We start from the raw sequence: 288,358 nt of genomic DNA on the forward strand, positions 1-288,358 counted from the left end.
GATGAAAACTTGCAAATTGGAATGCTGTCCTGATCTTTACACTGTTAATCCACCCAGCAAAACACCACTGCAGACCAAGTACCCCCCCTCATGACGGCACTCCTTGATGGTTGTGGCCTCTCCAGCAACACAATACACTATGCCTCACTATAAATACTGTTGAGGAATGACACGAGGAATGTGACAAAGAGCTCAAGGCCTCAACCTGAGCTCCGAATTCCCCAGATCCCAATCTGATTGAACATTTGTGGGACATGCAGGTACCCCAGGGGTACCCCCAATCCACACTGGGGCCTCCTTGGATCAGACCTCTGGGGGTTACCTGTGGTTTCTGGCACCAGAGCGTTGGCAGTCCTGTGGGTTTTGAGGTTGGGTACCAGCATGTCCTACGGATGCCAGGTTGAGGCCTTGAGCTTTTTGTCAGGTTCCTCAGACCCTTCCTGAGCAGTTTTTATAATGTGGCACGCTGTCACCAGGGAGTGCCATTATAATGACTGGGGGCACTTGGTCTGCCATGCTGCGAAGGTTTCACAGCAGAACATTGCATTATGACAAAATGATCAATGTAATTCACTTCACCAGTCAGTGGTTTTAATGTTTTAGCGGATTGGTGGGGGAAAAAAAGATCATAGGTGACAAAAAACAAAAGGGCATCTCTTGAAAAGTCAAACAACTTTCCTTTATTTGTAACATACAAATAAAACACTGACAAGGCAGAACGACTTAGTTTTCCCTTTCATTGTCGTTAATGGACAGGACTGTAACACTCACTCTCAAACATGGAGTTTTACTTTTAACATGTTTAAAAAGCGTTTTTTAACGTGTAAAAGGCCAAGAAATGAAAATGAAGATGGATCCACAACAGCTTATATTTATATATATATATATATGTACACAGAGAAAAGACCAGAAGGATCTGTGATTGTGTGAGGGTATAGAACCATTTTCTAAAATAAAAGTACTCACTGACTTAAAATAAACTGGTTAGGTTCAGGCTCATTTTCAAAGATATTTTCACAAAAGCATTTTTACCTTCAGCGAGCCTTAAAGACAGCCCACCTACCTGGATTTAATGTAACAACCGAGCACTGATCTAGGGTCAGTTCGAACTCTGTGTCATATTCACTTGAATGCAATTTCACATTCCCAAGGCTTAGGAGCTTTTCATTTACTGTAGCCCATCATAAAAGCTATAATCACCTCCTGTTAAGGGTTACCGCGTTCTTCAGATCTGTTTCTTTAAATACTATGGCATGACACACACATAAAAAACTGACTCTAGGTCAGAGCAGCAACTGATCAAATCCAGTGAACAGCTATCTGACAACATGGCTGTTAAATATAACAGATGAGGTTTGATTACGTTTGATTAACCTGAGAGAGAGACTGTCAGTCGGTTGATATACTACCACTATGTACAACATCCTTTTTTTAAATTGTAACCTATGCAGTACAAAAAATGACTTACTGTACTTATCAGAAGGTAGTCTAGAACTAAAACAAGCAATATGTTGTTTAATTGTTTTTGTTGTTCATGATCAAACAAGCCAAGACACCAATATGTCATCTCCAAGTGCTGAATATGTTTTTTTTTTTTGCCTCTACCCAGTCTGGAAACAACCAGAAACTTCCACCCCAGGATCTGGACTTGATCAATCAAAAAGTTTGTTTTTTTTTTGGTGATACATAACATTTGAGAATATTTCAGTATCTAGGTGTAAGAAAGTGTCTGTCAACTTCACATTCCAGTCTCCCCTGCTTCACATACTTTGACCAGGCATTAATCTGTATGAAATCTCAAGTTGAGCCTTGTTTAAAAAAAACCATTTCAAAACGTACCAATTGAAGCCCTTCGCAGCCACACTACATCGAGGAATCTTAAAATCCACAGCAGCGTAAAGTAACGTCTCCTAACACCTCCAGTCCGAACGCAAAATCTGTACAAACTGACTACGGTCCTGGAATTAAAGGGTTTTATGGTGGTTTCTAGATAAGACTTCTAACTCGGCTGACCAGCACTCGAAACTGTCCAAGGTTTTGTAAACAGATATGGAATCAACAAGATCAAAGCCTTTCTAGATTGTCCGGTAACGTGGTATCTGAAATCCTAAGTGGAAATCCTACAAGAATCTTGGCAAAGGGATTATTCTGGATCAGTTAAGTGAATCTTACAGTACTGACTTTGTGCCAAGATGCTTTAAGGAATACCAAACAGCAGCATTAACTTTAAATTTCACCCAACTCCCCCTATAACATACTTCTAACATGCACTGATGCTCACGGGAGATTTGTTTGAAATATTAAAGTGATGCTACCAGACCCACATGAGGCTTTTAGATACGTGTTCAGAGGCAGCATCACTGCCGATGACTCATGATTTAGACTACAAGTTTTGTTTAACATCTCTAAATTCTGTCATACAAATTAATGACAGTGGGCTGGGAAAAACAGGTGATGACTGACTAGAAGAAAAACGACCATGAAAAACACTTTCGGTTCTCTGCAGTTACTTTCATCATCCATCCATCCACCCATCCATCCATCCATCCATCCATCCCACGTTCCCTCCTCCGTTCATCAGCTTCTGACGGCCATGTCATGAAACAGTGGCTTCTACCAATCCTCATCCACACTGAATCAATATGATTTGCTCATGTTAACAAAATACATAAGAGAAGGGATGGAGGATGGTTTTAGTAATTTTTTTAAATACAGCTAACAGTAGCATCAACATCAACTTGTTTATCTTCAGTACCTCTTGGAGACAAAGTGAACAAAGAGGCAGGCGGGTGTGATGCGATTGTACAAGGGTGACTAAAGATGAGAGCGACACGAACCCATCTGCAGTCATCACTTGGCGCCTTTAGGACACGGAGGGAGGCAGAACGGAAAGGAGAAAGGAAAGGAGTTTGACTGAAGTGAAGCACATGATGTGTAGGTGAATCTGTGAGCACGGAAACAAAATGAGAGCAAATGATTTCGTGGTGTCTTTAAAGTTTTAGGTCATGACATGTATCTCTGATACGGAAATATAACTGGGGGTTTAAGCAAGTTGAACATCCAAACGAGTAAGAGGGTCACTGTGGGATTATTTTCCGGTTGGGTGCGGCTTGACAGATTGACATGACAAACAGATGATGAGTAATGAAATATGTTTTACTCACAGCATAATAAAGATAAGGGCAATCTTAGACATCATGTCAGATAAGTTATAAAAAAAAATAAAAGCAGGGGGAGACGCCTATAGATTTAGGCACCACCTGAATAGAAAATATGGGCGGTGCTAACAGTGTTCTGTAATCTTGTAATGGTAGTATAATGGTCCGACACAGTTCAAGCCATACGTGCATATAACTTGTAATCTAACAGGTGGTGTTACAGTACAGCAGGGCTCCTCGGACTTTTTTCTGGGACCCAAATGTGAGTAAATTCCACCTAATCCTGGGACCCTGTTTCAATAATCTCAGTGTGGGGTCCCAAAGCAATCAGGGGCTGTATAACAGAAACTGACCAACTCTTCTTATCTACTTAGTATGCGTACTAATTGGCGTGAGGGCATGATTTATTTAGAAAAATGTACTGAAATCTGGACTTGAGGTAGAAAGTTTCTATAATACAGCCTTAGGCCAGGTCCCAAGCCATAGTTTAAGAAGCGCTGCAGAATGATTGAATACAGAATAACACGTTAGGAGATGAGAGCAAAGTGGGATGAGGTTCATGTCAGCAATGCCATTTCTTGACTGGGAACTACTAATTGTCATCGTTAACTGGGATAAGTGAATGAGAAAAGACGGCTTGGACATTGAACCAAGAAGTAGGAAAGAAAGAAGGAGCTATGTGTGAAAGCTCACACTGCATACTGCTTTTCTAGCAGGAAAACACCAAACAATAAACAACCCCGAAAAAAAAAAAAAAAAAGAAACCATAAATCTCAATCCATAATGCGACACAGACATCTGTAGCCAGGTGTTCCACCATCGGTTCATTTTTAACGGCGCTCTACAGCCTGTCAAACTCAAAACGCCTGCAGCAGTAGCAGGCAGCTCAAGCTTTCACACACAGCCATGAAAGTTGCTGGCTTTTAACCAATCGTAAAAGGGTGGAGCTGAAGCCGATCAGTGGCAGCAGCCCCCGCAGTGCCCGCCCCCGTGGGTGTGTCCTGCTGAGGCCTCGCCGTGTTTGGTCCGCCGGCTGAGGATCTCGTAAGAGCAGTCGTCGCCGCAGCAACCGGACATGCTTGGCGAAGTCTCATCAATCTCAAATCTAAAAGCGTGGAGAGAAAGAGAGGGGTCACGTAACGAGGATGAAGACGTTACTAAGACTAACTTAGGTGTAACAAAAACAAATAACATTACAGGTCTTTCCTTTAACGTTAAACATGCCATTTCTCCATTTTATAAAGAATAAGCGTTTAGCAGAGCCAGTATACTCACTGTAAAGCTTCTCTGAAGAACTGGTAAGCCCCGTGGTTGTGTTTGAAAACTGTCAACATCACTTTCTTCATCTGCGTACTAGACAGAAAGAGCAAGAGAGCAAAGAAAAGTTAGTTTCACATTAGTGAAAGATGTGAGGAACGAATCTCCTTAAAAGGTGCCCTGTGGAGTTACAGAACTTAAAGATACACCATGCAGGGTTTTCCTAAAAAACAATGTGTCATATTTTGTGTTCATATTTTTCTTTTAATTTTTTGTACTCAGGGCGTTTATGGGCGTGTACCCCTACAGTGCTCAGGTGAGGTCTGGGCTTTATAAAAAGCTAGCCACTCAACCAGATGCCAGACCATAAGCAGCAGGCATCCAAGAGACACAGTGGCGAAAAACATAACTATAGAGGCAAATATAGAGGCAAAACACCAAACGATGGTCTTTTTGCAAGACAATTTTTTTCTATTTCTTTTCAATAATTTTAGTTTTTAGATTTGGCCCATGACACCAGTTCTCAATTAAAAGTGTGTTATTTGCCCGACCACCGCATTTGAGCGCTCTGCAAAGCGGCATCACATCTCCCTCATCTGCCGTCATGGACAGCCAGGTAACAATAATGTTTGCACTAAGCCTTGGCATTCTTTGTCTCTGTTGTGAAATTAAACCACTATTTAAACATCTTAATACAGGCAGTCTAATGTAGGCAATAACCAACCATTAGGTTTAACAAGTAAGCTAGTCTGGTGTAACACCACACTGTCTCCCTCCAGCTCTCTGGCAGATTTTGGGGTTCACCAACTGCCCGGGGTGAGTGGAGACAGACATAGAAGTACTTTCCTACGTCCACAAGTTTTTTTTGGACCAAAACTCAATATGAAATAATAGAACAGAATACGATTATTAATCCAGATCCATTTGGTTTTTGGCTGCAAAGCCTCTTGAGTTTTACACATCATGGCAACTGTAGATTTTACCTGTTAGCGATGAGCTGTAGTATCTGGATGAGGAACTTTCCGAGCCCTTTCCTCCGCACTCTGCTCTCTAACTGCACCTCATAGCTGGAGGGTCAAGACAACATGTCAGACCAGAGTGAGCATATTGTTAAAAAAAATTGTAACAAATGAAAAACATTTTGTTTCCAGTCATTAAAATAAAACCTACAGTTGGAACTTAAATCCACAAACTTGTGGAAGGATATCATACCAATATAAAACCTCCTCCCCACACTCAACGTCGAATCGGAAGTGAGAGAAGGCCACAGGGGCAGAGTCGCCGTCGCGGGCCAGTAGGTACCACGCCCTCTCGTCGTTCATCTCCTCCCGCTTTTCCCTCTCCTTCCAGCCCCACTCGCTCTGCTCGTACCTATGGCACAGCAACAAAAAAGAAAACAGGGCATCTCAAACGTGACCTACTGTGCTAATTTCCCCCCTTGCATTTCTCCCCATCATCAGGCCGCCCTGGCAGCGCCACTCAGAAAGGACATGTTTTCTAAATGGAACAAATTTGGATTCAACTGACTGGCTGCCATTTGCTAAATTGAAAATGACTCAAATTCTGGCAAAGTCAGAGAAGATAAATTGAAGTCATTCTCTGCCTCTGTCTCAAATCTGTCTGCGTTTCCACAGGCTCCCCAGTGAGTAGGATTTAATTCATACTCGTATGTTTGATGTCACTCTCCAATTCTCCTGCACACAAAGAATTTCTGGCTCGTCTGCACTTCTTCTTCTTTTATCTATTTTCAGCTGAAAACCAACTGCTCATATCAAGCCTGTTCATCCCTGTTAGAGATGGGTCACTCTGCTCCTTAACTCTGTACTTGAACTACAAGAGGAGACTTCTTACAGTGTCTGCATGTTGGCTCTGGTGAGTTCAAAGGCCCACTCCACAGACAGCGGGTTGAGGGATGTCACTCTCTTACACTCTATCTGCAGGTTCAGCCTGGATGGAAGGACAAGTAAACAGGGTCAATGTCATCAAGAGTGTGTGCATGTGTGTGTGTCTACACTGTAGTAAAGTGAGAGAAAGACTAAAAGAAGAACAGACAGAAATACTAGCAGCAGACCAACTCTCCCCTCCATGCATCAACTCAAACAAGCATGTATTTCATGAAATACTGAATAAGTCCTTTGTAGGCGTACAAAATATCACATACCCATTTCTGTCGTACTTTTTGAAGGCTGGGAAGGCAGCTAGGGGGTCATCGAGCTGTGAGGAGAAGAGACAAAATTAGCTTCTTATTACATTGCCTCCCATTGAAACGCTGCCATTTTAGTTCAGAGTTCACTTTCGCTTTGACATTTATTGTACACACATTTCAAAAATATACTGGGACTGTGCCTTTAAATAGCTGAAATTATCAGTCGATTGTGCAATTATTCAATCGATATAAGATAAAAACTTTTAATAATCAAATACACAGGGGTCATTTTTGAGCAAAAATGCCAAATGTTAGGCATTTCTAGTGTCTTAGATGTAATAATTCACTGTTTCTCTTTGTTGGATGGCGGCAAAATACACATCATTGGGTTTTGAACCGTTGTTGTGCAAAATAAGATGTCTGAACATGTCACCATGGGTTCTGGGAAATTTAATTGACTGTTTTCTTACGTTCTATGGACAAAAATCGATTCAATAATAGGCAGATTAATTGCTAATGAAAATTCTCGTTACTCCACTACACTTCTGTATTTTCAAATCAAACTTCTTTATTTGTGAACGCATTGAACCCCTCAAAAGTAGACACTAAAAGAGACTGCGATATCTAATCCAAGCATCCCTTGGGTTCCACTACAGGCTCTGGAGCCTAAATAGGCCAAAAGGGGCCCATACAGGCAGGAAAATGACAGAGCTATTAGTGTAATAGCCCCATTAGTCACCCATAATAAGCCCCCACAATGTAAGCTTTTCCTCGGCCCTGAGAGTAATATCAAATTAGGAATACCCCTCTTCTTACATAGATTACAAGACATTGGGCCCCTGGGTAACGACATGTGAACGATGCAGCTGTATTAAGGGAAAGACAAAAAAAAAAATATACAAAACAAATAACATCAGTTCTGACTCTGTATAAGCAAATATTTTTAAGGATAAGAATTTTAAAAACCCTCATTTTGAATGATGAGCCACTAGATTTTTCCAGTGACAAATGATTTTAAAGGTCATTACAGATAGTAGCTCTTGTAAAGGGGCCCTGTCAGCCCTTGGTCGGGGCCCAGTAGGTCTGTTCAGTAATCTGTCCATACCGCTCCTCCATTTTAAGGCCTAGAGGAACCTACCAGAATCTGAATCTACCAGAAAATATTTGTTTTTCTAAGCAGTGAATACACCATTTGTTCACTTGAAACAATAGTCTAAGTCAAGATGCATCGCTGTTGGCAAGAACACAAACAAAAATAAAAGTTACTTTGGGAGAATTTCTCGCATTCCTTCTCTGTTGGCACACCAACAGTGGAGAGGGGCGGGAGTGAGAACAGCATGCAACACACAGTGCCCCATTTTAGGACAAAGTGACACAGAAAAGTAATAAGCACAGGCAGGCCTGTTCAGAGCTTGTAGAAGAAGTACTGTAGCTACATCTCGAGGCAAGGGTGTGACCTTTGTTCTCTACCGGGCTTCAATAAGGTTTTACTAATGATGTAGCCCACCTCCAAGCTACAGGAGCTGTCTTCTGTGTGTTCTGCTACATGGCTGGGATTCAATAAAGCCAATTAATTATGCATAAAGAAACATATGGCACTGCATTCGGCTTTTCCTGTTGTGTGAATATCAATTATGGGTGTATTCGGAGTAATAAGGAGGGCATCCCTGTCTTTTGATGTCATTACATGGAATCATGCGCATGTGATAAAAAATTTAAAAAAAATCACAGCTCACAATGGAGGTTTTAAGTGGCATGCTCGATGCAGCCTGAATCCACTGGAAAGCTTGAAACATCATGTAAAAGGGCCAAGTGGTGGATGCTTTTATGTGAGGCACTTAGATGCAAAAGTGCATTTATTTTTAACATCAACACAATGCCATTATCAACTATCAGAATGACACAACTGAAAATTTTGAACTTGTTTTGCAGTCAGCAAGCAGCTAACACCTTAACGTTCATTTCCTGAACAAGATTATCCCAGTTCCTTAAATAGTTTCAACTCCATCTCCCCAAAACCATCTCCATGTGGCCTACCAATAAAGCATTAACCTTGCCGGTTGATGTGCAACCAAAATTACCTTGTTGGCTGTGTCCACCTTGGCACAGACGGCATCCATAGCTGCCCTCTCTTCCAGACGCCGGGCTTTCTTCTCCTTTGCTCTGTTGGACTTCCTCTGGACACAGAAAATAAGGATAATGTTGTTGAGATGGGAGTAGACATGCAGGAGAGAAAAGTATGGATAGAGGAACAGATGAAACATATAGGGAAGAGAGGTTTGAAAGAAAACGACACATGGTGACAAGGGGTAAAAAGAGGGAAAATATTAAGATGTGTCAGAACCATTTCTTCCTCACTCCTCCTCATTCAACTAATTTCTAATCAGTATTATCAATAATTATATTCAATCTTTTTAATAAAATGTAATTAAGTCTGTTCTTTATACTTTAAGGACCTTTTCAGACTGTAATCATCTATTCTCCTAATTCACTGAGAATATTTTGCATTTTTTCTTCTCTATGCCATATAATCAATTTTACATTGAAACAACTGTGCCTTTGGCCAACATACAAAAATGTCACATGCATTTATGAACTTTCTGCTTGTATTATTTAGTTCATTCAGTGATTGTGGTTAAAGAAGAAGGAATCTTGCACTTTAGTTACTACCATGTATGCAATGTACAGTCCCTGTTAGGGCTGTAACTTAAGCCTAAATTTAAGGGGGAAATAAAAGAATCAAGGGCAATTAGTTGCACCAGAATTTAGCTTTTCACACAAGCCTGTGTTTCTGTGTGTGCAGACCTCATTTGCAGCAACATTTGAACCAACATATTAACATGAGAAAACAGACTTAATGACACGAGAACAGAACAAACATCAAATCTAAGAACGAGTACAACCAGAAATATCAAAGTAAATAAGGTCAGTCATGCAGCACAAACTGTAGTACTTATACTTTATATTTAAAACATCATATTCATCGACATGATGATTGTGTCTATAGAAACAGCAACAGTGGGATAACAATAGCAAGTTAAAAAAAAGAGCATTCATTTTGATATCAGTAGCTTTTATGACAATGCTGGTTTTAACAGTAGAGTGTTTACATCGCTGATGTTGCATATTGCTCTCGGTGTGGGACTGTAGTACTGGGGAAATTCTCTGATACTGATACTCTAATTTAGCCCGCTCTTGGCTTGATATCTGATGCGCGAATCAGCAATGGTGCAGCCATAATTCACACAAACTACTCTCGACTGCATCCATGCCTGGCAACTGAAAACACACGCTTTAAAAGCCGCAATAAATATGTCTCTCTGAGGTGCACTTCCATAAATAGAGATTATTAGCTGTCTTTGTTAAGGACACCTGCAATTTATAGACAAAATTAACACTGAGTCACACACAGCAGAAGTGGCGTGACACTTACACTTCTAAATTAGACATATTTAGGTTTTGGTCCGTGATTCATCCAAGAGCTATCTGAAGACATTATCTTTGGTGTTGGAAAGAGTGATGGATTATTCAATTAATCAAAAATGCACTACCCATGCTGGGAGGGTTACGTGTATATCAGGATTTCAGTGACATGTTTACAGAAATGGTGCATTGATGCCTCTTGAACAGAACATTTTAATGCATTAACAAGTGGGAATTAGCCAAATACCCCCATTTAGATCCTGACTTGAGCAGAAGAGGCAACAATAATGGGAAGGAATGCACTGAATTGCCAACTTTAGTTCACAGCATTAAGTCTGTACCAAGCACAGAGAGGCTGCAGACTGAGCTGGGACTGTGAAAACACGTGGATTGGTTTATCTGGAGAGAAAGTGGAGGATAAACTCAAGTCTGCTTACAGAGACTAGCTCAGGTTATGGGAACTAACTCAGCTTTACAGCATGAGTGCAGGCCTGGCTGTTGCTGGGGAGAACATTATTGACATCCAATAAGTCTCAATTTATTATAACCAGGTGGGCTAAGACACCACACTCCGGCTTGTTGGGAAAATATACTCTCTCACACACAAGCAGCAGTAATGGCTAGCAAAGCACTCGTCATTAATATGGCATTCCTAAGGGGCTAATACAGCTAGCACGCTAACAATGGCACAACACACACACCAGGAGAAGTTAACTGTGCATAGCGGCAAGGACAATGCAGTAATAATGCTGGAAATGCCACATAAAGCAAAGTGTAAGCTAACGCTAACGTTACAATGCTATCTAAGCTATCTGGAGGTAGCTACACGGCTAACGCAGCCAAATGAGCCCCGGTGCCAACCAACACCTTTGGCTACATACATCCACCATGGTCTCTCTTCCTTTCCCTTCCTCCCTCCTTCCTTCTTTCTTTCTCTCCTCTCACCATCACGCATTTACAAGCCCCCAAACATTCACCTTTCATTGTATCACCTCGCACCGAGACATGAAGCAAAACACACACAACTCACCCCCATTTTGCCGCTGTGTCTTATCGATCCCCCTGGAGAAACACACCTCTATTGTCCCCGTGCTGTACTGTTGCTGAGTTATTAGTACCGTCACTACAGACAGAGAGAAGGGGGCCAGATTAATATGGCAATGATAGATAGTGTGCTAACGAAGCTAGCTGGCTACAGCATCGACCGATGGCTGTGAGAGAAGCAGCGGTGAGGCGCAAATTTGATTAAAACGTCAATGAAAATTTCGCTGTTTTTGTTCTCTTTAAGTCGGATTGGCGCCAAGAGTGCGAGGCTGAATTTATTACAGGTCCCTTCCTTGCCCTTTTCTTTCCTCTCCTCTCCGTCGCGTCCAACTATGCTACGTTCACGTGCTCCCCACGAGCTCCGACTTCTGAGAACTAGTGAGCCTCACTCGTGCTAGCCTCAACTTCTAGAATTTAAGGTACTGCAAAACTTAGGGGAAATTCGTATTTTTCAGACCTTGTTTATATTTCTTTATTTATTTGGTTAGTTAGTTAGTTAGTTTTGTTAAAGGTCCCATTTTGGGAAGTGTCAGATTTCCACCTTTTTAAAAAAAAATAAATAAATAAAGCCAGTATAGGAACTATATAAATACTGTTTAAGTATCAAATCACTCAGTCCACAGACAGGTGCACACAGTATTCAAAAACTGTGCCTTTAAACAAGCCGTCAGGGTTTCTGTGACTTTGTGATGTCACAACTATAAAGACAGTTTGAAACATAAGCATTCTGAATGGCCAGCTAGTGCCCCAAGCTGTGAAACCAATTTTCATAGTGGCCAAACAATGATACTGAAATTACCTGGGTCCATCAAGAGATGCCATTGGGCCCAAAAAACTTTTCCCATAGACTTACATAGGGAAAGGGACGTCTATAAATCAGCGGATATGATTTTTTTAAGTCACGACCCCGTGAAATGACTCATTCCATTATCAAGATTTAATATATTCAGTCCGATAATGTCTAGAAAATCTAAAAGAGCTACAAGATTAAATTATTTAATCCACATTCAAGTTAACGGAGAGCTAAGTCAGCTCAAGTAAGTCTTTAGTACACCTACTCTTTGGGCCCAATGACACGTAAGCAGTGTTGATCATCCAGGTAATTTCATACCATGAAAATCTAGATTTTTTAACTTCATGCGCCACTGAGGTAGCTTCATATGAATGAACTGGGGCCTGCTGCCAATGCTTTATCCAGGTCTCTTAATACAGCCATGTAATGGGTCCTTTTTTATTTCTTGTCGGAATGTTTTGCAGCGTATGTGAATGACATCAGCTGACAGGAACTAAACATGGACCCAAACTTTCGCCTAGCAATGTAATTCCATTGAAACGGTCTATGGAGATAGAAAAATGGAACATTTTAGACAGGGTGATTACAGGTATATTCAGGTGGACAAAATGAGACAAATATTGTGTTTTCTTTAACAATAAAACATGTACACATGTTCCGGTAGAAACCCAAAATACAAGTATGAATCTGAGTATGAGCAAAATATGGGACCTTTAAGACTTGCTTTATCTAAAAAATTAATGAAAAACTGCTTAATTTACAGTGTATAAATTTTTCCATTTGTGCATGAAAAAAATTAATTCAAAAGAAAGGAAAAGAAAACACACGTGAGTACAAATAAACGCTAATGAACGTCAACATTCAGATACAACTGCTAATGATAATGACATATATGACCTATTATTGGTAGTAAACCATATAGGCAAGGCAAGTCTGGCAACAAGGCAGTTCAAAGTGCTTTACATAAAACATCAAGACAGAGTCCAAAAAAGAAAACACATTATAATTATAAATACAAGAATGAAAGATACAGTGCAGTGTAAGAAATTAATAAATGTTTGATTTAAAAAAAGGCAGCAGCAAATAGAAAAGTCTTCAGCCTTGATTTAAAAGAGCTTAGAGTGGTGCATAAACATTAAATGCCGCTTCTGTGTTTTCCTTTGACTACAATAAAATAAAATATTCAATTAACACAACAAAGTGAATAAAGCACTTTTTGTATTTTTTAAAATATATCTTTATGTACTTTGAAAAAAACAAAGAAAAGTCAAAGTTGTGTTTCCTAAATGTTACTTAGAGTAGCGGTGGAAGGTGTTCAGATAATTTAAGTGACATTAGCAAACCACAATGTGCAAGTAAACTTCATGTCCTGAATTCAAAATGTAAAATAATTTGTAATAATTTGTTATCAGCAAAATGTATGTAAAGTATCAAAGGGGAAAGTTCCTCATTATGCAGCATAATGACCCCCATTATGCACTATGTTGTTAGTGGTGCATTAATGTGTAAGAGGCCTTTTTTAGTGTTGTAACTGGATGAGTTGGAGACAGCTGAAACTTTTCTGCTCTGTTATGTGTTATGTTATGCTACGTCCTGTATGTTGGTGAGTCAAAGACAATTTTCCACCCTGGTGGACAATAAAGATTTATTCTATTCTATTCGATTCCTCACAGCTTTGTGAAATGTATCCCATAACAATGCATTATATGTTATTCAGTCAGTTTAGATTTTGTTAAGAAAACCTGCAAAATAATGTAAAATTTTAAAGCAGCTGAAAATGGAAGTACTCAAACACAAGTACAGTACTTCATTTAATGTAATTATATTCCACTGGCTCAGAGTATTAATGAAAGTGGATGAATCCTGGCTTTTGTTACAGTTTAATCAGGCTATTTTATAAACCACTTGACACATTTCTTATGATTACACAGTTCTCAAGTTAAAGTTAAAGCATTCCAAGTTATAAACCTGTAGCACTAAAGTTTACCATAAATTGTAGACATGGCCGTAAAAACAAACTACATAAAGTCCATGTTCAGCTGAGAGGAATTCTCTTGGTTTGCATGATTATCAAAACCATCCTGTACTACAATGAGAACTAGTATCAGACTCAGCACAGTCACAAGATAGCCTGTACCACAGACAATCCAACTGTCAAGTACACTACTATCCGCACATTTGTGAATTGTCCATAGAAAAGCTTCCTGGCAGCGGTGGGATTCGAACCCACGCCCCCGAAGAGACTGGAGCCTTAATCCAGCGCCTTAGACCGCTCGGCCACGCTACCATGTGCAACTGCTCTCAGTACGCCAGTTATCGTTTGCCCATTATTCCGACAGCATTTGAAAGCAGCACTTCTTTCGCGCGAATACGGTTTCCTTGTTTAGAAAGTGACGGCAGACCGTCAGAGGGCTGAACAGGGTCAAGACTAGACAAACTTCATGTTGTTGAAGCATAACCATTGGCACATCACCTTAGACAACTGAAATGCAGGGAGTTTAAGATAACATATTTTATATATATATATATATATATATGTATATATATATATATATATATATATGTATATATATCACACAATTTAGCCTACAATACTTTGATGACAAGTCCAATGAGATGTTGGAACCCATTACACTCTGCTATTAGCAAGATATTGATTATTTTTCACTTTAATTTTATTTAATATAACTTATTTCAGATATCATACTCTTTGTAAATCTCATATAGCCTACCAGTCACCTATTAAGCTACAGTACCTACACAAGAATATGTTAAAACTGGGGTTATGTGATGTATTTAGATGATATATAATTTTGTTTAATAATTTTACTGTTTTATTTCATTTTTCTAATTTATGCAGTTATCTCTGTTAATCTTGCATTTACAGTATAATGGCCATGTACTGTGTTGTGTTGCTTAGATGACTATATGTTCATATATGTCTGCAATTACTAATTTTTGTTGTTCTCTTTAACACCATATATATCTCTTTAACACCATATATATATATATATATATATATATATGTATATATATATATATGATGTCACACAAAATTATTTTTACAAATAAATAATGTTGTTGTTCATAATGTTGTCCACTAGGTGGGAACATGGAGCATGAAATCACTCCACTAATATTGCAGCTCTTAATTTCTTCCTCCAACCCTAGAGTTAAGCCTGGGACAAGAAAAGAGACAATTGGGGATAGAAAATAAAGGCTGTTATTTAAACTTTAGCTGCCTTGGCTTACATTTCAGACACTCTTTTAAGCTACACTTGACACCAGCTCTTACAAACAAACTGTAATTGGCTGGTGAAGCATAAAACACACTGCGGTATCTCCCCTCACCCTGCAGCAGCAAAGATAGAGTTGCATATTCTGTCATAAGGTTGGAAAGCAACCACAAAAATGTGGTTGGAGGAATACTATATCAAAGTCACTCTATGGGGCCCTATAGGACCACAGAGTGATTCCCAAGGAGACAAAGGATACCATTAAGGTCACTGAAAGCCTAACTCAAAACTACAGAAACACATACTGTACTGTTGTGAGACTTCTGTGGTTAAATTACAACACAATCATGGCATTTTAAATGTACACATATACTAAAGTTTGAAATGTTCTTAGTTGATATATCTCATTGTCACTTTATCTGCCCTTATTACCTTTTATATTCGCCTGCGTACTTATCTTTTTATATTTCTTACTTATCTTTTTATATTTTCTTCCTTTTTGTTATATATCTATTGTATATATTTGTATTGTTTACAACGTTTACATGGGCTATACCGGGACCTGAGAATTGAAATTTCGTTCCACTGCATGTAAATGTGATGTGAATGACAATCAAAGATCCTTGAATCACCCTTCACCCTTTATCTGCTCTAAAGCAGCAAGTGCAGTGAAAATTTTCTAAGATGAGGTCTTCATATTTCTTGTTTTGTCTGACCAACAGTTCAAAATTTATTATCAGTTATTATCATACATTACACGTAAATGCATCAAATCTGAGAACTGAATCAGTTATCAAAATAGACAGTAGATTTTCATTTGCTCTCTAATGACTGGTGTTGAGAGTTTACAGTAACCCTCCTAAATTCCAAGCAACATGGATGGATAACTGAACGGGCCTACCAAGCACAGGCCAAGGGGGCCAAAGTGTCAGCCATCCCCTAGATCTTCACCTGAGAAATATCACCTAGGCTACATCAACACGTGCTGACTAGGTGGAGACTCAAAATGATCACAAAGAGACACAGACAGTCCACAAAGGGATGCAAAGAAACTGCAAAAAGACAAAAATACCAACAAAAAAAGGCAAAACAATCAAGAAGAGACACATAATAACCACAGTGACACAAAATTTCTACAACAGTGAGCAAAACAACCACAAAGAGACACATAACTACAAAGAAACATAAAAGAACCAAAAGAAGATATAAAATGACTACAACTGGACACAAAATGACCAAAAAAAACAACATATAATTACTTCAGAGAGACACAAAATAACCACAGTGAGACACAAAATGACTTCAAAAATTGGCAAAACATCCACAAGGGGACACATTACAAGTGCAAAAACAGATAAAAGCACCAAAAGGAGACAAGATGACTACAAATTGGCACAAAATGCCCTAAAAATACACATAATGAACTCAAAGGGCCATAGAATAACCACAAATCCACAAAAATACGTCAAAGAGATTAAAAAAAGATCATAATAAAACACAAAACCACCACAAACAGTGGACCCTGCTCCTATGTAGAGGTGGTGGGGCCTTTTTCATATCTGTGCCCATGGGCCCATTATCTCAAAATCTGCTAATGCAAAGCAAGTCTGTTTGCATTAATGTTGTTGGAGTTTTCTCACAGTTTGTGGTTCTAACAAGTAGTTTAATTTCTCTGGGCTCTGAGTGACTTCCCACATAAATTACATCTCTATGTAGCATAACTGGGGGAGAAAAAAAACAACCTTGGTAATGTTGTGTCACTTTTTATCAAATGGAGTGTGTGGGGGGCTTACCACTCTGATCATTATCTATGAACAAAAGGGAAATGGAAAAAATGTTGATTTTGTAGCTACAAATATTATTTTTATACATATAGTAATGGGTTTATGGGAGCCCAAAACAAAAGGGTTAAATATTCCTCTGTATATCACTGACTCTGACTGTGAGAACTTGGTTTGGTGGGATATGAGAAGGCCATGCTCACAAGCCTACCCACTTTTTCATAATGCAAATAAAGGCCTTGCATAGGGGGTTCTCTCTCTGTCTCCTCCACATACGCACACGCACACAGCAGCCTTCCCCAGCACGCAGATGGCCCAGTCTCTAAACCCCGCCTACAGTCTTTTGTCTTCAGGGAATCTGTCTCTCGGCTGTCGGCAGAAAAACGATTTATTTCCTGTGTCAGTAGGGGGCGCGACGAGGCTCTGAGAGTTGATCCAGAGGCCTGATGCTCATTGGAAGAAGTCTGTTTTCTGCATACAGATGAGACATGCTGACAAACATCAACATGGCAACTCATTTAGCAGTGGAGGTATGACACTTTAACTATCAGCACCTAGGTAGTTTCTGTACATTCTCTCTGGTGTGTATTTGCTTGCAGGACTGGATAATGAAATTCAAGCTGCCCCCCTCCTCCCTCCACCCACACATATACTGGTAACACACACACGTACATGCACACACACACTCAGCCATACATGCTCAGATCCCTCTCTTCTGCTCAGCAATGCTGTGTGTGGTGTTCTCCTGCAGACCATAGATAGATAGATAACACAGATAGACTGGAGAGGATGAGGATGAGGAGGAAGGAGATGAGAAAGGAGGGAGGGAGACAAATGAGAGGAGAGGGGAGGAGGATGAGAGAGGGAATCAACAGATGCAGTGTGGAGAGGACCAGAGGAAGAATGGTGGATGAGGATGAGGCCTCTCTCAACGCAGCCAGCGAGCCCTGCAGCACAGAATTACAACACATAGACTGGACACCCACCCAACATGGCTATTCTACTGAGATGAAATTATACAAGGAGTATGTCTACACATGGTTTAAACATGTCTGGCATCTGTCTCCTGCAGTGGTGCCTCAATATCTGTGTTTAATCTGAAGTGATTTATGGCTGGTTGTATTTGAACTATGTTGAAGGCCCTACAGCTTTTATATCTAGTGGTAAAACAAGATGAGTCAAGTCTGCTTCAACTTAGCTAAAAATGTGATATTCAAATGTAAATATGATATCATAGGCTTTCCCATTCTAATAACTATATTATTCTGTGTATTAATAATAATGTATTAATAATACTGTTTAGCACAAAATATCGGCTGCTGCCATTCAAAAGTATTAATATGACCAATGTTTTTGCTCTATAGGATCTAAAGGTGAAGGCTGAAAGATGATTCCTTACGATTTTAGTTACCTGCTGAACTTCCACCCTTCGTCTTTACGATAGACCTTAAGAACAATGGATATAGTCACCATGACATCACCCACTGGTTAGCAGACTACCATTCAGGAGCCTGTGGTGACGCCTATATTAGACAGCCTGTCACTCAAAGAATATGTTACTTTAAGCCTTAATAAATTGTAAATGGGTGAGTTACATAAAGATTAAAGGCTGTTTTCATGCGCTGTTTGTGTGTACACCTAAGAAAAGTAATTCAACACAATTTGTGTATAATTCATGTTATCGGGAAGGCTGCAATGCATGTGACGAATTGCTGTCAAAGGGCAGATTGGGGTGGTGGGTTGGTCAAACAAACAGAACTTTCCCCTGGGAGACTGGTGTTTGTGTCCCATGTGAAACCAAATGACCTTTGAGTTAATTAAGAGCACCTTGTCACTGTAGTTTATTTTTCTAAACTGAAGCAACTTTGCGTTAAATATATAACATGACGACGCCATTCTTGGGGTGCTAATTTGTTAGATATCTTATAAACTGATGTACAGTTGTCAAGTTGTAACGTTACAACCAAACAGTCAAACGCAACCCTGGAGTTTTAAAACTCAACCGGAGTCAGTGATGACTGATGAGTTTTAGAATAAGGTTGCAGTGCTAACGTTAGATAGTAGCGTTAACGTTACTAGTAAGTGGAAATGCACAAGGAAGATAACGTTAATGTTTCAGAGGCTATGCTACAGTAGGCTAACGTTAGCCATTAGCAACTGGATGCTGTGTTGTCATATAACGTTATATGTTATAACTAAACATAACGTTACCTGTCCTGCACAGTCAAACGCAACCCTGGAGTTTTGAAACTTATCTGGGGTCAGTGATGACTGATGAGTTTTATAATATAACGTAAGTTACGTGAGCGGTTAAGTCAGTCGGAGGCCTCCATGTGGGGAAGACAGACAAGACGCTAGGCTGTTGTGACTGGTTGGAGTTTTCTTAGAACCATATGAGAATGGTACAATTATGAGTTTTTATCTCTGGTGGAATTCACTTACATTTTAGTGTGCCATCAGCTTATTAATAGCATTTTAACCTAAACAACGAAATGTGTAACATTTCCAAAAAGGTAAGTGTCGCTTTAACACAGACATCTATGGGGACTGACTCATTCTCAGAGCCAGCCTCAAGTGGCCATTCAAGGAACTGCAGCTTTTATCACTTCCATGTTGGCTTCTTTTTTCAGCTATGGAGGTTGCTGCTGGGTCTTTACCAACATATTTTACATCTGTGACATCCTGAAAACTAAAGGCTGGATAGTTATGCAGTTTTCAGTAGATATTCATGATCCCAAAAGGATGATCACTTTCCATTTTTTTTACACTGCAAACTATCCATAAGCGCCACCCTCAGGTCTAAATATCAACTTTGCACACAAGATATTTTATATCTAACAGGCAGATTGTCATGGAATTTGCTAAGTGTCCTGCAATTTCTTACTTTTCCAGTGTGAATACACTTCAGACTCTAAATAATGTATAATATTGAGTTTAGGCACTACACACCATTGCACAGCACTGAGGACAACCAGCATCTCCAAACCTCAGCATAAACCACAACTGAATGGGTTTAAAAGGGCATCAGGGAAAAATCATAATGATTATTCTCTTAGAGATAATTTTAGGCCTTGACATTAGAGGAGTTTCTAATCATTTGTACACCCCACATTTCAGTGATAAATTATCTTTTACGTCCTTGTATAATTTTAGTTTGAGTCAACATACTGTGATCTATCTACGTCATAAAAGCTTGTGTCAGACTATAATGAGTCATCGTTTGTGTCATACAGTGCTACATTAGTGATGATGAAATGACGGAAATTGTATGATAATGAGTTGGCAGTGGCAAAGGGCATCATTCACTTGTGCCTACATCAAGGTGTTGCAGCACAGAACATTTAGACATACACAATGGCCTTATTATGACAGGAAGTACTTAAGGAATACAGCAGGGACAGTTCATTCTATCACATCTGATTCTAGATCATGCATCTCCTGAGATAACAGGGAAAGTCAGAGAATTCGGAGGGGGGGAGGGATGGGAGTCCGGGTGAGGTGTAAGGGAAGGATGGGAGAGTTGTGTGGACATGTGGAGAGAAACAGGGAAGGGAGGGAGGGAGACAGACAAAAAGTGAGAAGAGCAGACAGATAGACAGGCAAGAAGGAGGGATGAGACAGGTGGAGAGAGAAGGGAGGAGGTGGGTGGGGGGTGAGGAAAGAAGTGGAAACAAGAGTGAGCTAAAGGGAGAGTGGGAGGGACAGTCAGTTCTGAGAGATCGAAGAGAAACCAAGCGAGAAGAGGAGGGAAAGGAGAAAGAGAGAGAGAGTGAGACGGAGTGACGAACGGAGAGGAGGACAGAGGAGGAGGAGAGGGAAGGACAGAGAGAAGAGGAGGAGGAGGAGGAGGAGGATGAAAGGAGAGCTGAGAGGTGATGGGAGGGAGGGAGGGGAGAGATGTAGCAGTTGTTCATTAGTGAGGATGTGTTAGGGACTGGAGGACTGAGCAAGAGGAGAGACAGTGGAATGGTGAGTTTCATGGACACTGACTAATGAGAGGAGAGGAGGGAAGGAGGCGAGGGGAGAGGAGAGGAGGGGAGGAGGTGGCAGGGGTGAAAATGAGACTGGAGAATGAGGAAGAGGAAGGGAGAGGAAGACGAGGGGGGGCCTGGAGGTGAGCAGAGCGAAACTGCTTTACTGTATCACCGTAGGGGGAGGATGGGGGGAGGGGAAGAATTTGCACGTACGCACACACACTGTTGAGATCGAAAGCGACATGAGAGGAAGACGGCAAGAGAGGGAGACAGGAAGGAGGAAGAGGAGGAGGAGGAGGAGGAGGAGGAAGGAGATGAGGAGGAGGAGGGAGGCAGGAAAGAGTCGTGGAGTAATCACTGGAGAGAGAAAGTAGGGGGAGCAGAGGAGGGAGGGGGAGAGATATTAAGGAGGGGAGGAAAGTGGAGGAGGCAAAGGACATGGGTGGTGAGAAAGGAGGGAGGCAGGGGGAGAAAAGAAAGGAGGAAGAAGGAGGAGAAACAAAAAAAAATCAGGCAGGGGGCACAGACAGTGAGAAGAGAGAGGAAAGAGGGGGAGGAGGAGAATTAGGGCAAATATTCAGGAGGTGGAAGGGAGAGGGAGAAAGTATTGGAGAAGGAGAAGAAAGAGGAGCAAATGGAGGGAGATTAAATATAGGGAGAAGAAGCAGACATAAAGAGGAGGTGCAGAAGGGAGCAGGAAGCAGGAGAGAAAAAGGGGGGCTGACAAACGAGAAATTGTGGAGGAGATGGAGATGAGGTGGGAAAATGAGAGATGATGAAGAGGAGGTGGGGGGAAAGAAGAGGAGGTGGTGATGCCAAAGAGGGAGTAGAGAGAGAGAAAGCTGGAGGAGTATGTAACAGGCTGTTACATGTCAGCAAGAGGCACTTGTGAAGGTAGCAGTAGGTTGTGTGTGTGTGTTACTGTGGGGGTTATTGTGTTTATTGGCAGCATCAGGTGTGAGAAATCCTGCTGCAGCTATCACTGAAACAATCCCTATTCTACTCACACACACTCACACAAACTCATCCACCTGTGCACCCAGACTGATGCATACACACAAACACACACACACACACACACACACACAGAGGGAGGCACATGGCAGAACTCTTTGAATTGTTCAACATTTTAAATAAAATTAAATAAATAAAGCACATTGAGGCTATGTATCTGAGTCATTGCCAATTCATGCACAAAGTCACGCTCGCACTCTCACGCACACACACTCACGCACACACACACACACTAGGTTCAATTGTACCCCTCTCCTGCCCTTTTCTCCACCATGCATACATCAGTACAAGTCTGGACAGCCTGCCTCAGCACAGAGATGCACAGTTGACGAATCCCTCCGCCGACACACTGGCAAGTAGTCCCTAATTTATGGGATTTTGTTAGATGTCAGATTAAGAGTCTCAAACAGCAACTGTTTTTACAACACGTATTTTCCCCTTTAATTTAACGAGATTAACTGTGGATGATAATCATATTGTGAATCAGCAAAAATGCAGTTTGAAAGCTGATGTTTTTGCCAAAGCCTTTCAGTACGATGTGGTGGTAATTAAATCAGCCCCACGTGCCAAATTACACGTTTAGCAACAAAATTAAAAATTAAGAGTAAGCTATACTTAATAGTTTTACAGGACTACTTTTTGTCAATCCAAACGGCTGTGTTGGTTGGGAGAGGCGAACGCATCGGGGCGGATGTCCACCTCACTTTTCCCCGGGTGTTGTCCGCCTCCCCCGGCACACACTCACACTCACGGCTGCTTCCATCTATCCATGCAGTTCACTTCATTGTACTGCCTGTGCTCATCAATTAGGCAAGAATTAAGCCGTTTTAGATGCAATAATTGTCTCTCGGCGCTTCGAAGAGGACTATAAACCGAGGACAGAGGCGCAGAGAAGTTTTGAGTGCGAGAAAGCGGAGAGAAGCGACACACAGGTACAGTGTGACTGTTATCTCGACTTCTAACTAGTAACGTTACTAATGTAACGCGGGGGTACTAGCCGCAAGCTAACTGGCTAACGTTAGCATCTCAACGGACAACTAGGTTTGACTTCTGAATGCACTTTGGAGAGGAGGGAAATGTCGCCTGATATTTATCGCTCAGCTTCCAGAAATTACTCAAACTGCTGCCGTTTGCAGCTAAACGTCCTGAAAGAAACCGCCAACTTGAGTTATTATAATCCAGAGAGCGAGTTTTTACTCCGTGCCAGCAGCAGACAGTAGCGTCAGTAGTAGTAACAGCAACGTAAGCGTGGGTAAAACAAAAGGACTTCAAAGTCTGACACACAACACAGATGACTGCTTAGGAAAGATATGGAAATATTGATTTAGCTAGCAATAGTGGCTCGGATAAAGCACCATCTCATGTTTTATTTTAATAATCAAGCATTTTATAGGAAAAAACATGTTTGATAAATTATAGAATTATACTTAAAAATAAGTCGCTATAATAATAGTATGGCTTTCCATTTGCTAAAATACACTACCACTACAAGGTCAATCTAAACTCTTGACATCCATGAGCACATTATTAGTCACGTTAGACATGCTATTGTCAGTATGAGTCAAAAATGATGCATCAGTGAGAACTGAACCAGACTACACATTTATCATATAGACCAATTAGATCTATATTTTTTGAAGACTTTATCCTAAACTTGATCAACAGTGTTAAGCAGTGTGCAGTGTGGATTGGCTTTGTGTACCATAATACATAATCATGTCAGGTTGCCAAATATTGAAAGTTATGAGGAGCAAAAAGTTCCCAGTGGTGGTGAGAGGTTGTGAAAATGAATTACTAAGCACAAGCGGGTGGTTGAGCAATCCCTATTACTACAAATAGACCTTGCCTAGTCGGGTTAGCAGTTATGTATTATAGTTTTAGCTCTGATTGCTCATGCCAGTTGTCTGCCGGAGATCGAGGCTATATCGTGGCAGTGTCCGAGGCTACCACAACCCCCTGAAACTCTCTGAAAGTGAACCGAGGCGGGCTTACAGACTACATCTTCGTCTCAGCGATTTCCCAAACTTAAATCCATTGATATAAATAAACAAGAGATGTGTCTAGGTTTGGATGATGTGAGTTGCAGTGAAGTTGCAGGGGACAGCTGTTGTAGTCTTGGGGGGCCACCGGGAGCTGCTGTATAGACAAAGACCCCCAGAGAGCCTCAGACACTTGTATTGTCTACCAGAGTTTGGTAGATCGGGTTGTAAAGAGTGCCCCTCACCCTCTCCAGCAGCATAACTGCTCATGTTTAATGTGGAAGATGAGAGATTAGACAAGTTAATGTCGCCCGTCTGTCATATAACTCCGCGCCCGTGCTTTGTTCTGGTCGTAGTTCAAGTTAGGATACAGGAGCTGAACTTGCTGATGTGATCGGTGGAAAAAGAAGCAGCTGTAAGCGTTTAAGATTCTGTGTACACACTTGGTGTTTGTACTGCGATCTGTGAGTGGTACTGGGTATTTGTTTGTGGTCGTGTGCCGTTTGTAATCGCACTGTGTTTATGCACGAGGAGGGAGTTTTGCTGGGTTACTTTCTGCTGTGCGGAGCGGTGTCCTGAGCTGACCGTCTAGTCTTTTGTGCTGCTGTGAGACTCGCTGGCCCGGAGATAGATAGAGAGAGATACAGAGGGAAAACGAGGCTTGGCCACGTAATGATATAGCCCTGTCTGTGGATGACACTTAAAATGAGAGTCCCCCTCATGCAGGAGGGCTCTCGTGCTACCCATGGCACGTTTTTAACACGTTGTTTGTCAGATGCTGCCACTTGTCAGTTGTGCTGTTGTAGTGGGTTTCCTCAACATGTAGGAGGGGGCACATGTATATTGGGTTGTGTATGGTGTGCTAGAGGTTGTGACTTGATTTTTATGATGTATAAGTTTCATATTGCAGGCTAAAAATAGGGCATCACATTTTTGTCATCTCCATAGTGAAATTGAATATGCACTGCCAGGATATGAGGTCAGGCCAGGGCAAAGCAACTCCAGTTTTTACTACTTTTAACATACACAAATGTTAAGGGATGCAACTAATGATTAATTGATTACTCTGATTGTTTCCGCAACTAATCAAATGGTCAACAAAATGTCAGGAAAAATGTGAAAATGGCCATCATCATGTACATACAGCCCAAGTTGGTGGCTCACATAGTTACAGCTGCCTGCGGTTTTTAATGTCACACTAAACCCTGACATCCTGTTACCTAACATGAAAAAGACTCCAGTGAGTATGACGCAGTGAAATATACTGAAGTATACAGATTTTAAATGGGTAAAAGAGGGCAGTGTTACATGAGCACTAGTGTTTCTTAAACATTTGCTGGGAGCACTAAGTAGTCCTCTGTTGTGTTGTGGGTGGTGCCCACATGACCTAAGATGGTGTTATTAATTAACAGGAGTAATAAAGAAATACTTGAGTTAATCAATTTGTGTGTGGGTGTGTTGAGTGCTGAGGTGCACTTAAGGTCACTACTTGGTGGAAGAAGATCAGAAGTTAATCTAGCAATTAGTCAAAGATGTGTTTTAGCCCACCTTATATCCCACCGAACTGATCGCAGTGTAAGGTTATTATTATAAAAACGATGCCAAGTTATGGCTACTGAGTGATAATTAGAGATAGGTGAGAGTTGTTGAGTATGAATAAGTTGTCATACAGTAAACCGGTGTTTGGAAAATAAACTCAGCTCAAGGGAATATAATGGGATTGCTTCCAAGGGAGCAGCATAAGGTGCCGTTCTACTTTACAAGAGTGAATTAGGTTTTATAGGGTTTCAAGTGAAAATAAACAGCAGCCAACTTGCTAATGAAAAAAGACTTAAGTGACAGTTTTATGGGAGATTGAATCATACTTGAGACAGAAACGGTATTTTGTTGATGAATGGTGACGTGTAAGTGGTGGAATTTTATATTTAGGGTCTGCGTGTTTGTTGCAGCCATGCCCTCAGTGATGGAGCGCTCGGGGGCCGGTGTCCTGTCCAGGAGCAGAGCCAAGACTGTAACCAACGGCAACAGCCAGCCGCACTCTGAAGAGGAGAGCAGCGATGAAGAGCATGCCCATGGTAGACACACACATTACTCTGAAGTGTAATCTACTGTCTTCATCTGAATTAAATTCTCTGGCTAAGTTAGGTGGTGATGTAGCTACTTAGTGTCTGGGTTTGCATGTGTAAAGAGTACCTACAGTAGACATGCATTTCCATTGTACAGATACATCATGCCAGCTGTTCCAGTTGCATTCATTACATTGCTGCAGTGTTTCTTGAGTCCCTGCACACTGCTCTCCTCTGTCCTCCCCTCCATCTCTTCACCACCCCCTTCCCACACTCTTCCATCCTTGTTATCCTCTGCCCACATACACATTTTCTTCCTCCATTCTCTCTTTCACCCACTGACTTGCTGATGATCTTTTATTTTTTAACCATTATCTCAATAGGCACTTAGACCAAAGATGTCATATTAGATCAAACAGTTTAACAGGAATGGTTAGGATGCATTCAAAAGGCACTTTACTACCCAGATTCCCCTGTTGACAAAGGTCTGAAGCTTTGTATCCAAAGCCGCCATCCCTGACATTAACGCAACCCCCACTTATGTCCTTGCCTCCACCTCCTTCACCACTCTAAAGTCTTCTAGTCAGTTTTTATCCATCTTTTAGTTTCCCCTCCTTTCCTGCCTCCTTTTATGCCCCTTCTTTCCATCCTTCCATCCAATCCTCTGACCTTTTTACTCGTCCCCTTCCTGTATCCACCCTTTTCTTACCATCTTCTGTAGTTTCTATCATCCCAGTCTCCTCCCTTCCTGTCCTCTCTCCCGGAGGAAACAATAATCTGTCTCTTCCTCCTCCAGGTCTGCATCCCTGCCTCTCTCATAGTCTCTCTTCACTTGTCGCCTTCTACCCTCTTTACCACAGCGCTAATTACTTAATGTCGGCCATCCGCTGTCGTACTTCCTTCTCTCTTCCCCCTGTCTATGTCCATCTATATATCTGTCACTTGGTAGCCTAAGTCATGAACATGCTGAAAATGTTACCACTATAAAAATACATGCATGAATGTATTTATCATGATTTATGCTATTTCTCTTAAAATTCAATTGTGTTGGAAAATGAAACACAATTTCTAAGCTGTGATTAAAAACTATGGTTGGTACCCTGGTTGAAAAAAACTGTTCAGAAAACCTAAATGTTTACAACAATTAAGTAAATGGAACAAGTGAGGACTGAAACAGTCAGCAGTCTTTTAAAACCATCGGAACCACAGTGATTTCAGTTGTTGATTAAAAGCAGCCTCCCTGTGTGTTTCTCATAGGCTTACAACTTGAGGATTGTTTTTCACTTTTGCAAACTAATTACATATCCGTAGGGTTTCCCACAGTGTTTTATAGTGGAGGTGCTTCACCTCGGCTGAACTAAAAAGTGCCTCCACTATAGAGCATTTTTTTGAAAATGTAAAGCTTATTAAGCATCAGAGAGCATGAGCAGTGGCACTACTTTACACAGCAAAGGCAATGTATTTAATTGTAGATGTGATTGTTTAAACCATCATCTTGTATAAATACATTAATAGTGAGATGAGACGTGTAAGCTTGGCAGGCGATTCATTGACTGATCACATCATATGTTCGGTCAGCAGTCATTAATCAAAGCAGCACGTCACTGACAAACAAGAACTTGAGTCAAACAGCCCAATCAGTCACAGTCAGGTTCTTGGCTGTCCTTGGTTTCACAAAAAACATCAAGACTTGTTAGAGGCTTTTAGCCACTGTATGCAGTTGTCTGCCTGAGTTGTTATGATGTGTCTTCGGCATACTCAGAGATAGATGTTTTTTCTCAAAGATAAGGGCACTGAATTGGCTCAGATTCAGTAGGCTGCAGCTATTATTTCAACATGTCAGTTTTTTAATCAATAACTTGGTAAATTTAAGTATTGGATGGACTCAGTATTGGCAAATACACAATATAACTGGAGTCAGATTGGGATCAGGGTTAAAAAAAATGGATTAGGACATTCCTACTGGATAATGATAAAGCTGATACAATACAATACAATCCTGGATATACCTCCAGTTCTAAAAGAATATATGCTCTGATCTTTAACAGGTTTTGCTAGTGTTATGCAAAGCCTTGATAGGACAAATCAATAGTGAACCCTGTTAGAGGGTAGACCATTGGAAGATAATTATAATTCTCAGTTATTTACTTTGTGAACAGAACAATTGAAATTTCACAGAAATAGCATAAATCATGATAAATACGTTATGCATAATGTTTTAATTGTGGTAATGTTTTACACGACTCTCCGCCTGTGCCTCCTGCTACCTGTCTTCTTCCAATCCAGTCTGTCCAGTTCTGCAACTTCTTGGGAAATATATGGGAATACTTGTCTACTCTACAGCTCTACTCATCCTTCTAGGAAATAGAAAACTCATGTTCGTCTTCTCTCTCTCCGTCTCTTCGTCTCTCTCTACAGACAGTATGATCAGAGTTGGAGGAGACTACCAGGCTCAGATCCCAGAGTTCAAACCAGGTAAGCTGAAAGGAAAAAAAGCCTGAGAGAAAGGGAGATGACAGAGATGAGTTAAAAAGGAAGATGAATAGAGAGTGAGGGGGGAAATCAGGACTGAGAAGGAGACGTAGAGGTGAGGAGGAATGTGGAGGACATTAAAATGGAGGAAAGAGGGAAATGCAGATGATGAGAGAAATGAAGGTCAGATGAGCAGTTACTGTCTCCCCCTCTTGCCAGGAAATGAAGGGAAACATGCATGTGTCGGGAATGGGAAAAGCAAAAAAAAAAAAAAGTGACGTTTAACAAAAGAATGATTCTTCTCCATACAGCTTGGACTGGTTTATACAGATGCCCTTAAATTAATCATACATGGTAAGGTAAAGTTGGAGTTTCAAGTGTTAAATAATTATTATTATTATTAGCAATGACACTGTGCAGCAAAAGGTTTCTTTTGAGGTGGGTGTCAAGTCTTTCAATAATGAATAAAAGGGTCACTCTGCAATGTTCAAACCTTTTATTCTATCTATCATATAGGCTTAAGTAAATGCAAATTGGCATCAAATGTTTTTTCTGATGTTCTAAAGCAGTCTGTGCTGATGTTGAATCAGAATAACGCTTGTTTTAGCCTGTTTTTTTAAGTACAGTTTCAGGAGGAATTAACGGATGTAAAGATTCTGAAATTAGGCTATTTGAAACACCCTGACACCGTGTATAAGCAGTAGATGTAACGTGGCTGAACCAGGGTAAAACAATCACCTTAGATGAAGTCGTCCCACAACCATCAGTTTGCACCAGATGAGGGGAGAGGCAGCAAACCAGTCTCTCATCTAACATCTGGATTTTGGCAGTGCGCAGGTGTTGAATTCCCAGAACGGCTGACATGCCTATCCTTTTTCTCTCTAACAAAGAGGAAGCCAAAGATGGAGCCTAGACAGGAGAAGACGTGCAAAGGAGAGGGAGGAAGATGGTAAAAGTTAATATTAAGTCTGTAAAGTAGACAAGTCAGTCAAGAACACGAGAGAGAAAAATTGGGAAATGAAAGAACTTAGGTGATGGGGGAGAGAGTAAAAGAGGGATTCAGTATACGTATAATCTCATATAATGCATGGATGCTTAATGTGCCTGTTTCCATTACCAGACAGTCCAACCCGCTACAATGAGAAGGACCAGAGGAGCATGTTGGTCTGGTGTCCCAACAGTCAGCTCTCTGATGCAATGTGTAAGCTCTACACACACATGTACACACCTACCTACCTACCTACCTACCTACCTACCTACCTCACTTTACATTCACTGGTGCAAGCTCAACATTGTGACCTTCAGTTTAATGGCTATATGCTGACTAGAGCATAGCAATTAAAACTTTGATTCTCTGTGTTTCTACTTTGCACTTGTTTTCTTTCACTCTCCTGCCCTCTTTGTCTTCATCTTTTTCCCGCATTTCATTATATGTCCTTGTATTCATCTTTTTCTCTCTCCTTTTTTTAATGTTGCCTCCTTTTTGAACCCACTTTTCTCTCTCTCATCGCAGTGGATGAGTACATCCTGATGGCTAAAGAGAAACACGGATACAACATGGAGCAGGTATGGCAGACTGTAAATATACGTATAGCAAAGGATAACTTCTTTTTCACTCATCAGAATGTGTGACATAAAATATCTTTATCTTTTTACTCCTTGTTTCTTCTGACTTATCACTGTCCCTGCTTGCCTGACACTGTCTTCTTCCCCTCTGTTGTTTCAGGCTCTGGGCATGTTGTTATGGCACAAGCACGACGTAGAGCGCTCGCTTGCCGACCTGGCAAACTTCACCCCCTTCCCAGATGAGTGGACAGTGGAGGATAAAGTGCTGTTTGAGCAGGCCTTCAGCTTCCACGGAAAGAGCTTCCACCGCATCCAGCAGATGGTGAGAGACTTGGGGGGGGGGGGGGAATACACACACACTCACCAAATATTTTTTAACAGAATAATTTTCAAAAACATTTTCAGTATTTATTACTCAATTTATTGATTCCTATGTTTGTGTGTAGCTTCCAGACAAGCTGATCTCCAGCCTGGTGAAGTACTACTACAGCTGGAAGAAGACCAGGACCAGGACCTCTGTCATGGACCGACAGGCCAGGAGGCTGGTCAGCAAGAGAGAGAAAGATGACAGGTATGAGATACCATGAAACTTTAATGATCCCCCGAAGGGAGTGAGACGGGTGGAGGGACAGACAGAATGAATATTGAAGGAAGCACTGAGCAAGGAGGAAACCTTAAGTTGTCAGAAAGTACTTCTCTGAGAAGTGACATTTACAAAGCTCCGTTGTTAAATGACACTCGATAAGCATGTCATCCTGGGAAACAAGATTCTCATCATGAATATAAATGAGACACTCTGATATTATTTTGTGTCATTTTCAGTTGACATTTTTGAGCGCTTTAGAAATATTTTTTATGAAATCACACATAGTTTTAATTTTTACAAATGGCAGGGGATAAAACTTAATCATGGGTGTGTTTAGTTACTGTTTTTTCTTTCCTGTAGTAACGATGAGATTGAGGAAGGAGACCCTGGCAGTGACAGCGACTTTGAGATTGACACCAAGAAAGAGGTGAGTAATATAAAACTTCATAGTGGCTGTTTGACTGACAGAGAGTGTGTGTGTGCATTCTTATACAAACACATTTTTGGTGTTTTATTAGTCATGACTTGCCTGAGGAGATCAGCCCAGCCAAATCGATGCTACTCTATTCTTCAATTTCAGCTTCATTTATTATACATAAATGTAATGCTGCATTCTTGAATCGCAGCTTTTGTACAAAAGCTCTCATTCTAATAGAAGTTTCTAATATTTGTGTGACTTTTTTTGCCAACGCAGGCAGTGAAACAGAACCCAAACAATGCCAACCCTGACAAGGCAACCCCCAGTCGCTCTGGGCCGGTGAAGAAGGAAAATATCGGGGCTCAGTACCGCCACCACCCGCTCAGAGCCCGCCGCAGGCCACCCAAAGGCATGCACTTGGAGCAGGCAGACATCATGTCAGTGTCAGCCTCCCACGATGCCGGGGTGGTAACTATACGACAGCTGGACACACAGTTGGTGTCACTCAAGAGACAGGTATGTATGAGTAAGTAAAGGTCTAAATGCACTTGAAATATACTGAAGATCTGAAATCTACTTGGAGAGGTAGTTCTATAGAACAACAGGATATGATCTATGTATCTGCCAGAAATGGTGAAATTTTAACACCTCCTCCAGAGCTTTATGGTCCAACAGTATATTAATAAATTGTCGCCTTTTTATGTGACAAACATAATGAATTCAGTCTCAGCGAGGGGTTGCTTTGTTTATTATTGTTAGTATGAATATTTCACAAGCAGGTCCCAACAATAAAAAATATAGAATTGCTCCAAGAAAACCTGACAGTACACAATTACCGTTCACAATTTTAAACTGCAGCTGCATGTTTAAAGCAACAGAAGCTTCTTTGTGTATGCAGTTTGGTGCAACAGATTTTTGTTTGATTGCATCAGTGCAGCTAACCCGAACATAAACTAACTCCGCTGTCCATTCTGTCTTCCTCTACGCATTTTCTTTCAGGTTCAGTCTATCAAACAGAACAACAGTAGTTTGAAACAGGGCTTAAATGAAGGCGTTGAATCTTTCAAACCTGCTGAGGTAAGTCCTTTTTTTTTGTACAGCTCTCTTTTTTTCCTCTCCTTTACATCCTTCATCTGTCTTAGAGGTCTGATTCTCTGGGCGCAGCCTGACCTGCTGGGTTCAGGCCGGGCTGTGATTTCTAATTAATTTATAAAATTGACAGTTCTCATGCGTAAATGACAGTTTTAATGGACTGAATCAAGAGAGAAAGAGACTAAGAGAGGGAAGGCAACAGAACAACTGAGCAATGGTGAAGAACCAGGGGAAAGAGAGAGAGAATGAATGCAGAGAAAGGGACGGTTGGCAGTGTTTGCCCCTGGTTCCCCGGCAGTGGGAGATGCGCTTAACATACAGGGAAGAGCTGTGATCATCATTGGCATGCCGCATCGCCATGGACCACCATGTGAACTAGATGCACCGAGGGGTGCAGTCTGCCGCACCTGTTGTGCATGAGACAACAGACTATTGAAATAAGAAAGAGAAGAAGGAGAAATGGTGTGAGGACACACGTCAACCCTTAGCTTGTAATAGGAGTTTTAATATAAGAAAATAGAATAATTAAGATTTTTAAGAAATTCATTTTTTTAAATCGATTCAGATCTAAAACTGCTGCCATGGGTTGGGCTCAGGTCAGACTAGGACAGAAACTGTGCGGGTTCATGTTGAGTCAGGCCTGGCTTTTTTGGGCCTGATCAGAGCTTTAATCTATCCCCTCTTTGATTTTTATTTCCTCACTCAATTGACTTTTTCTTCATCTCTGATCTCTCTTCAGTTCGTCTCTCTCCTCTCTGATTTATTCACCCTGCTCTTCCCCAACTCCCTCCAGATAGTATTTCGCCCCTTGTGGGACTGAGATTAGTCTTAATCTGCCCTTTCCTTTTTTGCCATCATTTTCACCCCTCTATCCTCTCTTCTTTCTTACTGCCTACCTCCCTCATTCTCTAATCTGTCCCCCTTCTCTCACTGTTTCTCTCAGCCTGCCCCTAAGATGAACTCTCGTTGGACCACAGAGGAGCAGCTCCTGGCTGTGCAGGGTGAGTTAAGGTTGCAGCATCTTCTTCCTCCCCTCTTACACAGTCACCTCAGGTTGCCAGTGCTCCTCTCCCTACCTCACCTTCACAGGCAGAAGTCAAACACATTCATATTCATATTTTCGCACACAAAAACTGCCTGCGTCACCACTGTAGAAGCACAGCACTGACACATGCAGTGAGGGAGATATCTCCTCTGAAATATGACCAAATAGGTCTTTGTGGACAAGTGTGTTATTTTAAATCTGCTTAACCTGAAGTGGCCAGAAAAAGATCATTTGCATGTTTACGTTACCCTCTGCTTAGGTTGAGCTGTATTGCTGTAATGGAATGGGGTGTTTCTGTAATGGAATGGGGTGCTTCTGAAATCATTTGTTATTCACGGTGTAGTATAATAGCTATTTTTTGTGTTATTTAAATTGTTATATCCTCTGTAGTAGGCTCAAATTATGCATTAATAGAACATAGATTAGTGTACAAAGACAGTCACATACTCAAGGGCAAACTAGCAGTCTTTTATTTAATCACCTGACACTATTCAGGCCTCAAAAATAAGGATTGCCTGAGCTAGTAAAATTCCACGTTAGGCTAGTAAATCTAAAAACCCACTTGCTCGATTGGGCAAGTAGTAAAAAAAAAAAAAGAAACGCACAGTTTTTTTCTGGAGCTGATGATGGAAATAGCTAAGGAGTGAGCCATCCCATTTTTTTCTTATCTTTGTTGAGAAATGCATATGCGCAGTACCAGCAGGGAACTTGCAAGAAAATTACAGCAGACAAAGACAACCATTTATGACCTGAAGTGCAAGTGAGCATTTTTAATTATCCTGGAAACAGGAGTGGAGTTGGGTAGTGTTAAAGAAAGCTTAGATAAAGCAGGGTCATTTTTCATGACAGTGAACTTTAATCTTGGTTGTTCTTTGCTAACTGCTAAGAGATAGAATAACTTGTACAGTGGTCAGTAAAAAGTGAAAAAGTGGGGAAAAAACACATTTACAGCCATGATGTGTTTACATGTACATCTTCTTGTTGTACTGCCATTTATAAATTAATGCAACTAAAATAAAAAGGAGCTACTGGGTTACTGATCCCAGCTGTGATTGAAGTAAATTAAAGTTAAGTTAAGCTGCCACTTCCAAATCATTGTCCACATCAATTTTTCAATTAAAGAGACACAGTTGACTCATACAGGGGCGTTCAATGAGTGTCATTAATCAGAGGAGGATTCATGGCTGATGAGGTTATTTATTTGTTGTTAGGACCAAAGAGCCCTGCATGCCATGGCACCCAACTGCCTATGTTGGTGTTAAGTTCTGAGCGACTGATGTGGAATTAGAAGCATTTTGTTGCGATAGTCGTAACTAAACAGCTTTGGTGAGTGTGCCTTTGAGCTCAGTGTTTAACCCCCATCAGCTGCAGCTGTGTAAGAGGAGAAAGCAGCAGATATGAATGTGTGTATATGATACGAGAGTAAAGCGGGACAGGCCTGGAAAAGAGCAGGTGCACTTAGCCAGCCGACCTCAGATGAAGGTTAACAGAAAATGCACGCATCAACAAGCCCGCTCTTACTACGTTCACTCTTCCTGTCTCTCCTCTCATACACACTGCTGTGTCTCTGTGACAGAGATAAAGAAAGCAGGCTGCTTTTGTAGCCTTTTGATGGCAGCAAATTGGTTATGAGTGATGTATAGACATTGACTTGGCGTTTTTCTTCTGTCTCCTTCCCAGCTATCCGTCGTTATGGAAAAGATTTCTCAGCCATCGCTGAGGTGATCGGGACCAAGACACCCGCTCAGGTGAGCCTCCTTTTTCTCAAATCTTGTGAGGATCACCTCTCTGTTATTCTGACCTCAGTCTAACCCTCCATCCATCCAGCAGTTTACTCTGTGTGAGCTGCCTATCAGCTTTTTATCTCCCCTCCAATTTCTTCCTCATCCCTCTGTCTAGATAGGCATTTTTCTTTATAGCATAATCATAATCTCCATTATCCTTCCTTTCATTTGTCTACTGACCTCCAGTCTCCGCCTCTGTGTCCTTGAAGGCAGCACGTCTTTCTGCCGCCCTTCATTTCTTCTCTAACTCTCCATCTCTGCCCATCTGTTCAGGTGAGCTCGTTCTTCGTGAGCTACCGGCGCAGGTTCAACCTGGACGAAGTGCTGAGGGAGTGGGCGGCCGAGCAGGTGGCCACCAGCCGAGACCAGAGAGACCCCAGGAGGACCAGCGAGGAGATGGCAGCTGCTACAGATGGAGCCGCCGAGGAGGATGAGGTGAGCCGTGACAGAAGATATGAAGAACACCTTAAGTTATTTTTACTTTTCTAATCTTGCGAAGCAAGGCTCAGAACTGAATAGTTTAATCAAGGAAGTCGTCTCAACAAGTCAGTCCAAATGAAAGCATAAACTATATGGTGATAATGACCCTCTCATCTAACTTTTTAAAATGCTATTTTAAAAATTCCATGGAATATCAGTGAATCAGTCATGAATCATTGTCCATCATAAAGTGGTGAAATGTGTCTTTGGCCCACCAACCATCTGGTTGAAGTTCTGTTAATAGTCATTCGTATTTACCTTGTAAACCTTCATTGCATATTCTACATTTAAAGGATAAAATCCATTAAGAGTAAAAATTAAAGCTTGGTATACTGGAAAAGTTGTGCAACTTGTAGGAGGAGAAATGAATGCTTGAACTTCACAACATGGTTTTAGTAGCAGATTTGATCTTAGTGTACTTACAGGAGAAAAGCGTGCATCAGTGTAATTAACAGGGACGCCATCTTAAAGGGTAAACAGTATTGTTATCATCACAAAAACACTTAATTTAGCCATTTTGGGGGTGTTTCTGCTTAAAGAAAAAGGATCTTCCTCAGATCTCAAAGTGCTTGCTGGTGCTCTTGATGACTGAAGTGGATTTTATTGGTGAAATTCAACCATCATGGCTCCTAAGTATACTGAACAGAAGGAGCAGGTGGTTGTAATATTAAGTTCCCTCCTGTGTTGTGAGCTGAATGTGTGTCCTCGTCATAATAACGCTAACATGACATCTGTCTCTGTTCACTTTTTCCTTTAAAGCCTGTGGAAACACAGCTTGAAATAGTAAAAATGCATATATTATATCAAAGTCGAGTGTCTCATTAATCATCCACAAAAGTCTGAGTGAAAATAACCATTAATAACTATTAGAAAACCTGGTTTAAAAAGAGCTCATTTTGCTGTTCAGACCACTTGCCAGGACAGAGTGGGCGTGGCAGATAACGCTCTGATTGACAGCTCCCTCGGTTTGATTGACATCTTCCTGGCTCAGCAATGGCTGCCACAAATTTAATCCAGCCGTACATGTTTGAGCCCTCTGATGATTCAGAGGATGAAGCAGAAGCTGAAAATGATTCCTTTCAGGTGGTCACTGAATGGTAAGTTTCAAAATGTTTTGTGATTCATATTAATGTTACTTCGTAGAATAGTTAGCATAACTTTTACATGCAATGTTACGTAGCGTCGCGGCGTATTCATTTGGGCTCCACTGACTGCGTACGAAAGCGACACGTAGAGAAGCCAGCGGGGTTGTTTACCGTTTGCTGAGCCGAGAGGCTGCATGTAGGCTGCATGAAATGTTAAAGCATTTTCCACCTAAATTATTACATATATTTGAGTTATCTACAAGTTTACTGTACTGTTTGTCATCTACTCGCTTTCAAATGTCCGCCACGGACACAGTGTCACGGACAAACAATAGAAGAGCCGCTTAAATAGAGTTATCGCACCGCTCTCGTTGCCGGTGGAGCCGCTGTAATTGATTAACAGGGGGGCGAGCTGCTACGGGACTCGCGCTGCAGAAGTGCCCGGTTGAGCCCGGCCGTTAGCTGATATGAATGACAACGGGAGGCTAGCGTTTTGCCTTTCTTCATTGAGATACGTTTTCATTGAAAACATAAATCTGCTCCGTTTTTCTGATAATAGCCTTTTTCATTCAAACACATCCAGTCTTAATAGATTAAATATGTCTTTACTCTGACACACACACCGACCGTCAAAGCGGGAGAGACCGGTGCCGGCCGGCCGTCTCTCTGGCGTTTTATTGAAGTATTTGCCCACCTCGAATAATGTTCCCCTCCGGCTAAAATTGTGTTGTTTCCCGCAGCATCACCTCCGCGATTGGGGATATGTTTATGCATAGCAAAGCTAACTGCTTGGGGTTGGGGTTAGGGGTGAGGAAGGGTGCACATTACATCCCCTCCCCGCGAGTCGACACGGGCACCGGGCCCGGGGGGCAAGCCCGGCCACTCACAAGCCGCCTCTTCCTGCAGCTCCACGAGCTGCAAAGACTCGGATTGTCCGGGCTCTGGAGCCGGTCAACCTGATTCGAGTGCTGCTGGGAGCCCGCCGGAGGCAGAGCCTCCGCTGGGTCGCAGCCGAGCGGTTCAGCCAGTTTACGATCTGTATTTTCTAAACATAAGACTAGAAAGAGGAGTTGGCTCAGACTCAAAGAGGCAGATTTAGCTGTAGCAGAAAGGTTTTGTTGCGCTGCCACTGGGGGGCGGGATTAGACAACTGACTGACGATTTATGATTGGTTTGGAATTTATTGCGTAATACATCTCAGAGATAACCATGGCCAAATCAAACCCAATTTCAAGAATTTAAAAGACAGTTATTTCGAATTTGAATGGAAACAGATTTCTAATTGTTTTACATGTTTAATATTATGTACATAAGACCCTAAATTACATAGTTATGTATGGCTATTTGGATTTGGGTTTCCAGAGGCTTTAACTCCTCCTCTCTCCACCTCCTCTCTTCTCTTTGTTTCCTCACAACTGTCTTTCTTCTTATCTTATCTCACCTCATCATCTGTTGTTGTTTTGACTGTTTGCCCTCCACCTTCTCACCTCCCTCTGTGCCTCCTCCCTCCCCTCAGGTCAAAATGGAAGACTCTCCCTCGGACGTCGCCGGTGGCTCCTCTCCCCCCTCCTCCACCCAGACCCCCTCCTCTCTGTCCCAGCCTCCTCCGCTGCTGCGCCCTGCACCTCCCTCAGCTCCCCCTAGCCTCCTCCGTCAGCCTCCTCCTCTGCAGACGCGCCCGCTCCAGAACCGAGCGCCCCACAACCACCCTCCGCCTCCGCTCATCCGGCCCGCGGTGACCACCTCATCCTCCTCCACCGGGAGCTCCAGCCTCAGGGCTTCACCTCCCAGCTCCTCTTCTGCTGCAGGGCAGATGCCTCCGTCGCTGGTTGGGCTCAAAGTGGAGCAGCCCAACTTGCACTGATACACACACACACACACAAATATATAACAGTAGGAATAGAAACACACACAGAAACACACACACACAGAAATTAGCATGCAGACAAACATACAAACACAAGGCTTTCTCCTCAGAGAAAATTCCTTCACCCTGTAACTCTGTCACTCCTAGTCTTTGTTCCTGGGACCATCACACACCACATGACCACATGATCCACTGCACACGCTAAGGTCCCAAAGGTGACATCACAGCTCTTAAAATGCAGAAAGAGTGAAAGGACCCCGGCCCCCCGCAGGTCCACTTAGTGAGGCAGTGGCCTGAAGCCCCTTTACTGTACTAACAAACACCTACCTCCAGACCATTGTTCACTAGCACACACACACACACACACACACACACACACACACACACACAACAAACAAGCTAGGAACTCAAAACAAACACTACCTGCACACACACACCTCTCTGAACAACACATAAAGAGACACTGGATTGTCAAGCTGTTGAAGAAAGCCGTGACCACAGAGAGTGAAACCCACCTGCTCGTTTCCATGGCAACTGCTGAACATCTGGATTGTGGAGGAGTGTGGTTGAACACACACACACACACACACACATACTATACATATATATATATATATATCTACACTGTAGGTTCCACTGAGCAGGTATCAAGTCATCCAAACAACCTTCAGGAAAATCAAATAATGAAAAGGCGAGGGCGACAGAGAAGAGTTTCCCACACGTGAGCCAAACCTGCTCCTCCTGAGAGGTCATGTAGATTAGAAAGTCATTCAGATGGAAGGAAACAATGTGAAGAAGCAGGCCTTTTCCTACACAGCTTTAGTTTAAAATCCTCAGAGGAGCGAAGAAGGTACTTTTGCAAAGAAACCAGGCTTTGTACTCGAAGCTGTGCTATGAGTTTACCATTATGGCTTTGAATAGTTGAAGCTGTTGGTTCAAAAATGGAAAAAAAGAAGAGCAAGAGATCACGTGTCTCCCTCTTATCTCATAGCCATGTATGACTAGTATTAACTGGAGTGATGTTTTCCCTTTTTTGACTAGACTTTTACTGCCCTAGGTAGGCAGTTAGTTATTGTAAGTAGATTAGATAGTGTATACTTTATTATGATGATGATGATTATTGATGAGCACTGAGGAGAAAGAGAGCCTTCAAACACATGTGACTTTGACTTTGTCTCACATTTCAAGAAGCCACAGCTTGTTTCTCATTGGCTCAGTGTTGAAGTCCCACTGCTTACTGTCTCGTTACTTTGGAGGAAAGTTTTTAGTCGTCAACCGCTAACACCGGGCGCTGTGAAGAGCAGCTGAACAAAACATCAGCCTCTGTGGAAAATCTGCGTAGGGGGCAGATTTTTAAAGCAGGTTTACAGAGTGAAGGGGACACCTTACCTTTCCTGACCTCCTACAGATACACTGAAAAATAGAATATTCTGCCAAAGTCTGCTATTGCTTGAAAAGCTCATTGTGAAGTGGTTTGCCTCCTGCAGGTTAGACAAAGGAAAAGTAGAAAAACAAAAGTTGTTTTTGAGAAATAATTCAGCATGTTGGGCGTATTTGCTTCCTTGCTTAGAGTTAGGCGAGAAGATTGATACCACTCGTGTCTGTGTGGCTCATGTGAAGCCACCACTAGCAGCTGGCTAACTTAGCTTAGCACAAAGACTGGTAACAGGATAAAAGCATGACTGGCTCTTTCTGAAGATGACAAAATCCTTCTACTAGCTAAAACGCACTAATTATTATATCTTAATTTCCGTTTTTTGTTTATTTTGGACATTTTCCTGGCAGGAACCATTTACTTCCTGGAGCCTCTGTTGGTTGCTGAGCAGCTGGTTGCGACCAAGAAGTAGTCCGGCACTTAACCTCCTGTAAAACCCTGATTTGTCATTTTAACACTTTGGTTTATAAATGGATTTAACAAGATACAGCATGTGGAGTAGTGACGGTTAGATGTGCTTGTAGGTGGACTTTGTTACCTTTGGACAGAGCCAGGCTAGCTGTTTCTCTGTGTTTCCTGTCTTTATGCTAAGCTAAGTTAGCCAGCTGTTAGCGGTAGCTTCATATTGAGAGTGGTAGTTATCTCTCTGCAAGAAAGTGAATATTTACCAAAATGTTGTACTATTCATTTAACACTTCTGTAGGAGAGCCAAACTAGCACAGGTCGGGGAAGAGGATTCAAGGTCAGTGTTTTGTTACCCAGCATGTCAGAGTAATTTCAACAGTGAGTTAACAAAAGTGAAGACAACCCTGAGTTTAGTAAAGGCAGCATTCTCTGAGTTAGGTTAAAGTCCTGTCCAGGCACAGAAGGAGGTCAGAGAGGTCAAAGTCAATCTGAAAAGTTGATTCATTCAGCCAGTGTACTTTCAGGATATGCTGCTTTTCACTCAGCCACCATACAGCTTTCTGCCTCTAGTTAAATGACTGCTTATGTTCAGGGCTCGGGGTGATATCGGCACCCTCATGAACAAATGACTGAATGATGTTCCGCTGTGCGTATTTGTGATTTCTTTTGAACGTCGTCTGCCATACAGAATCTTTCCTCTCTTCATAGTCTAGTTGCCTGTGTATCACTGCCGTTTCAAGCAGATCTGGGATCTCGAGTCGTGTAAACCTTTCTCTAATCTGTTCAGTGCTTCTCCACTAATTCAGGCCTTCAGTTCAACGCGGCACTGAGCAGGAATCAAAGCGGCCCATCACTACGTTTGGCTTTAAAGTGGCTTGCCTTTTGACTTTGCTTGGACTTGTTTTTCTTACAGTTGTTCCTCCCAAAACTGCTTGTGTGTACTGTATGTGAGAAGTTGTTTACATTGTGGAAACTGAACTGTTTGTGTTTGAGAATTTTTTTTTTAGAATAAAGAAATGACCAAATAGCACAGCGTTAAAGCGATTTATCCACACATACACACACGGTATTTATGTCATCTGTGATTTTAGGGTCTGGATCTTAATACATTGGGATTTTTACTCAGCAGAATGAAGAAAAAACACCTCATGTGCACATCATTCTGTTTTCAAATGCCAAGTCTTGTCAAAACACCATCTGTTGACTCCCAACAGGTTCGGCCACCTGCAGCTCCCACATTCCTGAGCAGGGCTGGGGACACAAGCTGTGTCGGGTTTTACCTGTATACATGGCTGCTGAGGATGAAATCATTATAACAGCAAGTCATCATTAAAATGCCTTCTCATTATGCCAGTCTTCATCAGTTTAAAGTGGAAACAGACAAGTTTCAAAAGAAACTGAAACATTGTGCAACGAACACAGGAAGAAGAGTACTTTTATTTTTCCTGGCAGATATGGAAAGCTATCCCCAGTTACCTAAGATCAGGTATGTCCAAAATCCAGCCTCTCGGCTTGACTTTCAAAATATACTAAATGAGGCCCACCACACAATATTGGTTTATCGTGCAAGATCACTACATTTTTTCCCTTCGCCTCACAATGGCAGGACTATTATACAGTTTGCAGACATGCATCAAGAAGGAACCAGGCGTAACTAATGTGTTTTCATAAACAGATGGTAAACAAACAAACGAAACAATTACCTAACAGCAGACGTCTCCTGCAAGGTGGCAGACATGACCACAGCAAAGAAGTGTAAAATTGACAGCGAGGTGTTTCAGGAAGGGTGGAAAGTTGAATACATTTTCATTGAAAGCTGAAACGGCCTCAGAGTATCAGTGAAAAGTGAAACTGACAAAACAACCAAAGTAACAGTGGAAACTGGTAGTTGCCAGGCTTTTAGGAAAATGGAAAGCGATCTGTTTTATGTGACGGTGGCACCAACAATAACACCACTTGCAAGATATGCCATGCATCTGTCAGCAGCTGTATAAACACGGCAGCAGGAAACTAACTACCACAGTGTTGTACCACTCTGAAACGATTTCTACTCAAACTGTCTACCAACAGATACATGTAATCCCACATAAAGAACCCTGTCAGACATGTCTGCAGTGTTTTTACATAACAAAGTGGGCAACTGCCCAGGGCCTCAAAACATCACAGTTTTGGTAATGACATGAATTGCAAATTTGTTAATTTGCATGACAAAAGTAAAAACATGGTGGCTAATTTTGTGGCTCGCTCTTCTAGAGGGACACCAGAATCTACCTTTATTATTTTAGTTTGTATTGTACTTGAATTATGAAGTTCTGTGTCCACTGGGAGCTCGGAGGTGATGGGAGTGGTGTAGTGGAGGGTGTACGCACCTCTATTTATGGCTGTTTACAGCATACCCACCTATCAGGTAAAAAGCCACTGGAATACATAGGAGAGAACACCCACTTCCTCCTTGGTGACCTCCCAGTCTAGGGGTCAGGGTACATACAAAATGCAAAAGCACCCCTAGGTGGGGGTGCGTTTCAGTCCTCACACCTTCAGTTTCTGATCTGAGGCACTCGTCAAAGAGGTGAACAGACCTTTCACACAGCAGACATTTTGACCTGCTGTAGTAGGAAAACACAGGTGTGTTCAATAACATTGATAATGGCTGCATTCCACTTAGGGTAGGCCCTGGTGTTGTGCAAACTGACTCACTGGGACACTTGACTGAACTGAGCCACCGTTAATGTTATCAAGTTCACCTGTGCTTTTCCTACTATGACAACTCAAAATGTCCATTGTGAAGACGGCCTACCCGGCCATGGTTGTTAAGTGTCATTACTGCTGACAGTCACACAGCCTGTATGCTGTACAATTATCCCACACAGAAACTGCTGTCAGAGAGTCTGAAAAAATATATATATAGAAAAACATACATACCTACCTGGATACATATAATTGGTGCAACAGTCCTTTGATCATCAGGAAGACTTCTTGCACACCTGAAAGTGACCCAATTGTAATTTGCACACACTTACACACCTGCACAGGAAACAGTCAGTTAACACCCCCTTCTGCCGATGTGGAGCACCATTTGTATCTCACACACACACCAAGGATTTCAAATAGCAGCATGTTTTCATCTTCATTTTCTGAATCTGAAACCCAACTGTCATTTATACAGCCCCTGGGCTCTGATAAAAATATTGTGTTGAATATTAACTGCACATGGCAGCAAATAATTTGTTTCAGCTATTCTGCTTTTTTTTTAAGGATGTTAAGATGATACTTAAAGGGACAGTTCACTTGCAAATCAATAATATATATTTTTCCTCTTACCTGTAGCGTGGTTTATCAGTGTGGATTGTTTCGGTGTGAGTTGCAGAGTGTTGGAGGTATAAGCCATAGAGATGTCTGCCTTCTCTCCAGTATAATGAAACTAGATGGCACTCAGCTTGTGGTGTTCAGAGCACCAAAAAATACATTAGATAAACACAACAGCAATGTCTCTTTCCAGACATCATGAGTATACATCATGATGTTACTGAAGACCTTGTTGTGAGCAGTTTCATGTAGGAACTATTTTCTTTCTACTAAACTACAACCACGAACCATATCACAGTGCAGAGGGAAGCGTGCATCTACTGCTAGCTCACCTAGCACCACTGAGTTAGTTAACGTTACAGCTCAGCTGAGGACACCTTTACGCCTCGTTTCCATATAGCTGTGTGTTCGTATGTGATTCTACCAGAACTCCATTAATTCCTATGGGAACCTCAGTCATCCTCCTTGTATTTTTTTTTTCAGACTGGAATATACCTTGAGCACCTTAAAGATAAATAAATAAATGAATAAATTGCCACAGACCTCAGACAAACCATATGCACTGTGCCACAGGAAGTTAACAAGAAAACAAATTAGCTAACAGATTAATGAATATTAAACAGCTCTCTTTATACATCTTTTTTAACGTGAAAAGCTTGACTAGCTGATAGAGTCAATGCAGAGTGGATCATATGTCTTAAAATATTTCTCAGAACTGGCTACACAGCTGACAGAACAACCTCTTCGCTTTTTTTTGTCACTATCCATAATTGGTCCTGTTTTTATCTCTTTGCTCTGCTCCATACAAATCCCACAAGATTGGACGGCGAAAAACTCACAATTAACTATTCTGCCCTTTCGCTTTTTTAAAGATTATTTTTATGGCTTTTTGCCTTTATTAGATAGGACAGAATGAGTGCGAAGAAGGAGAGAGTGGGGACGACGTGCATCAAAGGGCGACAGATTGGTACTGAGCCTTACAGCTGCTGCTGTAGCATCATGACCTTTGTACATGGGGCACCTGCTCCACCAGGTGATCTACTGGGCACCCTACTATTCTGCCATTTCTGCAGTGGTGCTTCTATCCATCCATGATAAGTTGCATTTTCATGCCTTGAACACTGGGGGCATACACAGAAATTCAGAGACAAAACTGTGTGGAAATGAGGTGTTGATGTTTACATCTCACGCTGTCACGAGTGGATGTGTGCTTCCGTCTGCACAGTGATACAGTTGGCAAGTGTAATTCGGAAGAAAGAAATAGTTCCTACATGAAACTGTTGACAAGGTCTGTGGATAATCTTAAGTAACCTGGTCATTTTGGTGCTTTGAACACCACAAGCTGAGTGCCATCTAGTTCCATCATATTAGAAGGCAGACATCTCTACGGCCGATATCTCCAACACTCAGCAACTCACACCAAAACAATCTAGACTGATAAACAGCACCACACAGTAGGAGTAAAAATATGTTTTTCTTAGTTTTGGGATGAACTGTCCCTTTAAGATGTTTTTTTATTTGTATTTCCACAATTAATGCTACACTGGAGTGACATTTAAAACAAAATATTTACCTGTATCTCTCTAAACAAACTGAGCCTGTGAGGAAACCCTGATTTGTTCGGACTCGTTGGCAGAATGGAGGTGTTGTAAACAAGAAAATTGCAGCTGACTGCCCTTGACCCTGCAGAAGCAAAGCACTGATTCTCTGCTAAGCTTCAGGCCTGCACTCAATCACAAATCTGATGCCAGTATGGATAGCATGTGCTAAAGTGTTTTTAAAAAATGGAAATTTTAATATCAGTAACTCCCTGAAACATCTGAGGACGATCATGTGATATGAATCAGAGCTTCAGCTACTAAATGGACCTCATTGTGAGACTACAGAGCTGCTGATAGCATCTTGTAAGATCATATGATCATCTCTCTTAACACATTTACCTTGTTGTTTTGCATAATGGATTTCAGAGGCAGACTATTATTATATCATTGTTTTTATTACTATCATTGTAATTTTTCATCATTTCATCTTTGCACAAAAAAAAACAAACAAATAATACATTTTTCAGGAGTTGATCACCCCTACCAACCCCCAAACCCACCACTACAGTTACAGTTTGCTCAAAACACATTTAAAATCAATGTAAATTACAGCAATGTAAAACAAAAAATAATGTAAAATAAAATCAACCCTGAAAGAGATAATATAACAGCAACAGCCAGAATAATAATTAGAATCCAATACCCAGCACCTTAATACAATGATCAACTTTTTAAAGAAAAATCTGACGTATTAAAAACTGAAAGTAAAATAATAAAAACGACAGTGTGTCATTGTGAGAGAAAGAAAAGAAAAGTGTTAAGTTAGGAACAACCAGCTGACGGGACCTGGCATTGTCCCCATTGCGCCCTTTCTCTAACCCCCGTGTGTGTGGTTTTTCTTTCTTCGGCTTTGACAAACTGGAGCATCAACGTAAAAGTGAGAGAAAGGAAGTGACGTCTTCTGGTTCGTGGTACTGAACGTGAACGTGTGCTCTGATATGAGAACGATTTGGCGAAGAGGTCTCTTCTCTCTGCTTCAAGCCATTCTGGACCAATAAGGCCTTTAAAAGAACAGACAGATGGAAAAAAAAAGAAAGAAAAAATGGCCAAAAATGAACGAGCAGTAGTCGTCACCACCACCATCAACATCATTAAATACACTGATAACTGCTGTCTGCACTTGGGGGTGGGGTTTAATGCGATACGCAATGAGCTTTGTGTTTAATGAGTGTGTGTTAAAGGTGCACTACACCAAAAAGGCAGCAATGATATGATCCGACGTGACCCTTCACACCCCGTCCACCCCCCCCGTCCCCCCTCGACCCGAAAAATCCAAATCTGTACAAACCCAAAATTTCCAACGACACAAAAATATATTATCAAATCAAAAGTAGAAGAAGAAAATAATTCACCATTCGTTGTCGTCGTTGTCGATTCTTCTTTTTTTTTTTGTTTGTTTTGCTATTTTTTTTCCAGTGATCTTTTTTTAATACACTCACACACACACACATACTGTTTGTTACATACTCCAAAGACACCGTTTTCGTGTGTTTGCTCTTTGGGAACACGTGTAGCAGAGAAAAGATGTGTGGGTGGGTGGGTGGGTGGGGTGGGGGGGACAGGGGACAAGAAATGCGTTGGTTCAGGGTTGACATTCTGGATATGAAGGCATGATGCCAACCAAAGTGATACCAACATTTAAAAAAAAAAAAGTACAAATAAAATCATTCGAGCATTTATGTGCTGACAACAAAAACAAAACCCCAAATTTAATTCTACAAAGAAAGGCAACATAAAATCCATCGACAACCCCGTCTGTGAACTGTCCTTCCCTCCCCAGTTTCCCATATGCCTCTCTTTTCCAGTGCACAACTCTTTTTTAAAAGCCATAAAAGAAGAAACTAAATGGGAAAAAAAAAAAAAAAAAAAAAAAGGACTTGAAGCCAGGTTTAAGCCCGTACATCGATGACATCAAGTCGAACTGGACTCCTCGGACTTGACGGAAATCAAAATCAGGAAGAAAAAGGGAGTGAAGAGGCAAAACAATGGATATGTTTGTGCTGAGTTCAGTTCGAAATTAGAGGGAGAGAGGGTGGTGAAGTGAGTGTGTGTGTTTGTGTGTGTGTGTTTGTGAGGGGAAGAGGGAGGTGGTGGAAGGATGGATCAAGTGGATTTTCAAAAGTTCATTTTGGGGTGGGAGGGGAAGTTTGGGTGGGCAGGTGGAGAGGGTCCTTTAACCAACAACAGCAAAGTTCTTCCAACAAAAGTCCATCTAAAGGTGTGTGAGTCCAAGTGTGTGTGTGTGTGTGTGTGTGTGTGTGTCTGAGTGAGTGTGTGTGTATGTGAGACAGTGGGCTTCAGCAACCAAAGTCCTGGCTCAGTTGGAGTCCATTCACTTTTTGGAGGAGAATCAGAACACATCCAATCAAAACTCCTTTGAGTTTTCCAGCAAAACAAGGCTCTGCACTTCCTGTCAATCGTCATCACTTGTTAGAGATTCAGAGAGAAAGCAGAAAGTTTTTTTTCAGCGATTGCTCCATTCTTTTTGTCCTCCATCCAACTCCCATTTTTTTTTACCCACTTTCCCTCCCACCCAAACAGACCTGGCAGCAGAGCCGTGCAGAAAAACTGAATAAATAGCAGGAAGAAGTGACAGGAGTGGTCAAAGTGATCAAAGTGTGACTACTAAAAAACAGAGAGAGCAGATCGGACATGCAGAAGAGTGGAACGTCTAAGTAGAACGTGACAAAAGAAAGAAAAAAAAAAAACCCAGCAGGGAAGAGAGAAGAAGACCTCGGTCTATAAGTACTTCACAACTCAGAGGAAATCGACTCAGTTTCTAATGGCAGGGCCTCGTGAACTTAAGGAACAAAACTTCTAGAAAAGAAACGTTTTCTAGTCTCAGAGAACCGATAGCCCTACGTCAGACCTTTTGTCCAGATAACAATCGTGTTATTTTTAAAGTGATCCCGCCCTTTAGCTTACCTCCTGACCTCCACGGTGCCCCCAACCCGCTCACAGCATCATCCTCACTATCACCCCCTTCACCCTCCCACCTCCACCTCCATCCTTTAATCTCATCTCTCCTCGCTGCTCCTCCGCACTCACAGTTTGAGCTCGTTGGCAATCTTTGAGGCAATGTTCTTGAAGGCGATAGACGTGCCTGAGATCCGTTTGAAGCGCACGCCGTTGAGGGAGAGCCGCGGCAGCTTGCACACCTCCATCTCCCACTGGACGAAGTCGTCGCGCGCCGGGTTGCCCGACACACACAGCAGCATGTAGCGCTCGCGTAGCTCGTACTCGCAGCTGTTGGAGTCAAGCACCTTGCGGATCTCCCGCATCATCTCCATGGGCTCCATGGACGACGTGGTCTTCATGGACCAGGTGAAGCGAAGGGAGCGCGGCTTGGCAGAGTCCTTCTGGCTGCCGATGGCCGGAGGGGTGCCGGTGCCACCTGAAGGGGGGAGGAGAGGAAGAGTGGTGAGAGGCTGAGAGATGAAAGTAATGCAGAGACAAGAGAGACAACTTATAGATGGCTGCATGATAAATAACGGAACAGATGCGAGGGGCCGAGAGTTACGAGAGGACATGACAGAAGACAGAGAAAGAAAATTAAGTGAGTAGGACAAAGATGGGAGAGGACAAGGAAGAAAAGGGAGCAAGAACTGAAAAACAACAGGTGTGGAGAGAGACAAGCAGAATGAAACAAGAGTGGAGAAACGACTGTAGAATGTAAAATGAAACTGACAGAATGATTCTCTGCCATAAAACCCACTGACTGAATAAAAACGACAAAGAATAACTGAATCTGGGAAGGAAACTTTAAATACCCTTGAATGAAAATGAGAGTTTTCAAGACATCTGATATCAACTGATAGCCTGACATTGCCAGACCAAATCGCAAAATTGATTTGGCCGGAAACCTCTCAGTAAATAATTATTTTCCAAGCAGTGTTATCAACGGCTGAAACCACTCAAAGCAACGAAATGTGACGTGGTGCTGAGCGACAGACAAAAGTAAACAGACTTCACTACTGCCATCAGAATTTAAAAATAGGACTCAGAGAAAGTTCCACATTAGTCACTTTCACTGCGTCTGACGTTCTGCTGCTCCATCTGTGCACCAAACCATAACCAAATGGTATGTGTATTCCAATGGTGCACCTAATGACAGGTCCAGCTCCAAAAATAGAAAATCAAGCCATAGCGGTAGATGTTTTGATTGTGGTTGCCTGCCATGAATAAATAAGTGTGTGGGAAACCCTGCAAATACTACATGGGCACACAGATCTGTCTGGTTTCCAGGGTAGTCAAATGCTGCAGTGACAGAAAACTAATGTAACTTGTGGAAAGGTGGAAGGTTCTCTCAGCTACAGCAGCAACTGATGAGCATTATCTTTGCATCTCTTATTCCTTTAATTACAAGAGAACTCCTGTCATCTAGTATTGCACTTACTTAAAGTTAAGGGATTCTTGAGAGACTAAAAAAGATAGTGAAGTCAAAACCTGTGAAGCACAGGCCAAGATATTCTGATTTCCTGGATTAACAGAATCCTTTAATGGTATTAATAGTTCAGAATCCCCACCTGGTAAAGGCCAATGTCTTTCACACTCCACAACAGACACTCAGCTAGCCTGGACTCTTTGTGAGACACTAGAGGTCCCAAAATTTAAATGAGGATAAAACACAGGTCCTTATCACCAGTGCTGAGAGTGTTTAAAGGGCCCTGCAGCAGCTTCTTGAACTTTTTACCTCTAAAATCAAGCTACATACTATGAATTGAGGTGCCATGTTTGATTCTTGTCTGGATTTTTCTGTTCATCAAGAAATATTTCTGTGGTCAAACTTCAGACAAAAGTACTACCACCTACCATTCTCTTTATCCTGCTGTTGACAAAATCAGAAAATAGAAAAAAACAACATACCAGTGTTACCAGATCCTGGTGAGGAGTTGTTCTCATCATTGTTGGAAGAAGAGGAGAGAACACCGCCAGACGTCTTCTCTGACTTGTCCACTGTGCTGCTCAGCATAGACCTGGGTGAGGGATGGGAGGGTGGAAGAGAAGGAGAGAGGTGGAGGAAGACAAGAGAACAAAGACAGGGTAGATAAAAAGAAGAGAGAAGAGGGTATAAGGAGAAAGGGCGAGGGAAAAGGGAGGGTGAGGAAGAAATAAGCAAAGAGAGAAAAAGAAGAAGTGTGAGAATTGAGAGAATATTTTAAAAAAGTAGAGACAAAAAAGTGAGGAGGAGGAGGAGGAGGAGGGAGAAATGGAGGAATGATTGAGAGGAAGAGGGAGATGATGAGGTCGTGGTAATGAATGGAGACAAAAAGCAAAAAAAAATTTTTTTTAAGTACCCCTGTGTGTGTTTGTGTGTGCACATCTTTGCTTACTAAAATGTGAGTGTGAATTTATATCTGTGTGTGATGTAGTAAATTTTTAATCTGCCTGCACACAAACACACATTTGGGTACTTCATTTCTGATTCCCCCTCACACACACATGCAGGTTCACCTCCACACCGGCACTCTCACTCTCAGGGATGCTCCCATTCACTGCTAATGTCCCGTCCCCTGATTGGTCAAGCCGTTATCACCATCACCAACCAATTACATTCCAGCTCGCCCCCCTCCCCTCCCTCTCCCAGCCATTCACAACAAGCTCAGAGATCATCTAGTGATTGGCTCCAGTCTACTGATTGGCAGGCGGTTTTGGTAGAGTCTGGGGGGTTTATGGGGTTTTTCCGGGCTGCTCTGTATCTCACCTGCTCCCCTCATCCCGACCCTCTCCCTCATACGGACTCCTCGAGAAAAATCAACACAAGTTTAGTCTTTTTGAGGGCTAAGGGCAACAACTGGACTCTTGCACAGACAGTAAATCAGCTGGCTGATCACAGTCGCGCTGCTCGCCATGCCTGCCTGAGTGTTTCAACCCAACCACATCGAGCATCAACGCCAAATACCTCATTCCCACTCCAACTGTTTGAATGTAAGGCCAGAGCCACCTGATGACTTAACGGCCTACAATGCCAGTCCACTCTGAGTAACCACTATGGCACAGCTCCTTCATGGCAACACGCCACGAATGTTCAGTGGGTTGTAATGATGAGTGCAGAAAAGGACAAGTTGCACCAGTCATTCATAAATCCATGTGTTAGGGCGTTCCTACATTCCTAGTTACTACTTCCTTCAATGGTTTAAACATAACTGCCAATTGTTTTAAGATGCAGGCTCATTTGCATGTCTCACAGTTAATCGTATTCATGCTGTTTACAGTTCAGTTTCGAGGGGAACATCTGATCATGCTGACGCTATTTGATCAGGTGGTCTAAACTCATCAGCATAATGTTTTACAATTAAAGGTATATTGTGTTACTTTTGGGAAACTCTCAAAATATAACCTCCCTTACCATTCGGTTAGCTACACAACAGTTACACAAAGTATTCTGGAACAACTAATCTCGACGTAAGAACTAATGTGGTGCAACTTAATTTAGTAATTAATAAAACTGCACTTCAGAAACACTTGGGTTATGATAACACTATGTTGGAATTAACAGAAAGCTGATGCAACCAGGATGAGAAAAGGGTGATGGATGAAAAAGAACACCCGGAATTGGGATAGAACTGGAACAGAGTGGCCTGAATAGAAATGGAACTCAATGGAAAGTCTGGATAAAATCTAGATAGCTCATAATATCCAGATGTCTGTCCAACAAGCTGGAACAGAATGAAATGGCATCCAATGGATTGGAATGTTGGGTACAAAAGGTAATTTGGAATGATTTAAAACAGAATGGAATGGAATGGCTTGGAATGGAACAAAATGGAACAATTTGAAACAGACTGGATTGGTTGAGAACAGAATGGAGTGGCTTGGAATGGGTTCCAACAAAATGGACTGTTTGGGAACAAAATGGAAAATGGAACAGACTGAATGGGTTGAGAACAGAATGGAGTGGCTCAGAATGGGTTCCAACAAAATGGACTGTTTGGGAACAAAAAGAGAAATGGAACAATTTGGACCAGGATGGAATGGTTTGAAACAGAACGGTTGGCATGGTGAGGGCGAGTCGTGCGGCTAAAGGAGGTTAGGAGCATTAATGATCCCAGCACTGTATTACAACCTTTATTAGTAACATTGGACCTACAACGAGGCTGTTTAAAAAATCCTATGTAACACATATGTAACATACACACACAAATAGTCTCTCTCATACCAGCAGACAAGACTGAAAAAACACAAAAGAAAAAACAGAGAAAAGCAGACAACAACAAAGAAACAGACAGAAAACAGCAAAACACATGCAGACAATGGAAGGAAAGTGACACATACATGACAAATTCAAAAGTTTATGGTTTTAAATTCATTCTGTTGTGGGAAAAGACATCATTCCTGTTTTGCCCCATTAAAAAACATCATGTAAAATACCTTCTGCAACAGAAATATGGTTAAAATGTAGCACATGGGAAATGACACGTGGGAGAAGTGGAAAAAATAATAATACAAGGATTTCTTAAATAACAGAGGTAAACTGGTGAACAATATAAAGTTGAGTAATTCGTGCCATTTTGCATGCTCTGTATGAATTGACTTAATATGAAGGGATGCAAAATGGCTCCAAGAGGAGGGGCACAATGACCTCAAGGGGAAACAAAGGACTGATGATTACTTGAACTTAAATATATCTCACCATAGTTATTTAGAACTTTTATTGTCCATTATATAGAGTGTACTGTAAATACATGCTGCTAGAATCTAATCATATGCTCATGAACATAATAACCCATTTCCCCCATATTTATACATATATTTTTACGGTAGATTAATTATTTCTCCCTCTCATATTTCAATGTAATGATTTATGAGTTCCCTTAAATAGGCCAAAGGCATAACTGCTTATATAGAAACACTGAGAAGTAGTTCATCATTACACTGTGATATAAAAGTTTTATAACTTCTAACCACCAGGTGGAGCAATGGTCCAGATCCTGATTAAAGGAGAATTGCTCTACCTGCTGGTAGAAAGCAGACAACACACTCAAAAGCAAGTGTGTGTGGGACAAATGTGGTTGTGAAATGTGTCATCATATCTTTTAGCATATGTGTATGGTGCAAATATCTATGTGAGCATGAGATAAGATGTGTGTTTATGTAAATGTTTGGGTGTGTCAGTGCAAATGTTCGTGTATGTGCATCAATTGTTATCTGTGTATGTGTGTGTACACAGCATAAAGGTCTTTTCCAGCCAGAGTAGGTCAAAGCCATCCAGTTCTGTTGCTGCTGCTGTTAGAGAGCCAGTGCCAGAGTGAGAACAGAGCGATGAAAAGAAAAGAAGAGTGCAGCCTCCAGAAAAAAAGAGTGCAGCCTGAGAAATCACTGCAGCCCCGTCCCTCCCGGGTCCTCTCCTCCTCTCCACCTCCGTCCACGGCTACAAACTACAGCCAGGGACTTCTTACTAATGACTTCCCCTGTGGGATCATCGCAAGCTTACACCAAAAATCTAAAAACACAGCTAGGCCTGTCACAATAATTACGTTATCGACTTACTCTACGATACATGGACATGACCTCGATCATTTTGCTGACCTTAATATTGCCTGTTGGGCTTACATGCGTATTTGTTTGCATAATAATGTCACCAACACAATGCCATAATAAACAGCAGGGTTTTCATGCCCATTTAAAGTCTTGGATGCAATGTTTTTTTCTCTCCAACCCTGCCTACTTGAGCGAGTCCTAAGAAAAGTAAAACACTTCAAAGACGAGAGTGTAGCTCATTGGTAGTCTGAAGTTGCACTTTCTAAAGCACAATTCTGATCATCATTAGCTTGCCAACCCCTGGCAACAAGCTGAAAAGTCTGTTGTCTGTAGCTTTACTCCCTAAAAACATCATCCTCCACTCTGTAAATCCATCAGCAAAACGCCGGATCACAGGCCGTCCATCCCAGGGAGCTGACTGCACACCGGCTGGATTATGGAGGCAACTGCGGAGTTTCGGGAGCTCTGCTAAACTCGTCTATTACTTGACTTGGTTTTGTTTTGTTGGTCAAATTTTGTATTAAGTCTCAAACTGAGTAATTTTAGGCTAATTCTATAAAGGTACTTTAGTTTTACATATACTTTCTTATATATATTAACAGTTGTTAATTACTTAATTCTTAAGAATTAAAAGTTCATTACTCTTTGAAAGGATGCACCTGCATAATTATGCTATTACATTATTATATCAGTGGCATGAAATGGTTTCAAAGGAACAACAGTACTGTTTATCGCAATTACTTCTGAGGCAATATGTTGTATAACAAAAGTAGTTATTGTGACAGGCCCACACAGAACTCAAGCCTCTAACTTGATTCTAATGACCTAACCAATGAAAGCAGAGAGGTGAGATGGGTGGTAGTTTGGTGGGTGACGTTAGCTTTGATAATGGTTAGCAATATTAAACATCCTGTGTAAAGTGAGACAATGAGGCTAAAAAAAAAAAACACCTGCGGCTTATATTTCTCTCCAGCACGCATATGGACATGAGGACATTAGTATATGGGATGACATTTCATACCATTACCTCACATATTTCTTAGATTTAGAGAGGAAGATCTCCATTAAGCTCAACAGAAGGACATTACCTGAATCTGAAGCTAAGAAAGGGTTAAGATTAGAAAGGGAGTAGTTTGATCTATTGCACCATTAGGACTCGACCTAAATCTGGGACGCTACGTGGGATACGAGCTCACACACACTCTACCTGGTAAAAAGAAAAAAAAGGAGGGGGTGAGGATGAGGTGGGCGGGAGGGACGATGGAGTGATGAAGAGTAAGAGGGGTGAGGGTGTTATTGTGCCGCATGATGATGGAGTGAGTTAAGTGAGTGGGTGGCTGGGTGAGGGGGAAGTTAGTAAAAAATAAATAAATAATAAAAATGGGCCAAAACACGGCACTCAAAACCAGAAGGCTCAAAGAAGGGGGGCCAACCACAAAAAAAGGAGGAGAAAAGATAAGGCTCAAGGCACAAAAGGGAGATTTCAACAAAAAAAGCTGCACGAAACACCAAAAGGGAGAAAATATATATATATATGTAAAAATATATATGAAGAAGAGAATATACGTATGTATATCAAGGGGTTATATTTAACGTTGGGGGTGTTGCCTACCTTCTTGGAAACCTGAACGACAGATTTCTACAAAAACAAAAGAGGGATAAAGAAAGAAAGAAAGAGAAACAAATGTATATATAAAAACGTATAGATTTATGACTTTCCTGTAAAAGACAAGCTGCCCTCTGTGTAGCAAACTTTAAAAGCAAACTCTCCAACATGAACCAGGCTCATTTGGGATTCAAGCAGCAAGCACAACCAACATTGAATAACCAAAAATAAACCACGAAAAAAAAAAAAAAAAAAATCAGTGTTACTGTGTGTTTAAATGTGGGGATTTTTGGAATGGGCGTGTGAACAGACATTATTAAAACACACACCAGAACACCTTAGATTTTATGAGCTCTGTGGGAAAATTCCATTAAGAGTTTGAACACAGTCATCCCCCCCTCCCCTCCCAATATGAAATGAAGCGCTCCTCCACATATAGAGCAGTCCCAGGTGATCCTGAAAAGAAGTGTTTATGAGGTGAGAAGTTCAAATGTGATATAAAATAAAAAAAGGGAGAGAAAACCACCTCCTATAAGCACACAAAGACACAAATGAAAATGCACAGGTTAAGCAACAACTTAATCTTTAACACACACTGAGAAACTTAATTCAGCGAACACACACATGCAGGCACACTGATGTGTTTGAAGGACGGAGAAACATCGCTCTCCAGACCAAGCGGGAAAATGCAGTGGTGAAGTTATATGATATGTTAATAAAACACAGCTCTAGTGTGTGTGTGTGTGTGTGTGTGTGTGTGTGTGTGTGTGGATGAACTGTACAAATGCAACACAATCTCTCTGTCTCCGCCACCTCTACTTCCTACCAGCACGCCAAGTTGTGTGTGCATGTGTGGCGTGCATGTGTGTCAAGGTGTCCCCACTAGCGGTATTTATAGTTGAGGGAAAAGTGATATCTCTGATGTAACCATGGATACTGTCGCCACGGAGCTACAGTATCTCTGAGTGGGAGGCCTAGAGAGTGGCTGTGCCTGTACCTCTGCCTCTTACACACACACACACACACACACACACACACACACACACACACACACACACACACACACACACACACACACACACACACACCAACACCCACGAATGCAGGCATGACACTTCGATCATTCTCCATTTCTCTCAAACTAAAATTCACCAAAAATACATCTCATCCTCTCGTTCTCCTACTTCCCGTCCTCGCACACATTTAACACTTGTATTCATGATGAACCTCCGGGGCTGCTTGGTGACACGGGAGCGATGACGAAAATGTCATCCTCAATCCTCACCTGCTCTCTCAGCTTGTCAGTATTTCACGACTCACTTGGCCCTTCCTCTTTCAGTCGCGTTCATCCCTGCCACCTTTAAACCCTCACTTCCTGTCACTTCCTCTCCTCCACATGTTCCATTCTGACGGCGGCCTGATTATGATATGACAGTCAGCCTCGCTGCTTTTTCGTCTCATCTGCGCTCTTCTACCTTTTCTTATTTTGACTTAGACATCACCAGCCCTCACACATAATTTAGATCAAACACTGACATTTTTGCCTATTTAAAAAAAATGTCTGCCAATGGGCTTGGCAAGTAGAAATATCAGTCTAGTTGCAATCTGGAAATCCATCGGTAAAAAAATAAAAAAGACTACTACTGGTAAATGCTACATTAGTCAGGTTCCTCCTTCCCTTCCACTTCTATAACCACACTGTGCCGTCTTCACCTCTCTGTATTTACACAGCAGATTGGATCAAAGCTACAAAGCTGACACCACTTCCAGGGAAATTTTAAAAAATCAAAATAAATCAACTCAAGCTTTGATTACAACTAGGTACCCATGAGAGCAGTTTTAGTGCTGCAACCTGCAGTAGAGGACTGAGATGAAAACTGGGCCAGACGTGGAACCAAAACCAAAATTACGCCTCAGTCACCACTGCTCCAAACAAAATTATAGAGGAGACACAGCTGTTCCCTTCCTCTCCCTTTCTACTCCCAGCAGAGTTACAGATCAGCACAAGTTTAGTGATAGGGATGAGATGAGACCAGCCCCTTTAAAGAAATACTCTGAAAACCAGTGATGACATGGACGTAGGGTACGTCGTTCCCCAGAGGAAACGAGCACACGAGATGGCTTGTAATGTAAACCTAGTCATTTTCTCTTTAAAGCTGAAACCTCAATACTCCGAAAAAGCTTCAAACTATACTTGTAGCTGGATAATAAGTAGAACAGCTGCTACCACGACTGCTCTGCATTTACTATGAACTTTCTTCTTCTGCCTTATATCCTCTCCTGTCCTATCTGTCTTGCTAGTTCCTTTCTCCTCTCTCTGACACTGCAACCACAGAGTTTCATCGTCATGATTCACCCTTCCCATTTTCCCATGCTCCTGCCTCTCTTTTCTGCCACTCACCTGCGTACAAACTTGGATGTGAACTTGCTGAAAATCCCTGTGGCGCCGTGTGTCCTCCGGGCCTGGCTGTTGCCATGTGACAGTGACGGGGACGCGGGCCCGCCGGGGTAGGCGGAGCCCTGCTGGTCCCGGGCACCCCTCTGCTGGCCCGCGTGGAATGTGCTGCGTATGCCCACCCCTCGGGAGAAGTTGGTACGGTCTGACACGGCGGCGCTGCTGATGTTGTGGGCAGACGGGGAGGCACCGGGCGCCCGCTGAGGTGGGGCACTATAGATGTGGTGTGGGAAGAGAGAGGACGGAAATGGAGGGAGGGATGGTAAAGAAAAAGGTGATACAGAGGAGGGGAGGGTGTAGAAGAGCAGAGAGGTGGATGTGGAGAGGATGAGAGAAGTGCGAAAAGATTGGAGAGGGATTGAGAAGAGGTTGGAAGGTGTGATGAGAGAAGAGGCAGAGAAGAGGAGGTGCAAATGAAGAACTCAGGGTGATGGAGATAGGACAGGAGAGAAGGGAGAATAAAGTAGGAAATTGAGACAGTTTGAAAGGCGGGGAGGATTGAAAAGAAAAGATAAATGAACAAAGTGAGGTGATGAAGTAGGAGGAAAGAAGTAGGTTAAAACATTAGGGGATGGGATTGAAGAGGAGGGGTGTGGGAGAGGAACAAACAGTTAGATAAACACTAATAGAAGAAATTCACTTCTTTCTGATTTGCTGCTTACCTCAACATAAGGTCACACAAGTATCTATGTCTGTTCAACCTCTGCTCGCCCTCATGTTTCATATAATCCCTTAAATCAGCCAAGTCAATATTTAGGACCACATCAGGTCACTGACACTGACACACACACACACACACACACACACACACACACAGATGCACACAGTTAATCCTCTATGCCTCGGCCGTAGGGCAAAGCATCACAAACCTCCAGCTCTGTCTCTCTCACACACACGGACAAAAACATTTGCACCAACTATTCACTGAGCTAAAAGCTTTCATTTGCTTTGTAAGCATGTGTGTGCACACATCTTCCATGCTGGTGTGTGGCATCAGTACACCTGCAGCAGATGGCAAAGACAACAAACAGAAAAGGCAAAAGCACACAAACTGAAAGACAAGACAAATACAGAGTGTCATAAATACAGGAAGTGGAATAAATAGAGATCTCATATCAAATGGACCATCCACTGTAAAGAGGCTGCAATGGGACTGCAATAACACGTAACACAAATGTTGCAGGTGCAGGGTATGGTTACACTAATTGGATCATTAACAGTATCATCCTGTAACACAAATTTATGTGAAAATAGGAGAAGCTGTAAACACTAGGCAGAGGCATTCAGGTAAATGCTCCGTCCACCATTAAAACATGTGACTAAAAAAGTTCAGTTTCAGTTTACATCTCTCCCACGTCCATAGCTGACACATCACCAACCTATCTGCTCAGGTTGCTGTGGTAACAATGTAAGCATCAGTAACTATGTAGCTATGCCAGTTCCAACATGTGCATGAGAAACGGAGGTCCATCATTTTGCCCGCCAAACAATTACCCTGTCAAGTCGCAGTGCATAACTTCTCAGCTGCAAAGAGCCAACAGACCATTGGTTCAGCATCTGTCCACGGACAGAACTCCAGTTCTTCACGTTGCCCTCTGCTAGTAGCAACATGGATTCTGCTCAAAAAATCCGAACTGAGACCCATTTGTAGAAATCAGATTGGAATCCCGTTTCATTTTAAACCACCGCCAAATGTAGTTTGGATCTGAAAAATCACATTTCGTGCTTTATTTTTGCTGTCCAGACTTTCTAAAATCAATATGTGTATGCCCAAAAAAGAGATTTGGGCTGGCAGTCTGAACAAGGCTTAGAAATTTTAGCTACAACTGATCTGTAAAGAGACATGCTATCACTGTCGATCTGTAGTATGACATCGCAGCATCTGGTCTGTATCTGCTGCCTCGTGAAACAACATTACATATCAAAAAAAGGGAGACAATCCAAAATCATAATAAAGATGGGCACCTTAATACCTGCATTATCAGTTTCAAAGGACTACATGTGTTGCTTTCTCTATGGGATGGGGTGGGAGTTGAATGGTTTATCTACTGGAGCAGGCAGAGATGGTCAAAAATCATCTGAGTGATGGATTGAAAAAGCAGTCCCATGCAGACCTCTAACACTCAACACATCCTTTAATCGGATGTGGATGTGTTCAAGTTGTGCACTGGGGACAAACACACAGCTCTTCTATGAATACAGAGGCGAGGAAAGAAAGGCTGGATCTGACAGGTTAGTGGGAACCAGTGTGATATGCTGAAGTTATGAAGATGACTGTTAATTGGGAAGGACTACATATCTCATAGAGGTAAACAGCTGTAATATTTTCCACTTTGTTTCAATATCTGAAAGCATTCCAGTTTCACTTAAGGAAAAGAGTACTGACAGACTGTAAGTATCTAAAGAAGGTGTGATATTAGGTGGTGTGGCATGAGGTGGATGGGGTCTGATGTGTCTTCATGGTGCAGCTGGATGTTTTCTTTTGCAAGGCATACTTGATTTGCGTATAGTTGACTGCACCTCTACATTATACAAATGTGGAGCTGCCTATGTGCAGCATCGCTTGCCTCACTGCAGCTCATCATCATGAATACTCATTCAGTATTTGAAACATTTTTCAGAGGGGCAAATGGGGACAGCTGGATAAAACAGGAATGGGTGGGACTTCGGGGCACAGATTGTGTTCTGAGAAAAAAAGGGGCCTAATTCCTCACTTAGGGTACAGGCTATGTGTTGGAGCAATACCTTCTCTCCAGCGTTCCCAACCAGGTTCTGAACAGCCCAAGCTCACTGCTGAACGACGCATGCAACAGAACAAGACTTCAACATAGAGCAGACAAAACCACTTACAGCCAGAGGGCCACCTTGACATTTGCTCAGCTGGTATTTTAGCCTGACATTTGAGGGGGGGTGGGGGGTGTTCACTAGAATAGGGTGGGGGTCTCTGAGGCTGAACTGATATGTCACTAGCAGAGACAGACAGTATTTAAAGGCTAAGTTTGGTATTTTTCAACCCTGTTGTCTCATGTTTTTGTGTATAGGTGAAAACTGGGAGCAACAATTTTTTAAATTGGTCCAGTATTGAGCGAGAGCGCCACAGCCAGCAGTCGCAAAACAGGCAGTGTAACCACTTGAGGCATGTTCGCATTGTCAATTTGCGTCCACTTCAAGTTCCTGTTTTTGCCACTGACGGGCTCAGATTGTTATTTAAGGTGTCTCACAACTTTCAGAAAGGATCCCTGCAGAGACTGGCGTTTTTGTTAAAGTGTAAGATCCTTTTTGTTAACTTTCTCATCGTAAAACACACTTCATTTGAAGGTGACAGAAACAACCCAACTTCCAAAAATCCATCTTGGTTTGTCTGAGCCTAACAGTGGCAAAATCAAGCACTTCTAGTGGAAGTAAATCTACGGTGTGAACATGCCCCAAAGGATTACCTTTTACATAGTTTCGTGGCTGCCGGCTGCAGCAGTCTTGTTTAAAATGGGACCAGTTTCAAAAGCTGTGTTTGCTGTTAGTCACTTAGACAGAAAAACATGAGAAAACAAGGTCCAGGTTGAAAAAGATCAAATTAACCTTGTAAGGTAGCTGAGGAACATATTCAAAGACCTCCCGTGTATTTTGTGACACATGGCTGGCAGGGGAAGAGACGAGGACTAAAAATCTAAAATATCAAAGTAGCCCTTGAAACAGACACTATCAAGCAGGCGAGCTAAACAACAAAGCAACACAACAAAGCACCAACACACAAGCCAAGCACAGACCGCAAATACACACAGACGACAGACCAGACACAGTCCGGTCATTACTCCCATTTCTTTCATTCAACGAGACACGCCACAGTTAACGCTCAATAGATGAAGACGGGGTTTTCCCAGGCAACTTCATAACTGAGGTGGGTTTACATAGCAGATGGAGGCTGTATAAGAAAGCACTTAACAACCTTTTAGAACAAAAAAAAAAGAGAGGCTGTGAGAACCTTTAAAGGGACTCCACTTCTTTACACAGGCCTGAAATTCATTTGTATAAGCCAGGGAAAATCCTTTTGTCTACAAACACATCAGAAAAACAAATGTATACTACAATGTTAGTTAAACGTCTATACATGCAACAGTTTACACAGACACATTTTCACAGAAACATGCATCAACACAACTTTAACAGCTTCATTTTGTCTGGTTCTCCCCAGAGCACCTTTTAAAAATATCTTTGTGTCCTGCTTCAATACAACTTTGTTGGCAAATGTTTTTTGGATTATCTTTATGATAAGTGTAACTACTGTTGACATCTAGGCTATATAGACAGAGAACATCTTTGCATGCAGTCATTTGTTCTTATTTGCATGACGTAGTGGCCGCCCCTTTTTTTTTAAATCAGCATAATGGTGACATCATCTAGCCTCTGACACAGACTTTCACTGATGCAGCTTACAGCTAAGTAACTTACCTGCAAATGTCAACATTAGTCATTTTAGATGTGGAGTAATATTTTTGTCCTAAATTACACTCCCAGTGCGACAATGTCAGTCCCTTGGCTTGTAAACTACAGTTAACAAACCAAGGGTGTTCACAATGTGCCTCTGATGCAGAGTGGAGTTTCTAAATGTATCTCCTAAGACTTTTTCTTTCTTTTCTTTCCTTTAAAAGTAAGTAAGCTGCAATAACTTTCGCTAACTTTTGGGTCATTCCTTAAAGGAGCTGTATGCAACATTCAAAGCACATATAATCCAGAGTCTGGGGTGAGATTGTGTGCACATAGTTCTGCAACTAGCAGCTAACGGTGCTAATTCCATAAACAGCACAAAAAACAGCAGCAGTGCTGATGGAGTTAACACTGGTTGGGCCTTACGCTTCTGCGACAACGCTGTCCCAATGTTAGCGCTAATCACCATATGTGCGCGTTGCAGAGTGGTGGCAAGTAGCTAGCCAGTGGGATACACACACAGGAACTCACATGCATGTGGGTCCAGACAAGCTACCACAACAATGAACAGAGAAGCTCAGATTATAACACACACACACACACACACACACACACACACACACACACACACACACAGAGGGCGTGTCTTCATTCTCTGCTCAGGATGCCTTTACTCCACTATATCTTTATATAGCAAATAGTGATTTGCTGCTATATTAATGTTCTGAATGTTGCATACAGCTCCTTTAAACAAAAAAAGAAAATGGAGAAGAAAAAAAAAAAGAATCTAAAAGTCACATACATACAGCACCACTCACTGTACATACAGCCAATAACCGAGCTTATATAATGGGCTGGCCTGCTGCACAGTTTATTAGCTACTGAGACCGCTGCATGTGGATACCAGATTCCTGCTTGTCCATAAATGTCTCTTTTCTGAATTTGCTTGTTTTGTTTTTTCAGCCAGGAAAACAAACAAGTGATAAAACATGTCTGGTTTGTCAGAGTTACAGTACAGTGAAAAACCTGTTCATCTTGTTCTCAAGCTCCGACTGCTCAGCCATGGCCCACTGGGTAGTGTGAGGTTTGAGAGTGACTGACTGGCCAAAGACAAGCTATGTCAACACCGAGTTTAGCTTGTACAGCTTTCTGAGCTGCACAATCTACTTCCTGGCTGTTGCTAAGTAACTGGTGAGTCCATGTTAGCTACTCTTAGAAATGCTGGACATCTCACTATGGAGATGCTGTAGTGGTAAATATATATATATATATATATATATATATATATATATATATATATATATATATATATGTATCTCAGATTCAGATTCAGCTTTAATCACCAAGTGAGTACTCAGACATGGAATCTGACTCTGGTATTTTGTGCTCTTAATGTACATACACAGAAATAGATGCACAGACATATAGGCAGATACTCAGAAATTGATACCGCAGCTGTAACTCAAACTATTTCTTCAGATAAGGTTGTGTCATGTTGTCTCTTTGCTGCTACACTAATGCTAACCTTACTTCCGGGTGATTTGCCACGAGGGAAAAAAATATTACCATCAAGGAAGTTATTTAAAAAAGGAAAGGAATGTGAGTGTATAATTTGCACATCAGATTTCTCAACTTCTTGATCAAATTAACTTCTTTGCAAATGTAAATCTTTCAGAATTTTTCTTAATATTTATATCAAGTACTGTAGGAGGTCATTTTAGTTGACTAAAAGACCATTTCAAACCAAAAACATAAAAATATTTGAGACTAAATGATATACCGAAACTGAAAACTACCGAAAACTAGGGAAATGTGTCGTTTGCTAATGTGAACGTGTATGTGAGGTGGCTGCTGGCAAGCAGAGCAGTTTGTGTCAAATAAAACAGCTTCTCTATGGGGAGGAAAATCCACCTCTAAGATCGATTTCATGATTTCTGAGGGAAAAAATATTGGCAACCAGGTCAATGCTGTGTGCCAGGATTTGTCACTGTGTAACAAGGAATAAAAGGTAATCAAATATATATATATATTTTTAAAAAAATGTTGGTAGTGTCCCATTAATCTGGCAGTGGGGTAAGGTTTCAGAGCCAACAAATCATTTATCCTTTCTTCATCTCTCCTTTTTCCCTTCTGCCCATCGAGTTCTTGCGGGAAGGATGATGATGATCAGTGCTGAGTAAAGTGGTGTGTGTTGAAAGGGGCTGAGGGAGCTGAAAGCATGTCTGTGTGTGTGAGTGTGACAGAGAGAGTGAGTGAGAGACTTGCCTGGGCCGTGGTGCGTGCAGGTCAGAGGGGCATGGATGATTGGAGGAGGACAGGGACTTGTGGTGGCGGGGACGTGAGGAGGAGGAGGAGAGGACGGCAGCGGCCGAGGCAGTGGAGGCGCGGGAGCCCGGAGTGTTTAGGCTGGGAGGAGGGGGAGGAACAAGAGGAGTACCCCGCCCAATGCACACACACACACACACACACACACACACACACACACATGCAGACACACCCATAAATGTGATCGACACGGGACAAACGCACCAGACAGTCAAACAATCAAACGTACATACAAGCATGACGCATACAGGCATTCACACACAGCGGGCGGGGTTTGTGTGTGGGTGGGCAGGGAGGTGAGGTGGAGCATGGTTAGAAGCAGCACTTATCAAACACAGTAAGGGGGGAGGGGGGAGGGAGGAACAGAGGAAGTAGAGACATAAAGAGACAGAAAACAGAGCAAAACGACATGAACAAAGAAGAAAAGTTGGTCTTTTTCGCTGCTAACATTGTTTCATCGTGGTTTTACAAAAAGAAATTACAAGCCACGATCAAAGGTTGACTGTATTCCTGTACCTTTGTTTTCATGTAAAATCTACACGACACGAAAGGCAGAGCACAAAAGACCAACTTTAACACACAAATTTCTATTGGCAAGGAAGACTGAAAACACACTCAGTCAAATTATGTGGACAAAGTCAGGTACAAAAAAACACAAAGCAACAAAATTGAGAAATCACCACATGAAGACTTAAGACAACCCTGCACTTCACTGGTCCGCACACTTGCCTCCCAAGCAGGTCTACGTATTGGAAAAATACTTAGTCAACACGATTTGAGGTGCTTGGATTGTCAGAAAAATTAAGTCCAACCATATTTTTCTTGCACATCTTCTTTTAGTCCGTAAATAACTTTGTTTTGCTATTAATCATTAAATACTTTATGCCTTTTTAAAGGTGATTTTTTTTTTGTCTATTTTTTCATACTTTGTGAAGCACACTAAATTGTGACTTGTGCTATACAATAGGGCTGCATGATAAGAGGAAAATATGCAATATATGAAAATAATAATGATATTACTTGCGATGACCAGAAAAGAGCTCCTACAGCTGAGGGAAAGTTAGACTTCGGACTTCTTAAATGCTGCAAATTTAAGATAAATTTTAAAATAACCAAAAGTAAAGAGAAACAAAAACATTTTTGAAACTACTTTAATTACTTTGGTTGGGGCCATTTATGCCAACATTTTTATTATAACATAAAATGTGATTTTGTTTTGCCTTTTGTTTTTAAATACCTGGTGTTTGGGGGCGAGTTCTTAGTGATATTGTTGTGGGATTCCACTGCCTTGATTCTCATCGTGTTAAGTTTGAAATACTTTTTTCATAAAATACGAGCCTTTTATACAGTGCCTTGTAACAAAAAAATCCTACTTCCCATGTCCAAGTATTTTTTTATAGATTTTTTAAAGAGTGATTAAACACATTTTATTACCAATCAAGGCCTTATTTTTAGATTAAGAGATTTTTAAGACTTTTTTTAAAGACTTTTTAAGGATCCACTGGAACTCTGACAGATATTAAAGTGTTCTCAGTGCTGCCTCTCTGCTGCTGCCAGTATATCGCTAAAATATGACATACTGCATGTCGAATTAAAAAAGAAAATAATTTCCAACATTTTTTATTGAAAAGAACACTGAACTCAACACAAAGGCACCGATAAAAAAATATTTTTTTTAAAGTGTAGTTTTCTACTTATTCTTTCCTTCAACTAACTCAGAAAATCTTGCAATGCAATCTTCAAGTCTTTCGCGATGTGTTTGATGTGCAAGTTGACATTACAATGACAATTTAAAAAGAACGATAAACAGTGCAGCCCTATTATACAAATAAAGTATCATCATATATAGTATATATATATATATATATGTATATATATATATATATATATATATATATATATATATATATATATATATATGCCATGATAGGAAATAAAAAAGCTTTGACATTTCGGACAAAATGAGCAAATTGCTGATGTCTGCGAAAATCTGATGTTTTTTAGACTTTTTATAGACTAAATATTTATCAATTATTATAGACGTTTAGCAGCAGATTAATCCATAATAAAAAATTATTGAGTTGCAACCCTACAAGACAAACACTGAAAATTGTGAAATGTCAATTGTGCTTTCTCAGGTATTAATGGGCAGATAAGGTGCTGAGTTTCAGATGTTTGGCAGGAAATAAAGCTGCGTTCACTGTCCTGCTATGAGATAATCACTGACCTATGAGCTCGCAGTTTTATGGATTTCACCTGTCACATGACTTCTGCCTGTCAAGGCGCTCTGCAATCCTTCCTTTCCTTTTCTGTTTTGTTTAAACAATCTGAGCTCTATCTGTAACAAAGAGTAGTTTATTGAATTACTTAGGCAAAACAACGCCGGCTATTTCCTGAACCCTCTCTTAATCAGCGAGGTTGCCACGGCTACAAAGCTCCACACATTACTGACAGCTCAAACTTGACTTTATCCACACAGAGAAACAAACACAGTGAGAGACAGGGGAGAGTGGTACCAGAGGGAGAGAGATAGATGAAGAGAGAACAGAGGAATGAGCAACGAGAGACAGTGAGAGAGAGAGAGAGAGGGACATTTATAGAGGTCAACCAAACAGCTGCTAATTACACAGAAAACAAACACATAGCTGAGAGAAACACACACTCTTTCTGACAGGGATTAAAGCGGCTAGTGATGGAAAAATAACTGCATTCACTGGACAACCCAGTGTGTGGCAAGAGTTTGAGCATGTGTGACATGTATGTTTAAGCTTGTGCGTATGTGTCAATGAGTTTGTACGTGTACAGCCTCAGCGTGTGTGTGTGTGTGTGTGTGTGTGCAGATATTTCTGTGTATGTGTAAGCCTATTAGGAGGCAAGTACAGGGACCATATAGTGCCACTAAGAGTTAATATTCCATCACAAGTCTTCCTAATCTCCTTAGAGAGAGAGGGGACAAAAAGAAAGAGAAGAAAGATTAATATAAAGACAAAGTGGAAAAAAAGGAAAGAAGGGAGGTGCCAAGAAAATGTGAGTGACTTAAGATCCAGAGGGACAAGAGCTCAGACGTAGATAAAAGAACACCAAAAGCAGAAAATTAGGAAAAGACAGAAAGGGATAAGGGGAAATTGGGGAAAGGAGGGTGGTGTAACAAGTACAAAAGCCCAAACTTCAAAGCATTAATGATGATCAAATAAAGTAACTTTAAAATCAAAGCAGATGACAAAGACTAAGTTAGCAGAGCCTACCATGGCTAACAGACCCACAGTGCTAAAAAAAAACAAAAAAAACCCAATGCTGTCTCAAATGACCACATCGTCACTATGTAGTGCTTAGACTGAAAGACAATGAATAAAGAACAAAATGACATCAATGTGTCAAAACTTTTGCCTGAACATGGATTCAATTAATCGTTTTCGTCACACTGTAGTTGGGGCACCATGTTGGGAACGAGGGGGTCATTTGAGACTGATTCATGAACAGGTAATAAAGCAGTAATGACAATGAACACTGCATCGTAACAGGGATTATGGTTTGCCTTAGTGTTTAATGCTCATGGAAAAAAAAGCACACAAAGCGTATGGCTGGTTAAGCATGAGTGATGTGTCCGTGGTTGTATGTGTGGACGCGCATGTGGTGCATTCAAATCCCGGGCGACAAACGCGACGGCTTCCATCGACGGCTAAAATTACTGCATGATGGTGTGTTTTATGACCTTAAAAATGAAGATTAGAAAGTCCACAATCAAGGAACTCCAAAATGAGTTTTGTGTCCATATTGGATTTTTTTTAAAAGTGGTTGAAGAAGAAGCTGAAGGGAATGTCACGCAATATTCTAATCCAATGAAAGACGAGTGCGAAAGAAGGGAGCTTGATTTATAGCTAAACCCAATTTTCACAACCCTTTTTTGTATATGCAATGACTGGAAGATGGTTGAAAGGAAACAAGATGGTGTTCTTTGTATGTAAGATGGGCCAAAAAAGTATGACACCAAAATATATAAAAATTAATGAGTGAGTAAGATTATTGCCTTTTTGGCGTTATGTTAAGTTTTGCACCCGTGGATTTGACTTTGGGCAAAAACCTGGATTAAATTACAAATTTGGCAAAGTTAAATGAAAAAGAACATTTTATTAAAGGACAAGAACAGAGAGAAGAAAGAGTTTAAAGGGCAAATAAGGTCTCTGTGTGTCAGCATGTCAACCTGCCTACCAGTATGTGAATGTAAAAAGCGGGTGTGTGAGTCCATCTAACCCTGCTTCTGCTGTAACTGGCAGGCCTCCATCAGCCCATCATGGGTAATCTGTAATCTACTGGAGGTTTGGCCTAAATTCCCTAGGGAGCCTGATTTCCATGTCCAGGAGGGCTCACCCCACCCCGGGGGGAAAGCTTGTGGGCCTCCCTGAGCCAGCTGGCAGAGCTCTGGAGAGTACCAGCCAAGGTCTGGGATTCAGTCACTGAGACAGCTGCACTGCTTCATTCACAAACCATGGTGAGTGTGTTTATATTATGTGTTTGTTAGTGAGGATGCAGCGCTGCCTCACTGCAACTTGAGTTGACGAGAGAGGAAGAGTGTGCGTGACAAAGACTGTAACTGTACTTGCCTTGATCTTTTTGAAAACACCTCTCTTTTAAAATTGTGTGTGCGTATATAAATAAGTGTGTGTACCTGTCCTTGCCGTTCTGGATGCCCTGGCCCAGCGTGGCTCTCTCCGTCAGAGGAGAGTTCCGACTGCGGCCAGTACCGGTGGACAGGATACTATTCTGAAGGGAGAGAGGGAAAAAATAGGAAGAATGTTAGAAATATAAAGAAGAGTTGAGGACTGATTTTAAGACAGTGAGAGATCCCTTCAGTGGTTAGTAGATGGAGAAATGACATTTAAGGTGACCAATTATTCATAGAACAGCCTCAAGCAAGCTTCCCAATCAGCACAGGGTTAGCTTAATTAAATCTTCACCAAATTAGGCCTTAAGAGATTTCCCTGTATCAAATTTATCTTCTGCAGCGTGTCAAAGTTACAATTACAAAACCATTTTGTTTTCAAGTCAGTATCCTTCAACTGTCATTTAAAGACCCTTCACTCCCACACAGGTGTTTTTCATTATCCTGTCACATCAGCCATCTGCTCAGGTTCAGGATGGGTGGAGCTATACTGGGAATTACATAACGTCACATGTCCATAGACTAATAAAAATGATAAAAATTGTTCCCACTCCAACAGGGTATGACTAAATTAGGAGGAGAGTGACAGACTTGTCGTGTCATCCAAGGGGTGAACTTTAAATTTCACATCCTGCACTCTGCAGAAAATCTATGAAACCATTTCAATGAGGAGACATGAGACACCCTCAAATACTTTCTACAGTAACGTTTCTAAAACTTTTTTTAAAGTTGAAATTTTATACTCACAAAGCATTTGATGGATTGTGTCATATGTACACTGTTAACAGGCACCTGTTGAGTAAGTTACAGTACCGCTTTGGTGGTTCTTAACTGGTGAAAACTGAGTGGATGACAGAGCTGGGTGATACTGAGAAAATACAAAAAGGCATTTTCACAGCGCACACTTTGACATGTCACAGTAGGAAAAGCACAGGTGTAAATAATAAAATGAATGACGGCTGAATTCCATTTAGCTGCTTCAGTGTCAGGGTCCTTGGTAATGTGGATGTGGGCTCACTGTCACACTGATATGGCTTACTAGGACACTTAAATAGAGAAATAATTTGGTACTTACAAAACCTGTGCTTTTCTTAGCATGACAGGTCAAAACATCTGCTGTGTGAAAGACTTAAAATTCTGCCTAAACGCCAAGATAAAAATAATGTCCAGATATGGCATCACCTAAGTTACCGTTGTGAGAAAACGAAAAGGCTGATGATGACTAAAACCTAACCAGAGAGTATAAAAATAATCTAGCATAACCTTGAACATGACTCACACTTCCATTTTCATACACCTTCATAGTTATATGGCTATTTGTCTTAATTAGTAACTAGCATTTGCTTTGATCTTTGACCAAAGAAGAAGATAATATCTGGCTGACGTTGGCTTACACTAAAGAGCAACAATGACTGTCCAAGTAAAAGTTAGTTTTTGAATTTTTCCTTTCAATTTCTTGCATTTACTCATATTTGATAACACTATATATTAACAACTGCTGTGTGCATTTTGTCTATGGATCTGCTTGTAGGCCTGTCTGGATAACTACTTTTGCTGAATAATATATTGTCCCAAAAATAATATCTTTATGCTATATTATTTTCATTTTGAAATCATTCTATGCCAGTGATAAAATTATATAATAGCATAAAAGTGCAAGTACACCCTTTCAAAAAGCTACAATTTAATTCTTGGGAATATTCACATATGGAATTGGAGTATGGAAAAACATCTAACATTTAATAGTGTGTATCTGCCAATACCAGGTCCCGATACCTCGATTTTCCTAGATAATACAGCAGTATAATGCACACTTAAAGTACATTTAAGTTATATAAATTAAATCAATCAAACGCAGGCTATAACCTATGCTTAACAACTGAATAGCTCTGCATTGCATGACGAAAAAAAATCCCTGCATCCAGCTGTTTCTTAATGTTAATTTATTTATTTATTTTTACAAAATAAAAAGTATAAAATAACAAACTCTCTCTTTAATCTTTTTGCCCTAACCGCTGTCGCAAGGGAATTTCTCTCTCCCCTAAGGAGAGCATTCGCCAGTGTTTGCTGCTTTGGTACAGCCTTGCACGCGTTACATGAATGAACTGTATTCTGCTGAGTTTTTGTAACATTTGTCTGCACTTTGCACACATTATTATATTATTCTTATTGGCCTTCTGCTTGCAGGGCCTGTTACGCTGTGCGGTCTTGTCATGTTACTTTTTTTTAAACCTTCAGACTTGCTTAAGTAGGCAGGGATGGAGAGGGGAAAAGGAGGAATAGCTGTGCTGAAGTCTTATAATGGTCGGGAGAACCCTGCTGTTTATTCTGGCATCACACTGGCTAAAATATTGGTTGGACATTCTTATGTAAACAAATATGAATAGTAACAGGCCTATCACTGTGTTTATATTTAGTAATACTGGTGATGTGGAAACCATAATACACTAATGTGCTCATTTTAATGTGCTTTTAATAGAAATTGTGAATATTTCAAATGTCGTGTAAGCAGGCAGTGTGAGAGCGCGTTCTCACGGTGGAGGGCGTGGCGCTCTTCTTGCGGTCAGAGGAGACCAGGGGACTAGCTGGCACCTTGGTAGTGGAGCTGCCTGATGAACCTTTCCTCCCAGAATCCTCCCCTGCAGTCCGGTTGTCTGACTGACCCCCCCTCTTAGAGTAGGAGGAGCCTAGAAAGAGAAAAAGAAGGCATGGATGAGGAAAGCCATCACTTGCTGTGCCCTAACCTGAGTAATTGCCCCTGTCCATCCCATCTGCACCATCATCTGCTCTGCCACTCATTCGTCATTTTCCTGTCATCACTCAGTTCTCTCACCTTCTTTTGTGTCTTTGTCATTCAATCTGCTCGCCCAACCCTCCACACTTAAATCGATCTTGTCTACCCTCAACTCCACCCTCTCTCCCTCCACCCAGCCATCTCTCTTACTTCAACCTTTACTCCAACATACACTATCGCCACTCCATTTAAATTCAGTTCTTCCTTTTTAAACCACTCTATCTCCTCCCCTTTCGTCACACTGTGGCTACAGGTGTCGACAAAAAATGTGATGCTCACCTTCAAAAACTATTTTTGGGGACTTAAGAGGAGCTTTTTACCCTATCACAGCCTTTGAAGGCCTTGAATTATTTTCTCCACCTGCTTCAGTGTAGCAGGACCAGAGACCAATCCAGCATACACTAGGATTTAAACCATATGATTCAATTTAAAATACAAAATATAACTTTGTACAATGTGCTGGTGCTACGCTCCTGACAAATGACCATCCCAATCTGACCCATCCATCTCTCCTAACCTCTCTAACACACACAAGCTTCACCCCCTCCTCTCAAACACACCAATCTCACCCTGGTCGGTGGCTCTGCGGTTCTGAGGCTTCTGGTTGGACGACACACTGCGCTGTACCTTAGAGAGGTGAGATGGACATACAGGTCAGTGTGGTATTCTTGATGTCACACAATGTTAACACACACACACACACACACTTTGGGATGTAAGTAGAAGCTGCATTTACAGCTGCTTTTAATCTAGCCATTCTCACACGACACCCACAACAATTCAAGCATCCGGCGAACACACTGGTTGTTGTGGTTCACATGTACCTGTATGTAGGTCAACCATCTAAAACCTACAAATGAGCTTCATCAGGGAAGATTCCCAAAGTGTCTTTGGTAAAAAACAGGAGGTCAAGCCAGTGCTCTTGTGTCACTGGCTGCAGTTGGGAGACCTCATTATGTGTTAGCAGAAGACATTATGTGTTCTCATTGTACCTTGTGGGGCGGGGAGGGGGCGTTTATGTTGCTTACATCACTTCCTGGCCGGGGCTTGATGCCACCTTCATCCAGCTGGGGGAGAAAACAAAACACAGACCTGAATACGTGCATATCTGGAGGAGACACAGACAGACTGCAATGTGGCTACAGCAAACACAAAAGACTAAAACAGCCTTTTTAAAAAATGCCACTGTTGTGAGAACACAACGTGCTCTGTATGCTCTGATGGCTTGGGTGCAAAAATAAAAGTGAAGCCCTACATTTTCTTGTATTTAATGATGAAATGACAAGAGCTGGTTAGTTTGACAGTTCACTGTATAACTGTAGCTTAGAGAGCTCTGACAAACCAATAATAACTGGCATGATATCGTGTAGAACAAAGACGTGTAGGTGTGAGAAAGAAACAGCGTACCTCAGAGTTCCTATAGTCCAGTAGCAGGTATGCAGCCATCACATCATTGTACTTCTGGTTCACCAGCGAGTCCTGAATCTCATCCTGAGAGAATCCCATCTGCAGCATGATGTCTACACACACAAAACCAGTGTATAATTAGAATGGTGGACTTCCTGCAGGTTCATAATTCCCCTTAAGATAAATTATCTTTGTGTGTGAGTGGAGGAAAATAACATCTGCATGAAGCATGCTTGTGCGTGGGTGAAGTGATAGAATACATTTATCATTTTTGAGTGCATTTCTATTCCTACCTGTCCTCCTGGGGTCCTTATAATCTGGTTGGGGTTCGACGTAGGGTTTGAGTTCTTCATCCTCGTGGCCCACATTCATCCACCGGTCCCTCATTATCTGCTGCTGGGTGAAAGCCAAACAGATGGTTACAGGGAGACATGAGATGTCAGAGACAATGGAGGGGCAAAAGGCAGAGGAGGGAGGAAAGGTTAAGAAATGAGAGGAGAGGAGAAAGCAGAGAGGGTAGAGACATTAGTACAAGAGTCTCCTCAAGACAAATAGCAGCACAACGGAAAGGATGCAGGAGTCAGCTGAACACTATGAACTTATTCTATATTATTCATCTGTTTACTTCACTAATCTTGACAATTATTCTTAATTAATTATTCAGTTGTTGTTTTTTTAAAGCCATAGCCAGGTGTATTTTATCTTCAATATGCAAATGTCTATTCCTGAGGATGCAAATGAGGGGTGTGACCTTTAATAAACAGGCTCTAAAATGAAGGCTCCGCTACACTGATCATAACAGTGTGAGACGGGTAACGTTCAGGAAAATTTAATCATATCAATCTTCTCTGGTTGTTTAGAAATTTAGACTTTATGGTAGGTGTAAATGAAGAAGTCAGACTGAATTCTAAATCTAAAGCAAGAGTCTTCTCATTTTATTTTAATAGGGCTGCCATTTTGCATTTAGCTGGTAAAGCAGAGACTGCGGCGAGCCAAAATGAATCACTCTCAAACTAACAAGTATTTACTATGCCTTATAAAAAGAACTTGACACTTCAGCAACAAACTCACATATAGCTGGTGAAGCAAGTCCAGGTGTTCAGTATAGTACTGTATGCGCTATACACACCATTACATTAACAAATAAGCAATTGCTGGTCAAGCTATTAGAAGACAATTCTGGTTTAAGTTGTTTTCAGTCTCCAAGATTTTAAATCTGGTTCAGTTAGAAAATTAAATTAAAAGCAAATTAGCCCACAGCTACAATAGATATAAGATGCTTCAACGCCTTGTGTTGAACCAAGGTGATTTATGTGTTCTTATCTTGTGTTTTTTTATGTGTGTGTCAGTGCTGTGCAGTGTACCTCGAGGCTGCCTCTTTTGGAGGGGTTCAGAATGAGGAACTTTTTGAGCAAGTTCTCGCAGTCGGTGGACATGTAGAAAGGAATCCTGTATTTACCACGCAGCACGCGCTCTCTCAGTTCCTGGGGATGGACAAGTGCATCAAGTGCATGACAAATCAGCAGCAGAAAAAAAAAACAAAACATACACACAATTGTTTTCTCCCACATCCTTAGATTCTGTCAAAGGGAAGTGTGAAAGTGTGGAATGCACCTCAGACTACCTGAAAATAAAAACAGTTTAATGATAAAGGACTTAGCTCTGTATCTCATCAGTGTATATGGTTTAAACTGATGTGGCTTAAATGAGCCGAGCAGCAACATTAGCTGTGGTTACACCCCCAAATGATTAATAGTTTTTCGAAACAAGTACTGCATTCATCTGAGCACAAGCTGGTTAGCATTTCAAAAAGCTTTGATTCTAACACAGGGATAATGTAGTTGGTGTGTGACATTACCAAAACATTTTAATCAAACACTTCCTGTTCTTTTGATGATGTTATTAGATGTTCTTAGAAAAGGTTATTGGAATAATTGAACATAATGCTGATGTTTACAAAAGTCATCAGACACAAATAATTAATATTACATTTATCTACGTCAGTGGCCTTTATCCAGTGTTTTTAATACAGTGCCACTAAACTTTTTAACAAATTCAACATCCTACTGGAGGCATCTTAATAATCATAATTCAGTGAGACACTGAAGGATAAATGTATGTAGTAACAGGCTTTAACACAGCTGTAATGCATATGCAAGCTTTTAAGGAGCTCACAGTATATAGCAAGGCACTGAATTTGAATTAAAAATCCATCAAGTTGCAATACTAAGTGCTAGGGCTTATAGAAAGGCAGATTAATCAAATGAAGTGCTGAAACATGCAAATAAAACTATCTTAGCTGTACAGTTTGCACTTGTTTTGTCTCTGCATCAATATGACACATTTAAAAGAACGAACATCTTTTATTAGAGCGTCAGAAAACAGCGAGACTCCTATGTGTTAAATAAATAGTAGGTAATGTAGGTGTTAAACAAAACTCCGCACGGCAGGAGGTAGTGCTAAGGCATAGTCGATGAGGCTGGATGGCAGTTTGCAGGCATGTTAATATCAATATCATCACATTCAATGTCATATCGCCCACCCAAAATGTGTCTGCACTTCCAGAGTGACTCATGTGGGTACCGACTGAATGCAGAGTGTGATAGGTGGTATGAATAATTGTGAATAACCATAGTTCACAGAAAGCATTAAATCCTCTCTGTTTGAAAACAAAGCACCAGGTTTCAGTGCCGATTTGGTGCATCACACCACCAAACCTCATTTGAAGAAAAAGTACTTGAGCTGGCATTTAACCACTTTTACACATTCACTCTCTCTCCCGAGTTTAGTTTCTGCATTCTGTAGGGAGGAAGGAACAGAAACCAGCATGACAAATACTACAACCACCCACAGAATACAGACATCCTCTTATGTAATGCACATGAACGCGCACACACACACAAACACGCTCTCTCCTCTTCCTGACCTTGAGGTTTTGTCCATCAAAGGGCAGCGAGCCGCTGACCAGTGTGTAGAGGATCACCCCCAGGCTCCACACATCCACCTCCGGCCCGTCGTATTTCTTTCCCTGGAACAGCTCTGGGGCGGCGTAGGGCGGGGAGCCGCAGAACGTGTCCAGCTTGTTCCCGAGAGTGAACTCATTACTGAAGCCAAAGTCTGCTATCTTGATGTTCATGTCTGCGTCCAGCAGCAGGTTCTCCGCCTGCAGACAGAGTGTGGGAGAGAGATGTTAAGGGAAGCAAGAAGATGGAGACGAGGAAAGATTACTAATATGCCGGGATTTTTTTTCAGATGACATGCCATGTGATGATACACACATACTTAAGCTATGTTTTGTGTAATATGGAAATGCGGTATTTCAATTCTTCCACATATAAAATCTCCTTTTCCACTTTCCTTCCTCCACAGGAAGGTCAGAGCTACAGTACATTAAGTTTAAAGCTAGCTTGTACAAAAAAGTTTGATAAATAGGCCAGCCCGTCATCCAGTGTCAGTGTAACAAAGATTTTCTCTGACATGCAAATGAATTTGAAGATAATTTATTCCACAGACAGTTATCTGAAACACCTTTCTCTGGGAAAAAACTCTGCTGGGTGAGAGAGGGGTTTTTCAGAGTAATGGCCTCGGGCCTACAAGTAGCACACAATGGGCAAAGTGAGCTGCCACAGTTTATTCCTGTGTGTGTGTGATTGTGTGTGTGTGTGTGTGTGTGTGTGTGTGTGTGTGTGTGTGTGTGTGTGTGTATCCCTGAGCCTAAAGTGAGCCAGTGAGCAAGGAGGTTGGGGTTGCCTAGCAACAGGTGCGCTCTCCTTTTCACTTGCTCTGAATACTCTGCCGCTTCTGTGTGTTTGAGTGTGTATGTGTGTGTGTGTTTGTGCACATTAAATACAACACTGACATCATCTCTAGGCACTGATCTAGGAAATAAATGAACACTGATTTCATCATCTATAGCTAATCAAAATTAACACTTCAACTTGGCCAAACGACAAACTTAAACTTCACCAGTATAGTCGCAAGAACAGCAGAAACCATATGTAGAACATGATTTGGATTTTTCATCTTGGGAGCCAAACAGAGCGATTTCATTCTCGCTGTGAAATGCAGGCTCATCAAAATTTGCTCTTGCAGTGTCGGACCTACTAGAATTAAGCCTGTGCCAGATTTCACAATACAACCCACAGATCAAGAGTGATTAGGATAATGTGCTGGATGGTGCGCATTACAATAATGAGAACTGTCTGTCCTCCAAAAATCTTATTTCCCATGTTGCCTTTTTTGGAAATGCCAGCCACCAGTGCCAGCTGAAAGTGTAGAAAGTGTTTCATGACCTTCATCACAGCATTGAAAATGTTTATTAAAAAGCCCAAAATAACCGTGATTGGGAAAAACAACTTTGAGACGAGAGGTTCCTGTATGGTCACTATAACAGTAATCATGATAATGTCTTGTCTACCAGTCTGCCTGCTGGCACAATAAGAGGATTTACAACTCAGCATTATACTGTGAACCAAAATGACCTGGAAGAATTAGACCTGTGTGTGTTGTGTTTCATTTTTGGCACCAACAGCATCACAAACAGGAAATAAATGGAGAGACAGAAGGAGGGGATGATCCAACACGATAGCCGAATTGCATAGAAATACAAGTGTGTGTGTACAGATGTATGGGCCTGTGTGTTTAAGCCATAGCACTCCAAGAGGGACATTATATCATCTTTGTGATTAACCTCTGGGTGGCGTGTTCATGGGGGCAGGATTTCATCTCAAAAAGTCAAATCCTATAAAGATTAATGTGGACAGAGAGCCAGAGAAAGAATGCTTGCTTGTGATCTGACACTCAATGTAATTAATGTGTGTGTGTTCTCACCTTGAGGTCTCTGTGTACTATACACTTCTGATGGCAATACTGCACAGCTGACACAATCTGGAGAGTGAGAAAGTGAGTGAGAGAAAAAAGAGGGAGAGAAAGAGATGGAGTAAGAGAAAGGATGACAGAAAGGATGGATGGGTTGAAAGGAAGTAAAAGACACTGAGAGCTCTTCATTAGGATTTCATTAGGAAGCAATCATGAGGAAGTACTAGGGATGAAAAATTTAAGCCATTCCCTTAACTGCTTACAATTTAATGATCAATAATCCATCATTAAAAACCATTAAAATACAAAATGCGTGGTTTTTTTTTACCTGTTAAGCTTCATGTTAACAAACAACATAGGCCATTTTTTGTAGCACAGCCCCTAATACATTTCTTAATAAATTAAAGGAATACTTCGGCCCCATATTATCATTTGTATATCAGCTTCTCACTGCGTGTTACGTTGAATAAGTAAAGGAAACTTATTTAGGTCTGTGTTTAACAACAGCAAAACTATATAAAAACATCAATTAAAAAACTCTCACACAACACATGTAGTATAATCCAAGTCTCATTCATCCCGTTGAATGCTCAGTACTTCCCAAACAGACAGCCTTGTCCAACATGGAGCTGAATGGAAAATGAAATTTATTTATGCTTTCTTCAAAGCCAGACTCCATTGAGAAAAACAGTAATTTTACGTCACTCAACACGGAAGCTGCTAGTCTACCACTACCTCTATAAGTTAGTTTGTGTTTTTGTGTGACTTTGGTCAATCCAAACAAACCCTTTAAAACACCAAAGTCACACAATAACATAAAGAGACTAAGTGATTGAGGCAGATGTAGACCAGCAGCTCCCATGTTCAGTGAGGTTAAATTACTGTTTTTGTTTTAACCCTTTGGGGTCAAGAGTATAATTAGTCGTTTCTGGCTACTTCTGATTTTACCTTTAAATTTCACCTTAAAAACTGTTTACCTTGCCTTTATTTGGTGTAATTTTTTTTCAGCTATTTTTTCATTTCGACATACTGTATGGACCTAAAATCACACAAAAAACACGACCAATAGGCAAAGGAGATGTCATGTTTTTTTTTTGTTTGTTTTTTTTTTTTTTTTTTTGCTTGCAAGCACTTTCTGGTTGCGAGCACTTTCCTTAGAATAGCCCGTTTTTATCATTTGTTCCTGCACCAAATGCGCACCAATCGTTAAGACAATATTCAGGAAAAAGCATGGCATAACTTATTTATCATAAGTCTGGTTTTACTTGGCCTATAAACACAATTTAAAACTGGTATTTAGTTAGAAGTTCGCACTTTCGACACAAGTTGAAACAGATACTCAGCGAGGCTGCGTCTTGTTGCTACATCATTGGTCATTTGATTTGGACGCACTGGCACGGGTTAAAGAGAGCATTAATGAGTTTCATGTTCAGTTAAGTTCCCTGTCAGAACTGACTATGTGTTTAGGAAATACTGAGCATATGACCGGATAAATGAGACATAGCTTATACTGCACAAGTTGTGAGTTTGCAAACAGTTGTTTTGATATAGTTTTTGGATTCTGCCTTCACTGGACGCATGCGAGAAAATCAACGTTTTTTTAACCAACTCAATGTAATTAATATAAATATATGATATAAAAATGGTCATTTGGGGGGTAAAATATTTCATTAGGTGAATATTACTACATTTTTGAATGTAAAATGTAATCAATAAAAGCCTGTCCCTCAGAATGGCTGCTTCTGCTTCTTACACGTTTTAATCTCAATCTAACATGCCTTAAAACAGCAGCAGCACACAAAACCATAATAACTATAAAACTACACACATAAATGGGCATTTTCTCCAACACAAACAAACCTGTCTGAATTTGGCACGGGCTTCTTTCTCCTTCATCCTGCCATGGGCCACCAAGTAATCAAAGACCTCTCCTGGGAGACGAGAGAAAGAGGAGGAGAGCAGATTTAGTGTTGGAACCTGATACTTGTCTCCTTAGAGCCAGGGTTTTCAGTCAATGAGACACTGGACTAAGTATTGTCCTTTAAAAAGTATGGGCACTTAAAATATTTTAAAAAATAAGCTATTTTCAAATTTACAGTGACAGTAATTTTCAATGCTAAGGGGATAGAGATGGTCAATAACCATGGATAACTTAACAAATGAAATAAAAACAGAATATTTCTGATAACAACCCTTTGGACAAAGTACTAACAAAAACTAAGAGCCAGTACATTAAGAGTGGAACTAGCATTTTTTTGGGACCCATCTGATTCCAACATACAGAGTGCCAAACCTCAGGGGGAATGATTTCACAGTGACACGCACTTACCTCCACTAGCATACTCCATTACGAGGTACAAGGTCTTCTCTGTCTCTATCACCTCAAAGAGCTTGACTGGAGGTGGAGAGAAAGGCAAAAACAAAAAGTAAAGTGAAGGGAGATGGGGCAAAAAATAAAAATAAAAAAAGGCCAGGAGAGCAAGAGTGAAAGCAAAAATGAAGAGATAAGAGAGAAAGAGAGAAGCAGAGGGATTATTATGATTTGGGTTGACTACATGACCTTGAAGCACCACAATAAAACCTGGTGCTCCACAAGTGACGAGTGGAAACTCACGTTTCAGTATGACTCACCTATGTTGGGGTGATTCAACATCTTCATGATCCTCACCTCCCGGAAGAGCTGTGAGAAACAAGCCACACAAGGTGCAGTGTCAAATACACTATCAGATTTAGATAGGTACTGCTTGTCAGTGTGAGTGTGTTTTGTTGCGAGTTCACTTTCATTCACTTCCTGTTTATGAGCACGCGGGTCAAAATACACACACTGGAGAACAAAAACAAACTTTTTAAGCAATACCAATTAAAATCCAAGTTCTGGCCATATCTAGGATTTCAGAGTCAAACAAACAATGCCCTCAGCTGCTTATAAACTCTGGCGTATAAGTCAAAGCACTGCCTACAAACTACTAATTCCAAAAAGTCTAGCTCAGTGCCATCCAGTCTCTTTCTGTGGTTAAGGCGTGAACAGACGCTTCTCACTCATTACAAATTTATTTCCTCTGACTCAGCAGATAAGGTCAAACTAAGCTTACATACAAATTATCCGGAAGACATTCTGTAGACAGACAGTTAGAAGCCGGCCTAGGGCTGGGGAAAAATTGATTCTTAGATGCATCCTGACTCTCTTGAAAGATTGTCTCCATGCAGATAAGACACTAATCAAACATTTAAAACCCAATCCATGACATAATAATTGCCTGTAACAAAGTCACAAAGTGAAACAAATAAATCAAGATCCATCTGTCATCATTTTATAATTGCGTCACAGCCATCTGATGTGAATCGAATCGTAAGGTGTGCACACCTCAGTGTGTAATATTTACTGTGTTACCAGTATTGGCTCCATTTAATGACATCTGCAGTCCTTAAAAGTAATGTAACCTACTTTTTCAAGCAAAATTTCAACATCACTGCGTCCACTGCCATTTTATTGGAATCGAATTGAATCGATTCATTTGTGGGGGTTTTTAAATAATAAATACCTTTATAGATATTGAACAAACCTGACACATTGGGTTAAAATAATTACCCTAATCATGTATAGTTCAAGTGTTGCATTTGTGAATATTGTGGTGTTATTTTTTAACATAACAAGGAGAAAAAAGTTAGATTAATTATTATTCGCTTCAGCTGTAGCATAAATTTCTGTCACTTCCAAGACCCCAACAATGTCTGACACGAAGAAAAAAACAAAAAACAAAAAAAAAAACTTCAAGGTGTGAGAGGGGATGATATCAGGAGTTCCCTGCCAAATCTGGTCCTATTGCACATGGATTTGTATTTGCATGAGTCTTTACATTCAATTTAAGGGTGTCTGAGTGCATTTGTCTTTGAATTTATGTGTTGGCCCTGTTAGTGTCTTTGTCGTGTCTTAACATTTTCTTGTCATGTGCTCTGTGTTGGCCCACAAGTGTGTATTCTGTGCCTCATGTCTGCGTGTCTGTGTGTGTGTGTGTGTTGAGTGTGCAAGCGTACATGGTTAGAGTGTGCGTGTAAGTGGACAGACCCCACCCTGCCACGATCAAAAGAAGTAATTGCAGCTTGTTTCCTGTAATTAAAACTCTCTCTGAAAACTAGACCACTTCAGAAAGACAGACAGAGACAGAGAGAGAGCGAGGGGAAGGGAAAGAGAGAGAGAGACGGACAGCGAGAGCAAAAAAGAGAAAGACACGTGGGGCAGGACGAGTAACTTGAAAATGACTTCTGAGAAAAGGGATAAGAAGGACTGAGGTTTGGATTTTGTGCCTGTGCGTGCACGTGTGTGACAGAGAAAGAGACCCACCTTCTGCAAACTGGAGGAGTTGAGCTGTGTCTTATCAATGATCTTTACAGCCACCTGGAAGCAAAACAATATTTATTATTACACTTTTATTCATTGATTACAGTTGCTGCAATGGGTTTGACGCATCTTGCCCGCACAAAACATGCACATTCATAGCCTGTGACCGCAGCACAAACACATGTATGCGTCTTTTTGCATCACACACACAGAGAACGATAGAATCTCACAGAATTAAGTGATAAAGACAAATCACAGCGGGCGACAGTTGCATAATAGGGCAGAATACAGAAAGAGACAGACATAAAGCTGAGACATGCTTCATATCCATGTCATAATAAGGTCTATAGTTCATAATCCAACAGATATCACCAACACGGGACATTGAGAGAGATAAAACAAAGAAAAAGAAAGAGAGAAAAATAAGGAGGAGGAAAAATAAAAATAAAGACACAGATGGGAGAGATTCAAAGTGAGAGATGTAGAGAAAAGGGGATGAAACGGAACGAGAGAAAAGAGGACATAAAGAGAGAGAGGCGAAAAAAACCAAGAATGATGTCTTAACAAGGACACAGAAAAGGGAGGTCCACTTCTTTCTCCCATATCTGTCTTTCACTGTCAACTGACTCCTTTCTTCCACTCCTCTTTCTGGTTGTGCTTGTCTGTCTGACTCTTTCATGCCCTCTGACTCTCCCTTGTTTTCTTTGTGTGTGTGTGTGTGTGTGTGTGTGTGTGTGTGTGTGTGTGTGTGCCAGCGAGTCACATGGAGTGTTATCAGGGTGTCAGGCACAGAGCTGTCACACATTGACAGAGCCCGCCTACCCCTCTCTCTCCCTCTTTTTTTCTCTCTCTCTCACACACACAGACCAAGAGTGTACTTGACTGGGCCTCAGACAGACCCCGGCATGGGCTCATTGCAGACACAGCTTTTCCCTTAAAGGGATAGACCACTGCGTTACATCACATCTGGAATTCACAGTAAGCCAGAGACATTTAGGCTTCTCTATTCAAGCTGACAATAGCGATGTAATCTCCTGCAGCAGATGTACTGTCTCCAAAGCCATGCGAGCCCAGGATCAGACCAGACCTACTGTGTGTCACAGCATGAGCCTTCTCCTATCCTCAGCAACCAGGAAGCGAGATTAGTCTAAACATTTATAGTCTTTTTCTATTGTTTACCATCACGGCTAATTAAAAACACCTGATTCTTTTTTCCACTCTACAGGTTTTTGGTGATAGAACAGATACTGGAAAAAGATTTGGAGTCCATTTGTCACTCAACACCAGTGAACAATATGGTCAGGGTTCCTCACCTCCAAACAACAGGGCACTCACTTTGTTTTAAGATGAACTTAGATTTACTTACTTTTATAGACAAAGGCTTAAGGTTTCTATATTCAGGGTGTCTACAGGTATGATAAAGTTAAATTTAATGCTTTTTAAGACCTTTTTAAGATAATTTTTAACAAAGTTTGACACAGATTTTTGAACAGATCTTTGGATAAATCAAGTCTTTTTCTGATTCAAGCAAAGCAGGTGAGTCTAAGGGTGCATTCACACCAGGATAGTCCAGGGGATTCAGTTCGATTGGGCAGGGAATGCCGAAAATTTTCACACCTTCATTTGGATCGGTTCACTTTCACACTGCACTTTTTAAAACGGACCAAACCGCCTGGACAACCTCACGCAGTTAAAACAGCTGCTACTGGCCGAAATGACCACTGACCAGGAAGGAAAAAAAGCATGACGAGGGAGAAAACCTGGCTCATCGATTGGCCAGGACCGAAAACAGAAATCCATCCCCTTCAGCCGGCTTGGTAACCACAAAAACATTGTAGCAACACCAAATTGCAGTCTTGGGGTAAGCGCCTGCACCTCCTCACTACTCCACGTCCGCCCATGCGACATTTTCTTTCTTTCATTTTTCTTTCTTTTTTTTTTACCTCTGCTTCTCCCAGTTCGTGCTACTGGCTTTGTTTTTCCCTACCCAAAATGCACTGTGCTCTACGTCACTTCCCCTCTTTGGTTCACTTTCTCTCTTTGGTTCACTGGATAGTCCATTTGCATTTCCCACTGTAAGCAAATGGCACCAGAGTTCACTTGCAAGTGAAGCGAGACCCCCAGTTTTCAAGCGGACCAGGGTTCGCTCATTTGGTCCGCACCAGAGTTCAAATGAGCATTCACACCACTCCAAACGAACCGAACTATCCGTCGAAGTGGACCAGGGTTCGTTGAAAGCAGATCAAATAGCACCAGTGTGAATGCGTCCTAAATGTTTATAGTATTTTTAGGTCCTGTGTAGAGGTAGGTTTTACATAGGAATACCGTTCTTGGAGTTAGTTCTGTTAATCTACAATTTGCCAGCTGGGAAAATTTAAGTATTAAGTAAAAGGACAGTTTTAGCTTGAGTGGTAGATTTATATTGATTATTTATAACATCAGAAATGCGGACTTTCAAGCAGAAGAGCTCGACTCATGTTGGCAAAAAAAAGTTAAAAGATGGATAAATGAAACGAAATTAAATATTTGTGGCTATTAAGACCTCAGAAATTCAAATGTAAGAATATTTAATTACTTTTAAGGCCTAATATTTATAAAACTAAGTTAAAGCCAGTTAAAGAGTCAATAGTAAAGTATTTCTTCATGATGTCACTAAAGTGGCTAAAAATAAAAGTCTGAAGTTCAGAAAGTCATGGTGACTGCGTTAAGAGGAAGTAAAGGATAGATCAAAGCTTTCAGTAAGATCTAGCATGTGTGTGTGTGTGTGTGTGTGTGTCTGTGTGTGTGTGTGTACATGCCTACCTCCTTTCCGGTGAGGACATGTCGTGCCAGTTTGACCTTGGCGAAGTTGCCTTTGCCGATGGTTTTTAGCAACCGATAGTTACCAATGTGCGGCTGGTCATCTGATGCGGTCGTGGCGACGGAGTTCCGACATCGCGGCATGCTGGAACGACCGGATGATTTGGTCTCCTAGAAGAGAGAAGGCCATATGTAAGCATGAGAGGACACGATAACTTGAAGGCAGAAAGTAGTAAAAAGTGACATAAAGAATGTGCCAGAGCAAAAACAAAGGAGAAGTTGTACATTCCAAAGTGCCATCAGCTGTCCTAAACACTTTGCTATAACCTCATCTGTCCTTATAAGCTTTGAATATCCTGTGATTAAATGTCCCACATATACAGAGCCTTTAATTTCATGTCCATTTTGTGTTCAGTCAGTGACTGGCCCATTTCTGCATTTCAGGAGTTGGGAGTCATTTATCTCGTAGAATAGTGGAGTTTTATTCATCCGCATAAACGATTCAACTAACAACAAACACATTCATAAAATGCTTCAAAAGAAAATGAGGTTGGGTAACTCTATACACACCTCGTCAACATGGCTGCCACTTAGAGCGACAACAATGCTTTTAAAGTCACAGACACAAACTCATTAAAATTCTAGTTTGAACAACACATGCTGTGGAAGTGAAGCTTCAAAGCATTCAGGTCAGTCCTAACTATAGTAAGATGATATGACTTCATTACAAACAGCACTCTGTGCCATATTTATGTAGATTTAAAATGCACTTATACACAATATTAAACAAGCACAGCAGAAAAACTTGACACTGCCACAGTTCTCAATTAAAAACTATTAAATCTAAATTCATAAAAACAAGTTATTACACTGGCCCTTAAGTTTTTATTATGTATCAAATTCAGTCAGCATAGAAGTGTTCTGTACAGCTAAAGCTAGCATGGTTTTCCAAGATCTGCATTATTAAGATCGAAACTTGGAATGGACGGCCAATATAGATTGAGCTTTCCCAGGCTTCTGGAAGGACTTAAACAGCTAAATATGAGAGTTGTTTGAACATTGACGAAGAAAAGATTAAGGTAAAACAAATTCTTTATCACTGTACCATAATATCATTTATGCACATGTCAGTTAGAGTCACTGCCAAACACTAAAGCTATCCAAACGGTCTGATAACACTGGTTCTCTTCTGTGGTTTCAAATTAAAGGAGCTGCTGGGACACTGAGCGCAGTCTTGATTTTCATATTGTCATTGTTTTACTATGGTTAATGTTTCACACTGCAGCCAGAGCCCACTCAGAATATTCATCATTTGGCCTTCCGACACATCATGATAAAAACTATTATACTCTATTACACTGTAATCTGTGTGACTTTAATTTGAACCCAGTAGCGTATAAAGTTATTTTAATAGTCTCTTTATATGGCAGTATGGAGTAAAATTGCTTCAGTTCATCTTACAGCAGACAGGAGGTCTTTCGAGTCATACACACACCCACAAAAAAGAAAACAAAACCTTGCTGTGCTGGCAAGTTTTGCATGGTTGGCAACTGCGATTGGGTTTCAACTCCAGGAAAGGGTCACAGCAATTGTGTGTGTGTCTATGTGTGTGTGTGTGTGTGTGTGTGTGTGATCTGAGTGGACAGGTGACAGGGATCAGGGTCAGAGGAGAGGACGACTGGCTCCAGGGTGACGAGACGCAAACACACACGGGGCTGTGACACTAACACCAGCGCACGGACACAAGAACACACACTGGTGCGGGTACACAGACACGCACGCAGCGGCATAAATCACACACACCTCTCAGAGATTTGACACCAATGAGAGAGAGGGTCCAGTGAAATTCACACTGTAAGTGTGGAGTGAGGAGGTTTGCACAAACCATCTCTTTCTCTTGTTCTAGACGAGTCGTTTTATTCACCTAATTATCTCTCTCTGGCTTCGACAAATTAGAGGCTCGCTCTATGTCCCAAATTACCCAAAGACCACATTTTTATCAACATCGTCCTCGCTCTGTTACCATATCTTGGGCCATGGGAAACAAAGATAACTATGATTACTTCATTGTGCTTGTGTGTTTCTTGCTCCAGATGGTATGATCTAATGTCTGCATCCCAACCACCCCCCCCTCACATCCTCATGCTGACAGTGCAGACCTGCACTAAGTGTAATAGGCCAGATTAAGCTTTAACACAAGAAGGGGAACTGGGATTAAAAACAAATGACAGTTACATTAAACCCGGAGGACAGGGGAAGGTCCTTATGTGGCCCTGCATGAGGGGAAAGAAAATGATTTTTATTTTTGGATCATGTGGGCGAGGGGGAAAGAGAGACAGACAATATGTCATGTGTGGACACTATACAAGACAATAGACCCAATCTCACTACACAAAGCTGATTTCTAGATCAGCTGGGCTGTCCTCATAGAGGTCTGTGTGATCTAATTCCCTCCGTCACTCGCTCAGCTTTGAATTGATCTCACTAGAGTACTGCTGTCCAAAATAGCCCCTGGAGGTCAAATTTCACCCTCAACAAAACATTTGTGTTTCCTAAGGGCTTCTAGAAAGTGATAAGGCATCCCATTTTGTTTGTTTTGATGCAACTGAAAAGGGAGAATATATATACATATATATATATATATATATATATATATATATATATATATATACATACATATACATATATATATATATACATATATATATATATATATATATATATATGTATATGTATATATATATATATATATATATATATATATATATATATATATATATATATATATATGTATATATATATATATATATATATATATACACATACATACATACATACATACAGGCATCAAAACTATGAATGAACACATGTGGAGTTATGTACTTAACAAAAAAAGGTGAAATAACTGAAAACATGTTTTATATTCTAGTTTCTTCAAAATAGCCACCCTTTGCTCTGATTACTGCTTTGCACACTCTTGGCATTCTCTCCATGAGCTTCAAGAGGTAGTCACCTGAAATGGTTTCCACTTCACAGATGTGCCTTATCAGGGTTAATTAGTGGAATTTCTTGCTTTATCAATGGGGTTGGGACCATCAGTTGTGTTGTGCAGAAGTCAGGTTAATACACAGCCGACAGCCCTATTGGACAACTCTTAAAATTCATATTATGGCAAGAACCAATCAGCTAACTAAAGAAAAACGAGTGGCCATCATTACTTTAAGAAATGAAGGTCAGTCAGTCCGGAAAATTGCAAAAACTTTAAATGTGTCCCCAAGTGGAGTCGCAAAAACCATCAAGCGCTACAACGAAACTGGCACACATGAGGACCGACCCAGGAAAGGAAGACCAAGAGTCACCTCTGCTTCTGAGGATAAGTTCATCCGAGTCACCAGCCTCAGAAATCGCAAGTTAACAGCAACTCAGATCAGAGACCAGATGAATGCCACACAGAGTTCTAGCAACAGACCCATCTCTAGAACAACTGTTAAGAGGAGACTGCGCCAATCAGGCCTTCATGGTCAAATAGCTGCTAGGAAACCACTGCTAAGGAGAGGCAACAAGCAGAAGAGATTTGTTTGGGCCAAGAAACACAAGGAATGGACATTAGACCAGTGGAAATCTGTGCTTTGGTCTGATGAGTCCAAATTTGAGATCTTTGGTTCCAACTGCCGTGTCTTTGTGAGACGCAGAAAAGGTGAACGGATGGATTCCACATGCCTGGTTCCCACTGTGAAGCATGGAGGAGGAGGTGTGATGGTGTGGGGGTGTTTTGCTGCTGACACTGTTGGGGATTTATTCAAAATTGAAGGCACACTGAACCAGCATGGCTACCACAGCATCCTGCAGCGACATGCCATCCCATCCGGTTTGCATTTAGTTGGACGATCATTTATTTTTCAACAGGACAATGACCCCAAACACACCTCCAGGCTGTGTAAGGGCTATTTGACCAAGAAGGAGAGTGATGGAGTGCTGCGGCAGATGACCTGGCCTCCACAGTCACCGGACCTGAACCCAATCGAGATGGTTTGGGGTGAGCTGGACCGCAGAGTGAAGGCAAAGGGGCCAACAAGTGCTAAACACCTCTGGGAACTCCTTCAAGACTGTTGGAAAACCATTTCAGGTGACTACCTCTTGAAGCTCATGGAGAGAATGCCAAGAGTGTGCAAAGCAGTAATCAGAGCAAAGGGTGGCTATTTTGAAGAAACTAGAATATAAAACATGTTTTCAGTTATTTCACCTTTTTTTGTTAAGTACATAACTCCACATGTGTTCATTCATAGTTTTGATGCCTTCAGTGAGAATCTACAATGTAAATAGTCATGAAAATAAAGAAAACGCATTGAATGAGAAGGTGTGTCCAAACTTTTGGCCTGTACTGTATATGTATATATAGATATATATATATATAAGTTTATACATGAAAGGAGCCAAAACATAAAAGTTAAAATGTACTTTTTTTTTATCAAAGTATATACACTAAACAAACATATACATACACACAGTTATCTTTGATTAAGCTAAGCAATTTACTGCTGTGGACGGGGTTGAAGCAAAACATACTCTAGCCACTTAAAAAAATTATATTATAATTATAAAATATAATTATAATATTAGTGTATGTGTACTCTATATTTGAATATTTCTATTCTACTACTCTCTACTATTCTACTACTACTTCTATAAAAAGTTTCAACTCATCAGAAAAGGCTGTCTGACGGCAAGGCAACCCCGTGAAAATGTTCTAAATACAGCGTACACTTAACTGATTTTTTTCTGGTGGGCCTTTTTTTTTAAAAGAAGTGGCTAAAAATGAACTAATGGATGCAGGGTTTGCTAAGTGGCATTTGACTGTATGTACATGACAGAAGGATTTTCTACCAGAAGTTATTGTAAATAAACACTGTGAGTCGGTCTATTGACAGAGTATAAAACTAATGCTAGAAAACTGCTGTAATAAATGAGATGAGTGTATATGTTAAATTCCACCATGTCCTTTTCCCTCAGTGCATTTATATGCACTTTAGTACCGTGTTTACTGTTGTTTTTTTTTTCTTTTTGCCGTTACCCGATTTCTTAAACCTAAGTTTTTGTAATCACAATTTTCCCAGCTAGATTTCTTGATGAGAAAGTTGATTTATTAGCTATGTCCACGCTTGTAATTGACTTTTTTCATGCACCTGTGTGCATGACAAAGACTTAAAACAAGGAAGGTCTGAAAGGAAAGGACAGAGCTTATACATTAAAGTAAAGGTCATTACTTTTTCATAACTTTTCAATTTAAAGTTTGACCAAAATTGAGGCTGACACAAAGTAGTCTGTGAAAGTCTTCATCACTAGACAAATGATTTGCAAAATTAAAACATGTTTGTGTTGAAAAGTTACTACAATGCATGTAAACACGTTGTCTGATTTCCTGCATAACCTGATTTCTCAGAGTCAACTGGTTTCTAGTGCGCTGACTGACAGGTAAAGCTGTCAATGGCAATGCTGACAATGACAACACTGTGAATTGGTTAAGTGCTGATACTGGCAGATTGTGAGACACAACTTGAGATGTATACATAGCTTTTAAGCTATAATGACCAATGTTTGAAGACATAACAGCCATCCAAAGCCCATCACTCTGAGAACAAAACCGTCCATCCATACAGGTGTAATAAATGATCTAATCTAGGTTCCTCAAAAATGTGTGAACAAATAAGAGGAAATGTTCAAGTAACTGCAAACTTGGACTTTCCACAACAATATATCATTTTAAAACACTAAATAAGAGCAGATCACAACCAAAAAGGCCATTAAAAAAGGGATAAAATCTTAAAAAAAGACATTATACATCACATAGTAATATACCCAGAAGAGAGGTAATTTTATGAATGTCTGCAGTGCAAACTGCAAATGTATGAGATAATGAGGTTAATATAGGACAACTGAACTTTTAATTATGCCCTAAAAGTTTTAATTTCAATATTTTCTCCGCTTCTGGGTCCAAAATTAACTTTTTGGTCTGTCTGTCAATGCTGGTAAACTGAAAAAAACTTACTGGCCAAATTTTTTTTCCACAGTCCATAAAACTGCATGAGATACCATGCCATTAAAAACAAGGTTGGAAATACCGGAGAGCTACATGGAGCTTGGCTCCTCTGAAAGAAACATGAGCTCCCCAGAAAACCTCATTTGAGAAATTTAGGGAGGAGATGTAAAATATCATAATTTCTGGTGTCACTCTTTGTTTCTCTGTATTAATTCATAATTCCCTGTCAATGTCTTTCAGAAATGGTGTTTCAGTCAAAAAATGGATGCATATGTTATAAGAGTAGCGTAGCTCCTTTATGGAATAGCTCTGCGCATGGTGTGGGCGTAGCGAGTGAGAGAGACAGTGGATCAGAGTAGACAGGTGTTCAGGTGTTGGCTGAAACACAGCAGAGAGGAAATTAGCGATGAAGTTGTTAAATGGTAGTAGATGTACTGTGTGTTGCAGTGATGCGAGTTTGTAGGTCTGGATCAGCAAACTGCTAATGGTGGCTGACCTCATTTATTTCATTCGCCAGCGTAGATTTTTACCTGCATTAGGCAAGTGGCGGCAGCTAATTTTGGACCCGGCTCCCCTGCTTTTTCTAAAACTGAGGAAAATACTTGTCAGACATTTCTTGTTTCAAAGAGGGCTGAAATAAAAGTAACCAGCCAACCAAGACATGTGCGACCTTGGTGTAACTGTACCACAACTGATACAAAAGTCAGTCTACAGAGACAAACTTTTAGTCTTTGGCTAACTAGTGTGTAAAAGGATCATCCACACAGAAGTCAGTAGGCTTAACTTTAAATTTCTATTGACATTACATTGGGACCGCTGTATTTAGTGCAGCAACTTGAAATCCAAGCATGTTTCTTCTGAGTTCTTTCCCTCTTCCACAGTCTTCAACTCTTTAGTCTTCCTTCTCTCCTATCCTCTTTCACGTCCGACTATTTTTGTCTTCTGATTCTTCCTTCATTTTTGGGCAGCTGCAGGCTAGGCAAAACCCCCCTCCCCCAACACACACATACATCCACATACACACATGCACATATCCACCTCTCCTCTCTCCCCTCAGTTATAATTATAGATGTGTTGGAGGACAATAAGTGACATCATTGTTTTGTTCTCACATTACTCTCTGATGCTGTGTGCAACTCATGAATACTAACTTGAAGCTGCTAACATACACAGTTTAGCAAAGAATTTACTAACTTAAGATTCCAGTGTACTCCAAAGGAAATCTGACATATTCACCAAGGCTGTCAAACTACAGTTGAATACTCAGTTAAATGTACACTCCTGAAACTAAGGGGTTTGTTAATGACATTCACGCCAGACAATGTAAACTCTTATGGAAGGAGTAGAGGAATTGCACACACACAGGCCAAAGAGACATACATGTAACCAATCACATGACATTGTTGGCCACTCCAGGTGACACTGAAATTGGGGCAGTATGCAAAGCTATGCAAAAAAAAGTTTACAACTGTGGCTGGCCTGCATGCGTACTCTATAGATGTATCAAACTTGTAGGTGGAAGCAGATAAGCCGCTGTTACTGTATTAGTCCCTGACTTACAAACCTGAATATAATGCTGCACACATAAATCAACTGCCGGAAATTAAAGCAAATGTAGCCTACATATCTCTGTAAACACACTTTCATTTGAAGGTGGGAACAGACAACTTTCCTCCCTGGCGTTGTCAAGTGGTATTATTGTTGGCGCAGCTGTCGCAAAGACAACAGGACTGCTTTCTGTTTCGTCAAACCAACCACCAACAACACAGGAAACACAACAGTTTGTTTTCCACAGTTACTTTGTTTATTCCACCATCCTCCATTTCCGCTACTGAGGATAGTAACTGCATAGAAGTGAGACTTTAGTGACTCTGACTAGCTCATCATCAATGTGCTAGGAAAGGTAGTATTAGCATGTTCACTACCTGGAGCTCGCATCAACGGAGCCTGGGTTTGTTGAAGGTGGCAGTGTTGTTTGGTCTGAGAAAGCCATGTGTAAGTAAGGTAAAGGAGGTTGTTGGGTCGGTGCGGGGAGCAGTGAAAGCTGGCATTAGGGGAGTGTCTCTGGGATGCCAGAGATCACCGTCTAGCCTCCTGGAGGTGTCGTGGGACCAACTAGACAAAACACCGGTGAAAGGAGGTTCCCACCTAATGACCCCAAAGACATGTTAGTTATCACTGCTCACTGGTCTGTAAAGTTGAGCCTTGCCGTAATAGCTTATCATAGGGCTTAGGAGGTTATTCACTGAGCGCTGATCCTTTCTCTAGAGCACAAACTTCTTGTGTTTATTAGAAATCAGTCACCAGCAGTCCAGAACTACGGAAACTGGGACAGTTTGACAGCATTAAAGATACGTTAGCAAGATGCCTTTGGGTCGAATCGCGCATTGTTAATGGCTAATGTTACTGTCACTTGTATGCCAACAAATTGGCTAACTGTCACGTTATTTTAGATGCAAAAAAGGTCCAACTTATGTTCTTGTCCCCATTACCCCTCGCCCTTATCAAAGCCTTAATTAACTGCAGATAATTCTCACTGAACTGATACTCAGAACAGCCCTATCTATAGCCCTCACACTGTGCTATCAACATTGATTTCATACTGTAAATTAAAAAAACAAAACACTTACTTATTTCCACTTCAAATTATCGGAATGGTTTTATGCATCACTTTAAAAAAGTTTTGGCCCTACCACTATTATTTTTCTACCTTTAAACGTAAACTGACTACACAAACACATCAAGAAACAATTAGTGAACTGTTCACACATATTTTCAACCTGGACGATGACTATATCTAGTTTCTGCCACAGATTTATTTTCCCTCTAAATACAAGATTTGTTTCCACAACAACCATCATTCAAAGTTATCACTGTTTCTAAATGTGGCACTTGAAGCAGACATGCACTCATTGTAAGTCACTTTGGATAAAAGCATCAGATAAATACATGTTGATGTAATGTAAAAAAGTGCAATAAAGCCGAGCACAATTTGCTTTGAACCTGAGTTCATCAGCTACTGTGTGTCAAGCCTGTCCGATGGGGGTCAGACTTTATCGTTCATTGCCTACCGTGTTTAGAGACCATTAGTATAGTGTTTATATCCGGCCCTGAAATTCAGCCCCCCCTCCCAACACACAAACACACAAAGCGAAAACTCACTGACAAGATGTTTGCAGCTGAGAGCCATTTACTGCCATACTGCAAACACAAGCATGTGCACATGACCAAAACACACACACACACACACACACACACACAAAAAGCAGTAATGTTAATCCAGGCCAGTGCTGGTTGTGTTTTGACTCAAGCCTCATTATCACTGACCTTTACTAATCTGAGTTCTGGGAGGAAGCCACTCAGATACAACCAGATGGAATTTTACACAGTACGGTTCAGAAAGTGACCCTGTGCAGCAAACTACTATCAAGAGACAGCTCAACCCAAACCAAGATAGGCAAACATAGGCAAAAACGCCAATGACAGTAGGCAGGCAAAGTGGGGTAATAAAACGAGAGGAGCTTATGAAGACATGCTTTGGAAAATGAGAATGACAAAGCAGGCTATGCTGAGACAACTAAACAGCAATTTAAAAACTAAAAAAACAAAATGCTTTATTTGCTTACTGTGACACCAGATCACGTTGACCAATTATCAACTATAATCTGATCAGCCATCCAGACTAATATTCTCCCTGTTTTTCACCCTACTGTGTAGACTCTTACATGACCTTATCCTGCAGTAACAATAAAAATCACATTTGCTGACCATCATTCAGTTTGTTGGACCTTGTTAGAGGAGCTGATTGGTGCTTGTTTTTCGTGGGAAACACAGGACGAGGAAAAAAAAAATTGTAAAATATGTCTAACCATTTTGTATGTGTTTTTAATTGATAAAATATGGGGTATAATTACACAGACCCTTTAATACTCTAATTACACACAATTAAAATATGGCTACTTTGCTGCCAACTCTGGCAAACAACAAACTGATGTCTCATTGGCAGCTATTATTATAAGCTGTTTATGCAGATCGCTTTTTTAAATACCACATCACAACCTGCTGTTAATTAAATACAATCACATTGTTCCCTCTCATTTCAAATAATGAACTACTCTGTCCCTTCCTGTCCGAGGACAACTTCAGTTTGTTACAGACTCAGACAAAGGGCTTGACAGAACACTGAGGACAGCAGGCATATACCTATCCACTGCACCGCATCTTTGTATTTCAGATTGAAGAGTGAAGTAATAGCTGAAGACAGACAGTTATAACCTTTGGGGAAAACCATATCACACTTAATTAAATTTAAAAGTAACAAGCTGCAAACTAATTTATGAGGTTACACTGGAGGTCTTAACACTTGCACACCACCAGAAAATGTTTCTCCTCATATTTTATAACACTGTTAGGTGCAATGTCTTCCCCAACATGTGAGGGCCTTGCCTAAAATCAGACCAAATTGTAAACTGGTTAAACTCCATTTTCATCTTCAGTCTGACACTGTGTCAACTCTAACTGATTTCCATGGGGGAACGGGATTCGAAATTCCCTACCCAATCACGAGAGACCAATATATCCGCTTGAATCGAACGTCATTTTAAGTCCACTTGGGCTGCCAATTTTAAGCACTTTCCTCAATGGATCATTGGTAACATTTACCATCAATCAATTAATTGTGATTAAAAAAAAATAATAATTAAAATTTGCTTACACCAAACAATACCAACTGTGTTTTTTTGGTCGATCAAAGCTACAAGCAACATATTACATATTCTCTTCCAGCACTGCATAGCCTATAAAGATTTAGAGACCTACAAATATGAAACCCGTTTAATATATAACTTAATGCAAGATGGCCACCTTGTCATAAAATAGTTATATTGCACCCTTTGTTTGCTTTGCTTTCAAAATGCACCATTCTACTTACAGCTAGCATGTAATAGGAGACCACGCAGTTAAAATTCAGAATCAGATCTTTATTTGCCTGATTAAATTTCATGTTTCGATCAAATATTAAAGACCAATTAATTTATTGTCCATTGATCGTTGTCATTCCTCGTTCACACTAATGCGTAGCCATATGAAAACTTGTTTTTTTTAGTTGTTTTCCCAGGGATTTAAGATTGGAGCGGAGCAAAATAAAAATAGAAAAATATATATTATGTCGGTCAATATTGAGAAAACATGTCAATTTAGGACATCCTTGATAGCAGCACCTATTTTGTCTGTAGCGCTGCCATTGTTATTATTACTCCTCTAGGTTCTGGCCCACCGCTTGACAACAGCTTTACAACGATGTAAGCTCCACCCACTGATTCGCCAATCTTTACTCCCCTCTGCGACTGTCTTTGGTCCTTTTTATTACAGCCGATAAATACACTGTTCCATACCACTACACAAGACAAATCACTCAACCTGAGTGAGCAGATTCCAAGTTCTGGGACAAGGCAAGTGAGGGCAATCAGTGGGCCAAGCTGGGGACAACTGATACGGAAATTAATTGTGCCACATACAGATAGTGGCTGATATCAAAATATATAATATTTTTTAAAGCTGTTATTTCTCTTCAGAAGGCTGGGTTATTTCAAGCCCCAAAAAGCTGATTACCTCTCCAATAATTAAGATCCCTCACAGATGAACACCTTAGGTTTTCAAGAGATTTTTTTAAACACAGTACTGTTATTGAATTTAATCTCTCCACACACTCTGTGGTTGGTTTTGGCTCCCCATTTACACTGCCACACAGTCCTAATTCTTAGGACAGCCAGACCCAGAGTTCATTAAAAGAGGTGTTGTAATGTCAGCTACATGAAAGCTTAATTTGACTTGCCATCAGCTGGGGGATGTGTCTTCTCTAACCGACCACCTGCTGTAATTTGCTGGAAAGATGAGTGCAGTTAATGAGAGCATGGTTCTCTTTAACTACACTTGTCTGAATTAATTTTATTTATTAATTAATTTCGTCGAACTGGGCTTTAACTTGACTGAAAGGGTGGTAATATTGGTAAAAAACAACACTTCTTAAGCTTTACTTTTCTGCCCAGCAGCACTGCTGTTCCACATATTACTTGTTGTCGCTCTGTGAATCGATTTAAGATTTTATGATGGAATTTTCATTATCTATATTCATGTGTTGGGCATGGTAAAAATGCAGCAGTATAACACAGATGGCCCTATGTAGGAGAAAGACTGACGAGACGTTAAATGTTTCTGCAAAACACTTGAATCTGTTTTATTCATTTTTTAATATTCAATCCTCAACTCAATTTAATGCAACCCAACATTTTAAACAGATTTTTCTCCTCCATTTCTACTTTCACCCAGCCACTATATGTGGAACAAACAAGCACAAAACAAACAGGGTCTTTATTGGATACATAACACAACCACATACAAAAGCTGCTGCATTATACTGAAATTTGTGGGTGGGAGGACAGTACACACGCGCACACACACTCACTCACTCACACACACCTCCCGACTCTAGGTCGTGATGGCTGTGTTGCCATGGAGATTTGTCGCTTGCTGAATCCTGCCCTCTATCTTGATGTTGGTTTGTATCGCTTTCATCCTTCCTTCATTTTCTCTTGCTCCCTCCTCCCCACCATTCTCTTTCCCTACTCTGCTATTCATATGTTTATGTTTCTATTTATACTCCTCTTTAATGCCAAGATGGGTTTCCAGAAAGAAAAAAAAACGTGACATAGAGTTTGTTGTAAATGGAGCATGTAGTGTGCAGTATTCTGATATTACAGTACAGTGGTATGCCTGACAATGGTCAAATAAATCCCACGTAAAATGGCAGCAACTTTAAATTGTTCTCTTTTTAATCACCACATTTTGCTTGCTATATAGCAACTTACATATAAACACCAATTACGTCTGCAACTACAGCTACTAACTGGAACTACTGCTAATTACAAGGAACCCCCAACAGGGAATAACATTGGGAGGACTTGTGAAACAACTGCTCTAATGAGAGGGAAATTAAAAGGACACAAGTTAAAAAGCTGCCAAATGCCAGAGAGAAATGTTACTGCACCTGTTTGACAGTTCATCTGATTCAACTCATAATGAAAAGCCAGTTAACAGGACCAGGGTGTATAGAGATTTGCATAAATATATTTTAGGCAAAGGCTGAAGATAAAATGAACAAATGCAGCACTTTTTAACACTACGGTCACACACACACACACACACACACACACACACACACACACACACACACACAGTATATAAAGGAAACATTTGCTGCCTCAGGTCAGCAGTGAACCAATTTCCACACAGCTCTGGGAAGACAAAATGAAAATGTTTTTAAATAAGACTAAAAATCTTAAGGCACAGAGTCCATAATATATTGTTTTATCTGTCAAACCTTTTCTCACACTGTTTTAGCGCTTTTACCTTTGGGTATGTTCAGCCTTACTTGGCCTATTTCCACCACATCCAAACAGTACAGCCTTTGTTTTTTAATTTTAACCTTTGCAGGCTTCTTTTATCTTACCTAAACTAGTAACAGTCCAAGTTCCTTTTTTTAAATTGCATAACATTATTTTGTGCGCACTCAAGATGATGATTTTCATAAGGCAGAGGCTGTCATTGGACCCATTTATAGCTTTGAAGCACAGCAAAAAAAAAACAGTCTGTGACTCACACTAGTAAATGTCTTTTAGTGACAAAGCAGAACATTATTTCATCATGCCTGTCTTTCAATAATAAATGGTAAGTCATGTAACCTACTGATTGATAGAGGGTGCTGTGGAAGGTTTTCAAAGTATTTTTTTACACATTTAAAGTCTTCCACCATTAAAAATGTATTTTTCTTGTGTTTCTGTCCCCTAAAATAAACATCCTTGACTATACTGACTTATATCTGCGCTCAATTTGTCACTAGAGAGGTGTTTTCATATTCCTCCACTGAAAGGGGTGATGTCTGACATTCTGACAATCTGACATTTAAATGTATGCTGTGCAAGCTAGATGACGTAAGTCACTATGGCCCTGTTTAGACGACAACGGTTTCTCTGAAAACGGAAAAGTCTGTCCTTTGCGTTTTAAAAAACTTCTGCGTTTATATGACAACGTTATTGAAACAATCCCCGTTCATACAGAGCCGCAAAATCTACTGGAAACGCTGTAGTATGCACGCCAGGCCAATGGGTGGCAGTGTAAATTTGCAAAGCAACACCACGGCATGATGCTATGCGCCTGCACTGAAGCGCCTTCCTCTATAACGCGGTGATTACAAACCAAAACAAAGAAGACACAATGGCGAAAGCATGCACAGATAACTTTGTCTGTATGGACAACGAGGTGGAGTTGCTACAGTAACAGATCTACACTTCACTTCAAATCAACAGGGTGAGCAGCACAAACAGAGCTCGGCAATGTTGTTGTGACGGTCACCTTTCTCGCGCATGCCTAGTGACTGGAACCGTAATGGACATGTGCTAAAAGTCTCTGTTGTCAGAGGAATTGCATATTGCAAGTTCACATGACACAAGACGTTGCCGTTTCCAAAAAATTGCACTCTGGTGTGTTTCACAAACATTAACACTTGGTCAGCCACTGCCAGTAAGTCTACAAGCTAACAAATGACATAAATAAAAGATGCTTATTACACTCACCATTCTGATACTCTGCTAGTCACCGATTTTGGTGCACAAATATGGCTCAAATATGTATGGCTGAATCTCTGTGAGGTTTCCTCTAATGCTAATGCTAGCCATCTTGATGCCCACTGTTCTTTCACCGGTCAACCTAGCATAAGCAATGCTGGGGAAAGCTTAAAGTGAAATTGGTGCAAGCAATTTCTCAAATCAGTGAAAAAGAGTAGACCCCTTTTCGTTGTTTCTTGAACAACTATGTGGGAAAATCCTGTTAACTACAAATTTAGTAAAATGTGTTTGGAGAGGGACTCTAATGCTGCTAAATCAAATCTAATCTATAAGTAGTGCCAGTTGAATCAAGAGCCAGTCCACCCCTAATTATTAAACTACAGCTTGTTTGTATCCACTAACTACAGATTCAAGGACTCAAGTCTATTGGCTCAAGCCACAATTAAGTTCAAGACTAGAAAATCATTTGATATCAGTGAACTGCAAAAATGTTTCCAATCATAATTTAGTCAGATTTTTTGCATGCATACTCCTTTGTTGCCTCTTATAAAACTCTGCAGGGCTGTATCTAGTATAGTATCCAACACACACACCACACACACAAGGCTGAATACATTTGTAAGAGGCCCCTTACTTTAGCAAGGTGGTGTCACGCTGATTCTCAGTTTGCTGTGAATGTAGCGTCGTGTGTGTGTTCTGTTGAACTGGATTACCCTAACCTCCTAGGTATTTGTATATATATGTGTGTGTGTGTGTGTGTGTGTGTGTGTGTCTCAAATCAATTCAGAGCTCCTGTTTGCTCTGTTGCCGTCACAGTTGGGACACGCTGCGCGGCACTTCCTTGCGTGCCCTCGTTCTGCTGCTATGCAACTGTGTGTGAGTGAGGGTGAGTGGCAGTGCATGTGAGCCACCAGAGTAAACAGGTCTGTGTAGCTTTCACAGGGTAGCTGACTTGAAAAGCTGATGAACGCATGTATAGATAGATGGGGTACAGGGTTTCCTGCAGTGTTTAATAGCATGTTTGAGCCACCTCGCCTGAAACAAAGACCACTGCCACTAACCTTTTTGAAATAAAACAACCCCAAAGAAAAACAGATGTGCGATTTCACACACTCATTGTCATGTACTGGCTGTGTGAGTATGGCTATTGTTTAGGCAGTCATCTACTAGCTAAGTGGCTTACCCCCTCGGCTAAACAATTTCATGTGGGAACCCTGGCACATTGGTTTGGAGACTAAATGAGTGCTATGATGCATTTATTAGACTAACTCACAAGAGGAGTGTCACTATTTTAAGCAAAGACTCATTAGGTTTGATGTTTTATATGATTACAAAGCCCAATTTGTTTGTGAGGACAGACTTAATTATGCAACTGTTCAAGTAACAAGGCTGTAATATCTTTTGGGTGCACGCTCCATTATCAAAGATAGGGAATTATTTGCCTGTTCACAGTGGCTTGCTTATTACGGCAGGGTTTCCCTTATCCTGTATTATCCGTTTTTAAATAGGAAGATCTGTTTAAGACCAACATGCTTATATCTTTCCAGTCGTAATGTTCGGTGACAATAATTGCCTCTGAGAATATGTAGGCCAAACACCATGTCATCACAGCAAGCCAGCATTACTCTCTTTCTACACCTTATCTATAAAATATGTACTATTACATCATGTAAACTAATAACTAGGGATGCACTGATTTTGAAATTCTGGGCCGATACCAATACCGATGTTTTTATGTTGTTGTTAATTATTCCCTCTTTTGTGCCAGGGAAACAAAGAAATCTACACTATAGAAAATAACGACACTGTTTTTAAGTAATTAAGGCCTTCATTACACTTACCTTCGAACAAGCATGAATTCAGTCATACAAATTCATGGACCAACCTTTAGTATAACCTTTCACATAAAAATCTCTTAAAAAAAAATAACTGCTTCAAAGGACCTTTTATTATACATATAATAGGAGCTTGAACGTATCATGATGTAAGTCAATGTAACCTCGGTGAGCTGTTAGTTGAAGCCACCAGCTGCTAACAGCTAGCGTTAATTAGCTCTCCTCCTGCCGATATTAACAAAGATTCATTGTTCATACTGTAGAATCATTGGGCAAACAATAGGGTGTGCCCTCTGAAGCTGCGTCCTAATGGTCATCGTATTCTTCTCATATCTGCTCATTAATGTAAGTTTGAACCCTCAAGCCCTGCCACCGCTATTGATAAATGTCATCTTATTTGCTGATAGGGCCATGGCAGTCAACATAGCGATATCGGCCCGATACAGATGTTCAGTCGATTAATCAGTGTGTCGCTACAGATAACGGATCTATTAGCTGCGCACTCAAGATCATATTGGACACTTAACCACTAAGAAAATGGGTGAGCAGTCTTCCTACATTTGCACTTTTTACAACAAAAACACATGTTCTATATTGTTATATGACGTAAAATATAGCCAACAGCAAGTAGGTTATTACTAGCAATGGTCAGCCAACCAGCCAGCCAGCCAGCTGCCACCTTAGTGAGGTTTTCGTAGTGAAATGAGGAGGTACCATATTGATCAGTGGTTCTCAACCAGGGGTATGAGGACCTCCAGGATTCTGTCAGGGAGTTCAAGGAGGTCCCAAGAAAAAAAGGGTGAATAGTTAATTTTCTCTATGTAGCTCACAACAGATGTGAGCCCAATATGACTAAGAGTCAAGAGAGTGACTACACTGATCATAGGTTTCACGTCCTTCAGTTGTCTTCTCAGCTGTAGCTGACAACTATAGAATTGTCATACTTAACAACCAAAATCTTTTCATATGGATGTCCCTGAAGTGAAATCTTATCAAATGGGGGTCCGTGACCGAATGTGTATCAATTTAAGGGTCCTAGACACAAAAAGGTCGAGAACCAAATGTACCGATAATGCTTCATTTCAACTTACCTCCTCAACTGCTGAACTTTCAAAGCAAGCAACAGGAATAAAAAGAAGCAGGGTGTCCGACAAAAGTTACACGCTGTGTCGCTCACTGCCAGTTAGGAAACTGCTGACTGAAAAATACAAACTAACTGGTTGTGATGCTCACTTGCATCACATTAAGTTAGAACAAAGTAAGCTGAAGGAAAGTGTTTTTGTTCGTGTGCTGCTCCAACAAACGTAGTATATATTTAGTTATTTCTAAAACAGTGTTATTATCTAAGAGAGTCTATTCAGTAAACACAGATAATATTACCACAATTCTCCCAATTGTCTGGGATTCTGAAATCGTCCACGACATGTGGACTGGCACCAATTTAAAAAAACAAAACAAAAAAAAACCCCTGTATTATGGGTTTCCACTGTGTGATTTGAACCCCAACTAACCCAATGTTACCATTCTGAATGGATTTCTGAATCAGGGTGACTCAGCAGAGATCAGAAAGTTTTCTCCAATGGACGCAGCTAATCCTACAGGATAAGAGTGGCTAAAGGACTCAGATTAAAGCCACCGAATCAAGTTGTTCAACAGTTTGGGCTACTAAAAGCATTTAAAACTAGTTTTGTGAGTCAAGTTGTAGTGCAAGTAGCACCACATCAAACACCTCTGGCACAGACCATCCTAGCCTTGGGAAATATGTTTTGGATAATAAGCACCATTATTGCTATTTGGGCGCAGCACTAAGTGCACAAACAATGGAGGCTTGAATGTTTGCCACCAACTTAAAAGCATTTCTTGAAACACTACGTTGGTTTTAGACAGTGACCAAAATAAGTGCTAATACACCATTCTTTTCTTTATTCCCCCATATATTTTCTTCTCTACATGATAATAAAAAGGCTGCTATCTAAAAAAAGAACTGCAACTAGGGCTGTACTTAATCTAATCTGTGACATCAAAACAGACGCACTTGATCACAGGAAGTAATCCAAGTATTCATAGCATACTGACATCAGATGACTAAACAGAAAGAGGAAATTACATCAAAGTAGTGAGTGAGAAATCCACAGGCCTTCACCTGAATGACGTCAAACCCTTCAAATCGCAGGTCTACAGTTAGCTGCCACACCTACCACTCGGCTCAACTGGAAAGGCCTGTTTTACCCTGCTCCCTCAGACAATCAAACACACACACACACACACACACACACACACACACACACACACACACACAAAGCACTGAACTTCACTGCACTGTTGGTTAAACACCTAAGTAGCATCTACTTGTCCTATATTTAAGTGTCTGCCGGAACTCCAGGTATAAATGGCAAACAGAACTCATTAAAACAAAGCGTAATTCCGATCCAATTAACAACTAACTGCGTCTGTGTGTGCAGGGAAAAATGAGAGACTGCCAGTGTGTTCTGTCTGTGCCGGCAAGAACAAATGTGAATGTGATGGAGTGTGTGATCTACTATGTGTGTGTGTGTGAGTGTGTTTGCGGCAGGTTCTCTGTTGCTAGGGCCCTGACTAGCTTTGTCTTTCTGTTCATCTGCCTAGTGACTGGTCTGGTAAGGAGAGAGGCATAATTTATGGTTTCCTGGGCGTAACACCAACGTGCGTGTGTGTGTGTGTGAGTGAGAGAGAGAGTGTGTGTGCTATAGATTGCTTACAAGATGACTCATTCAAGGAGAGCATGAATAAGGACAGGCAAAAAGGTGAACACTGGAATATCAAAACATCTTCACCAGCATACCTGTGTCAATACTCTCACATATTCACTGTTTCTTTCTCATCTATATTGAATTTCCACCTCAACAGCTTGCTGGGAGATTCTCTACCAGGTTTTCACACTCCCGAGGTGTCAGGTGGAATACATCAAACTGTGCTCGGCGACACTCATATTTCCAATTCTGTGTTTGCTTTGTCTTTTGTTGCCGTGGTGCTTAACTGCATTTTGAACCTGCAACCATCACTGTTTCAGTCATGGTGCAGGTTAGAAAGGTCAAACTCGAAACAGACTGGAAACTAAGGCTGAGGAATGACAAATTTTTTCAATGTGACTTTGACTTAATGAATGGTTACCACCCCTGAAATCTTTCCAAGCCAAAAACTAAATTCTGAATTTCAAATATTGGGAAAATGCAGAACAAAATCTGCAAAAATATTCACAGTCTGGTCGCAGTACTCTTCTATCAAGCAGGGGGAAGTTACAACTCAACAGCCACTGTCACACACTTCACAATTCTTCACAACTTCTTCTCTCTGCATGGTGCCATTTCATTTCTCTTTTTCCCACCTAACACTGTGGCTCTTGTTTCCAATTCTGTATTAACCAGAGCCATTATGTCCCATGTTGAGTTTTAACTTAACAAAACATATACTGTGGACTTACTGTCCATTAGTGCTATGGAGCTGTGCTTTTACAAGTGGGATCCCCTTTTGTCTGCAAAGTGTCATGTGCACATATGCATTGCACGGTGGCATGGGGCTGCCACGAAGCACATTTTACAGCAGTGTTGTCACTACTCTGGAATATCTAGCTACAATACAATACCTAGAAATATATCCATATTCAATCCCGCTATCTTTTGAATTAAAGATATATATAACAAGGCTATAACATGACCACAGCAACATTCCTTTTCTTGGTTAGCATCAGAGAACAGCAGACTGGCTGTAGTAAACCTAAAAAATAAGATGGAGCAAGTAGGGCTGGGCGATATGGCCTAAAAAAAAAATCTCAGATTTTTTCACAAAAAATCCGATTCACGATTTAAATTGATTTTTTCCCCTCCTACTTACAAAAAAAAATATTTGCGGCCTGTTAGCACATACCTGGGGTCCAAAACTTTCAGCATGTGAATAAACCCCAGCTTTTCCAAGGTAGCCCATATATGGGCACCATATCTCTAGCAATATACATTGCGACTGCATCTGTGATCGCTTTTCACCGGAATCCTTTCTTATCATACGGCAGTGTTTCCCCTACCATCATATTGGATCACAACAGAAGTCATTTAAGGTCACCTTTCCTATAGAACAGGTCTATATCTTGTCCTTTTATTAAACAAACTAAACAACCTTATGTTACAGGCTGAGCCTGATGTGTGTGGCTTGTGTGTGTGTGTGTGTGTGGAGCTGTGTATGTGTGTAGTTGATGTAGGAGGTGTGAGACGTTAGTGCGCCGGGTGTGGTGTGTGACGTCAGACGGATGTGCCCCAGGAAGAAAGTGAGGCATGTGCTATGTTGTTTACATCGAGCAGCCCCAGTGAAGAAGCCTATGCCGTTCTACATGTTGTTTTTGAGTTATTTCCCTCTATGTAAAAGTCAGACACTGATGAGAGAGGCTGTGCATCATCCCTGCAGTGTTGAAAATAAAGTGCTGTTGTTTCAGTGGCAATTGCTCTAAGACTGCAAGGGAAGCTCAACTTCCCCTAAAATGTCATATCAAGCGTGCGGGGGGGGGGGGGGGGGGGGGGTGAGCCCACTCTGAACTACGGGAGCCCAGTGTGGAGCAGCGGTAGCGGATTGTAAATAGAAACTCGATTTTCATTAAAACAAATCGGCCTAAACTACAAATTCAAATTAATCAATAAAATCAATTTATCGCCCAGCCCTAGGTGCAAGAAAGGGCAGCTGGTGCTGGTGTATCGATACTGCGGAAAATGAGAACTGAAACAATTTTAAATATTCAGGATCGATGTGTAACAATAAATTTAGATTTTTTTCGAACACTTTACAAGAAGAAGAAGATACTTTATTAATCCCAGAGGAGAAATTCAAATGCATATACACACAGGCCCGAAATACACACATATGCACAAACAGGGCCTATACAAGCTGCTGATGCCCCAGAGACAGTTTGTGTAATACTAATCTGTTTAGAAGACTGCAAGCAAAAAACATGGACGTAAACAATAACCGATTTTAGATTCAGCTTTGCAAATATTTTATATGGAAGGGAAACCCCACACACAGCATGTCTGAGAGAACTGCAGGATACACAAAATGTGTTCTGGTGAGAATCACCTAATGTACTTTTTGTCTCTTTGAAAGATAATTAAACAGTGCACCTTTAAGTTCCTGGGTTTTACGTAAGTGTTTAAATGAGAATGTCAAGGTTACTGCGTTGAACTTTTGCCAGCTGTGTGTATGAAACGACTATCAGATGACTGTCCTTATTTCCATCTGGTACAGAGCCATACTGTACAATAAAACGCAATAGTCCTTGTGTCCCACAGGAATCCCACAGATCCCATCCCCACTTTGCCTGCTTGATAAAGTAGCGTACAAGTGAGACAGTATTCAGTGACTGTAAGTTTATACTCATAGGCAGAGTTACATGACAGCAGTCATCAATTAAGTTAGAAAAAAGACTGTACACTCAGCCATCTTAGAGGTAGTTTCAATAAATGGGCCTAAGCTGTTTTTCTCACTGTTTATGTTTTTGTGGGAACCTTTATTGATAGACTCAGGTTTGGTATACACCAGGTAGGTGAGCTGGCAGGCCTTTGATGCCGTCACATGGGCCATCTTGTAATTTGTACTTTATTTCCTTGTTCCCTGTTTTACTTCCTTTGGGGATGGAAGGTCTTGTTCAAATAAATCTAGGATATACCCAATGTAAACATTACAATCAAGTAAATGTGGTTCAGTTGGTTTATAGTTTTCTCTACAAGACTTCTACAATGAGGAAATATCGCTTGGACAAATTAATGGTTCAAATCCATCACTGTTCCATGTGGGGAGGATCCAGCTTGCTCGGCTAGTGTGCAACTACCCAAACAATGAAATGGAGGATGAAGTAACAATTGAAGAGGCAGACCAGTATTTCTGGCTGCATTAGTCTGTCTTTTCAGAAGACGTGGCTCAATGAATAGAGAGGGAACATTGTAAAACAGGAAATCAGACAATCAACTGATCATGTCTGGGGAAGTGGACAAAGAGCGCAAACTTACAGCGAACATGTTACCAACACAAGTTATGCAGAGCCCCATTTTGGACCAATTTACTGCAATTTAAAGATAGTTTATGAGAAAATATGCATTCTGCTTTGTAATTTTAATAAACATGCTCTATCACCCTATTGTGTACAGCTTCAAGCTATTCAGGGTTAAACTGGTGTCACACTGATAATAAGTGTCATATTCCAATAAGTTCCTCAAACTAACAGCCAGTACCAAACCTTGTGTGGCAACATGTCAGATCAAAGCCACTCAACATATCTGCCATTTCACACTTCACTACATTTGACAGCTCTCTTACGATAGGTGCCGAGCAACTGTGTATCGTGACAGGATGGTAGTCTGTCCCGGTCAGTAACTTTTGCAAAACAACCTCCCCCAGACTTTCATAACCATTAACAGCCTTAGTTTGCCAGTCATGTGTAAAGAACTTTCCATACATGTCAAGTAAATCACCATTAAGCCAATTTGATGGCTTTCCAGTTAAGCAGTCTCTGTTTGCAGACACACGGTGAGAATATTCAGACAACATTTGTTTTTACCAAGCGTCACACTGACTAATCAGATCAAAATATACATCACTGACAGGAACACTGACAGTCATGTCAACACTCAACCCGTCTTCATGTCCGGTGCCATTTTGTCCTGTATCTTGAGACCCGACACCAAAGGCTTTCTATACATGGCCTTTAAAACTGACTGTGTTTGTGTGGGAGTATCCATCCGTGACCTTTTGCCTACAAACCCAGTTAAGGACTTGCCATGACCCCAAACTTTTTCTTACACCCCTAAATCCTCACTCAGTGCTGTAGGTTAAGGGTGTCTTCACAGCTGGCAATAGCACTACAGCAAAACAACACAAGAGGCTGTATTGGTGTAGACGCGTTGCTAAAGGGTACACAAACAAGGCACACCAAGAAGTCAAATTTGAGGGTTATTAATCACCAAGATACTGCATCTTGGTTTTATGCTATTTCAAGTGTACAACTGTGAAAAGTTATCGCAGCAGCAGTGTATCTCCCTCCCACGAATTGAGTGAGGAAGTTTGCCAATATTAAAGGTTAATACTTGCATGTTTGTACAAGTGTGTGTTATATCGATACGTTCAAAACACATCAAACTTCAACTATGACATCAACCTTAGACATCCCACTGGATATGGAGAAGCCCTGTGTGTGTTTGAGGCTGCAACGGTCGAAGACTTATATAACCCAACTGTATTGTTTGTTTCTGACCTCTGTTCCAGGTAAGGGTGTAGCCATCTGAGAATATGTATGTGAGTATTTATTTGCCTATGCCTATCTACCTACCTACACAGCAGTCTAGCTTTCGATCTACTTTCCTGTACTCTGTAATGCAAGCAGTGATCTATTGTGTGAAACAGGCATGCGCATACACCGGCACATGCCGTGAGATCATGGTATCAACAGACAACTTCTGTCAGCAATTTACTTGTACAAGAAGTGAAGACAGACAAAACCTTTGACCCTTTGAATCTCCAACACCAAAAGGCTTCCCTATTGGCTAGTAAGAGCAGATCTGCTGACGATTGGCTGTGCAGCTGCAGTTTACACACCTGGGTTGGGCTTTAAATGTTTCAGGTAGAAAACTGACAAAGGCTGCAGCTCTTGGGATAAACTAAAAAAGTACCATTTAAAAAACACCCCCCTTATTTATTATTTATTATTATTAGTTATATTTCATTAAGAGCCACTGTCAGGTTTATTAAGACATTTTTTATGTGTGTACATCTGCTCTGCTTGTGTTGCCACACACATTACAGATACTGACCAACTGCTAAAACAATCCATCACGCCAAATCCTAACCGCAGCTACATTGATATACCTATAGAGACTCAGGCAACACAAATATAGAAATGGGTTCAGCTTCACACACGTAGTGACATCATCCACTGGCTACTCTGTCAACATGCAGACACACAAATGTTTCCATACAATGCTCACAAGAGATTTTTTTTTTTTAATCACATGATGCTTGTCAACAGCTGCCCAAGTAATGCAAGTCATGGTCTGTATCGGAAACTATAATGGTTTTCATGTGAGCTTGTGCAGCTTTTTCATAATGACAGTGAAACTGCAGATAAAACTGTCAACAAGATTAAGACAGATGCTGTCTTGAAGCAAAGGCTTTGTTCTGGCCTTCTAATAATGATTTACAGAGCACAGAAGGGGTTTCTTTGTCTTTTTAACCTTTCAGCACACTACAAAAGTCTCTACTCAATTGAATGGAAACATGCTTACTTTTTGAATCTCCAATTCTCTCAATCCTTTGCAGTTTTTGTAGGTGTATTAATTGAATGGTATGTAAAGTGTATTTAGAAGGCATCTGGATAAGGGTCAGCAGATTTAAGTCAACGGGGGACATAATGTTTGTGAGTGCCTTTAACCATCTTCTGTACCTCTATAGCAGAAATAACAATTCCAACTTCATATATAAATTTAAATCTATATCTGTTCCAGGAGTGCTCTGGAGCCCTTCACGCACAGCTTATTAACTAATCAATGATTGATTTGTATTGTTTCTAACAAATTGCATTAGCACCAAAAACTTTGAAAGCCTGTTGTCTTCCAATAAACAGCCACCAATGACTCTTGTGCACAACAACAATCAGCAAGTACTTGCAGCTTTGTGATATATTCAAGGTTCCCATGTCAAGATTGTCCTGCTCAAACACAATACAACTTTTTTCTCCCAAGAGATCATCATTGGAGGGGATTTTAAGGCCGTGCTTGCACTTCAGAGGTCAAATCAATATTGTATTTTTAAACAAACCCACATAAGGTATCAAGACTGCAACAAAAGACAACCTTCTTCTCTCTTAGGAAAAGAGAATTTCTCAGACACCATTTAATGATTTTGTGACTTTACAATGGATTATCGATGTTTCCAACAGCTAAAGGTGCATAAATAACACGTGTCACACATGTACTATGGTTAAAATAATCATGCATATGGCTGATTCGTGGATGCTCGGCTCCTGTGCTGTCAATGGCATTCATGTGAAACTGTCTGACAGGGTTGTCTGTATTGCAACAGGTCAAAGTACTGAGAAGTCAAGCAGGAGGACATGCCCTAACACACAGACTAAACAGAGACCTAAATTTATTCTCCTATTCTGCAAAGAGTGGGAAATCCAGTGTGAGTGCGTAGGCAAGCTGGTGAATCACTGCTGTGTGGCAAAGACAACAGAGACAGAGGAAAAAGCTAAGAGACAACCAGAGACTGTGGAGGGCCAAACAGGGCCTCTATCCAAAGCATTAAGTATTTCATACTAAATGAGATTTATGTGTATATAGAAATAACATTATTTGGAGTAGATATCTTAGGTTCTTACCTGCCCGGTCGAATTTTCAATAACTTGCACCAGTGGGGGCCTTGTTGACATTTTTGAAAGACTTGAAGTTGCCAAAAAAGGGGGGAGAGGAACAGTGAAACAAAAACGATTATTCAGTGTCTATTGTGCATTTAAAATCGGTCTAGCTGATGGTGGAGGAAAATTTCCAACGGATGTCCAGTGCTAGCCAGCTAGCAGCACGACAGATAGCCCGTGAATCAACAAGTTGAATCCCACATCAGCGGCTAGCCGAGTTAGCCAGCTAGCTAGAAACTAGCTAGCAGCAACCGCACGTCCCATGTTTGTCAACAAGCACAAAACGGGAAAAAGCAAAATGTCCTCTTAGCTTCGGTCTTGATGTGAAGACATTCACTTCCTAATTAACATTTATCAATGTCGATGGTGACCGGCGAGCTAGCTACCAACCTGATGCTCTGACGTTTTGGCCAGCTAGCGACTTGGGCTAGCTTGAAGAAAAGTTGGGGCAATGGTTGTGTTGAACAAGACAAGGTTCAATTAGGTGGCTAGCATGCTAACCTGTACGGCTGCTAACAAACGTCTGAGGAAGCCCCGACTGTCGCCGAAATCTATAAAAAAAATTTATCCAGCGTCGTTTTCATAACGAAGTGTCGACGCTTGGTTTTCTCCTTTTGTGGCAGAGATGTTTCCTTTCAGATTTGAAACCAGGTCCGGGGTCTGCAAACTTTCAGGCCAAAGTTATTCCCGGCGAGGTCTCGACCTTCCCAACTCACACAAAACAATTCAAAATGTTCCCAGCGAGATATCCAGGGTAGGGTATCCAAAAAATAAAAGCAGCACCATGTAAAATGGTCACATGGCAGATGAGAAACACGAATTAATCTGTTGCGCTAGCTAACTGGCTGACCAATATTAGCCCATGTAGCTAGCTAACGTTAATTCAGTGTTTCTTTGGAGGCAAAGCTAGCTAGTTAGCTTATCCTCCTGCGGCCGCAGTGGCGGTGACTGCCACAGAGCAACCCACAAAACTCAAAATCCACGGAAATCACCGGCGCTCTTCCTTGTGTTGCGTGATTGGAATAAGGTCGTTCAACAGTGCTGCACTGCAGTGTGGCGATATACCAGTTCGTCCTGTCGGTACACCGACTCCTATTATTCCCGACACCAGCCGACTGAAGAGGGAATCATCAAGTTGTAAAATCCATTATCGGTAAACTGGGGTTTTCTCGTTAGGAGGTGCGTGTCACGGGCGACAGGGGGAGAGAGGCGAGGAGCTGCGCCCGATTGCAGTCTATGCGCACGATCCTGCCCTGATACCGGAACAAGCTCGCGGCAACATGGCTGCTTGCACCACGACTGAAAGAGGAGGCTTGGAGTGGGAGGGGGTTCGTTCAGCGTTCGGCTCTACTCGGTTTTTTCCGAGCCTTTACTGGTGACCGCGATTCCTTCAGGCTGGTAAATGGCAGGTGCAGGGAACTGTCTATGTAGCTTAACGAAGATAGGCCCCCAGGGGCCCCAAAAGCCCCACATTCACTTGTGTGTCAGTTGCTTTTCGGTAATATGATCACTTGCAAATTTGCACCACTTAAGTAGGCTACCATATGGTCAAGATCCTACATTATTTTATAATCTTTGACCCTAACTTGTAGAGGGGCCCCGGAGCCCTCACACAAGTTGATAATGCATTCATGTTTATTATAAAAAACAGTCAACATTGGGAGAAACAAATCTGCTGAGAGATCCACCCCTCAATTTGAAAACTAATTTCCTACTCTAAGACATGATTTATCACAAGCAAGTACAGCTATACAGTATAATCTATGAATATGCAACAAATGAAAGCTACTATTGTCAATTACACATGCAGCACAACATAAATGATTGACACTTAACACAGACTTTACGTGGGCTAGCTGACGTAATAAGGAAACTTTACTGAATATGTGGGGCATTAACATTCCAGATTTTAACTCTATATATTATAGAAAATGCATTTCATTATATAATAATGATGTAAAAATAAATTCAATTACAAAAAAAAGGTCAAATGTAGGGAAAAGAAACATAATGAAAACCTCCAGGGCTGCTGAACAGATGAAACGAACCTACAATGTTTAAATAATCCAATAAGTTTTGCCAATTTATTTATGTTTTAAATTTCAGCAGTAGTCAGTATGTAGTAAAAACTGTTACTGTAATAAATGTGACAAATGATGTCTGATGACTTTTTTTTATTACACAAAGCATCATTGTTTCTAGTGGTGTGAAAGACGCCAATAATTTCAGGGGCACACAGAAAATCCCATATTCTTTCATGGAAACTACAATCCCCAACAACACCAGCAGCTCAAATCTGTTAAGATTAGTTTAAATTACAAACACTGGTATGCACACATATCCTCTTTTACCCCCTCTGTATCTCTCTGTACGCTCCAGTTCTGCAGCTGCCAGATATTTTTACAACAGAGTCACATCCCTATATTTCCTTTCACCTGTCACACACGTATTTTTCCCTCAGGGGATTCCAGTCCTTTACACATCAGTTGGAGCAACCTAGGTCATGTCAGTGCAAAATAACCAAGAGGTAGCTGACCTTGTCTGTTTTTTAAAGTCATTCATGAGGCCACAGTTTTATATCACAGTACAACGTTTATGGTCCAAACCCAGAGCAGCACACCAATGAGCTTGTGGTGATATAATGCCTTGCTCACAGGCAGGATGACCCTTGTTGACACTGGAGATCCTCTGGTTGAACAGTAGTTTAATCGTTACTCCATAAAATTCCTCCTTCTTTTGTAAACCAGACAGAATTTTAATGTAAAATATAATTTCCTTCTCCACTATACCCATCCGCTTTATCTGAATTTATCTGAAGGCCAGTGCCCAATTATTAAACTATACTCTGATGTGGCTGAATTATGGGTCTAGAAATCAAGTGCCATTTGTAAATATGTACCCATACATGTGACTGTGAGATACCGACAGCCGGCATAGACCTTCTCAAGTTACTTAGCAACAGCCATGGACTGATGAAGCTAACATGGCTGCCTTTGGAAGTGGTTATGCCTGAACTCTGTCAATCAGGAGGTCTGCGGAGACCAGTCACAATACCAAATATTCACCATTCGCACAATGCAAGGATGTTATGGGGAAAATAAAAAAGAAATCAGGAAATGAAGGGGTATGAGAGGCTTGTTAGTAATGACCGGGAGAGCATCCAACTGGCAGGATTTCCCGATGAATCAAGGGAAAAATCACATCCCTGATGATGGAGGGAGTGTACACAGGGGTGCGTCCACTGCTACAGGAGACAAACACCTCGGTTTTCAGGGCAAAAAAAGTGTATTCTTATAATTAATAGCCTACTTACTGTACCAGAGGGAATCACGGGGCCTTTCTTGTAACTTATCAATCAGTATACACTCACACCAATCCAACTAACTTGGCAGCATGTCCTTTTTTTTTTCTTTTTCACGTTATTGGAGCATTTCCAATTTGACAGCAGATCACAGGACAGCGGATGTCCCCCATATAGTACAGTATTTTGTGTCAAGCACTTTGTGAAAAATGTTAATTATAATTCACAAAATTATATACCATATGAACTCAATGACTCTACTTTTCTTTTCTTTTTTCTTTTTTTGTACAGATTTTTATGAGTTGTTTGACTTTGTTGCTGGGGGAAATGTGCTGAAGTGCCGCCATCTGCAGGATATCTCAGTATATTACAGTGAGCAGTCTATCTATCTATCTATCTATCTATCTATCTATCTATCTATCTATCTAAATTCCTGCTGTGTCCCATAAAGATTTGACTGAAAATGCATTTTTTTGGCTGCCATACTTTTGCTTCAAAAAATAAATGACACTCTGAGCAGGAGGTTGAAGTGTAGATGATTTGAGGGTATTTTTAAGTCTCATTGGATGCACATTAAAAAACATATCAGCCTTTTTATCTCCAGTCTCCTATTTCAGGCTGCCAACTGTATCTGGCCAGATTGAGGCTGTAATGACAGTTATTTTTAATACGTAGCCAATAATTTTCTCTGTAGAGGCTGGCATCCTACACGCATCACCAGACTGTTGATACATCACTGTCAGGCTGTCTCTCCAGCCTTTTTTTTCTTTGCATTTCCGTTCATCTCGACATGAATCTAGTTCACTCTGTGGTAACATGCAGATCTTCATTACAGTGACATCAGACTGAAACTGCATTCAAATCAATTCTCTGTCACGTTGTCACACGTGTGATCTAAATGCATTGGAGCATAAACTACCCAGTTGTTACCAGTGATTTCACTCTCACTGAGGTATTTATTGAACAGAGTTTGGAAGTAATTACAGCAATTCTCAAAAGAAACATATGCATTTATTTGCATCAGAAATGAGCACAAATATATATATTCTTTTCTGATCTTTTTTTGACTAGTGACATATTGTAAAGGCATATTACTCCCAAACTCATCAGACCAAATTTTTGTGTATAAAGATACTTAATTACTGAGGAGTCCACAAAGAGGTTTTTATTGCAGAAAAGGCTCCATCTTATTATTTTTACAGCGTTGCCTTTTTTTTTTTTGGTCCATTTAATCCTCAATAAAAATAAATTAAAATCTAATTCTGACCATGGCAGTCAATTTATAGAGTTGGACCTACTGTAATTGCATGTATTTGTAGATGTACAGTATATCAGAGGTGCAACATTATATGTAATTTCATATCAAGCTAATAAATTATATCAGGAATGTCTACTTTTGGCACACAAATTAAAGCACTTTATCACATTTATCCTCACCCACACAGGTAGTTTTAATTTAATTTTTCAGTCTAATCAGACTTCTGCTCCAGTTGAAGGTGGTTAGAGCTGTGTTGAATTTACATCCTGTCATCAAAATGCATGAACCAATAAGAATGATAACAGTGTAATAAACTTATCAGGGGGTCAGATATGTCAATCAAGGACAGGACTTATCAGGTAAATAAAGTGAGAACACCTGTGTAGGTGGACCATAAATCATACATCGCCATAAAGTAGTCATAATGTCTGATTTGCAATAATCGTTTCTACTGACAATCTTAAGTAGATTTATTGTCACAATAACCGCCAGCAACAGGTTGGCTGTACAGGAAAGCCATCACCCTGAGTCAGCTATTACACTCGTACACCACCTGCTGTGGTTAAAAGTGGTTGAAATTAGCAGAGGAGTCAAAATGAAGTATTAATACAGGTTAAAATGTCGTCTGCAACAGTATAAATACAAGCTTGACCAAACAAGACATTAACCATTCCACAATCACTTTGTCAGGTGTGAAAATGTTTTGTATGTCTTCTTTTATATGATTTATAGTGTTAAATGACCTCCGGTGTAACGTCCACTTAAATGAGAACAGTTGGAAGATGACGATAAGGGGTGCTTGAACTTATTTGACAGGGCTGACAGGGTTAGTCAGACAAAATGATAGGAACCACTGCTTTTGGGCAAGACTACACAATATTGCCTACATCATCAATATGAAGGACACTTGATATCGCTGGTCCAGATCATTCATGGAGATATCATTTAAGGAACACTGGAATAATCTAATCTTTAATCATCAGCCCAGTGGTGAGAATAAAATGTACATTTATGCAAACCATGGATATAATACATTTGTACGTTTCATATCAACATTACTGAAATGGTGTACTTCAGATTACATGTGTGTGAGCTGAGTTTCTCATCAGAAGGAGGAGGGGATGAATGGTGTGACACCTAGGTGAGATGCAGACCACTGTACAACATATTCACTACATATGAAACACAAATGTAACATATCTATGGTTTGCAGTAACATACAATGCCACCATTATCCTGGCTATTGGGTTGTGCCTACAGTATGCTCTGATGTACAATTGCATTGTAACCTAGTGAGATAAAATGTACTGGACATGATTACAGAAGAGGAAACAATAAAGAGAAGTGGAAGAGAGGAGAGGACACAAAGAAATGTCACATTAGTGAGCGTACAAAGTATCTTTCTTTTGGCTAATTCATGGCCTAACTGACTAAAGAGGTGAAAATCCTTCCTTAAATTCAAGTAAATTTATTTGGTGCTGACAGACAGCATGGGAAAAATTAGTGGAAAAGAAGCAAGCCCAAATTTTGGCTGAATCTGTACAGACTGCTACAATCACAGATCACACAACATGATGTATTTAATAAGTAATAAGAGAACTAATAAGTAAGTAATGACAAGTTGTTTTGTAGCCCATTAAGAGCATTGCATATTTTATCATTTGCAGTGAAAGAATCAAGTGGAAAAAGGGCCTGTACTCAACAACTCATGAAGGGAAATGAGGAAACTGATTTTGTTTTCGATTGGAACCTTTTTTGGAAACCAGGCCTTCCTTTGTATCACCAGAGGAAATGCCACAGAGTAGGTGAAACCAGCTTTGCGGTCTCCAACAGTCTGTTTTCTCATAAGATGCCCAAAAAAAGCTGCAGAATCATTCGCCACAACAAAGCAGCAAGTATATATCTGTCGTCTGTGGGTTCTTGTGTCAAGCTTCAGTTTGCCTTGTAGGCTAAATTCTGTTTTTCACAGACGTCACATATAAATGTGACCTTGCTTGGTCTCTGTGAGGTAAAAGAGGTCACAGTCACTTCATGGCTGCAGGGCTCGCTCTGCATGATGATGATCATTCTTATCCTCACACAACAGACTGCAGTGAAGACTGATAGATTGATGGAGTGATGGTTTCCTCGTAAGTCAATAAATGATTATAAAGTCAACAAACTAAACATTTAAGCACAATCTGTCTCAGAACTTTTGTATTTTATCACTGCCATTAGCACCAGATGGCATATGTCTTTCTAGGAAGACTCAAAACACTATATTTCTGTTGTTTTCTGAGAGTGGTAAAATTCAATCATACTGAATCTCCCACTCCCTCAAGTACAGTTTCCCTATTATAAAATGTATAACTTCTTTACCTCCACACTATGTGTTTATTGTCTTAATACCATACATACATCTCCCATACTTTTAGCACCTTTGTTTTTTCATGCTACACTGTGTAGTGTAGACACTATTAATGTATTCTACTTTTTTAAAACACATTTTTCGTTCATTAGATCTTAAAGGGTAAGTTTGGTATTTTTCAACCTGACCCCTGTTTCATTTTTTTTAATGTCTAAGAGACCATGAAAAAACATTTTTGAGATTGGTCCAGTATTTAGCAGTGAAACTGGCTGCAATGTAACCATTTGGGGCATGTGTGCACCATCAATTTACATCTACTAAAAGTGCTTGTTTTTGCCACTGACAGGCTCAGATTGTTGCTTTAAGTGTCTGACAACAGTATGATAATGATACCTACAAAGATAGTTTTTTTTAAAAGAGTAAGATCCTCTTTATTTACCCAGAAACAGCACCAAAAAACGCCATTGTCAAACACACCAGACTCCAGTTAAATAAATAGTAATTTTCCCATCGTACAACACACTTCTTTCAAAGTCAACAGAAACAAAATAAACTCACAAACACTGTCTTGGTATGTCTTTCCACTGTTCCCACAATCATCAAGTCTGGTTTGGATGAAATAAATCCTTAACTCACCCAGCTAGGTGTGAAAACATGCTGCCTCTACAGGCGCTAAAATTCTTGTTTTTTAAAATGGAGTCTGATGGGTTTGGCAATGGTGAAGTTGGGGCTGTTTCGAGTTAAATGGAAAGGATCTTACTCTTTAAAAAAGGTCTGTCTCTGTAAGGATCTTTTTCATAATGTTGTCAGACACTTAGAATAATAATCTGAGTCTGTCAGTGGCAAAAACAAGGAAGTTGATACCCTGAAGAATTAAACTGCAGCCCGTTTTGTGGCTGCAGCCCTCTTGCTCAGTAAAGGACCAGTTTCAAAGGTTGTTGTTCCCATTTGTCACTTAGACACCAAAATAGGCTACAGACTGAAAAATACTTATTTTACCCTTTAGGTGTTTAACTGTAGAATGTTTTAACCCCTCATGTTTTTTGGGGGACCAAGTTTCCATTATGATTTCTGCTCTGGGGGACGACCAAACATGGAAACACTTAATGTACCGCTAGTTTGTGCATTAAATGACTCGGCATTAACTGACTTGTGTGAGAGGTTGGCTGTATAATCCAATGAAAATATTAAAAGGTAAAAAACAGTCACATCATGACACCATTATCAGCTATTCAGCAGAAAAGAAGATAATCCCTCTCAAGCTGCTCTAATCTTTTATTAAAATGTCTCCATTTAGCTCTGGCTCTTTGAAGATAGCATCAGTGTTGCTCTGCTAGTCTGACATTAGCCCGTGTTAGTGTTGAGTTACCGGGCCAGCAGAGATGTTACTCATCGGCCTTTCCGTTTAAAGTGTCGAACCTCATTTAAATTGCATCAGTTTGACACGACTTGGTATAAAGTATACTTCACCATCTTATGTCAGACTAAAAAGGTGGGTTAATTATTCTGCAAATGGAAAAAGGTTGTCGAAGTTGGGTTTAACTCAGGTCTCTGTGCATGTGGCCTACTTTCTTTATAGATGCAACTGAGCAGAAAAACAAATGAAAGAAGATTATGCTTAAAATACAACATGAAAATCAAATGTTTATTATGTAAAGATAGAAGCCAAGTGCAAATGAACAGCACGGAAACATGAATTGAAGTATCAGGGCTACTGAAAGCCCATAATACTCATGATTCAAAAATAAAAATATACATTTTATCCGAGGAAGAAGTTGAAAACCTTGAAACTATGTACATAAAAAATTGACTGCTGTCCTTGATTACTAAATAATCTGAAATGTTTGATGTTTTTAATCAAGATCATTGTAACCACAAGAGGAGAATGAGGAATCTCTTTTCTCTCGAGTTTGCCAAAAATCTTCCTGTTACGCACTCCTTGGAAACGACAGTTAAACTTTGAAGATCTGAAGAAATGCCCAAATTATAGACCTTAAAAACCTTTAAAAACCACAAAATAAAGAAGAGAGAGCTCATGCGAAAAAACAGAAACAAAGACAAACTATAGGAATATAAATAATAAAGGATCTGTGGGGGTGTTAAAATAGCTTCACATCCAGTCAGGGAGTGAGGATTCACCTCTGACTCACTCTCTCTAAATAGCGCCGAGCAGTTCCTCCACAGCGACAGTCGTCAGGTCGGAGTAGAAGTTGCCCTCGTTGTCTCCGCCTCCGAACACCAGCAGGGTTCTGCTGACAGAGCCGGCGTCCATATCCACGTCTTCATCCTCCCCTGAGAAACGTTGGTGGAGACTGGCTGTCTCCATGGTGATGATGGAGTGCCCTGCCCTGGGGACGGAGAGCTGAGGGAGCGTCACCTCTGTCCAGCTGTTGGTGTCTAAACCAATGAAACGAAAACAAAAGGGATTATGGCCATATTCACTGTGTAATTTCTGTAAATTAACACATTCTTTTGATATTTTTCTACTATCAGATTGAGAAATTGAGAGTAATAAGTGCTGAAACAATTAGCTGATCAACTGAATATGTATTTTAATGAACAGAAAAAATAGCAAACAACTGCTGCTTCCAGTTACAGTTACTCAAACGTAAGGATCTGCTGTTTTACCATTTTTCTCACCGCTGTTAATTAAAGTATTTTGGGGTTTTGAAGTGTTGCTCTGACAAAAAAAGAAACCTGAAGACATCACTTTAGACTCCGGGAAATGCGTTTTGTTGTCTCAGTACCTGTACTCTCAGGCAATGACAATAAAATCTAATCTAATCTGATATAATCTAAAATGTCTGTCACAGTTTCTCAATGTCATGATATTTCAAAGACTGCAGGATTAACTGAGAAATAACGGACAGATTAATGGATAATGAAACGTATCTGTCCCTATTACTTACAGAGCTCGCTGCGAGAAAACCTTTGATTCCACAGTTCAAAAGACAGGCGACTACTTGTACGTACTTTGATCTGTTAAAGGGGAACACCACCCAAATGAAGAATTCCATATATATTACTTCCAGTACCTTGTAAAGTTCAATCAGTATTTCAACTCTCTTCAAGCCAGAAACCAGAGAATTTAGTCTCAAACTTGTGATGTCATAGGTATAAATTCTGGAGCTGCTCCGTGGACAATGATTGGGAGACTGATTTTGTGGACACAAATGAGCTTTATTCTATTGTAGTGCTCTCAGTTGTGAGACAGACAATGTTCCCATGTACTCAGAACTTTCCCATGGGCGCTCTCAAGGCCTGTTTATACCTGGTATTAACATGCATCTTGGGTGATCTGATCACAAGTGGGCTAGTCTCGCTCACCAGACCTTTCTCAAGAAAAGAAAGGTCTGGCTGCACCGACTCTCACTTTAAGATTGGAGAAAAAACGCCCCGGCTTTTTTTATTTCTTTCAACCAATCACAATCGTTCTTGGCAGTGCCACAGTAACGGTGCGCTTGAAAACTGCTACACAACCGGAGGTGGTAGGGCGGGACTTCAGCGGGTGGCTCGTTCCGCCCAATGAGAGGCTGATCTATGCAGCGAACTTCCGCCCACTCAGACTACAAGTGGACAGACAATAACAACAACCATTGAGACGCACTGTGATCTGATCTCTCAAACCACCTGCTGAGGTTGGGGGGACGCATTTGACTACAAACTTTTGCAGTGTTAACACTAATGCGTCCTGATGCGTCTACATGCTGGACATTCTGGTTGTTTTGGTGACAAGATGCGATGATTATAACTTGCCCATTTTACGACAAGTTGGTCCAAGTGTTGCATGACCGTCCATTGTTTTGTCTTACTGAAGGAGACATGTTGGATTCTACTGACAGATATATCTACAACTGCACTGACAAAACTGATAACATGAATAGCAAGTAGTCAGTTCAAGACGCATGATAGACACAGGTGGGAACGGTGACGTGTCTCAGCTGTCCACTTGTGTTTGGATCACCAAAATACATGTTGATACCAGGTGCAAACAGGCTCTAAGGGTCATCTATAGCATTTTTTCTGACACTTGTCTACAGAGCAGCTCCAGTTTTCGAGCTCCGAGTTTTAGCACTCTTGGTTTTGAATATTTGGACTGTCTTAGACCAGAGGAATAACATGTATGGATTCTGAAAATGAGAGGAGTTCCACTTTAATGTTAACCAGTATTTCTCCCGGAAATCTTTCCTTTTGGTTGTATTTTATGTACGTGTGTATGTGCATGTAATCATGAGCTGCCTCTCACCTATGTCAAAGATGAAGGTGTCACTGAGAGCATTGTTTCCGTTGTAACCTCCGTGGATCAGGAACTTTGTGTCTGAGAGCACGGCACTGCCATGCCAGCTGGAACACACGCATCATATAAAAATTACATAATGAATCTGACCAGACATTCAATAGTTTTGTTTACTGACAGTTTTTAAATCAGCGCCTCTGATACATTTTGTTTGATACAGAGGTTTAATATCAACTTTTAGCTGGGAGCGTTTGTGTGTTTTGTTGAGTACCTTCGAGGAGAGGGCGCTTTCCCAGATGTTTTCACAGCAGAAAACTCCATCAGACCTAACAATAACAAAAGCATTTTAATTTTAATATGCATGTGGTTTATTTTCAACTCTATCCAGATACATGTGCCTTGTGTGTATCCATAAAAGTTCCCATAAAAACCTGCTGATGTGTGGCTTACCGAGGTCCAACATGTACATGTCATTGTAGCAGACGGGAGTGTCCCATCCACCAAACACATAGATCTTCCTCTCCTGCATCACACACGCAGAGTGGCTGAAAGGGAAATGAAGAGGGAGGATAAGACATGGAGAAAATGTGTGTGTGAAAAAAAGGACTGCCAGCCAGACATGCTGAGATGACATTTGGATCAAACCATCTTACCCTGAGCGGGGGGAGGGCTTGTCGCCAGTTACAATGGGCTGGTACCAGATGGAGAGGTGGGGATCGAAGATATACAGTGAGTCACTGCAGCCGTCGGGCTCCGGGTTTGGACAGGGAAACACTCCTCCCAGCACAAACAGCTCCCCCCGAAACATGCTGCAGCTGTGGTAGGCCAGAGGAGGAACCTTACCTTGTGCCTGGAGGAGACCAGAGATGAGGAGAAGGAGGAGGACATGAAGAAAACAACAAGCTGCAAAAAATTGTGGCGATAAAGCTGGGGTATGCAGTTTTCTGGAAAGAGGAGTAAAAAAATAAATAAACCAGAAATACACCGTTCTCCTGCAGCTCTCCGTCTCTGTCCTAAGGCCCTACCAGACGACCACGGGCATATGCAGGCGCTTCAAACAGTCACCCAATGTTTAGTCTAGTCTAGTTTGCTCTCGGACCACAACATTATCCTATATTATGTTACTGCCTACCCAAGCTTTAAAACAAGCAAAACACACACACCTCCACCATGGTCCACTTCCAGCTCTGCGTGTCGAGGATGTGAACGTCGTTGAACCACTTTTTGTTCTTTGAGCCTCCAAACACAAAGATCCGCCTCGAGTCTGGGTCGTAGATGGCTGTGTGGCCGATCCTGGCCTCGGGTGTTGGACCCTCTGCCAGAGTCTCGGCTGCAACCCAGGACATGTCCTCTGTTGGACAGAGACAAAAACACTCACTCTGATATACCAGGAACTGATTTACACACACTTCTCACTGAGGCCAGATTCTGAAATGTTTGTTGTTGTTTACGACTGACGCACCTGTGCAGAGCTTCCACATGGGGTCTTTGCAGAACTGCATCCTGGCTCCCTGTCCTCCAATCAGAATAGCTGTCTGAGCGTTGATGGGACACACAGTCTGACCCCAGCGGCCTGACGGGCTGGCCAATGGAGCTGCAGGAAAACCAGAGTTTTGTTATTTGGAGAGCCCCACGTTTAAGTATACAGGAAACAATATTTTATGAACTCAGGAGGGCGAAGATGTGCATCAACGCACCAGCTATGGGACTGAAAGATGAATAAATAGGACAAAAGGTAAAGATAAAAATGACTAAAATAGTATGTAATGTGTAGGCACACACTCACCAGTCTGTGTGGGAGTCTTGGCCTGCCTACTCTTTATCCTGGCTGCACTCTGAGGAGGCGTTCTTCCCACAGTCCCCTGCGCCTCTCCTGCTCCTGTTGCTACAGAGAGGAGAGAGTGAAGATGATTTGAAAGAGGAAAGAGTACACAAAGAAATGCTCGACATCAGGACATTACCATATTATAATTGTCCTTACACAACATGCGACCCCTCTCACCTGTTCCCTTCATATTTGTTGCATCTGCTCCACTACTGAATAGCTTCTGCCCCGCTTTAGTTTGACCTCTGGCCTTTCGCACAGGCGTGGTCTTCTCCACTGTGCCATTTGGACACATGTTCTCTTCCTCCCCTCTCATCTTCATCCTGCTCTCCTCGCTGTCTCCCTCTGACACTCGCTCTCTCTTCCTCTTACCGTTGAGCTCCCGGGCTGCAAGGGGAGCCACGGTGTCCTGAGACAGTCAACAGTCAGCGTCAATTATCATTAAGACAACATTTATTTTTTGAAATATGATTCCAAGAGTTAATGGGAGAGAAAGGTAAGCTGTCACAAAGCTTGACATGACTGACATTAGCCTCAACAGACCAGAATGCAATGCTGCGACACAACCATGTTGCCTAAAAAAACAAGTTATCGACCATTCTGGGTTGCTGAGAGGCATTGTGGGAAATGTAGGAAACTTAGATAAGTAAATACTCATAAACAAAATTTACATTGAAGGGTGTTAAATATAAATATAGTACATTTTAAATATACTTCATGCAGATTTTGAAATGGGATTTTAATAACTAGATGGCTAATTTACAAAACAAGCATTAGCATATATAAAGTATATTATCACACAGATTACCTTTGGTGTGTATTCCTTCACAGACAGGAGCTCTGGCTCTGACCAATCTGCTTTTGCCTGAGGAAAAAGAATAACTAAAATGAATCCTTGTGTAGGAACTGACTTATAAATGTGATATTATTAAATATTTGTAATATATTACAAATTTGCCTACCACGTTAAGGTCTGGGCGATATGGAGAAAATCAAATATCACAAAATCAATCTTGCGACAAAGTTGAAAGGTTGACTACTGATACCCCCACAAAGTATTTACAAAATTATATTTTTGATAAATAACCACTGGTACCGGGGATATAATGACTTAAGTGAGTAAGGGCAAATAATAGAACAGCCAGAACAGTCAGGTAAGTTCAGGAAATAACATCACTTTACTGTAATACAACCTTTAAAACCAGGAAAACACAACACTTAGAACATCACAATATTCAAAATCTAAGATGATATTTAGTCTCATATTACCATATTGATATAATGTCCAACCTTAACCATGATACATAAGCTGATTTTACCCCCTGACTGTTTTAATTAAAGGAATACAGTGTTATATTTCCACTCTTTTTGTGTCATGGCTTGGTTATGAACTGGAACAACACAATAACCACTTCTTAGCCATTTGTTGTGCTAATCCCAGCATGCCATTTAGTCCAGAATCTTAGGGTTTGTTTTATATTTACCAGGTTTCCTCCCTCCAGAGTGACATTGAGTGTGACGCTGTTTGTCCAGGTCTCCTCTTCCCACTGCTCCCATGACAGGCACCTGCAGGACATAAGCATTCAGTGAAAGCTTCAGATGTGATGACAGTGGGAGACAGCAGATGCTCAATGCGCCCAGACATAACACAACACAGTCAACTTTTACTATATGAGTAAGCAGTCAAAGTGTGATAATAGTGACATGGTCAGAATCAGCTTACTTGTTATATGGAGTCAGTTTTCCGATAGTGATAGGGAACCGGTCAGCATCGTTGAGCTCCGCGTTGACGCAGATCCTCTCCCCCCACGGCCCACTGCTGAACAGCACCACCTGGCGGACACTCGGGGGAACTGCGACAGACACCCTGCACGAACCTTCAGCACTGGAAAAACAAATAAATAAAGGAATATTGGTCTCTCTTACAAGAAAAAACAAGTATACATATGGGAAATCTTAAGTAGCATGCGTTTAACAATAGCAAACAAGCCATTCGACGAACCCCCTCTAGGGCTCATTTGAAGAGGCGCCATTGAGGAGCAATTGATAATGGCTTATAACATGAGCTGGTGACAACTACGTAACGTTATTTAATAACTCTCGCCCTGCAGTTTAGATACATTAAAGCTCTCAAACAAAATGTGTCAAGGTGAGCTAATAGCTAACCTTAACGTTACTGGTAAAAAGCCTTCATAGTTTATCGTAACGTTAGTTACCTCAGCAGCCTTTGAGGCGGACCGTGCACTCCGAAAACCGCATATACTCCAAAGTCTTCCATCTTTGCGTCGTCGTCCAAACAAAGCCGTTTCTTGTTCAAACTCTTTCTGCTATTCTACTTTATTTTGACGCTATTTTAAATACCAAAAAAACGATATTTCAATCTCCCACTGTTCAACATCTCCCGCCACAGCTCTGTGTACAAGATCTAAACTCCGCGCGAGTTCTTGGTGAAAGATTGGGAGCGCGTGTTTTGGTGTTGAGAGTATCTGCGCGGGTGGAGTCTGCACTATTGAGTATACTGGAGCAGACCTGGAGCTCCGCCCCTGCAGTAGATGCTGATACAGAATCGAGCACACTTCAGGCTGCAAGTCACAAGCCGCAAGCCAATCAGAGGCCTGCATTCAGCAGCGCTGCGAGACGTCACAAGAGCTGCGTTCAAGAGCACTTGTCACCACTGGTATGAAATGTTGAAGTAAATACGTTTGATGTAATGCTATATTTTAGTCAATATCCGATTGGAATTAACATGTTGTGTACCGTACAATGATTTCAACAATGTAGCAAAGTGTTATCTAATATGATGAATATAACAAAAATATTCGCATGATAAAATTTTAATGCATTAATGTAAAGCTTTCGTCTTTTTATTTTTATTTTGTTTTATTATTTTTTGTTGTTCGATATGTATCTGTACCTCTTTAAATGAATTTGAGCACAATAAGGAAAGTGAGAATATACATATTTCCGCTTCTATTCGTAGGCTATTCTGCACTGTACTGTGTCTGCACTGCTATTTCTTTCTCCTTTATTATGTTTTATTCAATTTTAGCTACTTTTAACTATATTCTATTGTCTTAAAATTACATTTCTATGCGTAGACCCGTTGTCCTTGTTGGTGGACACTTTTTTATGCCATCTAATGGTAGCGAACTAATCCATGTAAAAACAAGATGGCAGCCATCTCTGCCAAGTCAGTCTGCAGTCGATCCCACCACAAAAGTGGACAAGGTCCAAAGATCACATTTAATGGTTGAAATTTGTTTATTTATGATTTATTATGTTTGTAGTTTGATATGGCAACAAATTTGACCAATTTTAGCAACAGTTATAAGCTAAGACACTGTTAATCAGGAGGCACTAGTTTGAGGACACTGGGACTTTATTATCGTCTCATTTGAGACACTGGGGCTTAATTATCACTGACAGTGTTTAGTTTTTATATTTATCAGGTCCTACTAGCTAGGAGAAATTAAAAATGCATACCAAACAAAAGTTCAGGTCTCAGGAGGAAATAATAGGCCACGCTGTAGGTGGTTTGTAGTCTGGTTCATGTCATTTTCATGCAAATCTACAGTGTTCGTGAGGGCAGCAGCTTTTTTAAATGACCCCTCAACACTGAGCAAACAGTTGGAGCACACCCTGCCTTCAAAGCGCCACTCTCATGGAAAGGTTTGTTACACCTACTTTACAGTATGTTCATCATTTGTAGATAAATCACACTGTCATGCAAGAAAAACTTACGCAGGTTTGCTACTTTGCTGTACTTTAATGACAAGAATTAAAAGATCATGTTTTAAATATGCAGTTTAAAGGCTTAATGTTGACCATTTCCTTCTTCCTCTGCAGTATGAACGGATCCTCTGTAAACTCTTCTTCCTCAGCCGCAGCATATTTCTGGTCTGAGTGTGATCCTTATGATGATGGTGCTGGCAAATTAGGAGGACCTTCAGCCGGCCTTCTCATCCTCTTCATCACCTTCTGCTTTGAATCCCTCATCGGCGTTCCGTCAAACATTTGGCTCATCTGTCACATCCTCAGAAAAAAGTAAATGTTTTCTTATGTTTTGGTGTAATGTTGTGACATAGCATGTACAGCCATAAAGCATCTTTAATCAAATGATCTGATTAAAGAAAAATAGGGGCCTAGACCTATTTTTATGATTTTAATGTGGCATTCACTCTTTATTATTTATATTTATTTACTAAATTTAAAGGTCAAAGGTTGCTGGCGTCCTTCCTGCAGACTTCTTCCCCCTCCACCTGGCCCTCACCCACCTGGCCTTCTACCTGATCTTGCCTACATTCTTTGCAAATCACTATCTGTGGCAGAGTAACGATGTGCTGGTCGTGGTGACTTTGCTGATTTCGTTGGTGTTGGTTATGAAGCCGCTGCTCCTCTGTCTGGTGTGTGTGGAGATGTACATGGCTGTGGTGCGACCCCTCCATTATCTACGGTAAAGCCACACACAAGATGGAACAATACATCTTTTCTTTTTTAATTTGATGTTGCTTTGGGGTTGAGAATGGTTGACAACATCAGTGTGTAATTATTTGTAAAACCTTGGTGTAATAACCATAAACACATGAAACTATATTAATGATGAATGGCAGTGTCTGTCTCGACTCTCTCCTCTTCCCTTCCTTCCAGGTTCAAGGTGCATAAGTACAAATGGGGATATTTGGCTGTCTCGTGGTGCATTCAAATCATCATGTCTTTAGTTTCCCTTGTTCACCGCTCTGCTGTCACAGTGTGTGTTGTGTTCCTCCCTGTTCTGGCCGTAGACACCTTCTGCAGCCTGTCTGTTCTCAAAACATTAAAAAAAACTCCACCGGGGGACAGAATGGTGATGGAGAAGAAGAAGGAAGGGGGACAGAGACAGAAGAGGATGGAGGAAAAGGTGAAGGAAGCTGGGGGAAGCAAGGCGAAGGAAAAGGGAGAGATGAATTCCATGAAGAAGAAAGCCTTTATCGCCATTGTCGTCATCCAAGTTGTCCTCACGCTCAACTACCTCCCCGTCATCATCAACTTGCCTATGGATGGACGAGTTCCAGCTCGGACCCTGAAGTGTCAGTATCTAGCCATGGGTTTAGCTGCTTCAGCTGGCTGTAGCTACCTGCAGCCTCTGCTCTACCTGCACAGAGGGGGCCGGCTGCCATGTATGACATCACAAAAGGCCTAGTTTAACTATCATTACAGGGTCAGGTATGTTTTGTAATTATTACTTCCCATCTTTGCTGTATAGAGGGATACCAGCCATACACTTGTAAACTTTAAAAGCACATTTAAAGACAAAAACTTCTGATGTCATTGTTGAAATTTATTTGTTTGGTTACTGAAAGGATTTTTAAACTCTGAATAAATCGTATCTAGTTTCAACTTACTTTGACTGCAGTGTAATCTATATGGTATAAGGAAAAGGCAAAACACAAACACAGTGTTATACCTTTTTAACAGCTCAAGATATCGCAGGATTTTTTTTTTAAAGGGACAGTTCACCCACAAATCAAAAATACATATTTTCCACCATTACCTGTAGTGCTATTTATCAATCCAGATTGTTTTAGTGTGAGTTATAAAGTGTTGGTGATACCGGCCGTAGAGATGTCTGCCTTCTTTCTAATATAGTGGAACTAGATGGCACTCGGCTTGTGGTGCTCAAAGTGCAAATGAATAGATACATAAATAAACATTTGAAAAACTCAACAGCAATGTCTCTTTCCAGAAAAAAACAACATGGTCTCACATCCAACTTGTCAAATACCAACGCAGCTCATTTGTCTTTGTCCCATTAAGCTGCAGATGGTTCTGCTCACACCATGTGACAAAGTCACCCACCACAGCTCTGTACTCAGCTTCATCACCATTACTGATACATCCAACCATCACAGAGTCATCAGATAACTTCTGCAGATGACAGGACTCTGTGCTGTAGTTGAAGTCTGTGGTGTTGAGGGTAAACAGGGCAGGGAGAAAGGACTTGAATCAAAGTAACAATCTCAACTCCTACAAATGCTCAGTGCAGCTGGATCATTGTAATTGTATGAGATGCACATCTTCAGAGCGTACTGCTGTGTTCAGTATGCAAAGTCACAGACTGCACCCTCAATATGACGCTAATGGATGGTGACAATATTGCATGAACTCTTTGCATCTCTGAGCGTGTTTGTGTGCTGATGACAACTTTCCATACAGCGATGTAGATGCTCTTTAGAGAGTTTGCCTAATATTATACAACCTGCTATGAACGAAAACACTGACCTGTGAGGAATTTGTTTAAGAAAAACAAACAAATACCTCAACGTCATTATAGTGACCATCTTTGGTACACTTCCACAAGCTTTCTGAAGATATTTACATGTAGTAAAATTATGAGCAATATCAACTGAGGTGGATATGATGCAGGAGGAGACATATTTTGCTCATGTGAGCCAGAGAGCAAAGCTTTCGATTTACCGCTCCATCTACGTCCCAACCCTCACCTATGGTCGTGAGCTAAGGTTCAAGGCCAACTAAGGCCCTATGTCTCAGGTTCAGCCTGAGATTCAGACATTCAGAGGGAGCTCGGAATAGAGCTGCTGCTCCTTTGAGTTGAAAGAAGCCGGCTGAGGTGGTTGGAGCATCTGATCAGGATGCCTCCTGGGTGCCTCCCATTAGAGGTTTTTGGGGCACGTCCAACTGGTAAGAGGTCCCAGACTAGAGCACATCCAGCCTGGGAACGCCTTGGGATCCCCTTGGTGGAGTGTTGCTGGGGAGAGGGATGTCTGGAGCCCTTTGCTCAGCTTGCTGCCCCCGTGACCCAGTGCCAAATACGTGAATGAAAATGCATGAATGGATGGATTATGAAATAAAATGTGACATCATCATAAAAAAAAAGACTTTACTCCTGTTACTATGAAAATAACAACATTGAAATAACATATTTCATGACAATTAGCTGAGTTTGAATCATTTCTGACTTTGTGTCACAATATATTGGTTCTTCTATATTTTACACAATTTAGTATTTGTCTATTTCATAATGTTTATCTTTACGTTTCAGATTTTTAACACGTTAGAGCGCCATTTTAGTGATTAAAATTAACAGCATTTACACAAAAGAAGCGTGTTTATCAAAAAAGTTCACGTTTCAACTCAGAAAAGGTGTAAAACAAAACATTCAAATCGTTGACAAAACGTTGCATCGTGTTCTTGAACGTACCCCAAGCGGCTCTTGATTTCGAAAAGCATTCTGGGAAGGGATACCGGTGGAAAGCTTCTCGAAGGAACTGCAAAGATGATGGTGAGTGAGTTAGCATTTATTCCCAAACACAAATGTCTAATCCGTGTCCATCCTTCAGTTTATCGGCACACATTTGCATCTGAACTACTCTCAGTTTATATGACAGCCTTCTGGCGTTGTGTGGAAGCAATTATTGTGTGAAAATAATTTTAAAAACGGGTTAATGTCAGCCAGACCGTTAGCCTCGTAGGATACTAAGTATCAATGGGCGTATGCGATGCTAACGGAGATGCTAGCTGACATGTTAGCGTTAGCTGTTATTCATATAAGAGGAACTACGCTTCATTGGCGACAGTTTGAGCTTAAAATGTAGGGTTGTTTGATTCATGAATTTGTCTGTTGGTAGTTTTAATAGCGTGGTATTGCAGCCATTTCAGTCAGGTTTTTATCTGGTTAGCTGCTGTATGTTTAGCTTCTTTGTATTAATGCAGAGGAAACATGTCTGACTTTACATTAAATGAGTTGCTTGCATTAATATATTCCTCGAGTCATGGGAGACTTTGTGTTTGTGTTGAGATTTGGTTAGTGAGCTACGACTGATGGAAGCGGGCTGATGCAGAATAACAAAGACCAGACAAAGTCAATCACAATCATGTGCTAAATGTGCTAGCTAATGATGGGGAAACCGGTTTATAAGGTATATGATGAACATAATAAGGTGTTGCTACATGTAACCTGCCATAATGAACAGCATTATGAGCAGACTGTAAACAGACAGCCGGCTTTTGACAGTGTCACACAGCATGTGTGGAGTAACAAAAGCATCACACCCTACAGCTACAGTACCAGCCACAGCCTGTATGAGTCTGACCATATTAGCTTATAACCTTAAATGGTCAAATGATATAACCATAACTTACAGACTGTGCTTGAACTAAAGCTGAGTGATATGGCTGAGTTCAATATTATAATATATAAGTATTTTCAGATGTTGCTGTATTACGATTTTATATATATTATCATACTGAAAGTTTAAGCAAAATCGCAATGTTTATTACAGTTAAATATGCCCAAAGTTTTTATTTATTTTGATAGCTTTTAATTACAGTTTGCTTTGTGTGATACATTTGTACACCAGGATTTTGCAGGATGAAACATCATGCACATGACATTATGATCATGATTAGGGCTGCATGACATGCAAAAATGCAGTTGTTGCGATTGCAATGTATGTTTTTTTTTGTGGGAATGGTCATTTCTGCATTTCAGTGTCATTGAAAATGATGTATAAATGGTGATGATGGGATTTTTGCTGGGGTCTGTACCAATCAATCATTATCCTTTATGTCTGGAATATGCTTTGTAGGCTGGGCATCTCTGTTGCACCGTAATACTTTTTTTGTATTGATATGTTTTTGCACATTTTACTTTATTTAAAAAAAAAGCAGCTCCTATGATTTGGATATATCACTTGGCCATATTGTGATTTTGATAATGTTTTGATTATTTGTGCAGTCATAATCATGATGATTTCACTGAAACATGATCTATTGCTCAGCTATAGTTTTATGAAGGGAAGTCATGATATTAATAGCCGGTGTTTTTTTTGCTGTTTGTACTGCTGCTGAACTTGGTCACAGCTTCATATTGTTGCCACTGATATTCTGTGTTGTGTGATGTTGATGAAGAAGCAAACTGTGGCTGCATAACTGTGCAAGCCAGTTAATTAGATGACTAGGACACACTGTTTCAGTATACCTGGCTTACGTTATTGATCGGTTTGGATTTAGCCGACTCGATTTTCTCAGGCCCTTCTTCTTTTTTGTCTGTTTACCACCCACTTCATTCTGTGCCCTTTCTTTCTCCAGCCCACACCGGTTATCCTGCTGAAGGAGGGGACAGACACGTCTCAGGGCATTCCCCAGCTCGTCAGCAACATCAATGCCTGCCAGGTCAGAAAAACCGCTTTCTTCTTTCATGTGTGTTTACAAGTTATGCTTTAAATGCGTCTAGCTATACATATTGGTTTGTCTTTTCCAGGTGATTGCAGAGGCTGTCAGGACCACCCTCGGGCCCAGGGGGATGGACAAACTGATGGTGGATAGCAGAGGTGAGGATAAAGTTGGATGAAGGTGAAAGGGATGGATTACAGGAAGAATTCACCCTCACGAAATATTTGTGATTGCTTGTGTTTTCCAGGTAAGGCCACAATTTCCAATGATGGAGCCACCATCCTGAAATTGCTGGATGTGGTTCACCCTGCTGCCAAGACCCTGGTAGACATCGCTCGCTCCCAGGATGCTGAGGTGAGAAGTGTGTGTTTTTAAGGTTTAAGGCCTATTGAAATGTCAACACAGAGAAAGATCTCCATTGTCAGAACATCATACATTAGGCTTTGATAATCTTACTCATTCCTTTGTACCACCCTCAGGTCGGGGACGGCACCACCTCCGTCACTCTCCTGGCTGCTGAGTTCCTGAAGCAGCTGAAGCCGTACGTGGAGGAGGGTCTCCACCCTCAGACCATCATCAGAGCGTTCCGCACCGCCACCAACCTCGCTGTCAGCAAGATCAAGGAGATTGCTGTCTCTGTGAAGAAAGACGACAGGCAGTAAGTGCTCACTTTAATTTTTTTACATGGCAGCTACATAGCATTTGAGGTTTAATCACTGCTATGAGCAACATTATTATATTGAATCCTATTGAGCTTTTAAAAAAAGTGGATGTAAATTGTTGTACTTGTTCCCCCCTCTCTATCCTCTCAGAGAGCAGAGGCAGCTGCTGGAGAAGTGCGCAGCCACAGCCCTGAACTCCAAGCTAATCGCCGGTCAGAAGGATTTCTTTTCCAAAATGGTGGTGGACGCTGTCATGTCTCTGGACGAGCTGCTGTCTCTGAAGATGATTGGCATCAAGAAGGTCCAGGGAGGAGCCCTTGAGGTTTGTATCTTTGCTAAAATTGCCACTGAAATTGCTTAAAACAAGAAATGACAGCAACTGTATGAGGTTCTTTTCATTTTTAAAACTCCAAATCCATCTGTGTCATATGTTCTGTATTTCATTTTTGCAGGATTCTCAGTTGATCTCTGGGGTTGCATTCAAGAAGACTTTCTCTTATGCTGGGTTTGAGATGCAGCCCAAACGCTATGAGAATCCAAAGATTGCTCTGCTTAATGTGGAGCTGGAGTTGAAGGCTGAGAAGGATAACGCTGAGGTCCGCGTGAAATCTGTGGAGGTATGGAGACCACAACACAGCATCAGGATGTGAAATAAGCGCCTGGAACTGTTGTTAAATTAGTCTCGCTTCTGGCTCCCTGTAATTTTTTTTAACCGTCTTTCCCCTTTTCTGCAGGACTACCAGGCCATTGTGGATGCAGAGTGGAACATCCTGTACGACAAACTGGAGAAGATCCATCAGTCAGGAGCCAAGGTGGTTCTGTCCAAGTTGCCCATTGGTGATGTGGCCACCCAGTACTTCGCTGACAGAGACCTGTTCTGTGCTGGCAGGGTGCAGGAGGAGGATCTGAAGAGGACCATGATGGTAGGACACACAGATAATGATTACCCCATGTCTTTAAACTATAAATCTGTGTTCCTAAAGGATGATGTTTGATGACTAGAATCTTGCTTAAATTGGATTTTCAGTAAATCTAATAATCTATACAGGCATGTACAATGCAGTCGTTTTAAAAATGTCTTCATTGTTTGAATCCATGTGTGTGTTGCAAACCCGTATTTTTAATGTTAAAATGAGCTTAAACAAGTCTAATTGTGTGTAATGTGACCTCCAGGCCTGCGGCGGCTCCATCCAGACCTCAGTAAGTGCCATGACAGACAGCGTCTTGGGACAGTGTGAACTCTTTGAGGAAGTCCAAGTTGGAGGAGACAGGTAAGTGGGACAAGTTAGTCTTTTGTCCATCCTCTTTAGAGAATTGACACCATGAGTCATAATTCTTTATGACAACTCACACCCATCCCATCTGTGTCTCTAGGTATAACTTCTTCAAGGGCTGTCCGAAGGCAAAGACGTGCACCATCATCCTGAGGGGCGGAGCAGAACAGTTTACAGAGGAGACGGAGCGATCGCTGCACGATGCCATCATGATCGTACGCAGAGCCATCAAGGTCAGTTTATGCACGGAGTGTACACCGATCACCCAAAATATTAAAACCAGTGGTGGGTGAAGTCAATAACACTGATCATCTTGTTGCAATACAATCGTCTCCTGGGCAGCCTTGGGTCCTGGCAATTACGTGAATGCCACCTGACTAGCTCCTTCCATCCAAGCGCAGCTGTAGACCAAATACCCTCCCTTTACCATTTGGAAATTCTTCCTATTTGTCAGCCCATCTGTGCACACAATAAGCTGACTGTACTTAACACATTTCCAGAATGACTCAGTTGTAGCGGGTGGAGGAGCCATTGAGATGGAGCTGTCCAAGTACCTGCGGGATTACTCCAGGACCATCCCCGGAAAACAGCAGCTGCTGATCGGCGCATACGCCAAGGCCTTGGAGATCATCCCCAGACAGCTGTGTGACAACGCCGGCTTTGACGCAACCAACATCCTGAACAAACTGCGTGCCAAACATGCACAGGTAGGAAATGAAACACGCTTACCTTATCCTACACAAGGCTTTGAATGAAGTACAAGCATATGGGCGCTTTTATGGCCTTAAGTTCTAGAAGTTGAACAGGAAATAACTCTGTCTTTGTGTGCTTCATCTGCCATCTCCCTGCAGGGCGGTATGTGGTATGGTGTAGATATCAACAACGAGGACATTGCAGACAACTTCAACGCCTGCGTCTGGGAACCATCCATTGTGAGGATCAACGCTCTGACAGCCGCGTCAGAGGCAGCCTGCCTCATCCTGTCAGTGGATGAAACGATCAAGAACCCACGCAGCAATATGGACGGACCTCCTGGCGCTGGCAGGGGCAGAGGCCGCGGGAGGCCCCACGCTCACTAAGAGAAGCGAGAACAAAACCTCATTTTAAACTGGCATTGAAATCCAAATGACTGTGTCTTAAGTACTGGTCAGGATACATTTCCAGCTATATGCAGAGATGCAAAGATGATGTTGAATGTAGCTTGGCATGTTTGAGCTGCATTTGGATTTGAATTCTAGATAAAAATTAGGTGTTGCCGCGTCAGTCATAGACACATTGCAAATGGCAAGTGTAATGAAACAAATAAAAGGGGGAAGGCTATTTCAATACAGTATCTTTCGACTTTCATAAAGATGGCTGGCATTTCTTGTGTTTTCTTTGTCACCTGTAGTTTTTTTCTTACTGAGGTTTAGTCTGTTTAACATTTCAAGCACTGTATCTTTCCATGTGTGGCCATTTTACTAAGAAATTTTGTTGCAGTAGCCCCCTCTTGGTTTTGAATCAGACACACTCCTGTCCCCTCTAGTTCACTCTTCCTCCCTCTGACCTGAAGCAGCTGTTCCATCATTTCTAATCTGGTTTTGTGTTCTGTGACAAACTGATGTGTAACATGGGAAGTAAAGCACTGATAGGATGTTGAGCAGTTCTGAACCATGCATTGGTTAGGCTGTGTGAAACTATTTATTGGACCATTCTTATCAATAAATTCACAGCTCAAATCGTACTGTTCATGATTCATATGTGTGTTACTTTAAGTGGTTTCCTGGTGGTGTTGAAGTTGCAGTTGTACTGTATTTAAGTAGCGTTTTTTAAATGAGAAAAGAGCATGGCATTGCTGTAGAAACAATGATATAATAGTTTTTATTTTAATGTAAAATGTAAGGCCATGGATCATAAAATTAGGATAATGTAAGGATGATGCTTTGTAGCATTTTGCAGCTTGCACAGTAAGAAAGTAAGGTTGGGTTAAAGTGTTGTACATGGTACAGTGGTTGTTAGACGTAGACATGAATACAGTTTATTACAGCATACACAACATAAAAAGATTGGCAGTAATGTAACACAGTATGTTAAGGTGGCAAAGTTAAAACCCCTGCAGGAGCTCATTCACTTATAAAATTACCAGACAGACAGACAAAATACAGCTTTTATAGCTTTTAACTGCAACTAGCTTGTCTCCCTCAGGTGATGGAGATAACTCAGTTGCCATGGTGATAGCTCAGATGTATGGACCTGTTGTAACGTCTAGTGAAGACTGCAGTGTTGTCATGATACAGGAATTTCTTAGTGATACAATACCTAAAAAAAATACCGATATTTGATACCATCATCTTTTCCCACATTTAACCTGTGGGAAAAATTGTCCTGAGGTGTTAAACACCACACATACCAAACACTACACCTGAACGAGAGTGGTGACGTACTTCATGAGAAACATGCAAACTCTGCAATGATGTCACAGTCTTTCCTAGTGAAGGATCTTCAGGTGTGTTTGATGCATCCATGATTTTCTGCTTGTAGTTCTGCCCTTTGACCACTAGGGCACGCACAATCACAGTCATTAGAGAAACATAGCTGCAGTCCAGGTAGTTGTATCAATATCTCAAAAATGGAGAGTGAGATAGGATTTAAATGAGGTATCGGACCAGAACTTGTGAGATATCTTTGTGAAATTCATCATATGAGGGAACAGAATTCATATTGAGCAATTTAGATGAATAATAACTAGGTAGTGTGATGCAAAAGTTGAAACCTTGGACAGGTTGCATTAATAGAAGGTATCTGTTGCAGCAGGGATCTGTACCCAGCTTGCATTAGCTTGTAAAGAGTCCATACAAGTTTTCCATTGAACATGTTCTGGGAAGGAAATGCCTGTGAGAGCATTACATGGTGTAACATGACATATGCCACTCAATCTAGAGGCCGGACCTTTTTCTTTTTTTGTCCAAAGAGGGCGCCCTACCCTTCAGTTGAGGAAACACTTTTTTGATGGGGTATGTACTCCAGAAGGCTGGAGAAAAATGTTCCTCTTGTGATCTTTTTATACTCTAATGAATAATGTAGAGCCTAAATGTCTGAATGACAGGATGTGAGTTTCTTCTTAGAATGCAAAGTCTAAAGAAAAAAAAAAAAAAAATGTGGCCCACTCCCAAAGTACCGCTTTCTCTACATCTATCATCCCTAGAATCAGTTTTTTTGTGTGATTTCCGATCCTCGTCCCCACTTCCTGCTCCTCCTCAGTTAGACAGGAAGTCTATGGAAGCCCGGACAGAGCGGTTAGACATGACGTCAACGGCTGTGACTTTGATCTCCGTGTCCCCAAACTGCATGGTCGTTCTGATCTCTCTTCGCTCTGGGACTACTCCTCCCACTGCCCCTCCCACTGCTCCTGGTACTGGTAACGGTTCTGGTAGGTCCAAAGTTATCGTCCCACACTTCCTGACTCCAGGGTCGGAGATGTATGTGACGTCATCCGTTGCACTGCAGTAGATGTTGATGATGATCTTCCGCTGGCCCAGACGAGCAGGTGTGTAGCTCCGCCTTACTACCTCACCCAGAGCCACTGACTGGTCCACGCAGACAAAGCGGTCGAGGATGTCGGTGCACCACTCGCGACCATCCTTGATGAGGAGTTTGTCACGAGGGTGGCGTCCTTCCACAAACCGGTTCAGGACGCCAACACCGTAGATCAGGGGGCATCGACGCACTCTGACCTGTGAGAGAGAGGTTATTAGAATGTTTCAAAGAGCTGCTCCAGTACGGAACGGATGTTCCTAAGCACTCACCACAGTGGGATCCAGCCCGAAGAGCACAGCACCTTTCAGTATGGTCAGTCCAACATCATGGGGGATGATGATGCGACACGTCCGCCCGAGTGCTCTCTGGACTGCTTTCTGCAGCATGGGCGACTCTGCAAAGCCACCAACCAGGAAGAGGAAACGCACCCCGCTGACCTCTGGCTTTGCCATCAGCTCCTCTGTCAGCGAAGAAAAAGAGGGATGATTGGATAATTTTATCTCATGGAGTGTATAAGCAAAGTATGTTTGTCTGTGTGCTATTGCTGGATGTTTCATACATCCACCCTCTGTCTTTTGGTTATCCAACAAATGCCAGCTAAGCCAGACTCTACAAAACCAGTCCCCACTGGCATGTGGCTGATTAAAAACAGACACTCTCCACATTTCTGATTTAGTGTGGTCTTAACAAGGCTTAAAAAACAAATAGTGAGGTCACCATCACCTAGAAAAAGGTTACAGTTTGTTTTGCTTGGTATGAGCTATACTTGAAAAGCACCAAGTTGTATTTTTTTGCCCTTTTGTACCATTTAGATTCACACCACCCATAAGTAGCTCTCTTAATGGAAAGTTCTGGCATCATGCTGTGAGGTCAGAGGTTTGGGCAATGTGAGAGAGTCAAAACCATAGACTGTATAAAAATAATGGATGTAGCCAACGTGATGTCACCCGTTGGTTTGTGGAGTCCCAATTTGAAGCCTCGAGGTTGGCATTTTGGCCGTTGCCATTTTGGAAGTTTGAAACCAGAAGTGACCTGAGTTGACTGTGGATCTGACTGAGAGCCTGAGGTGACGCCTTGCAGACAGCCTGTCACTTAAAGCGGCCATGCCTGCAATGATGCGTAACGTTAAGCCTCAATAAAAATCTTAACGGATGAGTTAAGAGATAGAGATAGAGATAGAGATAGAGATAAGCTGGGCATTTTATGGTGTGTTCCTTTTGTACTGGGAAGTTTCTGACTTCCCATTTGATGTTTCAGCTGGATCGCCCCCTGATGTCAGATATCCAACTCAGAAAGTTGGAGGAACCTCACCAACCCTGAACTCAAAATCCAAGATGGCTACTCTGAGCATCAACAGTAGTGAAAACTGTAGTGCTATTCTGTTCATTAGCACTTCAGCCTCATTTGTGTCTCGTTAAAACAGTCGTACACAACGTCCTGTCCAACTTCTATCTGTGAACATGTTGCTGTGTTTGTAAGCACTACATAATGTGTTGATATCAACTGATTTTGCTAACAGTGGCTAACCTCACTAGAACTGCTAATGCTAACAACGTCTTGGTTTTTACACCTTGTTGTATTGGAATATGGTCAAATCGGAAGTGACCTCATTCCAAGTTCTTGGTTGCCTTTTGGAGCCAGCCTCAAAGTGGTTGTTTGAGGCATTGCAGTTTTTGGCACTTGCGCTTCATTTTTCAGCCCCAGAGGTTGCTGCTCGGTCAATGAAAATCCATTCTCTGCTCCACTAATCTGTACACATCTTTGTATGTTTCTCACCAATGTGTTTGACAATATTGCTGATGGTGGGCTGGAAGAGCTCGTTCATGGCTTCCTGTGTCAGCCGCAGCATCCCCTGGGACGACCACTTCACTATGTTCATACTGGCACACACACAAACACAGAGGAGAGTTTTCATCTTTAATGTTACAGATAAATCAATACATTGTTTAATTGAACGGCTCACACACTCATACAGTATACACACACACCTCTCCCAGTACCCACTCACTTGCTCCTCCTCAGGGCGGCCTCCACACTCTGCCCCCTGTGTCTCTTATAGTAGTCGATGAAAGAGAAGGGCAGGGAGATGTTGAGGGCGTTGGCCCTGCCCGGCGCCGCCGTCCGCTTCCTTGCCTCAAATGCGATGGTGAGGTCCACCCAGGCCGCCGGCCGCTTGGCTTTGAAGCTCTGGATGAAGTCCTCACCGAAGATCTGGCACAGCATGGCTTCGAAGGCCAGGTCTACTCCGACCGCACCGTACGGACCGCCTGGAAGAAAAACTACAGCTTTGGAAACTGTAGGATTTTTTTGTGTGTGTGTGTGTGTGTGTTTCAGCAGATTGAGAAAGTTTGTACCTGAAGCTTTGTAGAGCTCTTTAAGTGTTCCCTGTGGCTGCTCAATCTGATGGACAGTCAGGTCAACTGTTCCGCCTCCACAGTCTGCAACAATGTACCTGTCACCTACACAAAGAGCGCACACAGTTTTAATACCTGCAGTGTTCTGGGAACGTTAAGCATTTTCATGAAATCTGTTATTTTTGAAGACTTTCTTATCAGTTTGACTTTAGAGCCAGGAAATATTTCACATGGGACTTGAAGAACATGATGTTTCTCATAAATTTGTAGGAGGAAATTGCGGATGATAATGTGTCTTCATTTGTGTGGAATGTCTAAATGTCATGTTTCTAATGTGTGTGTGTGTGTGTGTGTGTGTGTGTGTTTCCCCTGAAACTCTTCAACCAGCGGACTCTCAAACATAAACAACCCTCAGGCATCTGGGATTGCTGCGCTCCCACTGCGAGCGTGTGTGTTTATGATACATCCAGCGATAAGAGCTGGTTTCGGCTTCGTTACCCTGAGTTTAGCAGACCACACCCTGAACACGAATTAGTGAGTGAGAGAGAGAAAAAGTGCGAGCAACAAAAATCAACAAGAAATGAAGAATGTGAGGGAAGGATGAGAGAAGAAAATGCAAGAGGAGGAGGACAAATCAGAGTTTCTACTCCTCTGGTTTATTTACAGTGCAGATGCACAGGGTCCCATGGGCTGGGTCCTTCCTGTGTGTGAGTGTGTGTGTGGACAGGAAAGGGAGCAGAAAGGGTCAGCAGGGGCGCGTGGCTCTTCAGATTGTTGTCATGGCTCAACAGAGAGAAAAGGCTGTGTGTAAAAGCCACAGAACTGGGTGAGTTTAACTCTCCAGGCACAGGATTTTATTATCTTAGGCAAAACTGGACACTGTGGGTTGTACACTCAGGGGCTGTCAGTACAGCTGTGTTTGGTAGTTTAAAGTGACAGACCAGTTGTTTCTTGGCACTTTATAGAAAGTATTAGGATTATATTTTTATAATATTAAACACTTTGCAAAATTATCACTCATTCATCATTCTTAAATTCTGACTTTATTCTTAAAATATTTAGACTTTTTTTCTCAAAATACTAGGACTTAATTTTCAAATTCTCAGTCCCCAAACAGTGCAGATATAGTAGGTAAAATGTGAAAGCTATTATCGCGCTGAAATTGAAAAGAACACAGTGAATGCAGTACCGAAAACTGAGGGTTAGTAGAAATGAGAAGGTGTGTGTGCTTCTCTTTGTGAGCCAACTGGGGTTAAAAGTCAATATCATCAATATCTCCAACATGTGGGGTCTGTTTTTCTCTCTTACACACACACATACACACACACACACACACACACACACACACACGAACATGAACACAGAGTCTCACCAGTCTGCAGCTCTGACCACAGCTCTCCGGTTCCACTCTCTACCAGGAAGGTCCTGCTGTGTCTGGATCGCCTCAGCTGCTCCCTCGCTGCAACAAACATAAAACATAATTCAGTTTTTATACCTCTGATATTTGGATTTCATCTCAGTTGCACACGCACATGAGTGAAAGTATTCATGTCATAGAATAAGTTCAAAAAGTCATAGTGAAGCAAAAAATAATGGTTAAACATTGTAAAAAAGCAAAATAAAAAAAAAAAAACAAAGTTCTCCTGTTTAGGGGCACAGCAAAGACCTCTGCGTCCCAGGGGCACAAATAGGAGCGGTAGTCCCCCTGAAATATTGCTCTGGGCCCCCCTTTTCAAAATACAACAATTGGACAAGAATTTTTATGGACTCTCTCCAGCTGTAGGCCCAGAGAGTCATCACCCCCTTCAACCACAGTACACTGCTTTTCCAGCATTTGTACATTTTTTAGTATGTCTGTATAAACGTGCTGCAGGGTCAGACACTTTAGCTTGTGTTTAACTAATGCTCATTGCCTGATGAGGATGAATGTTAATTTACTTTAATTTGGTTTAGAAGTTTTGTTACCCTGGAGGTCATGACATTTATGCATTGAATAGTTAAGTCTTTCTATTGAAGGGAAAAAAAGAAAAACACACCAAAATGAGAGTCACAGTGTTTTTGCATGACAGAAACAATTTGTTGGAAACACTCTCAGATTTCAGCTTTCCTCTTCACTCTCAACATGCAAACCGCTTGACTGACAGGTTAAAAGTATGGATGGAGGCCAACAAAAACAGAACACACTCAAACACAGCTGACAGAAATACAAAACACCTGACATCCCGTTTGACAGAGCAGATACACTCGTACTCCCCCATAAATGCAAGTGAACCCATAAAGTGAAACATAATGGCTTTAAGATGAGAAATAACTGCAGATCAAAGAAGCGAAAGGAGGATGGTGGAGGTAAAAAATTTTGTCTCTCGTGTTTAAAAACCCAAACTCTTTGAAAGGGTTGTGGTCTTGATGTTTAAGTGTATGAGTGTGTTGTAACAGGTTTGACAGCCTGGAGTGAAGTGTTTGTATAATTTAGGTAAAAGTGGTTTTTACTAGGTTCCCTCAAACCCCATGAGTACTACACACCATAATAATTAGAATAAGAGCAAGGTAAAGGAGATTTGTGGCAGGATAAGGAAAGAAAGAAAGAAAGAAAGAAAGAAAGAAAAAGAAAGAAAGAAAGAAAAACAATGACTACATTGTCTTGAAAGCAAATACTCTTACAGTTGTTTTAAGACTGGATGACGCAGGAGGTAATGTATGTGCGTCTGTGTGTGTGTGTGTGTGTGTGCATGTGTGTGTGTGTGTGTGTGTGTGTGTATCTTTGTATGGGGGTGATGGATGAAATGCAAGTCTGGAAACCATTTACATGAAACAGCAGAAAAGAAAATGTATGTGTGTATTTGTGTGTGTATTTGTGTGTGTATTTGTGTGTGTGTGTGTGTGTGTGCGCGCGTGCACTAATGACTCCCCTGTGCTATCTTTGGAGACGAAATGAGGTGGAATAAAAGCTAAAGATAGTAAAAACCATGACTGTGATGCCAAGCGTGTGTGTTTGTGTGTGTGTGGAAGTACTGTTATGTCTGTTTATGCAGCTTTCTGTGTGTCTGCAGAGTCCTTGCAGAGTGTACAACCTGGCAAAAGAAAGTTAGAGGGGGAGGAAATGCTAGAACGACAGAGGGAAAAGAAAGAAAAATGAATGTGAACGAAGGAGAGGGAGAATGACAGGCCGGGAGGGGGTGAGATCATAGTCTCGCTGCACCTTGTTCCAATTACAATATCCTGTGTTTAGTGTGTGTCGTTGTGCGTGTGAATGTTCTTTGTGTGCGTGTGTGTGTCACTGACTGCATATGTATAAGTGGGCCTGTGCAGGGGATTTTGGACGGCATGTTCGTTCCCTGAATTATACATCAGTCTCCTTTTTCCCCGGCCTGAAATCGCTCTTTGTTCCTTTGCTGTGTTTTAGTAGTATTTTCCTGTAGCTGTTGCAAACACAAATGTTTTCAATGCAGCTTTAATGTAGAGTTGTGACAATATGACAGCCATGTTCTCACACAGTCAACAGCTACGCTTTCTTTTAAAAGTAGTCACCCTTGTCCTTGTATTTTGATTGGGATGGTATAGGGTTGCAAAGTGAAAAGAGTTGATTGTTGTGGAAGAATTTCTCCTCACTGTAAATTTGGATTGTAAAGTTTTCTTTGAAAGCTGCACTATTCAATACATTTATATCAACAGTGGGTCAAATGACTATGTGTAATGTAAAACTCCTCTCCAGGCATTTGAATAAATTCATCTCTGTTCATCAAAACTACATATTTACATATTTATATCCCTAAATGCTTTAAAATGGCTAAGATGCAACTCTTCACCTTGGCCTGATTTTGTACGCGCACATTGCACAGATCTATGAATATGCATATTAGCTTCATCCTCACACACTTCCCTGCAGCTTTAGTGAACCTGCTTTGACTCTGCTCGTCAAACACACAAACCTCTGCTTGTTAACAGCAGATAAAGTGATTCTTAAACTTGACTATGTTATCAAACAGCTAATAATATGTTGCTAATGTTAGATAAACCTTGTTCCCAATCATGAGCTCTGATAAGTTTAGGCGAAAGGGAAATGTAACTTGCAAAATACCAGTACCAGTACCAGTACCTACTTCTCCTCTGATACCCCTTGTTTTGCTGTATGCTTGTTATGCTAATGATATGGAAAGCCTAACTGTACTAGTTCAGAGGACCGGTTCCTTTGATTTGTGATGTAACAAGCCCTGGAAGTCAGAATCCGTGTTTTTGAGGTATTGGTACACTGTCGTTCTGAGGTGGAAATGCTCAGCCATGGCATTGACTGCTTATTGCTCATGATGTGTTTTGTAGAGTATAAAATGTATATGTTAACAAGGTTAAAAACTTGATTTGGGGAGGTCTTTAAAAAACTCTCTTGACACCCAAACCCACAGAGAATTATCACCCAGCTCTGCAGCTCTATGGAGAGTTTTAACATCTTTCATTATTGTTTTGGTGTCTGGCCTGGAACCTAACTGTTTTGGTTCACTCTCACTGTTCTCATCAGCATAAATTTCATGCTCAATAGGCTACTATTTTCTGTAGGCAAATAAGCTCTGACAACCTGCCCAGCACCAAATGACAGACAGGTAACATACAGATTAGAGCATTTAGCATCTAATGAGCCAGACATTTCCCTTAAGAGCGAGGGCGAAAACAGAGCTAAAAAGTGAGTAAATATTAAAATTACATTATTTGGATGGCCAGAGACTCAGCCTCAAATGAATGGCGTCTTCTGAATATGCAAAAGGGGAACTGTCTGCTTACAAGTTTGCCAAATCAACTTCAACGAAATAAACAAAACCAGTCAGATGCTCAAATCAAGGCATCAGCAAATAAGCAAAATGATTCTCACCTTAAGTTGCACATGCAACAAACTTTCAAGCCCATTTCACTGTTGGAGTCATAGTTATGTTCTTACGTTTTTATGTACATAGGTTTGTACCTTTGACTTTTCTGGTGAAAGAACCAGATTTTGGAACACAGCTCCTCTGTTGACTGATTGATTCAACCAGTACAGTTACATGCCCAAACTATGCTCCCTCTGCCAGCCACCTATTATTGTTTTTGCAGAAAATAAACCCTGGATGCCCGAAATAACTTCTCCCACTTCGCAATAGTGAACTGAAAAGCCAGATTTACACAAACATAAAAGATACAGAAAACATCACCATCTAGAAAAATGTTTTCATATCAAAAGTAGTTTGTCCACTCTACATGACACATATGGCGTCTCCAGTGTCATTTGTAAGTGTGCCCCCCCCCCCACATCCACAAACACACAGACACACATAAACAACTGCAAAGTCATATGAGGGAAAACCGCAAGTAGTATCTGAAGTCAGATCTCCTTCGCTCACACACACAAACCCACTTTGTCCTTTGCATAGACCACAATCCCCGAGTGAAACCCAACAACAACATTTCCAGGAACACAGTGTGGTTTCATGCTTATGCTAATGACAAAGTCTACACGAAGACACACACACACACACATCGACCCAAACTCTCTCTTCACTACCTTGTCTGAAGCTTGAGTCGAAGGGCCGCGACCCCTCCAGATCAAAGCCATTTGTGATTGGTTGCAAGCTCAGGTCAAGCACCTGGTGGAGGCGGAGCTTACGGCAGTAAATTGACGCTGCTTCAGGTTCTAGAGCGATGAGGAGCTGCTCAGGACAGTCTGGAGACACCAGACCAGCCTGGAAGAGAAAAGACCGACAGAGAGGGAGAGAAAAATTTACGAGCAGAATTTTATTATCCCGCAAAGCTCTTGATTGTATTGAGATATCTGGGGTCTGAGCAAGAGAAAGAAAAGAGAGAGACATACTTGTACTGAAAAAAGCAGTTCTCAAAAATCCACAATGCTTTTAGACATGCATGTAGACACTGCTTTGGTCTGTTTATACATACACTGAGTGCCATTAGGAGCGGAGAGCTGGTATATAAGCATTAGCCTTGATGTATTGGGTGTAAAGTTGAGTGGCTGGAATGATGTGTGTGTATGCAGGGCGGGGGTCTGGACACCACTTCCTGTGTTTGTACGCCCGTCTCCCTCATTGTTCACTTGTGATGACATCATCACCAGCAGGAAGCACACACACCCCGACGGCCTCAAGCCGGGAGCCAGCGCAGGGTGTGTGTGCGTATATGTCAGTGTTGCATTTGAAAGTGTGTATGCATTAGGCTATTTATTTATGTACCGTGGTGAGTGAAGGGCAGATGAGAGATACTGGTGAACAAATTTACGTGTGTGTGTGTGTGTAAAAATGAGAACATTGAACAGAGAGAGAACAGGAATTAGGAAAGCGCTGACATTCAAGTAAAAGGTTGACAGTTTTTCCCATGGACCACTGCATATGTACTGCCCAAGCACACACATGTGAGTCCACTCTCAGTGATATGTATTGTGATAGGACCCCCTGCATTCCTGTCCATGTACGCACACTTCCTACAAGTCATTGTGACACGTATGGTGTGTGTGTGTATTGGTGGGAAGATACACAGGCAAAAGTGCAGTGTGATGATCTCTATGTGTGTACGTGTGTGTGTGGATCTTCCATGGGAACATTAATCGGGCAGGCTTTATCTCATGCTTCATATACTGCCTTTCTTTCCATCTCCCTGTTGTTCTTCCTCTTTCTCTGTCACACACACACACACACACACACACACACACACACACACACACAGTCTACCATCATTCCCTACGTGTGTGTGCACATGTGTATGTATCTAGAAGACTTGAGTTGTATACATAATGTAAGTGGATGTATGTATGTATTGATGTATTAAACATGTATTAAACATAAACCCTCCTAGACTTAGGTAATGTCTTCTTTTAATTGCAGAATAGTTTGTGTTCCTACCAGGTATGCAGCCTCTCTCATAAACTGTTTGGCAGGTTGTCTCCACACAGCAGGGACAGTGATTACCCATCTGATCTCCTCTCCCTCCAGCACTGATGATGACTGATCCTTCACCTCCTAAAACAGAATCAGAGAAACACTTTCTTTGGTAAAACACTCAAAATCATACTCACTTTATGAACTACAGTGCAGCAATTTTGGTTTGCAAAGTGAAGGTTTATACATATAAACCATATTAATAAAAATCACACACGTATATGTGAACACTGTATAGAGATGTCCACCAAGAGGCACTATACTGCAATCATAAACTGTGGCTTTAAAGTGCACCTTTAGAGCATGTTCCCTGAAGAAGTGCAGAGCGTGAGCAAACACCTCAATGGCCCTGACCCTCCGACCATTGACCGCCTCCAGCTCCGTCTCCATGGTGAGGTCCTGTAGCAAACACAGCTTTAACAGCTAAAACACTATGGCAAAAGCAAGTTGTCTTGCTGATGCTTAAAGCCTTAAAGGGGATACTTTATTTTACACTGTACTTTCTTAAAGTTGGGAGACTTGTGAGAGAGTTTCTAAAGACAATGGTCAAAACGGAAGCAGCAGAAGCCAAGATATCCTGATTTTTGATCCTTTGTATTGTTCTAGTTCCAAAAACACTGGATCCTACACTACCCACAATGCAACCTGATCCAGATGTATAAAACTGACCCTTTAAGTTTGTATGTATTATGTAAAATTGGCTTTTTGTCCCCACTTCCTGTCTACTCCACCTTTCCCATCCTGATCCCTCTTACACTTGTGCTGTGGATCTTCATCTTGAACTTATCAAAGTAGAGCCAGTGCCGGGCCTCCTCTGGGTCCAGGTCGTGGTAGAAGTCCCGGGCCGCAAACCCAAAACTGTGGAACCGCAAATCAGGAGTCAGCAGCAGACACGTTGGGCTCTTCTGATTGGCCACCCCTGGATCCCCGCCCTCCCAGCGTCTTCATAGATTGGAGGAAAATGGTAGAGTCAGGTCAAGGGTAGAAAATAATAGAATAGAACTGAAGACAATAGTTGCAGACTCTTACTTCATCATGTGTATGGCTTCTGAGTCCTGTGTGAAGCTGAATGCGTAGCCACTCGAGGTCGTCCCAAAGTCTATTGCCACGACAACCGAAAACGGACAGGACATCCTGGGTCTGACCTCCACCCTCTGAGAGAGAGGAAGATTAGTGTGAGTTGAAGCTGATACTGATGGGAGAACAACTCCCCATAATCACTCCTATTGGATAGATTGTCATGAAAATTGGTGTAGAAACTCATGTCTCCCTCAGTCTGAATTGTAGCCCACATAGTGGTGATGATTGATTATTTTTAACCTGTTTTCATGCACTGTACAAAGCAATACACCAGACTTCATGTGTAACCCACATAATCAAGAAGGCTCCAATCATGCGACATATGTGCTGAAGGGAATACAAAGGGGAGTAGTATTAAAAGTGAAATTTCGCAGAGGTAGGTTGGGATCGTGGTTGTGTCAAACAAAGGACTTCCTCCCAGGAGACTAGTGTTCATGTCCCGTGTGAAACCAAGTGAACTTTGAGTCATTTTAAGGTAGGTCGTCACCATGTTTCTTTTCCTAAACCTACACTCTGTAACTTGACTTGCCTAAACCTAACCTATCTAATTTTACGGTAAGTATGTAGTGTGACAACACCCAACCATGTTTTTTTTCCTAAACCTAACCTACATATCTTTACGTTAAGTACATAATTTTACCGTAAGTACAAAACGTGACGACTCCCAAACATGTTTCTTTTCCTTTTTTTTTTTTTTTAGATTATTTTTGTGGGCTTTTTTTTGCCTTTAATGACAGGACAGAGAGTGAAATGGGGAGACAGAGAGAGAGTGGGGACCGACTTGCAGCAAAGAACTGCAAGCTGGACCCTAACCCGTGGCTGCTGCAGCGAGGCAACGCCTCCGCACTTGGGGCACCGACACCCCAATTCTTTTCCTAAACCTAACCTACACAAATTAACTTTCCTAAACTTGACCCAAGTACCTTTACTTGACTAACTTACCTGTGTAACTTCACATAAGTACGTAATGTGACGCCGTAATAGGTGAGGTGCTTATTTGTTAGATAGCATAGGAACCATTGTGCATTTTCACAAGATATCATATTTATAATACCATTGTATGAGGTACGTTGAACTTCTAGCACCGTCATCAGGTCAAAAATTTAATTTGTCCTACAGTATATTCTGCTTTATGACTGATATTCCCTTTACCCTCAGCTGTTTATTGCTGAATTGACAATATAAGCATGTTAACTTGCTGAGCTAAGAACATGAAAAGCATACCTGCTAAACATCAGCATGTCACTTTAAGCATGCTAACTTTTAGCACAAATCACCGCCGTGCTTAAGTACGGCCTCACAGAGCTGCAAACATGGCTCTGACTCTCAGGGGAAGCATGGGTGGGACTTAAAATAAGTGATTCTTACATTTCTGTGATAACTAGTTTCTATGAGTGGAAACAGCGTAGAATTAGCAGGCTTGGAAATCTCTCCTCTACTCCTTTAGTGCCAAAGTGTGGATATTTCTTCAACAGACTGTAGTCATCACTGCGTACTTGCTTTAAGTCTACACTTCACTTTAATCTCAGAGTTAAGTGTTATTATAAACCACTAATAACAGTGAGAAGTGGATGTGGGTTTACAGGTCGTGTTTAGCAGCTTTATATAAAGAAAATAAGTAAGTGGAAAGGGTGTGTAGGAGTGTCTGTGGTGAATCTGTGTGTGTGTGTGTGTGTGTGTGTGTGTGTGTGTGCGCATAGTTACCGGGGAGGGGGAGGGAGTGAGGGGTGTGATGCTGCAGTCATTCCTAGCTGTGGCAGGCGATGAAGGGGCTGATAAATTATCACCTGGGAATTAGTGGAGAAGAAGGGAAAGAGAAATGTAACTACACGCAGTGGTGGCTACCTATTAAAATCTCATTATAGACAAGTTTCAACATTGGAAAAGCGCCACACGTACTCCACCGGAAAATGGACGGACAAGCCAAAAAGATCTGTGTTTGAAGTGATATGCAGCCATGTGAAAACTCTCTTATCACAAGGAAAGAGACATTATTGGACTGTCATCAACTGCTGATGCCAGCATACATGCACATATGCAGACAACACCTTATTTTTCATGCACTTGACCCGAAGCTCTCTGGATGTGAGAGTGGACATTTCTAATGAACTAGAATGAGTGGAATGTCACTGGAATGTGATGTGAGTAATATTCCCGAGTGGGAGAGGGACATGGAAAGGTCAGTGTGTTCGCGCTCCAGGAGATAAAGAGGGAGAGAGAAGTGAGTCATTTTGACCAGGTTGCCATGGTAATGAAGTCTGTGTATAAACTGTACAGTACTGTATGTGCGTCTCACCGGGTATCTGCAAGCTGTCGGGGTCTGGCTGCACCATGTCAGCCATCTTTACAGGAGCCAGGGCCTACGGAGAAACACACAAACATAATGCATATAAATTTATTCATGAGGAACTTTCTGCTTCATGGCTTCCAGATACAATAGTGTAAAAATAAATAGAGTGCACTTGCTAGTGAACTGGGAGAAATTTTGGACACGCTAAAAATATTTTACAGCCAAGGAGGAAGTGAAGAAGACACACCCCAACTATTGCAGCACACTTGAACTTCTAGCTCCTAGCTGCTACTGTAACTGCCTATACTATATATATATATATATATATATATATATATATATATATATATATATATACTATATACTATAACCTCTAGGAGGCTTTCAGGTGTACATTTATGAATCAGAATGTCTGCCAATTAAATACCAAATATATGTAAATACTATATGACCATGATGTGAGAATGGACAAGTAAGAGAATCTGTTTTAATTAAGTTGATGAGTATTGTGCACAAGAAAAGTGGATGTGACAAAAAAATCTATTATGGAGGACGAGAGAATAGCAAAATGTATTTGCCTGAAACATGAGAGAAAAACATGGCATGTATCTACTGTTTCAACTGTATGAGTGTGTGTATGCAGTATTGTGCAGTTGTGTGTGTGTGTGTGTGTGTGTCTGTGTGTGTGTGTGTATTGTATTGCAGCGCTGCTGGGAATCATTGGATCGGTCTGTGATCTGAGCCAAGAGCAAACTAAACAGATGAGCGCAATCAAACAAAGCTGTGTTTGTTTAAATCTCTTTCTGTGAGCGTGTGTGTGTTTGTGATTGAGAAATTGAGAGAGAGAGAAAGAGACCGTAAGTTAGTTTGACATCCCTTCTTTGTGTACATGCATGCAACATCTGCGTGCATTTATTCAAGCATGTGCCTGAAACATTTGAACGTGCATGTGTGCATCACTGGCCAGCGTCTGTCCTCGCTATTTGATGATAAAAACAGAGAGACAATGAAACTCATCACTGCTGCACATGCTTTTTTTCTTCTTCCTCCTTTTTCATCCCATCATCTCTTTGTAATCAATGTGCAGTGGACGATTTAAACTACCCGTGCCCCACAAGTCTTTTCTTCTCTCTCTGTTTCTCAGGCGCACGACCTAAGTCTAGCAAGGGATAAGCAGAACAAGCAACTCTGACTCCCTTGAGACGTTACATTACGGACAGTTTGTGCAACACACTTCACTTTAATGCACCATTACCAATAGAGCTCTCTCACTTTGTAGTATGGCAGATATACCAGCAAGACAGGCTTTATTAGTGCTCATTATCATCTTTGTCTCTGACAGTTTGTAACAGAACTATCAATGCAATTGCAAGTTTATTATTTAGAAACTAAGAGACAACTTAAAAGTCTGCAGACAATACAATTTTTGATGGATGCTTTTGTCTAGAACTGCTCATAAAAATGCATTTGAACTCCACAGGAACAAGAGCTACACGTCATAAACAATTATTACGTGTAATTTTTTTCCCTGAGTGTTAACTCACCTCTTTGTATGCTGCTGCAACACTATGTCCTTGTCCTTTTTTGCCTCTCCAAAAATATTCCCAAACTCTGCAATCCAAAGTTTGGAGCCCGTCTCCTGGGAGGAAGATGTAGAGAAGAACAGGAGGAAACTGTGACTGGATACAGGAGGATGCTCTCTAGAAATCCCTTGTTCAAAATGTAAGACTTCCCAGCTGACTCGCAGGCAGGTTTCCCAAAATTGGAATCACAACAATATTTCTCCTTTTCTTCTCGAAGAAAATCCACACCTCTCCTAATGAAGTTCTGAGTTGGATTTGTAGTTCTGTCTCTCTGCAGCCGAGCTTGCCGTCTCTCTGCTCTACGCAGGAATGTCAGAGAAAAGTAGTGACACACACACTCACACACAAACATACACACACGAGTTGCAGGAGTGGGAGGGCTGTGACAACACATATGGGGGGAATGCTGGGGGATTTACCTCACTGGGAAAATGTAGTATGTGTGTATTGGAGAGTGAGGGTGGAGTATTCCTGAGCAGGCGGTGAATCCCAGTTAAGTCATCTTGCCCTCTCTGTCCCCTCCCACTCCTCCATATCTGTCCTTCCTCTGTTTAATTATCGCTTCCTGTCTTCCTCGTTGCTCCTCTTTTCATCTCCTCCCCTATTAAATTCTCTTCACATGCCTTTGCTTTGTTTGAATTGTTTTTCTTTCTTTGTCTCCCTCCACGTCTTTGTCTTTATCCCTTTACTTTCCATGGTACTATAGCTGCTCCCTTAACCCTTTCATAACCTTTATGCACACTTTCTAACTTTGCAGACAAAAGCAGGAATTAGCCAGGTGTATTCAGTCAACCTAACACAAATGATGAACTTTATTCCACTGCTCTATTTTTTTTAAAATGCAAATTCTTTGCTTTTTTTTTGCCAATATTTCAGTTTAATAGTTAAACTGTAGATAAATGCATTTGCTGCACTCTTACCCAAAATGTGTTTTCTTTTGCTGTGTGTGTGTGTGTGTGTGTGTGTGTCATTTTGTATGTGTGGATCTTGAGGTCCACATCGATGCTGCAGGGATCTGATTTCTCCCCACTAGAGCCGTGATTGAAAGCATACATTAACCCCCAGTGCCTGCAAACACACACACACTGAGACTAGCTTGCCCCACTCCCAACGGGCAGAGGAAGTCAGACCTCTTGAGTGAGTCGAAAGAAAAGGCCTCTGGTATATACACACACACATCTCCATACACTCAGTCTCCTTGTTCTGTCAGATTTCCAAATTGAATTAGGGTGTGTGTGTGTGTGTGTGTGTGTGTGTGTGTGTGTCTGGAAGCCATTACCTGGCATGTCTCCCCTTGCTGCCCAAAAACCAAGAGGCCCCATATGGATCCTGCCATCACCTCTCTCTTTCTCCGTCTTTCGTTCGCTTTACTGCCTCTTTTATTGTTCTACATCTGTCCCTTCTCCGCTTTATGGGCCATTCTCCTGTCTTTTCTCTTGCATCTTTCTTTGTTTAATCCATTTTATTTGAACCTTTGCCTCCATTAATTTGCTCTAGTTAATTTTCTAATGACTAAAATCAGCAGTCAGGTGGAAGAATATCAATAGCTTTGTTACCAGATATGGGCTTTTCATAATGTTAGGCATTTGTTTTGACATTATCTGCATTCGTCCTGCTTAACCCAGCAGGGGGCACAGTCAAGCTCCTCCATCACCCAAGAGACCCCAAGTTCTGAAACAGATCCTGAGTCGTGGTCCTACCCTTCTCCTTAGAGGTCCAGACGCAGGAAGCCAAACACAGGAAGTGATGGAGTCAGGTGACAGGAAGGAACCCCTGTGCGGCATTCCTCCCATGAATTCCACATTATCTCTGGGACCCTGAAAGGCCTAGAGCGACGGAAACACACCCATAACATACACATGCAAGCGTGCACGCAAACACAGACACACACTGTAAGATAATGTTCTTCCTCCATCTCCTCTAAATAGAGCCCAATCTTAGTCGCAGCCCGAATGAGAACCTGTTACTTCCTCTCCAGATAGTGTTCATGCAAAAGAGTCAAAACAATTTTGGGAATTTCTTTTTTGAAAAGGCAGTTAAGTTGATTATATCCTATTGATGAAACATATTACATTTATGTAAGTAAGTGCTAAAGCAATAGTATAACATTTTGGTAAATATTTGCCTTTTTGCTGAGAGTTAGATGCTAACATTGGTATCACTAGCTACAGGCTACAGCCAGCGGCTAGCTTACTTAGGTTAACACAAAGAGTTGAACTAATGTGAAATAGCTAGCCTGGCTTTGTTTTGAGTCCTAAAGAAGTCACAGTGTGCTCTTAAATACATGTAATGCCAATACTGTATTTACAAAAATCATGAATGCTTTTTAAAATCTGCATTTATTTGATAAAAAGTTACTTAGCTGTTAAGCTAACGTTAGTAAGCATTAGCTCGCTAACTTTGTTAATAGCCATTCACTGCGCTAACGCTACTTAAAATGTTGAGCATAGTTGAAAGTTGCTGCGTCTTGGTCTTTAACCCACACATTATACATACTACAATTTAGTCTTTGTTAACCACCACATATTTTTTGTATGAGAAAAGAAATATCTTTGGTATCATTTTCCCAACGTTCCCAGTAACGTTAACATGTTTGTTCTTCATGGTTGTCTCCCATAACTTCACTGGACGCTATCAGATTGGTTCAAACTAAGTGGATTTGGGGAATAAGGCTTATGTCCACTTGCTGGGAATGAACAGTATTAACATTAGCAAAGTCAAATAAAGGGAAATTAATTGATTTGTGGCAAACTTTTAAATAAAATGCTTGGTCAACTTTGGGCTTGGTGGAAGGTAAGAATTTTCAAGTCCGAATGGTCAAGTCCAAGTGAAGTCACAAGGCACTGGCCTTAGAGTATGAGTCAGGTTGCAAGTCTTTTTCTTTTTAAAGATTTTTTTTTATGGCTTTTGCCTTTATTGGACAGGACAAATTGAGCTAAAGTCATCAAATTTGTGACTCGAGTCCACACTGCCACATTTAAATTTTTGTGCTAACCACCTGTTGGCGGTAGCCTCATATTTAGTCTGAGTGGGCAGAAGTTTGCTGCATAGGAAAATCAGTCTTCTCCTCTAACTCTTGGCATAAAAGCAAATAAATATATTCCCAAAATGCTGAACTATTTGAGCTTTTGGGGTGCTGGTATGATCATCTTTTTAAATCCAGGGTAGATTTTTTCCACATTTTCCAGTTTAAGGTAAGTTAACTGGCTCTAGCTTTATATCTATTGTGAAGACAGAGTACTATCAATATTCTCAAATAACTACCCGTAAGATTTTCCGAGGTCAAGAATGAACTGTCAAGCTAAAGTTTTGAGAGAAATGAGAAATGTTCACAATTACCTGCAATTAGGACAAATGTTATTCTGCCCTTTTCTTCCATTGAAGTGCCTGATGGTCATGAATTTGCAGATCCACTCACCCTGCGCCAGTATTGTGAATTATAAAGTGGTAATAATTATGCAACCTCTCATAAAACAAATCGTCTTGCACAAGAGCTGCATGACTTTTTGCACCATTTTTTCAAAGCAAACATGTTAAGCACACGAGGGGCCCCGAGTCTGAACATGCCAGTGTAAAACTCACAGGGGAACCATTAGAGGGGGAGTAGAAATATCTGCATGTACTTTGTGACTCCTTGTTTTCTTTAAGCTTTCTGGAACAAATGTGTAGCAGGAATATATTTCCACGTTCACCTTATTAAATTCGAACATACCGTCGGCCTGTTACTTATTGGAACGTTAATAGCACTTTGGTGGTGAGTGTTAACAGGACCTCGACTATAAGTGCTTGAACGTGCAGGAATATTGAGTTTGTGCAGCAAATAATAAAGGCAATATTGTATCTTGGAGTGCGTGCTAACGTGCAACTTCCTGCTTGTGTGCACGCGAGGGTGTGTCGTATGTTCCAGTGTGTGTATGTGTGCATGTGTCCGTGTAAGTGGCATTGGATAAACTCACCAGTGAAGCCTGGGGTGGGGACCCAGGGCCACAGGAAAGGCTGGGGTAGGAGATACACACACATATTACACACACACATTAAACATGACTGGCCTCTGACATCAAGTCTGGGCTATTGTGTAATAAAAAAAGAGGGGGAGCAATGGGGAGAGAGAAAGGTACAGGAAGGGAATTTATGAGTTATGATTCAATAGCAAATAGAGAGGGTGAAATTTATAGCAGAGGAGAGAGGGAAGAGGGAGGCGGCGTCATGTAACACCAGTGGAGAGAAGGAAGGAGGGGGAAAAGAGTGGAGTACCTCCTTTTGTCTGTAACTAAATAGTGAGTGTGAGAACAGTTGGTATGAGTGCATGCATGTTATTACTGTGTTCTCCCATGACAATATATGTGGGTGTGTGCACTGTATTAAATCTGCAATATGCATCTCACATCAAGTTATTTTTCACCCAAAGACTCTCTAACTGCCTTTGTCATGTGTGATCAGAAACCACAGTAAAGAGACATATTTGACTAGTTTTGGTCTCCATTTGGATACAGTTTGTACATGCGGGTGTGTGTGCTGTGTGTATTCACAAGGACACAACCCATTCCTGACTGCAGCCCTTTATAAGTTTTCTGAGGAGAGGTATCACATGTCATTGTGGATATATCAGCACACAGACACACACACAGGTTTGAGCTGACACTCTGAGAAACATCTGGTGCTCCTGATTTAAAGTCCTCAACACCTTCTCAACACATATGCACAACCATGCATCTTGCATGCAGCTGAGACAACACAGAAACAACAGAGCAAGCTGGACATCTGTTAGAGTGCTGATTTAGGATGACTTGGAGCTAAACTAAATGTTAACTAGATAAATGTCAAGCAGTGGCGTTATGCAAAGTGTCTCAAATAATGCAGTATAGTCACTTGTTTTCAATTAGTATAGAGAACCTAACTCTTAGGATGTAGTATTTACCTGCCCTGTCACTAATAGAAAAAATGTGCATAAAGTAGATTCTATTCTGTGATCTCTGTAAGCTAAGGGCTAATAGCAGCTACAGGAAAACAGTTTCAGACATGGAACTGTAGGCACTTTAATGTTTTATGGCAAAACATTATATCCCTTATTTAATTAGTCTCCACTTCAACAGGCAGTAGCAGCTACAGGGGTGGGAATTGGATCAGGGTGTAGTATTTATGTCCAAGGTTTCTGCTGCACAACTTCGATCTACATCGACAGCACAATAATGATCTTTCTTCCAGGGGACACATCATACTGCCCAATAACCACACTGTGTGTTACAGTCGCCCTCCTCTGTGATTTTAGGGTAATGCACCCTCTAATTTACTGCTGACCTGGAACATCTCCTCTCTTTTAGCTTTTGAGATGACAGCTGGGTTGAAACAGGTGAAAGTTGTAATCATGGGTTGATAATTGCGCAAATGAGCCATGGACTCTTTAAATAGGTATGGCTGTTCAACCTTATTAGAAAAAGTAGTGTTTAAGTGCCAGGAAGCTAATGAGGAACATGGCCTCAGTTATCTATGTGTGCTACTAATAGGTTAATGACCATTTTAAGAACAAATGTACAATTTACTACTATTTTCTATCTAACTATCATTGTCAGCATGGGCTTAAAATCTGCATTTTGAATGCACTGTTATGTTAGATAGAGTCTGAAACAGTATACATCTCTCTGCATACACCAACATACATGTCACTGTCATCATGTTATTTATGCCAAACAGTGTTTCTGATTCAGAACAGCATTTTCATTATTAAAAACATTGTCAGCTCTTTAACACTGTCAACACACAGAAAAAAAAATCTGCCAGTTTAGCTGTTTGGGTTAGTGCAACTTTCTGATAGAAAGGGCTTTCATGGGACTTTCCTCCATGTCCTAGGAAGTCCACATGTAGGGAGGGGTGGTGGATGGGTTAAATGCAGGATTTTCACTTAGGACACTGCAGTTTGAGCTCCACATGAAACTTTATTTCTCTAAACCTAACCACATTATTTTGGTGCCTAAAGTAAAGTAAAAGTAAAAGTGAAGCCTAATAATGGCCATTGAATGTGCTGATGACTGCCTACTGAACCTACCAGTAGGTGTAGCAGGCCCTTACTGACCCATATCTATGAGGCTCATATCTATGAACTACAGATAATAGCCTTTTAATTGGCAGATAACATCCTAAAAAGGTCTATAATCATGTTGTCTTGCTTTCTGTGGGTTGTCTTTATCTTTAGCTTAAAGCTGTAACCAATGGGAGGGCACATTTTTAAAAGGTTTTTGGAAATGATTACACCCAATTTCTTCAGATTTACACAGTGTTAACATTAAGGCTTTGCTGTATCATCAGAGGGATATTAAACCTTTAAAAAATATAATCTAAATGGTAAATTTGGACTGTTTTCTGCACAAAATCTGCGCCTGCTCTACCACTAAGCCACTGACACTCCTAATAACATAACCATTCTTAATAAGGAGTCAACGAGCACACCTAACCCTCACAGCATCACTGCAAAACATCATATTCAGGTGCTGTTTGTTAATCTCACCTTAACCTTTGATCATCCTTCTCATGTACTGTGAATACATTTGCGTCACAGAGCTGAACTTGTATTTTTCTAAAAAAATATAAATATCCAGTGACGAGAAGGTTGTTTAATAACACTTACTGCATTTCTAGAGGCATTTCTATAACCCTCAAGGACTCTTCAGCCTTGATAGAAAACAGCACAACAACAATTCCCTCCAAAGATGGGTCCTACAAATTGACAATGCCATTGCTCAATTTGTGTGGCAACTGTAATAGTTAGTTGTCTATACTGATGTTGCTTTCCATCATTTATATTTTTCATACACAATCATGTAAAAACAAAACAAAAATAAATTCCAGCATACTCCAGGAATGTCTAGATCACCTGAATTTATTAGTTCGGCCATACATAATGACTTATCTGTGAGCGAACCACGTGTGTGACTTCAGGTTCTCTCTTCACATGATCTGCACCAGCCTTGAACTTTTAGAGCTTCTTTTGACTCGTGGCAGTCAGTGATCAATGATGAAACAAACACAATACTGTGTTTGTGTGCATGTTGTGAATAATTTACAATACATTGCTGTGGGGATATTTCAAGAATCCAGTAAAAACAAACACTTCTTAATGTTTATAATTCTGAGAAACAGATGTAGGCCTAACTCCAATGTAATTGATCATCCACAAACGCCCCCAAAAACCATTTGCACGCCCCTGCTCACACTATTATGAAAAGCTTTCATCTGTTGTACTTTTACTCTCTTCCTTTCTTCTTGCTTTGTCTTCCTTAACAGCCTTAAAAAACATAAAACCACAGCCTCGTCTGCTAAAGAAGAGTCCGACCTGGTTAAAACCGCCACGTTGTCAAATATTAACTAGTCATATTGATTACAAAAAAGGAGCAGCGAGAAAAATGGGTTATATTTTGTTTACTTACATGAATTGAGGGGTGGGGCGGGGCGTGTGTTCGTCTGAGCCAATAGCATTGCTAGGAAACGTTGACTGACGTAGATTCCAACCAATGACTGAAGTGTACAGCTGGACAAACGCAACCCACGACACAACGTTTTCCCCCCTCGACGTTTCGGCAGAGAAACAGTGGATTTACCCGTTTTTTAGCCGACAACGCGAACAAACTGACAAAGGAGACACGTGTTTATTTAGCGTGTTGGAGATTATTGGAGGAATTTCTTTATTGTGCGGGTTTTCTGTGACGTCCGGGACCGGAAAAGAGCCATTTTCCCCCGACAGCTGGTTTGCTGATTCCCCCCATCTGCACTTGAAGTTGTGGTGAGTCTGTTGTTATTGGTGGAGTAAAGGGGGGAGCTAGCTGTTTGCTTCAAAACATAAAGAAAGACAGAAAAAGGGAGAAGCAAGAACCGCTAACCGGCTCTAAATGTTGATTTAACAGCAATTAACTCATGTTGGGTTCATTGTAAGCGCCTCTTTCTCAATAACTTGCAGCAGTGCCATGGCTAACATTACTTAGGGGTTTGTACCATCAGCCTTCATGTGTCAATCTGAAAAGAAGAAAAAACTTTCACAAATATGATGAAAATGTGGCAAACAAACTTGAGAATCTTCTCCTGCATGAGTTGCATTGTGGTAGATTGCAACACTGGAGCCCAAGTTCGTGAATATATGAAGTCTTCAAATGTTGGATCTGTATCTTTCTTTAGACCAGTAACACACTACATATGATATTACATTACACACACTGACTCGAATAACATCTCATGAGTTAATTTTCTGTTGTTCATCATGATAATAATTTAGTCCCCCACATAAAAAGTCAACGAAAGTGTTGGTTATTTGTTATCAATCGTCAGAAATACTTTTATTTCCGAAGCCACGCAGGCATTTGTGTTTTGGAGCAGACTAAAAAGTGTAGCGGTGGTGTGGCGGAGCTTGAGGGGATGTTTGTTCACATGCTGCGTTCAGGTACCCATAGCAAGCTCCGATTTTCGCCCGTCAACGTAACTGTGACGTGCAGTGTTGAAACGATGAAGTTAATCGATTGGTTCATTGGTTTTCAACCTTTGTGGCACAGATATAGATTTCGGGGAGGACACATCATCCTCAATATTTAAAACATGTGCATGACATTTGCAGAGGATATGTGTGGATTCAAAATTCAAGACATTTATACCATAAACTGATGCAGAAAAGGCATAAATTAATACAGAAGTAAAACCTATGCCCTTGCTTTGTGGTGTATGACCCTTGGCCTTGGGGTTGCACATGTCCCTGAGTTGCAAACAGCTCAACCAACAACTGATAAAACCTTGTGGTATGTTGCAACTAGGAAGCTTTTATACGCGTGAAGAGGAAAAGCTATCCAATATGTTATAATATAGCAGGAAAGTTTGGTGAAAAGTGTCAAATATAAGCATAACTTGTGCAGAAGATGTCCACATGTATCTTCTGACTCCTCAGGAGAACCACCAGACCCTCAATGCTGGGAGCCAGGGGATTAGTTGATCAAAAGAAAATGTATTGGTAACAGTTTTGATAAATGATTTACTGTTTAAGTCACTTTTCAAGCAAAATGCCAAACACTAACGGGCTCCAGCTGTAAATCTGAGGGTTTGTTGCTTTTCTCTGTTATGTATAATTCAAAATGGAATAGTTTGGGATTTTGGGCTATTTGTATGGACAAGTAGTGTCACATACTCAGTTGTCAGTTTATTAGGCACACCGGGCTAAAACAAATGTAGTCTAATACAACGGTCCTACAGCAAATCTTGCCTTCAGGAAGTTTGTAATGTGTTTAGAGGGGCGATGATTCAACTTTATGGCATTTTGGTGCTGTTGAAATGCATTTGTATGAGAGTTGTTAGTCTACCCTCATTGATATAGGCATACATGGCAAATAGTGGGAACCCATCTCAGTATAATGCAGTATAGTGCAACAGCACTACAAACTACATTCTCCAAAATGACCTTAAAATGTAAGCAACAACTCTCTAAAATAGCCTTAACAAAATCTGAACATTATAACGGTTATGAGGGATCATGTACTGCAGAGTTGGTTATTTTTTTGTTAAGTGTCTCACATAAATTGGTAGCTGAGTGTACAGGCCATGGAGTTATCATCAGATGTCACGACTGAGCAGTCATTGCGGCAAAATGAATAAACTCGTGGCCTTGAGCTATTTACTGCAATCATTTCTTCAGTGTATAACTGTGAACTATATGTGTGGAGGTCACAGTGGATGTGCTTTGCTCGATTCAAAACAGGATAATCACTTTTCTTAACTGATAGTAAAACACAATGATTGTCCCTTGTTTGCTGCTAGGCAACCACAATCTCAGCCACTGTCAGTTGCTCAATTAGCGTAACTAAAGACATTAACTACAGGGACTTCTAACCAGGGAAGAAAGAAATATATATTTCAGTCTGTGATAGTCCAATGCAGGTGGTGTTTATTTGTGTTGTAATATTTGTCAAATAAATAGGACAGGGGAGAAAAAAACAAGCCAAGATCCACATTTGCAACATTTCTGTTAACAGATAAAAAAGACAGGCTTTTATCCAATCAGACCGGACAGTAAAGGAATGAGGGTCAGTGATTTACAGTGTTTTTTCTGCTTGAGTTTATCAGAGCTGGATCTTCTTCTGGATTTCCTCAGTCTTGGGATCCATCAATCACGCACTGCTAGCCCCTAGGGAGGAATAGGAATGGAAATACTGTGGTGGTTCACAACCAGATGTTGTGGTGTAGCGGCTTGCATATCCGGGCCACGTCTGTTTCTGTGCATAATATTCTTTTGTTTTTGCACTATAAAGAAACATCAGTTCTTTCTGACTGCACTTTGGGTCAGTTTGTTTTTCATTTGCACCCCACATGCACTGTTTACCTGGGCTGTATGTACTAATATTTGTGAGTGGTAATGCTGTTTATCCTTCACACAGAAAGCTGCATGTTCTGAAAATTGTTATTTGCCCACGTCAATATTCAGATGGATTCTGACATCTGAGTTAGGGCTGTTAGACATGATTGAAATCCCCGTATCAACAAGCATTTTCCAATATCCATATAGCTCATGATATTATATATATATATATATATATATATATATATATATATACGTAATATTATATTTCCATATTAACACACATCAAACACTCAAAGCACTGGTGCATGAGATCAAACTCTTTATACTGTTATCAGTAGAATACAAGAATTTTGTTAGTTTTTTAATCACAGTTTGCTCAAGTCTAGAACTAGAACTATGAATCAGTTCATTTATGAATCACTGAAGTAGTCTATCAAGCAGAAAAACAATATAATGTGATGATTTTCAGTTTTTTCCTGTTTATATCATTGTATGCTGACTTTTTTATGGGTTAGGACAATTGATCGGTTAAAACAAGACATGCAAAGATGTTACCTTGGGTTGCTGGAAGTTATAAAAGGCATTTTTCACATTTTTAGCATTGCTTTCATGTGAAATCTGCTCGTAATTCCCACATTCCCGAGAGAACGCGAATGCAGCAGCAGACCACGTGACCGACCCAGCTTTCTAACGCTAGCAAGGTGGCTAACAGGATTTAGCTAACTTGAGCTACGTTGCATCGCAGCACAGAGTAATCCCCACTGGAGAAACGACGAACACGCACTCTTCGCTGTGCAGTTAATATAACTTTGTGTCACGTTACACTTCGAGGAGAACACCGAGAGCACAATGCCAGGTAACTTTTAAAAGCTTGTCATGTCATGTATTGTGTGTGTGTGAAGCTGTTGCAGTCCCCGGAGCGGAGGCTTGTTATGTTGACCTGCTTCAGTGATGCTGCCATGCTGTAGCAGCGTGCTAGCTGATAGCGGAGCAGCCGACTTTGTTTGGCCTCAAGCATCTTAACGGGAGCGGACTTTGACCTCGGTGTGTGGTTAACGTGTTGTAAAAGCGTACAACGTCGTTTGCGTTTGGTTAATTGTTTGCATTTTAGCTGTTTTCAGGCAAAATCACGCAACGACTATACTGGAAATAACTGCTTATAGCCACCCAGTCCGCTACCCTTTGTTGTTACTGGGATAGCTTTCACCTTAGGCCCGTCCATTGACAGCCCAGCTATGTGTATCCATCTATTTGCAGCTACGGGAAACTAGCCACTTAGCATTACCTCGGCTAAAACCGTCCAATCCCTTTACCAACTTTCCAGGTAGGCCCGGACACCTGGTTGAGCCCGTTAGCTCTCAGAAGGCGTTAGCATGCTATACGCTACGACGACACAGCTCCCATTACACACAGTACACTAACTGTTACATTACATAATGTGTTATGAAGCGTTTTACTCTGTCGGATTCAAAGCACATATTATGAACAGTTGACGGAGTTGCATTAACATTTCTTCGCTTTCTCGTGTTCTCTAGTTTTTTTTTCCTGCTCCATGTTGGATCTCTGTTGGAGATTTTTTTTTTTTTTTTTAAGTTTTTTTTCTTCACGTGCAGGTACTCAAAGTCTCCTCTAAAAACAAATGATTTGTAAACACCTGACCAGACATATCCACGCGTGGAGTTTAATCTTTTGACCTTACAAAACTGTTCCTTTGTATGGCGTTACCTGATTTTGTTGTTATCCAACCAGTTTACAAGCTGTTTACAATTGGGATGAATGAGTTGACTTGGAGACATGTCTTTTACTGTTTGTACTGGTTTATATTTTAGGGCTGCTACCAAGAATCGTCTTCATTATCAATTTAATAATGCAACTGTTATTTCTTGGGTAACTGCTTAGTCTGTAAAACGACAATCTGTGTGAAAAGTGTCCATCACAGTTGTCCAGAGCCTACAGTGATATTGTCAAATCTCATATTTCTTTGTCCAACAGTCCAAAACCTAAGAAAAATAGCAAATATTTCCTTTTGACAAAGTAGAATTATTATATGTTTGGCTTTTTTGCATTATAAATTCAAGGACTAATCAAGCAACCCCTAACCTGTGAAGTGGCAGACTAAAGCAAAATAAATGTCCAGCATTGTTTTCCAAGGTTTTGCTTCTAATGTTTTGACACTCAAAAGTATTTAATTTATACAAAAGCTGCTGGAATCAGTGAATTTTGATTAATTTGTGTGATGAATTAATGGATTATTGGCTTATTAAAATACTTGCAAAATAACATTTTAATAGTGACATTTTTTTAACAGAGGTACACCTCCAATTAATGTCATTTAAAATATGTAATCCACTCCTCATACATAAAACAAATATGTAAACCCAAGGAGACATTATTTTATGCTAAGAGGAGGAAAATATAGAGTTCATCTTAAAGATCTGCAGTGAAGAAATGCATAATCAAGGCAGAGCAGCATTTTACCTTTCCTTTGTTTATCCATCACCCTCATCAAATCGGATCAAATCACACTCTGCTTGCAGGCATGGAGGATGCTGGGCTCCGCTAACTAAATATTACATGGTGACGAACACATGGTTATGCAACGTGAACATATTAAGTGCTACATGCCGTACGTGGCACAGTGCGCGCTGTCCCCACCTTTCCTTATTCATGCCGATTGACCCGCCGTGCACTCCTGCCTTGTCCAAGTAGAGGCATGTTTGCAGTGAGTTAATTGTTGGAATTGATTAGTAGGGTGGGGATTCCCCTGATGACTTTTGGCTTTATGAATTTCATACTTCTTTTAAGACATGTTTCAAACGGAGATGCAAAGTGGATTTTTTTTTTCAGATAGAGAATGTATCTAATGTCAGAAAATTATCATATAAAACAGAATAGCAGCAAAACTTCTTTGACAGGAGCTGGAACCAGAAAGTAGTTTGGCATGTTTGCTTCATGAGTGACTTGAATCATATTTTTAACTATAATTTCATCCATTTATAAAGGACATTTTGCTATATAGATATATAGATAGACCTCTGGTGTAAACTTCATTGTTGCCTGTCTTGTTTTTCTTACTCCCATGCCTAATATATTTAATTAAATGCTGCACATCTTCAGTGTTGTGCATTTGTTTGAACTGTCCGGTAAACTGTGGCAATCGATGTTGAAAGATTTTGTTGTTCAATGACACGTTGTAGACTGCAGTAAAAGTGATTTGAACACAGTGGCACACTCACATGCAGACTTCAAACTCTGCTGGCGCCTTGCTCAGCAAGTGCAGAATTAAATTTAGGCCTGTCGTATTCTTTTACAAAACGTTCTATCTTGCCCTCTCACATGCTCCCTCCCTGAGTGTTATTTGCCTTCATAGCTGACATCTCGTGTAATCTCTGCACTGCATAATTAAACTGCTTCCACAGGTAGACAGAAACACTGACAGCTTTGAGCCAGGCAGACACACCTCCTCTTAGTCTACTAACCTACTTAGATTATACGTGTTTGTTTGAACTCCTAAAGAACAGTGTGTCCGTGCTGTCACTGTGTACTGTCAGTGGCAGTCTGCCTCGGGTTGGACTCAGCTCTCCTTTGTTGATTTTGTTACACTGACCAAGGCCGAAATAGCAGGAATCTGTGTCAACGTAACATTATGTCCTGTAAATCAGGTTTTTATTATATGAGTGAAGCTGCTGGGAGTCGGACCCCGCAAGGCAAACATTGCCATAGTGTGTGTGCATCGGGCTGACCCTGGGGCTGTGTGTGCGGCTTGGTTGAGATCATTGCTGTCCCTTTTTTCCCCCCCCTCTCTCCCCACTGAGAGGCCGCAGTTGAGTCATGACACGTCTGTTAGAGCTGGCTGGCAGTCTGAGGATTATGTCATTACAGTGGGCATTTCTCATGAGAGCAGGAGTTCTGCGTTCCAAAAGTAGGGAAGCACAAATAATGATGTTTAATTGCCATTTTCTCCTTATTTGACTCTAGAATACTTATGATATGGCATTTTAGATGGTGTCATGAATTCCTGTTGCAATGTGAACTACCTTTTTTAAGCATAGATATGTCGTGTGTGGCAGAAAGTAGAAGGTATTGTGACACCCAGTGCAAAGGAAGGAGAAGAAGTGAAACAGGATGGAAGTTCATTTAAGGCCCAGACACACTAAACCTGGCATCAAAGAACTAGTGGCAACGAAGGCGGACTGTTATGTTGCCTGTGTCGCCAAAAAATTGCACTTACAACACACAGCAAAGACTAAAGCCAGTGGCCAACTAGCACGTACTAGCACCTGCGTGAGAGAGGGAATAACTTCATACCAGCAGGTGGCGGTAGTCTGTATGCGTCATTCAAAAAGGGAAACCGGAAGACAGACAGGACGTATTCAAGAGCCTAGTTAGCCAGTTAACGACACAACCTGATGTTGAAAGAACAAAGCATATTCACCGTGCGCTAACGAACAATAACACAAACCATTTTAAACCGTTTCTGCTAAAGAGCTCAGTGGCTGAAAAAAAATCTAACCTAATATAATTTTTTTTTTTTTAATTCGTTCTTTCTTGACTTGAGTTGATTTCACTTACCAATGGGCTCTGGTGTCTCAGATGCCAATTCTCCAAGCTCAATTGGCTAAAAAAAATCAGGCGATGGCCAGCGGTGCAGGATGCACCACCAAAACTAGAGCAACAGGCACTCATCAGCGGCCTGACATTGACCAATGGCTGACTGTCAACTTGGTGTGTCAGGGCCCTTTCATGTAGATGATGCTGGCTCTTTGTACTTAGATGTCTGACAACCAGGTGTGCTTTCATTAAAGCGTCACTCAGCAAGTATTTAAATCATTCGATTGAAAAGTTCAAGCGCAAAATGTGCAGTATAGAATACTTGTCAGTGACATAAGCACTCAAAATTACTTTCTAAGCTGCATAATGCTCAGCGTTAAGAGTACCAAAGAAATACCACTGGCACTGTAGCAAGAACATCCGTAAAACACATGTACTGAACCCAAAGATTGATTTTTCAACTGCATTTTAATTTTTTACTCAGTGATATATTTTGCCTTCTGTTTAATCAGTCATCTGAAGGCAGCTGGACAGGTGTGTGTGAGTGTGAGTGTAACACCTGCATTGCAACATACAGCACTATTATGTTTGACTCACTGATTTACTGTAACTTTTCTCTCCTGACGCTGCTCTAACTTGTGCTTTTCTCTGACATTTATTCTGTTACATTCCTGGTTTTGCTGTTCTTGCTGTAGATTTGACTCTAACTAAACTCTGTATGGAAATGAGGAAGCTGACATCGTGCTGTATTTTCTCTTTTTATTAGTATAATCCAACTGATTTAACACCCTGGGTGTTTGTTTGCATGGGAATGTCGCTGTTTCTCTTCATGATGTCAGCCTGGGCCTGTGTGTATTTTCCTTGTTAAAAATAACACACTGTGGCCTTTTACCGCAGCACTGCAATTCGCCAACCTGAAAAGCGATTGATTGGAGTCGTAAAATGCCAACAACTCTCTTAAGCTCTCGGTCTCATTTAGTTGTTTGCTGTAGGAACATTTTTAGATATCACAGAGTAGTTTTGGAGAGCAGGATCCGTCCCAGCTGGTGATGCAGTTTTCAGTCTGTCTCTTATTCTTCAGATTATGAGATAGGGAAAATAGTTGTTTTATGGTTTTGTTGTTTATGAGCACTGAGACTCCATGAAGACTTTTTTTACCCGTAGGAGCAATTTTTCAGCTGTACCTAAAATGAAACCGAGATGTCGCTGATTTGTTCAATTTGGATCCCAGGCTGAAACGTCAGAGCCTCAATTCAGATGAGATAATGTAAATTTAACAGACAATAAGACCCAGCTGCGGGTTAAATAATGGGAGAAGAGTCAAAGTTATCTGGCTTCAAGAATAGAACAAAATGAGGAAGTTTGCTCGTGTTTCATTTGTTTTTGGGGGCCCAAAATACTTTAAGCATGTCTTTTTGAATATATATATTTACCACAATGAAGTCCAGAGCTGAAGTTTAATGAAGAGTTTTTGTGGTTTACCTAAAAGTTGCTGTTTTCCTGTGCAGAACCGGCTGAGATGAGCGGTCCAGAGGTGGCCAAGACACCGGGAGGAGGAGCTCCGGGCAAGGAGGGAAAGGAGCCAGTGGCTAATGGGCACGCAGGAGAGGGCAGCGATGCCAACCCATTCGCTGAGTACATGTGGATGGAGAATGAAGAAGAGTATAACAGACAGGTGGGTGCTCACACTATTTTAACTCTGATTTCTAATTTCCAACTGATTTTAGAGACCGAGAGACTGAGATACAGAGACTCGATGTGTTTGTCCCTCGCAGTCTCTTCCTACTCTCATTCCTTCTTTTTATTTGGCCTCTGTCCCCACACACACATACATTCCCTCATGCCATAATCATCTTCTTCCTTCAAACACGGCATCATCTTGGAAAATTCAGCCGGGGGACATGATTAGTTTCATCAAAGCAAAAGTGCTGGTATTATGTGCTCTGTCTCAATATCAGACTTCATATTTTGACTTGGACGCCACCCTGAAGGTCGCATTCCGACCAACATCTGCCTGTGCTGGCCAACTAGGAAATGCCAAGGATAAGTTTAAAGTCAATTAGAAACAGTGTCTTCCATATATGGTTTTTCCAGGCATTTGTCAGCTGCTAAATGTGCCACTTGGTACATATTTTGGTCAGTTCTTTCAAAATCAAATTCAAGGGATTGTTATTTTGTGATATTTTTGGGACATTTTATGCCTTTATTTGATAATGGAGAGAGACAGCTGGGACTCACTGCTTTGGGCCTTTGCCCCATGTGGTATGCACCCTAACCAAAACCACCCAGCTATCGGGTTGTCCATAGTTTATTATTTTTAAAGTATTTTTGGGAAAGAGAGATAGCGAATGGCAAAGAGAGTTAAACTGGGGAAGCTGATGTTCATGGTTGGCTCCTTATACCAAGCATGATCAGGCACCAGGGCCCCCCTTTCGCTCTGGATCATATTTCATCTTCCCACCAGCACCTGCAGCAGCATGCCCACACCAACAAAGCCTCCTGCATTTTTATTAGCAGAGCCTGCTAAGTGTTGGAATTTAAAATGTTAACATCCCTCCTTCTTGCACCTGCTTTCCTAGATTGTGACCCCACATCACATTGTGCTCTTTGCTATGTTGCCTAGATTAATGAGAATTTCAGGAATCTGCCACTGAATTACTTCTCATCCTTCACTCCATACCACTTGTCCTTTTTGCTTATTTGCCATTTCCTATATGTCCTCACTCCCCCCTCCGTTTCCTTCCTGCTGTCCCGCTCTCCTGTCTCTCTAACCTCAGTGAAGCTCCCTGTACATTTTGCTCTGCCATCTCATTCTGCACCCTCCTTCATGTTTTCCTCGCTATCCTGATGGAGGTTCTCAGGTCAGACTGATATCCACCCACAATTTAATTTTTCTTGAGTTTTCTTTCACTTAAGTTACTGGTTAGTGATGTATAGGTAGAAATGTGTGTAACCCCCCCCCCCCCCCCACCTCCTCTCAAAATCCATCTTCTTCCAATATTCACTGCCCCTTCAGCTGTCTCTAGACCTCTCAGTCTGTTTCTCGAGCTTGCCTGGATGAGTCATGTATTTTAATGCCACCACATTTCTGAGAATATTTCTCTTTGGGGAAACCTTCCACCTACTTGTCGCGCAAATAATCTCTCATATATATATATATGCCTCCTGCTGTCCATCTATCCCATGCTCTTTTTTCCTGCCAATTTCTGTGCCCTTGCACATGTCACTCACCTCTCTGTCTCTTTATTCTCTCCCGCGTCATCTCCCAGGTGGAAGAGGAGCTGTTGGAGCAGGAGTTCTTGGAGCGCTGCTTCCAGGAAATGCTGGAGGAGGAGGACCAGGATTGGTTCATCCCTTCACGTGACCTCAACAACCAGGGGGTGGGGCAGCTGCAGCAGCAGCTCAACGGCCTGTCCGTCAGCGATCACCACAGCAACCTGGAGGAAGTGGCGGTGAGTCAGAGATGCATCCAGTTTCACAACAGAGACGCTCACTTAGAAATTGATGAACACTGCAAGAGTTCAGGTTCAAAGGAATAAGCCCTTACTCTTGTTCCATGTCTTTTTTTCTGCAGAGGAAGAGCGTCTTGAATCCCGAGGCAAAGGAGTTCATCCCGGGGAAGAAATACTAGGAGTCCCCCTCACCCCCATGGAGCCTCCACGCGCACACACACAGACAAACACCAGTGCTCACATATTCTCAGAGACTCTGGCGGCCTTGACCGCACACACACTGATTGTCACACACACACACACACGCACACATGCACACACTCCTACACACTTGAAGTCAATGGCGTGCTGGCAGGCCCAGTTGGGGGGTGGGGGGATTTCTTTTTCTGTCTTTCTTTTTCTTTTATCTTTTTATTTCCTGTTTGTTTCTTGTAAACTGAGGGACATTGGGAACAGGGGTGGGGGAGGGGTGTAATACCAGCACCGCCCTGCTGCGGGCGTTAGCTCATCATTGCATTTCAGATGACAGTGTTGACGTTTACAGAGTATGCAGATCTCATTGATGTCACTTTGGAACTGAGGCAGCTACCAAGGAGTGATGCCAGGACAAAAACGTCAATCCAAAACATCTAATTAACTTTAAAATGACTTCACATTCTTGTTAATTTGTGTGCTGTCAAATTTGCAAAACATCATCTGTAGGTCGAGGGTTTCCATGACAGTGTGGTTAGAGAACGACTAACATTTCAGGGGACTCGATGGGTTTCTGCAGCTGCTCTGTTCCGTCATCACGGTCAGTCCAACCCGTTAACGTTTGCTCCTGTGATGTCATCACATCACAGAATCTTGTGCATCTAGAAATGCGGGTTCTTATTTGTATCTGCTGCGGCTCCGTTCCAAACCAAATACAGACCCCACCCTCCCTGCACACTTGTTTTCTAAGTGATCCTAACAGACATGGACAGGTGTAATCATGAAGTTATTTTCCCATTTTATGTGGAAGTCCATGTTTATCTTTTGTCCAGTTTATTAGAACAGAGGTGTGAATTTCAATCATGCAACAAGTCGAGTTAAGCAAGAAAAATATTATTTAGGGACAGTCAAGACTTTTGAACCTTAAAGAACTTTCTTCTCCTTTTTTTTGTTCATGGTTTCATCCTTTAGTTCAATTTGGATTTATTGGGTGAAGTGAACAACCTTGTTACAGGGGAGTATTTGGTCTGGAACACAGTCACTGCCTCTTTCTGCCGGAGCAACTTGGTTTGTCCGGCATCAGATCAAGTGTCCATATCCAAATCAGGTTTTCAAATAGCCTCTCCTCCTCTTATTTTCTTTTTTTTTTTCTCCATGTTTTTGAGGACGAGGCGTTTTGTGTCTCTTCTGGGTACAGTAACCTGCGGTGTCCATTCAGTCCTGTTTGCAGGAGGAAAAGTGAGGAAACAATATTGTCACAGCCAATCAGGATAAAGCAGTATGGAACACATGGCAGACCGTAGGGCTTCCTTGCTGTTCCTCTTTGTAGATTGACGTCTTTGAGGAAGTTCCTGTTTTTTTTTTTTTTTTAACCGTGAATCTTTGTTGTGGTCTGGCTTTCCCTGAAGCATCAACTCGTAGTGCAAGTGTAATATCTGTTAGGTTATGAACCAGTAAGAAGTTGTATATGTGAAGATGCTTTTTAGGAAACCCAGATTCTGATCAACAGTAATCATGAATTATTTAGTCAGTTTTTCAAGTTCTCAGCCATCTTGGGTTGAAAATGCAGAGGCAGTATTGTCATCTTGTGATCCGAACATTAATGTTCTTCATGCCGCTGTTCATTTGTGGTGACAACAGTGACAATAATGTCTTGTGTATTTTACTGTATTGCTGTTAAGTAGACACTTGTGCACTTGTACTTCATTAAAATAATTAGTGTCTGACAGGTGAACGCACTTCTTTACATCCATGCAGCTCATCTGATGTTCAGCCTAACAAGTACTCAAGTGTGTTCTTAAACCGTGCAGTTAGAAACAGTAAAATCTTGGTTAAAAATGGAACTTCCTCGCACAGTGTTGGACCACAGCTGTGGAATGGCACCCTGGTGAAGCCAATAGGAATGTCCGCCAGGTGGATTGTACAACATGAAATCATTTTTGGTGATTTTTGTTTAGACGCGTTAGCTGACAGAAGCCGTTAAAAAAATAAAGGTCCAGAAGACACAAAGAGTATGAATTTCAATACAAATAAAAATAATGAAAAAAGATGAATAAAGATGTTAAAGACAAATGCTCTGTTACTCTTTTGTCACATTTTGATAGATACTGGACAAGAACCCTGATAAGCCCATACTTTTTGGTCAGTATTAATGACGGTGAAGACACTGCCATGTTGTTCTTTAATTTAACACACAAGCACACACAGCTCTATTAAATTACCAGTGACGAATTAATTATATCTTCACACCAAATGCATTATAATATAGACAAGACTGCTTTTTCCAGATTGCCTTGAGTGGCCAAAGTAAGGCCCTGGGCCAGTGTCTGTAATCGTAAATGCAGAAACATCAGTGTTGAGAACTGATTTCAACTAAAAAATTATTTTATAGAGCTCAAGATCTCACCCAGTAAGAGGTAACCAGCAGTTGGTTGGATTATGTACACAGAGGCAGAGGACACGTAAAAATGTTGTAAATGTTGTAGTTGATAGTCTACAGCCATGCTAGCAGCTCTGTAAAGCTAAAAGTAATGCTTTCAGCTAAATGCTAGCATGCAGATGTTCACTGTTAGTTTAGCATACTATGCTACCATTTGCTCTTAAGCACTAAACACAAACTACAGCTGAAGCTGATGGGATTGTCTTCATCTTAACAGGTATGCAGGTAGGATTATTGTAAATTAACTTTTTTTATGGAAATGTATTAGATCGACTTGGGTGTTCTCATATTACAAAGAAACAAATACATAACTTGCAGACATTTTAGGCCTCCACAGACGGTTATCTCTGTGATAGCTATCATATATACTAAGCCTTTTTTTCTTTCATGGCCCCTCTTACTCATCATTAAGCTTAGTTTCCTCATTCTGAAACATTCTACATAAGCTGTGGTCTAGGAGATTTGTGTGAGTGTAAGTGTGTGCACACACCACAGTTATCAGTGTCTTCAACAGCAGCCACTGAGTCAAGAGATACCTGAACGGCTCACTGCTATCTGTGTATGGTGTCATAAAGATTGTGCACATGGATTTTGCCCAGTTGTCATGAAAATTTTCTGGGCACTTAATGGACTTACCTGGACTTTGTCATGTTGGCTTAAAAATCATGACTGAAATTTAACTAAAAAATCCCAACACAAGCTCCATTAATTAGCTGTCCTTCAGTTTACCCAATGATAAGTCATTAAGTCCCTTACTGAAGTTACACAACTTGCTTTGCATTTAGGAAGGTGAAAAATGTTAAACCAAACATAATCAACTTGAGGAGCTGTTGTCTGATAATGGAAAACCTCACCACCCTTTCAGTGTCCATGCGTAAACATCCACGCCCCTTCACCGGAGAACCTGTCTAGTCTGCATCCATGGCAAATATCAGGACAAACGACCTGTGATCACCTTTCACTTATTAATATGACAAAGTGGAGAATGCTACATGCTGTTGTCTGGTGGCAAAACCAAGTCATGATGACCCCTGCAGGCTTTAGGTAGGGCGGCAAGATCATTCAGTATTACTGTCTAATCATACTTTGATATGGGGTTCAGTTTTTCATGTTTAAATAGAAGATTAATGACCTAAATCTGTCACAAGATAAAAAAAAGATACTGTTTGGTTTTAGTAAACCTTGAAAAAGGTAAGAAAATGCATTTTCCTATGATCATGTGTATTAATCATCACTTTCTTTGATAATTGAAATATTTTTGTCCATGTTGCTCACTCCTCCTTCCCTTGGGCCTCAGTCCACCTCATCAAACTTCATAAAGCGGATCTGAAAGCAGACCGGAGGAATGACATCCTCCCTTTGGAGTGGGAGGCTCAACCGTACAACAGTGTTGTGTCCACAGCCTACAGTGCTGTAGAAGAGGAGACGAGGGGCTGATTCAGGGTGTCTGACTACACTGATGATGGCCACAGGATACTGTCATTGTTGCGCTACTTCCCCATTGTGGAAGAGGAGAGCGTGGAATAAGAGGAGCCTCAGAAAAAGAGGAAGAGGGAGGAAACCCCCATGGACGATAGCAGCACTGACCTCTAAACAAAGACTCCTCAGACTGTAAATACTGTGCTAGTGATTAAGAGACAACCTCCAGGGGAAAGCATGAGCACCTCAAGTGCCTTAATGCAAAGGAGCATTAAGAAATGTAGAGATTTTCATCTCGTTTGCATCACACTGGGCTGCAAACCACCCCAGAATGCACTGAAGGTCACAATCTGATAAGGTGAGCAGAACATAATCAATCTGGTAGGATGACTGAAAGGGTAACTAAGGTCATCATAGCAGATTATCTCTGATAAGAACGTGACTGGCATCATACAACCAGAGATATGTTCATTTTCTTGATTAATGAATGGTTAAAAAAACACAGCAACCATAGAGAAGTCTTACTTCTTCCTATTTTCACCATGGCAACGCCCTGTAGTGTGTTGACATATACATTTAGGCTGCAACTTATTTGTAAATGAACACCTACCCTTTTGCCTTGTTTTATTTTCATTTTTTACTTAAAGAATCTGAGTACTTATTCCACCTCTGCACTGCCGCGTGCACATTTGAACCTCGTCCCAATAGGATGACAAGAGGCACATTTTACTGTCCCCTTTAAGTGCCTGCCAGCAGATGGTTTACTGCTGTGCTATGACTCATCCTCAGCTTCTGTACCCTGAGGCAAGATACCTTGACCGCTTCCACAGTAAGAGGGATTTTTCACATGTGGCAATCCTCTCGGCCTGAGACGTGCTGGTGACTGGATGAAGAAGCAGTGCTTTTTAACATTAATCATATTTGACACAAAACATAAAACAGTTTTTTTGTAATCTGCTGTGTATTGAGACAAAAGAAAAAAGAGATTCAGCATGAAGGATCAAGTATCTTGGTACATGAAGGATGATGATGGTGAATGTAACACTGCTGCATCTTAGGCTGGGCCCACTGGGAGGAGACACACAAGGTAATGAGAGACAAATATACAGGAAAATGAAAAAGCCAAAGGGCTAGAGTTTGAAGATCATCTTACACACACATACTCAATAAAGCTCTCTTACCTCAGCAGTGTACCTGGCTTGGTACTCTGTCAACGGTGGCTTCCTGCTGGGCACTGTGCAGTAGAAAGTCGGCTGTACGTGGGCCGGAGGTAATATGCTGCTGTGAGGGATGCAGGGAGGGAAGGTTTGCACCTCAAAGAAACAATGATTTGGGCTCTCACTTTGCCATTCACAGCTGAGAACGAGGGGAAAAGAGAAGTGTCAAAAAAATAACACACAGGGCTAAGAGGTATTTGACAAGAAACAATTTTGAAAAATGTGTTAGTGGTAAAGAGATGAGGTTTGTGCCTGTGGCTCACCAACAACACTGCCTGGAGGTAGGCTGAAGGAAGAAGCTGTTTTTCAGTCCAATAGCCGGTCCCAACCCCCTCACGCAGGCACAGTGAGCCCAATTTTCAGCATCTAATAGGAGGTATGACTTAACAAAGTCATTACACTGACAATCATCTGTCAGCATGCTTTGTCACTGTTTTCAGATTTTCTCTGACAGGGGTGATGGTTTCTGATGGCTATGCACACATTACAGGGCTTAATGCTCAATTCTGATTTTTTTCCCCTGATCTGATCTGTTTGCCTAGACTGTTCACATTCATGTTTGAAGTGACCTATATCTGCCAGCAGTGTGAACAGACCTCTGCCCTGAAACGCCTCATATGCAATCAGTAACGTCACACAATTGGACAAACAACAAAAAAATGTAACATTTGCGAAACATGTGTTAAGGGAAAAAATAAATGACAAAATGGTGCAAATGTTTATTTCCCAAATGATTTGCTGCGGAGGTGGGATGACAATTACTCATATGTTGAAAAGGAAAATGCCTTCTATTCTGAAGGGCCATGTCTGTAATGGCACTCTCCCAAACAAAAGCAAATGGCTAAATATTACTCAGAATTCTACCTGTTTTTTGTACACTGGGCTGTCATAAAATGGGACATTTTTCAGATTATGAGCTGTTGTAACAATGGTATGAGTGTGAGAAGACGAAGGAATGCAAAAGACATAGCTCTATTAGCAGGTATTGGTATTTCTGTGGAGAGAGGTGTGGGTGCAGCTGGTAGATGAGGTCCAGAGTGGTGGGGCTGCGTTGTGGAGGTTTTTACAGAGGAACAGTTTTTTCAAAAGATTTAGGGTGTCCAGGGCTACATTCCAATATCTCTGTTGGGGCCTGATGACAACACTGTCACAGAGCGTAGGCACGCTGCCCACGTCAGAGAGAGTCTGGCAGTCGGGCTCTATTGGCTAGCGACTGGGGCAGCCTACCACAGTAGTGGTGCAGCCTCGGCAGCCTTCTGTAGTTTCAACAAACTGCTCTGACACTGTATGGTAAGTGATCTGAACCTGCACAGTGAAGTATGACATTAAAAAAAACATGGACATATGGGAAGAGCAAACATGAATTCTGGTCTAACTGTTCACACAGCAGTCGCATAGCCAGTGATGGGATGTATATCAGATTTAAGACCACATATGACAGTGGACCAAATCTGATTTTAAAAAATCTGATTTCTGTGTCCACATTCTGAAAAAATCAGATCTGTGCTACATGAGAGGAAAGACATGAGAGATTTAATTTGGGTCACACTTGCTTGTAATGTTAACATAACCAGAGAGTTATTCTACCTTTGACTGTGATAATTGGACTGCAGGCCACAGGAAGGCGGAGCAGGTGCTGCAGCCTGGCTTCTCTGCAGACGCATCTAAGGAAATCGTCACAGCAGGCCAGACCGGCATGAGATGACAACACAATCTCACCTAAAAGTGCACAAACAGAGTGGGTTTATGTAAATTATGTGTAGTTCTGTATTCCAAAGCCACTTTACCTACAGTTTGATGGCCTTTGTAACAATAGCAGGCTGAGGAAAAAGGTGGATTAAACAGTGAATGTGTCTGATGAATTTCAGCAACCACAAGCCAAAAGTACTTCGAAAGGTTTACAGTTTGCATCTTAAGTGAAAAATGACAAGATGAATCAAATCAAAACTCCCAAAGTGAAAAGAGCCATCTTACCTTCCTCGCAGAGAACATCAATCATCTGCTGCGGCTCATCTTTTGCCTCCAGCTGCTCCAACACATTAGCTGTCAAAGAAAATGGAATGAGTACCAATGCAGCTGCCAGCTTAGATGTGTCTGTGTGTGTGAGTGTGTTTCAGGGAGACAGGCAGAACTCCTTACCCTCTCCACCAAAGACATAGTGCAGCTGACCTTTCTCCTCCTCACAAAGAAAAGGCCCATTCTCTCCTGCAACTCCCGCTTCCTGTGTCCTGGCCTCTGTCAGGGAGGAGTCAACAACCCCAGACACCTCAGACATGGAAGGAGTGTGGATGCCGAATGGACGCAAGGAGGCAGGGAAGAGGGAACAGGAGGGAGGCTGAGACATAGAGTATTAAAAAAGTGAGGGTGGTGGTAATGTTAACAGAAAGCTAGTTAGAAAATAAAGGACATTATTGTGAAGTTATGTGTGAGTGAGTGTTGTGTTTCACCTGTGAACAGGTACTTGAGCCATAGATGCTGTTCGTTGTCTTATAAAAGTATTGATTAAATGAAGGCCAGGTTTCACGAAGAGTCTATGAAAACAACACAGTCAACATGTCAGTGAGTCAATCTGCATCAATTAACTTGTCTGTCTGGCTATCCATTAATCCATCCTACCTGAGGTGGGTTCATGTATGCAGGAGCAGCCTCAGCTTCAGCTTGACTTCTGTGCTTTAGCTGGTTGACTTGTGGGTGGTGCTCACTGGGAGGTTTATAGTCACTACTGTAAGTGGTGACATATCCTTCCAAAGGTGTCCGCCCCACAGTCTGAAGGGGAACACATGCACTGTCAGTGGGTCATATACAGTACTAGTATAGGTTAGCCTAAAGATAGGATTCAACCCCTACAATGGTTTGACCATGTACAGCTGTTTGGCCAACAGTGGTGGGGAAAGTAATCAGGGGCTGGTTGCACAAAACACCTTAAGGTAAGACTTTCCTTAAAGTCCATGGTAAGGCTTTTTTAAAATGAAATAAGTTGCACACAAAACATCTACTCCTAAAGTTTCCTGTAAATGTTCATCTAAGTATTTATGGTTTGCTCCTTATGTTGGTCTTATACTTAAGGAATCCCTTAAAGTTAGTTAAACCATTACACAAAAGACTTAAGGTATCACAAGCTTGAGCGCTAGCAAATAGTTACCATGGAAACTGTAGTATTTTCCGCTGTAAAATCTTTCAATGCAGCAAACATTTTTTACTTAACTAAGGAAACCTTCTCAGAGATTTAAGAGATTCTGTGCAACACCATTAAGTAAATCAATCAGTTGAGGAAAAATTAAGTCTTTAGTGTCATACATAAGGAGAAAACTTTAAATAAAAAAAACAGCAATACAACAATGAAAAACATACTCTAAAATCTTGAATTAAATGTATTATCAGCAGAAATATCATAAGTAAAAGTACTCAAATCATTAAACTGTCCCTTTACAATACACCTCTATTTTATTGGGCCATTATTACTGACACATTAGTGTCTCAGTAGCATTTTACTGTTGTATTTGTAAACTAACGTTTGGTAGCTGTCAAATACATATATAATAAAAAGTGCATTTCACTTTGAATTGTAGTCAAGTATAATGTAGCAAGAAATGAAAATGCTTGAGTGCAGTACAAGTACCTCAAGACGGCTAATACCGCATTAGCTAACTTAGCTACTAGCATCAGTGAGTTAGGTTAGCTAGCTTATAACTCTGGATGTCTCTACAGCTCTTACTTCTCTTTAGCTCCATAAAGTTTCGGTTTTGTCTTCAGTGTATGTCTTTGTTTAGTTTGTCTGTTTTCGGTTAGTAAAACCGCTCTCATTATGACCTTACAGCCAGCTAATTTAAGCGAAAAAGCTCCAACAACCAAACCGGACGCTGCCTGACAAGCATCAAACGGTTAGCTAGCAGTTAGCAGTTAGCTAGCAGAGCATTTAGTAATAGCCACATATTTTTTAAAGTATTTCCTGTGGACCACATCTGCTGGATGTGTAAATAGACAACTGTTCATCAATAAATTAGCAATATAAACTAATAGGTATCTAGGTAGATATCTAGGTACTGTATGTCAGTTGTGGCTTCACAGCTTGTTTCCGCTGCCCCCAAGTGGCCAAACATCACCTAACATTAATGTAGGTTTATAGATGTGCAAAGGATTTTGGTGGAGCCTTGGTTGTTCTTAGAGGAAAACATTTTTGCTCTGCTGTTAAATCACTGTAGGAAAATGCATCAGAATAACGTTACCTAAATGAATCACGTCCGGTATTGTTTTTGTTGAAATAAAATAACAGAATTGCAGTTATATGGCTGTGAGAAAATGATTGTGCACTAATGAGGAAGGCATCCTCAGAGATTTTAATCTAAACAAAAATAATTCAAGAGAGGAAAGTTGCATGAAAAATACGGTCAGAAAATGTATGAAGTGGTAGGATTAAGTTATGTAGCAGCACAAGCCTCATTTAATTGCAAACCTAACGAGAGATGCAAAAACATGGCAATACTGCAAAATTCAACTCAAGATTATTATAAGACAAATCAAATAGCTTAAATCTCAGAGTATTTACCTTCATCTGTTTGGAGGGAATCATCTGATGGGCCTTTGATTCCTCTTTGATAGAGTAATCTCAGTGCTCCCTCACAGCAGTGAAGCTGACCTGAACTGAGTCTCTCTGTGAGAGCCAGCTGAATATTTCTGCTGCTGTTTTGATTTAAATTGTATTTATTCTGCTGTTTCTATTTACTCCATTTCTGTCCAATCACTCCTGTTCTAGTTCATGTACATGCTAGGTACTGTACAGTCATACAGTGATGCTGTGATTCAGTGGACAGTCTATGGAGCAATGTGACATGGGCAGTGCAGAGTATTATTTTAAACACCCTAACTTGTTTGTTGCTCATAACCAGGATGCAATACAGCCAAACCTACGTGGATGGATCTCTCAAATAAAGAGATACAACAAGAAGAAATGGACTGATTTAAAATTAAAAAAAAACCTTTCCTTCATTGTACATATAACTCTACTGTGGTAGTTAACAGCAGATGGTCATTGTGTTAAAATCACACTCAATTCCACTTGGAAAACATGATGACTAAAGGATCTCCAACATGTCCCAAAATGTAAATCCAATTTAAAAAGATTACCATCTGTTCTTGTCAGTATATTCGAGCTGTTGTATATTCATGTATTGTATATTGATGTTGAAGCTCTGCAGGTCCCAGATAACTATGAGCTTCCTCTGAGGAAAAGATGTTCAAACTCACAGAGCCATGAGAGGGAGAGCCAGCCCTCTGTTTAAAGGATGAAAGTAGTGAATGTGATTGGCCGTGATTGCTACAACCTCTAAAACGGCCACCTATAATGTATATTAATGTGTTCTTTCTGATCCCACCCCATATTTAAGTGTGCCACAGACAGCCTGGCCATGAAATTTGCATGTCCCTGATGCAGTGTGCAGGGCACACTTGATGCCCTCCAAAGATTACAAACTGTATAACATAAACAGGAAAATGATTGGGTTGTGAATACAAACTGTCTTCTAGATACATTAGGTAACATCTCAGTGCATGCAAGTGTTTCTTGTTAGTTGTTACATTACCATCAAAGGAACTCACACTGTAATGTGTCTGTCACAAGTGGAAAGTTTGTGTAATAGCACCATCTACTAGTAAAAAAGTGCATAAGGTGTTGTCCTATTTTACAAAAGCCTACAAAACAGGAATAAAGAGTTGATTTTTGCTACAGTTCTCCACCTATAATAACTATAAAATATACAAACCCAATATATAAAAAACCCTGACTTGTATTTATGAGTTGAAACATTTTTAAACTGACTTAAGACATAACATGGCTGAAATGGAACTTTAATTATCTTGGAAGTTAGACATTTTTTGCAACCCTGAAGCAGCATTTTTATTATAAATGTCAAATGTAAACAAGTGTTGTAAAGGTGCAAAGATTTGCAATTACAGTACAATGAAAGTAATATGAATTCAAATGTTTAAACAGGCACTATGCATCTGTAAAAGCCAACATTGTCAATATTTCCAACCATCTTCTTGTTATTTTGTACTGACATCAAATCAAGATCTAAACCATTATTACACAACCATTATCATCACCATTTATCATCATTATAGCAAGTGTCATTAGCGAAGATGCTGATAATTATATAATCACCAATACAATTTCCCTTCAGCTGAGATCTACCAGACGTGCAGCTACACTCTCATTGGCTGCTGTTAAAAGTATGTTGGTAGAAGACTTTGGCATTGGCTTTGTAATCCATGGTGATGGGGGTGCCCACACTCTGAGCCCCTAGGCTAGCACCACCGAGAGCTGAAGACTGCTGCAAAATCAGGAGGCTGTAGCCACGGACACGACCCTTGAACTTGTCAGATGATGCCACTTTATCCAAGACCTCAGTGAATCCTGTTCAGAGGAATACAGAAACAAAGAGAGGAAACTGAGATTAAGCCAAATTTTTTACAGCTTCACCTCATTTTCTTTAGTGTCAGGACCTCATTTTTATGCTTTAAGGGACACTGACCTGGCTTCAGAAGCTCCCAGCTTTTCCACACTGAGCCCACACACAGGATGGGCAGGCCGAGGTCACTCTTCAGTAGAGGCTGTCATGACACAGAGATGAAGAGGTTATGAGAAATGTATGTGTTAATGTTCATAAGGAATGAAAGCACAGTATGTGTGTGTGTTACCTCTTGTGCAGCAGGTAGGACTGCTTCTACATGTTTTGCAAGGACTCTCCCAGCCTGAGTGAACACATACTGACAGAGAGCATCCCCTGCCTCTGCACCTGAAACACATGCACACAAATACTCCATTCAAACCTTTTACTTCTTTTCTTTAACAGAGCTAAGCAGGTCGCAATGTGCCGCCTACCTTCAGCCAGCTTCTTGCAAAAACCAGCAAAATAGGACTTCTGGAAGTTTCTGTAGAGGTGTGGTAGCATGCCCATCAGATCTGACACCTGAGATAGATTGTACATGTTTTTCCACATATGCTTTTTTTCATTCAGCAACTCCAATACTCAAACTGAGCTGATATTACAGTGTAAATGAACACATTTCTCACTGTGGTTGCAATCTGACCTGGAAGTATTCCTCCATGGCTTTCCTGACTTGTGTAATGTCATGAGGAGGAGCCACCAGGTTGTCTTTGGCATCAAACACCATCTTCACCCCCAGATGAGCGATCCAGAATGCTGAGACACAGAAAGATGTCTTAAGACTTTGATCCGATCTGGAAAGCTATAAATGATTCATATACATATCGCCATGGTTACCTGATCCTTCATCACCCATCAAGTGACCCCAGCCTCCACAGCCGATCTGTGAGCCATCGGGATTGACTAACTTGCAGTTCGAGCCGGTCCCTGATATCAACACTACACCTCCTACAGGGGAAACAGAGACAGTCTGAGCTGAGCTGTCAGGCATTATATGACAGTAATGATAACTGCGTTGATCTCATTAAGCCGAGTGTGGCTATAAATGATATTACTTTATACAGCCACACCTAAGGGGGTAAAGTATCAAGCCTTGCCCTGTTACGACATTTTAAGACCATGATTTCTACTGTATCTGGTACTGTGGGTTTCAAATGTTAATGTATGTGGTATGAAAGTAACGACAGCGTAAATGGTTTAAGCACATTTTATGCAACAGAAGAAAAACATGGTTGAAAAGTAAGACAGCATTTTGAAATTAAATTAGGTGTAAAAGCAGGCTACTCTCACATGCAGGTCTGCAGCACTGTTAAGTTAAAGTTTTGTGCTGAGGATTAAAAGCACTGCAATGTAACAACAGAAAAAGGCCAGTTACCACAATTGCTTGCAGTCGCCATGGCGCCAATTGCATCGGTGGTGATGAAGTAGTGCTGGCTGAGAGTTGGGAACCTTTGCTTCATGTCATCAATCAGTTTGTCGATGGCAGCCTTCTGCTCCCCTCCGCTCAGAGACATGCCCTGCACACACATACAAAGTCAGTGTTTAAAAAAATTCTACCTCGCACTTACTTCCTCATCAAACACTAGAGGTCAAAGACAATGTAGAGCCATTTGAGAAACACTTTGACTGACCAGTGAGCATAGTGGCGTGTTTGGATCCAGCCCTGCCTCCGTCTTGGCTCTCTGGACCATGTCATTGATGGTTTCAATACATTTGTCCACTCCAACCAACTGTAGTACACACACACACACACACACACACACACACACACAGAGTCTTGATGCAATCCTTTCTTTGTTTCCTACATTTCTCAGACTACCTCCATCCCTACTTGTCCTCACCCAGTGGTTGGTGGACGGTCCCTCTGTCTCTGCCAGGATCTTTCCATCTGCTGCCACCAGCACTGCTTTGGAGTGAGTTCCTCCACTAGACAGACAGAAAGATGACAGATGTGATGAGAGAAACAGAAAAATGTGCATGCCAGCAATGTAACAAGGCAATATCGAGACAAAAAGGAACATGTTTTTGCTGTGATACTCACAAGTCAGACAGTATGGACACAAGTACTCTTTGTTTCGAAGTGCAAAAAGCTTCAACAAGATCACATTTTCACGTATACACGTATTTGACTTTATTTTCTAACGCTATGAAATTTAAATAGAAAGTACACCACAAAAGGTGAGGGAGAGCAAGATACCACGAGACAAGCGCGCACATAACAGAAAAGCCTCCCTCAGTCATGAGACTAACCTATGGTCAGAATGAAACTTTCAGTATCGACTAATACCCTAAATTTCACGATGGCAACCGCCAAAACACGAATAACAGCCTGCAATACACACTAGCCTTGACTGGTAATTCAAAATGAACACAATTGGTCAGTTTTTCTTATATTTTAACTAATTCTCACCCCTCTACTCCCCCGAACACTGATGCCATGTCTCACTTCCTGTTGTGGTCCAGTCGATGCAGTCAAGGAGTGCAAATATCGCGAGAGCATTAGCTCAGCTCCAACCTGCAATGCTGATGATAAGCCAGTAGGTGGCAGCTGTGTTTTCAGACCATAGACCACAGTTTTCTAAACTGCTTCTTCTCTGTAAATACACTGTATACTCACACACTTTAGCATGTTTATTTGTTTATTATGTTGGGATAAATTATGGAAATGCAAAATTAGGGAAGAATCACCCTAAACCTACAGTTAACATCATGCTATTTAGCTGTTTTAGTTAGTTTTGTTTTTGAAATATAAATGCGACAGAAAACTGGTTGCTGGTACATTCAAAGTACTTAAGTTTTCATGCTGCTAATAAGCTATGGACAGGAAGCGTTTTTTTTCTAGTCTTGTGAAGGAACACTGGCAAATTAAAAACTCATTGTGTGTCTTGGCTCATGGTTTTAAAACCCATACCCAGTGTCAAGTATAATATTAATAGAGATTTAGCGCCATTTGGCTATGAGCTGAAAACAGGGACAACAACTCTGAGTTACACTGTGAGCCAGCAGGAGGCATCTGCAACGCATTAAGTTTGAGGCCAGCTTCTCTTTGCCAACATAGGCTCCTTAAAAAAATAACTACCATTCTTCCCCTATAATATTTCAGTAGTTGAATTATGTTTATAAGTACTAATGACGAGTTCTAAGAAAGCTGGTTGCACTTTGCATTTGTTCGTATAAGGAATAATAGCAGCTCTCCATGAGATGTATAGTGCTACTGTGATGAGATGTAGTTTATTTGTTAAAAGAACATCTGTTGTTACATGCAGTTTATAGTATGGTCTGTATGCACATGCATATAGTTTATATATGCATTAGAAAGTGCGTGTGTCAGAGCTGAAACCAACAGAGAAGTTACACAAGAGTGAGGCGGTGGGAGGAGAGGAAGGAGAGGAGCGGCTCGGTGCGCTCACCACGCGCTGCTCACTCCCCCTGCAGGGACACAGCCGCGTCAAGCTCCACACAGTTACTACAACACCGGATATCAATTTACTCAGATTTCAAAATAAAAACAAATGCGATGCAAAATTAGATCACATTTTTTCATTGACAGCATATCTTAAATTTTATATGATTTCCTCTCACGTTAGAACTTTGTTAAAACCCCAGAAACAATGTTAACTTATTCTTTTTTTTTTTCAAACTCTCCTGGTTTACTATTCAACTTGTCTATGAATTATAAGGTTTAATATGTAATGCTAAGATTTCCCATGGTTAAGATAATTATTTGCATGATATCAAGCAGTAGCAGTTTCAGCATTTTTGGATTGATTCTGACTAAAGTCTGATGAATTTAAAAGCGATATCATTTTATGACAATGCAGTTTCAGTCTGACATTGCAAGGTTTCCTCTGGGATAGTTAACTAACCTAATAGCTAGAGGTCCCTGGGACAAAAAAAATCTGTTGGGACCCCCAGTCTAACTTGCTCTGTTGCCACCAAGTTGCCGTTAGATTCATTGCACACAGCAGGCTCTCCATGGCAGCTTTATCACATACCCAGACACTCCTCACCCCAAAACAGAATGTAACATGAACTGGATCTAGGTTTTCTGTGTTTCCATTAGGTTGTGGTAATTTGAATTAACACAACTTAATTTAAGCACATGCACCACATGAGCATGTGGGCGCCTGCTTTGCCTACTTACAGTACAGGCCAAAAGTTTGGACACACCTTCTCATTCAATGCGTTTTCTTTATTTTCATGACTATTTACATTGTAGATTCTCACTGAAGGCATCAAAACTATGAATGAACACATGTGGAGTTATGTACTTAACAAAAAAAGGTGAAATAACTGAAAACATGTTTTATATTCTAGTTTCTTCGAAATAACCACCCTTTGCTCTGATTACTGCTTTGCACACTCTTGGCATTCTCTCCATGAGCTTCAAGAGGTAGTCACCTGAAATGGTTTCCACTTCACAGGTGTGCCTTATCAGGGTTAATTAGTGGAATTTCTTGCTTTATCAATGGGGTTGGGACCATCAGTTGTGTTGTGCAGAAGTCAGGTTAATACACAGCCGACAGCCCTATTGGACAACTGTTAAAATTCATATTATGGCAAGAACCAATCAGCTAACTAAAGAAAAACGAGTGGCCATCATTACTTTAAGAAATGAAGGTCAGTCAGTCCGGAAAATTGCAAAAACTTTAAATGTGTCCCCAAGTGGAGTCGCAAAAACCATCAAGCGCTACAACGAAACTGGCACACATGAGGACCGACCCAGGAAAGGAAGACCAAGAGTCACCTCTGCTTCTGAGGATAAGTTCATCCGAGTCACCAGCCTCAGAAATGGCAAGTTAACAGCAGCTCAGATCAGAGACCAGATGAATGCCACACAGAGTTCTAGCAGCAGACCCATCTCTAGAACAACTGTTAAGAGGAGACTGCGCCAATCAGGCCTTCATGGTCAAATAGCTGCTAGGAAACCACTGCTAAGGAGAGGCAACAAGCAGAAGAGATTTGTTTGGGCCAAGAAACACAAGGAATGGACATTAGACCAGTGGAAATCTGTGCTTTGGTCTGATGAGTCCAAATTTGAGATCTTTGGTTCCAACCGCCATGTCTTTGTGAGACGCAGAAAAGGTGAACGGATGGATTCCACATGCCTGGTTCCCACTGTGAAGCATGGAGGAGGAGGTGTGATGGTGTGGGGGTGTTTTGCTGGTGACACTGTTGGGGATTTATTCAAAATTGAAGGCACACTGAACCAGCATGGCTACCACAGCATCCTGCAGCGACATGCCATCCCATCCGGTTTGCGTTTAGTTGGACGATCATTTATTTTTCAACAGGACAATGACCCCAAACACACCTCCAGGCTGTGTAAGGGCTATTTGACCAAGAAGGAGAGTGATGGAGTGCTGCGGCAGATGACCTGGCCTCCACAGTCACCGGACCTGAACCCAATCGAGATGGTTTGGGGTGAGCTGGACCGCAGAGTGAAGGCAAAGGGGCCAACAAGTGCTAAACACCTCTGGGAACTCCTTCAAGACTGTTGGAAAACCATTTCAGGTGACTACCTCTTGAAGCTCATGGAGAGAATGCCAAGAGTGTGCAAAGCAGTAATCAGAGCAAAGGGTGGCTATTTTGAAGAAACTAGAATATAAAACATGTTTTCAGTTATTTCACCTTTTTTTGTTAAGTACATAACTCCACGTGTTCATTCATAGTTTTGATGCCTTCAGTGAGAATCTACAATGTAAATAGTCATGAAAATAAAGAAAACGCATTGAATGAGAAGGTGTGTCCAAACTTTTGGCCTGTACTGTATTTTAGCCAGGGCAGCTGCAAGCCTTGATTATTTTAGTTTATCTTGTGGTTCCATGGTGCATATTCTTGAATAAGTGTGTGCTTTGTCAGTAACCACAAAATAATTAGGCCTATTAAGTTTTAATCAATACTTAGGCCTACATGGTGTAGTGAGCGCAAGACAACAGGGAGGTCAGTGAGGACACATAATTCACTTAGATGGTTAATCTGACTACATTAATAGTTTTGACCGTAAACTAATTCTTTGTTAGGGCCTGTTCTCTTATCAAAGGCGGGGGTGGATGGGGTGTGACTTCCTCTTTTTTTTTTTTTTTTTTCATCTTGACCCTCTCTGAAGCTATAAATATTTTTCCTTGAGCCTCGCTGAGTGACTGGAAGAAAAATGCATGACCCTGCCTCCACCATTAATTACCATATTGGTTAATTACTATATATATCATGCATGCAGAGTTAATGCTGTTTACAGGATCTGGTCAGTGCAAATGGTTTATTTTTGGTGAAATTTTAAATGAAACACAGAATAAAGTGATTTTGATGAAATATCACAATTTTAAACCCACCAGTAGGTTCTGGGATTCAGACGATATTTGAAATCCATATAAAATACAACCATTTAAAGTCATATGTTCCTTCTCTAAGACAAAATAAAAACCGCATGTCCCTCCCCAGTGCTTAAAACGTATTTGCCTCCCTCGTTTTGCACACAGTCCGTCACTGTAAAGCAGGTGTTCGTTAATTATGCTTTTATTTTGAAAGTTGTAACCGGATGCTTCGTGTTATCTGTTCGGTGTAGCTTTCCACTGGTACAGCTCTACAGGAGGAGTGAGAGGCGACAGATAGGCGACCCGCTGACAACATTTGGACACTTTTAAAGTTTGTCGAGACCACCCAGCGACTGTTTGGGTCCTCTTTATCCCCGCCATGACACATTTAAGTGTGCGCGAGCGGTACGATAAATGCGTTATAACGGCCCGGGAGCGGAAGTGAGAGAAGGGGGAAGTTGTTTGTGGATATAGGAAAAATAAACCCTCTAAAAAGTGATTTTCCTGACTCAAGTTCAAGTCAAATTTCGTCTTTCTAGAGGAAGGGTGGCCCTGGAGAGCTTGGGGGCATGGACACCCACGTTAAGGAGGGACAGCTTTATGTGCAGCATCAAAAGTTTGGAAAGGTAAGTCCAATTTTTGGGTACTTCGGTTGTGGCGTTGACAGAAACGACAAATAACTGTAGCTACTGACTTCAAAATACATATTTTGAGGATGCTACCTAGCAAAAAAATTCTATGCAGCGATAAAAATATGGCAGGAATATGATAAACCAGTAAAATTTGAGGACGACGCTCTTTAAGGCCACTGAAAACTAGCTGAAATGCCTCACAGACACCCAAAAAGACTTGTATGAATATTACAGTAATACCACAGGAAATCAGTATAGCAAGTGTGAAAGAGCCCCTTGAATGTCACTGCTGCCTATCTTAAACTCCTTATATAAATAAAGTTGTATTGATGTTAGGGACAAATCATGATAAGAGTTTCTCCAGGCACATTGTAGGAGTGATAAAGTGCTAGCATATGTTTATGAGACAAATAAACCCTGCTAATGAAGCTCTACAAATCCTCATAGCAGTATTATATGTTGGTATTTTCTGTTTATCTTTCTCATTGAGATGGTAGTGTCCTGTTTAGTCTTAAATATGTTTTTAATTCATACATATGTGACGTTAACTTTGTGCTATTCCCAGTTGTAAAGCCATAAAGGAGCGTTTTACGTCATGACAAATAAATAGAACACATACTGGTGCAATTACAGACCAGTCATTGTGCCCAGTATCTTCAAAGACAAACTCACTTTAGATGCAGAGAGAGGAAGTTCTAGCAGTGTTTCACTGATCTGGCCTTGTTTTGATGTGGTGGTTCAGAGTAAACCTGCTGTGCATCTCTGTGTGTGAGCTAGTGTGAATGTTTAATGTGTCAGTGAGCTGGTAAAAACCCAGTGCACTGGAATACCATTCAGTAAATGTAAAAATACATGAAACCAAAGTGGACTGAAGAGCTTTCTGAGATGAAATGAGGACAGAGAGATAGAAAGGATAGGTTTGAGATATGCTAGTGACACCTAACTTCATAAAAGTTGCTATTAAAGCTGCATCTATAAAAAAAAATCATGACTGAAGTTTGACTTTTCACAATATGCACATGGCGAAAGGCTGCACCATCTCAACATCACAAATGCACAGAGCTGGAAAGTTAATGGAGAAACAGACATTTCACACAAAGGTGGCAGACATATTTCCACTTCATTGCAGCTGCATACAGCTGTTCACACCGTGGCAAACACTCTTGAGAAGCCTACTTTGTGTCGCCTCTGACTCTATGCGATTACTCATTTAAGTTTAGGAGATCATACAGCAAGACCTGTCTCGGTTAAATGTCAGGGACAACACCTGTAGGTGTGTCTGTGCTCGTTTCAGTCTGTGGCCTCTGTGCAACCTTGCCTTTGGTCTCAGTGCACCGCTGGATAAGAACTCATTTTCTCTTTCCGATTTGTAAGAGAGTCTTTGTCTCTCTGTCTCTCTCTCTGGTCATATGACACGGATCAACAAAACGTTCTCTCCCTGTTTCCTGCCCTGAAATCACCAATCCACAATAGATAGTCATACTCCCAGGTCACAGTTTCAATGCCTTTTGTAAACAGCAGAAAGTATAATAGAAAACGAACAAACAAAATCTCCACGTTTTGTAAATAACATGTTATCTTTGCAGAGTAGAGCATGAGAGAACAGAAGTGGGTAAAAAAAAGTGCCAGAGTAGGAAAGAATAGCACAGGAAGCTGAACGTCGGCTGATCTGACAGTGTTGAAACTGGTTTGAGGTTGCTGGGTGAATTATGCAATCAATAGAACTGTCAGTGGACATACACACACACTCACAGTCATATAGGCTCTTTCCCACGTGCATGGATGGAAAATGTGACATGAGTGCGCAGTGGCAACGTCTGACCCAAGTTTCTGTTTCTGACTGCTGTTCTATCGTGTGAAATCTGGCCATCGTAGAGTTTATACAGCAGGGTGTTGGGATAAACACCATCGATATGCATCTGGATTTTATTTACTGAGTTTTTACATTGTGATTTTAGTGACCAGATCCAATCTAGTAAAACAGCATTGGGAAGACTAGTAACAATTTAGTTGAAGTTCATTAAAATTTGTTGTTTCCCTTTTTTCGTGTCTCAGGTACTGCTTTGCAAATAAAAAAATCAAGTTAAACTTTGCCCTAATCACCAGTTGTTACACACAGTAGACACAGGAACAACTGTATTGACAGTGAGTCAAAGAAAAAGATAAGCTTCTTTGTAACTTGGATGAATGTGTTTGATCGTTGGACTTTTTTTTGTCTTTGACAAAAATCTGTCGAATTCATTATACTTTACATGTTGCTTACTGAATACATTCTCTTAACTTGGAAGTTATTAGTCATAGTTACTAGCATTAGAGCCCTCATGTTTGTTTAATATTCCAGATTAATCAGATTAATTCAGTTTCAGTTTGGCTCCATGTACCCATAGTCACGCTTGCCCCCACTGTGCTGGCTTGACCCCCAGTTTGGGATTTACTAGATTAGCTGATGGACAAAAAAAATAATCTACAAGTTAAAGAATTTGTCATTCAAAATGATTTTTAAAAGTGTCTAATATTAATATGTTCCATGTACATTTACAGGTGTTCTCTATCTCATCTTAGCATAAACTCAATATTGTTTTTATTTTTAAAACCATTTTGGTGCATTTAAGCCTTAATTTGAGAAAGAGGTCTTCAACCTTACGGCCAACAGGACGCCCCAAATTGATAGATTAACCCGTAACAACTGACAGCCGTCATTAGTTGTAAGATCTGCACTCAGCACTTAGTCAGTGCACAGTAATTTTACTTGGTACACTATATAGTCATTGCAAAATGTCATTAATTAGTTCATTCTGTCATTCAAACTTGTGGTAAAAGGACTGCTTCAGCGATTCAGTGTTCCACTTCCATAAAGTTTTGCTGTCTGAACCGCAGTCGAGATGTTTATGTATACTAATGGCATCATCAGGGTTATTTAGTCAAACTTTGGAAAGTCCCTTCAGAGGACATTATACAACTTTAAGTAGAACTCCATGTGACAAATAAACTGAACTTTATGTGCAAAATGTTTTAACACCAATGTCCCAGACCTGTCTTGAGCACCACTGCAGTACACTGAGAAAAAACAATATCTGATGTTTGGTCTGATGTTTGACGCACACAGTGTTACAAAGGTATTCATAACATCCAGAGCATGACACTGTCTCAGCCAGTGAGACTCACATCTAAACAATGCTCATATGTAAAGCATGCCAAATATTTGTGGTGATGTGGACGTTGAGCTACTGTCGAAACTGCAGTTGAGACTTAAGTGTATACACTAAAGTGGTTACACTACATAGGCCCAGTGTTTGATGAAAGAGTCCCTTAATGTACCACTGTTGTACTAACAGTTTTCACACATGTAAATCTGTCATTTGTTTTTTTTTGTGGCTAAAATGTGCAGCAAAGCAATGAGATTGTGTGCAGGATTTAGTGGGAGGGTAGCTGCCTGTACGTGCATCTGCTTGTTTACCACACATTCAGATCCACGATGTTTGGATCTCTTTGTAGTTTTGCTGCACCCTGGAGCTACAAAAAGCTTTTAGTTTGATGTGGATGTTAGCAGCTGTTTGTCAGCTACAAGTAAAGGCTGCAGATGTGGATGATGGTAGATGAAGGCAGCTTCAGCCAGGAGCTAGCAGCCACTTGAACAGACGGGGTGTGTCAGGAAAAAGTAGTATTACACACCCTGAGGCTAGATTTATATGACGGGGAGCTGCCTAATGGATTAATGGGATTTGTCTGATATTGTCCTCTCCTCATTTGTTCGTCACAGGTCGCATCTCAGGCACTAAATCATGCTTCTCAGAAAAGAAGCACTGGATCATTTGTAGTATGAAGAACTAGCTTACTCTGCAGTGGGCTTATTTTCAGGAAGAACAGCATGATTTAGTGAAGCCAAGGGGAAAGGAGTGATTCAGCATAAGCAGAAACAATGATCATAGTTTTTATTCACAGTGATTGTAATAGTTTGTGTGAATCTGAAGTTAATTTCAGTAAGTCATAGTTTTCAATTGTAGTATTCTTTACATAGCCAAAATTCAGTTGACTTTCTTTCCCTCGTTCAAGTTAATATGAACTAGCTGTCATTTCTCCTAATTGGACTAATTAGGGATTTGTTTGAACAAGTTTGAACTAGTTGTAGCCTGAACATATGAGAATAATTTCAGTAGTGTTGGTAATGTGATTCTAGAGAAACAAAGAAAAAAGAAGTTCAATGTTGAATGGAAACTGTAACAAGTAGCAATCAATCCTATCGTAAGCATGCTGTATGATGAGCAGATAATGTACCATTTTATATTTTCACAAACCATTTGCTTTGATCACAGTGCAGGTTTGGTCCGTCTCCCTTAGCTCTGTGCAGACATGGGAACATTTCAGTAGGAGAGTGGTACTATTTAGATTTTATTGATTCCTATTCTGCTTATCATTTCCTGTTCTTATTGAGTCCAGGTTCCCATTCTGGCATTTGATTCGAGCAAGAAAAAAACACCAGCAGATCGTTTGTCAGCAGATTGAAGTACTTTGCGATTCTGTTTTTTCAAAAAAAATAAAACGACGAATATCGTACCAGATCTTGTCAGGTGCAAATGTATTTTTTGCTGTTCCATGCCTCTTTTTGCCTGAGTTGAGCATACTAGTATTAGCTGATACTGTGAGATTGTGACTATGACGGGACATCAGAGGCGTTGTTGGTCATGTCAGAGAGACTTCCTCCATTACGTGAAATTATCTTCTGACAGGGTTCACATTTTGCTGTATCACTGTGTTTGCTTCGTCAGCCGTATGATAAATACTATGGATGTTTTTGCTATATGCATGTGAAACTGTAGAATTATAGTTAGAAATACTTTATTGATCCCTGAGGGGAAATTATAAGATAAGAGGCAAATAAGAAAATACTTTTTTGTGATTTGAGTGAACTAGTTGCCCACTACAAGCTAATTTCTGGTCTCTGCAGTGGACACTTGTTCTTATTAAGTTGTGGTACAGTGAATACATTAAGATAAAGGACAGTGAATGCGGTTTTTACCGTTTTATTGCCTCAACAAACTTCTTTTAAGTTGCCTTCAGTTCAGTTCTGCTTCTATTACTTTGAAGCAGTTTCTAGATTATGTTTGCAGCATCGCTGCTTGCTGTGATCGACACGCACCGCCCTTCTCTCCAGCTTTTACTTGCTGGTAGAGCTGAAACAATTAGTTGTTTAATCAATGAGTTGATCAACAGAAAATGTATTGTTTTTTTTAACACTTCTAGACTCGTAAATTGAGTACACTTGGATCCTGGACTGTTGGTCCATTGCACATACTGTATATCATTCTGTTGTGAGCATGATGTTTTTACCGTTTTATTGCCTCAACAAACTTCTTTTAAGTTGCCTTCAGTTCAGTTCTGCTTCTATTACTTTGAAGCAGTTTCTAGATTATGTTTGCAGCATCGCTGCTTGCTGTGATCGACACGCACCGCCCTTCTCTCCAGCTTTTACTTGCTGGTAGAGCTGAAACAATTAGTTGTTTAATCAATGAGTTGATCAACAGAAAATGTATTGTTTTTTTTAACACTTCTAGACTCGTAAATTGAGTACACTTGGATCCTGGACTGTTGGTCCATTGCACATACTGTATATCATTCTGTTGTGAGCATGATGTCACTTGTGTGGCCCAGTTTGACCTGCTTATGGACATCATTATCTCCCTTGACATATTTGTCTGCTCCACAAATAGCCATCTTTGGGGCAGATGAGGATACATGGCATCCGCACAATAGCACTTTGATTATATGAAAATGTGGCGTATTTTTACTTGACTTGCCATGTTGCAGCAACACAAAGCTGATTTTCTCATATGTATCTTTGGAAACATTGAGACTCATTACTATAATTCACTGTCATCTCATTTTTAACAGCACAGTTTCATATAAATTTGTGCTCAGTGTGTCTCAGTTTTGGTTAACCAGTTTCAGGTAGTCACCCTACCTGAAAAACAACCTAAAAGCTTGTCAGTGTACTATTTACTTTACTCCACTCATCCCCACTCTACTTGTCACAGTTCCTGACGAGATCTACTGCCACTGCTGTCCTCTGTTGGAGTCCTGACATGTTTGAGTTTCATTTTGTAGACACAGCAGAGGACTGAGGTTAGGGCAGCAGATCTGTGGTCAAAGTGTTGGTCTGCCTCCCACTCTAACAAACACACACACACACACTCCCTCCCATTCGTTTGTCTTAAGCACACAATACAAACACACTTGACACATGCACACAGCTTTCCTGTTTTCCTTCTCCCTCGCTATAACAAACATTACCAAGAACAGACACGCTCCGATACACAAGCATACTTTTACTCTCTTAAACACACACACAGATAACCACACACTCGGCTCCTGCCTGTGTCATTGAGGTCTGTCTGTGGCCAGTGGGAACATGGTCGAGTGGTTCAGTTAAAGAGCATCATGACAAATAGGGAGGATCCTGTGTTGGAGCAGTGACAGCTGTGGATGAATTTATCCACCCGTTAGACAGACATGCGAACACATACATATTGTAATAATACCCCACAGCAGCTTTTGGAGGATGAATTTCCACCGAATCATGTAGAAGATCTCCTGTATCTCCAAATAATACAATGGTAAATGCGTGTACAGTGAAAATGTGATGTAAATTCATAAACAAATTCATACAATGCCACTTTTGAAGACATGACAGGATTAGACTCATCTTTGTTTTTCATGCAAAATGATCTTCCAATGAAACAAATAGCGTCACTCTCTGTGTTGAATGACAGGAAAAACAAAAGCAGCTAGCGTAATCCTGAATGCTACTTCATTATCTGAAAAACTACAATAATGTTATCCATTCTTTGGCATTATGAATTTATTTTTCAGCTCATCTATTATGTGTTAATATACTGACAAATGCACTACATTGGCACATGAACAGTGTGCAAGGCTTACAAAAGACAGCAACATGCACATTTCACATGTATGGTCAGAATGATGCAAGATAGACATTGTTTCTTGTATTTGTAATAATTGTGCATTAAATATGGCGTCAATTTTATGAAACAATAAAGGTAATAATGTGTCAGACTTGCTCAAGGGCACCAAAGTCACAAGGCACTCAATTCAATTTCTTGTTCTAGCTAGACACAGCTGATTCTGTAAGTCATGTTCCTATTTTTGACAGCTAACACTTGGGTCAGTGTGACAGTAGTATTGTTTAGTTGGGGAAAGCGAGAAACATAAACACACACATGCACCATTGTAGTTAATTCTGCTCTTGTGAACAGGCAGGACATCAGTGAGGAAGTATCTCTCCGTCACTCTGTCGTGATCTTTTTTGCATATTTTCCATGCAGTGTATTAGCAGCTGATAACAGTCTGTTGCCTTATATGGAGCAACTGTTTCACATGTACACGCACACACAGCGAAGGACCATATTGGAACAGGGGTTAATGTTTCATACCCTGTTCATGTATATTGCACAGTCACACCAGTCTGTCTGTGTGTGTGTGTGTGTGTGTGTGTGTGTGTGTGTGTGTGTGTGCGCGCGTGCGCATTTGTGCACAGCAACAGATGGTCCAGAATGCACCAAGGGAGTAATAACATCAACAACACAAACAGATGCACATATGTACATACACACATACACTGAGCCACACCTGGATGCAGAAGAAGGAAGCAAAGAGAGTCCTGGGTAATGACAATCCCACACATTTCCTGTCCTTTTTGGCAGTTAGTTTATCGGGTCAGAGTGCGTGCATACACATGCGCATATGTGTACTTATGAAACCTGCTGTGGATGTGTGTGTGACTTAGAAATTGATAAGGTTGGCTTTCACATATGCATACACCTCTGTTCTTGCAATAATTGTGATACTTACAATTTATGACAGCATTATTGTTACTGAGCCCCATTTGGTTTGTGCTTATGTGGTTAATTTGCAACTAGGGGTAAATATTATAACATTAATACACCTTTAGACTGACTCATGTCTTCTGTTTTTATCTCGTGAGTGATAGTGAAAAAGCTGACGTGTCATCTGGTAAACCTTATGCTGGAAAGTGAATATGCACATCTACAAGTACTAGATTTAAGGTGCTTTACTTGAATATATTATTGTTTTATTTTTTAATTTGAAGTACTTTAACTTTACCTGAGTATTTCCAGTGCTGCTACATTATACTTAAACTCCACCACATTAAAGAGGAAAATATGCAGATGAATATTTTACATACAAACGATATGAGGTGTTCCTCATACATTGTTACAGATGAAACTACCCGACAGATGGGTCCTGGTATAGGCCTTTTTCACGGAAGGCATGTTGACATGTCACAGTAGGAACAACACAGATGTAAATAATAAGATTAACAATGGCTGAATTCCATTTAGCTGCTTTAAATTCAGGATGCTTGTATCCTGCATGCTCACTCACTGTCACTCTCACCGGAGCACTTGAATGGAACAGAAACATCGTTAGTGTCATTAGTACCATGTGTGCTTTTCCTCCTGTGACAAGTCAAAATGTCTGCTGTGAAAAAGTCCTTCTGTGCATGCTGTCTTACTGTCACACTGTCATGTCTTACTGGGACACTTGAATACAACAGAGCCATCGTTAGTGTAATTAGTAGCACCTGTGCTTTTCCTACAATGACAAGTCAAAATGTCTGCTGTGAAAAAGTTTTTCTACTGCAAATATTCTGCCTAAGACACAACCCTTAAAGAGACAAATTTTGGCAATAATTTCCATATTTTGTATGTGAAAAAAAGCCCATATGCAGTCATCAGATTTATTTTTTAGCCCTCAACCTGTCTTAATTTTCTCCGTTAGCCGGTTTTTCCCCGCTGGTCGAAGGATTTTCAAACTGCTGACCTTCCTGTAACAAAGTCAGCTTTTTGACTGTCAGGCAGCTTCCGCCTCACTGAGTGAATAAAGGGGAAAACACACACACAGACACACACACACACACACACACACACACAGGGGAGAAATGTAGCTGAGATGAGGCATAGCGTGATGTGGGGTACTACTAGCCGAACACACACACACATCCAGAGGGCACAGGGGATGACAGGGACTTCCCAAACAAGTGTTAAGTTCTGGTGTGTCATACAGTTTTATCATAATCACATGTGTAGTAGTTTCTGAACTGACTGCACATAATCTCACATGCAGTGTGTCATTGTGTCTTTTGTTAGCACTGAACATCTGGACCGTTGCACACTTGCTGTGCGTCTTATTGTTCAGTGTTTGGTGTCATGTTGTTTGGTCATGTCCCTTTTTGTCCCGGTGGAGGAAGAGATCATTGTTAGCTGTTGCTTCCTCAGTGGGAGAGATGATGCACCTGTTACCTATTTTGGACTAGGTGATATTTTTAACCTGTTAGGGGACCACAGCTCACTTCCCTTTAAATGCTTACACTATGATTATTTTGTGGATACCTGGTTTTGGGTTGCAGTTCTAGTTGCGACAAGGGCTGTCACGCTGTACTTTTACTCACTTTACCAAAGCAGTGGTGACTAATTCTGTAACTGTGGTCCACTGCTGTTGATTGACTGTAGAGGAAAAAATGGTGTGTGCGACCGGTCTGAGTCAGACTGCCTTAGATTTATCACGACATGCCTCCTACATTAGTAGGAGCAGAGTAGAAGTAAGAGAAAGACCTAGAAATATTAATTTGACTCACATCTTCTGTTAACATTCTCCACTTTTTTTCATCAGTTTTTGATTATTGGTCGCAAACTCTGCAATTTGCTTTTCCCCATTGCTGTGTGAACAAACCACATGCAAATTGTTTTTCTCTCCCCAGACAGATGTGAACAGGACAAATCCCCTTCCAAACTTCAGAAATTGCTGTCTAGCATGAAATACTTGTTTACTAAGCTCTAGAGGAAACAAAATGTGTGCTGCTCATAAAAAACGACACCAAAATGAACAAGCAAACAAACATATAAACTCAAAGAAAGAAAATCAGAGTGAAATATCTTACATACAGATATTAATACTTAAAATGTTGTAGTAATGTAATGTCTTATTCTTTCATTTTCATTGTTAATATAAAAATGTTGATTAGAACAGCTTTACATGTTCTCCTCTTCTCCTTTCCCGCTCACCAGAAATGGAAGAAGAACTGGTTTGTCCTCTACCCAGCCAGCCAAAATGGCATCGCCCGCCTTGAGTTCTACGACTCACCCTCGGGCGGAGGGGGTGGCGCCGGCGGAGGCTCGGGAAGCGGGTCCAATGAGAAAACCAGGAAACTTGACAAGAAGATCATCCGCTTGTCTGAGTGCATTTCCATCCTGCCGGCACTGACGGAGAGCTGTCCCAAAGAAAACATGGCAGCTTTCTGCGTAGAGACCAACGACAAGACGCACGTGTTCGCTGCAGAAAAGAGTGCCGCCAAGGATTGGATGGACACCATGTGTGACATTGCATTTCAGGTATCCTTGCACTTTTTCTCTCCTTGTGAGTTTTTAAGGTGCAAGCTCATTTTATGTTTGTATTTCTGAATATGTTTTTATCTAACTACAAAATGTTTTTGCTCTCCCCCATCTCTGCTCTCTGTTCAGCCAGAATCTGAACAAAACAATTTAAACAAATAAAAAAAACTGCTTAGTTTGTTGGAAAAAAGCTGCTGTTTTAAATTGTGCCTTTAGCTGGGAATCCAGCTTCATTCTTTTTGTTTACGTGTCTTCCAAAATTTCCCACATGCCCCCAGAGTGTCTATACAGGCCACAGCTTCTATTGTGTGCACTCACACACACATACACACACATGAACATAACACATATTTGCAGAGGAAGCCAGAGGGAGTTTCCAGGAGGACGACTTCATCCGCTTCGTTCTCTGTTGCTTTTTCTCTTTCCCTTCTCTCTCTCTTTGCCTACTCTGTCCTTCCAGTGTACTGGAACATTTTCTAGGTTTCCCCCCTTTTTGTTTATACACACCACGTCCCAAAAAGCTGATTAACATAGTATGAATTCTTAGTTGGCGCCTTTTTCAGCTGGTTGATGATCAGTGTCTCTGTGTTTGCAGGGAGGAGGCGGCAGCAGCAACTGCACTGCTGCAGACTCAAATGGAGGAGGCCAGGACCTGCAGATGTCTGAAAACCTCATCTACTACTCCAGAGAGGAGGGTAAGGACACTAAACAGTCTGGTCTTACATAAGATCTTAATTAAAATATTTCAACACAGAGGATCATTTAAAATGGAGAATTTAAGTAAACCTAACACCTCTCCTATCTTCTCTTTACAGTTAACGAATTCTGGGTGAGTGTTCAGCGTACCGAGGCGTCAGAGCGCTGCGGGCTGGTGGGCAGCTACTGGCTGAAAGCGGAAAACGATGTCCTAATCTTGAAGGAGCCAAAGACCAAGAGGAATGTACTCGTGTGGCCATACAAGCTGCTGAGGAGATACGGACGAGACCGGGTGGGTTTGCTTTAAAAGATCTGACACACCTGGCGAGCACAGGCAGAGGAAGTTTGGTGGGTTAATGTTCAGCTGCGAATGTAACGATTGATCATTAGGAGGTGCAAATGACACTTTTAGCAGCAGCGCGTGTTCATGTGGTCACAAAGGATATCTAGCTTTAGAGTCTGTGGTTGTTTTTGCGTCACTTGAATGTTTCAGAGCTTGAGAGCAGGGTTTAAAAATGGCTCTTGACCTTTAAAGTGCTTTTCTGGTTTGTCTACATGTTGTGTGCATGTGTTGAGACTGATACTAATGTTGATGATGTGCATGTACAAGATTTGACTACATTCATCTGAATATGTAGGTCTTAGCAGGGGAAGAAAGCTTGTGTATGAAACAGAATTAAACAGTATGTGAAAGCAGCGGAGTAATACAATAGATATGCTGAGAAAAGTGAACATTCAGTGGAAAAAGGAAGCAAGTACTTTTTTAGTGCCAAGAAAATGATAAATGAGTGATGACTGGAAAAGAGTGCTGGGACTTCTGTGACAAGCTTCCATTACTTCAGTTCCATTTTGGCATTTATTCATACCCTTCTGTATGTTTTAAGTCACACACACTTGACTCCCACTTTCACACATAAACACATTCAAACATTTTTTCCTTTTCTTTCTCTAGGTGATGTTTTCATTCGAGGCAGGCCGCCGCTGTGACTCCGGCCCCGGTAACTTCACTTTCGAGACCAAGCAAGGCAACGAGATCTTCACGCTGGTGGACCAGGCCATCCAGTCGCAGAAGGTACTGGCTGAGGAGCGCCACCTCAGCTGCCCCAGCAACTTTGACCCGGACTGCCCTGCGTCACTGCAGCACATACGCAACGCTGTTCCAAGTGGCATAACAGCAGGAAGCGGCGATAGCAGCAGCTGCAGCAGTCGGGAGGCAGATGGTGATTCAGGTGGCAGCAAACCGGGCTCTGCTGACGGTGTGCTCGGGAAGAGAGAGGGTGGAGATGGAGGAGGAGGAAGGGGGCAAGGAACTGCAGGAGGACTCAAGGGGAGGAGTTTACCAGAGCCACCAGCCATGTTGGAGGTTTTAGGAGGTGGGGTGGCCCCTCCAAAGTTTCCCAGGGGGCAGGCGGCAGCAAAAGGTCTTCCGTCAGCTGATGAACATGCAGGTCTTTACTCTGAACCAGCAGATTCAGTCCGCCTGCCTCTGCACAGCGCTGACAGCCTCTACTCTGATCCAGTGGACAGCATCAAAGGTCAAAGCCAAACCGGCAACCCATCCACCCCTCCGGTGCCCAACCCACGCCTCCGACCAGTAGGAGACGAGACTTTGGGAAGTGGCATCCAAGGAGATCATCACCTTGGAGGCAGCAACCACAGGAAGCCACCGGACCTGTACTCACACGTGTACGACCGGATCAGCCTGGAGCTGAGCCATAAAACGAGCGCGCTGAGTCTAAACGGGGCTACAGGGGGAGGAAGAGGGGCGAACAGTAACAGGCGACCCCCAGGAGGTCAAGCAGAAGGAGCTTTATCGCCTCCTGCTCCTCATCTGGAGCACATATACGATGAACCAGAGGGTTGCGCCAAAGGAGGTGCTAGCACGACCACTAGCTCGGGGATGAGTATTTATGATGAGGCCCGTTTGGAGCCCCACAGCCAGCGGAGACAGGAAGAGGTGGTGGCTCCATCAGGAGTGGAGGGAAATTACAGCACCCCTTCTCACGGAAAGCCGTTGGACACCCACAGACACTCTCCTCCGCAGCTGGGCCCGAGCCGTGGCACGCTGCAACCCCCGGCTCCGAGGTGGCCCAAACCTGTCACTGCGCCCAAACCGGCCAGGAGCGCTTTTGGTCGCAAGGAGCCGGTGCCGCTGCCGCCTGGCAAACACGGAGGTCCTAATGTAAACAACAACAACAATATTTGGCGAGAAGGAGGAGATAAGGGGAGGGAGCTGTACAGCAGAGTGTCTAAGCAGAAACCTTCATCTGCTAATTCGTGGTACAACCAGCACCACCAGGCGCCGCTGAGATCACCTGATATCATCTATGACAACTTGGGCGATATTTAACATCCTTTTGTGACAGGAAATGAAATGTTTATCCCCCTTTGTGAAAAGAGCAGAGTGCAGTTTTTGTAGGGACCAAGCGCATTTCTTCTATCTGGGGACTGGCATGATTATTTGAGACAGTCGATTCATTCGGAGTAGATTAGCTCACAACTATGAGAAAACCACATTACGGCTGCGTTTTGAAACATGGAGTGCAACTATTGTAGGGCCACCCTCTGTGTGTGTGTTTGAGAAAGAGAGAGTGAGTGTTTGCATGGTCAAACCCATAACTGGAGTACCAAGCCACAGTGTGGTTGGAACCAGCCACTTCACTTGAACACACACACACACAAAAACCGTTTGGATTTGCCAAAAGGAGCCCGGCCTACAGGCTTCACTTTAACAAGCTGAGAGAGCGGCTTGGCTAGTCTTTTATAAAATGTCTGCCGTGCTTATGAAGTGACTGGGAAACATGTTTTTGCACTGCTAAGGTTCAGAGTATCTTTGAGGCTAGGACTGTACCAAAAGGAGCTGATCTTTTTTTGTTCGTGTTTTCTGGACTGACGTTTCATCTAAAATCCCGATAAAATGGGGAGACTTACAACATTTTCAGCCCAGGACACTAATATGCGATGTTGCATCTTAGGATCCACTAAATGGAAATGCATTGTTGCTACTGTTTTGGAGGCCACATGAAAAGTGGGACTTAAAGACTGGGTCTTGGGAACAGACATAAATGGGTCATAAAGAGGTGAATTACAGAAGAGATTTCCTGCACAAGATAATTATTATTGAATCCTTTATGTTTCTTTGTACAGACAAACTAAATATGAAACTAATCAATCCCTTGCAATGTGTCAGTATGTGTATGTATGTTTCAGAAACAGCTGTGCTGTCTGTAAATATAACTATTAATAAAAATGGCTTCAAAAATGTAAAATATTTCTCCATAGTGGATCTGTAAACAAGAGAGTTCCTCGTATTGCTACATCACCCTCAGTGTTTGTCCCATCAGGAGCCAATCAGACAGTTTTTAGTGTTTGAAAGACTTTCTGTTCTGGACTGAACGGGACAGTAAAACAGTCTGACCTCATCCTCCACTTCCCTCCCTCTGCCACGCTCTGTTTTTGTTGTTTCAGTCGGTTTCCAACCACTTAATCACACCGTTAAAAGTTGAGCCTCGAAAAAAAAAAAAAAAAAAAAGAAGCAAAGACTTTCTTTCTTTCTTCCTTCCTTTCTGCCTCTCTGCATTAATTCTGTTGTTCGGTTGCTCTGGCAACAGTTAATGGCGGCTGGTTTGTGTCGGACACGCTGTGCATTTCAACTGCAGAGAGATACCGTGAGAGGAGGGCAGGAATACAAGATGGAAAGGGGGGGGGGGATGGGAAGATAGGAGGAAAAGGAAAATGCTAATTGACATGTTAAAGAATGCTGCAGAGAACGGTATTTATCCTGAGCTGAGGATGACGAAAGAGCGAGGAGAAAAAGACTTGGAGAAAGGAGATGAAAAAGATGCTGACAAGATGAATGCTGGCCGGATGAACCTGTCTGTGTCTGGTTGGCTTGCATAACAGGTACAGACTGTTCCCGTCACCGCCGCTGCTGCTCTTTATCCCCATCATTCCTCTTTATCCCCCTGTTTTTTTCCTTCTTTATTTACCCACCTGCTGCTGGAGGACATTCTGGACAGGAAAGTCCTCCAAAAGTAACTTGATTACACATTGAGGGTAAATTTCCTAACTTGTCCCCCCCCCCCCCTTTCAGACAGAGTGGGGGAAGAAAAACAGAAAGGGAAAGAGGGACGACAAACTTCTGTCTTTCTCATTAAACTCTGGGTGAACTCATTGGAAAAACGAAGCAGGGTACACACAGCACACAGTACATGGTAGTTTTCATGCTGTCAGCATTTGCTTCTTCTATATGGCTCAACACTTCCTCAATGGAATATCCAAAACAAGCTGTTTACACATTAACAGTAGGTGTGTTGACCAATTTAAGGTCATAAAGTGAGCGGCAAACAGTAGAGTGTTTGTAAAGGAGAGTGAAATCTTGATTCTGACTGCTTTTTCAATTGCTGTCATTGTGCTCCGTCTAAAATGACTTTAGTGGTTTCTTAGAAAGCATAATTTAACCTTATAATTTGTAATTGTATTCATGGAAACCATACCAGGGATTTTTTGTTGTTTTTACCACTTATTGTAAATAAGTAGATGAGATGTGCACCATATAGTTAAAAACTCAAATTAGCCGGTTAGCCTAGCATAAAGCATGGAAACGGGAAAACAGCTAGCCTGGCTGTCACCTGGAGACTTGTGACCGTATGGTTGCCAAGCAACCAGCGGTGACTCCAGGAAGTCACTGCACCCTGTCAAGAAATAGTCCCGCACATAATCAACCAGTCAAATTTCTTGACCTTCAGACAGAGCTAGGCTAGCTGTTTCCCCTTCTCCAGTCTTTATGCTAAGCTAAGCTAAGCTAAGCTAACCTTTGCTAGATGTATCTTCACGGAGGTGGTGACAATCTTCTCATCCAACTTTTAGCTAGAAAGCACAGAAACATTCTCAAAATGTCAAACTATTCCTTTAAAGGGTACTCGAGTGATTTAACATGGCACGCCCATGAAGTTGGAGGATTCCAGACAAGGTCACCCATCGATTTGTAGACTACTGCTTTGAAGCAATGAGTTTGGCATTTTGCCCGTCGCCATCTTGTTTTTTTGGAGCCAGAAGTGACCATATTTGGACAAGAGGGTGGAGCTATGTACAGTGTTTCCACTACATTCATTTTGCAGCGGTGACACACCGCTGCTAAATTATTGCCGCCACTGCTGCACCTTCAAAACATTTATTTTGCAAATGCACCACCACTCTGAGACATCTGTGCACTTGCACAGCGCAGCAGCCAGTGTAGTGAGGAGAGCAGCGGTGAGGGGAGGGGGGAGGGGGGAGTGGGGGAAGGCTCCTATTTAGGGATGCACCGAATATATTCGGCCGAATATTGCAAAAATACCACACATTCAGTATTCGGTGGAATAAGTGAAAAGCAAGGCCGAATAATAGCCATGTGTTTTGATAAAGCAATCAAACAGCGTGCGGTGACAGAGTACAGTGTGTGAGTACAGATTTCAACCAGCAGCAGAAACTAAACGGTCACAGACACGGACAGGAATACGTATTCCTGTCAAATACAGTGGTGCATGGTAATGGCTTACCGGCGACGGAGAAGTCCGGCTCCAGGTGAATAACTTGTTGTCATGACTGCCCAAAAGTACCTGAAAAGCTGAGCCATGGCGGCACACAGTATGTGGCGTATCAAAAGAGAAACGAGCCTTTCACATTTCTCTCTTTCTGGCAGTAACGGCCCACAAACCTCACCGCACTTTAGGGACTGTTCGTTACTTACGAAGGGACCGTCAGGGGAGGAGGGTGGCTGGTTGATTTTTATTTCATTTATTTATTTTATTTTGATCCCCCCTATGTTAATCACTTATTGGTGCTGCTTTTGAAGTATGAATAAGTCAATAAGTAATTTATTCCACTGAAATATCATTGATGTATTATAGAAAAGTGATTTATCTTTTAATAAATGACAAAAGGTACATCTGCCTCATTTTCGCTGTGGTATCCTGATACTACTCAGAACCGTGATACTTTCACTGGTATCATACCGTGGGTCCCAATTGAGGGATGTCTCTCACTCCCCCTGAACTGGAAGTAGTTCACATCTTGTTTCGGTGTTACAAAAAGCTCTTCTGTGTGTTCTGTCACCTCAGCACCTTCCTTCCCTCACATTTCTCTCCTCATTTGCTTTGACCTTTCACGCATCTGCAGAACAGCTCAACTTAACTGCCTGATTGCTGATCAATGTATGTGTGAGAAACAGCTAGAAGCGAGTGGGAAATCTACAAACGGGCCTTCCGCTGTCAAGTTAGTTCAGTTCACAGGACGTCAGGGTGGGACTGTGTGTCTGCGTGTGCTCCACCACTGCTGCCATATCACCATGTGTGCATTCCTGTGTGATTATGTGTGCATGTGTCTGTGCTCGAGGTTGGTAGCCTCATAGTGAAAGCATATCAGTGACCTCACTTCACAGTTTCACATCTACTTCTGTGAGCTTTCTCAGTTTTTTGGAGAAATGTCAAGTTTGATGTTTTGCTGCGGACACAGCACACAGAAACACTGAATTACAAAAGTGAGGATTTATTGATGAATGTTAAAATAAGTGCCACGTTGATACAAATAGACACACCGACTTTCATGTGACAGACAGAGATAAACCTGCATGTGTAGCCATGTGTGGTTTTAGCCACATGATGCTATCTTTGGCCAGACAGTCTTATTTGCAGATTTGAGGTGTCTGCATTTCTGTATGTCTGCATTTAGACGTTGCATGCACACAGTCACACACAAGCACACTCTCTGACTGTTATCATGTCAGTTACAGTCTTCCTGTCCTTCTCTGCCTGTCCCCAGCGTTGTGTGACTGTCTTCTTCCCATAAAGGTCTCTCACTCTGTCTCTCTTGATCATAGAGGTTGTGACAGATTTACAGAAAGAGAACAGGGTCAGTCCAACAATAAGAGGCACTGAAACTAGGCTTTTCACGAACAGGTGTTTTCGTAGAAGGCGGACTGTCTTTACATGCTGGGAAACAAGTCTCCAAAACTTTGCACTCGCAAAGACGAAACAAGTTGAAAATGCAGCCCAGTCGACAGAAGAAAATGTTGGTGTTCGTTTTTTTCAAACCACTAATATGTTATAATTGTCATGTTTCATAGGTATTGTGTCAAAGTTTCTAAAGTGACACAGTGTATGAGCTGACATTGTCATTGAGGGGCAGAGGGGATGGTGTATGGCGTGTCACTTAGGCAAGACGCCTGCCAAGCTGCAGACCACTGTAGACAACAGACTGAGAGCAACAAACAACAAAGCTGTTTTTTGGTGAGTCATTGCTGTGTTTACAGCTGCTTTTTAGCACCAGGCAAGGGTGTTTTTTTTGGTGACCTGTCACTGTGTTTCCTGTGGCTTTTAAGCCCCCAAACGTGGGTGTTTTTTGGGACTCATCACTGCGTTTCCTGCAGCTTTCAAGCCCTCAAACGCGTGTATTTTCATCGACCTGTGGCTGTTTTTTTTTTTAGCAAAACAAGGGTTTTTTAATTGCTACCTGTCGCTGTTTAGCCAGTTGAGATGGTGGCAGAAAAAATGGTTGCTTTTACCGAGATATCGCTGCGTTTCATGCCGAGATAGTAGTACAGAGGCGGTTGGTTTTTACAGATTTTGCTGAATGTGCCCCCAGTCAGTCATGTCAAAACGTGATCTTTTCCTAACCATAACCAAGTGGTTTTTGTGCCTATACCTAACCACGCGTTAACCACATTGATGTTGAAAAATAACTTTTCAATATATCTACATACCAATGTGCAAATGTAATGTATCGGCTTTGCATAAACATACAATGACAACATGTTTTCTGGCAGTTGGGTTGGAAAATATCTAAACTTGAGCAAAAAATTCAGGCATATCCTGTGGCTTTATGAATCTGCTTTATAAATGTACAAAGAGTAGAGGAAAAAAGAGGGTGAAACTAACAAAAAGAACTGGAGTTTGAAGAATATCAATTAGTTTTTTTAACAGCAATATATAAAAAAAAGTATTTGTCAGTGCATTGCCTTAAAGTTTCAAGACCTGCAGACGTGTGTTGAGACCCTGCTTGTTTCTAACTCTGAAAATTTCACACCTGTCAGCTGCACTTCTGAATATAAAACACCCTCAAGCTGAAACTCACGAGCATTTCCTCATTCTGTTTTAAGATTGTGGTACACAAGAACATCGCCATATGAGATCTTTCTCTTGCGCACATCTGACGGGGATCCAATTGTGTGTGTTCTGCCTTCAGACACACCTGAAACTGTCCGGTTTCCTCTTGACTCTGCAGACCACCGGCTTTTATTTTTAGCTTGTGCGTGGGCAAACCCATTCAGTCATTCGAGTCTGCAAGAGAGTTTCATTCACTCTCTTCTGGCTCTCAGCGCTATCTAAAGGAAATGACGGTTTCTCATTCAGTCGGTCGATACGTAGTCCAGAAAATACAAGGGATGCAAAACTGAGCTGAATATGTACATGAGGTGAAGTGTGACAATGAAGTGATTTTTTTAAGCACGTGCCAGTGACCTTATGACCCTGATAAACCAATAATTGCTCTGCAAAAAATGCACAAAAACACTTTTCTTAGACCAAACTAAGTTCATATTTACATACTTTTTAAGCGCCTCATTTTTTTGACCTGAATTGGTGATTGAAGCCAATGATTTGTGTTCATGAGTTTGTCTTAGAGGCATGCCAATCAGCAAATCACATTTCCGGACTTTTCTAGACCTGCGTAGGAGCAGGACTTTCGGAACTTTTAGATTTCTGTCGATAGGATTATAGTTCAGGTCCTGACTTCACCTCCTCACTTCCTCACGAAGATGCACTTCCTCTTTCTGTTCTCACTCAGCTCTGCTTGTGAGAGAGCTGATTATTCTCCGCCTGTAACCTGTATATGAGTTGCGACTCCTGTGTGTGTCTGTCTGCATGTATATTAGAGGCCTGCGCCGTCTTTGTTGGCCAGTGAGGACAATTACAGGAAAGAGACAGTGTATTACAGTCTGTGAGACAGATACAAAGTCTCACAGAGTTTTCGTCTCTTCTGCAGATTGCAGTGAAGAAGGAAATGGTTTATTGAGAATAAAGCAGGAAGTCACAGCACTAATATCCTGACTCAGATATAAAAGCTGATGAGACAATGAAGAAATGCCATTGCACTTTGAGTCAGGCAGACCACACAAGTTTTTGTTTTTAAGCTCAGAATGGAAGAAATGCAAAAAACTTTCTGAAATGGCAAAAATATTGTGGTGAACTGCACCAAATGCTACACGTTTCAAGAAACAGGAAGCCAAGAAATCTATCCACAAAAATTCTGAACTTATTAGCCAAAGTTGGACCATAACAGAAGAGTGTCCTGACTCACAGATGTGTATTCAGTGTCTGCAAAATGAGACAAAATGGTGCAGCCAAAGGTCGCCTCTCCACCCTCAGGAAATGATGAATCAAAACCCAGAAAGTAGGAGACAAAATCAGCAACCATAGTTTTGTGATTGCACACCAAATATAGATATATTGAAGAGGTTATGACTCATTAAGCTCCAATTATTTTATATAACATTATAACATTTTCTCAAGCTAACTTGCATGACAATTTCTGCCATCATGACTTAGCCACATTGTATATGTCAATACAGGACAACAGAGACTCAACAAAATCAAAAAGGATTTGCAACTCAACTTGGACTTAAACACCAATGACTTGTGAGTTCACTTGGACTTGAAAATACTTCCCCAAAGCCCAAAGATTGAAACTTATGTTATTTATAAAGTGTGGGTTGAATCAATTTATTTCCTGAAGCATCTAACATGAATACTATTCTTTCCCAGCAAGTTGACACTTAATACCCCAGACAATCCACTTTGTTTAAACCAATCCAACAGCATCCGGTGATGTTATAGGAGAGACCTAATGTTAAGTTACTGAGCGCCAGCTGGAAAAAATTATGTCACAAGTAATTTTATTTATGTAATAACTATGTGGTGGTCAACAAAAGAAAATTACAGTATGCAAAACGTGGGTTGAAAATTACAGATGGAGACGCAACAACTTCCACCTTTGTTTGACATTTGGCATGGCAGTAAGTTGAGGCTAATATTAAAATGGTTAGCGAGCTAATGTTTACTTATGTTTGCCTAACAGCGAGAGGAAGTTTTAAAAAAATGTAACAAAGAAATGCAAATTTCTAAAAGTATTTATGATTTTTGTAAATATAACACTGGCATTACATTTAGTAAAGACTTGGGAGATGACTTGGGACTTTTGACTTGTAAAACAATGACTGGTTCTGCAGCATGGAACTATATCTAAGCTTTGGGTAAGAGACTGAGACTCATCAGGAAAGCTGGGCACAAACTCACTGTTTATAGAGACTCAATCTAGCTGCCACATTCAGCCTGCAACAGGCCACAAATAGGTCGCCCTTCAAAAAAGAGACCATACATGTTCATTGCACTTTTCATAGTAGCAGTCAGAGAAAGCTGTATATGGTACTATAGTGTGCTGCGGGTGGAACAGTGGGTGGTAAAAGGTCAGAGGTGGTTAGACAGTAATCATAACAAACCTCCCACTGAAACCACTTTAAATTTAGGGTGATTTATTAACGGTTCATAAATTGAATATGTGCAGTTTCCTGACATCAACCCATCAGATTTTTGGGTTAAAAAGTGCTTTACGGTATAAGTTCTATATGGTTAGCCTACATACATACACAGCCTTTGTTTGATCGCAAGATCTCTGCAATGAATTTGGGCGTAAAGTTAAGAAGAAGATGTATTTTGTTAACCCCCAAGGGGAAATTCTTTTTTTTTTCACTGCTGTCAGCTACACACAGGCCCACAATACACACACATGCACAAACAGGACCTATACATGCATTAAATGGAGAGATGTCAGAGCGAGGGGGCTGCACATGGACAGGTGCCCTAAGCAGTTGGGGGTTCAGTGCCAGCTGTATACTCTGTCACGCATTATGTCTAGATTATTTCTTACTACAGGCCATTGTTTTTTAAAAGTTCCCACATTGACAGCATAGATGAGAGTCTGACCTATCAATACATATTAAATGTTCATATTCATGTACTTTCTCATAGCACTATCTGTCTTTTTTTCTACATAGTGCAAGCATCCTATAGATTAACCTGTGGGTGTTAAAGGTTGAAAGTGGTTAGATGCTCTCTGTGCAAAGCTAAAATAATCCTCCCACCAAAATGTTACTTATAGACAATTTATTAACCCACAGTCCATGCAGTGTTAAAATACAAATCTGAGAGCGGGTCAATAAATATATTCATAAATATGTAGAAATCACAAGCTCCTGAAATGACACAATTGATAGGAATTTACAGAGTGAACAAAGGACATCAATTAATTTCCTTTGCAGCTCACACAAAAATCTGCTTGACAGTAGTCATCACACACAGCACGAAAGCTGAACAGGAACAGGAACACAATGAGAGAACAGTGTTTGTGTGGTGAAGTCGTAAAAAACAACAATAAACAAAGAACTTTCTTGGAAAAAAACAACTGCTATGGGTCAAGAACGTGCCAAAAAATCTCCTCTGTTAAATTCAACTCTGAATGAATTTGCAAAAGCAGATAAGGACACTTTTGTTAACTGTCGCTTGGGCCCCATTAATCTGGTGACATTTAATGAAGAGTGTGGCTGATGTCGCCTGCTGGGTTATAAAGGAGGAACTTTGGCTTCGGCCTTTTGACCTTTTGGGGACAGAGAGTCTGCTGTTGTTCTATCTGAACAAATTTATGAACACGGTGACTCTCCGAGCTTGTGGTGATGAAGAAGAAAGTACTGAGAGAGAGAGAGAGAGAGAGAGAGAGAGAGAGAGAGAAAGGGAACGGAGATGGTGAGAGAGAAGTGGGTAAAATGTCAGCGGGCAGTTTTGGAGGTCCGGTCAAATTCTCTTCTGAGACAAAAGGATCGTTGTGGATGTAATCCGTGAATGCGGAAGTCCTATGACATCACAACGCCATGAAGTCATTTGCCACTGGGTAGTCCCTAATGTTATAAGGTTCAGCAAGGGGGTGGAATGGCGGGAGACTGATTAAGCCTGTGTGTGAATATGCATGGCTGACAAGGCTGCTTGACAAGGAATAAATTAATATTAGTGACGATGGATGCGCGCATGAGCATGACTCAATGATTAAATGTGTGAATGTAATATTGTGCAGAAATCAGCCTGTGATGTCACTGCATGAACGCCATTCACTTCCTCTCCAAATCTCAAACACAGAATGGAAATTGCTCTTCAATGCAAACCTTTGGTGTCAACCTTAAAAGACATACTGCCATTTTTTTATACGTTCTCTGTCGTCTCTGTTCTCCTTCCATCCACCCCCTTCACGCTGCCTTTCAACCCCCAGAGAGCAAGCTGGCTATGGGGGTGAAGGAGAGCAGAGAGGCCCCTCTGTCTGCTGCTTTATTCACTGTCTCATTAAAACAGTGAAGCTGTGTTCAGACCGCGGCTTAAGGGCAAAATGGAAATGGAATGCGCATATGTGTGTTTGTCTATAAGTCACTACGCACTATGGCACTATAGCTGCAGTATGTCTGCTTTATTGTGCCTGAGCCATAATTTTGTAACCGCTTTCTGCCTGTCTAGATTTTTTTTACGCTGCTGTGTGGTAGTGGGTGTGCTGTAACGTGGAGAAAAGACTTCCTATGTATCCTTTAATCCCCCTCTGATCTCCCACACCACCCACCTTTTGTTCTTTTTTTATCATTACTTATGGCTTTCTGTTCCTTCCCTCCATTTTTTGACTCTTTCCAGGCCTCCATTGTCCCGCTGTTTCCCTTCTTTTCATCTTTTCTCCTGCTTTTTCATTGTTCACGGTGTGTGATTTGGAAGTTTTCGCTGCCTCAGCAATCTAAAGATGGCAGCGAGTCGAAACTTTCCTTTCACACATGCACACACACACACACACACACACACACACACACACAGACGTGCTAAATTCAGATCTGGCTAACACTGTTCATGTGGTGACAATAAATAGAGATGAATTGAAGTATCAAAAGAAGCTGTAACCCCCCCAGAGTGCAGTGCAGAGCAATGTGTGTGTTCGCAGTGTGAGACCGTGCGAGTTTATGTGCAAATCAGAGTGTCTTTCCCTCCTTTACAAAGTCTTTAAAGCCTTTACGAGCTGCCTGATTACTCACAAACTTTACAATGGGGGCCGATTAGCCAAATGTGCGTGTGACTAAGCTGCAGTTCACTGGAAAGCCCTTTGAAGTGGCAGGTCAGGATGCTGAAGGTTATTAAAGTGCATGTGGTCAATGACTTGTTGAGGACGCACTACCCCTTCTCTCTCACACTCTTATCTCCCTTTCACTGTGTTGCTCCGTCAGCCACTTTCTTACTGTATTACCATGGAGTCATCATCATCTTTGTCTTCCTCCTGTTGAGTAGGGGCTGGGGCCTGACGGCTTCCTCTCCCACTGCTGCTAAGGAGCTTCAGAGCTGGACGAGAGGCCTTAGCAGGAGGAGGTCCCAGGAAGGAGGAGTGGGAGGAGGACGAGGGCAGAGGAGCCACAGTGGCCCTGACCTTGCTGTTCATTCCCACTTGGCGACCCTGGTTTTGTGGCTGAGTGGAGACAACACACAGGCTTTTTATTTCAAGTTTAAGCCTTGAAAAACACTTATTCAATGCTGCTTAAAGTGATATTCAACTTTGATCAAATAAGAAAGGCAGGAAAACAAAGAGTGAGATAAATGAGAGGAAGAGAAGGAGGCTCTGGAGAAGGTGGAACAAAAGAATTTCAGAGGAATAGAAGAGAGGAGGAAGACATTAAGAGATACAAACATCACGGGGAAAGTTAAGGGTTATGTTCCGCTGTAGTGAATAAAAAGAGAGCGTGCCAAAGAATAGGACAAAACCAGAGCAGAGCGGATGAACATTTTCTCTGTGCTTTGCCGCTGTAGTGAACTATTTGCATGTCAGCAGCCTTATCGAGCCTGATGAGTCACACTGCCAACAGCTACACACTCTCAGGTCACAGTGGGCCTCAGTGGATGGAACGTGGAAGGATGAAAAGTTAAGATCTTTACACGTGTCTGTAAAAATGACACCTACTATAATCGGTGTGAAATTTCTGTATATTATGAGTTATTTCCCAGTAGCTGAATTGTTACCAGATTGAGAATTTTGCTAATGTATCATGTAACAAATACAAATGCATCTAAACCTCTATTTTGTGACATAAAACCCTTGCACATTAACTATGTTATCTTTAAAAATGGTGTAGAAGATCACAGAGTACTGGCATGTCAGATAGTTTTATCAGTCTTTGGAACTCATTATGAAAAATAAAAAAGAAAGATTCACAGCATAATCGGAGTCTGTTTTAAAACACACTGAGATAACCCATTCTCTTCATGTATTAAAGTTTTAGTTTTAGGCCCATGTGCATCCTTTTATATAGACAATAAGTGTATATTCATATTTTAAGTACTGTACTTATGTGAATTTTTAAAAGTACTGGCACGTTACACACGCTGCTATTTTATGGTACTACCGCACTACAATTTAGATGTAGATGTCTACATGAAAACTTGGTGAGTTTATGAAATACAAAACATTGTTAAAGATAAACCACTGGTTCTTTTCGGCTTGTGATCTCTTGTATAAAAATTGGTGAGAGGAATCTTGTCATGTGTCAGATGTATATGAGTCGCAGTTCCCCCAAAGAGCCATTTCCCCTCTAAACTTCTCACATGGTTTCATTTAAATAACTGCACAAATGATTCAGTATTTCAAAAAACTTTCCCATAAATCATGTCACGACCTCCCAGGTTTATCTGGCGATCCTTGGTCAGAAAGCAATGGACCAAACTGTATATGAAGTAATTAAAGCTAGCTCCACCTCGACCTGCCACAACAGTGAAATACTGCTGCGTACACACTGGTGCAACTGTATTAATAATATAATGTATTACAACTTAACAGTCACATTTCTGCAACGAGACTATGTTTACTTCTAATAGGTTCAGTAAGTTAAGCTGATGATACTTATGACAATTGTTTAAGTATGATTGTTTATGCAGGACTTCTGCTACATATTACATAAAAGGCTGTTTCATGCTTGCTCTGTGTATATACACACTAAACTGCATAGGGTCAGTGCTGCCATCTGTTGAGTAAATAGGGAAGTGAGAGGTGAGGAGGAAGTTGCATTATTAAAGCACACACTCCATGCACACAAACTTAATGGTGTGTATAAAAAATATTACTCCTGCTTTGTGCTGTCAAACTGCTCCTGACTCGTGTTATCACCTTTGCTCATGTAATAATCATTGTGCTCATCTTTATGAGCAGCATCATGACCTTTACACTGCCATAAAGCTGCTGCGTTTACCTGCCGCTGCTGTCTGTTGCCTGTAGCTTTAGGGCCCTCTAGTGGTTGAGACTGGTCTCTGTGGGCGGCTGCTGGCTGCAGCCTGCAATCAACAACCATCACCATCAATATCACATCATCTTTGATCTCCATTACATCCAAATTATCCCACTGTTTTGACATTATCACAAGGGCCACACAGATTTATTTGCATCATCGCATCAACCCCCCTCTGACCTGTATGGGTATCGTGGCTGTGAGAGCAGGCCTCTGCTCCTGAGGTGCTGGTACAGGTTACTGCTCAGAGACAGAGGGTTGAACACACACTCCTCATCCAGCTGAGCGAGACAACCCTGAGAGAAAACAAACATCATTCCAGTATCATATGCATATCTGAACATCTGTTTGTCAGCTTTGAGAACATGTACACGCTGTTTACACTTTGCTAACATGCAAATAAACTAACTGGAGGAGTTACACACATACAAGGCTATATCCTGTCCAAAATAAACACACACAACAATATGATGACAACTGTTTCATTCTAAAAATGAAATTAAAACTTAAAATGATTGCCCAAAAAACAAAATCAGAAGTGCTTCTACCCACGATAACCATAATTAATGTCTTCTATCACAATTTATATCTATCTATTTATATATATATATATATATATATATATACATATGTATATGTATATATCTACTAATTTGTATAGCCGCCCAAAATTGGGCAATAGCAGATCTGAAAAAGTTATCTTATCTGATGAGTCTCGATTTCTGCTGCAACATTCAGATTGTAGGGTCAGGATTTGGTGTAAACAACATCAAAGTATGGATCCATCCTGCCTTGTATCAACATATCAGGCTGTTGGTGGTAGTATATTGGTCTGAGGGATATTTTCTTGGTACACTTTGGGCCCCTTAGTATCACCTGAGCATCTTTTAAACACCACAGCCAACCTGAGTATTCTTGCTGACAATGTCTGTCCCTCTATGACCACACTGTGCCCATCTTGCAGCGTAGCACGCCATGTCACAGAGCACAAATCATCTCTGTTGTTTTAACATGACAATGAGTTCACTGTACTCCAATGGCCTCCACAGTCACCAGATCTCAATCCAATAGAGCATATCTGGGATGTTGTGAAAGAGGAGATTCGCCTTGTGTGTGTGCAGCTGAAAAATCTGCAGCAAAATCTCTGAGGAATGTTTCCAACACTTTGCCACAATGTATGAAGGCAGTTCTGAAGGCAAAAGGGGTTCAAACTCGTACAAGCAAGGTGTACCTAACAGTGGCCCATGCACATACAGTATACAGTATATATTTCTAGATGAGTGTTAGCTACATATTCAATGCCCGATATCAATAAACACACTGGTGACAAAAATCTATCTATTTTTGGAGCTCTGGATGCTTCTGTCTACTTCTGTAATTAGTTTACAATGAACAAAGGTCACCTGACCTGTATAGTGTGCATGGCATCAGGTGCAGGTTCCTGAGTGGAGACAGGTAGAGAGCAGGGCAGCAGCAGCTCTCTGGAGACCACAGGCTTCAGCAGGAGGGACAGAGACAGGGACGGCTGGAGGATGTAGTGAGAATACACACCTGTGTTGTACACAAGCACACACGCAGGGCATATGAGTGCACTCACAAGGACCGATCAATCCACAATATGACTCTCTCTCTCTTTCTCTCACACACACCAACACACACATATGGACCTGGGCCTCCCGCTGTGGACCTCTGTGCGGGCTCCACCTGCAGCAGCAGGAACAAGTCACGACTCTGAAAGAGGGAAAAACAAATGTGACATCAAACACTTTCATTTATTGGCATTGCACAGAGGAGTGCAGAGAATGTTAAGATTCAGATTATTTTGTTAAAAGGTAAAAGGGAACATGGTTTCTTTCTTGTAAAGAAAATTGTCAAAAGATGAATGAACAGCGAACACATTCACACACCCTGAGTGTGTGGCCGAGAGCGTGGAACAAGTTGTGGTTGCTCTCCATTTCATCCCAGTCCAGCTGCCAGCAGGTGGTTGGGCGGATCACCAGCGGCAGGCCATACAACACACTCTCACACACTCCGTCTGCACGCAGACTCCTGCAACACACACAGCCTTGGTTATCATGCAGACCTCAAATGACGGACTCACACTGTAATTTGCCATGGTAACGGCACTGTCTCCAATTGAAAAAAACCCCAAAACATAACACTGTGAACACTGGAAGTGAAACATTTTATGTCAAAGCAGACTTAATCTGCCTTCTCAAAGTTCCTGGAATAGTTTTCAGTAAAGCACTGTGCTGTGAATTCTCCTGTGCCCTCTAAATGGCGGCCCCTGGTGGACAGAACACTCACAACATCTGAATCCAATCATTCCCCTGCTTGATGACCAATTGCAGACAGGTGTGCTTCAAGCCACTATATAAGGCCCAAAGTCAGATCTGTAGATCTCTCTGCTCCCCATCTAACATCAGTGCCATGTGTTCCTGAGAATGTAAGTATGTTCTGTTTGTGTCATCTTTTTAGTCTGTTGTAAGCTCATTATGAATTGCAATTCAGTTCAACCTGTGATTGTTTTAATTAGTTGATTAGCACTTCTATCCATCTGTTCATCCACTATCTTCCTCTTGTCCAGGGCTGTGGGTTTAGCAGGCTGAGTGAGGCATTCCAAACATCCCTCTCCCCACCATACTATGCAGCTCCTCCTGAAGGACCCCGAGCCATTCCCTGGTCAGCCGCTTCAAGAATCACCACCTTGAGGCCTGTGTGTCCCTGTGATCCTGGGAGCTGTGTTGTCGGGGACAGTAGCTCCTGGTAGGGTCTCCCAAGGCAAAATGGTCCCAGGGGAGGGGCCAGACTTGGCAAGAAAAGAGGTGTAGCCCAGAAAAGGGGAAAATGTGTCCCCCTTCTGGAGCCAGATCCTGGAGGGGAGCTCGCCAGCGAGTCTCTGGTAGTTGGGCCTTGACCCATGGGGCTCGGCTGTGGGCTATCCACTTGCAGGTACAGGCATTGAGGTCAGGTGCATTGTGTGCCGAGCATGCTGACCACTGGCAACATAGTTTTTGGTTTATGTATTGTTTGCATTGCAGGAAACCTTGGTTCTTAAATGACAATAAAACACAAAAAATCTACAACTTTTGTCTCTCAATTTGATAACCTCAGGCGGTCTGCTAAGTTCCCAGAACCTATGAAAACTTATAACTGGCAGTATGCAAACACAACAAATCCTCATGAGTGCAAACCAGAATGACATCATCCCAGCCAAGGTGAATGTTAATGGTGACCGTCCTCCAGCTTCATTTAAATGTCGCTGCTGTAAATCATGTAAATCATCAGTATGTAAAGCACACATGCAGCACAATACTTCTGGACTGGCCACTATGCAGAACACACAAGCACAGATGACATCCATCTGCAGCTCCTTGGAACTGTACAATAAATGCAAATGATGGAAGAAACTGTATACATATTGTAGATTAGGCCAGAATGTCTGCTTTCTATCATCTATGTGTACATTTACATACAACACAAGCAGCGCTCCCCTGTATATGTGATGCTGTATTTTTAAAGGAATGACTAGCTTTTAAGCCACAGCTTTTTAGATCAGTTGTCACCTACTGATCAACCAGTCGTACACTAGCTGTTTTAAATCTACCTAAAACTCTGTATATGTTAAGAAAATTATGAGAATACATGAAGTTTCCACATGAATCAAAGGGAAAGTTCAAGGCTTTACATATCAAATTCCAAATTTAACCCAAGCACTCTGATTCGCTGCTTGTTGTGACTTGATTTATCAGTAATTTGTTTGACTTAATGCACTTTTAGCCTCTGAAAGATTTGATTATCTGGAGATCCAAAACAACTTATTCTTGGTGCTGGTCAAAATGCAAAGTTGCTTGGAATCATGCTGCATGCCTTTCATCCCTGTTCCATGTTTGGCTTGATGTATACCCACTTCATCAAGGTTTATTAAATTATTATTTTATCCCTATAACAGTAATCCGATGTTTTGCAAGGAATTTTAGATGATTTTGTTTCCCCTTGGCACGTTTTGGTTGTGAGTAGCTAGTCTTTACTATCGTAGATTGAATGTTCAGTAATCTTAATAAGCTCAATGTTTTTGTTGTTTTTGTCTTTTTGTTTTGTGAATGATGAGCATGGAACTTGTTTTTGTCTCTTATGTATATACTCTGTCAGGCATGTCGATAGTCCTGTCCGTGGCCTGTGGACCGATTTTAATTAAACAGCCCGCAGCTTGATTTTAAAAATATACTTTATGTGACCCGCTGCACAATATTGGGAAGCAAGTTCACTTGGCATTTGTTTTGTTCACCACACGAAGGCAGGACTATTATACAGTTTGTAGACATGCACCAAGCAGGAACTTTGAAGGGGAAATTAATGTGTTTTTATACACATATGGTACACATGCTAACAAATGGTTACCTAACAGCAGACATATACTGCTTGGTAATAGGGGTGTAAATCACAAGTTTAGCCACAGTACAATATTTTATCGATTCTTTGGACAACAATACAATATTTGCTGATATCACAAAGTCTGCCACAATACGATTTTCAGCTCAGGGGCCTGTGATGGATATGAGACGATATCAGTAAATATCCTCCTTATCTTTATCTTGGCTGCTTACCATTGTCTGCCTGGTGCAAGGCTGCTAGCACAGTTTGAATGTTTGGGAAGGAAGGGTGCTTGGATGGAAATGGTGACACAGATGTACCATGAGAATATCAAAATTTAGACTTGTCTTAAAGATGACGATATGTAATTGCTGTTTTCACTTTGCATCGATGATACCATATAGATGATCCCTGAATCAAATGGATCCTGATCATTGTATCGTTACATCCCTACTAAGTAGCAGACATGGCCACAGCAAAGAAGTGTAAAGTCACCATTGAGAGCCAGCGCTTTTTAGAAGTGGTGGAAAGTTAAATACTTTTTCACTGAAAGATGAAACAGTTGCACTTAGCTCATTTCTATATTATCTTTATTTTCTAATAACCTCGGTGATGTGAGAAGCAGCTGGCCCCCAGGTATGTTTCAAACAAATATGTCCATTTAAATTTTAGGCATTTAAGGCATAAGTCCAAGGCCATTTATAATGAGTGCTCCATTAGAATAACTTTAAATTCCTTCTGCCACACTCTGCTTGTCCTGTAAGGAAACACACTACAATATAAGGACATTATAGTCAGCAAACCATTATCTGTGTTAGATTGTGCATAAAGAAAACTGGAATAAAAATGAATCAGTGTTTGTGCCTGCTGGTAAGTAGAATGAGGCTTTAGTGACTGATAAAATATTTACAATAATCGTTTGTTTTTCATTCCCTGTAGCCAGTTATATTTCCTATTTATATTGAGTCCCTGCCCTGTCCTTGGTTACCACTGTGACCATGTCTCATGAGTTCCTACTGTATGAGAATAAAAACATCTCTTCACAAACAAGTTGAGGGAACATGTCGACTCGCTTTTAAGCACGAAGCAATTTTTCTGCCCAGCTCCAGTTGTTTTGAGTGTTTTCCAGCATCGAAGCAGAACAAAGCAGACTCTGATGTGATGGGAGAGTTTCATCTAAGAAATATTCCACTACTCCCTGTTGTCAGAATGGAGCCATTCATACACAGGCCAGAGTTTTACTGGACATGCACAACATCACACACATGGCTAATGGAGCATGCACACATAATCGTATACACATGCTTAATCTCTCCGTTACTCCAACAAGGAAGCATGGATGGGGCTGGAAAGATGGTAAAGGCAGACATATCTAGACACTCCCTTTAAGGTGTTCATCTTGTTTTCTATCACAGATTTTGCTTGTTGCCAAGCGATCATCATCAGCGTAAATAGATTACACTTCCATGTTGTGTTTGAATGTGCAGCACTAGTATTTTGTTATTCCATTCATGTGAAGCTCAAAAAGCATGTGGATCTATCTGAGTTGAAAACAACAGAAGGTGACTTTTCAATGCATCTGGCTTTACTAAAAAGCCCTGTCTCTTACTTGACTGCTTTCAGTCTCTGCGGCTGCTGGCTCTGATTGGCTGATCCCTTAGTGGCAGGCAGGAAGTCCCGGATGCTCTCAGTCTTCACTCCGAGGTTGGAGTTCAGTGGGATGAGGGCTGGGCTTATCAGACGCTCCTGCATGTCACACTTCACACACACTACACAGGTGACAAATGTTATAAAAAAATAGTGTAAAAAGATAGTGGATAGTACGGTAACATGCCATCTGTATCTCTATGTCATGTTTGTGTAGCACCTGTACCTGGAATGGGACTGTCCAGAGGGTTGGGCAGCAGGAGATGCAGGTGCTCTCTGTCTCCTGCTTGCTCTTGAAGCCAAACCTTAAATACCGTCTCCATGGCGAACACGCTGTTTTCCACCCGCTGCAGATCAACCTCTGTTCCCAACATCAGAGAGTCTGAAGATGGACACACAGAGGCATCAATATTTGGATTAAAGGTAGACTGTGCTGACAGAGAATCTAAATTTAAGGCTGTTATATTCATGAGACGGGAGATCTAAGACTTTTTATGCGCACAAAAGACTTATGTCTCTCAAATTTTGGTCACAAATTAGTTAAAATCTGTGTCTGTATCTGTAAACTCTTAGAAAGCATGCACACATATGGACGAAATGAACACACAGTACCAACAGATGGCTCCATCTGTGTCTCCATACATTGAGCATAAATGAGCTTTAAGCCTTCTCCAATGTTGTTTACGAATATTTGGCAGTGCATTCAACTGGCCTCACAACTGCATACCATGTGCAACTCTGCCAGCTCAGGGCCTCCACCTCCAGCAACACTCACTGACAATTTGAGAGAAATAAGTCTTTTTTGTGCACAATAAAGTATTAGAAAAACAGGAGCAATACCAAAAGTGTTGCATTTTTAATTTTGCTCAGTGTACATTCCTTGGATAATTAACCATTTCCATGTTTGACCACTAGGTGGAAGCAGAATCCTACTAATTTTAATTTACAGTATGGCATCTGTGATTTGGTAGACATTGAAGACTCTGAGCTTGGTGTCATCTGAGGGCTTCAGTGTCTCTGGATCATCCAAAGATCTTCTTAAGCTAGACTGGATGAGAGGGCCTGGCACTGATTTCCCAAGGGAAAGAAGTAGAGCTGCATTTTGGATGTGAACTGACTACGAAGAGGAAAAAGCAGCCTCTATAATGGTCTGAAATCTGTTGCTTTTCTGGCAATTTTCAAAATGTTAATGTAGATCTCAGACTCTCCTCTCTGATTTTCTATAAGTACAGTATGCCTTATCCTATAGGACAGAAAGCAGCAGCACTGCTCTCCTCTCTTTCCCTGCTGACTTCCACTTATCATTACAGAAAAGAGAAAGAGACCCTCTGGACCTGCCCCACCCTCCTCTCCTGCTTCCTCTCTCCGTGTTGTCATCCCCCTAATGTCCATTTATTATTGCAAACTAGACACAAACCTCACAGAGCATCCCTCTTCTCCTCGTCTTCCTTCCCCTCTATCTGGCGTTTAATAGTTAATGACCCATCAGGAGATAACTAATGGGACTAAAGGGAGAGGAGAGGATCAGGAGGCACTGCGAGAGCGAGGGAGGGCACAGATGGAGGAGAGGCTGACAGAAGGAGGGGGGGATAAGACCGAGAAAGAGCACAGAAGATGGATGAAGAATAGACAAAGTATTTAAACTCTCCCTGCCAGAAACTTTTAGAAAGAAAATGAGAAACTTTAAATTCCACGAATAAAATATGTCATTGGTACTTTCATCTGTCAGAGGCAGCTACAGTACAGAAGCTATTTTTGGTTCTGGGCCAAAGTTTCCAAAAGTGCTTCATCCAGAAATAAGTACTTCATCTGAGGGGAAGGAATTGTGTTTGCTAAGTTTTTTTTGCTGATGGACGTTCGTCGTCAGATCCCTGCTGAGTGAAGGCGAGAAGGATGAGGGGAGAGAGAGGGAGAGAAAGAGAGGAGATTAAGTGGGTAACAAAGCATGTACTAATGGCACTTCTGCTTTACAAGTTTTCCTTTTATGTGTCAAAAAAGCATACTGTAAAGTCAAGATACTTTGCTTTCAATTCTGACACATGCCACATAGCTCTTGCTCTTAATATGGATTAAAGAACTTGTGTGGACTCTCAGATACTTTGGATCAGCAATAAAATAAGACCCGTATCCTTCTGTGTATCAGCATTGCTGCCTTACAGCGCAAAGTCTCAGAGAGAAAAAGTGTAAAGAAGGAAGAAGAAAGAGGAGAGAGAAGCTGGATCAATTCACATTAACCTGAAATAGGTAAAAAGACAGAGACAGAAAGGTAAAAGCTGAGGTAAGGGACCTTACAAGGACATGTACAGTCAAAGGAGGAGGACAGGGAAGAGGAAGACGGAATGTGTTCTTGCCATTATGGAAATGTGGAGATAAGAGAAACATCCTTGAGAGAACAACAGAGATGGAAGAAAGCCGGTTGAAGCAAATCAATCGCCATTCCTTTAGATAATGTCTGTCTGGGGAATAGGAATGGAAAGAGGAGGAGACGGAGTAAATGACAGAGAGGGAGGGAGAGTAGAGAGAAAGAAATATGGAAGTTGGAGTGGAGAAAAGAACAGAGGAAAGTGCAAATTACACAGAGAGACATAGCAGGAGGAAGAGGGAGAAAGGACAGGGGAAGATAAGATGAAGCAGTGAGGAGATGGATGTGTACGCTGGGTGAGGGATGATGCCGGATATGTTTGCAATTAGGCCATGAAGTGTGTATCTCTGTGTTTGTGTGCAGGAGAGAGAGAAGGAAAGAAAATGAGGTGTATTGCTTCTTATAGTCGCATAAATAACTCAAGACAGTCCATCATGTGTGTATATGTGTGTCACACTGGTTGCGCTACCGACAGAGGAGGATAGGTGAGAGCAGTTAACCTCGACGTGTGTGTTCAGTGAGTAGCTGAAGTGATGCTGCCTGCGTCTCTCCGCCAGGCTTATCTGACTCCGTGAGGAATGTGTTTACACTGCTAAATCCTCCCGCAGATGTCTCTCCTTCTCAGTCTTTGCTGAGTTCATTAAATGTTTGTTTACTGTAGGTATGCAAGATAAAAAAAAAATCAATCATGTGTTATCACTTCTCTGAGCTAACACTTATCTCTCCATGCCTCTTGGTAAATATCCTTTCTCTGGTGTAATAAGAGATTAAGAAACTATTTAACTATGAGCCAGACCAAGTGGCCCGTCCCTCTGACCTACAAGCCTAATGTGTTCCTGCATCTCATTAGCATGTCCTCTGTGTGTGTGTGTGTGTGTGTGTGTGTGTGTGTGTACACGTGAGAAGATAAGTGTGACACACATGCTGAGGTAAGGATGCAGGGTGTGAGCTGTATCTCATTTAATGTGTGTGTGTGTCTGCATACGGTACAGTATGTGTGTTGTAAATTCACAAGTCCTCATGACTCACGTTTGCCTTACACATACATGCTTTGAAAATTAATAAGGAAGATTAATTTAGACTTTAACTGTGCCTTTTCAGTTATATCCCCTTTAACCGCAAAGCCACCAAGCTGCCTCGAAGCATTTTCATTGCATCTGTTGCAACAGTTAAAACAGTTTAGATCTTAATGGCAGGAACAGAGTACCCGTTTCTGACTCATCACATCCCTGGAAACACACATCCTTTAAATACCTCACCCGCTTACTTTTACATTAGCATCTCTCCACTGTCTCCACCTGGCTAATGATCTAAGAGCTCATCCTGCCCAAATGACTCATATATGATTCCAGATGTTGACTGATGCTGATGTACGTCTAAGACACGACAACCGTTTGATTTTTTTTTTTTTACTTTAGTTAACACTTTAGTTGTGCTGTGTAGCTGCTGAAGCTAAAAAAGGCAAGCATATTTGTGATTCACCTCCACACACACACACACACACACACACACACACCCACAAATAACCCTAAACACTTTTTGATAAGATGAAAATGTAATGACTTCAATTTTGCTGTAATTTCCCCAGAGATATTCATTTTTTTGGTTAAACGATTAGCATGTTTTAGTGAAGGATGTTTTTTATTCTCACCTCTGTCACTTTTAATTGGAATATCATCCGTGGGGAACGTAAGTATTGGATCTGTAATGATCTATTTTGAAATCAAAACAGCATTAAAATGAATCCGACTAATGTATTTGTTAGCTGTCATTTGTGGACATTTTTGAAGAGTTGACCTGCAACAGGCTGTTCGTATCACCCACATAATCATGAGTTGGTAACTTTTGCGTAACCCACATGATCGAGAAGGCTGCATTCATGTGACCAATGTGCTGATGGGAGTAAAGAAGGAAGTGGTTTATAAAGAGGCAGGTTGGGGTGGTGGATTGGTCACAAAACATAGGACTTTGCCCCAGGAGACTGGCATTCAGAAACATGAGAAACCAAATGAACTCTGAGTTATTTCAAGGTACATCTTCACCATGTTTCTTTTCCTAAACCTAACCCTGAGTGAATTTAGGTCAAGTATATATCTTTATTTTAGGCGTTGCCTACAACCTTCCTTCTGGAGTAGATCAGGCATGCTAGCTCTGTAACTTCTTTCAAATCTCTCTTAAAAACACACTTTTTAAGAATTGCTTTCTCTTGATCAGGTTAATCTTTCATTTTGCTTTATGTATGTGAACTGTTTTAGTATTTCATACCTCGCTTATCATTACATCAATTCTACTTTTATCTATTTATCTGGCAATTTGTCTTGTTTCATTTTTTGAAAAGTGCTAAATAAGCTAAGTTATTATCATTATTAAAATGACAACCAGATATCCACCAAACCGGCTGAGGCCACCTCCATCACTTAAACCCCCAAAGACATGAGTGTCTCCACAACCAGATAGGCACTTATTTTGCTCTGCATGCTGGTAATAACATGTTAATCACTTTGGGGAGATAACTTAATTTCTGTAACAGACATTCTTCTCCCTCTCAATCTCATCTCCTTTTTCACCCTCCCTGTGCCATTTCTTTTCCTGACCCTCAGCTCCCTCTGTCCCACCCTGGCCCTCGCCCAGTAATGCTTCCTTTCATTCTATGCATTAGGAAGAGTGCATCATCCTCATGACCATCGACCAATGTAACATTAGCTTGTGTGGGGGAAATTAGTGATGCAGTGAGCTAATGCAGCTCCACAAGAGGAAGCAGAGCGGTACTCTACAACCCTGTCCTCACTCATTCATTTAGACATGGATCAGCTTTACCAGCCACAGATAATGGACACTGTGCTGTGTGGAAGCTTTTAACCATCACAGTGTCTAATTCCAGAATCATCATGGAAGGAAAACTACTCTGAAGTTTGCTAAATTACTTACAGAAAAACAGAAATATTTGGGTATTATTTGCACTAACATAACTATGTTCAATTGGGTATTACAAGTAAGATCATGAGTTGATTAAAATGATGATTTACTTGGTCCAGTTTCAGATCTCTTCGAGGTCTGTTTATCCATTCGCAAGACCTTAATTTTTTATGTAGATTATGGCATCTTACTGATAACATCTCCTCCAATGAGGTCATAGGACACATACAAAACAGCTGGAGTTGGAGCTGGAAGGAAATGAGCTGCTTCTTCTGTGATAGTTCAATATAAATATTCTGGACACTTACTGTGATTAAGCTCTCACATTAAAGGATTACATGAATGTATTACTTGGATCTCATTCAGTTGGTCTGGCCATCAATTCCATTGGTTATGATAGCACATTACTCACCAAGTAATTGTTTATTCAGCTATCGTTATATCACTAAAAATAAAAGACAAATCTCAGCATTTAACTTGTTACTAACAAAAGCACCCCATTTGAAATGAACCACAATTATCCTTTAACACTCAGGCTGAATAATAAAAGTGCATGTTTTCCATCATGCTTTCATAGCTTACAAAAGTATTACCCTATTAAAATTTCACTCTCAGTTCACCAGGTAGCTCTCATTATGTAATCTAAAGAAAAATATCCTTTCTTGGAACCAATGTGTCAATGTCATACAGAGGTGAGTCAACCCTGTAATTAAATCCCCTGACACAAACTTCACAAAATGTACATAAACATGCATTGATGACCATCTGTGGAATTTCCCTCTGACATCCATATTTCACTTACAGACCGCATACAGTCAGTCCTTGTCTGTCAGTGTGTCTGTGTGAGCATTAATGATGAATAGCTCATTGATGTAGCTTGAGACCGTGACAAATAGGACATTGATCATCTGGTCTGAAACAGAGGCGCTCGACAAACCAGCGGCTGTGTGACCTAATTGCCTTGCAGTCACTTCTGACAAAGCCATGCGGTCACGGGGACAATTAAATCTGACGGACACTTGGAAAGGACGAGAGGACGGCGAGGGGGCGACAACAGTTATCTGGCTGTCATCGCTGAGGATGAATAACAAGAGACAAATACTTGAGTGGGCAAAAAAGGGGAAATCCTTTTATGACAGCTTGTTAGGTGTGTTACCACATTTCTTGTTTGTTTTTTTTTATTATGTACATATGCAAAGTGTGAGTGGATGCTGCAAAAGCAAGCATCAACATAAAAGAAGTCCCTCATTTTTCTGCTTTTAATTTGAGCAGCCAATAAGATGTCTCTTGTAGGCAACCACAAATCTGTCCCCTTACCAAACTAATATCAAACTAATCATATAAACCTTGGTTGTTAAGGCAAATATTTCATGTTATAGTGAGTCCGATCAGCAGACAGACAGAAGTAAAGTGATGGCAAGAGATTGACTGCCTGGTTTCAAGCAGAATCTGGAATAGGAGAGGTGGGAGAGAAGGACACACAGAGACTCCGAGAGCATGGCAGCTGGACGACTTCTTTGAAGCACTTGAAAAAGACAAGAGGAGGGAGGATGAGAGGAGCCCTGCGGACAGTATTCATGGAGCCACATAAGAGAGGACAGAGGGAAAAGAAACCAGAAAGATGATTAAAAATGACTGATATCTACTTTTTAGGAAGTATACTTCTTTGAGGACCAAACAATGACAACAGTTAATCACAGTTGTAACTGAATTAAACATTACTCAGAAAGAGTCCACTTTCCAGGAATCAACAAGCGCTCACACTCATAGTTAACCCTGCACACATTGTAAACAAAAAAAAGAAAGAGGACAAGGAGGAACGATGATGGTGACAGAGCAGACCTATAAAAGAGGGCGTGGAGAGGAGATGGGTGCACAGTCGAGAGATTGGAGAGGCGATAGCAAATAACAAACCTCTCAGAATAAGAAGAAGGGATGAATGACCTTGTATTCCCTAAGTGGCTTGAAAGCCAAGATGAGAGAGACACACAGTCTATCTGTGTATGCTCAGATACAGATAAAGATGACAGGAAGAGAGACAGACATGCACGCACAAGGAGCAGTGATTTTGTCCTCTGATTTTTGTCCTGTCAAATCGGTGGTTAGAGAAATAGAGAGAGGGTAAATGAGAGGAAATGAGATGAAAATAGGGGAGGAAATAGGAGAAAGTAAATTCGTGAGAAACGAGCAAAAGGGTGAAAAGAGGAACAGAAGAGAGATTTGGAAGGCAGAGGCTGTGTTGGAGATTAACTGATGTTTCATAGATACCAAATTCAATAGTTTAGACTAATTTCGGTACTTGTTAAGACGTAAACTAACCTCCAGCAAATGAAACAGAAATCGAAATTGAGTTTAATTGCTGTTTTGTGACGATAAGACAATCCTAGCAGGTTGGATTTTTTCTCAGTTAAAGCACAGAAGAAAAAATGTTAGCATATTCTTTAGCAACACTAGTGGTGTGGTTCCATGACTGGCAATATTGATCCTTCAGGTGGTTGGTTGGCCCCCCACTTTGGTCCTGACTGAAACTACGTCATGAGGTGATGAGGACAGAAGAGAGATGGGTAGTCAAAGAATGGTGACAAGAAAGTTTAACACTCTCTAGGTGTTTAATAGTTGCAAACTACTTTGAGGCTGGCTGATCAACATTACTTGCTTTGAAGACTATCATTTTTAAAGCTAGGTAGTTTTATCTTGTGAAACTAGACAGCCCAAGGCTATTGGCACCAACCATGTCACCTTAGCTTGTCAAAAAGGGGGTTTAATAACACTCCAAATTTGGCGAGGGAACAACTGGCATGGCCACTTTCAAATGGGTCCCTTGAACTCTCACCTCAAGATTTCTGATTGAAAATGGGTTCTATGGTAGTCTTCCCTAAGCACGAGAAGGCTTGTTCCCAGTAAATCTATTACTCCTTACAATCAATGTACTCTTTCGAATTAAAGTTGTATATTTATCTTTTTGAAGAAATCAGCCTATCTGAGGACCAATGATTCACCTAACACATGTATGTACTGATCATAGACTGTATATAAAGGTGGACAGCATGACAGCTCCCCAAAAGTGAAGCCGAAACATCTTAATTGCCCCCTAGTGGCTGGCTGCAGTATAGGTCGTAAAGCCCGTCTTCTCTGTTAGTGCATAGGACATTGGCTAAACTAAAAACTAGAACACATCAAATACATTTTTTTCCAAAGGCAGTTTCTGTCATTTATGGTAGTTTTTTTAATCACACTGCTGTATGTTCAAGGGATGAGTTTGGTTTTAATTAGTTATTCAGTGCTATAAAATGGGGATTTCACAAAATGTCTAACAACTGTGTGAGCCAATCAGTGAGCTCGCATTCAGTTGTGCTGGGACGGGGGTTATGGGCAGGAAATGTGATACCTTGGAAATCACTACTGTTCAGATTCTGGCTCCAAATGATGTCAGCAAAACAAGATGGCAACGACCGTATCTCAGGTATTTTAGCTTCACTTCTGTACAGTAAGGGTAAGTGGAGATTCGTCGTCCATCTTTTTATACAGTCTATGATACAGATACACATTTAAACTGGATTTTTTGTGGAACTCAAAATGTAAGTGCACCAGTATTAGTCTTTGCACATCAGATAATTAGTAGTATTAACTGTAAAATAAGAAGCCAATCAGTGGGTGATTTCTTAAGTCTCCATGTTGACATTGTTGACAACTAGCCTATATAGACTACTAAAACAGCATAATGAAATTTCTTTAACTTAATTATGACTTTTGGTTTTAGTGTGTCACCACGGAATTTTCAGTGGCCATCCCTATTAAAAATGTATGAAGGCCCTAGTGCTTTAAGAAGTAATTTCCTTCGTTTTTTTCTATATGTCTTTGTCTGCTCGCTTTCTCTGTCTTCACCAAACATCTGTTGTTCTGAAAGAAAGGGCAAGAGATGGGTAACTGAAACAGCTCTCTTGAGCTGCAAAATATGTAACGGCTAACCGCAACCACAAGAAGACTCCACCCTTTAATGTCTATCAGCTGGTTGATATCAACTTTTTTGCTTCCTGCTATGAATATCTTTGTCAGGCTCTACTGTGGACCTACATTGTTCTAATCTCCATAAGATCTGTTTTCTTGTGACCTTATGACTAACTGGGCTGAAAATGGTTAAACAGTACAACAGACAAGATCAAAAGATTTATATGAAGAGTGACTGACAGATTTTAGGAGGGGTTAGATAAAGAATGTTGTGTGTGCATGATGCGGAGCAACCAGCCATCTCTCAGCGTGGGACTAATAGGTTCCATATCCTAGTGTGAAGAGTGATGCCAGTCTCCATCTGTACGACCACCTGCTGCTCTGCTAACGTCAGACAGAGGTGTGAACAGCCTGACCTTGGCACCATGTGTGTGGTAAGATGAAAAACATGCTCACCTAAAATTTATGCATCCTAATATCAATCATGTGAAACCATATTTACATATAAATACATCCCCATTCCTGCAATGTTCTTGCTATTGGCTTCATGTCCAAATAATCTGTGCAATGTGCTTCCTGCCTGTGTGAACATTTTGCAGTAGCTGTAGTTGGGCGTGTGCACATATGTCAGCAGGTCTGGGGAGGGGTTTCCTGCCGAGCACCTCTGTGCACTCTTACTCACCACACACTAAACTGAACTAGCTGACTGTGATGGAAAAGTTAACTGAATGAAAGAGACAGAGAGACAGAGACTGAGAGGGAGAGAGCGACCTCAGGTTGAATCATTGCAGGTGTGTGGTTGTAATCGCTGCTGAGAAGGAAAAAATCTGGTGGAAAGTTTTTTTTTCACTCAGAACCAATTACACAAAAATGTAGAAATGGTGTTTATTAACATCCCACGAGTTGAGTTTATATGGGAGTGTGCTGCACAAGATTGATGGACTTAGCACGTCACAAATACCATCAATAATATCCTCTAGTTACTCCCGAGGTAACATACTTTACAACCTAACTAGCTCTGGAGGATATCACTTGATTTGTCCATGCGGGAGTGTTGAAGCCTCATATCATCTTCAGATAAAAGTTTGCTTACATGTTTTGCATGGGAGGAGGATTTTGGATCAGGAAGTAGTCTTCTAATAGCCCCTATGAAAACTGCAGTAATTACAGCAAGTACAACCTGTTGCATTGTTAATATGGGCACCTGACTATCATTAAGATAGACTTAAAAATGTGATCATACCTTTAAATGAATAGTTCAACATTTTGGGAAATTTACTTCTCTTTCTGTCAGTTAAAGTTAAGTGTACAGCCAACAGCTCAGTCTACAGGAGTTTTGGGCTATTTCTATTCCTGTTTCACTGTCCCAGAGAAGAAATCTGGTCTGGCACCTTGGTTGGTACAGATGTTCGGCCCAGATTATCTGGTAATGTGAGAGGTTTATAGATCAAGTCTTAAATCTTCTGCATTGCTCATAGGCTTATCAGGGCCACCCCGATAATGTCAAACATGCTTATATGTAGGATTTTAAATCTGGATGATTACGTCAGTATGGAGCAGCTGACGATGTTGCCAAGCAACTGTAAACATTCTATCCATTGAGGCTAACATTAGCTAGCATACTATTGTTGACATATTAAAAGAGGCAGTTAAAATCTCACCTCCAGTTCTCACTGAAGATTAGGCAACCCTTGTTGACTGTGTCTCCCCAACAATGATTTTCTCATCCGGACTTGTTTAGCCTACTGTTTTTGTTTTTATCACTGCAGAGCATTTATTAACATTACAGCAAGAAGTCACACCATGTCAGTTTCAGTTTTGTTCACATCTGCTTCCCTATGAGATCATGTGAGGTGGAGCATACATGCTCCCTCTGCCACAATAATCTTAATAATAGCCTTTAATGTGTGATGCACCATTAATTTCAAATCTTGTAGCGTGTGCATGTTTGAGATTAGAGAGAGACAAGCATCTGTGATGTTTCTCCTTATGTGCGTGATGCAACCTGGTTTCAGAATCTGTTAGGATTTTATTAAAACTCCTGTAGTCTGAGCCCGGCTTTGGCCTAGTTTAGCATCAAGACTGAAAACCAGGAAACAGTTAGCCTGGCTTTGTCTGAAGGTGGAAAAATCTTGCTACCAACACATCTAAAGCTCACTAACTAACATGCTATATCCTGTTTGTTTAATACACACAAAAATTAAAGTGTAGAAACAATTTTACCAATTTACGGGGGGTTGTGTGCTGGACTATTTCCAAACATTTTCATTGAATATTTTCCTTGCTAGCAAAAAAAGTGGACAAGTTAAAGTAAAATGTATCACTATTAATCATTTATCAAGGCTGAGTCTCAGGTCAGGTTGCAAGGACACTGTCCTTCACTGTCCTTCAGATGACCACAGTCACTAAACCACAGTTGCAAGCATTCCCTCTGCCAAAGCATCCTTGACAAAGTTCCAGGATTGCTGCTCTGTAGGTCTTGACTCCCTGTGGAGTGACGGGAAACTGAGAAGAGAAGTTGCCTCTGAGGTCGATGAAGTTTCACATTATCATTGTAATGTAATACAAGAAATAAGGCTCGTCCTGAGCCCCCGGGATGAAGACTTGTCTTACCCTTTTATAAATCTTGGCTGTGGGCCAGTGGATTATAATCCTCCTCTCAGGGGACACAAATTTTCAGAGTCATTATTCTTGCGACTCAAAATGGATTTGTGGGATGTATGCTGATCTGAGTGCAACTGTGTGGGGTGTGGAAATGGCTTAAGTGTTCCACAGGAGGAAAATAAGGAGAAGGAAAACACTTCGAAACAAAAAGCGCATTGCGTATTCAAAGTGGCAGTCACAAAGATAAAGACACACAGTTCTGCAGGCAGTGTAACAGTTAATATGATTACACAATATAGAACACCCACAATCTTGGCAACGTGCACAAATTCATTTGAATTGATCTGATATTGAGTGTATAGACTGAAAACAGGCTCCTTTGTGCTCCTTTTTACACAACTTTTAATCATAAAATTAATTTCATAAGTTAAGTGAATGTTCTTCTTCTAAAAAAAAAAAAAAACACAAGTCGTTTAGGCAGAGGAGTACAATAAATCTAGGTTAATACATCATAAATCTACTGGTATTACAGGAGAGATAAAGTGAGAACAAGATAAAAGCAGAGAGGAAATGGGATACTACACAGAAAGTCTGCAAAGTATGAGGGAGTAGAGAAAGTTGGAGACAAAAACATAGCAGAGAATTTCTTTTCCTTTTCTGCTCCTGAAAAGATACATAGGAAAAGAAGAAAAGGGAGGCGGAGGAGGAGAAAGTAATTAAGTAGCTGGAGAGAGAAAAGAAGGAAAGAGGAAAAAGCCCTCTCATCTCTCTGTTACGCTTTGATGGAGCACGGCAGATCCTGTGGTGCAGAGAATGATTCAAAGAAAAGTGAAAATTATATGGGAAAATTACACTGGTGAGGACCACACACACACATACACACACACACACACACACACACACACGGAGTGAAGGAAAGGTGCAAAGAGAGACACTCAGGAGTCACTCATTTACAGACATATTACATTACATGTACTCAAGCACACAATCAGTCAAACATACCGACACATGCATGCTCAATTACATAAACACACATGCTCTCTCTCTTACACTCACTCCCTCCATTCTTTCAGTCTGAGCCACAACAACTGTCATCTGTCCCTCGTAAAAGCTACTTATCTATCATGCGAACTGGACAGACAGACAGGAGAAGAAAAGACAAATCTGGAGGGGGAAACACAGAGCTGGTGCTGTGGGCAGTTTGAGAGGAGAGAGAGAGAAAGAGAAGAAAAGGAAGAGAGAGAGAGATTGCAAGGAGAGGGAGAGGATTAGGGGAGATATAATGGGCTATAATCCTTTTCTATTGAGAGACGGATCCAAGAATCGCTGATGGGGTGTCACTTTGAAAGAGCTATTTGTCCAAGATATGAGTCTGCTTTTAGACTGCTTCTACCTTGAGCTTGAATGTCTCTGGCAAAACACAAAATCGCACTCAAGATTAGCTCCTTTTTCACAGTGATGTAGCTTTATGAACAGTTATTTAATTTTAAATATAATTTCAAACACATACACATACATATTCTTATTTGTGCTTTTAAATATGGATTTACAGTCATTCTGAAACAACTGTAATATCCTCTAATTTATTTTCCTCATAATCAGTCGCCCTCCCACACTATAGATGTAAAACTGTGAAAATACTGCAGCAGCTTCTCTAGGTGAAACATTCCTACACGTGTGATTCTGTCAAACTGTAATAATTAGGACTGCTCTGGTAATTGTATTAAAATCACAACATTCACTTGCATTGCAGACAACACCAATGTAGCATTTCCATTTTCATGACCTCTCCACAAATATGAGCAAATCCTATTTGAATCATGAATAAGAATTGTTTATTCATTTCAACGCAACTTATTATTTGATTTGCATTTTGTTCAAAATCCTGTAGTCTCAACAAGACCACTGGCAATGACAGCTTTTTGATTTAGCAGTAGCTTTAGAACGGAAACTCTACCCCTCCATTTTACAATTTGTGTACAATACTGTAAAAATGAAGAATGGTAGTAATGACGAAAGTGATATAATGTGTCACAAGTAAATAGATCCAATAATGCTAGGAGGATAGTTGACCCGTACATGAGAGGGTTTAAATTGTTTTAGTTCTACGTTTTATTTTAACAATTAGACATTATGGCTATAATATCAAACTTTTTTAGGAGAATAAATTGACTGTAGTCGGATGACTTGCATGGGCACAGTCACTTAATTCAAACATATGCTCATTAATTTTACATTTTGAAGTCCTGGTAACTTTTAAAAAACTGAGCAACAGTCAGGAACTGCACATAAATAGTACTAATGGGTTGCTTTAAAAAAGTTTTAAAAATTACCAGGCTTGTTGTGAATGAGGTCCCAGTGCTTTTTTTTTTACATAGTGAGGTGTACATAGCGGTGCTGTATGGGGATGTAGCTCAGTGGTAGAGCACATGCTTCGCATGTATGAGGTCCTGGGATCAATCCCCAGCATCTCCAACTTTACTTACAATGCCAACCTTCTATAGCATTTGTGCCTGAGGAAAATAATAATTTGCTTTAAAGATGCACAATAAGTTTGGTTTGGTATACTCCCATGTTGATTTCAGCAATGCTGTGAACCTCCTGGAGGAGCACACTGTCTGAGGAGCCAAGCTGTGCTGATGTTGACGTGTGTATGAGGAAATAATATTTACCTCAGAGCTCAGAGCCAAAGTAGAGAAGCAATAAAGGAGGTTATTGATGTGAGACAGACAGGTGGATTGATGGAGGACAGATCAATGACGGGATAATACACAGCCTCCACAGGCAATCTCAAAAAAACCTTGTGTGGTGTTTGAATAGAATAACGGCTGTCACTTGAAACCTGGATTTGGGGATTAAATTTACGTGGATGGAATGACTGTGTTGTCACTTTAAGAAGCATTTGCAAACTCGGTATTTGTGTGAAATAAAAGCTCTGACAAAGCTGAGAGGTGATACGAAACAGACTAAAACTGTCTGAATGAATATTTGTCAAAATATGATGATGAGGAAACAGATTTAGGTAGCTGTTTGAAGGGGATTTAGAGGGAGTTTTTAGAGGCATGCGTCACATGGATTTTCATAATACTGCACCTTAATATAAGGTGAGAGACAAAAGGGTTAAAAATACGCAAATACACAAGCACGCTGATTTGCATACAGACTTAAATATTATGTAGTAAAGCAAATATAGACAGTGGCACACAAAATGTGTGCACAGTCACATATAATCAACACGTTTTTTTTTTTTAACACCAAGTTAACATGCTTGTAAACAGCGTGAGGACGGTAACAAAGGCAGAAGGTGGCTGAGCAGTGAATGCAGGCAGGTGTCCAAAAAAAGGCACATCTGGCCCAACGCTGCAGAAGTGTGGGTGGCTGTCAGATTAACTGTTTTGAGAAAATGAAGAATACATAACCAGCTTAGATAGCCCTGCTATTTGTGTAGCTGTCTTTCCTGCAGAATTTTTGCAGAGTTAAATTATGCAGAGTCAGGATGCACAAAGCCTACATAATAACAATAGGATGCTGGCATAAAAAAAATAGCACATATGCTTTATGTTCTTCTGAAAAATGTATTGTCAAATGTCCATGTCCTCAGCTGACCCTCAATGAGGTATTCACCCCCAATTATTAGAGACCAGGATGAATTTTTAGAAGTTTTGTCAATGTTTTCTCACACTAACAGCAAGCTGCCAATTTAAAGTTGTAACATGTTAAGGGCAGTATGAAGGGGATGTAGCTCAGTGGGAGAGCGCATGCTTCGCATGTATGAGGTCCTGGGATCAATCCCCAGCATCTCCAACTCTTGTCATCATGGTTACAAAACACCTGTGACCTATACTCACAGGATTCAAGATCTGTGATGAGGGCTGAACCTTGACATAACCATGGCTTCTTAATAGCAAACTCTCTTGCACTGATGATATAGGGGCATAGGGTCCCCAAAAGAGCATTTTTTTGCAGACAGCTGTAATACAGGCGATCTTGGTACAACTCCATCATTTGTGAACTTACTGTCTCATTTGCGACCGAGCTAGGCTAAAGTGCGGACCATGAGCCTGCTCATTAGTTCTGAAGGCTCTCAGTCTGACTATTTCTGTCTGCTGCAGAGCAGAGATGAGCTAGCACCACTGCCAGCAAACAGCACCAGCAGGGTACTGTGATTTGTTTGTACTTTTGTTGAAAACAGACCCTTCCCTTTATCAGCCCCTGCCACAATGAGCCGATTTGGAGTTTTAAAAGCTAGCAGCCTGTCTGCTGTGACCAGTGTCTATCTCTCTCTCTACATGTGTGTATGTGCATCATTTGATGGATTGGGACCTCTGACTTTGCAGTGCAGGTGGATGCGTGTTGTCTCTCTGACTTGTTAGCATGTAAGCTAGCTAACCATATTCTGTCTGTTGGCTAAAATGAGGAAAAAGTACAAGTCGGGCAATTACAAGTACAATGCCAGACTCTGTACTCATTTACCTACTATCTTTAGTTCCCCATCAATCTGTCTTGCATCTCCATATGGTCTACAGGCTGTATGAGGACCCACTACAGGTCCTTGCCCCCTGTGCAATGAGCTATTGGCTCTGTGCTCTTATCTATCAACTGCCATACACATACACACACACACACACACACACACTTTTTAATCATCCCAGCTCACCAGCTGCAGCAGTTCACCACTAGCCCCCCCTCCGAGTAGCCACTGTCACCAAGCTTATGGCCCACACCTATTTCGTCTAGCTGAGCAAATGTCACTTTGGGTGTGATCGCTGCATTGGAGATGCAATGTGCTTGAAATTCACATACAAAATGAACCTCAAGCAAATGCCTGAAAGAGGTGAGATAGCCCCCTAACATTTACAGGGAGCTTGAGGTCAAAGGGGATGTAGCTCAGTAGAAAAGCACATGTTCTTGAGTTCAATCCCCAGCATCTCCATTTGGAATTATTTGGTTAAAAACATGCTACATTCACACAGGGGCTTATGACCTGCTGTGAACACACTGAATAGAGGACAACAGTTACAGGTAACCCTGTGGAGCTTTTGACCTCTAGTAGCCCTATAGAGCCGTTTATTCATGAAGGGGTTCCTGTTGTCTTTGTGTCCTGCATGTGCATGTGTGTGCATGTGGGTGACGCGAAACACAGTAATGCCAATGGGTTCACACTATTCCACTGATCAGTGGGTGGTGGTAATGCACCAAAAACCAAAGGAATGCACCAACAAAGGTCATGAAGAAGTAGACCCCAAGATAGAAAACATGGATGTCAACAATACAGGACTGCAGAAAAACTGCAGAAAAATGCAATGCAATGATGCTGTTTTAATTTAACTCCATGATCTACACACACGGTATCAGGAAAAAAAAAGATACTTTGAGGAACATCAGCTAAACTTTTCTGAATTATTGCCTGAGACAGCTACCACTATCATTAACAAAATACCAAATGATGACATTTTCTGTGGAGGAATGGTGTCACATTCCATTACAAGAGTTCAAAAGCAATGTGACGTGAAGGCGTTGGTGGTTTTTCAAGCCTACGGCAGCCCAGTTTCATATCAAGATACTTCAGATATGGAAAAATGCACTCGATAACGAAACTGCACTATGATTTGTCAGGTATGGAGATTTTTTCTGAGGAGTGTCTCAGTGGAAATGTCTATTTCTGATGGTGGAACAACTTCCTAGGAGTGACATCATTCATATGCAAACTCCTACTGTGATTCACTGATATTCACACCATTTATAGACTCAGAGATCTGCTGTTTTCAACAAGGCTGCATTGATTCAAATCAGCCCGTTTCTGCTTCACAGCTGATTCAGTGCAGTTCTGAGATACTGTAAAGAAGTCATTGTCTGACTTTATGATTGTGTTAACTGTACATGCAGACACCATAGAAGATTTTCTTATATGCATTCTACACCACTGGGACCCTACATACATGGTTGCCAAGTACATATAGTAAGGAATTTTACATATAAAACCAGGCTGACAGTGGATTAATCCACTATCTGTACACTACTAGTAAGGACACAGGAATGCCACTCACAGCCGGGAAAACTAAACTAACCACACATGGCTAATACAAACAAACCTATATAATTATTTTACATAGTGTACAGTACAGGCCAAAAGTTTGGACACACCTTCTCATTCAATGCGTTTTCTTTATTTTCATGACTATTTACATTGTAGATTCTCACTGAAGGCATCAAAACTATGAATGAACACATGTGGAGTTATGTACTTAACAAAAAAAGGTGAAATAACTGAAAACATGTTTTATATTCTAGTTTCTTCAAAATAGCCACCCTTTGCTCTGATTACTGCTTTGCACACTCTTGGCATTCTCTCCATGAGCTTCAAGAGGTAGTCACCTGAAATGGTTTCCACTTCACAGGTGTGCCTTATCAGGGTTAATTAGTGGAATTTCTTGCTTTATCAATGGGGTTGGGACCATCAGTTGTGTTGTGCAGAAGTCAGGTTAATACACAGCCGACAGCCCTATTGGACAACTGTTAAAATTCATATTATGGCAAGAACCAATCAGCTAACTAAAGAAAAATGAGTGGCCATCATTACTTTAAGAAATGAAGGTCAGTCAGTCCGGAAAATTGCAAAAACTTTAAATGTGTCCCCAAGTGGAGTCGCAAAAACCATCAAGCGCTACAACGAAACTGGCACACATGAGGACCGACCCAGGAAAGGAAGACCAAGAGTCACCTCTGCTTCTGAGGATAAGTTCATCCGAGTCACCAGCCTCAGAAATGGCAAGTTAACAGCAGCTCAGATCAGAGACCAGATGAATGCCACACAGAGTTCTAGCAGCAGACCCATCTCTAGAACAACTGTTAAGAGGAGACTGCGCCAATCAGGCCTTCATGGTCAAATAGCTGCTAGGAAACCACTGCTAAGGAGAGGCAACAAACAGAAGAGATTTGTTTGGGCCAAGAAACACAAGGAATGGACATTAGACCAGTGGAAATCTGTGCTTTGGTCTGATGAGTCCAAATTTGAGATCTTTGGTTCCAACCGCCGTGTCTTTGTGAGACGCAGAAAAGGTGAACGGATGGATTCCACATGCCTGGTTCCCACTGTGAAGCATGGAGGAGGAGGTGTGATGGTGTGGGGGTGTTTTGCTGGTGACACTGTTGGGGATTTATTCAAAATTGAAGGCACACTGAACCAGCATGGCTACCACAGCATCCTGCAGTGACATGCCATCCCATCCGGTTTGCGTTTAGTTGGACGATCATTTATTTTTCAACAGGACAATGACCCCAAACACACCTCCAGGCTGTGTAAGGGCTATTTGACCAAGAAGGAGAGTGATGGAGTGCTGCGGCAGATGACCTGGCCTCCACAGTCACCGGACCTGAACCCAATCGAGATGGTTTGGGGTGAGCTGGACCGCAGAGTGAAGGCAAAGGGGCCAACAAGTGCTAAACACCTCTGGGAACTCCTTCAAGACTGTTGGAAAACCATTTCAGGTGACTACCTCTTGAAGCTCATCGAGAGAATGCCAAGAGTGTGCAAAGCAGTAATCAGAGCAAAGGGTGGCTATTTTGAAGAAACTAGAATATAAAACATGTTTTCAGTTATTTCACCTTTTTTTGTTAAGTACATAACTCCACGTGTTCATTCATAGTTTTGATGCCTTCAGTGAGAATCGACAATGTAAATAGTCATGAAAATAAAGAAAACGCATTGAATGAGAAGGTGTGTCCAAACTTTTGGCCTGTACTGTATATCCCTACTGGGGATACAAGCCTGGGAAGATACAACCACACAGAAACAGAGACATGTCCTTCCTTCTTACACTGCAGCTTATCTCAAATGGATTTGTTATCTTTTCATAGGGAAAATAATGATTTATGGACCAGTGATAACAGCCACTCCATAAGTCAAATGGATAAGGATTTCAGTTTTTAAAGATAATACAAATGGTTATGTGTCTCTGCAAATAAATCCATCTGAAATGACACAGCTATGTACATTCAGTGCATCCTGTTGTATTTAGCTGGCTCACTAAATGCTGCCCCTGTCTTGTCTGCCATTCTGCTTTTCTCACCTTCAAATGTGATGGTTTGCAAAGATGCACCTTTTCGAGGGCACTGCAGTGAGATTTCTCCCACCTTGCTATTACCTTTTATGTAAAGCATAATTAAGAAACAATGACATTTACTTCGTTTTGCATAGGGGATGTAGCTCAGTGGTAGAGCGCATGCTTCGCACGTATGAGGTCCTGGGTTCAATCCCCAGCATCTCCATTTAGGGAAAAGCACCGTAAGATCAGCACAAGAGGCTTTGACCAAGCTGAAGGATGCAACACATTCAAAACTGACTGTGCACTGTTGGATATGACAGCGCAGACAAATGCAAGAATAATCACTGTAACTTTGCATGATGATACTCCGGACCTAAAGACTAAACAACCACTGGCAACTAACACCTGTTTCTCCTCTAAAAGCTTTCTAATCTGAATATCGTATTATTGGAGCAAATCTATGAATTGAATGGTTGCCAGATATTGAAAGCAGGCGAACAAAATTTTGCATCCAAAAAATAAACCCAAAATAAAAAGGGTGAGGTGGAGGCAAGTGGATTGGTGATATAAGACTTTGGGGAATCTCTCAAACTCTGAATTTTATCCAGCTTACTCTCTATCTCGTCTCTTGTTGTTTGGGTTTAAGTAGGCTCTGAGAGATAGAGAGAGAAAGAGAGAGGGATGCAGCCCAGGGAAAAAGGCCCAGGTGTTCATGGGAGACAGTCAGACAGTAATAATCTATCACTGTAGCTGCTCCAGACGCTGTTTGCGTGCATGCATGTGTCTATGTATGTGCATGGCTGTCTGCCACAGTGGGTGTCCCCTAGTGCTGACGATGACTTTGCAGAAAATGACAGGTCTTACTCCCAAATCACATGCTTCCTTATTTTTTTTAGACCTCACGATTCTGTTTTGAGGGTAAATATAAGCTTTGTGTGGTTTATGTTTGCGTGAAAGTGTCTGTATGGTGTGCTTGTGTGATGCTAAATCGAGACCGATGTCTGGAGGCTGCATTGCAATGCAATGCATGTTTATAGAATGACACCAAGCAGGAACTTCCTTTGGCGTGCAGAATAAATTATCATGAGGCAGCTCTCAGGTTAATCTCTGATTGTCACTGTGAACACACACTCCTGTCTGCGGTGTAGCTCTACACACTTCATTGATGAACCACGTAATAATATGTAATAATTACCAAATAAAAGTTACAGTGTCACCTCTACCCCTGTATCTTTTTGGCCACTTTGGAACTTTTCAGATTTGACCGCTTAAGAAGTTGTTAAGGTGGTAACTTCCTGGAAGTTTGGGGACGGCAGAGATGGGGAAATATTTCACTGACTGTTAAGAATGCAAAAATGCAGTCTCACAACTAAAAAGATGGATTAATGCCAGCACTACAGTCAGCCTTTACTGAATTTGCCCCTGTCCTCTTGGCCTCAATTAGGCAATGGGTCAGATGTCATCTGCCCACCCACTGACACTCTTATCAACACCTGTCTGTCACTAGCCCGGCCTAATCTTATTTTCTACTGTCTGATTCTCTCTTTATTTTTCTATTCCACCTTTAATCAGCATTTCTTTGTGTTTCTGTCTGTATCTTTCTTGCTCTCCCTCTACTCAAACCCAATGCTTTTCTCTGTTAAAAGACAGGCATTATTCCCTCCATCACCCTCTCTTCTCTGCCTCTCCTCCTTCACTTCTACTTCTGTCTATTGAGTTCTGAACAATTCTACAAAGTGACGGCTGTAAAGCCAACAGCTGTGAAGTGTCTACATTTAATTAATTGCATCAACGAAAGATGCTGAGGGGTCAACAGACACTAAACACAGTGTGCCAGCACTGAAAAATAAGTTACGCCCCCTCTGGGACAATGAATAACAACCTTGTTTTGACCGATCATCCTTGCATCCCCTTCTGGCCAGTCAGAGTTGTTTTTTATTCATTTTTTAATAATGATTCATTGGGGGCTTTTTTGCCTTCATTAGAGAGGACAGTTAGACAGACATGAAATGAGAGAGAGAGAGACAGGGGACAGCATGCTGCAAAGAGCCACAAGTTGGACTCAAACAACAGCCACTACTAAGGACTTGGACTACATAGGGCTCACGCTCTACAAGGTGAGCTTCCTGCATCCCCGCCAGCATTACATTTAAAATTCAAGATCTCCTCTACTTTTTCCCAAACTCTGACCCCAATTTCATCACGAGGAATAGTAAAAGAAATATTCTTCTGTACTGCTAAGTGTGGAAGAGCCACATCCCTCAGGAATGCCCAATGGGAAAAAAGCAAGCACTTATAGACTGTAAGTTTTGTCTGCAATAGTTATTATCTGTCTGGCTTTTATGACACAGTATCCTACGTGTCTACCATGTGGAAGAATGCAGTTACAACTACTAGTTCTTGCAGAAACTGAAGATACACAAGCAGGGAGAGAGGGGGGAAGACATGCAACAGCCCTGCTACACTTGACTTGAGAAATGGTTATTATTCATGTTTTGCTGCATTTCCTCTGCATGGTACGGCAGGGCCTACTCAACTCAACTCAGCTCAGCTCAGCTCAGCTCAGCTGTTGTAGTAGTTGTATATAGTACCTGGTACTTTTTTGGTAATATCTTGGTTGAGGTTCCACGTTAACTGAACCAATACAAGAGGGTGGAGTTAAAAACTGCAGACCACTAATTGGTCAGAGAATGTGTCACTAGTGCAACATGGGATATCCGGCAGAAACCCATCACTTTTGAATTGCCAAGCTCTCTTTAGTAGCAACCACATTTTATTTTATCCTCGCCTACACTGAGTGGGTACTAACGGCAGTGGAAAACGAAATACAGACAAGGACCTGGTACCAAAAATTAGTTTTGAGTCAATTTAGAGTGTTGCACAACTTACAGATTTAATTTGTTTTATTTCAACACAACTTTATAGCTAAGGGAAACAATACAATAAATTTTTCTCATATGAATCTAAACAATGTAATAGTTTTTGTTACTGTTTCTCCCTAAGGAACCGATGCATCCGGTGTGGGACAACTTGTTGAATCTGTTTCAGTCAACAACGTAGCTGTTTGACTGCGAGGAGGAAAACCAAAACCACTGGTGCCATAATCATCCCTGTCTCTGTCTCACTCTGCTCCTCTGGCTCTGTGACCCATTTCTCGATCTTCTCCCTGGTGCACAACTGTACAATTACAGAACAGGCCGGGGATTCAAGGACACACTGGTTGAGTTTCAACAAAAACAGGATGCTTATCAAGGCGTCAGCCCTCAGAGTCACACACACATTTGTGCTTTTATACTTGTGAGGACCCTCATTGACATAAAGCATTTCCTTGACCCTAACCTTAACCATCATAACTGCATGCCAGTCACTATCAATTATGCTGCACACACACACATACACACACACACAAAGTTTGAGGAAAACAGCTGTCAGCTTTTTGAAAAATGAGGCATTTGCATAACTGTCGTCTTACTGATGTTTCTATCAATCACTGTACTGTGTGTGTATTCAGTTCTGTGTGTTTTCACTTGTCTTTCTCTCTCTCACACACACATGCGAATATACAGTTATGTAATAACCCTTCTTTATTCTTGACAAGAGCTGTGACCACTTATCCTACCATGAGATAAGTGAGTAATGATGAGAGACAGAGAGCGAGAGTATAAAACAATTAGTTATGGCTTTCGCTCACTTTAGTACAAAAAGAAAATGGATACTCCACCCACTTCCTATAATATAGTGCTCTCCAAGGACTGACTGACACACACTCAGAAACACACATGCACACACGGCCAAAATAAATAGTCTGGTGTTAAGTGAGACGTATTTGCTTCAATCTCACTCTCTCTCTCTTTCTAACAGAGCATTCCCACCCAGCATACACACAAGGAGACTATTAAGATTCCACAGCGCACCCAGATTCCAGAGTATTCCCAGAGTAAACATTGCTTCCTACATTTTTTTGCATATTAGATTTGGCATATTAGTTGCACATCTATTTTCAAAACCAAAATTATGGTCTGCTCCAGAATAAACTGGACAATTGGTCATTCAGCTGTTCAGCATACGTGTTAGATCCCATGGCTTATTGGTAAAGTTAAACCACAAGGTCCCTAAGGATCACGTTAATGATAATAAGTGATAATAAATGACAAAGGAAATGGAAAACTGTCATTTCTAAGCAGCTCTTTCCTTGTGGGTTACACCCTAACTGAAGGTATCTAAACTACTTTTTACTTAGAAAACGCCCTGTCAAAGTTTCACTACAGGGAGTTGTTTGGTAGCAGTGCCTGAACTACTTTTCAAAACAATTTCATGACCTTTGTGAGTGTCCAGTAAGTCTGAGCAGAATTCACACAGGCTAGACAGTTAAACTTCTTATCTTTGATTGCTTGCTTCAGCTTTCAGCCAGATAAACTCTGGAGGTCACTGGAGCTCTTGGATGCAGCCTTGACCCCATTCCCTTCTCTGTTCTCACAGAACTTCATCCAAAATGTTTGTGGTTTTACTGTGAGTAATGACACAGACTGAACCGAACTGAATACATTCAGGACTCTGGTTTTCATTCAAAATGTGTGGTCCCATATTTAAGGAGGTATCTTAGGGCCTGGTTGTTTTGTCAACTTTTTCAAACAAGCAACTGTCACAAGTTATACTGTACATATTGTTGAGCCAATTGGTGTCACAGCAACGAAAGAAAAAGAAGAAATTTACTGTATAATGCATTGTTTGTAAAAACCTTTTGTATTTATGAGAAAACTGATGGTGACAGAAAACATAGGAGGAGGCAAACTGACAATTCTGTCACATAGTAGAAGATCTGTGCTCTAAGCCACCTACATCCGTGTACAAGCAATAGCACTGGGTGCGAAGATGTTATGGGAACAGCAATAATGTTTTCTCCAATGTGGAAAGAACCATTTCTAATAAAACAGCCTTATGTGGAACATCAGTGGTCTAGTAGCACCACTGCTGTTGACATAATGAAGAGGGTGTGGGCTGCAGTATCAAAGAGCTGGAGACTATTATGTTTCAAACACTCAGTGCTGTAAACACTTGAAGACACTGTGGAGGAGCGCGGTAGTCCCAATGGCATCACAGCAGCTAAAAGGGTGTAGGCCTCATGGTCATCAAATGTGGTTACTACATAACAATGTCTCAGAGGCTCCATTCCAAACATTACTCTGATCAATGGCATTGTTTTTTTTAGTAGACACTATAGAGAGACAGGAATAATTATCACTCATATTAATTGATATATATACAATAAATACAAAGGAATCTGTAAGAGAGGAGTGATTCCTGATGGTCTTTCAGATACTTTTTTACAGTCAGACTAAATGTAATCACGTTTACTTAGGTCAACTGTGCACAATGTTCAATATCTTTAAATATGACCACAGTAAGTATTCACTGTTATTTCAGAGAGCAGTATTCTGGTCTTATTATGCTATTCTCACTGTTTAAAACTGGTACCTCTTAGCCTTCACAGGTGCAACAATATTAGGTGTGCAAAGTCATCTAGTGGGCTGGATTGGACCCTTTGGCGGGCCGGTTCTGACCCCAGGCCCTATGTTTGACACCCCTCTTTTAGCAGGATAGAATATGCACAAGAACAAGGGGATGTAGCTCAGTGGTAGAGCGCATGCTTCGCATGTATGAGGTCCTGGGTTCAATGCCCAGCATCTCCATCTCTTATGGTAAAAGTCTTCTTTATCCTAACCATCATCACTAGTTGCCTATTCCCAAACTGAATCACTGACCCCAATGAACTGGTGTTGTGTCTGGTGTGTGTCCCTGAAGGTAACTTAAGTTGTACCCAACATGCTCATCTCTATTTCTACAATCGGATCGGGACTTGCAGACTGGCAGATACTCACTATTAAATCACTTGGATCAGGGGCAATATAAGTTGACTGGGACATCCCTACTTGTGATCCTTTAAAATGAAGTCTACTTGTAACCTATCATTACTGAGCACGGCCTCACTATGGACTTGAGTTGTGAGCAGTTTAACAACTGTTATGTTTCCTTATATAAATAACAAAATGAGAAAAATCTGAAGATATAAACATAATTTTGTGTGACAGTTTCTTTTATAATTCCTGTAATTATCTGGTAAAGCAACATAAAACTGGATACCATCTACTTTTAACAACTCTTGAAGTCCTCCGCACCCTTGCGGACATTCTTTATCCATGTTTTATCATTTAATTCAGTTTGGTTGACAATAAAAAACAAGATTTACATCTTGGCTTGCTTATCAAGGATAACACTACAGAGCAGGGGAATTAGTTATATTATGGTCCTTGATAGCTCCACAACTAACTTCTAATGATGTGTGTAATTCATAAGAAGCACCCCATTTAATAGTAGATCTATTTTACCATGACCCAGTAGATCTGTTTTTCAAAGGCTACTCCAAACTAGGATTGACTCCAAGGGGAATAATGGTTGGTTTATTGGGGGGAACTGGGTCAAATCTACGACTTACCACTTTGGATCTGATGTAAAAATAACTAAGAGGGGGGGTGTGTGTGATAACAACAAACAAGGCAGAATAACATTACTGACATAATTGTGTCAGGTGAGTAAAAACTCACAACATCATTAGTATCTTGTTTCCAGCATCTCAAACACTTCTGTGAAAACAAAGTTGCAGTGAGTTCAGTGGCTTTCTCCACTGATACAGATAACTGTTTATCACCATGGAATGAATATTTCAGACGGTGCATAAATATTTTTACAAGAAAGACTTCACTGAGTGTGTTTACCACACCCCTCTCTCTTACACTTGCTCTCATTTTTCCTCCTCTCCCTCCACCCTGTGTGTTTTTCTCTCACTTGCTATTTTTCCTCCCCTTCATTCCTATCCAGTCTTCACTGCACTCTCTACTTATTCAGACCACACCACTTGAACCCTCATGTAATTACAAAGAACGACATATCATTATAAAATTAGTCTTTTCTGAGACGATTGGGAGATGTTTGGATTGTCGCCAAGTTCTATAATTGTGACATGCGTCTCAAGTGTAGACTGGAGATATGGGACAAACAGTGTAGCGTTATAAATGGGTCAATGCTACACAACTCACAACTGAAGATGATTAAGAAAGCACAGGGGAAAAGTATGTGGAAAGTGAGGGGGAGTAAAGGAAATAGATAGCAGACTTTTCTTAAAGATGTTTGACTGATTGCGTGAATGCGTCTTGGGATCCAGTGTGTAAGTGTATAATCGTGTGTCTGCGTGTACTGATTTTTTCCTACCTTCAGCCTCAGTCTGTGTGGCTTCAGGTGAGAGGTTGTCCTGACCCCAGTCTGCCGCATTGTAGATCTGCACCACCAGGAGCCGCTTTAGTGACACCAGGTCAGCATCTTTGAGCCCCATCTCCAACTGGCGAACAATGCCTCGCCCTGGCTGGCTGGTCATAACAGTGATCTGTGAATATAGCAAGAGGAAATGGAAGAACGCCCCAGAGAACTTGGAATAAAATGGACTTAAAGGATATCAAGCCAAAAAACACAGCTGGGACGGTACCAATAAAACTACCAATACCCTTAAAGTGATATCGATACCAATGGAGTACTTGATTCAATACCTTTTTTTTTGTTTACTTAATTTGATACCGATCATGCTAATAGAGTGGCATATAGTATATCCATACTTTCACCACACCACAGAGTGTATGGGTTGTAGCTGTTGCAGTAGTGGGCCGGTACCGATACCCAGCTCTATCAAACAAGAAAAACCTACAGTTACAACCCCAAACAGAAACAATACATTACAGTTTACATTTCATCGTGTCATGCCATCTCTATGACAGCAGGCTTTTCACCCCAGTGTGGCCTTTCAAAACAGCTACAACACCTTTGCCTTCATATGTGCTTATGCAAATTTCTTTTAGAGCATTGCGGAAATGTATTTGAAAGAAGAAAAATCTCAATCGATTTCAATTTTGCTATTATTAAGCCACATAGCTGTTCCTGCCCACAACTCCCTGCTGAATTGTTACAGCTGGCGTTATGAAAGATCAAGTGTTCGAAGTTTTCATATCTTCAAAAAAACAGACCACAACATCACCACAGCAAAGCATTCTTTGAGTCTGACTGTTGTGTTTCTGTTGTACTTCAGGGACACGACATACAGTAAATTATTGTTACTAAATTAAACAAATGATGTAAGAACCACTGTCCTATGTGGGCCCACTAAAGCAAACTCCCACCCTAACTGCAAAGTGGGATACCACATGTTTTATGACACAACTCTCTGTACTGTGAAACTATGTTTTCATGAGAAAACTGCCGTCTTGTGATCTGTGATTTTAATGTTTTCTGGAACTGAGCTATCATTATCTCACGTCATGGCATCATAAATAAATAGAACTGCTGATAACGCACTGTAAAATGTTTTTACTAATCCGTTATTTTTTGATAATGATTTCTGCAGGATATTTGCGCAAATGGCAGCATCTTAAAATAAGTCCTGATGATGGAAAGATATGAGAATTAGTTTTTGTGGCATTTACACGCCTAATGGGAGGAAGACACATAAACTAATGTTAGGCTGATGTTGAGCACCCTACTGAATCACACAGTAAATGATGATTATAATGGGATTATTGATGAGTTCTGCTCTCTGCTTCCTGCTGTTTGGACGGAAGTAGAATGTGTTGCTGAAGCATCATAGAGATAGACACACGCACAAACGAATGCTAGAAACGTATACACAATGACATATACGTATTTAAAGTGAATAAGCAAGACACACACACACACACACACACAGCCAGCGTTACACAGGGCCATGTCTCTGCTAAGTGTCTCTCCATTTCCTAATGGTGCTATTCATATCTGCTGCTGTCGGAAACAGTGGGTCTTAGTGTAATCATCTGTCCAGAGCTTCCTAATAAAGCTGTGCGGATTTGTGCAGAGCCTTGTATCCGCAGGACATGTTGTTCAAATCTAACAAGAAAGGCAGTGACTGGCTATTTTCTCAGCTGGCTCCCCATACGTCCAACATTTAAATTTCAAAAATGAGGTGCATTCAGTAATGTCAGCTAATATTCCTATTCCCCTAAACTCTCATTTGCTGAAATACAAAAATGTTGTATTTGTGTCTCAAGATTTGAGCCTGGAGCATGTGTGGAATATTAGCCCAAATCTGTCTCTGAATTACATAACATAAAGAGGAATTAAAAGTTCTATTAAATGTGCCGCATCCAAGTAATAGCTGTGACCTTTTATTGACCTTTTTTTTTTAAAACGATTCCATCCACTTAAATCATGATGAAGCAATATACATCAGTGAGTGGAAACAAATTACACAACGGAAACCATTTTAACATAGACTGTACAAAAGTGGGTGCAACTCAAAAAGTAAAGTGGTTCAAATGCTCACAGGATTTGCCACTTGAATGTGATAGCTGATCAGAGCGGATACTCTAGCAGGAAGGCACTGAAAACTAGTGAAGCTTTATGATGTATTTTTACAACTCTTCCTAGACAGATGGCTCAGCAGGAGATGAATAGAGCTCATTTGCTACATTTGAAATGTACATAAGCTGGTTTAAAGTGAACTGTCTGATATAAGATGCGAAGCGTCCACAGCCACTAAAGTGGACTGTTAACAGAGGTTTGTTTTTTTTCAGCTTTTAAAAATGCAAATTAGATTTCTAATTCAATATGTTTTTGCAGCTGCTAAATACACTGAACTGGACCTGAATAGACCTCATTTAACAGATATAAGTGGAGCATTTTCCCTACATTAGCATGAAGTACAAAGCTGCAATATCAAAGGGGTCTATTCAGTCTGAGCTAGTCTGCAGCTGAAGAGACGCTCCTCCATAATGGATCTGAGGAGAGAAACAGGAAAATATTTAGTGAAATTACTTCCTATACAAGAAAGCTGTGCAAAACTAAAAAGATACGTTTTGTCCTAGAGGCTGCAATCTCCTTGGACCTTTTTGATAAAGTAGAGGGGATGTAGCTCAGTGGTAGAGCGCATGCTTCGCATGTATGAGGTCCTGGGTTCAATCCCCAGCATCTCCACTTATCGAGTCTTAAGAGCCTCCCCTCACTCATAAAAAGGAAATGATCAATATTAAAAGGGTGTTTTAAGTGGGAAACTTTATCACACAAACTGAAGACTGCTACTATGTGCACTTACATAACACCAAAGTTCGTAACACACCCTCCTTCCCCCATTTCTCACATGAAATTTGAGCTTTTCAAGAGGGCTGTCTACAGTGGATCAGCTAAAAAGGCTGGCCCTGCACTTTAGCGAGAATGGGGGGAAAAGATGATGATGTAAGCCCGTTAAGTCATGGTCCAAAGCTATGTGTTACTAAAAACTAAAAAAAAAAAGCTTCTTGGCACCTGTAATCCTCTCTGTGTTTGCTCATATTTATTGTCGACATAGCCTACAATGCAGAACAGCCATTGTCATGAACCTGTCTTTATGTTACACACAGCCACCCAGGAATAACTTTTGCCATGCCATATCATTTATTGTTATGTAATTGTTTTATTGCCAATTGTCTGAGAAGAGAGCAGAAAAATATGTAAACAAAACCATCTAAATTGTGTGCTTACACAGTATACACAGCTGAGACTCGGGAGAGTAACCACACTGTATTTGTCCCGGTCTTTACCACTTTTGGCTGTCACTAAAAGTTATGTTGTTGGATAACTGAAATACAATGAGAAAGAAGAGATTTAGCAGTTTTCCTGTTGTTCAGGGTGTTTAAGTGTGTAGCATTGAACCAGTTTTCTTGGAAATATTTACAAACCATAGGATAGGATGTGGCTCAGTGGTAGAGCACATGCCTTGTGCGTATGATGTCCTAGGTTAAATCCCCTTTATGTCCACCTCTTGAGGCACCATACAACAAAGTGTTCAGAAGTTGATTACAGGGAGTGATTGTTGTTAAACACTGCAGCACTAATTACACGATTCTAAGCCAGATAAACATAAATGCAGTTGCATGACTGTAAACATGGTCAACAGGTTTGTTATAGAGATTAAGCTTTGTGGAAGAGTACAGTAGCTTAGTGGTAGAGCACATACTTTGCACATATGAGGACCTCAGTTCTGTCCCCAGCATCTCCACTTTTTGTGGCACCATGCTACACCGGGTTCAGGAAGTCCTAATTATTAAAGCACTGCAGCACTGAAACATCTGAAGCTAGCACCCTAACATAAATTGAACACTACACTCATAAAACTATTCAGAATCAAATAATTTTGATACACACGACTTGGCTTGTCGTGAATGTGGTTCCAACGTTTGTTTTACAGAGTGAGATATGTTGCTTAGTAATATATGGGGATGTAGCTCAGTGGTAGAGCGTGTGCTTTGCATGTATGAGGTCCTGGGTTCAAGCCCCAGCATCTCTACTTAAGATTACCTTTATTGGCCAAGGATGTGCACACATACAAGGAATTTGATAATGGTGAAACAGAGGTGATGCTTAATGTAACAGGTTCATTACAGCAAGTGGGTGGAAAAAGGGAAATACATTGAGTAACTATGTTGTTCTCTCAGGACTGAATTAAAGAACACTTTGAAAGCCCCCTCAGATACAGCAACAAGTTAGATTCTGTTTGTTGCCCTGGAGTATTATGCTGGCCTATGATAGGCTATCTTTTGCAGCTACTTGTCAGTCAACCTCAGACGCATGTCTTTTAAAAATCCCATCAGAATGATGCCTCAGTGCAGCTAACTGACCATATATATCATATGTCATCATGGTGCAAGTTTTTTGGGTTTTTTCTTTTACAGTGTTTGATTTTATGAATAAATTGTTTTCTTGTTGTGCTGCTTGTGCATGCAGAGGGTTGTTCCTTGCTCACCTCCACAGATATGCTGTTGCTGGCCTGGCTGCCAGCACTGGTATGTCTGATGTACTGTTTAAACTGCTGCAGACTGTCCAGCACTGCCTGCCGCAGCAGCTCTCCTCCTCTGGCTGCTCCTCTGATACAGCCTTCACCTGGAATTGTCCTCAGCTCCTCAACACAGGAACGTAGCCTGGCCAGGTTACCACGAACCTGCTAAAATCAGAGGACAGAAAAAAGAGGAGCATAAGTGACAGCAATAATAACTCTTAGAAACACTTCACCTTCCTCTACCTTACCACAAACGGCAGTAGACATTCCTGCTGTCTGCTGATGGCATACAGGCTGAGTAGAGGTATCCTACAGGGTCCATCCAGACTACAGGCTAGGGACAGGAAGTTATCCAGAGCATCACAGAGCACCATACAGGTCTCTGACCACCAGGGTGGCAGTGCCTCCACAATCAGGACCCTGGCAGGTTGACGCGGAAACGGGGAGGACCAGCAAACCAAGTTTCCAGTGTTGGAGGAACCCACCGGCCTTTTTCTGTTGTCCATGGACATCTAAAAGCAACAAACATAAAATACTACAACAATCAGTAACAAAGGAATTGAGAAAGGATAACAAAAGCTTTTGAGCTTTATACCACACTTCATCCTGATAATGATGTACATGCATTCTACACTTCTTACTCTACATGTCATGATTTGTGTCAAATTGACACCAAGTTTGAATTTCATCTAGCATGTAAAAATGCAGCACCCCTCTCAACCCCAACAAATACATGCGCTAATGTTTAAAAACCGAGGAAGCAAGCAATTCTATCAAATCTAGGAGACCGTGTAATTACCAAAATGACCAAAAAACACAGACATAATAACAAACCATTGCCCTGTAGTGATAATCAGCCCATGCAGTCAACAACATTAAAGTACATTTGCTCTAGTCTTAATCATGAGCGGTAAGCACCACTGTAAATAGAACATGAATAAATAGGCTATGATGAACATGGAAAATTATGTAAGAAACTAGGTTATAAATTTTCACATAACTCAGAGGCTTTTCCTGACTTCTGAGGAGACTAATGTGAAAAAATGACTGCTAAAGTAGGTTTTGTGCAATAATGACTGAAAGTCAGCTATTTAATGGCTGAAAATTAGACTTTGAGAATCTGTTTGGAGGCCAGAAAGTTCTGCTGGAACTATGCCACAAGGCATATGCAAAGCAGACAACATATTTTGCCATCTAGGGCTGCAAATTCTCCCTCGATTGGTCAAGTTCTTCAAGAGTTTATTATGGACAGAAGGTCCTCACTTCGGGGGAAATGAATGAAGATTGTTAACTTGTTGTTTACAGCCATCTGAACTATTAAGGACATTGCAGATAAATGATGAACACTGGCAGTAGTGCTGTCAAAAGTGTTACACTGTGATGATGCAAGGGTTAGACCATAACAGAAAGAGAAACTCTAGTGATTCCTGTGGGGAAAATGGGTCATTACAGCAGCAGAAAGCAAACCAAAATAGACAGAATGGAGCATAAACAGAACACTGGAGACTATAACAGTATTTTATCAATGTAACTAGCAGCACTAGTTAATATGCTCAGTGTCATCATCTAAATTTAGTGCTCAAGTCCTTTTTATGAAAAAGACAGTCTAGACCACTAAGCTTTTTATAGACACATCTCTACATAATCCATATGTATCAGACAAAAAGCCATTCATTTTTTCCTTTTTACAGCTTCACAAGCATCATCTGATGGAAAAAGGCCCATCTGTCAAAAGGCAAGAATCTGTCATGCAACATAGAGGATGTGGCCAGAGGGACGAAGAGGGGAAAACCCCTCATGCGAGTTAATTGAACCATCTGAAACCCTGTTATTATGGGATGTATGTCTGTGTGAATCTGTCTTTTTGTGTCTGGTCACCAGTATCATCATTACTAGAGGGAAACCCCTTATTTAGCAACATCAATGCCCCCCTATTCTGCCATGCATCGGTACAATTAGTCATTTCATTTCCACACCTCAGTGGGCGAGAACAGACAGGACCGCAGAGTGAGAGGAAACTGCTGAAAAAAGGCAATAAGGCAACAGAATACTCTAAAATTTTCCACAAGCATATAGGTTTGGGGGGCTTTTTGGTATTTCTTAAGTTGTGTTGAGGACCAATTCATAGCAGCATACCAATATACTAATATACAGATAGAAGTGTAAAATGCAACTGGATTATGCAATTGTCTTAAGCATTTTTCAACCAAAAATGCTAAACATTCACTGACTTCTGCTTCTCAAATATGAAAATTTGCTAATTAAATGATTTTTAAATGAATGTCAATTGAATATCTTTTGGACTCTTGGTTGGACAAAATATGTCATTTGTAGATCTCACATTGGGCTCTAGGAAATGGCATTTAGCGTCTTTCTTTTTTTTTTTTTTTTTGACATTTTGTACAATAAGTGACAAAAACCTTCAAACAAACCAACAAACATACATACAAAAACAAACAGGTATTTATAATGAAAATAATCATTACTTGCAGTCTTTGTATTTTATTTATTCCAAGCTCAACAGGTAAGCTTCTTCACCCTGGTTGGCTGGATTTTTTTTAATCAGCCTGTGTCCAAGGTTTGGGGTACTGCATTTCTAAGGACTTACAGACGCCAATGTTGTTTACAAGTTCCTTTTCATATTTGAGTGAAGAATTCATTTAAAGGAGGATGGAATATTTCAACTTTCTGTCATCATGTTGCCATAAATCTGCCACTGGGCCTGCCTTACATCATTTGTCTGTCACAGGGTTTTAACACAAAGCACACAGAGTCATATAGGCCTGCTGATGCCCACAATCTGTGAACAAAAACAAGACTGAGGCACCGACAGCATCACACCAGATTTAAATTCAAAATATAGGCAGAAATAACATGTCCTGTGGAGAACACCGGAAGACTTGGACTGCTCTTATCAGAGCAAAAGCCATTGACAGAACTAATCCCTTACGATCGAAAGCTGAGCTCTGAGGCTCTTTATCATCCGAGCTCTTAAATCCACTGTCCTGAAACCCTGCTCTGTTCTGATCTTCACAGAAAGGGGCTATTTTACCGGTAATAAAGGGCATATTGTGTGAAAGTGTGTGTGCTGTTTGATCTTCAGCCCTTCTCATCTGTCTCTGACTTACTTCTCCACTTCTAAGCCAATTTCTGTCCTCACCACCCAAAACACATTTCGCCCTCATACCTTTGATCTTGCATCATCTCTTAGACCACTGTACACATAAATAAACCCAGTCATATTCAGTCCAATACCTAAATAATATAGCTTCTGTTTGCTACATCTGTATTGGTTTGGTGTCTGTTTATCTGGATTTCTATCACATAGACAATATCACCAAAACGGTACATGGATTTTCTACAACTCCCTGAATTATACAACAGAGGTGGAAGTAGATCACACATGTGCAAGTCACATCCAAGTTTCAAGTCACTGTGGTGAGAGTCAAGAAAGTCAAGTCAAATTCCTGCCATAAGTCAAGCAAGTCAAGTCAAGTCATAAATCACAAACTTATGAAGAATAATAAGCTATGCCAAGTGGTGGAATTTAACTATTTACACATTTACTCGATTACTTTAAGTACACGTGAGTCTTCTCATGCCAATTTCTACTTTTACTCCACTCCATCTCAGAGGAATATTGTAATTTTTACTCCACTACATTGATCTGACAGTTTTAGTTACTAGTTACTTTACAAATAAGGTTTTTGCAATGAGATTCACCTTAATCAACTACAATGGTAATAAACTCATTTTAATGCCTGAGTAATGATAATCTAATGGGATATATACACAGTATAATAGCCTAGTTCAACAGTCAGGAGACATCTTTCTAAGTACAGTACTTTTAAGTACATTTTCCTATTATACTTACATACCTTTACTGAAAGAGCATTTTCAGTGCAGGGCTTTTACTTGAATACAACACTATATTACAGTAAAGAGTGTGTTTATGTGATGAGTCATATGGACATATGCATAAAAATCTAAATTATGTTCAATGAATATGACAAAGTGTGACACACTGTATCTAAAATAAATGAAAACAAGCAGAGCAGCCCAAAAAATCAAGACGAATGGGAACTTTAGGGGCTCCGCCATCTTTGAAGGACAACATACAGTAGCTACAATACTCAGTCACTGTCAGGTGTCAATCGTACATCGGCAGAAATGTTAAACACATATGTAAAACTAAGCGCGAATGACAGAGGCCCCCCAAAGGCAAACTCCACAGAAGCAGAGGAGCAATATGGTAACATTATATCAAGTTAGTTAATGGTGTGGCAAAGTGGCTGAGGGGCTGTCCGAAATGAATTCTTTTAATAGTGACAAGAAATACATATAACTCACTCTATGGCTAAATATTTGCTAACATAACGTATAGTCAGATTAGAGCAACATCATCAGAGCTGGGCTGAGTTTAGCAAACATAAGCTAACATTTACAGTTGACGTTACCTTAGCTAAGTTAAAAGTTTCTCCTTCTCAGCTGGCTTCTACTGGAATAGCTATATAAAAGTAGTAAACATAGAATAGTTTAACTCACAGAAAGATTTGACCAGCAAAACAACAAACATTACATGCTAACTAGACGAATAGCTAACCTAACAGAATCCTAGATAGCAAGCTAACGCTAGCTAACGCTAACGGCTAGCTATAAAAAAAAGTCAGGAGTCATTCCTGCGCGAGCCACTTCTGTCTCTTGCCTCCGCTCGAGCTCTGTTCCCTCCGTGGCACAAGAACCATCATGCAAGCATAAAGCCAAAGTTGTTATTGGTAAGACTAATCGCGCAATACCTAAAAAATAATTTGCAAACCTAACTTAAATATGCCATGAATGATATACAGTTTCTACTTCATAATTCTTGCTGAATAAAACATAGTTGTGTGGTGATTTTATTCAGGGTATGCCCAGAGGACTGATCGAACGTCATGAGTCAGGCTGACTTGAAGGTAAAGTAAATTGTTGTTATATATATATTTAACTCACATTTATATGTGTTCTTTGAATAACTAAAACGATTAGTCCATACAAAGTACACTAGTTGATAAAGAAAACCAATCTGCAATTGTAATTGTAACTGTAATAATTGATAAGTCATCAAATAATCTTTCAAGCAAAGCAAAACAAAGCAATGTTTGTCTGTTTTTATAGCTACCTAGATGTGAGATTTTGCTGCTTTTCTTTATCTTACATACAGTAAACTCAGTAAACATAGAATACAGTACACATACAATAAACAGTACAGTAAACATCTTTGGGGGTTTTCACTGTTACTGAGTAGTTTGAAGACCTTAGCCTTTTAAACTTGTAATGGATATTTTTCATTTTTTATTTTCTGACAATTTATAGACCATATAATCACCCTTATAATTAGGAGATAACGGTATGAGAAATACTTAAATAATCCTTCAAGTTTGAAAAAAATATGTCTTTAAAATGTTAAGTAAACACAAGGTGTTGAGCATTTGCTACATCTGCCAAGAGACAAACAAGCACATAAAACAAACACCCACCACAAGTAATTTACTTCTTTTTTCTTGATGTTAGAGGGAAATCTGAAGCTAATTTCAAAACATTTGCATCTTGTCCTGTCCTTTATGTTTATTTTCTTTTCATCATTTTTAGATGAAGAGAGAAAGGGATAAATAAGAGGCCAAGTGCAGAAATACACGGACAGAATGGAAGAGTGATATGGAAATTTTCTCCTGACAGTATGGTCTGCTCGGTTCAAGTGCTTCCTGGTAGTCAGTACGGGTGTATCACTGTATTGGTGTGTGTGTTTGTGTGTGAGACGGTACAATCAAGATGTGAAAGGAATTAGAGATGGAGAAAATACAATAGATGATTTCTGATGAATGTGTGTGCGTATATGAAGGTGTTGTGTGAAGTGCCGTGGTCTGTGTAAGAGGCTTTGGCAAATGCTGGGTTGTGAAATCACATACTTAATGTTCTCCCTCCCTCCATTCCTCTCTCTCTCTGCCTCTCTCTCTCTCTCTCTCTCTCTCTCTCTCTCTCTCTCTCTCTCTCTCTCTCACATGTCATGTTGTCAGGGTGTGTGAGATTGACATGAAGAAATGTGGCACATGCACATCTGCTTATGGGAGATAAGATGAGGTGTTTGTGTATGTGTGTTTATGTTAGATAAAAAACTAACTTCTGCCAACTCTCTGTACCTGGCAAAATCTTTTCCAGATGAATTTGTGCCCAGTGGAAGTCCTGACTTGAAAGCACTGCCTGCATGTGTGTGTCACCAGATGATCAGAGCTTAATGCTCCCGGTTGGGCGGTGGCTGAGGCAAGTTTCCTTCCTCAAATCTGATTCTTAAGGGCACTCTTTCTCCATTCTCCATCTTACCTCCCTTCTTCCCTGGTTAAACTGTTCATCATGTCCACACACATTTGCTGCCTCTCACAGTTTTCCTCAGTCTTTTAATCACTCTCTTCTCACTCTTCCTCCTCTACATCCCACCTGTCTCTCAGTGCTTGAAGCTCTAATTTGACCTGTAATGTACATGCTGTACATAAGATTTACATTACAATGCATAGACTTTACTGTGACAATCTTCCACTGAGACGGATGTCGAGCTTTCAGTCTCAAATATGAAGGCCCATGTAAAGGGATTAGGTGCAACGATATGATTGGAGCTTAATCGCCCTTACTCACAGACACACACTTAAAAACACACATAACAAAATACACACGTGCTTCCTGATTTAGTTGTGATGAACGCACATACTTCTAGGTCAATAGGAGCTTTGCGACAGTGCACTAATCCGCTATGCCTTTTTGATTTACTCAGGGGGATTGGGGGAAAGTTTGCCCAGTAGTTTTAGGACTTATTTTGCACACTAGTTGCTTTTTTTCAGTCCAGTGTGCTTCGTGTTTTTTACTTTTGGGCTCAGTTTTATTCACTCTGTGATTGAGGTTAAATGAATGTTAAGTCGGTTGCATTAAGTTGTTTGCTGCCTTGAGAAATTTTGAGTCTAATTCTCTAAAATGGGAACAGGAGCATGAAATTAGAAAATCCCCTCAGAACATCCGAGCAGTTTTAGTTGTTGAGGGTCAGATGGAAGCAGATGGCAGAGATTTGGTTTCACATTTTTTTTAATGAGCTGACAAAAGAGCTGAATCCAATCTCATTATTTTTTTTGTACTACTCTTTTATACAATATCTGCTTTTGTTCTTAACTCACATCATTTTATAGGTCATTTGCTTTTTAATCCCCATCCCTAATGTACGCCTGTATTTATATATATCTTACAAACAATACAAAATAATAGTTCAACATTTTGTGTTTAATCTATACAAGTGACAAATATGTATTTTATGTGGGGCTTTTGCTAAAACAACAGACAGAAAATTTGCAAAAATATAACAGGGCTGGGCATGCTGTTTCCCCCTGTCTCTAATCTTTGCGCCAAGCTAAGATAACCAGCTGCTGGCATTAGCTTCATATTTATGGTATACACGTGAGAGGGGTATAAATCCTTTTGACAAGAATGGAAAACATCCCCATAGGTGCAGATTTTTGTGGGGACATGTCCTCCTCAATAGGTGCATCTGTCTCCTCCAAGAAAAACATGAAAGTAGCGGAGGATTTTTAGACATTTAAACCATAAAATGACACAGAAAAGTCAAAAATTCTTTCATATAAATGTACCAAAAAGCAGGAAATTAGCTCTTTGATGTTCAAAACCTACAGCAGTCTTTGTTTACATACAGTCATATTGTCAGAGTTTCCTGTTACATATGTTTAGAGAAAAAGAATAATACCACACTGGTTATTCAGTGTAGGCTTGTTTCAACATGTTAGCTGGACCGTACAATGCTGTGGTTCCTGTAACAAGCTGGTTTCAAAGTAAACATGGATTGTGAAAATTGCTTGTTCACAGTATTAGCACAGCACACCTCTCATGCACCCGTTTTTACACAACAGGAGTGACTTCCACTGAACTGCCACAGGTATCTGCGTGTTTGGTTCTGTAGACAGACATGGGCAATGAAATCCCACAATGTGGGTTCAGAGATTGTTTATTTTTGTTATGCTGAAACTAGATTTTATTCCTTAAGGGTAAAAAATAAGAGGAGAGAGAAGTGCTTGCAGTTCTGAATCATGTCACGGAGCAGATACAGCAGCTCTGATGACTGAGAATATGAAGACATCTGCCAGAAATGCACAGCAGGGTATTTTAGAGGAGCTAAATTCTACCTGACATGTAAAACACAAGTGTAAACATGCCAAAAATGGGATTAACCTAAACCACCTGAAGGCATTTATCCTCAGGGGAAAATGCGACTGACTCGATGCTGTGTCTTACTCTGTCTTCTACCTGAACTGGAAGGCGGTGTTTGAAATTCTTACATTTAAGTGCACATATTTGAGTTATTAATATCGCTACTGGCAGCTCTGTGAAGCGTAACTTTAAGAACAATTTAATCAGAGACCATCACCGCTGTCTTTGTATCAAATCATTTTCATGAAATTACATTTTCCTCTCTTTAAAAATATTTCAAGCTTTATACCTGGTGGCTGCTGCGAACCCTCAGGGCAGCTGAAGTTTTAGTTTGAACTTCTGAAGAGATGTGCGTACTGAGAGATGAAAATGTTCAATCAAATCTGCGGGGGCTCAGAAGTACAAATAGGGACAAGCCATGCTCTTCTTTTATCCACGTGAGACCCATTTCAGAGACTAGCCTATCCTATTGTTACAATCTGCTTGGGCTGTAGTGTAATGATGAGTATTACAGGAATTGTGGCTTTAGGAAGTTTTTATGTGTGTGTGTGTGTGTGTGTGTGTGTGTGTGTGTTTTGAGCTTAGGAATGGTAAGCATTAATACTTTAAGGGTTTGTACTAATCTGGGTGGGAAAATGACTTAGTTGGAATGCTTTTTGGCCAAGTGTGTATGCGTGTGTTTGTGAGTGTGTGTTTATGTGTGTTGTGTGTGCTTGTGTACATGTGAAGTAAGGCTTTGTATGTCAGAGCACAAAGCCAAACCTGTTTACTGTGGTTTTGTGTTTCCTGCTGTTACAGAGTATAATAGAGTTAGCAGTTACCTTAATGGGGGTGCTTTACAGTAAATGGATGGGTGCAGAGTGCAGGGCCTTTATAACTTAATGGTTCAATGGGTAGTTCTGCTTTCTGTGACTTGTAGGGAGACCTGTTACTTTGCTTAGTTCCATAAATTTCAAAGTGGGAGGGACGTGATGTTCTGGTCTAAATTGATACAAATCTTGTTACCAGTAAGCCATGTATGTTCATCAGAGGCCATGAAAATGTCTTTCTGAGTGCTCCCAATGTTTATACATAAGCACATTTCTTACAGATTTACATAACTGAATTGTTCCAAGAGTAATGACAGCATGACTATATGCCATTTTAAGGTTGGAGGACACACAGCTATAATCAGTATTTTCATATTAGCAATGAATCAAGTGACTGTTTCTAATGTGAAAGGGGTCACTTGCAATGACAAACCAACAGAGAATTAGTACCCACCTCTGCATAGCTTTAAAGCATCTTTCAGCTAATTGTTTTGTTTATCCGACCTGCAGCTTCACTGCCGTAACAGCTGTTTTCAACAAAAAAGCTCAGATAAATCCACTGTACATGACCTGCTCAATACCAAAAAGCAGGCAGACAAAGTCAGGAGACTAGCAGATGAACATAGTGGAGCACTGAGCAGCTTAAAAAGCCAGATATTTCCTGTAAGAACTGGTTGAAACCAAAAACAGAGCTGAAAGGAGCGTGAAATATTGGACTGAAAGGTCAGATTGTTGGGATTGTGTTGGCAGGAATGGAATATAATATTCAAAATTATGTTTTCATTATGGTATAACCACCTGAAACAAAGAATCATTGTGTTTTTGTTACCTTAGAATGAGCCGTTCATATCATACATAGTGGGTCCTCTCTCATGGACTCCACCATATTCTTTTTACAGTAGCCCAGAATGGACAAATCCTACACTGGCTCTAGATTGGGCACCTTGCAGTTTTGCAGTTTTCCTTCATACACTTGGCACACAAGAAGTTTCAGTTCTGCAACCTCAACACTAGATGCCAAATACTACACACTGGACCTTTAACATTCATTAGCTGACCCGAAACACCAGATACTAATATTATCTGCTAATATTATTTTAAGTACTATATAATATTACAACTGTTGTTGTAAATGTGCTAATGAAGGTGTTATGGAAGTTTATTTAGCCTGTGTTTCCTCATTACACAGTCTTTTTCTTTCTTTCTTTCTTTCTTTCTTTCTTTCTTTCTTCGGTACAATGTATTTTGGCTGGTGAAAGACATCCTCAAGAGAATTAATTCTGTAGCTCTCCACCTGGCTTATTCAGTGTGTAACTGATACTATTCAAGTACTGCTAAATGTAATCATCCATTATATATCAATTGGCAATCTAATTTCTTATTGAAAGCCTGGGGACATCTCTCTCTCTAATGAGATGATGGATGGAGGGTATTAGCTGGTCTGGTGGCAGGGAGCTTCTTTTTTCGAGAGAAGGGGGATGTAAAGGTTGATGCCACTCCCTTATGTTTGCTCAAAATTTGAAACTGATATTTGGGAACAGGCAGTTTCTCTCCCAGCCTGCACCACAACACCCTTGAAAGGTCTGTTTCCAGTGTCAGCTTAGCTCAGCTGGTGTTTCATCTTAACTGTGAGCTCATTCCAAGGGGCTTTGCGTGAGAAAACTGCAGAGGAAACAGATTGTACACCACACAACAGAAGCTCCTGATGATCTTGTGACTGCATCCTCATCAATAAGTCAGTGTTCATAATGTACCACATGAACAGGAGTGATGTTCCCTGGAGAAAAAAGTCCGGAGAGAGTTCTTGTGAAAATGTATGACTCATCGCGGACTGAACGTCAACATCTCTAGGGCTAATGCTCTTAGTTAGATGACGGTATTCTGGTCAGGTCAGGTCCTGTATGTCTAATGGTCTCATTAATCAGTTTATTGCATCCTTATGACTTATTATATCACCATTATATAACCAGACTGGTGATATGGGGCCGTTTAAGCTTAATGTATTTACTGAATGTTGAATCACTGACAGCTGGGACAATTTGAAGATCCCAAGCAATTACTTCAGTCCTTAGTATCACTCATTCAGTGCATTAGTACATGTACATGGAATGGTTATACAGTGGGATTACATCAGTATTGACAATGATATTTAATCGATGTCAAAAAAAAGCTTTAATATAATGGTCTAGCCAATAAAGAAGGGCCTAGTTTGAAATGTTTTGGGACTTAAAAGATTTTAGATCTCTCTATTGGCCCTCTGGATGTTACTGTAACCCTTAGTGAATGGTGTACTGGGTCTAAGTACAAAAACATGTTTTTAACTCCGGATACCAACTTTCAGCATGCGGTGAAAATGGCCCAAACAAGGCAGACTCTTACACTGTTGATACAGACAAAAGTGGACATTGATCTTCTTTGTATCATCTTGCGATAATGTATGTACTGTATGTGTGATGTTGAGATGTCAGGAAGCACTTCCTGCTTATCTCTGCTGAGGGACCATATAGAGAGTATAGCCCTGTACAGTAACAGTTACAGCACCACATGGTCTCATCGGATCTGCCGATGTGTCACATGACTCTCCAACAATCCACTCTGTTGTTTGCTCTGTGTTCGCACGACTCTGTATCCCACATTCAGAAAAAAGGGACAAGTGGCCGCATAGACGATAGATTGTGCCAGCTGTGGTGGACTGACATGTTAATTAATGACCTTAAGCCATTTCCTTTTAAAGGGGCAAAAATTACAGCAAAATTACTGCAGATCTCCCCGTTGTTAGTACATTATATACCCAAGCAGTTTGAGGTGAAACATTGTACATGCATGCAATTTCATTGCCTGCTCTTTGTCATTCATTTGTGTATGAGGTGAAAGGTCGACACCGGAGTTGAGCACATCGTGGTAACGATGTCACCACTCTATGTTTGTGTTTCCATCAGCTCACTGTCTTCCTCTGGGCTGTATAATGACAACCCATTTGCCAGAATGAATGTTGGCATTGTATGTCTCTGCAACCCAGGGATACATTACATTTGTAAGTTATTATGTAGCGATTTGTTGAAACTTCACATTTCAACAATACTGTAGTTAACGTGATTAGGTTTAGGCACAAAAACCATTTGGTTATGGTTAGGAAGAGATCTTGTTCTGGCTCAGAATAGCCGGTTCTGGTGGCACAATCCTGGCTGGAAATGCAGCGATGGAAATACAGTCAAGGGTTGTGTTGGTGGGGATTCTCAGTTACACAGGTCATGATATTCTTTTTTATTTTCTTTTATTTTTATTTTATATTTATTTTTCTTTTATTTTATATTATATACTTTTATTAATCCCCCCTGACCCTTAACACACAGGTCCGAAAGACACACATATGCACAAACAGGACCTATACATGCACAAAGTGGAGAGATGTCAGAGTGAGAGGGCTGCCTTGGTCAGGCGCCCCAAGCAGTTGGGGGGTTCGGTGCCTTGCTCAAGGGCACCTCGGCAGTGCCCAGGAGGTGAACTGGCACCTCTCCAGCCACCGGTCCACACTCTATATTTGGTCCGGACGGGGACTTGAGCAGGCGAACCTCCGGTTCCCAACCCAAGTCCCTATGGACTGAGCTACTGCCGCCCCCCAACTTAAGTGCAATATTGTCGGCAACTGGATTTACTTAAGTTTCTTTAAGATGTTTCACCTATCATCCAAGAGGCTTCTTCAGTTCTAACGGAGCTCTGTGTGGGTGTGTGAACCCTTACAGAGTCACTGAGGTCACATGTGAGCTTTGAGTTTGTGAGTCGTTAAGGTCACATGTGAGTCGTTTACCCATGGCCATCATGTATGCCGTTAAGGGGTCCAGGTGTGAATGGGTGTTAAGTCTTCTGGGGCGGGATCCCAAGACTGCATTGTAGCTGGAAGTGAAGGGTCACAAAAAACATCGACGTTTGTTGGTCTTGAACAGTGGTCTGCAGGTTGGCAGGGGTCTCGCCTGGGTGCGACCCCATCCACCATCCCCTCCATCTCCCCATGACAAAGTCATCTTTTATACTACACCATTTTGAACATGTTAATATGATTCGTGAAGAGTACAAATATAACGTATTTGTGGTTTGCAGAAACAAACAATGGCAACTTTTGTTTCTGGCAAATCAGCTGACAATAATCAGGTAATTTACAGCCCTGCGAGAGGTCCTTGTTAACATATTGCTAAATCTATTGTTTTCGTGTTGAGCACAATTTAACGATCATGTCATGTACATGTATGTTTTTGTGTAATACCTAATGTGTAACACTGCCAAGGCACCTGATCTGCTTAGGTTTCAGGGCAACAAACTGATATATTGTACACCCGTTGTAAAATGTCACTGCACTACTTACTCAAGGGAGCAAAATGGTTTTTTTTAGTTCCTGTTTTGCTGATAGATGTGGATTTTCAAATGCCTCCAGTTCACAGTAGTTTAACCTGATGCTAAGGTTACAGTACACTGACATAGTTAGCACGGCTTTGCAGCAGGATAAAAGTGGTGTGTTCATTAGATCCATTTAAAAACAGCAGATGTTTTAGGATGAACATGAATGGCTGCTAACTTCAGAAGGAGCTCAGGTACAGCTAATTGGAGGGAGGCTGTATCCACCCGTGCAAACATTGTTCCAAGCCGATCATCATAGCAGAGACTGTGCTGAATGACAAGAGCCTTCTATTACATTTGCAAGCGGGTTGCTGATTCGTGCGTAACGAAAGAAACCACTTCCAAGCAGCAATAAAGCATATGGATCGGGTACCTGTCAGATTCTCATGAATATGTAAAAATAAAATTAATACATAAAGGCTTTTGCGTAGAGGTTTCAAAATATATAAAGCTTGTTATGAACTTTAGAAAAAAGAGAGAATGACAAGCTGCCATAGCGGAAACCACATGCAGCATGCTCACACAAGATGATTTTGCTTTTTTAGCTGTGCTTTGAAAAGTGAATATGAAATTTGTGGGAGGTGATCCTTCTGTCATAGAAAGATTAGGTGAGGCAAAATAAACTAGAATTTAAAATGTCAAGGTGTTCCTTTAACTTGCCTCCAGGTTTATGAAGCATCCCTAAAATTACTTCTCCAGCTTAGAATTCTTCATGGTCATTTTATGTTTGGAGGCAAAGTACCATGTTTTTCTCTTTCCTCTCCCACCTACCTGCCTCAGTCCCTTTTAGGACACAGTTATGAGTGGAATCGCTGCCACATGTTTAAGTCAGATACATGTTCAAAGTAAACCAGTGTTCAAAGTTTAAATTATTGTATGACTGATTATCTTATCAGAGTTCCACACCAGAGGGCTGTTTTCATATGCATCTGCTGAAAAAAGGTGCCCTGTGCTAACCTGAAATCCTAAAAAACAAACCAATATCAGACAAGAATGATAATTCAGAGCAGAGTTATTTTATGTATTATTTAAATATCTCACAAAAAGCATGGCTCCTTTTTGTAATTAAAGGTTCATCACACAAGCAAATCCTGTTCAAGACAAAGATTCACAGCAAGACAAGTTGAAACTTGAAACTACTTGCAATTAGGGCAGTCAAGCGATTAAAAAAGAATCTAATTAATTACATGCTCTGTGATTAATTAATCTAAATGAATCACATGCATCAATTTTTGCATTTTATTTAAAAAAAATTCAACTCAAATGAATTTGGGCAGATATGTTGTAGTAAAGCTGCTGGATTTTGGACACAATTGTCCCCTTGTCCTCTCTACCACCCTAACTGTTCTGCCGTCCATTGCGATCAATTTTGCAAGGGAGTTAGTTAGTTAGTCAGTCAAGGGTAAAGGTACTTAGTTTTCATCTGAACGCCTGATCGAGTGTGGCTTGGTGAGGCTGGCTAGCGCTAGCATCGAGGCTGTGCTAGCTTGAACCTCCAGGTCCGCTGCTAAATGCTTTGCTTTGAGGTGATATTTCAAGCTTGAAGTATTCTGATGGTATGAAAATTCTGCACTGCAGAAACTTCAGAGAACAGTGCTCCTATCAACAGTTCCATCTGGGTGTTTTATAAATATAAATGTTCCATTCACAGGGCCAAGCAGCACCGTCTTGCAATCATGAATAAAGAGAACTGGATACAGTACTGGAGGCGGAGCCCTGTTAATTCCTATGGAAGTTGCTCAGTGGTGTATAAAGCCAGAAAATTTTGACTTCCCAGGTGCAAAATTACCCAGATTTTACGTATCGCTGAGCCGATAGAGCACGCACCCCAGAGACTTCGCCAGCCAAGCAGCTAAATTCTGGTTTAGCTCTCCAGTAACTTGAATGGGAATGAAATGGTTTAATCATGCGGCTCTTCTAGACTTTGGAAATGTTATTGGACCAAATGGATCAAATCTGATAGTGAAACGAGTCATTTTGTGGGGGTTGTGATGCTAAAAAACATGTAACCACTGATTTACATAGATCTCCTTCCCAAATGTAAGTCTGTAGGAAAAAAAAAAAATTCTTGTGGGCCCAATGGTATCATGTGACCTGGAAGCTGTAGTTACACAGTTTGGATGTTAAATTGGCTTCAAAGTCCAGCACTGTTTCTGGGGTCTGCTTCCCAATGTTCTGAAAACCTGCCAGTTTACACCAATGTGACTAGATGAGGCTGTGTATTGTCTCCATAGTAACGATTCTCTTTACTTCCGTTCTAAGGTCTGGCTTTTCCGATACAAATAATGACTTTAAGTGTAGCCCACTTTGTTTTTTAATTATGTGCATGTGACAGACACACATACAGCCAGCAGCAGCTATTGACTCCGACACTGTGTGAGGACAGAGACCAATATATGTGTCAACAACCACGGGGATGTTAATGACTTGGGCTTGGCAGGGGTGGAGGGCCATTGTCAGAGAATTGTAAAACAAGCAAAAAAGCCGCCCGCTGACAGTTTGTAACCGACTTGACCAGCTGTCATCGCTTCTAAGGTGGTTTTGTCACAAATCTTTGGGCTGAACTGGGCTTTAGACACAAAACTGACGCAAATTTGAATAAAAATAAGAAAGAGAAAACACATGATGGTACTTTTGTGAATACCCATACACTTCCACTACTTTTATCAGAAATCAGTACACATACTAATACACCAAACATGTCAATTAAAATGAGATACAGTGGATAAAAGATTTATGTTATGATTCTAGGACTTTCTTGATCTTGGAAAAGTGACACGCATTTAGCTTCACTTCACTTTACGTACTTGCAGCTTTATTTATATCTATTGTCACCACGATGTAAACTCATTTTGCAGCAGTTGTTGAAATACAGAACATATTGAATTCACATAAAATTGAAGAACCAGAAACTAGACACAATGGCAGGAGACTAGTAGACATCATTGGTGCAAGCTGCAGCTGTTGGACTGTTTTGGGATGTATTTGTAATTAGTTTTTTTCTCCCTTTTCTTCCTTTGCACCACCACCTCTTCTCCTCTCTTTTCACTGATTCTTTGACTGACCTTTTTCTTCTATCGTTTCATATCTCACTGCTATACATTTACATGTTAGGTATTACCCTCTTATCCGTAGTGACTTACAATGAGTAAGGATGTGGGGGTAAAGTGATCTTCAGCGGGATCATTACCCATTCCACCGTTTCCCCCTTGATCCTTCCAACCGACCCAAATTCCTCTATTTCCACCCCCGTCCTCTGCTCCTTCCCTTCACTCTTAAGTGCTCTTCTGAATCAAGGTGCACTGACAATTGCACTGGAATGACAGTTCTTCACCCTAATCCTCAGACCTGTTGTCATGGAAATTGGGGCTCTCCAAACGGCACTATTCACATGAAACATGAATGATGAATTTGAGTTTTTTGTGTGTGCCACCGCATGTGTGTGTGCGTATGTGTGTGAGGGAGCCAACAGGCAGATTGCAGCAGTTAATCACTCTTTCTGTCATTTCCTCAAAAGAGGAAAGAGGAATTGAAGTAGAAAGAAGAAGAAAAGATGTGTTGAATGGAGACAGGAAGGTAGAAAATCTGCCCAGTGGTTAATTTCTCAATGCCGGATTGCATTCAATGCATTCGCTGACAGGGCTAGTGAGTTTGCCTAATTGCTTTGGGCTAAAAACTGCTCAGTCCAAAGAGAAAAACTAGGCTAGGTGCTTAGCCATCTCAAAATAGATAGAGCTGAATGCCTTAGTCTCTTTGGTACTGATGCGAATTGGCCAGTTTTAATAACTCTGCTAGGACTGAAACATGGAGAATGAGTGTGGCGAGATAAGGACGGACTCTACTGATATAGTCTTTCTAATTCCTGCATTCATCACTCACAGTAGATTGTGTAGTCAGACCTTTATTGTATTTTAGTAGTATTTTTCCTCAGTTCAAGACATTCAGTAGTATAGTCTATTTATTTTGTAATGATTTTTCTGGTTGACATTTTTTTTATCTGACATTGAGCACAGTTACAGAAATGTGCTTTCCTGGTTTTATCTTGTCTTTGATTATATCTTGGTTTCAAAGTTTAAATTGAACATAGAGGAAACATAGTCATCATATATGTGTAATCATGTTTAGAGCATCATCCATATTTCTGATCACTCTGCTGTATGAACAATGGCTCCTCAGTCATGAGTTTTTGTTATTTCTGAACTGACTGAGTTATAGTTATAAATATAATGAGCCCATTTTCACTAGCATCCCTGTCTCTGAAACATTATGATTATATGGTACTAATTTTCAACAGGTTGAAGGAGAGTAAATGCACATCACCTAGGTGCAAGGCTATATGTAAAAAAAAGATAATTTGTTATGCTAATTTTCAACATCAAATATGTTTTAAGAGACATGTAATGCCACTTGAATTACATTTAACAAAATAAGGAAATGAATGCATATGCCAAGTTGGAAAATGTTCTTACTGAACATATCTGAAAAATGCTCACAGACAACCTGATTTGTTTTCCCTACAATATCTGCTTAGAACATTTAAAGCATGGTTAACATTCTTTAATGCTGAAATGTAAGCATTCACAGGACTTGGTTGAGGTCAGGAAAGGTTGTTGGCTTGGCTAGATAGTTAGAAAGACAAAAGTGAATGGAAACATGAGACATGAGGGCTAATCACTATTATTTTGATCAATATTGAAGTTGTTTATAACGATTATTCATTGTTTTTAGGGACAAAATACTTTTATATTCAGTGCATCTTCCATTGATACATATCCGCTGCATATATTTTTGTACTGTTGTCACGGCACCATGACGCACTGCAGCATCACTTTCATGAATATCTTATTTTGTGCTAGACAAGGGTGAGCATTAATGGTAACAGTATGGCAAGATCAGCGACATATTTCCTCTCAGCCTTCATGCATTCATGGTACTGCAGATTATTTTGTTTTTTTAAGGTGGTTGAACAAGTTAGTTGTGTTGCTACACTCTTTGCATATGATTTGTTTTCTCCTATGTCCAGACATCAGATGATGATGGTTGATGACAGATGGTTTTTGTTATGCTCGTCTGCAGTTGCACCATTCAAGAAAGTTTTTCACTGGCTGCCAATGCAAAGCCCACGTGTAGCAGCACGACAGTTCTCCAGAAGTGGAAGCAAGCTGTTAGTTTAGGAAGCATTTGCAGCAGAGTTTTCTATTTTCTTTTTATTTTGTTGATTTAACCAACAGCATAATCTTTCACTTACCTTAACCAAAGTGCTTTTTTAACCTTACCCAAACCATACAAACTCTGATCTCCCATGTCAAAGTTCAAATACAAGGTCAAGAACATAAATGTAACACTTCCTGCGCTGGAAAACACATTGCCACTGAAAATGATCCAGGCTGCCACTGAGTATCCACACAAACATATTTGGCAAAACCATTTAGTTTGATATAAGAGGTAGAGGTAGAAGAGAACAAAGAGCTAGTTTTTCTCACTAATTTTCAAGTCACTTGAGTCAAGGGTGCAGATAGTCATTACACACCTGTATAAGGTGCTTACATGTGTCGGTATGCAGGGTTCTTTTGGGATATCACAGCTAGCACATTGTGATTTCAACAAAACAGCAAGGATAAGGGCATATCTTGGTTTTCACTCATAAAATTGTAAAAACCTGATCACAACTAGGAAATCGCTGTTAATGTGCTGTAACCATCCTCATTCATGCCAGTAAAAAAAAATGAAGTAGAACTGAATTAAAGTAGGATGGAGAGAAAGATGGAGTGCAGAGGACTGAATATATTGCATGCTCCTTTATATTTATTAATATGTTAGAGTGTTCATTTTGCTCTTGATTAACAATGGATGGATTACGTCAAATGGAGTACATGTAGCGCACGCTCCTCACAGTTAATCAAGCGCTGAGAGGTTCAATAGGTCCGTTGCCATAGAAACCAAACATGAATTGTAGACCAAATCACTTGATTGGACATGTAGTTGTTCCAGTCATTAATGGAGAACTAATGGGGCACTTTCTCCTAATTACAAGACGGATATCAGTGTGTGTATTTGACTGTGTGTGTGGGAGGGTGCGCAATCATGTCATTTTTCAGTCGTCACCATCAGGCTACATTATTACTTTGTCTTTTAGACTCAGTCTGACATATTAATTCCCTTATTTGCCCTGTGATTTACAACAACCTTTTTTAATTAAAACAAATAGACACATATCCAGTGGTGCACACATGGACATGGAAGCTATTGGTTTCATTGGGGACCAGCAGTTGTAAGCTGAACCAGAATTAGTATTATACATGGACACCACATTTTGTTCCTTTCCTTGCTTCATGTTAATGCTTGTCCTTCCTTTCCCCTTGAGTCATGGTTTCTCAGTCAACTCTGTTTGTCCTGATGCGGCTCCGGTACTGACACAGCACTGTATCACTGCCTTGTCATATGATGTTGTTCCCATGTCTGCAGCCTTTAATTTCGGTCAAGGGGAGACAGATAGTTCTAACCACCTTCCAGTGAACCCCGTGCTCTTCTTAACTTAATGAAAGTATGAATACTTGTATCTGTTTGAGTTAAAAGGAGATCATATGATATGTATGTGAGGCAGAATATGACTTTGTCTTGTCAGTGTACTTTATGTACATGTGCAACTTAAAGCACATGCAGTCTCTCCTATTTACCATGCATCCATTGATCAGCCTCTCCTCATTATGACAGGCTGCATCCTGTTTATAGCATGCCGGTCAGTTTCTGTACCAGGTGATGAGACAAGTCTTTTTGCTTGACATGATTAAGTGAAAAAGTAATGCATCTATTTGGCAGAATTTCTGTTCATTTTGGATTATTTGAGATACATTCTAATCTCACTTACACAGTCAAGCGTCTCACCAACTGTAAGATGATAAAGTCGGAGGACACAGAGCTTTTTCAAAATGTAATTTGCTGCAAATTTCCAGTCAGAAGATCCCATTGCTAATGTGATCTTTGGGATAATTTCAGAGTCACATTCATTTTTTTCAGCCAAGTATTATCAATGTGTGAGGATTGTAATTTACATTTTCTTGCAAAAGTTACATTTCACATAGTTGACACACTTTACACCTTGTATTAAAGTGCATTTGGGTTATCAGATTGCAACCACATAATGCTTAACCATTTTTAAGTACAGCTGTAAATGCACCCAAAACGCACTGAGGACAGATTGTGATCCGATCAGCCAAACCATCTCTAGAGGTGGTCAGGGACACATTGTGACCACACTGAACGCAAATGTTAATGCAATTGTGTTTTCAGTCAACACACTACAACTGCATTTGCAGAAACAAGTAATCTCCTGCGACTGTTTCAAACCTACAAGGTAGCATCCACAGGCATTAGCAAGTTAGTGAGCTAAGCTACTAAAAAGATAGCAGCAATAAAGCTTAAGGATATACATAGGTTTGAGACCCATTCTTCAACTGTAAAGGTCACCATCATTTTCCTCTATCAAAAGTCCATACAATAGCACAGCTTTACGGAGGCTATCATTTTTTTCCCCTTGCGAATGAGAGGAATGATTTGGTTGTTTGAGCCGGACAAAGATTGTGGATCTCAGTTGTAACTCGATGTGGACACTTGTAAGGCTGTAAAGTTCTGGTTGGTAAGTCGAATGTTTGGTTGTTATGCTCCTGTCCTGCCAAATCCTCATTTGTTGGACATTTGCTGGTGTTGCTTCAATAAGGCTGTGTGTCCATCAAAGTGTTTCTTTTCACAGCTGAAAAATGACAGCTGTTGTAATTCAACAAGTATTTGCCCTCTGTGATGGTTGGTCTTTGTGGTATTTGTCCTGCACCTTCTCCACTGCGATTGGACAGCTGGTGACAGCTCTCTCTTGCATGCAGTGTTACAGAGATATTTAACGTTAGTAATGTATCGTTACTGTAATGACATCAACCCCGGAGTTAACTTCTAGTGTCCGGTATGTCAGATTTTTGTCATCATTCCCTTTCAGTGCTGAGTGGTAAGACAGACTCATGCAAGCAGGTCAGGTGGAAAAGTGACAAATGTGCGCAGTTTAGTTTCGGACATTATCACATCGGAGGTCACATTTGTATTCCACTCAGGGCATTCCACTTGCCTGAATACAGAGTTGCCCTGGGCAAGTATTAATGTTGAGCCCTGTGACAGGAAAAAACACTCTGGTGGACACAGTGCTACCAGATACAGTGCACTCAGTGCACTATGGCGGTTTTGTTTTTCTAGAGATAACCCCTGCAGATTTTTCCCCCTACTAGTTGATTGGTCGAACAGTAGGTAGAATTACAGTCAACCAAGATTTTCTTTGGTTGACTACAGCCTGAGACACTGGAGACCAGGCATAAATGTAGTCAGGTTAAATCATATCTTGGTACAGTCTGGATACGAGACACATTTTAATGCAAGCTTTAAGGGGGGTCTTCAAGTCCTGATTGCAGTATGCTCACAGTATAGATTCATATTCTAAAGTGGTAATAGTGGAATAAATTACACAATCACACTGGCTTCCCTTGCCTCCAGAATGCAAAATACATGGATCATTTCATTCAGTGTGTATGATTACATCTCAGGGGACTGATTTCAAGCCCCGAAAAGTGCTGTTTTTTTCACCATGTGCATTGTTGCCTTCATTTGTTGCACAAAAAATTTCTCCTGTCTACAACACACTAATTAAAAACCATTTTATCCTTTTCAGTATAATTGCTATGCTGTGTTTTATACAGCATACCCTGTCCTCATTTATATTTGTAATTTGGTGAATAGATTATTGAGTAAAATCAGAAAAGCACCAGTGAGTCTACGTTCCTTACACTCTGAGTAAAAGTAGGCAGGGTAGAGATGAGTCATAGAAGCAGTGGAATGAGTCAGTAATGGCCGTTATACAAGTCAAGTCATGTCACATTTATTTATAAAGCATATTCTAAAACAACCCATGTTGACCAAAGTGCTGTACAGACAGCAATGAATACAAATATGCAGCAATATCTACAGTATCACAAGCTTGCTAACATTGGCGGCCACCCCAAGCTGCTGGCGCAACCACACCAAGTAAGGCTGTAGTAACAAAGAACCCAGAGTGTTTGTAACTGAGCAAATGTGTGTTTCTATGGCTGATGACTTAGACTTTTTATTTGTAAGAGACCAAATGTGTTATTTTTTCTTATTAAAGAGATAGTCTTGCTTTAAAGCACTAGTCTGTGTACAGAATTGACATATCCTCATACAACAAATGGTTTGATATCTTATGAACTAGTGCCCCCCCTTTTTCGTTAGGTATAGCAAAAGAATCATGCTTGGGTGTCATCAATTTATGTACCTAACGTAATATGATAACATGACATTATGATGTGACAATGACGGAACAGTAGTGTTTGTTTGACCTGTCCACCACCCAGACCACCTTTACACGCAGACTTTGTTGTTGTATATAATTCAAGACCAGCTTCCTCCTTTGCTCCTGTCATATGAGGGAGGACAGCTTGCAGCACATACGCCATGTGATCACAGCCTGCTGGCTCATAATTATGTGGGTTTCATATGGATTATAGTACCTACATTTTGTAGGTGTAAGTACAAACAGTGAATGAGAACAGCCTAACAAAACTGTTTCCTGAGTTATTATTTTTCATCAATGGCATTCTCTCATTGTTATAATTATGCACACCTCCAAAACGTGGCAGCTTATGTGTAATGAGAACACCTTACGCTGCTGTTAAGCCACATTGCTGAGTTCTTTAAACAGTTTTAGCAGCACTTCAGGGCTAAAAACAAAACCAGCATGCCAAAGTAGGTTATTTGATAACAGTGTCTTTGTTTCCTGCCAGGATGTACTTTCAGGTTGACTTCGGTCTGTTTTGAGATTTCCCACATGAAATGTTATGGCTGGTATTGGTATCAGGAAAGCAAGCAAAGGGAATTAACTCAACTTCACCCCACCTTTTGTTAACTTGCAAACAGGAAGAAGGTCCTGTAGGGGTCTCCTCTGGCCAAACCTGCTTCCTGTCTCTGCTTAGCAACAAGGAAAGTGTTACTAGGGGCTGTCAATGGGGTCAACAGCCAACTGTTTGTTGATTGTTTTATTTCACAACTATGGACTGTGCATTTGCAAAAGAGGGGGTCACATTGGAAATGAAGTGCAGGTCTCTTCTTTGTCATTGAACAGAATCTAACTTTTATTAACTCAAGTGCATCAAGGAAGTGTACAAAATCTGTATTATGTTACTTCCTATTGCATGTGCAGGGTGCATGTAAGTAAACACGAGACCTGGTATGAAAATGTGTGTGTGTGTGTGTGTGTGTGTGTGTGTGTGTGTGTCAGGTACAGGCCTTTGACGGCCCTCTCTGCTGTCTGCTCCTCCCATTATCTCATCCTCTCTCCACATGCCGCCAACATCCAATGCAATAATTAGCAATCAGTCTCGCCCCAATGGCTCCATTCACTGACCTGGTACACACACAGTGTCACACATACACTTACACACACACACTTGCACACATCTGGCTGCATAATGGAGGAACACCTTAAAATGATGGTTCCTTATCTGCATGAGTCTGCATGTGTGTCTGGAGAATGTCCTTATCTGCTGTGAAGAGTCCTTCTAGGCTCCAGCTTTGGGACAATAAAACACAACAGCACTCTGGATGTCGTTCTCCCTTCTGACAAAAGCAGGGCAGGAACACAAGATAATGGCACAGAGGAGAGACACATCACACTGAAATGAGATTACATTAGCAGGAACACAGGAATAAATTCAGGCCATATAAAGTGGGGACAAATAGTCATAAAATTGAGAATAAAACAAGGTTAAGCCAAGTACAAAAACATATTAGAATAAAGCAGGATAATAGAGAAGTGGGAGCACGTACACATTGGACTAAACCTTGAAAGAGCAGAAAATGGATGAGGCACTTTAGGTAATGAGGTTTCCATGCATGTGCATTTCTATTATAATCAGCTTTTCCTCTCATTTGGGTGCATGAAAAATAAAAAGCACAACAGCCATTAAAATGCTACAAACAATAAAAGTCACACAGCCTCCTCTATAGTAGATGCAGAAATAAGACCTTGGTATTTTATTTATTTTTTTTCTTTGTGCAAGATCAGCATGTAAGAGGGAAATGTCTCCTGACAAGTGAGGGTTTTAGACTCTTGACAGCAGATAGCGAGTAACTCTCGAGTCCAGAGTGAAATAGGGAGGGAGTCCATCACTGCAGAGGGCAGAGAGAAAACACTCTGGGTGGTCTAAAGAAGAAACACTTAAACTGTTTGTGAATTAAGTAGTCAAAGAAGATTGTTTCAAATGTTTGGATTTGGATGCATGAACTGGTAGAGATGCATCCAAAGTAATAAAACAGTTAATTGTGATGTACACTGTAATCATTCATGGTGAAGGGCTAAAATATGAAAAGTCACTGGCATTGTAGTTTAAGTAAAATTTTGACATTCATGGTCCTCAGAGCATGCATCTTGATCTCCTCAAGGAGGAATTTCTTTTCCACAGCAGGTGCATACATAGCAAAGACAGTTAAGACATACAGAATGCAGATATGCAAGACATACAAAAGTAATATACAAGTGACAAAAACATGGACTGGCATACAACACACCACAGGCTGAATTTCAGAACAAGAGGAGGTTACTTATTTAGAGCTTTAGCAGCTCTTTCTTATGTTTTCAAAAGTAACATCACATAAAAAGTAATGGAAAATGTAGAAAATTATAAACTTCGTAGGACAGCTTGCATGCAAAAGTGCATGTATTGTAGGGAGATGCCACCGCAGTAATGATGACTTGTTTACTTCTGGTACATCCCCAAATTTATCTTTAGTGCCAAAATTTCAGTTTTCCAATAATTTTCCAGCAATTGGTTATAACAGTCTGGTTTTCTTCAAGGTCTCTTAGTTCTGTTTAAATGAAACCTGCTTTGAAAAATGAAAAATGCTCCGAAATAAACAGACTTGGATCTATAGCCGTCCCTTTACAGGGTTTGAATAATCGCTGTAGCCTCTCCAGCCGTGAAATATTCGCGTAGCAGGTCTAATCAGCTTCACCCCTCATCAGCAGTGAAAGACTTAAAGCCTCAACTTCTGCAGCCGCCCGCTGACTGAGTTGAATAAGTCAAAAAGAAAGAGAGACAGAAAATGAGAGGGCGGGCGAGAGAGCACCTGATGAAAGAAAAGGAGAGAGAGAGTCAAAAGAATTTAAAAAAAAAATCAGACAAGGACAGGCTGCGCCCTCTGGTGCCTTTGTCCTATTGGCCAAGGGCCCGTCGGGCGCCGGCGGCAACCGATGACATCACTGTATAAAACTCGGCGGGGGAGGGCGGGGCCTCTGCTGCCTTTGTCACCCTGGCAACAGGTCCACTTGTGTGTATGTGAGTGTGTTGGCTTGTTAGAGTTATGCATTGATTGCCTCACCTCTGGCTGTAAGTCTGCCGCCAATTCTCCTTTATGCTCCTTTCTCTTCCCTTGCTCTTTCTTGCTGTTCATCCCATCTTTTTCCCATGGAATTTTAGCATCTAAAAACTGTTTAGTAGATTTAAAACACATGAAAATGGTGCATTTTATGTGACCTCCACTTCTTTTCTCCCACACCCCACATCTTTCCATCTTACTTCACTCAATTCTTCTCCAGTCCGTATGTCCTTTCATCTACTCTTCCCTCCTTTTTCCTGATCTCATCCTGTCCCCTCCCCTCCTCTTCACTCTTTTTAGTATTCAGCGGAGTCTATCGTAAGTGGATTGGTGGTGTGCCCACTTAAAAGGAGTGGAGGAATCACACCACTAATCCCATTGTGGGAGAACAAGAGCTGAGGCAGGCCAATGTGTGTGAGTGTGGGCAAGAGAGAGTGTGAGTCCATGAGTGAGTGACATTATGGGGAACGTGTGCTTTAAAAAGTGAGAGAGAGGGATATCATACAGACAGGTATGTGATGAAGAAAGTCAGACAGAGGCAGATAGAGGGGTCTTTGTGTGTGTGCCCTGTTAAATCAGGCATGTAACGCCAGCTTTTATTGGAAAGCCTCTCTAGACTCCTGTGATAAGTGGCAGGCTTCTCTGATCTGAACATGAAAGACCGGGAGCAAGAAGGGAGAGAGAGAAAAGGTGGGGAGGAGAGAAAGTGGGAGAAGAAAAGAGGAAAATGTAGAAATGAAGGGGGGGTCAGTGTGGTCCGTCCAAAGAAAATGTAATTTTGGGGAGCTTCATGTGCTGTTTGACTAATGATGAAGATGAAAAGGAAAGAAAGGAGAGGATGACCAAGGACTTCACATTCACAAATCTCTACAATTTTACATCTGCACTGTCAGGACTGTGTGGCTTGCTCGAGGACACTTCTGCGCTAGTTGTCAGAGTTTTGCTAGAACAAGAAAGATGCCCAGTTTGGTAAGAACCAGGACGCAAGAAAAAGTAGTTCTTTCAATAAGAAAATCTCACGAGATAACCCAGGAAGCCAAAATGGCCTGGCCTGAACTTGGCATGCAGAGAAGAATAAAAGTTGGGCTGTGTCTGGTCGCCAGACTTGATACTGACACCTCAGTATCAGACCAGATAAACTGGCCTGATTCTGGCTGCAGACACTACAATTACTGGGCCATTGTCAAAAATGGCTTGGCCCAGCATTGGCCCAAACTTAACACACCGGCATAAATAAGTCGGGCTGCCTCCAGTTGCCCAACTTGGCTTAGACTCAGCATGAATGACGCCCCAGAATCACACCAAATAAACTGGCCTTAATCTGGCTGCCGACACTGGGCTGTTGTCAAAAAATGACCTGGCCCAGCGCTGGCCCAAACTCGACGTGCTGGAAGAAATAAGACTGGCCATGTCAAGTTGTCCAACTTGAGACTCAGGATGAATGTCGGCCCAGAATTGGGCCATATAAACTGACCCAATCCAGCTGCTGACAGTGTCATCGCTGGGGCTGCTGTCAAAAATTCCCTGGCCCAGCATCAGCCCAACACACTGGTAGAAATAAGTCGGGCCATGTCCGGTTGTGCGACTCGGCTGAGACTCGGGACTAATGACACAGAATAGGGCCAAATAAACAGGCCCGATTCCTGCTGCTAACACTGCCATCACTGGGAAACAACAAAACATGTTGTACGCATCTACTAGAGGTCTTTGTGAGGTAAAAGCAAAATTACAGCTGTGTTTTTCTTGTAAAGACAGTTCAAAAGAAACAAAGAAAGACAGACAATAATAAAGAGAGAAAAACACTTCAGAGTGAGAACAGATCACAGGAAGTCTGAGTGTCTTCTGATCTTTGTCCTTTAATAGTCTTTCTGTCCTTTCCAACCTTGATTTACATGCTTGCACCATGCCAACAGCGGCACGTCTTTCTTGTCATCTTTCTTCCCCTTCATCTCTCCCTTTCTCTCCATCACCCACCAGGCACCAAACACACTCCTCTTTCATTCCTGACACTCTTGTTTTCTTCTCTTCTCACTCCCACCACTCCTCGCCCTGTGGGAGGTAGAAAGAGATTTATAGAGGCTGAAGTGATATCATTGTTAACGCTTGTCCTCAGAGCTCCCCTTTGAAACACACACACACACACACACACACACACACACACACACACACACACAGGGAGAAGTGATGCGCTATCAAATGTGTGCAGGTGACTGAGCGAGCAATGAAAGGACACAAATGCAAAAACACACTTTAAGACACACACACACTCCCTCTTTAGCACTGTCCCGTCTGCTGTCAAGAGGGTTTGTTCCCACGCCGTGGGGAGGGTGTCAGCTGCGTGTGTGTGTTGGAGGGTGTATCGGGACACTTGGGGCTTCTCCTTGGGGATTAAACTCGTGTTTTAAGGTCAGAGAGGGTTGCACTGCTGGTGGCTGGAGGACACACACACACACACACACACACACACACACACACACACACAATCAGTTACCTCAGGACAGAATTAGCTGGCGTCATTGTTGTCAAACAGAATGGATAAGGTTATTTTAAATGCAATATGGTGTGTGTGTTAGCTATTGCCTTGCCAGCTAATCCATTTAAGTGACCACATAGGTCCCAGTAGTACCTGCATCTATCCTCCTAGAGGCTCGGCTGGGCAATTACTGTGTGGGTAAGTGGGTGGAAGGCAACTGACTATTGGAGTAGTGAGAATAATTTAGTAGCCTATTTAAATTACTTCAGTGTGTTGTTTTGAGATTTTCAACAGAGATCCAAATCTTGTTGTGCAACATCAATATACCTTATATTTAAGGCCCACCATTACTGACTTCGACTGGGTGTTAGTGTTTTTTTTAGTCCATTGGCAAAGGGGCTTTATTTAAAGTCCCTCTAAAAGGCGGTTTTAATATTACCTGTACTACTCAGTGATTTTTAATCAGTGCAGAGTGAATGTGTTGGTACATTTTTCACCCTCACACTATTATAATTGTAATTTAAATCACATCTGTAGTGACGTCCTTATTTTTAAAAAAAGTTGCTTTAATTGGTAAAACTCACATTTATTGTTACCATGAGACAGAAAAATGTTCTTGCAGTAAACAACCATTAGTGATTTTGACATGGTAATGAGCTAAGAAAATGCTCCCAGTAACAGGAAGAGAAAGTGGCGAGAAAGCGCAAATTGGCTTCTTTTTTTCATTGGAAAAAATAATAATAATAATAATAATAATACAAAACAAACACGAGTCTCCTCATGTGTTAAAAATAGTATACTCGGCATTGGGTGCTGTTTTGTGTGTTTATATGTATTTTTTCAAGGTCACAGTTTGGTAGAGCCTACACTACCCATTCAACATCTCAAGCACCACTTGCATTGTTTGTGCTGTTGTTTGCCTGTGACTCCACCATTGCCTTGCCTCCATATCAGTAGCTCTTTATACTCACATGACCTTGCTTGTTTCATTTGGATGGTATCATTTACATCTAAATTAGCATTAGTTACAGGTATTGACTACCCTGACTGTGAATTTAATCAACCCCATTGATCCAGTCTGAGCCAATGACGGATACAACTGGGAGTCTGAGAGGAATTCATGCATTACCGTTCAAAGTCCAAACAAAAGGTAATAGGCTCAGATGGATCACAATACCAGAGTTTGAATAAATGAAATGTAGAGGCCATTGTCAGCATGACTAAGTTCTGGCTGATTCATGCAAAAAGCAATGAAGTCTTTCTTGCAGTAGATCAAGTACTTTGTGACAGACTGAATGGCAGACAATGGAGCTGATATTAAAAATCTGACATCTACATTTAACTCCTAATTCTTATTACTATTTTAGTCATTTTCATGAAAGGAACATGAATCACTGCAGCCTTTGATCGTGAACTTAAATAAAAGCCCTGTCTTATCACTTAAGCTGATTATTTGGGAAGTGTTTTTGGGGTGAATCGAAGAAGGGGATTTGAGAAAGGGATATAAGGGTTTGAGAGTTGTTTTTGAACATGGGTATTAATGCCATTTTAATCCCATTGTTATGAGACATTGTGGCTTTAAGGCATCACTGTCTCTCAGCTGACTGGTTTTGGGGTGTCACTGTGTTTTGGTGATAGTGTCCCCGTCTAGACAAGATGACATTTGTCACAAGATGCTTATTTGTGTCACAGGCGCTAATACCTTGAAGCCAATTGTTATGTGTTTGATGTTGTTTGGATATACTTTGAGCCATGACATACTGTTGTTTTGTGCATTCTTAACAGCATTAGGTGGTGTTTTCTATTGTAAACAGATTAAATCTTGGAATAATGTGGGCTGAGACCAAAGGCTGCTGTTCATAGTTTACATTGTTTATTTTATAGTTTAGGTTTTTTTTACAGGTTAAGGCAACATTATGCAAGAATTGGTATTTCTGTGATTGTCACCCCCACAGTTTTGGAGTGGTATGCTACTGTCATGATTACAAATTGCGCCTGCAGAGTTGTGCATCCCTGCATATGTTTGAATGACTGTGACCTAGGCTGTCACCTTATCAGTGACATTCCTGTCTCACTGAGTCTAATGGACTTCATTACTGTGCTTGTTAGTTTCCTCTTGTCTGACCTCTTGCTTGGTAACCCTTTCTTGTTCTCTTTTTTGCTCCCTCCATCTACTTCTTCTTCAGTCTCTTTGCCTCTGTCTGCCATTATGTTGAATGAAAAGCAGCTCCAAACAGCCGAGCTACCTAGTGCTGTAAAGTGTTACGCACTGATCCTGTCCACTCACCAATGCTACATAGTACAAGAACATTTGCTCAGAGGGCAGAGTGGGAATGAAGGAGACACCATTTTCTGTATTAAGGCCTGTGCACGCTGAGTCCATTTTTTCGTATGCACTTTTTAAATCCATCATCTGAAAGAAATCGTTACACGAAAAAACCTTGCACACTGATTCTGATGCATTGTATTGTTGTATTTGTTAGGAAAATTTGCAATATGTGATAATGCGAAAAGACACATTTCTTCCTTTGCCTCTCTCCACTGGAGTCACCTACCTGACTGACATCACTCTCTCCCTGTCTTTCATTTGGCACCGCAGCATGAAGGGTGGAGCCGGTCCACGTCCTCCTCGTTTTCGTCATCATCCACCTGAATATTAACTGACCTGCTGAAAGTGAGCTATCTGAGTTATGAAATGATTATGTGAGCCTTGTTCCTCTGTTTTGTTGTGGCTGTGTTCCGCCGCCACATTTTCTTCACTGATTCTTGGTCAAACAGCTCTCTAAAGGCTTCTGACCTGTTTCAAAAATTTTAATGACAGATGTACATTTTGGAAACATGATTGACACAACGTGAGGTCATATTTATATTTAGACGTGACAATTTCAGGGAAAAAAAACAAAATAGTTTTATAATGTAGCTTAAACAATATATAATTTGTGTTCCTGACAGTACACTATTAGCATAAAGTCAACAATGTTCTCTGTTTTTTTGGCTTTAGTTATTGTGGTCTTGTAAGGCTGAGTTTGGAGAATTTGTCATTTTAACCCACTCCTCACACACATACACACACACACCCACACACACACACACTTGAACAAACACATCAGTCCAGCAAGTCAATCCAAATTTAATTTTGAGAGTCAGTAAGTCACATCATCTCAGCACTCTCTCAGTGTATTCAGGGGTAAAACTAAAAGTGAACGCACCTGTATTGTTGCTAATAACCTGGTATTGTACATTGTTAATGTACACCACTACAAAAATAAAACCAAATCTGAAATTTCTGTAGTTTTCTTTAGACTCTTTGAGCCCAAACTAAGCTTCTTGTAATGTGATATTAGTGTGACTCCCATGGTCTGTAAACAAATAATGGACATAGCCACCATGACATCTCCCATTGTTTTACAGATTATTTAATTTAAAGCCTCTAGTTTGACATTTTAGCTGTTGCCATCTTGATATTTTTGAAGACAGAAATGACTATATTTTGACGAAAGGTTGGAGCTTGAAACAAGGGGTGCATCTGGCTAAGAGCCAGAGAGCACTATCCACAGACAGCATGTTACTCAAAGTGGCCACACCCTTAATTATGCATGACTTTAAACCATAATAAGATTTAATCCGGTGAGTTATATAAAATTCACCCCCCATACAGTTGTCATAAATGACGAAAGTTGCCATAGAGACCAAACGTTTTTTTGAATCAGGCCGTAAACATGTAAATTTTAGCTATAAAGTTGGGCATTTAAACATGAGGGTCTATGGGGACTGACTTGCTTTCAGAGCCAGTGTCAAGTTGCCATTTTCTGCATTGGCTTCATTTTTCAGCCTCTGAAGTTGCTGCTTAGCTATGACATATAATGCATACATATTTTGTGTCACGTTCCATAAAATTTGTTACATTAGACAGTGACCTAACTCATTCATTTTATTGCCTTCCATAATTACATACATACTGCAGTCTGCAAAATCGCCACTGAACTAGTTTCCATTATACAGTATGTGAACACATTAATTTAAATGTTCATGTAAAGTGATCTCACCCAGAGGTTGAATTTTAATTAAGTAGATTTGTATATGTGTGTGTGTGTGTGTGTGTGTGTGTGCGTACGTGCGTGCGTGCGTGCGTGCGTGCGTGCGTGCGTGTGTGTGAAGTAGCCCATGCTTGTGTAGGCTGAATAATAAAGCAAAGCCATTGTTAGGAATTAATTTCTGGGTGAAACAAAGAGTTTTCTCGTCTAACGTCTGACACAATACCTCTGGGCAAACATACTGAAGATTAGCAGAAATATCATTACATCACCATCTTCAATACAAATATATGAGCACTAGTAATTCCTTTAAAAATCTAAAAAGACAGTGATGCAATGTGACTAAGGGCAAACACAATAGAAACTGGCTCACAGGGACCCTGTACTTTGACCTCCACCTAATTGGTGAACTGAACCCCGGAGCGAGTTCCAACCTTTAAGTGGTCAACCCCCAGAGACTCCGAGGACAGCCTGAGGCAAGTGGAGGGTTGTTTCCAGGAAAGAGCAGACTGGTTTGTGCTGTAACAACAAACATTTTCTGGAAGGTGGTGTTCTTTTCAGATCTTTTGTTTTTGTGTAAACCAACACAGTCTTGGAATATCTCCTAACCTTAGACAGTAAACCAGTATTTTCCACAAATGCTTGGTATCAGTCATCTGCTGCTGCTTGTAGAGTTTATTCAGACTAAGCTGCCACATTATCACTAATTAAAAACACTTTCTCTTGAGCACATAGAACTCACCCAGCGTCTTTATAGTTTTATATTTGTGTCAAAATCAACAGATGCAGGCGATGCAAATAATCACATCTGGAGGGTGTCCTCACCCCCACCATCTCCCTCACTGGTCTGACAGTTTGGAGAGCCGTCACAGTCGCTGCTGACGAGCCCAAACCCACCATGACAGGGATGATAATCTTGTTGATTGCTGATTAAAGTGGTGTATACAGCGCTGCAGTTGGACAGACATTCATTCAATCATGCTGGCATGTAATTAGTCATGAGTGTGTTGTGTGAGGGCACACAAGATAATGAGGCAACAGGTTGTCAGGGTGCACACACATTTGGAGTCAGAAAGAAGGAAAATGGAGGAAATGTGTATGTTTAGACAAAAAAATAATTATAATAATTAAACTACTTTTTCCGATTTGGCTTGGGCAGATTAACTTTTTCCACAGAATGCCACAGCATTGCTTTAGCTTGTCAATTACTCCGGTGCATGAATGTGTGAGTGCAGGGCAACCCATTGTGAATATTGACTGTGTTGCCTCTGCAGTCCTTTACACTGCATTGACTATTCAAAAAGCCCGTTCAATTTCCCAATAGGTCGTGTGCTAAAACATTTCTGTGCCAACTCTTTGTATCAGTTTGACAGCACAGTTATAGCAGCTATTGCTATATTTTTTGTTTTTTTAAATTATCATTTTAGTATTTCTTTGGTTTGAGTGGCTGATATCAATTTAATGCAACTGTACCCATACTGTCAATACTTTGAACTACTTTGCCCTCCATTAGTTGGGATAGCTAGACCAGATGTGTATTGATTTTGGCAGTGTACAGACAGTGCTTGTTCTGTGTGTGATCAGATTGCCTTTCAGCTTCATAATGTGGACTTACATGTATATCCTGATATAGAAAAGTCTTAGAGGCATCTCTCATGACAGCCAATTTCACCACTTTGTCTTTGTGGAAATTAAACTGAAATGATTCTTGACCTCACAGGTACACGATAGGATGGGGACAACAAGGCTGTGTCTCATTACCAGTCTCACCACGTACACTGCTTTGAAATGTGTACCGTAATAAATGGAAGCGGGTGCTGGTTAGAGCGGGGGTTTTGCAAAATTGACCTCACCTGTCTATCTAGTAGGTTGTTC

The 288,358-nt window shown here is 41.0% G+C and overlaps 11 protein-coding genes, 1 long non-coding RNA gene and 7 other non-coding genes across 31 annotated transcripts; 11 read left to right on the plus strand and 8 right to left on the minus strand.

Moving 5' to 3' along the window:
• Positions 1 to 1,664: 1,664 nt before the first annotated feature.
• Positions 1,665 to 11,395, minus strand: naa40 (N-alpha-acetyltransferase 40, NatD catalytic subunit). The gene is made up of 8 exons (XM_033610050.2): positions 11,015 to 11,395; positions 8,643 to 8,738; positions 6,577 to 6,629; positions 6,267 to 6,362; positions 5,628 to 5,786; positions 5,399 to 5,482; positions 4,434 to 4,511; positions 1,665 to 4,263 (listed from the first exon to the last, which is right to left on the minus strand). The coding sequence occupies exons 1-8, from the start codon at positions 11,018 to 11,020 to the stop codon at positions 4,116 to 4,118; spliced, it is 720 nt and encodes a 239-aa protein (XP_033465941.1). The 5' UTR covers positions 11,021 to 11,395; the 3' UTR covers positions 1,665 to 4,115.
• A 2,631-nt stretch (positions 11,396 to 14,026) lies between these two features.
• Positions 14,027 to 14,108, minus strand: trnal-aag (transfer RNA leucine (anticodon AAG)). The gene has a single exon. It is a non-coding gene; the product is annotated as a tRNA-Leu (tRNA).
• An 8,447-nt stretch (positions 14,109 to 22,555) lies between these two features.
• On the plus strand, positions 22,556 to 41,133 carry rcor2 (REST corepressor 2). The gene is made up of 14 exons (XM_033609709.2): positions 22,556 to 22,758; positions 25,755 to 25,880; positions 28,290 to 28,346; positions 29,464 to 29,544; positions 29,857 to 29,909; positions 30,070 to 30,231; positions 30,356 to 30,480; positions 30,856 to 30,922; positions 31,190 to 31,429; positions 31,913 to 31,990; positions 32,949 to 33,006; positions 34,731 to 34,798; positions 35,108 to 35,269; positions 37,916 to 41,133. Exons 2-14 carry the CDS (start codon positions 25,757 to 25,759, stop codon positions 38,261 to 38,263), a joined length of 1,623 nt encoding a protein of 540 aa, XP_033465600.1. The 5' UTR covers positions 22,556 to 22,758; positions 25,755 to 25,756; the 3' UTR covers positions 38,264 to 41,133.
• Positions 41,134 to 45,386: 4,253 nt separating this feature from the next.
• mark2b (MAP/microtubule affinity-regulating kinase 2b) lies at positions 45,387 to 112,330 on the minus strand. 12 transcript variants are annotated; one of them, XM_033609697.2, is made up of 21 exons: positions 111,001 to 112,330; positions 85,123 to 85,290; positions 82,324 to 82,377; positions 80,613 to 80,661; positions 80,311 to 80,376; positions 79,842 to 79,912; positions 77,994 to 78,050; positions 76,090 to 76,326; positions 74,528 to 74,647; positions 73,457 to 73,556; positions 73,164 to 73,276; positions 72,749 to 72,823; positions 72,326 to 72,383; positions 71,498 to 71,649; positions 68,969 to 69,063; positions 64,243 to 64,383; positions 57,502 to 57,768; positions 55,107 to 55,133; positions 50,718 to 50,756; positions 49,880 to 49,989; positions 45,387 to 48,407 (listed from the first exon to the last, which is right to left on the minus strand). In XM_033609697.2, the coding sequence occupies exons 1-21, from the start codon at positions 111,049 to 111,051 to the stop codon at positions 48,058 to 48,060; spliced, it is 2,400 nt and encodes a 799-aa protein (XP_033465588.1). In that variant the 5' UTR covers positions 111,052 to 112,330; the 3' UTR covers positions 45,387 to 48,057. The 12 variants fall into 12 exon arrangements, with proteins under 12 accessions (XP_033465588.1, XP_033465592.1, XP_033465595.1 ...); XM_033609701.2 differs by having other exon boundaries at positions 72,785 to 72,823; positions 73,457 to 73,559; XM_033609704.2 differs by having other exon boundaries at positions 71,555 to 71,649; positions 73,457 to 73,559.
• A 7,236-nt stretch (positions 112,331 to 119,566) lies between these two features.
• krcp (kelch repeat-containing protein) lies at positions 119,567 to 126,429 on the minus strand. Its single transcript, XM_033651959.2, has 13 exons — positions 126,221 to 126,429; positions 125,728 to 125,889; positions 125,489 to 125,570; positions 124,813 to 124,869; positions 124,182 to 124,413; positions 123,966 to 124,064; positions 123,642 to 123,773; positions 123,343 to 123,530; positions 122,833 to 123,029; positions 122,630 to 122,724; positions 122,451 to 122,505; positions 122,189 to 122,286; positions 119,567 to 120,339 (listed from the first exon to the last, which is right to left on the minus strand). Exons 1-13 carry the CDS (start codon positions 126,280 to 126,282, stop codon positions 120,098 to 120,100), a joined length of 1,701 nt encoding a protein of 566 aa, XP_033507850.1. The 5' UTR covers positions 126,283 to 126,429; the 3' UTR covers positions 119,567 to 120,097.
• Positions 126,430 to 131,208: 4,779 nt separating this feature from the next.
• cct7 (chaperonin containing TCP1, subunit 7 (eta)) lies at positions 131,209 to 136,834 on the plus strand. Its single transcript, XM_033609813.2, has 12 exons — positions 131,209 to 131,283; positions 133,092 to 133,175; positions 133,264 to 133,333; positions 133,423 to 133,529; positions 133,655 to 133,833; positions 133,988 to 134,159; positions 134,290 to 134,454; positions 134,572 to 134,760; positions 135,011 to 135,108; positions 135,212 to 135,344; positions 135,612 to 135,818; positions 135,963 to 136,834. The coding sequence occupies exons 1-12, from the start codon at positions 131,278 to 131,280 to the stop codon at positions 136,188 to 136,190; spliced, it is 1,638 nt and encodes a 545-aa protein (XP_033465704.1). The 5' UTR covers positions 131,209 to 131,277; the 3' UTR covers positions 136,191 to 136,834.
• A 118-nt stretch (positions 136,835 to 136,952) lies between these two features.
• On the minus strand, positions 136,953 to 153,442 carry hspa12b (heat shock protein 12B). Its single transcript, XM_078164229.1, has 14 exons — positions 152,804 to 153,442; positions 151,266 to 151,329; positions 150,674 to 150,756; positions 148,919 to 149,043; positions 148,645 to 148,831; positions 148,184 to 148,288; positions 147,854 to 147,970; positions 146,509 to 146,686; positions 142,354 to 142,440; positions 140,982 to 141,086; positions 140,636 to 140,894; positions 140,404 to 140,507; positions 138,897 to 139,087; positions 136,953 to 138,824 (listed from the first exon to the last, which is right to left on the minus strand). Exons 2-14 carry the CDS (start codon positions 151,309 to 151,311, stop codon positions 138,348 to 138,350), a joined length of 2,064 nt encoding a protein of 687 aa, XP_078020355.1. The 5' UTR covers positions 151,312 to 151,329; positions 152,804 to 153,442; the 3' UTR covers positions 136,953 to 138,347.
• Positions 153,443 to 160,374: 6,932 nt separating this feature from the next.
• Positions 160,375 to 173,434, plus strand: paip2b (poly(A) binding protein interacting protein 2B). 2 transcript variants are annotated; one of them, XM_033610167.2, is made up of 4 exons: positions 160,375 to 160,616; positions 169,226 to 169,392; positions 170,987 to 171,169; positions 171,292 to 173,434. In XM_033610167.2, exons 2-4 carry the CDS (start codon positions 169,237 to 169,239, stop codon positions 171,346 to 171,348), a joined length of 396 nt encoding a protein of 131 aa, XP_033466058.1. In that variant the 5' UTR covers positions 160,375 to 160,616; positions 169,226 to 169,236; the 3' UTR covers positions 171,349 to 173,434. The 2 variants fall into 2 exon arrangements, with proteins under 2 accessions (XP_033466058.1, XP_033466057.1); XM_033610166.2 differs by lacking the exon at positions 160,375 to 160,616 and adding an exon at positions 163,881 to 164,022.
• Positions 173,435 to 177,932: 4,498 nt separating this feature from the next.
• LOC117272772 (uncharacterized) lies at positions 177,933 to 181,007 on the minus strand. The gene is made up of 7 exons (XM_078164125.1): positions 180,984 to 181,007; positions 179,054 to 179,203; positions 178,885 to 178,968; positions 178,577 to 178,772; positions 178,412 to 178,480; positions 178,025 to 178,156; positions 177,933 to 177,943 (listed from the first exon to the last, which is right to left on the minus strand). The coding sequence occupies exons 1-7, from the start codon at positions 181,005 to 181,007 to the stop codon at positions 177,933 to 177,935; spliced, it is 666 nt and encodes a 221-aa protein (XP_078020251.1).
• A 1,297-nt stretch (positions 181,008 to 182,304) lies between these two features.
• Positions 182,305 to 185,357, minus strand: nagk (N-acetylglucosamine kinase). Its single transcript, XM_033652020.2, has 10 exons — positions 185,294 to 185,357; positions 184,725 to 184,809; positions 184,515 to 184,613; positions 184,259 to 184,400; positions 183,721 to 183,831; positions 183,527 to 183,639; positions 183,318 to 183,405; positions 183,134 to 183,231; positions 182,968 to 183,046; positions 182,305 to 182,849 (listed from the first exon to the last, which is right to left on the minus strand). Exons 1-10 carry the CDS (start codon positions 185,320 to 185,322, stop codon positions 182,647 to 182,649), a joined length of 1,047 nt encoding a protein of 348 aa, XP_033507911.1. The 5' UTR covers positions 185,323 to 185,357; the 3' UTR covers positions 182,305 to 182,646.
• A 4,112-nt stretch (positions 185,358 to 189,469) lies between these two features.
• On the plus strand, positions 189,470 to 204,221 carry dok1b (docking protein 1b). Its single transcript, XM_033610446.2, has 5 exons — positions 189,470 to 189,823; positions 199,933 to 200,256; positions 200,852 to 200,951; positions 201,072 to 201,244; positions 201,905 to 204,221. Exons 1-5 carry the CDS (start codon positions 189,767 to 189,769, stop codon positions 203,300 to 203,302), a joined length of 2,052 nt encoding a protein of 683 aa, XP_033466337.1. The 5' UTR covers positions 189,470 to 189,766; the 3' UTR covers positions 203,303 to 204,221.
• A 10,075-nt stretch (positions 204,222 to 214,296) lies between these two features.
• Positions 214,297 to 254,617, minus strand: m1ap (meiosis 1 associated protein). Its single transcript, XM_033610206.2, has 11 exons — positions 254,360 to 254,617; positions 254,079 to 254,276; positions 249,494 to 249,665; positions 222,579 to 222,734; positions 222,315 to 222,474; positions 218,239 to 218,380; positions 217,999 to 218,062; positions 217,740 to 217,882; positions 216,512 to 216,627; positions 216,296 to 216,377; positions 214,297 to 214,524 (listed from the first exon to the last, which is right to left on the minus strand). The coding sequence occupies exons 1-11, from the start codon at positions 254,615 to 254,617 to the stop codon at positions 214,297 to 214,299; spliced, it is 1,719 nt and encodes a 572-aa protein (XP_033466097.2).
• On the plus strand, positions 218,698 to 219,417 carry LOC117246352 (uncharacterized). The gene is made up of 2 exons (XR_004500706.2): positions 218,698 to 218,777; positions 218,919 to 219,417. It is a non-coding gene; the product is annotated as an uncharacterized LOC117246352 (long non-coding RNA).
• On the plus strand, positions 236,586 to 236,657 carry trnaa-cgc (transfer RNA alanine (anticodon CGC)). The gene has a single exon. It is a non-coding gene; the product is annotated as a tRNA-Ala (tRNA).
• trnaa-cgc (transfer RNA alanine (anticodon CGC)) lies at positions 237,915 to 237,986 on the plus strand. Its single transcript has one exon. It is a non-coding gene; the product is annotated as a tRNA-Ala (tRNA).
• Positions 242,379 to 242,450, plus strand: trnaa-cgc (transfer RNA alanine (anticodon CGC)). The gene has a single exon. It is a non-coding gene; the product is annotated as a tRNA-Ala (tRNA).
• On the plus strand, positions 247,846 to 247,917 carry trnaa-cgc (transfer RNA alanine (anticodon CGC)). Its single transcript has one exon. It is a non-coding gene; the product is annotated as a tRNA-Ala (tRNA).
• trnaa-cgc (transfer RNA alanine (anticodon CGC)) lies at positions 252,203 to 252,274 on the plus strand. Its single transcript has one exon. It is a non-coding gene; the product is annotated as a tRNA-Ala (tRNA).
• trnaa-ugc (transfer RNA alanine (anticodon UGC)) lies at positions 253,551 to 253,622 on the plus strand. The gene has a single exon. It is a non-coding gene; the product is annotated as a tRNA-Ala (tRNA).
• Positions 254,618 to 288,358: the final 33,741 nt, after the last annotated feature.

Source organism: Epinephelus lanceolatus, chromosome 22, assembly GCF_041903045.1.
Source record: "Epinephelus lanceolatus isolate andai-2023 chromosome 22, ASM4190304v1, whole genome shotgun sequence".
Taxonomy (NCBI): domain Eukaryota; kingdom Metazoa; phylum Chordata; class Actinopteri; order Perciformes; family Serranidae; genus Epinephelus; species Epinephelus lanceolatus.

Bases quoted from the DNA above. Each gene is read 5' to 3' on its own strand.
- naa40 (XM_033610050.2), bottom strand. The intron at 5,483-5,627 runs GTATGATATCCT...TTGACCCTCCAG, and splicing joins GGGGAGGAGGTTTTATATTG to CTATGAGGTGCAGTTAGAGA. The intron at 4,264-4,433 runs GTGAGTATACTG...CCACGCTTTTAG, and splicing joins TTCTTCAGAGAAGCTTTACA to ATTTGAGATTGATGAGACTT.
- rcor2 (XM_033609709.2), top strand. From the start codon at position 25,757: ATGCCCTCAGTGATGGAGCGCTCGGGGGCCGGTGTCCTGTCCAGGAGC. The intron at 29,910-30,069 runs GTATGGCAGACT...CTGTTGTTTCAG, and splicing joins ACGGATACAACATGGAGCAG to GCTCTGGGCATGTTGTTATG. The intron at 30,923-31,189 runs GTGAGTAATATA...TTGCCAACGCAG, and splicing joins AGATTGACACCAAGAAAGAG to GCAGTGAAACAGAACCCAAA.
- mark2b (XM_033609696.2), bottom strand. From the start codon at position 111,051: ATGTCAACAAGGCCCCCACTGGTGCAAGTTATTGAAAATTCGACCGGG. The intron at 71,650-72,325 runs GTGAGATTGGTG...TTCTCTTTCTAG, and splicing joins CCGCAGAGCCACCGACCAGG to GCTCCTCCTACTCTAAGAGG. The intron at 50,757-55,106 runs GTAGGCAACACC...ATTTTTCTCGAG, and splicing joins TCGTTCAGGTTTCCAAGAAG to GAGTCCGTATGAGGGAGAGG.
- krcp (XM_033651959.2), bottom strand. From the start codon at position 126,282: ATGGAAGACTTTGGAGTATATGCGGTTTTCGGAGTGCACGGTCCGCCT. The intron at 124,870-125,488 runs GTAAATATAAAA...CTTTTTCCTCAG, and splicing joins CTCTGGAGGGAGGAAACCTG to GCAAAAGCAGATTGGTCAGA. The intron at 124,414-124,812 runs GTAATCTGTGTG...TGACTGTCTCAG, and splicing joins TGAAGGAATACACACCAAAG to GACACCGTGGCTCCCCTTGC.
- cct7 (XM_033609813.2), top strand. The intron at 133,334-133,422 runs GTGAGGATAAAG...TGTGTTTTCCAG, and splicing joins ACTGATGGTGGATAGCAGAG to GTAAGGCCACAATTTCCAAT. The intron at 135,109-135,211 runs GTAAGTGGGACA...CTGTGTCTCTAG, and splicing joins GTCCAAGTTGGAGGAGACAG to GTATAACTTCTTCAAGGGCT.
- hspa12b (XM_078164229.1), bottom strand. From the start codon at position 151,311: ATGGCTGACATGGTGCAGCCAGACCCCGACAGCTTGCAGATACCCG. The intron at 140,895-140,981 runs GTACAAACTTTC...TTTTTCTTCCAG, and splicing joins AGAGCTCTACAAAGCTTCAG to GCGGTCCGTACGGTGCGGTC. The intron at 140,508-140,635 runs GTGAGTGGGTAC...TGTGTGTGCCAG, and splicing joins GCCGCCCTGAGGAGGAGCAA to TATGAACATAGTGAAGTGGT.
- paip2b (XM_033610166.2), top strand. The intron at 169,393-170,986 runs GTGGGTGCTCAC...GTCATCTCCCAG, and splicing joins AAGAAGAGTATAACAGACAG to GTGGAAGAGGAGCTGTTGGA. The intron at 171,170-171,291 runs GTGAGTCAGAGA...TTTTTTCTGCAG, and splicing joins GCAACCTGGAGGAAGTGGCG to AGGAAGAGCGTCTTGAATCC.
- LOC117272772 (XM_078164125.1), bottom strand. From the start codon at position 181,007: ATGATTCCCTCCAAACAGATGAAG. The intron at 178,773-178,884 runs GTGAAACACAAC...TCTATGTCTCAG, and splicing joins GCTCAAGTACCTGTTCACAG to CCTCCCTCCTGTTCCCTCTT. The intron at 178,481-178,576 runs GTAAGGAGTTCT...TTTCTTTGACAG, and splicing joins CTATGTCTTTGGTGGAGAGG to CTAATGTGTTGGAGCAGCTG.
- nagk (XM_033652020.2), bottom strand. From the start codon at position 185,322: ATGGCATCAGTGTTCGGGGGAGTAGAGGG. The intron at 184,810-185,293 runs GTGAGAATTAGT...CTGTCTGTCTAG, and splicing joins GTGTTCGGGGGAGTAGAGGG to TGGAGGAACTCACTCCAAAG. The intron at 182,850-182,967 runs GTCAGTGTCCCT...TCCTCTGAACAG, and splicing joins CTGGGAGCTTCTGAAGCCAG to GATTCACTGAGGTCTTGGAT.
- dok1b (XM_033610446.2), top strand. From the start codon at position 189,767: ATGGACACCCACGTTAAGGAGGGACAGCTTTATGTGCAGCATCAAAAG. The intron at 200,257-200,851 runs GTATCCTTGCAC...CTGTGTTTGCAG, and splicing joins TGTGTGACATTGCATTTCAG to GGAGGAGGCGGCAGCAGCAA. The intron at 201,245-201,904 runs GTGGGTTTGCTT...TTCTTTCTCTAG, and splicing joins GGAGATACGGACGAGACCGG to GTGATGTTTTCATTCGAGGC.
- m1ap (XM_033610206.2), bottom strand. From the start codon at position 254,617: ATGGACAACAGAAAAAGGCCGGTGGGTTCCTCCAACACTGGAAACTTG. The intron at 222,475-222,578 runs GTACAGGTGCTA...TCACCTGTGTAG, and splicing joins TCTGGACAGTCCCATTCCAG to TGTGTGTGAAGTGTGACATG. The intron at 216,628-217,739 runs GTCAGGTGACCT...GTTTTCTCTCAG, and splicing joins ATGCCATGCACACTATACAG to GGTTGTCTCGCTCAGCTGGA.